The sequence below is a fragment of the Stegodyphus dumicola genome, chromosome 4 (genome assembly GCF_044657685.1).
Source record: "Stegodyphus dumicola isolate Sdum_Otavi_A_Nest chromosome 4, ASM4465768v1".
NCBI lineage: Eukaryota > Metazoa > Arthropoda > Arachnida > Araneae > Eresidae > Stegodyphus > Stegodyphus dumicola.
The window spans coordinates 56,451,853-56,740,210 of NC_140771.1; the positions used below are offsets into that span (position 1 = coordinate 56,451,853).

At 33.1% G+C, this 288,358-nt stretch overlaps 2 protein-coding genes and 2 long non-coding RNA genes across 10 annotated transcripts in view; 3 read left to right on the forward strand and 1 right to left on the reverse strand.

Annotated features, from left to right (window-relative positions):
* Nucleotides 1–50,764: 50,764 nt before the first annotated feature.
* Nmnat (nicotinamide mononucleotide adenylyltransferase) lies at nucleotides 50,765–154,891 on the reverse strand. Of its 6 annotated transcripts, none has more exons than XR_015040667.1 (9): nucleotides 154,239–154,891; nucleotides 152,281–152,437; nucleotides 139,229–139,371; nucleotides 121,223–121,344; nucleotides 120,890–120,991; nucleotides 118,223–118,281; nucleotides 88,619–88,711; nucleotides 80,877–81,579; nucleotides 50,765–50,960 (listed from the first exon to the last, which is right to left on the reverse strand). XR_015040667.1 is itself a non-coding variant. In XM_085814920.1 (9 exons), exons 1-8 carry the CDS (start codon nucleotides 154,339–154,341, stop codon nucleotides 84,095–84,097), a joined length of 885 nt encoding a protein of 294 aa, XP_085671046.1. In that variant the 5' UTR covers nucleotides 154,342–154,891; the 3' UTR covers nucleotides 50,765–50,960; nucleotides 84,063–84,094. The 6 variants fall into 6 exon arrangements, 5 of the variants coding, with proteins under 5 accessions (XP_085671046.1, XP_085671047.1, XP_085671048.1 ...); XM_085814920.1 differs by lacking the exon at nucleotides 80,877–81,579 and adding an exon at nucleotides 84,063–84,200; XM_085814921.1 differs by lacking the exon at nucleotides 80,877–81,579 and adding an exon at nucleotides 84,143–84,200 and having other exon boundaries at nucleotides 154,239–154,890.
* Nucleotides 97,786–108,814, forward strand: LOC146997552 (uncharacterized). Its single transcript, XR_015040666.1, has 5 exons — nucleotides 97,786–98,094; nucleotides 98,192–98,261; nucleotides 99,624–99,701; nucleotides 99,939–100,004; nucleotides 108,640–108,814. It is a non-coding gene; the product is annotated as an uncharacterized LOC146997552 (long non-coding RNA).
* Nucleotides 154,892–159,604: 4,713 nt separating the features above from the next.
* On the forward strand, nucleotides 159,605–178,570 carry LOC146997553 (uncharacterized). Its single transcript, XR_015040668.1, has 3 exons — nucleotides 159,605–159,942; nucleotides 172,274–172,417; nucleotides 172,502–178,570. It is a non-coding gene; the product is annotated as an uncharacterized LOC146997553 (long non-coding RNA).
* A 15,920-nt stretch (nucleotides 178,571–194,490) lies between these two features.
* Nucleotides 194,491–288,358, forward strand: part of LOC118186724 (cellular tumor antigen p53-like) — a 128,309-nt gene continuing 34,441 nt past the window's right edge. Inside the window, exons 1-8 of one of the 2 annotated variants that reach the window (XM_085814925.1) lie at nucleotides 194,491–194,707; nucleotides 257,285–257,338; nucleotides 261,587–261,681; nucleotides 267,556–267,598; nucleotides 269,883–269,948; nucleotides 270,746–270,891; nucleotides 270,965–271,043; nucleotides 271,819–272,002. In XM_085814925.1, the coding sequence (XP_085671051.1) occupies nucleotides 261,590–261,681; nucleotides 267,556–267,598; nucleotides 269,883–269,948; nucleotides 270,746–270,891; nucleotides 270,965–271,043; nucleotides 271,819–272,002 (610 nt within the window). In that variant the 5' untranslated portion in view covers nucleotides 194,491–194,707; nucleotides 257,285–257,338; nucleotides 261,587–261,589. The remainder of the gene's footprint in view (nucleotides 194,708–257,284; nucleotides 257,339–261,586; nucleotides 261,682–267,555; nucleotides 267,599–269,882; nucleotides 269,949–270,745; nucleotides 270,892–270,964; nucleotides 271,044–271,818; nucleotides 272,003–288,358) is intronic. The other variant, XM_085814926.1, reaches the window with a different exon arrangement.

A 288,358-nucleotide genomic window follows, 5' to 3' on the forward strand; every position in this document is an offset into this window, starting at 1 on the left:
TGAAATCATCAGTGCCAAAAAATGCCATTCTTTTGAAAAATCGATAACTCCGGTTCTAAAAGGCCTAAAATCACCTACGAAAGAGTTCCAAGGTAGGAATTTAATATTCTTTCTAACAGTGTACTCCAATAGTGTATAGTCAAATTTTTAAGGATTTTGGTCTTTGGACTTTGACTATTTTTTCACCGATTTCAGCGAGTTTTCAGTAAAGTTCTAAGTTGCTATTTTGTTTAAAAATCATTATCTCAATATCTATTTTGTATATTTTTACCATTTACAGTGCTCTATACTCAGTAATTTATGCTCTATGTAATAATTTATTGTATTAATTACTAAGTTCATTAGTTTGTGTTTTGACTTTGTATGCATTATTTACATAGTGTTAGCATTAGGATTTTGTGAAATATTTTCTAAGTCCTGTACTGTAATCGTATTGCTCGTACCCCATGTCAAAATTTTCTCAATAGCTCCACAGGGTCGGGCCCCTCGGTCTGGTTATTTTTAATAGTTTTAATTAAGCACTGCCTTTATTGTGTAAAATATCTAAGATTTTTTCTAAGTCCAGGACTTGATTATGTTATAACCTATGTATTATTGATACCAGAGGCCCCTAAGCCTAAATCTTTTTTTCCCTCCCTAAGCCCCCTATTTTTTTTTATTCTTATCCTATACACACCAAAACCTAATAAAATACTTTACTTTCCCATTAATAATATGTAACCCCCTTACTTCTATCTTTAATAGTTCTGTAGTTATTTCCATTTTAATTCACTTTAATTGCTCTTAATTACTCTTTATTTCTAAAATTTCTCGATATCTATCTAACCCACCTTAATATAACCTACGTTTTCTTCACCTCCTAGCTCCCACCTTTCCAAAAACCTATCGTTATATAGCCTTAAAAATACAAGCTCCCCCCTCACTCTTTAATATAAATTTAATATCAAAAATTTCTTTTCCTATTTTCTCCTCTCCTATTTAAGTTAACAACATAATTCTTTCGGTTTCCAGCTCATCTCTCCTCCCTCTTTAACTCTATACTACTTCTGGTTTCCCACCCCCCTTCTTGTGTTTTCGCCTTTTTAATCAAATTTCTGGATTTTTATTTCTCGCATAACACTTTCCCTATTTGACATACGTTCAAAATTCTTTCAGCCTCTTTATCCTCTTAATAACAGCTCTTTAACAACACCTTTCTCATTCACTTTGAGCAATTTTTAATTTTCCCCCTTTTTAATCGAACTTTTATTTCTCTGATTTCTCCCGTACCGCTAAAGATTTCTCAACAGGACCAACGTTAATCTAATTTTCTACCTAATAGATTTCAGCACCCCCTTTCTCAACCCTATAGCCTAATTAACAAAAAATTATTTATCCTAATTAACTTTTTTCCCCCTCTTCTCAACCCCTGTTTTACGCATTCACTCCGTTCCTTTTCTATAGTGTCAACAACACCCTAACGCACCCTTTAATACCCTTTTCAGTTAATTTACACCTGTTTTACACACATTCTTCACTAATTCCGCACATTCTCCCCCATTTTTGACCCTTCTATACTACTTCTGTACTTCCCTCACCATTAATCCTTTCCGGTCCTCTTCTTGATAGCTTTTCAAGTATACTCCGCTATTTTTTACCCTGATTTTGCACTGACTTTGCTTGACCAGTTCATTTTTCGTGTTTACTTAAATTAAATTTACATATATTGCTTTTATCTGAATTTAATTACTTTTAGCACTGTTTCTGCATAAATAACAACAGTACAAGCATATACTGCTATTACCTGTACTGATGTAAATTGCATTTATCTGAATTTCTTTTTTTTATGTATTAATGACTGTGCATTTTTGTGATAAATGTTATTTGTGTGCAAATTCCCTCTCCGTCTCATACAGAGTATGTTCAGTGATTGTTGCATATAGCGCATTATTTTAGTGTGATCTCAGTGTGTTACAGTGCATATCATCGTGCTCAAGGTCTCTACATAGTGCATATAAGACTGTGTCAAATATTACAGTGTTTAGATTATTTTCTCTGCAATACTTACAATGCATGACGCAGACAGATCTATCATTCCGATAGACCATCAAGCATTTATTCAAATCAAGCAGTAAAAAATTGAACATTTGACGGAGCAAATTAAGAAAATAGCTCTCGTGGTAAGAGGAGGCAGAAACCTGCTGCCCCAAGACCTCCGATCAAACCTGCTTGACACAGTAGATATTTTACGATCGCTGGCCTTGAGAGGACCGGATTACGTACCCCCTCCTGAGACAGTAGACAAGGCGATCAATACACCGAGTCTTCTAACGTGTGAAATCACATCTTCTCACAAGCACGTCGCTGACACCATCATCACATCAGCAACCAAAAGATAGCAACCACTCACGTACGCGAGTGTCACAGCCAAGGCAGCAAAGCACACGCTTCTCGTATATCCAAAAGATCCTACCAACACCAAGCGAAAGGATCTAAAAGCAAAACTAAGTACCGACTTCCCCTTACCGTCTTTAGGAGTCAGGGTAGCAGCTGTGCGCTACATACCAAAAGAAGGTCTCACAGTAGACTGTTACTCTAAAGAAGACGTTGCAAAACTCACTACAGCGTTGCAAGGACACAAAGGACAAGACTTCCTGCAAACTAAGCTTCCACAAACTAGATTGCCAAAGGTTGCCATACATAATATACCACCGGAAAATACAAAAGAAGAAGTCGAAAAGGCAATAAAATCGGAATTCCATCTTAACAGCACAGATGTCCAACTCCAATACCGCCTTACAGAAAGACAGTATGGAGTCAAGTGGATCGTGGAATGCTCCCCACATGCCTACAGAACGCTCACCGAAGCCCGCAAATTGTACCTGGGCTGGAGAAGCCACAGAATCACTGAATTCTACAACACCATACGCTGTTTCAGATGTCAGGCCTTCGGTCACACTCAACAAACATGCAAAAACAAGACCTACTGCGCTTATTGTTCCGGCAATCATAACATCAAAGACTGCCAAGCGCGGCGCCCCACATGTATCAACTGCGCCGACAACAACTACCGGTCTCATGAAACAACAGCTTGCAACCACGCCGCTTATGAAGTTACCTGCCCAATGTACGCAAAGTATGTTGAACGCATCCAAAGAAGCACTATCTACGAGTAGCAACATACCCATAGACAGGAATATTTACGCAGCAGCAGACAACGCCTCATCAGGATCCATAACGAACAGATCTGATACAACAACAGAAGCAACTAGTAGAACGTACATAAAAGTTCTCCAGATAAATTTACAGCGAGCGCAAGCGGCCACCTCCAACCTAGTACAGTATGCAACCTCAGAAGACGTTGACATAAAACTAATTCAAGAGCCGTACTGTCGAAACGAACATGTAGCCAGCATACCCATTGCCTGGAAGACATACCAAAAGGAAGATACAAATGCAGCACTGGCGCCCAGAGCAGCTATAGTTTGCTGCAACCCGGCCTGGGCACCGCAAATTGTACATCTACATCGAGACTATGTTGCTATCCTCATCACGTTCCTGAACAAGGAGCTTATCATTACATCTGCCTACTCCTCCCCAACAGACACGATTGACAACACAACAACCATCTATACTGAGGTAAAAAGACGTTACCCCACAGTGGAGCAAGTCTTTGGTGGAGACCTTAACGCTCACAGCGTCACCTGGGGATACACATCCACCAATCCTAAAGGGCAGGCCTTGGAGGACTTCTTGGCAGTCAACAACCTTCAATTACATAACAACAATGAAGCAATCCCAACCTTTGACAACACGTACCATCACGGTTGGCCAGACCTGACGTTCTCGACAGCTAACATGACAAACAACGTACACGATTGGCATGTCTCCGATTCAGAAAGTGGGTCTGATCATAAATTCATAATGTTTAATATAAAAACTGACACCAGCATTGCAATCCTGCAACGTTTCAAACTGCCGAAAAATAAAATCAGGCAAATCACGCTAAGGTTTTCTCATGTCCTACAAGAAAAGGAGTCACACCTGCATAGCTGTGACAACCCGCATGATCTAGACGCATTCACAACGAACCTCCTGGACGCACTGAAGGATGCCTGCCATCAGGTTTTACCCACAAGATCGACCAAAAAACTGCAGGGTATCTCGTGGTGGACGAGTTCCCTACGGCAACAAAGACAGAAGTGTCGAGCTCTACGCAGGAAACTTCGATCTACCACAGATGAGGACACTAAAGAACATGTCCTTGCACTATTTAGAAAAGAACGTGCCCATTACAAGAGAAATATACTCACAGCGAAAGTCGCCAGTTGGCGTGCCTTCTGTACAGGCAACGCAAACCCATATGGCATCCTACACAAAATAGCTTCCCAAAAGATATATAGGCCATCTCAAATGCACGTGCAACCTTTAGCGCCCAGCACCACTTGCTTTGCTACAGCCACTGCTACTACCATTCTTAATATGATCTTTCCAGATGACGATCCTAGTACAGACACAATAGACCAACAACGTATGCGTACCAAAGTCACAGCTCCAGACGCCTCGAATGATCGAGACTTCTCCCACAAAGAAATCGAAAACATCATAAGATTTCTTCCTTCAAAAAAAGCGCCGGGCCCCGACGGCCTTGACTACTCTATTGTCAAAATTTCATACAGAGCAAGACCTGTATTCTTCACCAAATACTTCAATAAGCTCTTCAGCATGCATCTCTTCCCGAGAGTGTTCAAGCAAGGACAGGTTGTGCTTTTCTTGAAGAAATTTAAGAACCCGGCCGACCCAAGATCTTTTCGGCCTATATGCCTCTTGTCCGCGCTAGGTAAAGCATATGAAAAATTGCCGGTCAATCGTCTGCGGCACCACCTGCACTTGACTAATTTTCTAAGTGAAAGGCAATACGGCTTTCGTATTGGATCTTCAACTACCCATGCTCTCATGGACATACTCGAGTGCATCAACAAAAATAGAGAAGCCAATTTACACACGGCGTTTATTTCGATCGACCTGGCCAGCGCCTTTGACACCTTGTGGTGGCCGGCGATTAAAGAAGCTCTGAGAAAAGCCAATTGCCCTCTGAACCTATTCCTCACCTTGTCCAACTATCTTCAAGATAGAGAACTACTAATCTCAACTGAAGCGGGCACCGTCACCAAAGCACAAATGCGTGGCTGCCCACAAGGCTCCTATGCAGGGCCCCTGCTATGGAATGTCACGTTTAATGCCCTACTGTAAGCAAACTGGCCCAGCCATACACATATCGTCGCTTACGCCGACGACGCTTGTTTATTGGTCCAAGGCCGCACCAGGGAGGAAATAGAACATCGCGGCACTGAAGTGTGTGAAATTTTCATATCCCAGTGTAAAAAACTCAAACTGAATATCTCAAAAGAAAAATCATGTGCTTTACTAATACCAAAGCCCAGGAAAAACCCTTCCAGAAAACCCTGTATAAAGATAGGAGAAGGTAACTTAAAATTTGTCAATCAATTGAAGTACCTTGGAGTTGTGTGGGATCCAGGTCTAACCTGGGTACCACATATACAAGCACAGCGAGTTAAAACGGCCCAAATTGCAAAAACAGCAAGACAGTTCCAAGGTAGGAACTGGGGTCAAAATCCACACATTACCAAACTACTGTACTCCACAGTCGTCGAAAAAATAGTGCTCTACGCAGCGCCAATTTGGGCAAATACCATAGGAAGCAGGTTAACGAGACAGCTAGCAGCACTGCAGCGCCCTTTCTTAATTAACATATGCAAATCTTATAGGACCACGGCAACGAGCTCCACTCAGGTGCTAAGTGGCATACTACCTCTCCACATCAAGGCACAAGTGGAGGCCACGTACGCTCAGGTTATACACCTGAAGCGCGAAGCCACATTTGAAGGCACTCTCTATAGTCCTGCTCAATATGAACATCGCGGAGATGTTCTGCACACACATCCAGCTATAAAAGGTGCTGGCATTAGAACCATCAAGAACAACGGAGCCCACTCGGACACTCGTACTAAAATCTTTACGGACGGCTCCAAACATGAACTCGGCGTCGGCTGTGCCTTCATTAATCTGGAGGAACAAGCCATGTAATACGTCTGGAGGGGACATCTCAGTCCTCACAACAGCGTATTTCAAGCTGAAGTCACAGCTATTACAGCGGCTGTACAACACGTTAATAACCTTAACTTGAAAAGAGCCACAATTTTCACAGATAGCCTGTCGGCGCTTTATGTCATAGATAACCACAGCCATACTTCTCCAAATGTAATCAAACTTCAGTCGCTGCTTCAGCAATACTCAGACATCTACATCCAACTTGTCTGGGTAAAAGCTCACGCCGGCAACAGCGGCAATGAAGCAGCAGACTCCTTAGCTAAAGAGGCAGCCAGTAACATTAATGCCCAACCTCTGACCATACCAGCACCTCCCTCCTATCTTAAGGGCCAACTTACCCGTATGGCAATCCGTAAATGGCAGACAGAATGGGATGCTGCAGATACTGGAAGAAGAACATACAAATATCTTCCTAAAGTAACCACAAATCGGTTTATAGCCATCCCACCACTAGTTAATTTTATCACAGGGCATGGACCTTTCCCGTCATATTTCCACCGTCACCGTATCACAAACGCGGATATATGTGTCTGTGGTGAAGACGGGAAACCGGATCACTACATTTTTACTTGCCCGCTTACAGTCAATCACCATCTGCCCATATCTGTAAGCAATTCCGAGCCATATCATCGGTTCATAATACAACACAAGCCTTCCATCAATAAGATCTGCAAAGTTATAGATCAAATAACGGCATTTGGGTCAAGACATATGTCAGGCCACTTAAAAGATAAGTACTTACTTATCTCCTTCCGTGCCAAATCTTACGTACTCAACTAAAAGTATTTCTTCACATTAGCAATCTATGGATCAGCTGTGTACCAAATTGCAATCTCTATGCATCTGCAACATATGTGACTCAAATGTATATCGAATTTGTAATACATGCAATAGTACAAATATACATATCCTATATGCCAATCACTATCTGCACTACAAAGTGAGCATATTACTTCTATAACAATCTGTATTAAGTATTATATATATAATCTCCAATCAGTAATATGTATTACGTACCAGAACTATGCGTAATTCAAGTGCCTGTAATGTATTATGTATAATCTGCGAACTGTATTATGTATAATCTGTATTATGTACAACAATCTGCATTACGTGTCGTGTATAATAAGCAATTTGCACTACGTATTACGTAGTGCAAATTGCTTATTATACACGACCATGTTATACACGACCTTATTATACACGACCATTATGTACCAGTACGCCTTATATACATGCATTATGTACTTGAAATCCGTATTATGTATTTTGTACCAATCGCGTCTCATATTGCAAATCTCTTTGCAACTGCAACATATGTGACTCAAATGTACAATCTGAAGTACATGCATTAGATGAAATACACATATCATATGTGTCAACTACTATCTACATGTCAAATTAAGCAAATTAATTCCACCACAATCTGTATTAAGTATTATGTATAATCTCCAATTTGTATTATGTACCTGTACTATATGTAATTCAATTGCCTATAATGTATTGTGTATAATCTGCAAACTATATTAAGTATTATGTCTAAACTGTAATATGTACGACAATCTGCATTATGTACAATGTATAATCTGCAATCTGCATTATGTATCTGTACTATGTACCAGTAAGTACCTGTATTATGTACTGCAATCTGTATTTTATATACTATATTTTATGTATAATCTGCAATCTATGTTATGTAATATCTACTGCATTGTGTGTAATTCAAATGAACGTAATGTATTGTGTATAATCTGCAATTTGTATTATGTTTTATGTATAATCTGTACTATGTACCTGTATGCATTATGTACCAGTATTATGTACTTGCAATCTGTATTTTATGTACTATATTTTATGTATAATCTGCAATCTATATTATGTTATATGTACCCATATGCATTATGTACCAGTACTATGTACCTGCAATCTGTATTTTATGTATAATCTGCAATCTATATTATGTAATATGTACCTGTACTGTGTGTGATTCAGGTGCCTGTAATATATTGTGTATAATCTGTACTCTGTTCTATATATAATCTGTACTACATACTTGTACGCATTATGTACCTGTATTATGTACTTGCAATCTGTATTATGTATAATGCACCAATTGCATATCAAGTTGCAACTGCAACATATGCGACCCAAACGTATATCCAATTTGTAGTACATGCAATTGATCCGGTATACATACCATTAAGCCAATCAATATCTGCATTTCAAATTAAGCATATTAATTCTATAACAATCTGTATTATGTAATGCTCATAACCCGCAATTTGTATTATGAAGTATGTACCTGTATCACACACAGTGTAGGTGACTATAATGTATCTGCGACTTGTATCATGTATTATGTAAGATCTGTATTATGTTTAACAATCTGCATTATGTACTTGTGCATAATCTATGTCAATCACTATCTGCAGATCAAATTAAGCGTAATATCTCCATAACAATCAGTATTGTGTATGGTATATTAATCAGTATTAAATAATCCTAAGTATTATGTACCAGTATTGTCCTACTCACAGTGCACTATGTATCTTGTATGTATGTAGTTTATTTGTATTGCGCATTATGCACCTCCAAAAGATATGTATCATGTATAGTATATTAATTAGTTTTAAGTAATCCCACGTATCATGTAACACTATTGTCCTACGCACAAAGTACTATGTATTCTGTATGTATGTTATTTATCTGTATTATTTGCATTATGTACTTGCAATCTGTATTATGTACACCATGTAATCTGCATGTATTTAATTTTCTCTTTTGTACTATGCATTTCGCATAAACTACGTACTTGCATACTGCACAACCTTTAACATAAGTAACCCGTACTATATGCATATCATTTTGTTACATATCACTTAAACGCATTCCCGTATTGCATTATGCACAGCGCATTATGTATATTGAATTTTTAATAGTCTGGAAAAGGTTTTTAATATATATACAAATGATTTTATGGTTCTGGGAGATTTTAACTCGAAAAATTTTAATTGGGGAGCCCGAGAGCTGGATTCTCGGGGAATTTTAACCTATGATTTTATCATGCAACATGGTTTTAAGCTTTTAAATATCAATGGTTTTAGTCCTACTTTTATCTCACCAATTGGAGTTGGTTGGACAGATTTGGTTATGTGTTCGGCCCTTATGAATACTGAAAAAGTGGAGTATAACGTCTTGGATACGGACACACTAAGTGATCATAGATACATCTTGGTTAACCTGGATAAGATTGTTTACGATGGTGAGCATGTGAAGTACAGTAGAGACAGGTTACAGGTTACGGAGGACGGGGACGCCTGGTGTTTAACATAGGTAAACAGGCGTATGTCCCGCGCCCTCCACTATCTAGAAACATCAACTCCCTGGAGCCCCAGGAGGCTGCACCGGGATTTCATTTGGATCTTAAATAAATTTTTTACATGGCCATACAGGGGCTATAACTGATGTAAGACATTGTGTGGGAACGTAGTACATATGTTATATATAAAAATTACAAACAGCCGTTACATAAAACACATTAATATACACATTAAAATTAATTAAAAATATGACATGGAACACATAATGCACAAATTACACACACAAATAAATAAATAAATAAATAAACACAAAGAGGGGGGAAACATAACACATATAAACAAAGACTATTAAAAATTCAATATACATAATGCGCTGTGCATAATGCAATACGGGAATGCGTTTAAGTGATATGTAACAAAATGATATGCATATAGTACGGGTTACTTATGTTAAAGGTTGTGCAGTATGCAAGTACGTAGTTTATGCGAAATGCATAGTACAAAAGAGAAAATTAAATACATGCAGATTACATGGTGTACATAATACAGATTGCAAGTACATAATGCAAATAATACAGATAAATAACATACATACAGAATACATAGTACTTTGTGCGTAGGACAATAGTGTTACATGATACGTGGGATTACTTAAAACTAATTAATATACTATACATGATACATATCTTTTGGAGGTGCATAATGCGCAATACAAATAAACTACATACATACAAGATACATAGTGCACTGTGAGTAGGACAATACTGGTACATAATACTTAGGATTATTTAATACTGATTAATATACCATACACAATACTGATTGTTATGGAGATATTACGCTTAATTTGATCTGCAGATAGTGATTGACATAGATTATGCACAAGTACATAATGCAGATTGTTAAACATAATACAGATCTTACATAATACATGATACAAGTCGCAGATACATTATAGTCACCTACACTGTGTGTGATACAGGTACATACTTCATAATACAAATTGCGGGTTATGAGCATTACATAATACAGATTGTTATAGAATTAATATGCTTAATTTGAAATGCAGATATCAGGTGAATTTCCAAATCCTCCGCCGGAGAGAAGTAAACTGAAATTATAGATAATTTCCTATTGTCCAAATAAAGGGTAATGGCCACAATGCAGTCCGATATTATATCTGCAACAAATTCGATACTCCTATTTAAAATAATGATCGCTGATCTTCCGTTCTTTTCATTGACAACTCTTGATCCACTGATAACATGAGTGATCTTGTCCTTTACATAATAAGGCTCCTGCAGTGTAATGATGTCTATAGGCTCCTTAATGATCTTATAAATCGCAGAGAGCTGGCATGAGGCAGATGCACAATGGTTAACGTTTATATTTAAAATCCTCATATTAACCATAAAATTATTACAATTAAAATCAATATAGAATAAAATCAGAAAATTAGAGTCAAATTAGATCTAAAGGATCTTAATAAAATAGATAAAATCTCAAAGTGTATACCAGTTAAAATCAATATTTACAATTAAAATCAGAACAGTTAAAATCAGTAAATTATAGTCAAACTAGATCTAAACTAGTTCTCAGTATAATAGATAAAATCCCAATTTGTATACAACAAAGCACTAGATTAACCCTCCAAGTGGCCGAGCCGTATATATACGTTCGACCAAAATTGTGCTCTAAGCGGCCAGCAAGCATATATACGTCCAACCAAAATCCTCTTCTAAGCGCCCAGCAGGCATATATACGTCCAACCAAAATCTTGCTCTAAGCGGCCAGCAAGCATTTATACGCTCGCGTTAGGATTTCTTTCCCCCGGCAATTTCGACGGGAGTGATTGCACTAATAGGCTCCCTGCTGGGAAGGGTTTCGCTTTTCTGAAATTTAGCTTGTTATTTTGGGGTTGCTGCACATAACTGTTGAGTCGCCAAAAATCTATGTTTTGTTCGAATTTTTAATACTGCTATCGAATTAGCCAAGACAGAAGAAATACTTTCAACACGTACTGAAAGTAAAAATGGAATTTATTTCTTCATCTAATATCTAAAATGGAGAATAAAAATAATTAAATAATAACCGCTCTTCAACTAAAATCTGGTTTGACAGTTTGAAGCTAATATATAAATCCAGAGTACTTATTCAAAGTTCCTATTTTTTAATTAGAATCGAATATTCGCAACACAATAAGTTGAACAGAATCATTAAAATAAATTTCAAAATGTTAATGATTTAACGTACCTTAACATTTAATGAAGATTTGTTTTAATAGAAGCATATCGGTATTATATTGAAAATTTATATATACAAGAGATGTTTTAATGACAGACTTTTGACAGCATAAGACTGATATTAACGTTATAAACATAGAAACATCTTTATTTTCGGAAATAATAATAAACATGTTACAAGAATTTTAAATAATCGTAAGCTTTAAACTGATACTCGTTGAAAGCAGGGCTGACGTCACAGCAGGAGCGGCAGCAATGAGCGGCAGAATTAAAAGGCGGGAAAATTTTTAGAATTTAGAAAAACACTGAACAGCAAAATTTAGGGATGATAAAAATTTTGGAATTTAGGTAATACACAAGGCAGAGGCATTTGGAAGCTGAAAATGTTTTTTAATTTAGTAATGCACCGGAAAGCAAAAGTTACGCCGATCGACAAAATGCCTAGTGCCGGCCATGGTTGCAACGCCTCGACGTATGCTATCATATGTTAGAGGTTCTGAAATTTATTATGTAAGCACAGTAATGAGCAAAGTGATTTTTTATTAAATATAAAAGTAAACGAGTAATAAAATAAACATTATCATTCTTTTCTATTTAACTTTTCCTTAACTTCATTTATTATTAAAATTATTGGTATTATTATACCAATACCAGCTACTTATGGATCTTTCACTACATATTTTAAAGGCGATAGCTGAATTCCTCTCCCGCAGTAATCTATAGTATAATAAACATATATTTAAATAGCTTATTGTTTCGTATATGTTTGGGAGAATGGACTAATTTTCATAACAGCAATCTTACAAATAATAAGCAATTTAAATCCGAATAAAAAAAATTTATTATTCCAAACGGCGTTAGCCCAAAAGGGCTATTAATTTAGTTTTGGCATTTTGCGTCGATTCACTTTCTGCATTGATTCACTTTTCAAACAGTTGCCATCAAATATTATAGCCCTGTATTATATTTAAAGAAATTAAATAATGAAGAATCTTCATAAATGTATGTATGTTTCTCGTATTGTGATAAAACAACGGTACTTAGAGCCATCAGATTTTGAATAACGTAATCTTCCACCAAATATGGGCATCTGGAAGCCCTAATTTGGAATTTGTTTTATTATCGATTTCATATTTTGGAACACTGTAAGGAATTCTTGATAAACAAACTCAACGATTTCAAAGTGAGCATTGATAATATTGTACGGGGGGGCGGAATTATCTAATGATACACTCATTTTAAAATTATTTTGCGATATTGCTGCTGAATTGAATTCTATGGTTTAAGTGCGAAGAACATGATATTTAATAAATGAAAGTAACGCACAAAACCTTAAAATTGGGCGTAATGTAAATGTAATGTTTTCAGATTTTATCTATTTTTTCTTCTCATTAAAACTGCAGTTGTGACATGAATACCACAATTTTTCCTACAAAGTCTCTCTATAAAGATGTCTACCTCAAGGTAAATAGCTTTTCCGTGCATTTCCATTTAACTTTATCAAATCTGTCTATAAACACAGACGTCTAGTGACTATCTAATCAGTATAAAAACGTTAGCCGTTTAATACTTATGCGTAAAAAAAATGTTATACATATTTTATTACAGTGTATTGTAAAAAGTGTTGCTTAGACACTGTCATAAAGCAGTGAATGGGAAGAAAAAAAAAAAAAAAAAAAAAAAAAAAGAGCTTCTCACTTTCTGTACAGCTGTTAACAGGATCATTATTTTGTTTTCAAACAGAGAACGAAATTTTCAGAGGATGAAATATGTCGAAAGAAATTAATGGTGTTACCGCAATTTCGGTTTGCGCATTTTAAAAAATCCATACAATATGCACAAATCTATAACAATCACTTGAATGATTTTTAATACCCAATTTAGAAGACACACCTGATATTTGATCAATATGTTTTCAGTTTTATCTTCTTCTCGGTATTAATAGATTGAATACGTAATTCAATTAAACTTTTCCTTGAAAGCATCAATTTCATTTGGAAATGTTTTGTAATACTAAATACTAATATTAATAAAATTCCCAGCCTTAGCAAAAGGCCAACCACTGGCAGAGTGAATAAGACTACTGTAATTGTGTTAAGCCGGCGTTAAAATCCCAGAGAATGAGGTGGTTACTTAGTCGTTTTTGTATTTTTTTCCCATGAGCAATGCGAACACGAGCTAGTTGCCCTTAAAAAATCCTCCTCGTATGCGTCCTTTGCCTTAGGGAATAGCCCTCGTATGCTATATCAGGTGCGCTGCAAACTCGGGAAAGCTTATGTTTTTTCATTATAGGTAATTAAAAAAGTAATCAAACCCAATAATACTGTTTATGGATGTTTCAGAAGTTATTCAAGACTTAAAGAAACATACTACAAGTGCCTTTTGTAAGCGTTACTAGAACAGAATTTTTGATAGGATTAAATTAGATCAAGAAAATTGCAATCGATGCAATGGCAATCAATGGCTATGCATTAAAGAAAAACAATTAATTCCAAGTTATCATTCACTTCAACATGTTATGGAACAAATCTTTAATTAAAAAATACGTATTTATAACAAAAACAAGATCAAAAGAGGAAAATATTTCAATTTTTCAATTTGATTGTGAAGAAGTACAAAAATGCAGTAAATTTTTCGTGTGCTTTAAGAATTCTTCAATTTCATAGTATCGACCTAGCGGTAATGTCGCTGAACTGGTAGTTTGACCTAGGTTAAAATCCTAGTGAGCGGGTGGACTGCATGGGAGTTTTAATGGTTTCCTTTTCTGTAGCGTGAATACGAGATATTTTCCCTTCAGAAGTCTAAACGAAAGCATCCTTGTTTCATAGGCAGATAGTTTTAGACTCTTAGTTAAGAAGAATTTGGGTTACCTCACTTGCGTAAACAAACGAAAGTGAGTTCTCGCTCTATATTGTCTCTTATAGACTTTTGCATTGATTTAAGTTTAATGTAAATTTGAACGTGACTGCAAAATTAATTTTTTATATCACAAATATTATTAAATTTATATAGCATAATCATTGGTACGCTAGTGAGCTAAACTGTTCTTCTACGGACTTTGAGTCATTACGGCTTTTGATGCTGCAGACGTGAAAAATGTACATTTCCCTTTGCCGGGATTCGAACCCTGGAGCTCTCGAATACGCGTCGAGTATGCTTCTAATTACACCGCGATGGATTACGTAAAGGAGGTTGAAAATACCTTATTAATTAAACTAACTATCATAGTGTTCAAACTCTACTATTCTACTCTAAGCAAGGCATTAAAGAAAGTTGATCTGCAGTAACTCTTATTCTCGAAGTAAAGGAAAACAAACTACTTAAATATTAGTACGTCCTTTGATTGTAATCAATTTTGAGTTTTTCTCGTTTGAAAATGTAGTTATTTTAAAGAATTTTTTCCTTTTATGAAAATAAACGATCTACAGTTTACTGAGATCAATGTACTAGGAAAAGAAACATAATTTATAATATCAAATATACATGAAAACAATGAACAAATTAGAACTCACTTCAGTTATCTGCAATCAATGCATATTTTCTCTAGGAATACATCAAAGATGAATGCGTTGATTATATAATGGAATTCACGTATTTATATAAGATTAAAAGCATTTCCTTCATTAGGGACTTCAAAACGATATCTAACGACGCAGGTGTGGAATTGCAATTAAAAAGCGCATAGGATAAGCGATTTTGTAGAGGAATAACAAATATCATAAGCTTGAATTATTTTGTCGGTTATGGAACTTAGAATTTCAAAATTGTGAACATTACTGATAAAACAGTAATAATAATAATAAAATAATATTTAAATAATAAATTATAAAATATTATATATATATATTATTAAATAATTATTAATAATATATATTATTAAAATAATAAATTATGCAATAAGGCGCGTTTTTTTTAATGTTTTGTGCGTTACCTTTATTTATTAAATATCATGCTCTTCGCACTTAAACCATAAAATTCAATTCAACAGCAATATCGCAAAATAATTTAAAAATAAAGAGATCTTTAGAATTTCCGATTCAGAGTCTCGCGCGCTGGAGGTGCTTTTTTTTTTTTTTTTTTTTTTTTTTTTTTTTTTTTTTAATCCCTTACAATGTTGTCATTTCTCGCTTTGAATTTGTTGAGTTTGTTAATCAAAAATTCTTTAATGTCTGACAAAATATGAAATAGATAGTAAACCAAATTCCAAATTAGGGTTTCCAGAAAAGTGAATGGACGCAAAATGCCAAAACGAAATTAATATCCTTTCTGGGCTAATGCCCTTTGGGATAAAATGAAACTACACAAAATGATTTTATTTTTATTTATTTATTTATTTATTTATTTTTTCCCTAAGTTATTTACATTTGCAGAATAAAAGAAAAATCTGAAAAGTTTCAGATTTTAAATTACGTCCAAAGGGACTTTTTTAACATTTTGTGTGTTACCTTTATTTATTAAATATCACGTTCTTTGCACTTAAACCATAAAATACAGTTCAAGAGCAATATCGCAAAGTAGTTTTAAATCGAGCATATCTTTAGAATTTCCGATACACAGTTCCGCGCGCTGGAGATAAAAAGGTTTTTTCTGTACAACATTGCCATTGCTCGCCTTTAGTTTGTTACTCAATTCGTTAAAGTTTTACAAAATATCAAATCGATCACAAAACAAATTCCAAATTTCAAATTTGGTCTTCCACATACCCATATTCGCAGTAGGATTACATCACTCAAAATTCGATGGCTGTATGTACCAATGCGAGAAATATACATACATTTATGCAGATTTTTCATCATTTAATTTCTTCAAATATAATGCAGGACACTTTGGGTGGCAACAGTTTGAAAATTGAAACGGACATTTATAGTGAACCAACGCAAAATCGCAAAACGAAAACAATAGCCTTCAAGGACAAAGCCCCTTTGGACTAAAAAGAATATTAGTGAAAGACTTAGACATTATTCTTTAAATTGTTAAGCATTATTCGTTAGATTAACCTTTGAGAGAATTTAGGGAATAACGTAAGAGTTTCACTTATCATACAGTGTTAAAAAATCTTTACTATACTTTTTTTGTTTGTTTTGTTTCTAAAAATTGTTGCAACAAACTGTAGTTTTATTCTTGAAACGTAATTCTAACTTGAAACAGGAATGAAAGCTTGAAAAAAATCTTCAAATGAAATGACAGATACTTTCTCAGGATTCTGAAAATCAAAGATAGATATCGTCTGCATCTTTCCTTTTGGATACAGGGTTAAGTCAAAATTGTTTGAATGCTGTGGGGGCGGGGGGGGGAAGAAGAAAAGGCAGGGACAACCCTGCAGTAGGTTGTCTCCAAGGTCCGTAGAGTTCTTTCTACGGAACTTGGGTTGTCCCTGCCTTTTCTTCTTTCCCATTCTGTCTTTTTCATTGTGACTGAGGGTAATAAAATTTCCCGCGCTGCTGGAGAAGTTGTCCCTTCATCTAAATTAGGTTGCAATAATTGTAACGTTTAGGTCCAGCTTTTTTTTTCTTTTGAAGGATTTTGAAGGAGGCTTTCACATTAAAGAAAAATTCTGATATTGGTACTATTCGGTTTTGAGGACCGTAAAAAATCGCCAAACTATTGTTGATGCCAGTGCTGCCAAAAATAATTGTGGCAACCCTAACGCAAGAAAGAAAGTGTAATAGTAAATAACTATTTAAGATTGATGTTTTAATTTAGATGAAAACTTACTTTCATATAGTACTTTTTTATTATTATAATTTATATCAAAAAGCTAAACATGACTGCGTGGAAGCATAAAAGTAAATAACTGTTTCAGATCATTATTTTAATTTAGATAAAAGGTTAATTTCACATCATACAATTTTTTATTATTATTATTTATATAAAAAAGGCTAAAATAACTGAATGGAAACATAATAGTAAATACCTATTTCAGATTTTTATTTTAATTTAGATGAGATGTTAATTTCATATAATACAATTTTGTATTACTTTATGAAAAAAAGGCTAAATATACTTGTAATTAAACGGGTGGCATAAAATTTTTTATGTCTTCTAACATAGAAAAAATTTCAGTTTTTTTGTGCAAACGTCTGTACATAAACTCGGACAAGTAAGAATCAAAATACTGTCGAGCAGCCTCGATGGCGTTTATTACGCCATTTAGCACTGCCCCACAGCCGTTCTTCTGTTTGTGTATGACACCCACTTTCCGGGTCCACAAAATTGTAGTTGTGGTTGACAGTAAAGTGTTCAAAACCGGCATCTTGCAGTTCACCTGACTTGTATGATTTCCAGAAGTCAGTATAAATAACGCTTCCTTCTACGATATTATCCTTTATGATGCTCAATAAGGTTTTCGCCGATCGATCTGGAACAGCGAGTAAGAAACATTCATTTGATTCTCTGCATAATCCGCCAAAAACCCATTGGGACGGAAGAACACGTCCAACATTGTTCTTTCTTTTACTGAAAAGGCTTTCGTCTACTTCAATAATTTTGCCACATCCGCCAATTTTAGACTTGGGCCGAGCAATTAAAGCTGAGGCGCACACCTCACGCATGTAACTGTTCCAGTCTACAACTGTACTGTGGTTCATCTTGAGCTGAAGTTCACAAAATTCAACAGATGTCATTTCCTGACACCAAAAATAGATGAACCTAACGGCTGTAAGGAAGGGAATTTTCGATCCTTCAAACCAATTTTGAATTCTCAATCCTTTCTTCTCATTACAGTTTTCTTTCCGCTTCTCTCTTCCATTTTGCTACCGAGTTATCGATAAAGCATAATTTCATCTCATGATTGTTCAAACACAATTTTCTATCATGAATGATGCCTTTTTTTTGAAAAAATTCTATTGCAGACTTTTCTTCACTCGGCAATTCCCAAATTGTAAAATCCATAGCTTTATCAAAAAGAGAATTAAAAAATTAAACTAGTATTTCAATGGCGACTTACAAATATAGAATTATCTAAAACTTACGCAATTTGAAATCAACGCGTTCGCAAGATTTGGCGTGCTGTTTAATGGGCGAGTTTGCTAGATTTGGCGCTTTTGCACATGCATTTTCGCTGCAATTTTTACCGTCCCCGAAACCGAATTGTACCCTGATCCTGATATTTTGTATTTCCTATCTGTTGTCTAAAAGTGTGTAATACAGAAGATGTAAATCCTTAGTTCAATTTCAATCAAATTTAATCATATTAAAATTATTATTTTCTTAAATCACTGAATAATAATTTACGATAAAATATCAATCATTCGTATAAAGGCATATTTTAAAATTTTTCGTCGTTTTAGAGTTTCGGATGACCTCTTGTTGTCCATCCATTAAAAGTATTATCCACTGAACGATGAGTGCGCATTCAAAACATAAAAATTTTAAAAACTAGATGAATAAAGATTTTAATTAATTTTGGAAATATTTTAGAGTAAAGGTTTGGAATTCTTATGATTTTATATTCTAAAAGGTATAGTCTACACTAAAAATGGATAAAAAATATTTGAGCTATCTTATTCCAAAAGCGTTAAATTTCTAAAAGCATTTCAAAACATTTTTGATTGGTGCTATGATAAAATAATACGAAATACCAAAAGCAGATTTTGGTTTTTAAAATAAATTACTATCATGAAACTACATTTATAATATTCTGTTGCATTCTGATGACCATACTTTAGATACTCCTTTCAGTTTTTAAATTAAATGTTGAATCGAATTGCAGATATAAATTTATGCAAAATGAGAATGAAATTTACGTATGGTGGAAATAATCCTACAATACTTGCCACCAAGAATAATTCTCAGTAACTGAACAGTACTTCAGGTTCTGAATATAAAACTGTACAATGTTAATTATATTATAAAATGTTAGGAAACATCAAGAATTTCACTTTATTTGTAATCATTCTCATTAAATAATCATTAATTAACACAAGCAGTATTTTGAATTTGGATTAACTAAGTCTCAAGTTGTAAATCGCAAGAATAAATTTAAAAAAAAGTAAATTAAGTAAATTATTGTAATTTCCAAAACTGGTATAACTGTGTATAGATTTCCAAATGATAAAGTTTTCTTATTTTTTAAAGATCTAAAATTTCACAAATTTCATTTGTAAAATTTAAAACGGAATTTTTTAAAATTTGCTTCAGATTTTTGAAAAGAGAAGGTGTAGAAGAGTTTTAAGTTTAATCTCGATTTAATAGACGCGAAACAGATTTACTGCAATTTGCCTGTCCAAGATTGCTCTAGAAATCGATAGTGTATTATATCCTTACGTATTTTTCCCGCTATCTTTTTAGCTGCAGGCTCCGTAAATTACAAAATATTCCTGTAACTTTCCCCTTCCTCAATGCGTTCAGAGGACGCACTCCTCTAAATTTTAAATTGGATTCGTCCACGTCGTGATTGTTTTAATCTTATTGACAAAAACAAATCCATGCAAACTACTTGTGAAGGTAACGCCGAACCTTTCCCTTCTAACTCTTGAAATTTATGCCTAATACAAGAACCGACGAATAACAGCGAAGTAAACTCGAACTGACATTCACTCTATGATTTATCTAAGTCAGCTACAGATTCCTCTTCTCTAATTATTTACGGATGTCTTGGAGCCTAGGAGTAGCAGAGACAACTTTAAGAACGGGAAAGAATCAGCTTTAACACTGTACAGAGAAAAAAATCATTTATTATTTAATGTCATATAATTTTATCTAACTCGATTCAAGACACACTTATTTCAAGGCATTTTAATTTAATTCTGAAACTATATTTCCGTTCAAGAATGTGTTCCTAGAATTTATAACAAAAAAAGACGCTTCTTTAGGGAAATTTTTAAAAACTGTTTTAACTTTGAAAATACAGCATCTTAAAACTGAATTTTAGATTTTTTCAGTGCACTAAATTCATCTCAGTTCTACGTTTATTCGCACGATAGTTTTAGTCTTAATTTTCATTTAAAGTTAGAAATATTTAAAGCATTAATAAAAGAAACTGAAAAAAAGAAAAAAACAAATTATATTTTGGAAGTTTTCTGTGCGCATGTACGAATTTAGAAAAATTTCAAGTAATTTATAATTTTTCAGTACATGATTTAAAATCATCATTATAAACTTTTAATATGGAAAAGGAATTTTTAATAAATAAAATCATTCAAAAATCTAGATAGTAATATAGTTTATCTGAAAAGAGTTCATTTATGTGCTGGCTTTTCTCTTTAGACGATCTTTTATCATTGCACTGTACTTCATGACACAGTTTTCTTTCCGCAAATCTCTTCAGGATTGGATTGGATTGGATTATTGTAATTTGGCACAAAACCTGTCAAGGTTATCTGCGCCAGACAAATGGTAACAATGCAATTAGTCATTTGTAAAAACTTACAGCTTAGGTAAGAGACAGATTACAGTCTATGATAAGAGCTGATATCTTTTAAAAAAACAGGTTAAAGTCTATTATAAAATCCAATATCTTTTAAAAACAGAAACAAATTACGATGATGTGCTTTTCCAATTAAATTTCCTAAGTCCAGTTCTGAACAATTAAAATGTTTTTGGCGAAAATAATTAAAATTTTGGCATTCCACCAAGATATGATGGACTGTCAGATCTGCATTGCAGTTTGGGCAGCTGGGATTCTCTTCTCCCTTCAGAAGATACTCATGGGTCAGGCGACAATGGCCAATTCTCAGTCGTGTCAAGAGGACATCTTCCTTTCTATTAGCCATACATGGCCAGTATCCAATGGTGGGTTTTACATTTCTCAGCTTGTTATATACTTTGTCATCCCATTGCTTCTGCCATTTGCTGAGGATTTTGCTTTTGACAAACCCTTTGATGTCTGCTAGTGGAATCTGAAGATTGTACATTGTGGTTGCAGTTTTAGCTGCAATATCTGCCAATTCATTCCCCTTAATGGCAACGTGTCCAGGGATTCACGAATAAAGAATCTGGTATCCCCGAATTTTTAAAGAATGATTCAACTTCAGGATTCTGGTTGCAACTGGATGAGTACATTGAACGTGATTTACCAATGACATTAAGGCACTCATGGAATCTGTGTAGATAATAAACTTTATGTACTTTTGTTTTGAAAGGTAAGTCAAAGCCAGATGGATTGCAGTAAGCTCAGAAGTAAGCACAGAGCAAACTGTATGTAATCGAACCCCTACTATTGTTTTTTCTGTGACGAAAGCAGCGCCAACATGATCCTGGGATTTTGATCCGTCTGTATATAGAGGGATATATTTCCTATATTTGTTTCTATGTTCAAATCTCTTCAGCGACGGGGGGAAGGCATTGAGGATCTTAATGTAGCAAAGAATATTTTATTTTTATCTAAAAAAAGTATTTATAATAACGATGAATAGGAAGCTGAGAATTAAAGTTAAGATTTTTGGTAGGAAAAAAAGAAAAATGCAGAACTTGTAAAAACTGAATTGTATAGGAAAAATTTTAATTTAATATTCTATCATATAAATTCGTTGTGATCAACGTTCAAAGTTACCATGTAAAGAAACATTTTTGAAATTCAAATTCATCTCAAATAGATTTAGTAATAATTCAAGTCAATGTCGTTGGAAAGTATTCACGTTAACGTCATTCAGAAAAGATTATTGATTAGAATATAAATTGAAGTAATTAAAAGATAAAATAAGTAAAATTAGTAGTTTATTAAACTATATGCTAACGTAATGAATTTTATTTAGTACATAAATTATGTACGTTTTTATTTGTATAATGCGATGAGTAGAAAATTTTGATGACCGTATCTTTTCTCTGAGCCTAATTATTAGTTCTATTTTTCTTGCTAAATGAGTAATGGTACAAAGTTATGGTGGAATCAAAACGTAATTTTCTATAAATTTTTGCGTGAGGAATGACTACAATTTTTATGCAGATTTTGTGAAATATTTTAGTAAAATACGGAGAAATAAAAGTAAATATTTTTCCAAATAAAAAACTAAAAACTCAAAGCAATATCAATTTCAAACACATATTCATAAAGTATGTACGCTGTTTAAAATCTGCTTAGTTACGCAGCCAACACGGCGATAACCACTAAAATCTGGTGTACATTCAATTACCTTTCTTGCCATAACGGGAGCCTGCTGGACAAAAGGACATGGACACGTCAATACGCCCCGCTGAACGACGGTCATTTGAGTGAGGGGAAAGCAACTAAAGACAGCGAAACGTCTGCCGCTTTTAGCGTTAATCTGGATGCAGAATGGGCAGAAGAAATAGTAGAATCTGGTTTCTTTTCAAGACTTGAGATGAAGAGTTTTTAGTTCAGGGTCTCGGCCACTAGGAAGGTTAAAGACAGAAGTATTAAAAATTTCAAACCAAAAAGACCCTTTTAATCTATGAACTTACCGGAGGTGAGGGTAGAATTCATATACATACTCATACACATATAGGCAAACAATCAGTTCTGAAATAAAGAAAATTTTTTTTCAAATATATATTTACAAGAAACACAAAAAACAAAAATCCCCGCCGGCTTATATTATCTACAAATCTAAGTGAGCCATAATAAACTCCATTTCGTTCTGGTAGGTCGAGCAATCTCGAGAAAAGGCATCATGGTGAGTATCGTAATTGGTATTAAATTTCTTATTATATTCCTTGCAGTTTATGCAACATTGCTCTTTCACCTTACATTCGCTTTTTTGATGTCCACCAGAACAGTTACTACAAAGTTTCGGGCCTTTCAGAATCTCTTTTCACATGTCCAAAAGCCAAGCAGTTGGTACAGCGCTTAGGACTCAAGAACAAACGAAGTGAGTAGGATTTCCAGTCTAAAAGAACACGCCTGTCTTCAACCAGGGAAGCCTGGCATTCGCCTGTAATTTGTAATACTGGTGTGTGATCTCCTTTTCTCTGTTTTTAATTCGAAATAGAGGCTTTACACAATCCGAGCCACAACAACAGTTCTTTTTAAGGGCTTTCACCATCTGTTCATCAGTAATCATATCAGACACATTATACACTATAACCTTAGGTCTGATAAATTTCTTTCTTCTAGGGACAATAATCTGATTTAGATTCCTATTCTCCTTCACTTTCCTCTCCAGTTTTCTACAGTCTTCCTTATTTTTTAATTTTACAATCATGTTCCCATTTCTATTGCAATAGGATTTAACTACGTTTATTCCTATGCCATTTGGGCTCAAATTACTTCTTATCTCCTCGTAAACATCCCCACCTTCCTTACATGGCTTCAAGACAATCTCATCCTCTTCATTCGAATCAGGTTTAATCAAACTTCTTCTTCCTCTCTTTCTATTCTTGACTTCAGTCCAACCTTCCTCAACCTCTTTATGTTTGATATCCTTTATTTCATCAATAATATGATCTAATTTCTCCTCTATGTCAGTATATCTCCTTTCTCCTATCTGTTCTAGATATCTATTTGAGATCCACTCAGTAATAAAAAGCAAACCAGAGCCCAACTGCTCAACCAGGGTTTTCGAGATTCTTTTTTCCCTTAGGTTATCAACTATTTTATTCATATTTTTCAGAGTGGAGACTATATCCGAGTTTCCCTCTGTAATATTTTCAGATGTCTCGTCAATTTCTATCTTATTTTGCGACATTGTCGGCTTTTGGGGACGATTTGGAAGTACAATTTACATAAATTCAATTGACATAAAATTTTTAAAGTTCAATAAAGAACGTGTACAAATCAATAAAATGTATATAAAACTTCCACAAAATTCTAAGTACAAGAGTAAAACATAATAAAATCAATAAAATCACACAATTCCTAAGGAGAACCTCTATGCATCAAAATCCGTTAAAAAAAATGAATGCCCAAAGGGCCTACAACCTTCATCTGTGGATCAACCACAGTTTAAAAAGGATTTACACAGGGTGTGCCGTGCACCCACCGAGATGGTTTAAACACAGACTTAAATACTTACAAACTAAAAACTTAATTACTTACACTAAATACACAATTTCAATAAAAGGAACCCACAAGAATTAAAAGACAAAACCCCTAGGGCCCAAAAAGACAAAAACAGAATACAAATACATAAATAAACAACCATAAAATACAATACAAGAAAAAGAGAAAGAAACAACCAAAATTATTGAAGAAATCAAATGGAAATGGCTATATACGCTATTACAATATCCACAAGGCAGACTACATAGGAATCATATTAACCCTTTAACTGCTTAAGACGTGTTTAAACGTTTTTGGAATTTCTTTAAAAATGCTTAAGACGTCTTTACATGAATTTCAAATCGCACGAAAAATGCTTAAGACGTATGCACGGAGCCCGAATTTCGCGAAGATTGCTTAAGACGTGTTTAGACGACGCGATCTGGTCTTCTTTCCCCTACCTTTCTGCAGGCGACTGTCAGTTGACACAAAGGTCTTAATAGGGTGTGAAGTCTCTTTGAAAAGAGCACTTTAGGAAAAAGTCCTTAGAGTGAAGTATCTTTGTCAGACAGCAGGTATGTATTATCTCTGTGCCGACTAAAAGTTTGCGAAAGAAGATAAATCGTTTTACAACTGTTTGCCTTGTGGTACTTTATACAAATGAAAGTCAAACAGGATCCGACGTTGTTATAGTACACTGCCGAATTTTAGTAGAAACAAGAAAAAATAAGAATTGTAACGGAGGACGCCTTTATGCCTATATGTTATAGAATCATATTTTATTTTTGTATTGAAAAATGATTACAATTTCTGATTCGTCAGGAAAAAATATAAAATGTTGCAACCAGCTTTCTTGTTTGCCTTCGTATTTCAAATGCGCGTTATTATAATGGTATATTCTTCTTTTTACATTCTTAAATGTTAAAACTGTGCTTTCAGCATGCCTATGTTTTGTACTCGTATGTGTGGCTCTATGCTCCGTAGAAATGGCGAACTGACATATAAAAATTATATGAATGTTGAAAGGAAGATATTCTACTCGAAACTTCAACTAAATGGAATAAATGAATACGCCGAAGGAATTTCTAGAAATATTTGTTTTAAAAATTTTATTATTAAGATTTTAAATACAAAATGTTTTGAAATCTAAAGAAAAAAATATGTAATCCTTGAAACATTTTTGGAAAGAAATCTATCGATATAAAATCTCTTAAAACTAATGGAGTTAATGGAATTAATTAAAACAGTTAGTGTACGGAAGGGTTAGATATACTGCGCACAAAAAATTACAGTCAGAAGATCAATTATTTAAAGATATAAATTAATTACATTAAAAGAATTTAAAATAAATTAATATCTGTCCAAATTTCAATGCTAACAGCAATAGCACGAATGAAAGTTATTCTTTAAATTCCGAACTTAGTTCATCCGTCGGTACGCAATGATTGTGTCTTTGCGATTACTTTTCTTATAGATACTACAAAAGGCCGCCAACGAAGTAGCGGTAAAATCGTTGAATACTAATAGTTTGAAGCGGGTTCAAATCCTAATGAATGGATTGCCTGCATACCAGTTTTAGCGAATGTTTGTTGCGCATGTTTAATGTGAATATGAGTCAATTTTAGTTAGCTTTTCATGATGACGTGCCTTGACTACGAGTCCTCGCTCGGGTTGTGTTTGGTTTGGCTTGTTAGATTATTAAGAACGTGAAGGCGATCTGTCTAAGGGGAGGTATGCTTTCGTGACAGATTTTCTAAGGGAAACAATCCCGCACTACAAAAAGTTAAAACCATAAAAACGCCCATGCAATCACCTTGTTCACGGGGATTTGAATGCAAGTCAAACTACCAGTATGTTAAGAGAAGCGATTCCAAGAATGTTTAATTATTTTATTTAGTTTGTCATAAGCTAAATAAAATAGTTAAACATTCTTGAAATTTCTTCACATTACTGAAATGGCAATAACTTCGAATTATACTATGCTACCACTTTTCCTCTAATATGAAATTTTGAACTTTTCCGTTATCGGACAGCCCACGAGCGACTGAGCGGAGTCTAACGGAACAACTGGTGGTTCTGTCCGGGGTTCGAATCCCGGCAAACGAGCTGGTTGCCAGGATGATATTCTTAGTTTTCCATATGTGTAACATGTATGCAAGCCAATTTCTGTTAGGCAGTTCTCGAACGAAGGCATCCTTCACCTTAGGCAAATAACCATCGAGTACTTTGCCATAATCAAATAAACCTTTATCCATAACATGCTTCAAATATTTTTATGTTGAAAAAGTGCATGCGCCAAAGTTGGCCCCCGTTGAATGAATTTGTTTTTTATAACAATTCTTGTTTTCAGAATCTGAATTATCAATAAAATTCTTTTAATAATATGCGATTCTATTTTGTTTTTTGTTTAATGAAAAATTAACTTAAGCGACAAATCTCTTACATTTAGAAAAATTTTCGATTTTCGAAACGAGTTGCTGTCAAAAGCGCATCTTCTCGTTGCTGCATATATTTATTTAAAGCAAACTGCTTGGCGCGTGTGCTTTTATATATGAAAAGATTCAGAGAATTTTCAACAGGGAAATAAAGTTATTAATTTTACTGAATTTTGTGAATTCTTTGTGTTTTGAGGTAAAGTCAAACCATCAGATATGTGATAACCTTAAAATAAGGGTATATATAATCAGGATTTTGCGGCCAGACATTCCCAGCGAAATACATTACAAAAAATTATCTATGTAGAATTAATGTATATTCTGTTTAGTATTTTAATTTATCAGTGTTATTACACATCAGTTTATCAGTGTAAGTTATATCGAGTTTTAGTTGTGTTCGATATAAGAATTTTATTTGGTTTATATAAATTCGATTCGTTTAATAATATTATATTTATTAAATACTATTTATTAGGTTTCCAAATCTGCCAAACCCAATCAATGGCCTCCTGGCTAAGATATCTGATTATCGCTATTTCGACTCATATTCGAACCCAAACAAACGAACTGGTTGAATTTTGTGATTTTCCCTATGTGTAACATGAACATGAGTACGTTTTACTTAGAAAGTCGTCCATGGAGACATTGGGCCCTAGTCTGGACACCGTCGAGATAGAAGAACGGGTCGCTTTTTGCGATCTACTCGACAGAGAGCGAGTCTGGTGTCATCGTCTCGATCATTACAGAGATCGACGCGTCGGAAATTTTTCCGTCAGCTGGACAGCTGCCGTTTAAGTTTCTAACTGTCGTTTTAGAGCTAAACTGAGGACGGCGGAGGTCACGGATTGTTTTTGAAAGTGTACGTAATAGATATTTTAATTTCTTAAGATTTGTGAAAAACTCGAATATTTCGCTATAGAAATAACGCATTTGATGCTGACGATTCTACATTATTTATTTATTCTACATTACCAATGCCTTAATTAAATTTTAGTGAAAATAATATATTTGGTATTTTTCTATTTCACATATAATGAAGGGGTGTATACTTTTAATTTAAAATTGTAATTTTTAAACTAATTTATATATCAATGTACTTAATTTCATGTTTTGATGAGTAATTTATAAATTTTGAAATTTTATGTTTTAAATTATAATGTATTTCCTTCTACTTTTATTTGAATTTGTAGTATATAAAAATGTAATACATTAGACATGCATTAAAGAATATTCAGTATATAATTCAAACTGTGCACATCCTAAATTCAACATTTACATTAAATTGCTTTGAGTTCAAAAATTTATTTAAGTAGTTTTAACTGTACCGATATCGTCAATTTCCAATAGTTTCTAGAATCTCCTGTATAAAACAAGTTAAATTCCTGTATAATTTTCGGTTAAATTTTTGTCAATATTATAATGCAAGATTTATAATTAGTTATCAGATTTTTTAATGCGGTCTACTTTTAGATATTACATCAGTTTTGTGTATATTTATTCAGATCTAAAAAGTGCTTAGTTTTGGTTTTATGTAATTACGGCAAAGCCTCGAGGGCTATCTGCCTAAAGTGAGGGTTGCCTTCGTGGAGGACATTCTAAGGAAACTAGCTCATATACACGTAACACATGGGGAAAACCACGAAAACGTTCATGCAACCAGCCCGTTCGCGGGATTCCAACCTTGGACCGAACTTCTAGTGTTCAGCGATTTTACCGGCCGCTGGTGAGATCGATTTAAAAAAAAGGGTATAAATATATATGTACTGCAATTCCTTTGACTGCATCTGTTAATATATTTATACAGTTATATATATATATATTTAAAACAGATTTTCTGTGCCTTAAACTTCTATGCTTCTGGAGGTTATCAATGATATATCTGTCTACGCGCATGCGTCCAGCCCGTTCGCGGGATTCGAATCTCGGACCGCATTACCAGTGTTCGGAGATTTTACCGCTCGGCCATTAGTGGGATCGACTTAAAAAGGGCATAAATAGGAATATGTACTGCAATTTCCTTTCACTGCATATATTAATATATTTATAATACATTTATATATTCATATAGTTATTTATTTAAAACAGGTTTTGTATGCCTTAATTTTTTATGCTTTTGGAAATTACGAGAAATATGTTGGTAATGACAGATATATTGGTTATCAGAGATATGTTGGCAATGCAACAAACCCGTTTGCTGTATTCGGACCTCGGCCGAACTACCAGTGTTCAGCGATTTTACCACAGGGTCACTGGTGGGATCGATTTAAAAAGTGTATTAATAGGAATATGTATTGCAATTTCCTTTCACTTCATATGTTATATATATATATATATATGTGTGTGTGTGTGTGTGTGTGTGTGTGTGCAAGATAATATGTTTTATGATTTAACCTATAGTTATTTAATTTTTTTCCTTCCTATTACTTTTGTTAAATGTTTGTTATATTTTTACTCACTGCTTATTGGTAACTACGATACATAGTATATTTGTACCTACGTGATAGGTATAATTCCTGAGTAAATAAAATTATTGATATAATCATGGGTTGCAAAAAATTAAAACTTTTTTTGATTCAAATTCATTAGGAATATTAAACACGCGTACGCGGTGCTATATTTCAATGATTTGACTTACGACGTTGTTGCATTAACCTTTTCAGACAAAATAATGTATTTTAATCATAAAATTCCTGTTAACAAATAGTTTACAAACATGTAACCTTTTAGAAAATTTCCATTTTGTAAAAGATCATAGTAAATCATTTTGTAAAAGATTGTAAAATTATGTTTAGGTTTCTTCACATACCTGAAGTTTTGAAAAGGCCATTTCTTTCTGCATTTAAAATATCCATTAACGTTCCCCATTTCTTTTTTCCATACTCTTTACTAAATCCAGCAGCATATTTTTTCAAAAAATTTCACTATTTACTCAAACACGATTTTTTTTCTACCGCCATCCTCAGTAATAAGCACGTGCGAAACAGTCCCTTTGACAACAAACTAACCCCTTCCCCTGAGCCTGGAGCAATGTAGAGGTGAGATAAACTGGTTGCTATGCAATAAACGTCACTTCCGCACGGAATTTCCACTTCACTTTCCGCCGACGGAATTTGAAGGGGCCAGACTCGCTCTCCCTTCTGCTGTCGAGTGGAAAGAGAATCCCGACTGGTTTTCCGATATCGATCTCGACTAAGGCTTCTATATACCAGGCTGAATCATCAGGCATTCGCTATCCCAAGTGGGAGATTAAATGGCGGCTGTGTAGTTACGGTGCAACAATTTTTTGTGTTTTTTTTTGTGTAAAATGGGCGGATGTGCAGCTATTAATTGTTCAAATCATTCACGGAAAGGTCATACATTGGTAAAATTTCCTAAAAATGAAGAAAGAAGAAAAATATGGGTAAATAATTGCCGAAGAGACAATTGGAAACCTGGTCCAAGCGCTGAAATTTGCTTAGTAAGTATAATGTTAATTACGCCTTGATTTAGAGTTTATATCTTCTCTGATGTTTATAATGTGTAAGTAAAGTGAAATTCTTGTGTACAATAACCTAAGTATCTGCTAATTTCTGTAATAATAGCTATAATTAAATTAGTCTAGGGTTAATGTACCCGTCGCCAAACATCGCCAATGTGGATGTTTTGAATGTGGAAAAGAAATTTCTCTTCTAATATAAAGCGCAAATTTTGTTTTCCTGTGCTAATTGTGGAAATTATACTAATGTAACATGAAAATCATTAGCATACTGAAATTTATTAAAAAACAAATCATAATTTGGAAAGTCAAGATAAAATCTGAATGTTTGCTAAAGACATATTCTGGCATTAAAAAGAGACAAGAAAAGGCGGCTAAAGAACACAGAAATTTTCTTTTAATGTATTCAAAATTTCCATTCAAGCACCTTTCATACTGAATATGCACAGAAGATTATGGCAAAATAGATACAGGAATTTAATTTACCGAAATCCTTACTTTATTTACTTTTTCTCTCATTTAAGAACATTAAAAATTACTTTGAGAGTGATTTTGCTAATGAATTACACTTTTTTTAACAACTTTTCTTTGTCTTTCCCACCCTTTTTTTTTTTTAGTTCTTTGCTTCCTTAAAAAGTTTTCTATTTCCACCTTAGTTTCCTTTGTACTGACATTTTCTTTGCATGTAAGATTTTTATATTCAATAAATCTCGATTAAGTAATTCTTGAGTATGTTTTCGTTAGTTATTTACAGTGCCCTTTTATATTAACAAAGAGATCAGTACAAAACACAAGAAAATAAAAACATAAAACAAAGTTTAAGAGCTAAAATTGTCCACTATAATTATTATTTGACAGCCATTAACGGCTTTACTTTTGAATTAAAGTTTCAAACACAAGTTCTGTTTCACCCTTGACAAGTTCTGTTTGAAGGGGTTAATATTATGTTTTTCTTTTGCCCACTTATTTTGTCAATTCTTTTTTTTTTTCTTTCAATGTTACAAGTGTATTTTTCACTGTGGTCTTGATGAATTTTCATTTTAATTTTAGTACACTAAATAGCTTATGTCTCTACAGTCGCGCCTGAACTAAAAGATGATGGATGACGATTCTCCATCACCACGATTTGGCGATGGGGTCCCCTAATCCCCAGTTGCCCTTTAAAAGAGGGAGTATAATAAGGTATTTCTCCTGCCTTCTTTGTGTAGGGGTGAGCAGACTCAGCTCATATTTGAGAGGTCCGTGGTTTTTGAGTCCCAGCGAGGGCATTGCTTATTTTACATCTCTGTTGCTTCCAAAAAAATGCCTAATGTCTCTACACAATTTCTAGTTGTTCCAGTTAATGTTTCCTGTACAATAGGATTACTAAAAACTATGTCATCACACTTTTCCTTAGATATGATAATCAGGATTCCCTTTTACCTTTGACCTTGAAACTGATTATTTTTTCCTTTCAACCCTTGACCTCGAAATTGAAGGAATGTCAGATTTCCAACTGATTAACATGTAGACATAATGATATTCCTCTCAACGCTACAACTACTCAAGAGCAGGCATTATGAAAAACATTTAACTACATTTACTCTATTACATGTAATACATGAAATCTAGTTTACACAAGGCAAACTAAGAATAATCTTAACATTAGAATAAATAATAATTGATTTTTAAATTTAATTAAAGTTTTATACTGAATGATTTTCTTTATTTCCATTTTTGTTTTAAAAGAATCAGAATTTACTTAAACTCCTTTTAATTAGTAAATTAATATTTTTTATTTTGCCAAAATTAAAATTTTATTAGAAGTATTAGTTTTTCTTTTGGTTTCAAAATTCCATCTATTGTTCCAATTTTTAGCCTTTTGAGAGATTACTTTCTTGCCAAGGTATTTTAGTTTCGCCAATGAAGCCAAAATGACAAACCTATACGTTACTACTTTAACAATCTTCATAATTTCGATTGTGTCCTAATGAAAGTACTCAAAGTGTTTAATTGCTTCTTGTGAGTTTAAATTAAGTCTTTTCACTAAAATTTTATAATTTCACTTACATTTTAAATTCTTTAGATTACATGCTAATTGTTAAAAGGAAAAATTTTGATTTGAATCTTTCACTGAAGTATTTTATTATTTTCCTTACGTTTTCATTCTTTAACTAGAATTCTCTAGATTAGATTCTAATTAGATTAATGTATTTTCCTTGATTTGAGGAGTGGCCAAAATTTTTGGATGAAGTATTATAATTAAAATACATGAAATGGTTCATTGGCTAATTGTGGATAAAGGAAAGCAAGTATTTTTGTAGAAAAGATATATTTCAATGTTCCTCCTCCTGAGGAAGTGGCATTGAAGTTGATTGAATTTCTCTTCTATTGTATTTGTATTTCTTAAAATTTCTTTAATTTGGGGTATTTCTTGTTTGAAAAGTTTTGGTTTTAATATCTTTAAAATTTTTAATTGCATTTATAGGATCATTTGAAATTTATTAATTATGAATTTCAATTTTTGGTCTTTGTGAAAAATTAGTTCTAAATTTCTTACTTTATGCCTTTACTTATACATACACTAGTTATCATAAATTATGGAAAAATCACAAAAATCACGATTACTGAAAAAGTTACATGTAGAATTTAATGAAACTTACCCACAATATACAACACATAGTAAGGTATCAAATAACATAAAAAGAAATTACCAGACAAATATGGTAGTATAGAAATTAGCACATGTATAAAATGAACAAATCGAAGGTGTCAATTTGCTATAAGAAAAGTAACTTCAATATGGAATATGATTGCCTCTAGAAGCAATACAGCACACACAGTGATGTGTGATGCTTTTAATTATGCGGTCTATCAGTTCCATAGGGAGCGAGAGCCATTGCTCTTGCAAAGCAGTTGCAAGCGCGACAAGGGTCTGAGGCGGCGGATTGAGAGCAGCTAGACATCTCCCTAAAGCATCCCAAACGTGCTAGATTGGATTCAAGTCCGGGGATTGGGCTGGCCACTCGATGCGCATAATTGTTTCCTGTTGAAAATAATCATCTATGATGCGAGTCCTGTGTGGTCTTGCGTTGTCGTCCTGTAACAGGAAAGCATCCCCAATAGCCCCGGCATGTGGGCGCACATCAACATCAAGGATATCATCTCTGCAAACCTGAGCATTCACGGTTCCCCTTGGAAAGACATGGAGGTCTGTGCGGCCATCATAGAGATGCCACCCTAAACAGAGACACTGCCTCTTCCATATGCATCTCTTTGATGGATGATAACGGGCTCCAGATTCTCTCCATATCAAAAAACGCTTGCTATCGCTTTCTTGACTAAACCTGGACTCATCTGTAAAGAGAACAGCCCTCCAATGATCAGGTGTCCAGTGGACATGTTGTTGTGCCTACTGGAAACGGTCCCTCCTATAGCGTGACGTGAAAGGCACGCAAATGGCTGGTCGCCTCGCATACAGACCACCTTTGTGAAGCCTTTTAAACACAGCTGGCGTTGACACCAACCTTCCGGTGGCTGCAGCAAGGAAGGATCTAAGAAGAATCGGAGTAGCGGTTCTATTCCTGCGTGCACATAATGTCAAATATCGGTCATTGACGCTCGTCGTAGCAGTTGGCCATCCTTGGCTGAACTTTGTAACAAGTTCCAAAAGTAAATTCTTACATTTTTGATAACTTTGTAACAAGAAAGCAGCAGTAGACAGACAGCAGTGCAACAAGGCCAAAGCATAGGAAAAAAGTGCGTAATGTTCGTTTTTTTCGAACAAACGTTTCTGAGAAATTTCTCTAGGTCAGCAGGTAGTAACAGGACCACTGACTGCTTTGTTTGAAAAACCCGATGAAGTGGATGATTTTACCCCCAAAAGGTTTTCTTTAACAAAGCAGATGCGGTGCAAATGGCTTTGCTGAGAAGCGTTCATATTTGAATAGCTTGAAGCTTGAAAGCTTGAGTTGGAAGTCTTATTGTTTCCGAAGCAATCAGTCAAACAGCAATATAGATATTTCTCTCTCTCTGTGAGTTCTTGAAATCTTGGAATGGGTGAAAGTTTATTTTGTTTTACATATATAATAAGGAAACTGCATGTAAAGCAAAATAATTCAAGGCACATATTGTATGTTAATCATTGTACGTCCCCTCAGCTCTTCGGTTGGGTATTAAGAAAAGAAATTCCTATACTGCTTTTGTATTACTTGTATAGTGAAAGATTTGAAAAAAATAGCTTCATATGAAAAGTTTTTCTCCGATGAACGAATGCAGCTGAAACATGTTTCTGTCTTCAAGTATATCCACAAGACATGAAATAGTATTGTACTCTTTTGTATTCTATTGCATTTTTATATTACTTCGTGGTAAATTTTTTGATTCTTAAATTTCTCTCTCTCTTTTCTTATAATACACAAGTACTCTTTCAAATATGGCTGACCTATGAACCTAAATTTTTATACTATAAAATTTTATATAAAAATTAGCCGTAATCATTATACACAGCTTTGTGTATATTATATTCTTGAATACATGCCTGCAATTAATACTAAGAATACTATTGATAAAATTCGTGATATAATTAATAATGAAAATACTGTTTAAGCTAAAAACCGATTTGAATCTTTTTTTCATTATAGGGAAGCATGAGCCAAAGAATTTTCGTTAGAAATATACAATTATGCTAACTTGACACATCAGATAGAAAATATTATTGTCAGCGTCGGCTATGATAAAAGATTTTTACGCTTAAGATTTTGGATTATGATAAAGCACACAGGACCTATTTGTCTAAGGGAAAGGAAGTCTTCGGGGTAGATTTTTTTGTGGGAAACAAACTGTTAATTCACAATCAATTGTACTTATGAAAAACCCCTAAACCCCCCATGCAGCCGCTAGAATTTACCGGTGCTCAGCTATCTTACCGCTTGGAGACTAGTTGGCTTTCTGAACTTACGCAATACTTATCTGAATTTGAATATTTGCATAAAAAATGAGCGAAATAAAATGACACATTGTAAATAGTACATTTTACTGAAATCAAACTTTCTTTGAAAAAGGAAAATTAATTGTAAGGAATAAGATGGATGCATTTAATTAAACGGCGGGCAATAACAGTGCTGATCATATGTTTCGTATAGGAAATCATTTTCTTCGTGTTATCGTGTAACGGAAAATATCCACAGATTATATTTTACAGTTTTTAAGAAGTCATGGGTTATCTGCTTTAAGAGAACACCTTCGTGGGCAATTTTCTAAATAAAATTGGCTTGAATTCACGTTACGCATCGGGAAAATCATAAAGACCACAAGCAGCTAAACTGTTCGGTTGCCAACAACAAAATACCAACATCCAGCAATCTTATTCACTCAACTATAGTGAACTTAAACTAATGTTTGTATATTATTAGTAGTATTAAAATAACGAAAATTATTCTAATAAAAATTTTTGTTTGAATATCCTCCCTAGTAAGGTATTTCCTTTGGTTGGAGATTTGTCAACAATAAATGCTATGTTTAAACAAGACATTTATTTAGAGCATAATGCTTCAAAAATATATGCTGGGATCCCTAGAAAAAAAATTTCGCCGGAAAATATATCTCCGAAAAAATATTTAATTATTCATATTCTTATGATTAATTATTAAATAATTAATAACTTTTATAATTATTAAATGAAATGCTTATTTATACTTTACCAAATGTACAGCAACACTCTTTCTTTACAAAAATACCATATTGAATAAATTATATTGTAAGCTAATAAGTAACAACATTGCTTTGTTTAATTAAGATACAATAACAAGCCGAACAAACATTAAATTGGAAGTCAAACAACAAAAATCAGCGTTATATTTTCAAATTTTCACAATCTAATTTTCATTATATCTTATCTCGTTCATTTGCGCTTTTGCAGCTGAAGATGATGGTTCGGTAAAACCATCGAAACTAGTCCTGTAAAAATTTGAAAATATAACGCTGTTTTTTGTTCTTTGACTTCCAAATTAATTGCTTTGTTTGTTATTAATATGTCTCATCTTTCCTATTTCAGATAAAATTTACTAGTGTTTGTTGGACAGGAAAGCAAGAATTTTTAATTTGAATCAATAAATTTATGATACACTGAAAACGGTTTCATGTTATAATTCCCTTTCTGAATATCTTGAATGTATATGAAAAAGTAAAATGCAAATTTAATATTAATATTATCACCCTTAAAAACACCCAAATATTTCGTTTATTACTCTCTTAAAACTACGTAATAATTAAGGGAAAAAGAAATTATTTAAAATAATTATTAGTTGCCTGCAGTTGAAGAATATAGGAAAATGCTGAAGGTTTTAAAGATTTTTAATTAATGACAAAAATACAGAAAATCGGAAATAATACGAAATGTTTCAGCAATATCAAGGAATGAAATTTGCACCAGATATTTGTCAGAATATAATTTTAGTGATAGCAGTTTAATCAGTCTGCATTGAAATTCCGGTGATAATCAGTGACATACAGATTTAGGTTACTTAGGTTAAAAATGCGTAATAATTTAAAATTTAACCGGGTAAATTTTAAAACCAATTTATTTGAAAACTAGCAGCTTCGCTGCGAGCCTTCGTCTGGCTTTTAAATGTACCGGAAAAACGGCTGAAGGGAACTCCAAACGTTAAATTTAAAAACTGCGTAGGATTTTACTCTGCAGAACAACTTCATAAAAAAAGTTATTACGTATAACAAAATTACAATGAAATAAGCAATGTCCCTTAATACAAATATTAATTATCCTAATAAATAAATTAATCAAATTCCCTTTGCAAAATCTTAAGAACTCAAATGGTATAAAGGAGGTTAAGAGCTTTGTTTCCTAAAAAGATCAGTCAAAACTTTTCAATATCTTAAAAACAGTGAAATGAGCAATAAATAAAATAAAGGAATGCAAAAAACAAAAAATTCTGAAAAGCAGAGTATAATTAATGATATTTTATCTTATGTTTTCAAGGGAAAAAATTACAATGAAATAAGCTATATCTCTTAATACAAATATTAATTATCCTAATTAAAAAATTAACCAACTTTCCGTAGAAGAACAAAAATCATGCAAAACTTTTCAATATCTTATAAACAGTGAAATAAGCAAAAAAATAACATGAAAGCAACTCAAAAAACATAAAATTCCGCGCAGAATTTTACTCCACAGAACAACTTTATCAAAAAAAAAAAAAAAAAAAAAAAAAAAAAAAAAAATCAAGAAAAATATATTATATTTATATAAAAATGACAATGAAATATGCCAATCTCTTAAAAACAGTGACATAAGAAATACGATGAAAAATTGTTGCCAAACCCATATTTCTAAAAGAATGAAACTATTCAAAATGATGCGATTTCATCAAAAATCTATCAACAACAATAAGACAGGAAAATTGTTGCCAAAATCACATTTTTAAAGTTGTGAGATGTGAGAAATGTACTCGGAAGCTTCATTTAAAAAATTTTTTAAAAATAAAAAATATCATTTTTCCAAAATTCTTTTGTATAAGCATTCGCAAGGATGAAAGTTTAACGTGTCCAAAAATCAAAGAAAAATAAACTGTACATTTTTAAAAATAAACTTTTTAGAAAAAATCCCATTGAAAAAGTGTTAAGCTCCCTTTGTTAAATAAATTCGTATTTAATCGATTTATTGAAACACGAAATTTATTTTAAGTTCGTAAAATAGCTAAGTGCCTACGTTTTATGACGATGTGAAAATGGAGTGTATAGAACCAAATATCGCTTTCCTATAGCCCATTATGTCTCAAAATGACACGATTTCGTCACAAAACATGAAATTAAAAAAATTCGAATTCGAATTTCGAAAAAAATCGCTTCGAAGTGCACTGGCTCTTGTGTAGATGTACCTATGTACCTAATTTCGTAGCCATGGGTCTATAGCATACTTAAAGCATACTTAAAGCATACTTAAATAGCATTTGCGCAGCGCGAACGAAAGGCGCACACACACAGACAGACTCTTTCTTTTATTATATGTAGAGAAGATATGTAGAGATAAGATTGTTTAAGGGAAGGAAACTTTCAAGTTTCGCAGCTGTAGCCTGCGGCATTAAGACGATCATCACGGAGAGTCTAGCCTTTTGCAATTCTCTTCAGAGCTCACAGCTACTGAACAATATCTAGTGTAATCAATCTCACTTATCATTGAAGTAAAATTCTGGGAGGGATGGGAAATAACAAAAGAACTGCTTGACAATTTTCAGAGGTTTAGGGTTATTTTCGCGACATTTTACGGGAAGTTCGGTCCAAAACTAGCGACAGTTTTAAAGGGATTCGCAGAAAATCACTCGACAGGCTAAGGGTTAAGTTGCACAAAGATCTTTTGCCACAAAATTACATAGGAATCATATTAAATTTCACTATAAAAATTGCCTTAATATATAATTGCACATTCAAAATTTGCCATAAAATACAGGAAAGCGATAAACGCTTTTAAACCGTTAAATAGTTGTTCAAATTGACAAGTACTTGAAGGCAACTGCCAATCAACGCTTTATACGAAGAGAAAAGAGGATATAACCCCTTATAAATCAGTATATTATATTTTACACAAAGAGAGCCAAGTTACATAGTGGCCAAGATAAAATGTAGTCACAAGATGCTGCACAAATAGAGATGACAATTACTAATTAAATAATACTATTGAGCCATGTAACATTGTAATAGTGGTTACAATTTATAAATACAAAATGGCCCAGACCAATCAACGCTCAATACAACTGCAGTGCCATCATTGAGCAATATCATACATGCACTAAACAACCAATAATAATGCCAAAAATACAAAAAACTATATACGCTATATCAAAATAATTTTTCAAAATTACAATAAAATGTAATGGATACAGCAGTCAATGCCTACAAATCCATGAAGGTACCCTTAAAAGGGCAGTATCAAGACATGCCTCAGTGGGGAAAAGGACGAAATCACAGACTGTCCTCCGCAAGGTTCTTCTTAATAGAATCCTCTATACTTCGCTTGAATCTCTATTCACGCAATAATTTCTCTATACTCGCTCAAAATCTCTCTCTCCAGCTCATTTCAGAAGCAACCAGCAAAAGAAAAGCCCGTTCCAGCTAAGTCCTTTTTACCGGAATACACTTGACTCCGGCCGGGTACGCCACCCACTACCCAACACTTTACATCGTAGTCACCCAACACTTTACATCGTAGTCAAAGAATCTTCTCGCACGGAAGATAGCGATTCCTTGCAGCACAAATACCTTAAGATTTCAAGCTCTTTCAACCGCAAGGTAACTGCAGTCAACGCAGTAACGCGAGGCGGTATACTTCCCGCAATTATACAAAATAGTCACTGCGTATGTCAGGTCCTGCAATCAATGTCATTTAATAAATGATATTAATTACAGCCCGGCCGGGTACTTAAATAGCATTCGCGCTACATTTCCGAATGAAATTTTAGGCATAGATCTCCTTGGTCTCTTCCCCCAGAGCGAGTTAAATAAAAGTCGTTTTATTTTAGTAATTGTAGATCATTTTTCAAAGTGGACAGAAATTGTTGCACTTAAACGTGCGTCAGCCAAAACAGTTGCAGATGCATTCTTACACAGGTACATTTTAAAATACGTATCACCGATAAAAGTCATTAGCGATAACGGTAAACAATTCGTTAGCCAAATTTTTGAAAACATTTGCTCTGGACTTGGCATACGCCATATCAAAATGGTTCCGTATAGACCACAGGCAAACATAGCAGATAGAGTTAATAAAAATATTGTAAAAATAATTGGAAGTTATGTTAGCACACATCACAAGCGCTGGGATGGCTACATAAATGAGTTAGCTTATGCTTTAAGAACGGAAAATCCCGATACTACGGGAAAAACCCCTGCAGAATTATTTTTAGGACGAAAGTTAATTACGCCATTAGATAAATTATTCTTTGTGCAACAAAGAGAACAAGAATTTAAACATAAAGACGTGCAAAACTTATTGACGAGGCGGTTAAAACCTCGGATATGGCAAGAAATAGACAAAAGTTATATTATGATAGAAAACTCCGTGAAGCAGATTTTAAAGTTGGGGATAACGTGTTGAAGCGGAAATTTTCTTTATCAAGTGCCCCAGACAATTTTACTGCAAAGTTAGCTCCAATATTTGGAGGCCCCTATGTAATTCAGGAAATCAAAGGAGTCGTATTGTACCTTAAGAACGAGAGAGGGGAAACCTGTAAAGCAAGTCCCGACCAGGTGAAAAAATATTATAATCAAAATGATTTCGAAATCCTCAAAAGTTTCTTGCAGGACTCAAGTGCAAAAAAAGTGGAAATTCCAGAATTAACGGCCCCCGCTCCACCACCCAAGAAGCAGAGAACAGAAGAGGAACCTAGCCCTTCTACAAGTCATTCTAGGGTCCCAAAAAGAAGGAAAGAGAATGGTCAGACTCCAGCAGTCAAAAAGTGCAGGAAATCAACGCCTCCTCGTAAACAATCTTTGGTAGACAGCAACAGGAAAAGACCAGGTACAAAGTCTCACAGCAGAAAATCTGCGTCAAGGAAACCACTTCCAGGGCCAGATAGTCAAAAACAAACAAGGCCGCCGTTTATGAGAAGAAAGAGACATCAAGAGGAACGAAAAGATTGGGACCAGCAGAAAAATTTCAAGCAAGAATCCAGACCGGAAGCCGCCAAGACCAAGCGGATAAGACAGGAACCCTTAGACTACCACCCCAAAAGGCCGGCGCATAGAGGGCGAAAGAGGAAAGTGACCATGGAGGAGATTGGAAGAAATCAAAGAAGGAGGTTGACTTCCATGAATTCTGTAACTTGGGATCAATTCTCCCAGAAGAGGATGTCGGAGTTCAAAGCATCGAAAAGTCAAAGATAAGTTAAAATCTTCTATAAATTTTTCTTTTCTTTTGAACTGTTATGTGTAAATACGAAGTTCTAGGTGTTGACGGAATTCAATTTGTCTCGGTTGAGACTTAGTTTTGTTTTACTGTATTTAGCCTAAAGCAAAAGCATAAAAGCATTATTTTCTTTAAGTGTAATATCTAAGAACAAGCAGTTCATGTTGGTCGGAAGACTGGTTCTGTTATGTTAAAGCCAAAATTTCGCCGAATGTAAAATAGCTTCGTAATGTTGTATTACTGGAAAATTTAGTTTCAGTGCCGCCAGCTTGGCGAAGAAAGCGTGAAGTAAAATTTTATTTTCTGTTATTCATCTTATTGTGAATTGTAAAAATAATATGTATTAGAATTTTGTAAATATAGGTAAATACTTCAAAGTTATGTAAAAGTGGAATTTAGTCTAGAAGCATAAAATTTTAGATGCTAAAAGTAAATGCTCAAAAGAAACGAGTTAAAACGTAAATGTTAAACAGTAGATAAAATCATGCTTTAGAGCAAAAGCCTGCATGTGAAAAGTTGAATGAGGGGGAAATTAGAATGAATGTGGTTTTTAGGGTTCTCCACCCACACTTGAATTTAAGAATGTTAAACATAGCTCATCGAGTTTCAGTATGTTGGAATAGGGTTTGTCATAATTGGTCGATTGAAGTCTAACAAATCATTGTGGTTAGGGGAAGTGTTGAAATACAAAAACATGAAGATTCCCGTTTGACACCACACGTGGTGGAGAACCAGAGTAAAGTTAAATTCATGTTGAATATTTGAATGAATGTGAATTTAAGCAGTTAAATAAGGAAAAGAAAATGATCGAAAACTATAATACTACCGAGTATTCAGAAAGTGTAAATCATAATGTATTTGGAATATACTGATACTTATTCCTTCCAGATGCTGCAAGGAAGAGAAAAAGATTGAATGACGAAGAACGACAGCAGAGTGGATCCTGTAAGAAGATATTGTATTGTAATCGTCTACAAAAATTATTGTAAAATTTTGTAAGGCAAAAGTCTGTTTTATGTAAACGGGGCTCTTGAATCTTAGGTTAAAATATGGAAACTTTTCAGCAGCTCGTTTCTAGGACCTGCTTCCAAGTTTGCCAAATTCTGACAGCGGCAAATGTAGGGTTTATATTCATTTTAACTAACATTTATTTAAAGTTATCTTTCCTTTCTAGCCTTTACTTTCCCTTAGAATTGCCAATGTTAGAGGATGTAAATTGTAGTAGCGCGCAGTATATTCAAATTTAGCGGAAGTAAGTTGAGTTTGAATAGAAGGGAAACGAGAAGATTGTAGGTGTGCTACTTGAATCGCGAACGTGAATATTATTACATTGAACTGCTGTGCTTAACCACCAGGGTGCCTGGGCGCCATAGCCTTACCCCTCATCGAATAACATGATAAAAGTTTCGAATTAGGAGAAATATAACTAAATGTGCTAAATAATTAAATGAGTAAGAGTTTAAATTCATAATTGCTAATAGTTAAATATATATTTTCCCCTTAAGTACCTAATTACTAATCCACACATAATTAACTATTTTTTTAACAACTAATTCACAGAAGAATACACACAAGAGAAACAAAATACGAAGTGCGACGCCTTAGTGCCACTAGGAAAAACAAAATTCAATCAGAAGGAAAAAAGAACAATATACAATAAAGAATCTGAGCAACAATTTGCATAACACATATACAAAATTACATATTACTAACTTTTAGGATCGCCCTTGGGCGTTTACTGAAATTGGGGTCCCTAGTATCATACCAATAGTTAACAACCACAGGATTGTCCAGAAGTACCTGTTTATCATAAAATGCCCTAGATAGGCGGCAATAAAAATCACAAAGATCCTCTATTCTTAACTCTTTACGAATTTGGCTATTCCGAATGTACCAGGGGGCATTACATATCATACGCAATACCCCGTTTTGGGCAGCTTGTAACTGCCTTCTCAAACTTTTGCACGAGTATGCCCAGACGTGGCATGCATAACTAAGAATTGGACGCAACATGGTTTTGTAAATGAGCAACTTATTATCAATAGATAGAACACTGTTTCGAGCAATTAAGGGGAAGAGTGAAGCTTTACTAGCTCGAAACTTCCTGAGAATATGTGTAACGTGTGGGTTCCATGTAAGAGATTTACTGAGGATCACCCCAAGATAAGGGACCTGCTTGACACAGGGAATGTCCACACCATACATTTGCAGGTGAGTCGGGAAATTTTTCTTAGTAGTAAACAGTATGGCATGTGTCTTGTCGACATTCACTTTGACTTTCCATTTGGTCAGCCAAGTCTCTAGCGAGTGGATGTGGTGTTGTAGCTGTTGTATTGCTGAACTAACAAATGCACTTTGCGTAAGGATCGCTGTGTCGTCTGCATACATGGCTAGTGTTGTGTTGTGTGTAGTGGGGATGTCGTTCACATACATATTGAATAGGGTAGGGCCCAGAAGGGATCCCTGTGGAACACCAGCCCGTATAGGCCAGTTTGTGGATAATGAACCAGAAACATGAACGACAAAGTGTCTACCAGTTAGGTAGGATTTAATTATGTTTGTGATGTAGCCTGGGAGTCCCAGGTTGTGTAATTTGTATATGAGGGCATCCAGCCATACTCTATCGAAGGCCTTGGCGACATCTAAGAAAAGTCCACCAGTGACACAATGTTGTTGCATCCCACTGCTTATTAACTCAACAACTCTGAAGAGTTGATGCGTTGTCGAGTGCTTACGCCTGAACCCAAACTGATAGGGTATGAGGATCTTCTGCTCATCCAGGAAGATTTTAGTCTATGGAGAATAACTGTTTCCACGAATTTGCTAGTTGAGCTTAGCAAACTGATTGGTCGGTAACTCTCAGGAGCAGTCGCAGGCTTGTTGGGCTTTAGCAGAGGGACAATCTTCGCAGTTTTCCAACAGGTTGGGAAGTATTGCCATCGTAGTATGATATTTACTAACTTGGTGAAGTAGAGTATTATCTTGACAGGGAAGTGCTTGATCATCTCATTTGTGACCCCGTCTACTCCAGGGCTCTTCCTTTTTGCAATTCGCATGATACAGAGACAGACCTCCGATGGCATGGCTGAGATAATGTTGTCTGTGCATGGCTGTGTTGTACGAACGTGAATATTGCTCGGTAGAAATTTTAGAACAGCGCGTGTCGGCCTGTGTGCCTAGCTCGGCAGATTTTGCTAGATCTTTCAACTGCTTAATCAGTAAGCTCGCTGAATCTCAGTGGTAATTTTAGAACGCGGTTAGGTTAGTTTAAGATCTCAGAGCCTCGTGGATTGTGATCTCGCTATTTATTCATTCAATCATTATTTTTCAGTTCTACGTTCTGTTTCAGTTAAACCGCCCGGTCAGCGTAGTTTGTGAGCGTCAAGCGTACTCATGTGTTTTTTTTTTTTTTTGAAAGTTGAATAAAAAGGGCTTTAAACACTTCTTACGTTTCTGTGTAAATTCACACTTAGTAGCAGTCGCTACTACAGTTTGCTGACAAGTTGGAGCCCCTTAGATCTTACATACATATACTGCTTTTTTGAAAGAAAAAAAAAGTGCTCCGAACATAATCGGATACCTTAAATCAGAACATATGAAAATATTTCAGCTGATAAAAGACTAATTTTTTTGCTTAAGTTTTATACCGATAGAGTAAATGAGAATGCTTTCTTATTTGCTTAACTGATTATTGTAAAGCATGGAAACAGTATCTTCTTAAGAGAATGAAGACTTTCATAAAGTATATTTAAAAGAAAATGATTCCTGTTCATGTGACACACAAGAAAAATCCCATGCAACTTAGCCTGTCAACCAGGATTCAAACTACCATTGCTTTGTAGTTTTATCCACTCAGCTGCTGATGAATATGATATGAAACACAATAATAATTTTCTCAGTCTGAAAGCTTTTTGTCCCTTTTATAGAGGTTTTTCTCGCTTTATTCTACTGCAGAATGTTTTTATGAAGTTTCTATTGCATAATGTATTATTGTTATTCCTTCAAACAAAAACTGATTTGGCAACTGCTTCCCCCCATTTGGAATAATTATTCGTATTGGGAGAATAACTGTATAAAAAAAGACTCTCTTTATAACTGCTATTCTCCAAGCTGATTTAATAAATTAACATCATTCAATTTATTATACCATTGTTGTATAAGAGTCAAAAATGCACACTTAAAATGGCTTCATGACTAATGGGTGGGTATCTGAGGATAAGTGTGCATATTTAAGTTACATAATTAAACATTAATTTATTGTTTTAGAATGGTTTACACTAATGTTAAAATTTTCACAATATCTAACATGTTGAATGGTAAGTCTATTTTTCTTGGTTTAAGTTTGGTTCCTAGGGACCAATGCAATATTTAATGTTTTAATAAATTATTGATGAAATGTTAAAAGAATACAAACAACTCATTGTACATATAAAACAAAAAACTGAAATAGTTTAAATTCAGATAATATTTTGTGGTTCTACATATGACACAATGGGAAAAATATTTTAAAATATAGTATTAAAAAGCTTAAGATTGATAGATTTTAAGAATTCATAAAAGGTACTTATATTATGCAATATAACCTGACGTTTTTTCCAATATATATTAAATTGCAATTTATCAATGTACAGTCAACAGTCGTTAATTCGGAAACCCATAATCCGGACCTCAAAGCAACAAACTTTCTGCGCATGCGTCGCGTCGCATTGACGCATGCGCAGAAGACCTTTACGGCTGCGAATTTGCGTGTGCGCGTGCGCAAAATACGTTTACGAATGCGCGTTTAATGTATAACGGACGGTATAAGCTAAGCTAAAATTATCTAATTATCTATTTCAGTTAATGTTGCAAATTGCGTTGATCCTTAATCTTCGAATTGGATCCGGCTTATTATTTTTTGCACACTGTTAGAGCAATTTTATAAAAGTAAGCATGAACTTTCGATTATGTCAAATAGAATTTCCGATTTATATTTAGTAATATGGAACGGATCTACAAAGTGAAAGTATGTTTCGGAGTCCATTAAACAAAAAGTGGAATTGCTGCAAAATGGATAAAGGCATATCCTTTGTTTATTTAAAGTTTAACATTTGTTTATCTAAATTTTGTTTATCTTTAACGCCGCGGCGCGCGCAATGAATTGGAAGTTGTTCTGTCAGCACTATCCTTATCTTCAGGGCAGATGTTTTTATTTTATTTGGCATGTAATTGCTTACTAAATGTAGTATTTCATTTCGATGTACTCCGTCTTTGATATGATTTAAATCAAATGCTTCCTCATTATAATTCGCTTCCGATAGCGAAGAAAGTGACAGAGGTTATTGAAAACGAAAAAATTTCGTTTGACAAATTAGTCGGTATTCTCGACACAGGACTTGAACAGCGGAACTTTGTAACTGAACAAGAAATTATGTCTGTTTATAGAATTAAAGAGAATGTATTATCACATAAAAAACGAAGCAACTTAAACAACTTACATTGAAAGAAATGTTTAATAAAGTAAACAAATAAATATTAAGCTTTTTTTTTTTGTAAATTTTGATACACTTTAGATCATAATTGTTCTTTATTTCGTAAATTATGGTTTCATATTTTTAATTTTATAATTTCTTCATGCCATTTTACCAGATTTAAACTGATGATCTATAATCCGGAAAAATCGATAATCCGGAATCGCCGAAGTTCCGACGAGTCCGGATTAACGACTTTTGACTGTATATACAATTTTGATTAAAATATCCAGTGGTGAGCTATGAAATTATTAATAAAGAGCTCACACTTTATTTTATAAAAACAAAATAAATTATAATTAAATGTTTTAATTTTTACAGAAACAGAAAATATAAATAATTGTGCATGAAAAAAATTGAAATAAAAAGAGAGAAATTACATAAAATATCAAAAAAATTTCATTATATGCAGAAGTTACTATACACTATTTTCTTGTTTCATCTAAATTGACCTTTTAGATGGTTTTAAGAATCAAGCAGATTTTTCGAGAAGTTTTCACATTCTTCTAAAGGTTTGCTCCATTTAAGATTGTCTTAAATTTAAGTGATACAAAATCTTAAATTTAAGTGAGTCAAAAGAAGATCATATTGTGGAAGTACGGTTTATCGAGCTAAAAGCCTGTTTAGCTTCACTTTATTAATAGCAATAGTCTCCATAATGACTGTAGTTTCCTTTACACTACAGTCAAAAGTCGTTAATCCGGACTCGTCAGGACTTCGGCGATTCCGGATTATCGATTTTTCCGGATTATAGATCGTCAGTTTAAATCTCGCAAGATGGCATGCAGAAATTCTAAAATTAAAAATATGAAACCGTAATTTATGAAATAAAGAACAATTATGATCTAAAGGGTATCAAAATTTACAAAAAAAGAAAAAAAAAAAGCTTAATATTTATTTACTTTATTAAAAATTTCTTTCGATGTAAGTTGTTTAAGTTGCTTCATTTTATGTGATAATACTTTCTTTTTAATTCTATAAGCAGACATAATTTCTTGTTCAGTTACAAAGTTCCGCTGTTCAAGTCCCGTTAATTGCTGTGCCGAGAATACCGACTAACTTGTCAATCGAAATTTTTTCGTTTTCACTAACCTCTCTGTCACATTCTTCATGTCTTTATCCCTTTTTTGCAGCAATTCCACTTTTTGTTTGTTGGACATCGAAACATACTTTCGTTTTGTAGATCCTTTGGAAGTTCCAGCATCGGAAATTTTATTTGACACAATCGAAATTTCAAGTTTACTTTTATAAAATCGCTCTTATAGTCTGCAAAAAATAATAAGCGGGATCCAATTCGAAGATTAAGGAACAACGCAATCATTAACATTAACTGAAATAGATAATTAGATAATTTTAGCTTACATCGTCCGTTATACATTAAACGCGCAGGCGAAAACGTATTCTGCACTTGCGCACACGCATATGCGCAGTAGTCAAAATCTTACGCGCACGCGTAAAACACCTGTGCGCATGTGCCAACGCGGCGCATGCGCAGAAAGATTTCAGCTTTTAAGTCCGGATTATGGGTGTCCGAATTAACGACTTTTGAGTGTATTAGGAATTTCATAATGCAGTTTTCATGTTAAAACCATCTCACTGAAAACCTACAAATAATTTATTTTTATTCATATTTTTAACATAAAATTTAATGTTTGTTAAAGTATGTTTACAAATGTAAGACATGTGTTTTTCTTGGAATAAATAATAAGCAAAGAAAAAGAACACGGGTTTGCAATTTCAAAACAAATTTAACAAACACTCATGTAAACCTCCTACAGTTCACCTCTGAAGATATCATAATGGACATTTTGTACCTAATTTAACACTGCAAAAACCTAATATTACTATTAACAAAACTGGGCTAAATAGATTTTACTTGTGTATATCAGAGCTGCTTTCAGCTCAAAGCAATTGCCCAGTAGGCTCCCTTCCATTTTAGAATTAATGGAAATGGAAAAGCTAATGAGAGCATTAGTTTCTATTTTCTAAAGCTTTCAAACATTTAATTTGTAGATTTTTCATACAGAATCATTGCAAACATGTAATCGAAAAACTTAGAATGCTCTTTGAATGAATCAACTTGTAATCCCAGATTTCTGAAAACATATAGTTGTCCCAAAATTCAAAATTTTGACAGGCCATGAATTTAAAGTTTAAAATAAATCAAAAAGACCGATGCAGAGTTTGAATAATTCTTATCAATTTCTAAGGTTATCTGATATAAATATGTGCTTTTAAATCTGAAAATAAAAATCTTTTTTCCATTTCTTTCCCTCCTTGAATGTTAGCAATATGTTTCACAGAAGATTCATAAGTATGTTTTACAGAAATATAAATTCTAATAGTATTAGAAGTCTATAACTTTAAAATATTTACCTACAAATATTTGATACTTGTGTATTTGGTTATATGATATCTATTCCCATACTGCTTGATACAGTACTCTGACTGATCTACTTTTGGAATACCTACAAGATAGTACATAACAACACAAATAATTTGTTCATCATTTGACATTTTATGGGAATCATCAGACCAGATAAGCTAAGCAAAATGTGCCGAAACTGAGGCCTGTTTCGAGAGCAAAGACAAATAGTCTACAAAAAAGGCATCAAAATGCTAGAAGAGCATTGGGATGAATGTATGACTCTTGAAGGAGAGTATGTTGATGAAAAAAGTTGAAATTCTTTAAAAAATATATATATATATATAAAGAAAATCTGAAAAGGTTTCAAATTTTAAATTACATCCAAAAGGTTTTTTTTTTTTTTTTTTTTTTTAAACATTTTGTGTGTTACCTTTATTTATTAAATATCAAGTTCTCACTTTTAAACCATAAAATTCAGTTCAACAACAATATTGCAAAATAATTTTAAACTGAGCATATCTTTAGAATTTCCGATACGCAGTCTCACACGCTGGAGAGAAAAATGTTTTTTTTTTTTTTTTTTTTTTTTTTTTTTTCCTGTACAATGTTGTCATCGCTCACTTTGAAATCCTTGAATTTGTTAATCAAAAATTGCTTAAATTTTACAAAATATGAAATCAATAATAAAACAAATTCCAAATTTGGGCTTTCAGATGGCCATATTCGCAGTAGGATTACGTTATTCGAACTGGATGGCTCTAGGTACCGTTGTTTTATCACAATGCGAGAAACACATACACATTTATACAGATTTTTCATTATTTAATTTCTTCAAATATAATACAGGGCGATAGTATTTGGTGGCAATGATCTGAAAAGTGATACAGACTTTTAAAATTTTCAACACAAAATCCCAAAACGGAAACAATAGTCCTTCAGGAACAAAGCCCCTTTGGACTAAAAAAAAATTTTTTTTTTCTTAGCTAGACTGGAAACTTATTGAGTGATAAATTTTGCTTGTGTAAACAATACTCAGGTCTTTCAAAAGTGAAATACTTAGAGTTTTCAAACCATTCATTTCATATTGTTAGATGATGATGATGTATTTTATTTCCATAGATTATAATTCACAATTAAAATAATTTCTGTTTTAAGCAAATTTATTTTTAAACAACATATATAAATTACATAATTTTGTAAAATTATCACAATACTTTCTCACTTGAAGAACTGAATACACGTGGCTTCAATTTGAGTTTAAATTCAGACTGATACTTCACAAAAGCAATAATAAATCAAGTATTTGGAAAATAAACATATTAATTACAAGTGGTTAGTACTACCAATTTAAAGATAGTACTCACATTGTAAAAACTAAATTTTCATTACAATAAAATTAAAAGACACAGTGATGGTGTCATGTTTGCATGCCACGAATTGCATATTTCAGACAACATGGATTACATAAATACTTGATTTTTTTTTTTTTTTTTTTTTTGTTTTTGTTTGTTTCTTCTTCTTCTTCTTCTTTTTTTTTTTTTTTTTTTTTTTTTTTTTTTTTTGTATGTACAGCAATACTACAATTACATAATTTTAACAGAAAATGTTTGACTAGATTGCAACACACTGAAGATATTCAAGTTTGTTCTTCGAACGAGGACACAAGGGCTGACAAACCATTTTCTTAAGAAGTTCTGTTATGTTTGCGACGCCATCAAATCCTGCAAGATAAAAATTATACAATTTTTACTCAACTTATGAATATAGTAAATTTTCAGTCAAATGAGTAGGGAAGTTGTACTAAGAGCTTATATCAAATCAATGTTAATTTCATAAAAGCCAATGCATTAAAATGCGATATAATACTTCTTACATCATACTATATACACATATTTCAATAACATAGCATGCATATAAACAACAGAAATATATTTAAAAGTATATATAGTGTTATTCCCATAAACACTGGGCACTTAACCATGAATGCTTGTACTTCACATTCACTTTTGAATTCAAGCAAAATATTGATTTTCATAAAATTCAACATCTTAAATTTATAGCAATTTTTTCTTATGCTTTGATTGTAAAAGCATATGAATTTTAAAATTGAGATTATTTTGCATTTTCTATAAATAATAACATAGATCTTGAATCTCAGGAAATTTTTTGCTTTACATTACATATTTTTGGGCATATTCTGCTATTTTTTAAAATAAATTTTGAATTTATGTGGTTAATTTATTTTAAAATTATGTGGCATGTGCTAAGAATTTATCCTCCTACTATTTTTCAGATGTTGTTTCAAAACTTCAAAATGTACTTCAGGGCTGGTTTTTTTACAGTTCATGCAACGAGAAAGCTACTGAGATGACTGAAGGATAAAGAGGGATAGATTTTCAGAAAAAAAGACATGTAAAGACATATTCTGGCATTAAAAAGAGACAAGAAAAGGGGGCTAAAGAACACAGAAATTTTCTTTTAATGTATTCAAAATTTCCATTCAAGCACCTTTCATACTGAATATGCACAGAAGATTATGGCAAAATAGATACAGGAATTTAATTTACGGAAATCCTTACTTTATTTACTTTTTCTCTCATTTAAGAACATTAAAAATTACTTTGAGAGTGATTTTGCTAATGAATTACACTTTTTTTAACAACTTTTCTTTGTCTTTCCCACCCTTTTTTTTTTTTTTTAGTTCTTTGCTTCCTTAAAAAGTTTTCTCTTTCCACCTTAGTTTCCTTTGTACTGACATTTTCTTTGCATGTAAGATTTTTATATTCAATAAATCTCGATTAAGTAATTCTTGAGTATGTTTTCGTTAGTTATTTACAGTGCCCTTTTATATTAACAAAGAGATCAGTACAAAACACAAGAAAATAAAAACATAAAACAAAGTTTAAGAGCTAAAATTGTCCACTATAATTATTATTTGACAGCCATTAACGGCTTTACTTTTGAATTAAAGTTTCAAACACAAGTTCTGTTTCACCCTTGACAAGTTCTGTTTGAAGGGGTTAATATTATGTTTTTCTTTTGCCCACTTATTTTGTCAATTCTTTTTTTTTTTTTTTCTTTCAATGTTACAAGTGTATTTTTCACTGTGGTCTTGATGAATTTTCATTTTAATTTTAGTACACTAAATAGCTTATGTCTCTACAGTCGCGCCTGAACTAAAAGATGATGGATGACGATTCTCCATCACCACGATTTGGCGATCGGGTCCCCTAATCCCCAGTTGCCCTTTAAAAGAGGGAGTATAATAAGGTATTTCTCCTGCCTTCTTTGTGTAGGGGTGAGCAGACTCAGCTCATATTTGAGAGGTCCGTGGTTTTTGAGTCCCAGCGAGGGCATTGCTTATTTTACATCTCTGTTGCTTCCAAAAAAATGCCTAATGTCTCTACACAATTTCTAGTTGTTCCAGTTAATGTTTCCTGTACAATAGGATTACTAAAAACTATGTCATCACACTTTCCCTTAGATATGATAATCAGGATTCCCTTTTACCTTTGACCTTGAAACTGATTATTTTTTCCTTTCAACCCTTGACCTCGAAATTGAAGGAATGTCAGATTTCCAACTGATTAACATGTAGACATAATGATATTCCTCTCAACGCTACAACTACTCAAGAGCAGGCACTATGAAAAACATTTAACTACATTTACTCTATTACATGTAATACATGAAATCTAGTTTACACAAGGCAAACTAAGAATAATCTTAACATTAGAATAAATAATAATTGATTTTTAAATTTAATTAAAGTTTTATACTGAATGATTTTCTTTATTTCCATTTTTGTTTTAAAAGAATCAGAATTTACTTAAACTCCTTTTAATTAGTAAATTAATATTTTTTATTTTGCCAAAATTAAAATTTTATTAGAAGTATTAGTTTTTCTTTTGGTTTCAAAATTCCATCTATTGTTCCAATTTTTAGCCTTTTGAGAGATTACTTTCTTGCCAAGGTATTTTAGTTTCGCCAATGAAGCCAAAATGACAAACCTATACGTTACTACTTTAACAATCTTCATAATTTCGATTGTGTCCTAATGAAAGTACTCAAAGTGTTTAATTGCTTCTTGTGAGTTTAAATTAAGTCTTTTCACTAAAATTTTATAATTTCACTTACATTTTAAATTCTTTAGATTACATGCTAATTGTTAAAAGGAAAAATTTTGATTTGAATCTTTCACTGAAGTATTTTATTATTTTCCTTACGTTTTCATTCTTTAACTAGAATTCTCTAGATTAGATTCTAATTAGATTAATGTATTTTCCTTGATTTGAGGAGTGGCCAAAATTTTTGGATGAAGTATTATAATTAAAATACATGAAATGGTTCATTGGCTAATTGTGGATAAAGGAAAGCAAGTATTTTTGTAGAAAAGATATATTTCAATGTTCCTCCTCCTGAGGAAGTGGCATTGAAGTTGATTGAATTCCTCTTCTATTGTATTTGTATTTCTTAAAATTTCTTTAATTTGGGGTATTTCTTGTTTGAAAAGTTTTGGTTTTAATATCTTTAAAATTTTTAATTGCATTTATAGGATTATTTGAAATTTATTAATTATGAATTTCAATTTTTGGTCTTTGTGAAAAATTAGTTCTAAATTTCTTACTTTATGCCTTTACTTATACATACACTAGTTATCATAAATTATGGAAAAATCACAAAAATCACGATTACTGAAAAAGTTACATGTAGAATTTAATGAAACTTACCCACAATATACAACACATAGTAAGGTATCAAATAACATAAAAGGAAATTACCAGACAAATATGGTAGTATAGAAATTAGCACATGTATAAAATGAACAAATCGAAGGTGTCAGTTTGCTATAAGAAAAGTAACTTCAATATGGAATATGATTGCCTCTAGAAGCAATACAGCACACACAGTGATGTGTGATGCTTTTAATTATGCGGTCTATCAGTTCCATAGGGAGCGAGAGCCATTGCTCTTGCAAAGCAGTTGCAAGCGCGACAAGGGTCTGAGGCGGGGGATTGAGAGCAGCTAGACATCTCCCTAAAGCATCCCAAACGTGCTAGATTGGATTCAAGTCCGGGGATTGGGCTGGCCACTCGATGCGCATAATTGTTTCCTGTTGAAAATAATCATCTATGATGCGAGTCCTGTGTGGTCTTGCGTTGTCGTCCTGTAACAGGAAACCATCCCCAATAGCCCCGGCATGTGGGCGCACATCAACATCAAGGATATCATCTCTGCAAACCTGAGCATTCACGGTTCCCCTTGGAAAGACATGGAGGTCTGTGCGGCCATCATAGAGATGCCACCCTAAACAGAGACACTGCCTCTTCCATATGCATCTCTTTGATGGATGATAACGGGCTCCAGATTCTCTCCATATCAAAAAAATGCTTGCTATAGCTTTCTTGACTAAACCTGGACTCATCTGTAAAGAGAACAGCCCTCCAATGATCAGGTGTCCAGAGGACATGTTGTTGTGCCTACTGGAAACGGTCCCTCCTATAGCGTGACGTGAAAGGCACGCAAATGGCTGGTCGCCTCGCATACAGACCACCTTTGTGAAGCCTTTTAAACACAGCTGGCGTTGACACCAACCTTCCGGTGGCTGCAGCAAGGAAGGATCTAAGAAGAATCGGAGTAGCAGTTCTATTCCTGCGTGCACATAATGTCAAATATCGGTCATTGACGCTCGTCGTAGCAGTTGGCCATCCTTGGCTGAACCTTCTAACCTTGGCTGAACTTTGTAACAAGTTCCAAAAGTAAATTCTTACATTTTTGATAACTTTGTAACAAGAAAGCAGCAGCAGACAGACAGCAGTGCAACAAGGCCAAAGCATAGGAAAAAAGTGCGTAATGTTCAGGATTAAATCTCAAGTCAGACTTAGTTTTGGTTTTCAAAGCATTTTGATTGGACAGTTAATATTGCTGTAAAATTACTATTTGCTGGTTAAGTTTTAGTTCCATTTACATCACTATAATTCCGTAAGAATCACATGACATAGAATAGTGTCGAAATGACGCAGTGCAGCTTACTATTTTTAGAAGAGAAGAGAAATTAATTTACACTGCTAACTTAATCTTATTATTTATTTTTCTTACATATATATATTTAAGGTTCTAGTGGAACTACAGGCAAAGAAAAGCCTCCTTAAAAAACTTCTACTTAAATAACAAAAAACAAACACAATAAAATAAACAAAAAATTGTTTCCCTATAATTTTACGGATCAGTAAAGGATTACATCCAGAGTTTGCATCTCTCATGATGCTTTATTTTAAATGTTATTTTACTCTTATCAAATCTGTAGTAGTATATAGAGGTGAATAATTTTCTTTCTTCCCCCCTCCACCCCCCCAAAAAAACAACTAATACAACTATCAAATACTTTCTTGCAGTTCAGTTCTCATAAAATACGAAATGCATACATAAACATAGACAAATACAGTACAAATCATAATTTTACATTTTCATTTATGGTTTCTTTTCTGTTATTTTTAATTATTTTTATAGTTTACCTTTTTTTGTAACATGCTGTACATTTTTTTAAAAGAAATAGAATTATAATACAGAATATTTTTACTTTTGTAAAAGAGAGGAAGGTCTACTGCTTTGCTGTTTTTGCTAGATTATTATATTCTCTTTTAGGAAGAATAAAAATTTCTTTATCTTCATGCCCTTCTCTTTGATGCAAAATATGACATATATACTAGCTGAGAAACTGTACATTCCCATTTCATTAATAAAAATATGTTTAAAAAAGACTGCTAAGATATACTACTACTACTACGTAGACATAGAAAAATAGTTACTTTATTAAAATTTTCATTACTTATTTCATTGTCAGTGATCAAGCATTACTACAGAAACTTGCATATGCAACAATTTGATCTGCCTCCCAAGATATGCAGGTCTTTGAATGAAGACTTTGATTAAATTGCTTTGCAATGGCTTTACCCTGTTTGCAAAAGTAGTGTAATAATATAGAAAAACTTTCAAAATGCTATCAGTTAAAACTTTCACAATTCAAGTTTCACAACTTTAAGGATGATAAATATTTTCTTTAAGATGACTTTCAGCCTTTCCTAATTGTTATTTGACTTCTGATTTCTTAGGTATCATCAAATCATATACACAACCCAAGTGCAAAATAATCAGACATATTAACCAATCTTAAGTGGGAAAAGACTAAATTTGTTTTATGCATATTGTTGCTAAAGAGAAAGAAATAACTAAACTCATTTTGTGCAGATTTTTATTAAAGCACAAGAGATAATAAAAATTCGTTTTCTATGAATAATCAGTGTATTATTATTATTGGTGGATTTTTTGGTGACAAAGTGGTGTTCCACCGTCCCCCCAGGTAAATTCCTAAAAACAGACTATGGTAGAACAGAATGTGGTGATGAAGAATTATGTGCAGAGAGTTTGTCAATGTATTCCCAGAAGAAAAGAGCTTACCGATGATGATTCTAGTGATGATGAAATTATATGACGCCCTAGGACTTTTTCAGACCATGAATTTCAAGCAGTTTTGATTCCAACCTGGATTGTGATGGTTCTGATTCCAAAAAAGAATGGCCATCAGTACACAATCAACCAGTCTTGGAAGAGTTTTTAGGCTACGCAAAAATAAATACTGAAAACGTACTGGATAGTGTAGGGTATACAGTACACTAAAATATCAAATTTGTCACCAAAAGCAAAAGGAAAAGGCAAACATCAGGCAGCAAAACTGCATCAATTTATTGTTGGCCCACCATAGTTCCAGCTGCATACTTATACAGAATGATGATACTTATACAGAAGTGTTAGTATCATGGTGATACAATGGTAATGCATCTTGAATATCAGTCCTTTTCCTAGATATTTTCTAGTTGATAAGCAGTACCACTCTCACGCCAGATCAGCTGGCATCTACAAGCCGATGACAAATTGAAGCTAGTTTTATCTGAGAATATTACACAAGTTCAGTCTTGTTCAGTCCAATTACAATGCTCAAAACAACAATGCAGGTGAGTGCTATAATGATACAATGGCACATACATAACATAACCGAGTGTATAATCCTCCTTCTTTCCAACATCTGGGTACAGTTTTGCAAGAGGTCTGCTGTCCTTTAGCCAGAGTTGTACCTATGATTTTCAGTGCCCGAGGCCAGCTGAAGATTTTGCGCCCCCTCTTGTTTGCTTATTATTTAATTGTATGGCTCCACTTGGATGCACCCCCCTATAACTACACCCCTGCTTTTAGAAGCAAAAAACTCATTCACCACCAGTTGAGCTATGATATACCAGTTTCTTTTTGGTGATAAGGGAATGTACCATCTCCTACAGGCTTCTATCAACATCTGACAACAGGGCGGACCACAGCAAAAAACAGTTTTCCACGAGGACATTCAACGGATATGAAGAAGCACAGAAACATACATTAGAACCCACCATAGGAACCAGAAAAAAGAAAAATATTTTGTGACGTTATTTGTGTTCCATCAAGAAAATGCAATAAATAACGTGGTACATAAGTAATTTTTGCAATGTACTCTTGCATAAAGGAAACTCTAAAAATATTATCATTTTTTAAAAAAACTTTTGAGCAATTTTTTTTTTTAATTCTTCAATGGTCAATGGTTTGACCATTCAGCAGATGTAATTTTTCTTAAGATGTGTTAACATACAATATTTAACATGGTCGTTTATAAAATTTTGCAGACAGCTCAAAACACTGAGGTTATTACAATCCCTTTATGATACTGTCACAGGTTTGGGCTAAATGACCATCTTAAATATTATACTGGATATAATAAATTATATCCAACACATATTATATATTACATATCATAAAAAATCACTATAATAGATACATCAGTCTAACATACAATAGGATGATTTTATAATAAACTTTCAATTATTACATAACTATTCCAGTACAACAAGAGGTGATGAATAATAAAAGAGAAATAAATCTCCAATTATTATATGAAACACAATAGCTAGAAATTACAGTTTGAGCTCAGAAAAGCTTAATACATTTGTATTTTTTAAAATGCAGTAAAAAATTTCACTTACAAAATAAATTATATTCAGATTAAAAACATGATAAAATTAAAAATATGAAATCATAATTTATGAAATAATGAAGCATTTATGATCTAAAAGATGAAAAAAGAAAGGGGGGCTTAATATTTATTTATTTACTTTAATAAACATTTCTTTCAATGTAAGTTGTTTAAGTTCCTTCGATTTTTGTGCCAATACTTTTTCTTCAATACTATAGACAGAAAAAATTTCTTGTTCATTTACTAAATTCCATTTTGTTCAAGTCCTCTAATTGCTGTGTCGAGAATTCTGACTAACTTATCAATCGAAATTTTTTCATTTTCAATAACCTATTTGTCACTTTCTTCACTATCGGTAACGGTATTTTCCGGATTTAGAACCACACTACAGATTTCGTCATCCGTTAACTGATTGATGATTGGGGCAATGTCACCGCAATGAAAAATTTCTGTTATATCATTTTCATTCATTACTGCTTCTTCACATTTGTTTACAAAATCCATTAACTGGAAAATTTTCCCTTTAGTTTGCGATGTCCGAAAACCTTCAAATTAGCTGCTATTATCTTCATCATCCTCGCCATGAAATATGGTAGCTGGCCATAGATTATGCCAAGCATTTTTTAAAGTATCTGGAGGTACATCCTCCCATGATCTTGAGATGCTTCACACAGCAGATTTTATGCTAAAATATTCCACGAATTCTTGAACAGTCTCGCCATTATTTAAGAAGTTTAACATGGATTTTAAAAATGATACTTTATATTTGCCTTTCAGCGAGGGCACTATTAAAATATCCATAGGCTGAATGATGGACGTAAAGGTTTGGAGGAAAGAATAATATGGATACATTATCTTTCACTAAAACTTTAAGTGAAGTCTGAGTCGAAGAGTTGTCTACAATCAGGATAATCTTTTTGTCATCAGGTAAACGAACCGAATTCAAATGCTGCTGAGCTTTGGGCACGAAATGATTTTTAAACCAATCTTTCATTAACTGTGTCATCCATGCTCTTTTATTTTCACGATATATAATGGGGAATTTTTTTACTCCTTTAAATTCTCGAGCTTGTATATTTTTTTTAATTAAGAAAAGTTTACACTTCTCCGTTCAGGCAGCATTTGCACATGCTAAAATTGTTAGCTTCACTTTGGTATCTTTGACACCAGTTGGAGCCTTTTCTGTAGAGGTTGCCAAGGTATTTCGTAGAAATTGCCAGAAAAGTTAGTTTTATCGAATTGTTTTACTATTAATGAGGTCAATGAATTCATCTTCAAATAGTTCAGCACCTTTCACCTGAAACTTTTAATTACCTTATACCATGGTGATAACCTGTCGAATATGTGAACTCACTTTTGAAGATTATTTCTTCATGAAATATTTTGGCTTGAGTCATTAGCACTGTATCCATCAAAGGCACGCCCTCGCTGTGATGCTATCTGACCTATTCAATCATTACTTTATGATGATCTATTTTTTCTATTATTCCTTGCGAGTGGGGAGTCCGAATAAAAAAAAAAAAAAATATCCTTTTCTGTTTTCTTATGTCATATACAGTTGACTTTCCAATACCATACTCATTGCATAATTTTTGAGACAAATATACTTTTATTAATTTTTTGTAGCAATTCCACTTTTTGTTTAATGGGAATCTAAACATGCTTTCACTTTGTAAATCCTTTTGGAACTTCAGAATTAGAAACTTTTTTACATAATCAAAAGTTCAAACTTTAATTTTCATAAAATTGCTGTAATAATAACAGCATGCAAAAAATAATAAGCTGGATCAAATCAGAAAATTAAGGAACAGGGCAATCTGCTATATTAACTGAAATTCCTTGGAATCAGTAAAGTATAATCTTAGTCTAGCTAAATAAAATCCACTATACATTAGTGGCTATGTATCATGAGATTAGCGAAGAAAGACAAGTTCTCCAGCTAAATTTTGTCTTGCTTCTATTGTGCAATGAAGCATTTAATCCTGAGTTGTATTAATTTAGTTATTTATTATACTCATGTCTATTTTCTGCACATGGTTAATAAATAAATTTGCCCATATCCTTAAGGCTTATCAAGAGCCGGCGCTAGATATCTTAACACCTGATGCAATCTCAAATGGTCCTAAATTCTGCTACCAAGTGCCTCCCTAATTTCTAAATTTTTTAGCGCTCCTAAATTTTGGGTCCCAGTGCTTTCCCTAAATTCTAAAAATTTTGTCACTCCTTTATTTTGCTGCTTCTTAAAATTTCAAAAATTTTATCTTTCATAAATTCGTCCATATGAGCTCTGGCGCCTGTTCTGGGTTAATGTGAATAACAAATCAGTTATTCTTAATTCAAATAGCACTAAATGTAATCTTTTAGTCCATAAGTATCATTAACATAATCTGTTTTTAGCCTATGGAAAGAAATTTTTGTTACATTTTTTCTCGTCAACATTTCCTAGCACATTTAACTTATATCTGTAGCTATCACTATGCCTACTGTCAACATAAAAGATTACAATACTTTTTGCAATTCAATTATTCATATAAAAAATTATTCACTATTCAAGTTAACATGTGTGGATAAACATGCAGTGATGAAAGCAAAATATAATAATGATTAGCCAGGCTGGCATCAGGGATATAAAATAAGTGTAAAACCAATGATGTTACTTAGGCAGAATGTTTTGGTTTGAGATGTATGCCAAGCAGATATGGAGCCAAATTATTGATCACACAAATTTATGCTAAAATGATTTTCTCGAATAACGAGATATTTTATTTAGTGCCGAAGTAAAATTAAGAATCGGTGTTCTTTGCCTGTTTTATTATGGAAAAAAAAATCAAATGCACATGAAAAAAAAAAAAAAAAAAAAAAGCATTAAAAAAAAATTCTTAAAAAAAAAAAACGTTTGTTGGTGGCTCTGAGATCAGGATTTTAAATTATTCTGGATATCAGTTGTCTGGATCTCCGACTTTGTACTGTAATTAGCAAAATCAAGCCTATTAATTTCAATCCTTCATAACTAATGATCTGTGAACAGGGAAGACTATATATCGGGTTATCACTCCCAATACACAGTGAGCTGAGAAATCAGAAACATCAAAATATTTCTGGTCTTGATGCATGACTTTGTTTATCAGTTCTGAAGTAGTTTCAGGTCGCTTTATCAACTTTTTCTTCCTTAAAATAGACTAAATGCTATAGACCAATGGTTCTCAACCGTTGATACGCAAGAGAAAAATAGGTGGTATGCAAAGAAACAAACTATTTTTAACTATTAAATTAAAAAATTAAATACCCCGACATCCTCTTTAAGGTTTTTCTCTAACACTCATAAATTTATGCAATATGAGCTTTGTTTAAGGTCAATAGTTGCTCACAGACTTCAGCGAAATAATCCATTTTTGTTTTCACACAGAATTCATTTAATCACGGACATAATAAAATTTGTCATAAATGATGTTTTTAAAAGGAGTAATAAAAATGGATGTTGTATTTGATAGGAAATAAAAAAAGCTCTTATAAAAAGGTAATATCTCATTAATTCTGTTAGAGGTATCAATTTATTAGCATGTCTACACTTTATGTAGCAACAATTTCCAGGCTCACATTGCTCTTTTTTCAATTAGAATCATTTTTTTTTTTTTTTTTTTACATGGATTTGCTATCTCTAACAGCAGATATTTTGTTCTCTTGTTGCTTTGCACTCCTTACTTTATGCAATTTGAGAATATCGTCATTTGTTTCTGAAGAACTCGTACTATATTGTGCATTTAAATATTTGAGGAAAAATAATAAAACAAACATAGGTTTTCAAAATGGAAAAATGGCTAAGATTGACTAAGCAGAAAAATGAAGATTAACAGGTGATGGATTGAGGACAATCTACTAGTACTAAGAATATTAAAAGGACAGAAAAACTGTTTACAAAAATATAATGAAAGTTAATTATCATATGGGTTTACCAGGTATGGAGATGAAATGGACACTCAACATCAATTTGTTGTTTGTGATGAACTATTATCCAATCAAAGGATGAAACCATCATTTCTTAAATGACATCTTGAATCTAAGCATGCCAATTTAAAGGATAAATCTGAAGAATATTTTAAGAGGAAATTATTCCAGTTCAAAAATAGTAAACAAGTGATGAAAAGTTTTGCTACTTCAAGTGAAAAAGCTTTGGAAGCTAGTTACCTAATAAGCCTCAGAATTGCCAAGACTGGGTAGGCTCACACTATTGGAGATAACCTTATAGAGTACAAAGTCTGAGATCTGGACTCGTCGGGACTTCTGCGATTCTGGATTTTTCTGTATATTAGATCATCAGTTTAAATTTAGTAAGATGGCATTTAGAAATTATAAAATTAACAAAATAAAAAATATTAAATCGTGATTTATGAAATAATGACGCATTTATGATCAAAATCATAAATGCTTCAAAAAAAAAAGGGGGTATCAAAATTTATATATATATATAAAAGCTTAAGATTTATTTGTTTACTTTAGTAAACATTTCTTTCAATGAAAATTATTTAAGTTGCTTCATTTTTCATGCTAATAGTTTCTCTTTAATTCTCTAGACAGACATAATTTCTTGTTTAGTTAAATTGTTGAAGTCATGTAATTGCTGTGTCAAGAATTCCGATTAACTTGTCAATCGAAGTGCTTTCGCTTTCAGTAAATTCCCTCACTTTCTTCACTAGCGGTAGCGGTACTTTCTTGATTTAGAACCATACTACAGATTTGGCCATCCATTAATTGATTGATGATTGAGGAGCATTGTCAATAAAATGAAAATCTTCTATCTCATCATTATTACCGCTTCTCCATATTTCTTCACAAAATCCTTTAAATGCAAAATTTCACCTTTGGTTTGCGATATTCGAAAACCTTTAAAATTTGCGCCTGTCATCATAAAATTTAGCTATCATTCACTATACACATTTGGCTACGTATCATGAGATTGGAAACTAAAGACAAGTGGTTCTGCTAAATTTTATCTTCTTTTATCGCACTCTGAGACCTGAATTGTATTAGTTTAGTTATTTATTATACTTATGTCTATTTCTTGCATATGCTTAAGGCTTATCCGAGTCCTGAATAAAAAAATTTCCACATATACTTAAGACTTAATTAAGGGCTGGCACTAGATATCTTATCGCCTGGTGCCATCTCTGTAGGTCCTAAATTCTGCTACTAAGCACCTCCCTTTGAATTCTGCTGCCCGGTGCCGCCATACGAGCCCTGGTGCTGGTTCTGGGTTTATGTGAATAATAAATTGGTTATTCTTAATTCAAATAGCAATAATGTAATCTTTTGGCCTATGAGTATCATTAAGAAAATTTATTTTTAGCACATGGAAAGAAACTTTTGTTGACTTTTTCCTCGTCAACATTTTTTAGCACATTTAACTTAAATATGTAATCATCACCAAGTGTAATGCCAAACAAAAGGTTACCAAACTCTTTATTATTCAATTACTAACATAAAAAAAATTTTTTTAGGCATCGTTACATGAGTCATTACTCCAGTTGTCAAGTGTTGATAAACATGCGGTGATAAAAGCAAAATATAATAAATAATGATTCGTCAGGTTGGTGTCAGGAATATTAAATATTAGTAGGTGTAAAATCAATGATGTATATATGTAGAAGGTTTCGGTTTGAGAAGTATACCAAGCAAATACGAATTAGAGCCAAATTCTCAATCATAAAAATTTATGCTAAAATGATTGTTTCTTCAATAACAAGGTATTTTATTTAGTGCTTAAGTGAAATAACGAATTGAGACTCGCCATGTGTTTTATTATGCATGGGGCAGGGAACCAAATGTGCATGCATAAAGGAAAAAAAGTTGCTGGTGTCACTGAGGTCCAGATTTCCAGATCATTCTGGATATTGGACATTCGGATCTCGGATTTTGCATTACTAACAGCTAAAAATATCGTTTTAACATTATTCAACGAAAGAAAGTCTAATGAACTTAATAATATTCCATTATCAAATGCTACACTAAGTCGAAGAATTCATAAAATAGCAAATTCCATAAAAGAGACACTTATTCAAAAAATAAAACACAGAATTTCACAATCCAGTTAGATGAAAGTACTGATACAACAAATTTTGTTCAATTATTAGTTTATATATGTTTTGAAGAAGATAAACGAATTTCTGAAGAGTATTTATTTTGTGAATCTCTTCATCATAAAGCAACTGCAAATGAAATTTTCAAAGTAAGTGAAAATTATATGTCTGAGAATGATATTCTTTGGAATAAGTGCATTGCTGTATGCAATGACGGAGCTCAGGCTTTTCTGGTGTTATTTCTCAAATAAAGAAAGTTACACCTGAAACTAAATTTATTCACTGCTCGATTCATCATGAAGAAGAATTCCCCAAAACTTGAAAATCGTTTTGAATCAAACTGTGAAAATTGTTAATTTTTTTAAAAGCTTAGCTTTAAATTCAAGAACATTTACGAATCTATGCCAAGAGATGCGCAGTGAATATGAAATCCTTTGGTTGCATTCCGAAGTATGGTGGTTATTTAGAGGCAAAGTTTTAAATCGTCCTTTTGAACTTCGATCAGGAATTCAAATTTTTCTCTGTGGTTCAAAATTTGAATCGCAAAAATATTTATTCAGTGAATTATGGTTGCAGTGTTTAGCCTATTTAGCTGATATTTTAGGAAAATTAAATTAATTAAAATTTGGATTACAAACACAAAAATAAATGCGATTATAAAAAACTCAAGCTAATAATTAAAGAATTGGATAATAATATTTTAACCTTTTTATATCACTTTTAGAAAGTTTTCTAACTGAAAATAATTTGAAAATAAAAGAACTACCATCCATTCAACGTGTATTTTCTTGAGGATTATGTAAAAGAAAATGAATTAAAAATCCATTTTGTTTAAAGGCACCTTAAATTTTATTACATGAAGAAATGGAACAATTGATAAAAATTTCCTGTGATTGAAATCTAACTGAAGATTTAAAAAATAACAATACGTTTGTTAAATTTTGGCTTAACACACACACACTCACTCTCAAAAAAAAAAAAAAAAAAAAAAAAAAAAAAAAAAAAAAAAAGGGCATTTCATATTATTGAAGTTTTACAGCCTTTATCCTTATTTGTGCGAACAAGGATTTTCTTCCATGTTATATTTAAAGAATAAAAATAAATACAGAACAATATTAAAAGTAGATCCTAATTTATGAATAAAACAAAGTGAAATAAGATCAGACATAAAGAAATTGATCTCTCTTAAACAGGCCCAAATTTTGCACTAAATTTTAGAATTAAAGTAGTATGACTTAAATTTTGATAATTAAAAAGGCAACCAATTTTTAATAGGTTATGCAAATGGCAAAATATATATATCTTTTAATATTTCTATTGAAAAATTGAAAAATGATGATTGTAAAATGTACTTGTGGTACTAAAGTACAAAGTCCGAAATCCAGACGTCCATTATTCGGAATGATCTAAAATCCGGACCTCAAAACCACCACCAGCACTTTTCTCCTAGGCTTTACGCATGTGCATTTGATTCCCCTACCCCTCCGTGCATAATAAAACATCTGGAGAGTCCCCGATTCTTAATTTCACTTTGACACTAAATAAAATACCTTGTTATTAAAGAAACAAACATTTTAGCATAAATTTGTACAATCAGTAATTTGGCTCGATTGCTGCGCATCTGCTTTTTGGCACACATCTCAAACCCAAATATTCCACATAGATGCATCGTTGATCTGACGCAAATCTGGTGTATCATTATTTATTATACTTTTCTTTTATCATCACATGTTTATCAAAACATGGCAACTTGAGTAATGACTCATGTAGCAATGCCTAAACAATTTTTTTTATGTTAGTAATTGAATAATAAAGGAGTATGGTAACCTTTTATGTTCACATTACATTTGGCGTTAATTACAGATTTAAGTTAAATATGATAAAAAATGTCGACAAGGAAAAATTTACCAAAAATTTCTTTCCATGGCTAAAAATAAATTTTCTTAATGATACTCATAGGCCAAAAGATTGCATTATTGCTATTTGAATTAAGAATAACTGATTTGTTATTCACATACACAGAGAACCAGCGCCAGGGCTCGTATGGCCGCAAGGAGTTGCAGAATTTAGGACCCACAGAGACTACATCAGGCGGTAAGATATCTAGCGCCGGCCCTCAGTAAGGCTTAAGTATATGTGTGAATTTATTCTGAACTCTGATAAGCTTTAAGCATGTGCAAGAAATAAACATAAGTATAATAAATAACTAATACAGTTCAGGCTTAATTGTCTCAGTGCGCAATAGAAGCAAGATAAAATTTAACGGAACAACTTGCCGTTAGTCACTGAGCTCATGATGCATTGACAAATATGTATAGCGAAGGATAGCTAAATTTGATGATGATAGCCGCTAATTTTAAAGGTTTTCGGATATCGCAAAACAAAGCTGAAATTTTCCAATTAACGGATTTTGTAAAGAAATTTGGAATAGCGATAATAAATGAAGATGATATACAAGATGTTTTTCATTGTGATGACAATGCTTCTCAATCATCAATCAATTAATGAATGACGAAATCCATAGTATGGTTCTAGATCCAGAAAATATCACTACCGATAGCAAAGAAAGTGACAGAAGTTGCTGAAAATGAGAAAAATTCGATTGACAAGTTAGTCGGAATTCTCGAAACAGCAGTTACAGGGCTTCAACAATGTAACTAAACAAGAGATTATGTCTGTCTACAGAATTAAAGAGAGAGTATTAGCACAAAAAACAAAGCAACTTAAACAATTTACATTGAAAGAAATGTTTAATAAGGTAAACTAATAAATATAATGCTTTTTTTTTTTTTTTGGTAAATCTTGATACCCTTTAGATCATAAATGCTTCATTATTTCATAAATCATAATTTCATATCTTTAATTTTATAATTTATACATGACATCTTACTAGATTTAAACTGATGATCTAATATCCGGAAAAATCCCACATCCGGAATCACCAAAGTCCCAATGAGTCCAGATTTCGGACTTTGTACTGTATTAAAGCTTTTCATTTTTTGTTTAGATGGTACGCATTTGTCAAAAGGTTGAGAACCGCTGCTATAGAACATAGCAGACATGGATTATCTTGCTAACAGTATAAATTTCTTCCCAGAAAACATGAACTTGTGACAAATCCTTTGTGATAAAACAATGATTCATGTAACTGGCATTTATTATAGACTTTCAGTTAAATGCATCAATGTAATTAATTCCTTGCTGATACCAACTATTATGAGAAAATAGAACATGACAATTAAATGCATTATAAACAGCAGTTCTCTGATAGCTAATGAACTGCCCATTCCTGTTGCATTTAATTTAATGTTATTTTTATTACATAACTGGAATGGAAGAATTAAACAATAATCCAGTGACTTAATGAAATTCACATTCAATGGTAAATAAAAAGACCAATCAACAATAAAAACTCAGCTCATAAAAATACCATAAAAATGCACAATTAATACAATAAAAAAGGGAGATTAAAAAATACAAAAAATGCAAGATAAAAAATTGTGAATTTTTATGATTTTTTATCTTACATTTTAATAAAGCTACTAACCAAAATTAACTAAATTAATGTGCCCCACATTGAGAATAATTTCAACAGTTTATAAAAAATTATACAGTCAAAAGTCGTTAATCCGGACTCGTCGGGACTTCGGCGATTCCGGATTATAGATCATCAGTTTAAATCTCGTAAGATGGCATGCAGAAATTCTAAAATTAAAAATATGAAACCGTAATTTATAAAATAAAGAACAATTATGATCTAAAGGGTAACAAAATTTACAAAAAAAAGCTTAATATTTATTTGTTTACGTTATTATCCATTTCTATCAATGTTATAATTATAATTAAGTTATATAAATTATTTATTATAATATATTATATTATAATTAAGTTGTTTCGTTTTATGTGATAATACTTTCTCTTTAATTCTATAAACAGACATAATTTCTTGTTCAGTTACAAAGTTCCTCTGTTCAAGTCCTATAATTGCGGTGTCGAGAATATCGACTAATTTGTCAATCGAAATTGTTTCGTTTTCGGTAACGTCTGTGTCACTTTCTTCACTATCGGAAGCGATATTTTCTGGATCTAGAACCATACTACATATTTCGCTGTCCATTAATTGATTGATGATTGGTGCATTGTCGTCGCAATGAAAAACTTCTCTTATATCATCTTCATTTATTACCGTTTCTCCACATTTCTTTACAAAATTCAATAACTGAAAAATTTCACCTTTAGTTTGCGATGTCCGAAAACCTTCAAATTCGCTGCTATCATCTTCATCCTCCTCACCATGAAATATGGTAGATGGCCATAAATTATGCCAAGCATTTTTTAACGTACTTGAAGACACATCCTCCCCCGATCTTGCGATGCTCCACACTGCAGATTTTATGCTAAAAAATTTCAAAAATTCTTGAATAGTCTTGCCACTGTTCAAGAAATTTAACATCGATTTTAAAAATGCTGTTTTATATTTGCATTTCAGCGCGTGCACTATTCCCATATCCATAGGCTGAATGATAGACGTACAATTTGGAGGGAAGAATAACACAGATACATTATCTTTCACTAAAACTTTAAGTGAAGTATGCGCCGAACAGTTATCAACAATCAGAACTATTTTTGAGTTATCAGGTAAACCAACTGAATTCAAATGTCGCCGAGCCTCGGGTATAAAATGATTTTCAAACCAATCATTCATCAACACTTGTGTCATCCATGCTCTTTTATTTGCGCGATATATAACAGGGAAAATCGTTACTCCTTTAAACGGTCGAGGTCGTGCATGTTTTCCGATTACGAAAAGTTTGCACTTGTGCGTTCCTGCAGCATTTGCGCACGCTAAAATTGTTAGTCTCGCTTTGGAATCTTTGACACCAGTTGGAGCCTTTTCTGTAGAGGTTGCCAAGGTATTTCGTGGTACATATTGCCAGAAAAGACCAGTTTCATCAGCATTGTAAATTTGTTCTGCACATAATTGTTCACTAGTAATGAATACGATGAATTCATCTGCAAATTGTTCAGCAGCTTCAGTATCAGCTGAAGATTTTTCACCAGAAATTTTTAATTGTCTTATACCATGGCGATTTTTAAATTTTGTTAACCAACCTGTCGAATATGTGCACTCTCCGTTTAAGTTCATTTCTTCATGAAATATTTTGGCTTGAGCCATTACCATTGGACCTGTCAATGGCACGCCCTCGCTGCGACGCTGTCTGACCCATTCAATCATCATTCTGTCATGATCGTCACTTTTAGCATAACGAACCCTTTTTCTGTTACTCATTGCAAGTGGGGTGTCGGAATCCACAAAAAAATCAAAAAGTTCCTTTTTCTTTTTGCTTATGTCATATACAGTTGACTTTCCAATGTTATATTCCTTGCATAACTTTGAGACAGGTATGCCTTTATCCAATTTTTCCTTTATCCAATTCCACTTTTTGTTTGATGGACATGGAAACATACTTTCGTTTTGTAGATCCTTTGGAAATTCCAGCATCGGAAATTCTATTTGACATAATCGAAAGTTCAAGTTTACTTTTATAAAATTGCACTAACAGTCTGCAAAAAGTAATAAGCGGGATCCAATTCGAAAATTAAGAAACAACACAATCATTAACATTAACTGAAATAGATAATTAGATCATTTTAGCTTACACCGTCTGTTATACATTAAAAGCGAAGGCGAAAACGTATTCAGCACCTGCGCGCCGCGTATGCGCAGTCGTCCAGGTCTTACGCGCACGCGTAAAACGCCTGTGCGCATGTGCCAACGCGGCGCATGCGCAGAAAGTTTTTAGCTTTGAGGTCCGGATTATGGGTGTCCGAATTAACGACTCTTGACTGTACTAGATAATTTAAAGTGGATGAAAATGGAACCTTCATTAAGCTGCTTAAACTTATGGACCTTCAAGATTTATGAAAAAGCAGTATTCCCCCAAGTAATTTACAAAAGATTTAATAATAATAATTCAAACAAATTTTTATTACGTTCAATAGATCTTCTTGTGTGCATGCACATGTATATGTGTATATTTTTGTATACTAATTTTAACATTTAACATGCTGCCGTCACTCAGTTAATTAAACTAGCTAAATATGCACTAATACGTTCTTTTAATAAGACATTATTTTATTTACAGTTTAAACTTTCTGTTGTTTATAAACTAAACAATAGAAAGAATAAAAAAAGTGTTGGTAAATAATCAAAACTTGAATAAACTTTGTATCTACTGAAACTAAATACTTAACAGCTAAATAAAAGGCCGACTGCAACCCCCTTAAACTACAAAATTTCCAACTGTCCCTCTCGGTTGAGAACTCCTGTTATAGAATCTATGTGGCCATAAGTGCATTTAAAATACTGGTGAGCCAAAAATCCTCTCTAGTGCTTTGGTGGTAGAGTAAAAGGGGTGGGACACCACTGGATCAATTTCCTGAGGTGTTCTCTATCAAAACTGTGATGAATGTGCAGAATTAGTGTGGTGAAATTATACCTGTATGACAAATGGTAAAATTATGATGTTCCACCCACTTCTATATATAACTACAGCTTCGGCATTTTGAGATGTATAAGATCAAGCCTCTGTAGGCTCTGGTGTACTTTGGGAGTGAGTGAGTGAGTGAGTGAGTGATTATGGCGCAAAAACCAGAGATGATTATGACGCGCCAAACAAAAGATGAGATGATTACAATTGATAACATTAAAATTCAATAAATAAAAAACAAGTAGATAAATGTACCAAATCCAGAGGATGAAGTCATATAAACACAAGTTAAAAGCACATATTAAAATTCAAGACACAATCTTCAAAACAAATTACATTTGGTAATAAAAGCCAATCTCTTTTAAATAATAAAATAAATTAGAATTGACCTCTCTTCCGATTAAACGGTCGAGAGGTAAGTCACAGCTATTAAAATATTTCTGGCGAAGACTATTATGGACACTCAATTAAAATATGACGAACAGATAAACAAACATTACAATTAAAACAAACAGGCTCATTTTCAGCATTAAGAAGATAGTTATGAGTGACTCTAGTGTGACCAATTCTGAGGCGAGTCAAAAGAACGTCCTCCTTACGATTTCCAACAAAATCCCAATGCTCAATTCTAGGCTTGACGTTTCTCAACTTGTTGTGATGCTGAACATCCCAAAATTGCTGCCATTTTTTTCGGACCTTTCCCTTGATGACACTGCAGATATCTCTAAAAGGGATAAGGCGACTGGACAGTTCAACAGCAGATTTGGCTGCGATATCTGCAAGCTCATTTCCCTTTATTCCAGCATGTCCAGGAACCCAGCAGTACAGGACTTCATAACCTCGAATCGTTAAATTTATATGAATTTTGAGAACATCCACTACCACAGGATTCTGAGTGTTGGGAAAAGCTTCCAAGGATTTAAGAGCACTATACGAGTCTGTGTAAACTATGAACTTTTTGTGGCAGAGCTTTGAGATGTACAAAAGACCATAATATATTGCAGTTAGTTCAGATGTTAGGACTGAGAAAGCATGGTGCAGGCATCTGCCCTGTATGTAATTTTCAAATACAAAAGCCATCCCGACATGATCATTTGACTTTGATCCATCTGTGTATATCGGATAATAACTGCTATATTTGTGCCTGTGCTCTGCAAAGAGTTGTCTGTAAACAATCTCATTAGTGCTTGCTTTCACGTGATGTTTGAAAACATCAAGAAGCTGAATCCGTGAATTTTCCCAAGGTGGGATTTCAAAGTTCTGTACTGCTTGGGGGCGCATATCAGAGAGGGAATGTTCCTCAATGATAGGGCGAAGTCTTAAAGGAAAGGTAGCAACACAGGATGGACGTGTTTCAAATAAAGTATTACACTCATTATCAAGTAAGCACAGCTTATTGGGATGTTCAGGTTGGGATAAGATATTAAAGTATTGTAAAAGGGACAATTGCTCACGCCTCAGATAAAGTGATGGTTCGTTAGAGTCAACGTATAGGCTCTGTACAGGAGAAGTCCTGAAAGCTCCTGAACAAATCCGCAAACCTTGATGGTGAACAGGGTCCAGTTTTAACATAACAGATGAGCGAGCGGATCCATAAACCACTGAGCCATAGTCCAGTCTAGAGCGGATAAGCGCTCTGTAACTGCGAAGCATGGAGCAACGCTCTGCACCCCAGGAGGTGTTCACCAACACTTTTAAAATATTTAGTGTTTTTAGACACTTCTTTCTCAGGTTTAAAACATGAGAAAGGAAAGTCAATTTCTGGTCGAACGTCACTCCTAAAAATTTCACTTCGGGCGCAACTGGAATAATTGTACCATTTAGATATAACTCAGGTTCAGGATGGAGACCTCGCTTCCTACAAAAGTGCACGCACACAGATTTCTGTTTCGAAAAGGTAAATCCCTGTTTGTCTGACCATTCTTGGATCTTATTCAGAGCCATCTGCAATTGCCTCTCTATGTATCTCATGTCTGCTCCTCGACAGCTAATCTGTAAATCATCTACATATAGTGATCCCAAGATGGTAGGAGGAAGTTCTTTTAATACAGAATTTATTTTTAAACTGAACAGCGTTACACTAAGCACACAGCCTTGAGGCACACCCTCTTCCTGTTCAAAAACATCCGACAAAACAGAGCCAATCCTTACTTGAAAAGTTCTAGTGTTCAAGAAATTCTGAATGAAAATTGGTAGGTTGCCGCGCAAGCCACTCTCGTGAAGATCCCGGAGTATACCGTATCTCCATGCCTTATCATAAGCTTTTTCAATGTCGAAGAATATCGAGACAAGGTGGCTTCTTTTTACAAATGCTTTTCGAATAGATGTCTCTAAGAGGAGCATGTTATCTACAGTTGTTCTTCCCTTTCGAAAACCGCTCTGATAAGGCGATATAATATCATTCTTTTCCAAGAAGTAGACTAGGCGGCTGTTTACCATGTTTCAAACAGTTTGCAGAGGCAACTCGTAAGGGCAATTGGTCGATAGTTGGAGGGATTCCTTGGATCTTTCCCTGGCTTAGCAATGGGAATGACAACAGCTCTCCTCCATGCACTGGGAAAAATACGCTCCTTCCACACTCTATTGTAAAGCGTGAGAAGGGCATTCAGTGACTTATAGGACAGATGCTTTAGCATTTCGTAGTTCACGCCATCGAGACCCGGAGACGACCTATGTGTCTGTAACAAAGCTCTCTTTAACTCTAGCACAGTAAAATCTCTATTATAAGGCTCAAATTTGGAAGAGTTGAAAGTGATGGGATTTTTCTCAGAGTGTTGCTTGATAGAAAGAAATGCAGGTGAATAGTTTCTGCTGGAAGAAACGGCAGCAAATGTCTCACCGATAGTATTCGCAATTTCTTCTATGGAGCTAATCACTCGGCCATCTTCTTCCAGAAAGGAAAGTGAGTGGTCTTTATATATTCCGCATGCCTTTCGAACTCTTTCCCAAACCCGCTTACTAGGCGTAGAGGATGTTATTGAAGACACATATGAAATCCAGGAATCCCTCTGGCTTTGTCTCTAAGAGGAGCATGTTATCTACAGTTGTTCTTCCCTTTCGAAAACCGCTCTGATAAGGCGATATAATATCATTCTTTTCCAAGAAGTAGACTAGGCGGCTGTTTACCATGTTTCAAACAGTTTGCAGAGGCAACTCGTAAGGGCAATTGGTCGATAGTTGGAGGGATTCCTTGGATCTTTCCCTGGCTTAGCAATGGGAATGACAACAGCTCTCCTCCATGCACTGGGAAAAATACGCTCCTTCCACACTCTATTGTAAAGCGTGAGAAGGGCATTCAGTGACTTATAGGACAGATGCTTTAGCATTTCGTAGTTCACGCCATCGAGACCCGGAGACGACCTATGTGTCTGTAACAAAGCTCTCTTTAACTCTAGCACAGTAAAATCTCTATTATAAGGCTCAAATTTGGAAGAGTTGAAAGTGATGGGATTTTTCTCAGAGTGTTGCTTGATAGAAAGAAATGCAGGTGAATAGTTTCTGCTGGAAGAAACGGCAGCAAATGTCTCACCGATAGTATTCGCAATTTCTTCTATGGAGCTAATCACTCGGCCATCTTCTTCCAGAAAGGAAAGTGAGTGGTCTTTATATATTCCGCATGCCTTTCGAACTCTTTCCCAAACCCGCTTACTAGGCGTAGAGGATGTTATTGAAGACACATATGAAATCCAGGAATCCCTCTGGCTTTGCCTTCTTACTTTTCGTGCATTTGCTTTGGCTCTTTTAAATGCTATGAGGTTTCGCAGAGAAGGATATCTACGAAAAATACCCCATGCTTTTTTCTGTTTTTTCAGTGCTTCATGACAGTCGCGATTCCACCAAGGTTTCGTATATTTTAGTATTTTTCCTGATGTTCTAGGAATGGAGAGCATAGCTGCCTGAATAATAGTATTTGTAACAGCATCAACAGCATCATCGATATGCGCATCTTCTACCATTTCATCTGTGAGCTCTGCAATGGAAGAGAAGAGTTCCCAGTCTGCCCTGTCCAGAATAAACCGAGGAACATTCGACATGGGGTTTGCTCCTCTTCGTGCAAGAGATACAAAAATGGGATAATGATCACTGTTGTACAGGTCATTTCCGACACTAAAAGTGCAAAATGGCAACAGAGATGGTGAACAGATGGCAAGGTCGAGAGCATGGAATGTCCTTGAAGGCTCATGGAAGTAAGTATCCTGCCCATTATTCAGGAGACAAAGGCTGTGATCTTCGATCATCCGCTCAATTTGTCTTCCTCGGCAATTTGTATCTTTACTACCCCAGAGCGAGTTATGGCCGTTAAAATCTCCTATTATGATGAAAGGCTCAGGCAGCTGCTATAAAAGATCATTTAAATCTTGCTGATCAATGTGCTCATTAGGAGGCAAATAAAGAGAAACGACTGAAACTACAATATCAAAATTTACTTGTACAGCGACAACTTGGAGAGAAGTCGTCAAAGGAAAGGAACTTGAGGGATAATCCAGTGAGGTGAGGAGACATACACCTCCACTGGCACGCTCACCTGCAAGGTTATCCTTCCTGACGAGAGAAAACCTCCGAAGTTTTGCATGTTGATCTGGTTTCAGATTTGTCTCTTGTATTGCCAAGCAAACAGGATGATAAGCATTGATTATAGCTTTAATGTCAAGCAAATTTCGGTGGAAACCGCGACAGTTCCATGAGATGAGGGTGGCCATTATGACTGGTGTTGTTTGTTCTTTCTGTGTTCCTTTTTAGTTTTGCGCGGAAGTAGATGCTCGGGAACTTCCATTCCCTCCTCCACTTCCATACCGTCTGAATCTAGAGATTCAGAATTCATGGCATCTACAGATGGGCTTCTATTTTTGGATACTATTTTTGGAAACACAGTTTTTGGTTTGCTCGAGATTGTTACTTCTTTATTTTGTATGACATGGGTTGGATTTTCCTTTTTGTTGTTTGCAGGCTGCTGGGTTTTATTTGGTGAAGTCTGTGAACTTATGGAAGTTTGAGTGGCTATTGTGCGTGTTGATTTAACGGCGCCGGCATATGATTTGTTTGACTGAGGCTGTGTGCTTTGAACTTGTCTTCTAGCTTCGGCATATGAAATGTTTCTAGAGACTTTTATGGTCTGAACTTCCTTTTCTAATTTCCATTTTGGACAGGAACGGGAAAATGCTGGATGGTTGCCCTTGCAATTAACACACAGTGCTGCAGCGGTGCAATTATCGCTATCGTGGCCAACCGATGAACATCGAGCGCACGTCAGGGTCCCACGACAGGACATCTTGGAATGGCCAAAACGCTGGCACTGGAAGCATCGCATGGGGTTTGGAATATAAGGTCTTACAGGGCAATTTAAATATCCAGCCTTAATATTCTTCGGCAGATCAGGCGAATTGAAGGTCAGGATCACGTGTTTCGTGTCAATCAACTGACCTTCCTTACGCATCTTGATCCGCTTGGCAGCACAAACCTTTTGATCAGCTAACTCGGAGACGAACTCTTCTTCTAAAACACACAGAAGGTCGATTTCCGAGATCACGCCTCTACAGAAATTAAGCGTTTTGTGCGCTGACGCAGTTATAGATACCTGTCCAAGTTTGGTTTGTTGTAAAAGTGAAGCAGACTGGGTGGCCGAAAAGGTATCAATAAGCAGATCTCCCGAACGGAGACGCTTTATGTTCCTTGGCTCACCTATGCAAGAATGAATGTATTTGTTTATCAGGAAAGGAGACATCTTTTTAAATTCTTCAGAGGCACTGGTAACAACAAAGCGAGGACATTCAGTAGTTTCTTTGGCATTTGCATCGGTACGAATTTTCTTGCTCACAGATTTGTCAATGATTTCAATATCTTTATTCGTGTCGTTTGTTTCAGGTTTTTTTTAAAATAAACAAGGAAGCCATAATTGAAAAATATAAGATTCGGGTCCGACGGCCCCGCCCACCACGGAGCCCAACAAGGGAACACAGATTCCTGTGTTAGGGCTAGCCGGACGTATACGCAAACTGAAGCCCCACAGTCGGCTTTCCCAAAAGCAGGTACTCCCGAGAGCTTGACCCCAAGCCACTGACACAAGGACTAGTGACCAGCCGATTGACACCCGTGAGGACGACTAAGGTGCCTCCCGTTTAGCTGAAGCAGAGGCCAAAGCAGTGTGTTGGGGACAGTACCTCGCCCCTCAACTACCAGGACCCTCCTTTCCAGCGACACGGGTCTCCACGCACGGCAAACACGTGGGCAGTTTTCTCGCCACTCGAGAACTAGAGACAAGGGCTGTTCCAGTTTCTTGTGACGAGCCCCAAACTCAGTAGAGAGAAATCACGAGGGAGAAGGGAAGGGAAAAAGTACCAGCCAAGAGGAGAGGAGACGGAAAAGAGGATAGATCACTGGGGCTCCAGGATCGTGACACCCGTCTCACCAAGAAGATGATCCCCTGAAGGGCTAGGGTACCTCGGGATTGCCACACCCGTACTCACAAAAGTGAGCCCCCTGAGGGACTGATGTACTTTGGAACCTAATCACAGTTAATATTATTATTAATACTATATTTATAAAGCTGAGAGAATTTTTGTTTGCAGAAATTTAAAATGAGATAATTTCCATGTGTTAAGTCATTAAGACTATTTAACTGTAAGATTACGTCATTTTTTCTCTTCTTGGCGCCTTGCATGGCGCAGATGTTCATTACAGCAACCCTGTAAACGCTTACTCAGTTTTATTTTTTATTGCTGTTGTTGTTAGTAGTAAGTCATCGCTTGAAAGATGGCACGCATTTGATTAAAGTTGTTGAATAAAATATTTAGTACAGTCCACTTCTAGTTAATATGAAATTGTTGTATAACAACGCACGCATCGCATGAACACTTTATGGTCCGTCGAGCCGGAGGTAAAAGACATCGTTGCTAAAATTAACCTTTTAGAACATTTGGAATACTTTCGTTTGGTTGTATTACGGATAACTTCATATAGAGTGTTTGGAATGCTTTCGATTTTCGTGTGGATTACGCAATTAAGATTGGATACTGTGTCATCGTTCATTTCCGGTGTTGCTGTCGAGAAATCTGCAATCACGGTAAGTGATAAATTATTTATTTGTTCATGATGAGTGAAACTGAAAGCGATTAAAGCTAACAAAAAAAGTTTAAAATGCAGTATCAGAAAGTTTGAAAATAAGGTAAATTCTACAGTGGATGAAGCAGATATTTCCTTATTGGAGTTATACGAATCAAAAATATTAGAATTTAAAAAGGAATTAAGTAACATTTTCGATTCTTTATTTGCACATTGTGAAGAAAAGGACACTGACGAATTCATTAAGGAAAAGGAAAATGTAGTAGATAATCTCGATGAAATTCATTTGAAAATTAAAAGAAAAATTTCTGAGATCCGTTCTCAAAGGAATAGCTCCTCAAATGAAAACGGTTCGAGTAAAGACATAATTGTTTTGGATATAAAATTACCTAAATTGTCTCTTCCAATATTTAGTGGGAAAATCGAAGAATGGATTGAATTTGAGGATTTATTTTCCGCAGCTGTGCATAAAAATAGCAAATTAACTAATGCGCAAAAATTGCAATATTTAAAGAGTTCGTGTAAGGCAGACGCTTTAAATATTATTCAGTCCATTCCAATTTCAGATTCGAATTATGACATAGCATGGAATCTGTTGGTTGAGCGCTATAGCAACAAAAAAGATTTGATCAATTCTATCATGAAGAAATTAATTCCTATACCTCAAACGAGTGATTCTACTTCGTCGCTTTTAAAATTTATCGATAAGGTGCATGAATGTTTACGATCCTTGGAAGCATTGGAGCAAAAGGTGGAAGAATTTTCAGACACGTTAATTGTTTATTTATTAGTTGAAAAGTTGGATAGAAATACTCGGTGTTGGTGGGAAAGGTCACTTAAAAAAGACGAGATAGGAACGGTTAAACAACTGACATGTTTTTTGAAGGAACACGCTCGCACCCTATCACATTACAAACCTCCGCATGGGGAATCGAAACGTTCATTTAATACCAAGGCTCTTACATCACTTTCTGAAAATTTAAAAAATTGTCCTTATTGTAAAGCTGATCATTTATTGTTGAAATGTGCGCAATTCTTAAATCTAACAGTCAAGAAACGATTGGAATTTGTAAAGACAAAAAAATTATGTTTCAATTGCTTATCTTCGGTCAGCACAATCAAGGGCTGTAAAAGTTCTAATACATGTAGAAAATGTCAGAAATTTCACAATTCGCTCTTACATTTTGATCGAAATGAAGAAAATTTCGATAGAGCAAACGGCACATCGAATCAAATCACAAACAAGAATAATAAATTTAGCAGTAATCTTTCTCCAAATGCTGATACATTTACTCCAATGGCAAGCAGCCAAAAGGTTAGTGACACTAATGAAACCAACCAAACAAAGTCCATTAACGGTACTGCGCTGAATATTTCCAGTTCTTTTAATAAACAAGTTCTACTTTCAACTGCAATTATTTTCGTTAAGGGTAATGATGGAAATTTATCTCGTTGAGAGCCTTGCTGGATTCCGGTTCTCAAAATAATTTCATTACTAAAGAAGGTGCTGAGTTATTGAATTTGAAGAAAAGAAAAATAAACGCTTCTATTTCAGGTATCAATGGTACAGTTATGGGTGTTAAGGAAAAAGCTATAGCAACCATCGCTAACGCTACTAGAGATTTTATTCGTACCTTACAATTTTTTGTTGTTCCAAAAATAACTTGGGTAACGCCTGCTAGATATATAAACATTTCTGATGTTAAGCAGTTGCAACTCATTGGTTTAGCTGATCCAGAGTTTTATAAACCTGGTCAAATACATGTTTTATTATCTAACGAAATATTTTTTGATTTACTGGGAACAAATAGAATAAATATGCAAGACCTGATTCTCCATCAGTCAGTTTTTGGATACATCGTTAGCGGGTCAGTGCGCATGCCGCAGCAAGGCAGTGTTGATAATTTTTGTGGGTTTGTGGAAAATGGGGATAATTTATCTGACAACATGAGAAGGTTTTGGGAGATTGAAGGTATTAATGAAGCAAAAAAAGTGAAAAGTCAGGAAGAGGAATTTTGTGAACAGCACTTTCTTCGTACACACGCGAGGCAAGATGATGGCAGATATGTAGTGGAAATGCCAATTAAGGAGGAAGGACTTAGCCTTTTAGGGGAATCGAGAGAAAACGCTAGCAAAAGACTGAATTATCTACTTAAACGCTTCACTCGCAATCCCGCAATGAAACACTTATACGAAGATTTCATTAAGAAATATAATAAATTAGGCCATTCCGAAGAAATTGATGAAGGGGATAGCTCTAGTTTCTCATATTATCTTCCTCACCATGGGGTTTTCAGACCCGAGAAACCTAGCACTAAACTTAGGGTAGTGTTCGATGCCACTGCTCCTACGACTACTGGAATTTCGTTAAACGATATTCTGCTGAATGGAGGGTTAGCTCAAGACGAACTATTTGATATTATTTGCAGATTTCGAACGCATAAAATTGCCTTCACAGCAGACATTGTAAAAATGTATCGTCAGATTTTGATTAAAGAACATCAAAGAGATTTATTACGCATCTTATGGAAGAGTAGTGAAGAAGAACCAGTTAAGGTCTATAGACTGAAGACTATAACTTACGGTACTTCCAACGCACCATATCTAGCAACACGCACACTTAATCAATTAGCAGAAGACGAGAAAAACAATTTTTCGTTAGCAGCGCCAATAGTACAAAGGGATTTTTATGTCGATGACTTACTCACAGGAGCCCATACTTTAATAGAGGCTAAAGAATTACAGTCGCAATTGATTAACCTATTATCACGTGGAGAAATGCGTCTGCACAGATGGTGTGCTAATCATCCTGATCTTTTGCAGTTTCCGGATGGACAAGAGGAATATTCTTTCAGTAATTTCGATGACGATCAGAGCATCAAAACTTTAGGATTATTATGGAATCCAAAGATAGATTGTTTTTCGTACAAATCAACGATCAAGAAACCAATTACTTACACAAAGAGAACAGTGTTGTCTGATATTGCTCGCATTTATGATCCATTAGGACTGCTTGGTCCAGGGATAACAAAAGCAAAAATCTTCATCCAAAGACTTTGGTTATTGAAGCTTGATTGGAACGATCCGCTACCCGAAAGGATAATTAAGGATTGGCAACTTTTTATTGATTCAATGCAATCTATCAACAATTTGAAAGTCAGTAGATATGTTTTACAGGATAGTTTTTCTGATATACAAATTCATGGATTTTCAGATGCATCAGAACACGCATACGGAGTAGCCATCTATTTACGCTGTAGAAGTGACAATAATTTATCTTCACATTTGCTTTGCAGCAAGTCCAGAGTAGCTCCACTAAAACCGCTGACAGTACCTCGACTGGAACTCTGCGCAGCTGTACTGCTAGCACAGCTTGTTGCAAAGGTGGTGCCTTTATTGAAATTGGACATCAGTAAAATATGTCTGTGGTGTGACTCAACCATAGTGTTAGCATGGCTTCAGAATCCCCCGCATGTACTAAAAACTTTTGTTGCTAATCGAGTGTTGCAGATCCAAGAGCTAACACATACACGCCAGTGGAATTATGTGCGTTCAGAGGAGAACCCAGCAGACCTTATTTCCCGAGGACTGAATTTTGACAAGCTGCATGATGCTGATCTGTGGTGGAAAGGTCCTCCATTCTTGAGTGAAGGTGTCATACCTAACAAGAACATTGACTTTGAACAATTAGAAAAAACAGAGACATTTTCTAATGAACTGAGAAAAAGAACTGACATTGCTTGTTTATGCACTTTGCCTTCAAAATTTATTGATAATGTCCTAGATATCACTAACAATTATTTAAAATTATTACGTGTTGTTAGTTATATTTTCAGGTTCATTTGGAACTCTAGGTGTTCAAAACAGAAGGGAGCACAGAGAAGAACAGGAGGAGTAAGTTCAAAGGAGTTAAATGAGGCAGAATCCTTTTTAGTAAGAGAGGTTCAAAAATGTAGTTTTTATTCAGAATACAACTCCCTCGCACAAGGTAAACCCATTAATAATAAAAGTAATTTACTTTCTTTGAACCCTTTTTTGGATGCAAATAATGTAATGAGAGTAGGAGGCCGATTACAAGGGGCCAATGTAATGTTTTCACAAAAACATCAAATAATTTTGCCTGTTAAATGCAAACTAACTAAGCTGATTGCTGAGAATTATCATCGGAAATATTTACACGTAGGTTCGCAAGCATTATTGTGTTTTATGAAACAGAAATTTTGGCCATTACAAGGTAGGAATTTAACTAGAAAGATTACCCATGAATGTATAATTTGTAGTAAAAATAAACCAGTCACTATCGAACAAATTATGGGGTCATTACCTGCAGAGCGCGTAAATCCAAGCTCACCCTTTAATCATGTCGGCACCGATTTTTGCGGTCCATCTTTTATTAGGTACAAGGGACAGAGGAAAGGAACTCTTCATAAGGTATATTTAGCTCTTTTCATTTGCCTTATAACAAAGGCAGTGCATCTCGAACTAGTGAGTGATCTCACCACTGACGCATTTATTGCCACCTTAAAGAGATTTATTGCTAGGCGCGGAAAATGCTCAATCATTTTCTCAGACAACGCAAAAAACTTCGTTGGCGCAAATGCCGAATTGCAAAGAATTAACAATTTAATTAGAAATCCTGACAAAAAATTAGCAGATTATTTAGGTGAAGAAGGAATAGTATGGAAGTTTATTCCTCCACGGACACCTAATTTTGGTGGACTATGGGAATCTGGAATAAAATCCGTGAAATATCACTTAAAGCGGATTGTAGGTAATGCAAGGCTGACTTTCGAGGAGTTATTAACTGTAGTAACTCAGATAGAGTCTGTTTTAAATTCTCGCCCTATTACTCCCTTATCTTCCGATGTAAATGATTTAGAGGCATTAACACCAGGCCATTTTCTCATTGGAAGACCCTTGAATGCTATAGTAGAACCCGAATTAATTGATATACCTGAAAACAGACTCTCAAGATGGAAACGAACTACCAGATTTGTCCAGTTGATATGGAATCGTTGGCATAGGGACTATTTAAACACACTACAACAGCGTTCAAAATGGAAGGTAGAACAAACGAATATTAAAATAGGTATGCTAGTACTAGTTAAGGAGGATGAGCTTCCTGTTTGTAGATGGGTGTTAGGGCGCATTACAAGAATTTTTCCTGGAGTTGACGGTAAGGTTAGAGTAGTAGAAATACAGACAGCAAAGGGCATCATTAAGCGTGGAATTACAAAAATTGCAATTTTACCCCAAGAAGAAGCTTCCTAAGTTAGTTAAGTGTTAGCTTATTATTATAAAACTTGTATTGTAAATTGTATTGTGCACAAAAATTTGTATTGAAAATTGAATATTATTATATTGAATTAAGAGATGTTATTCATATTGCATTATTGTATAAGGTAGTAATTGTACAATTTTGTAGGTTATTATGAGTATTATCGAACGAAATTATTGAAGTAACCCTTCAATGCCGGGGGGTATGTTAAGTCATTAAGACTATTTAACTGTAAGATTACGTCATTTTTTCTCTTCTTGGCGCCTTGCATGGCGCAGATGTTCATTACAGCAACCCTGTAAACGCTTACTCAGTTTTATTTTTTATTGCTGTTGTTGTTAGTAGTAAGTCATCGCTTGAAAGATGGCACGCATTTGATTAAAGTTGTCGAATAAAATATTTAGTACAGTCCACTTCTAGTTAATATGAAATTGTTGTATAACAACGCACGCATCGCATGAACACCATGAAAGTGATGACAGGATTTAATGTTTAAAGAAACTTTATAAAATCTCCTAAAGAATATTTGGCATTACTGTTCAGATGCTTTCAGAAATCATTTTGTGAAACAGCTGTAATATACAGTACTTGTAAACATTCATCTGAGTAATTTTATTCCAATGATCAGTGTATTTGAACAGCTGTCCTTTTACCATTCATCAGTACCCCCCCCCCAATATATTGTGAATTTACTAAGCAGGTTTAAATTCAACTCCACTGTTCATATTACAACAAGGATATTAAATTATTTTTTATAAAATTCATGAACACAAAATTAATGAGAAACACAGGAAAAATGCAAAAGAAGGAAATCTTATACATTGAATATATAATGTCACCAACACTAGATATTTTGGCAAACCTACAAAAGGCAGCAAAAATGCATCCAGTGTGCTATTCATACAGCAGTTTCCTGCCCATTTTCACAAGATATATCATCCCATACCTTTTTTAAGTAGACAAAATTTGAATCATACACATCAGAAAAAGAAACATGATACTTACTGAAAAATCCAGAGAATGCAGAGAATAAAACACAACGATTAGAAATACAATGTAATTATAAAAGTGTTCTGTATAAAAAATTATATTTATAAAAATTACTAAAATGCCAATTTATCATACCCAAATAAGTTGCCACAATGTATTTTAATAATACTGCAACATGCAGAAAAGAAATGGAATTATAAAATAATGCAAATAAAAGCAACTATAGGCAAGCAATAGAATATGATAAATTCACAAATAACTAAAGTCTTTTGATGAATTCCATTAATTAGAGCTACATCTTGTAAGAAAATTATTATTTTTTCCTGACAAATAAAATGTTTGTTTAGTTATGACTGTTATATTATTTGTATTTAGTACAAATAAAAACAGAAATGTATACACTGTTTATGGTCAACAGTGGTGCATATCTTAACAAAAGTTTTAAGAATGGAAATATTTCAAAAATGGAAAAATCACAGACCACTGAAAAAATGTAGACTTATCACAGCTCATTGTATCTCAAGATAAGCACATTTTATTCTATAAAGTATGAGCCAACAAGATGTGCACTTACAGAACAATAAAAGTATAATCTTAACAAATTATTATCCAGAACAGAAGTTACAGAGTTCATATTCTCACACTGATGAAAAATATTATATAAGATTCAGAAAAATTTGTAATTAGTTAGTAAAATTATACCTTAAATAAAGAACACTTTTTATTTATTATTCTTTGTCAGATAATAATTGTAAGACTATCATTTATTGAATCAGCACTTGAATATGACCTCTGGCAAATGATGGTTCTGTTATGCCCACATTCTTCTATAAAGCAATGGAAGCTGTGCACATACTGCCAAGGATCCTAATAAACATCAGCTCTGACGTGGTTCTTGAATTCCAATATTAACTTAATGTATCAGAAAACACCTAGCTTGAGGTAACTTCTATAACAATCCCCCCCCCACACACACACAAAAAAAAAAGTCCACCCACACATTCTGGTTGTATTTATCCAACTCGGATGGAACTATCAATTTTCCACATTCAAATTCAGCATCCGTTATTCCCATCATGAATATGCTTGGCAAGTTATGATGAGTAACAGACAGCCTCCAGTACTGCCTTGGAAGCATGTCCATGGACAATGGAGACATCATTTGATAAAGCTTCTACTCAAAAACTCACCGATAAATGGTATTCAAGCAATTATTATTTAACACAGAAAATAATAAATAAAAAGCACATATTCATGATACAATTCCGCCATATTCTATATGACTAAATGTAAGAATCTTTCATTGGGAAGATATGAAGAATGTTCTGTCTTAATTTAAGACACCCTAAAGCAGTCAAACTGTTTTCTTTATATATTCACATGGAGGGGGAAAAAAGTCACACGGTAATTTTAAAAGGTAATGATTTTAAAAGGGCATTACTGGATTTTGAGTGGCTATTGTATCAACTCAGAGGATTCTTATTTAACCACTTAGCTCTCACACTTGATTAACACATGTGTGATCACTCCAAACTGATTTTATTGCACTCATACATGTCACGGTTCTTCATAAATGAATCAGCAACTATTACACTATTGATTTTTACCATGGCCATGATTATTTTAAATACAGAAACAATCAATGGATAACATACCAAGTCCTGTAAATTTGATTTTATGTTAACAATTACCTGATCTAGAACCTTGCATAAGACAAAATATGTGCTTTGTGCAGCTTTTTCCCTTTCTCTTCATTGCTTATTTTCGTAAAACAAGCAGTACCTTTACTGAAAAAACATTAGCACTGATGAATTTGATTACACTTCTGTTGTATTTTTTCTGGTGCCTATTTCTTTTACAGGACTGCAACATTGGATTGTGCATACTAGCTTCAAGATTTATCATGCACAGAAAAAAACATTAAATCTTAAAAATGTAATTACTGCTGAGCCGTTATGCAATTTTATGTGAATAAATTTACCACTCATTAAGTAGTAGTATAAATTAAGTACATCATGCACAGAATTTTATCATGGAAATAAACAAGCTAAAGCTTTTCTCATAAGCTTATGCATGTGAAGGAAACCACAAACAAGGAAAAAATGTCAGAGTTTTACGTAATTTTTTTTTGGGGGGGCAAGCTAAGGAAGAATATCAAATTTCACATACATACACCAAAAAAAAAAAAAAAATGCTGATGATGATATTGATTGACTCAGAATTTCACAACTAGTAAAATTAAATGTATTAAACATATTGATTATCATGTTAATTTCACAGAAACAATTAATGTTTTGAAAAGATTGATTAGAGAAGAATATATTGCAAATAAAAGGTATTGAAAAATCAGCTTCATTTTTCATGCAAGTGAAGTGATAAAAATGGTAACTCAGCTTAAACAACTGTTAAATTTTCAACAAAAAATATTGACAGAATTAAAATGCATGCTGTTGTTTGTGATCATGAAACAATCAACAACACATAATTCAGCATACTGTTCAGAAAGCCTCATCATAGTTCAGTTCTAACAACTTCTAATGTGGTCTTCAAAGCGAAAGATGCTCTCAGTTCAAGAAAGATGAAAATGTATGACCTGAACTTAAAAGAAATTCAACATCTTAAATCACTATCAATTTAAAATTGAAGGAGAAGTTTAAGCAAAGTTTTGATGACAAATACTTTAACTAAAAACTGTGATTAAAAGATCACCAAAGATTAATTCTCACTAAATGTTTTTGCTAGAAATAACGGAGGGGGGGGAATATTCAGATTTTATATCACACCAAGACTGGCTTTTTTTTTTTTTTTTTTTTTTTTTTTTTTTTTCCATTTACGAACACATACATATTTTGAGAGCATTTGGGCTAATGCCACATTGGGCTAAAAAAATATTTAAAAACAGTATATCTTAAGAATTTCAGATAGGCAGCCTCATGCACAGGAGGTACAAATATTTTATTACCTACAGTGTTGCCACTGCTCGCTTTGCAACTGTTGAGTTTTTCAATCAAAAATTCCTTAAGTTTTACAAAATATGAAATAGACAATAAAACAAATTCCAAATTCGGGCTGCAAGGTGCCCATCTTTGGGTGGAGGACTAGGTTATTCAAAATTTCATGACTGTAGGTACTGTTATTTTTTCAAAATGCAAGAAACATACATACATTTATGTAGATTCTTTTTTTTAAGTTATTTTTTAAATATAATACAGGCCAATAATATTTGGTGGCAACAATTTGAAAAGTGATATAGCTATTAATAGTGATTCGACGCAAAATGCCATTTCGAAACTAATAGCTCTCCTCGGCTAATAACCATTTGGGCTAAAAATATTCAGATCACTTTCTTGCAAAAGTATTACAGATTAATTATCCCAGGTGTAGTGGAGTGAGAACCACATGTTTTTTTAGGATATGACAGCAACTCAGAAAAGTTTATCTTTTAGAAATCTAGGCATCAACATAAACTAAGGCTCATGATTAAAAAAAAAAAAAAAATGACTAGAGGATATTACATGACCTAACATTTGGCACTTTTGAAGTCATGCAAAATGTTTGTTACTTGTTAGTTACAGCTTGGGGGGGGACCCTATTTTATAACTCGTATTTTGCATTAAAATAAAGCTCATCAGTGACGAATTTGCTAAAAATATAGCATTTTTAAATGCAATTTGAAATTGCTAAGCATAATTTTTAGAAATGTAATTTCAAATTATCTGATTTGCAAACGCAAAAGTACAAAGGATATCAGGCTTTTCAAGCAGTATATTTTGGACATTCATATAGCCATTCAAAATGCTTCATTAACACAATACTTCCATCCTTTTGGATTTTGTCTGCATGTCAGATGCCTTTATTTTTAGAAGATTCTGAAGACATACAAATGTAAGAATTTATTCCAGAGTGAACAGAGCCATGTGAAAGTTTAGTTTACTGAGGAAAGCAGCACAGATATGTTTTTAGGAAGATTGTTACATATGATCTTTAACACATTCAGGCACTAATAGAGTTGCTTGACCCCAATTCCTGTTATTCACGACTTCATTTTTTTTCCCCCTCCAACGAAAAAAATGTCAAATAAAATCCAGACTAAACATAGAACTGCATTTTCCCTTTTTGGAGGAGGGGGGGATGGTGGAGGAAGGAGGAAGAAGAATTTGTGTTGAAACAGTTAAATTATTATTCCCACCAAACAATAGCATTATGCCCACATCATGAATTTCTGTGTATCAGTTTGCAAAATTTTGCTGAAAGTACATCATTTTTTATTTTTACACTCACAGTTAAAAAAAGAATTACAATCAAAAATAGGAAAAGAAATAAATAAAATTGTTTATCTAAACCTTAAAAAATAATTATAATTGTATAACATGCTACTCAGTCAATTCTTTTTCCCAAATAAATAAGTTTCACTTATTGAAACAAAACTTACTTATTTGATGAATATAACTCATTTTCTTTGATATAGTGTAAAACTGAATCTTGTACTAGATATTTTACACTATTTCCTCTGCGAAGGGCACGCCTGAAAAGGAGAAGCAAGTTATTTGATCTTTCTTCACAAAAAAAGCAGGTATCAATGCCATTTTAGATCAAAAATAGATATTTCAGATAGCTATTATTCAGTGAAATGTATATTATTATGTAATTTTTACTTAATCTTATATACTTGTTAATTTAAAAAACACTGATAAAACTGAAATTATCACTGAAAAAGAGAGCAAAAATAAATACACATGCATATAAAAATACCAATAACCTTCTTCATACATTACTTGACATTGAAAATGCAACTTCAAGAAGGAGTGGCTCGAGCATTATGCAAATTTCAGGGTAGATGCATACGACCAAGTTATGTGAATAATGTGAAATGTGCAGCTCTCCAGCACATGTTGAAGAAGATATAAGGGAAAGAACCTGCAGAATGTTCAATTTTCATGGCATTATTTCTGCTAGGGAAATCATTCTTGAAAATCTGTTCTTGTCTCGAATGCATGTAATAGCAGAGAATGCCAGGCTGTCATCAGTTCCAACACACGGATAATTTTACGAGGGGGATGGTAATCGGACTGAGAAGGGCAGGTTGGTCCATATGCCAAATCTCAGCTGACACACACCTTCATGCGTCCCCAGTGCACCGATTGTGGTGATGATAGTTGGAATAAGGAAATGTGGCAAGTTCGAGGGGTGCAGCCAAAGTGATGTCAGCATGTGTAGATCGGTGCATCTGCCAACAAGTGGTAGTGAACATGCAAGCCACTTCTACTTCAATTCTGCACCTTGGATGTTCCCATATCGATGAGAACTATTTGCCGTTGATTGTTGGCCAATGGCCTGCACTCATGGCTTCCACCAAAAAGACTGCCATTGACCCCACACCAGAAACATCTGTAATGGTACCAGGCTCGATCGAGATGGACAATGGAACGGCACATGGTCGTGTTCTCAGATGAGTCCCGCTTCTGTGTCTCCAATGATAGTTGTCATGTACGAGTGTGGCGTCGATGTGAAGACAGGTTTAATCTGGCAGCAACTGTGGAATGCCCCACCACATAACAATGTAGTACCATGGTTTGGGGCACAATTGCATATGATTCCAGGTCATCTCTAGTTCGTATTCAGGGCACGATACATGAATGATGCGCTGTGGCTGGTGACACTCCCCTACCTTCAGTGAGTGCCCAATGCCCTTTATCAGCAGAATAACACCTGAACACACACTGCTCGCATCAGCCAACATGCTCCGCAAGGCGTACAGATGATTCCCTGGCCACCGTTCCCTCCTGATCTCTCACCAATCAAACACATTTGGGATGTGATTGATGCTATTTACAGACCCTGCCAGTTCCGCATTCAGAAGAGAATGGTGGCAAATGGTTGGCATGGAATGGAGAGACATTCCTCAGGATGCCATCTGTAGTCTCACTGACTCTGTACCTAGACATGTTGCTTTGGGTATCAATGGCCAAGATGGTCCTAAAACCTACTGAGCTGGTACTGTCCTCACTCTGTACTATGCACACCATTTAGAAAAAAGATCACTTATTGCTCATTTCTATCTCTCTCTATTTGTCAAGTTTCACCACTTTCTGGCCACTCCTTCTTGGTGCTGAATTTTCAATGTCGGGTAGTGTATAACTGTATAACATAAGTCACATGTTAGGTACAAAAAACTGCATTTAAATAATCACACATATAACAAACTATTCATGTTCAAAAGTTAAAAAGAAAGAAAATTCAGATTTGTCAAGCATAATTAATTAGATTATTGGAGAAGTCTCCAAATTCTTAAATTAATTTTAGAGAAACAAAATATGAATTCCCCATTTACTTCACAACATTAATAATTATTATTATTACATACACACACATATATAAAGTTAAAACAGATTTTAAAAAATTCAGGCAAGCACTACAAAATTTAAAGGAGTAAATATCATAAATCTGAAAAGTATTTCAAAAAGCAATTGTGTGAAAAATAATGCAGACTTCATTAATATGGGGGGAGAAACAGATGAGTTTACATAGATCATGACTTTTCAAAAAGATAGCCTTTGTTCTGATCGTTTCTACTAGATGCTAGACATTTTGTAATGAAATGTGTGTGTAAGGAAATGATGCAATCAGATAGTTTAAGATGCAGCTGAATGAAAGGTAAAAGAGCTCTGCTAGCACAAGTCATTCCCCCGTATAAATTTTGAGTAGTATACATAACTACATGAACATGGAGTTTGTTCACATGTATTTTATCCATGGAGCTGAGTAGAGAAAAAAGCAGCTGCTCCAGCTTAGCTGCAGTCCCAAAATGATGTTGGCAAGCTGTATGTTTATGTAGCATGCCATATCACTAAAAATACACATAGGAATAATGTACACTACACAAAGAAAAAAAATGGGACAGTCTACATCTCTCATTCTATTGGGCCGATTGACAAAATTCAAATTGCGTTTTTCTTGTCTTGAAAGTGCGACTTAAGATATATATTAAATTCATATATAGCATTGTTCTATATAGGTATTTTGACACAAAAATCAGAATTTTTCTAAAATGACATGCCAATTTGTTTTCCCATATTTTGATTCTACTATTCAAACGATGCCTACATATTAAATTTTGTTAAATTTGATGCAAAATTTACAGAGAAATTCAAACATTTATCTTAGAGCATTTTTCTCAGTTTGCCTGGCGAAATTCTTAACTTATAGTAAGCTATTTTCCTTTCCCTTTTTTCATTTTACAGGGGAGGGAAAAAAGTCATCGTTCATACTTTCAAATGATTTTAACAAAATGCGTAAACCACATTTGGCATTATTATCGCTTATAACAAATATGCCAAAATTCAAACTACGCGAATATGTAAATTCATGTATATCTTAGCAAATTTTGAATTAAAAAACTCTCATTCTTTGTAGGTATGCTTAGAAATGCATCTACTTTAAGATGATGGCAAAAATTTTATAAGCCAAAATTTGTTTTGAAAAATTTATAAAAACTATTTAAAAATACAAATTTTAAAAATAAATCATAAAAAATGGGTGAATTTTATTTGGAATGAACCTAAATTTCGAAATGCGAAAAAAAGAATAAAAAAGTTTAATAAAAAAAAAAGGAGATACTAAATAAATATATACCAAATTCAATTAACATGGAGGAGCTAAAATTTTGAGAGCTAATTTCTTAAAAACAACCTGTGCGATTTTCACAAAACTTGGTAATCTGGCATAATTTTAGTCATAGAATAGAAATATGGGAAAAATTGGCATGTCATTTCAAAAGAAGTCCGATTTTGTGTCAAAATACCTACATTTGTGTCAAAATACATAAATTAAATACTTTTAAAGACCATTAACAAAACAAAAATTAAGGGCCTATTAGCAAATGGAAGCTGAATAATTTTAGTTAAAGATATTATCTATGCCTGAACTTCACTTTTGTAATACCATCCTAAGAATCAAATAGATCCAAAATAAGGATGCATTATTACTAAACATAATAATAAAACAAAATTGAGAATAAAATCAACTTAAAATCAAATTTATCAAATAGCATTGAATATTTCACACTAACTCACAATAGTTGGACATATTTGAAGAAGATTAGAGACATTTTATTTATGTTTTACTAACAGTTAGCTTCATACTGATTATAAATCAGCATGATTCATAACAGAAGATTGGCTGTTGCCACTGCTGCTGCTTCCCTAGAGAGAGACCTGCTGATCACAACAAACCTGAAAGCCTGATGTATGTACGGTTTGCAATTAGTTGTGCTCTTTCTGTCCGATGCAGATAGTGCTGTAGCTTCACGTAAAGCTTCTAGGGTTGCAATCCAGTTAATATAGTTCAAGGTACCAATAAGCCACTAAAACACATGAGGTGATAAGTTGTTTTGTATTATTTTAAGTATCACCAGATGCAAAGAGTAAGTTTTAGATAATTTTTTTAAAAAATTTTGTGTTGTATCTTTTAATCATGGTACGGATTAATGAAAGGCAATAAATACATTGCTTTAGCATGCAGAGATAATTTTAAGGCTGTGCACTTAGTTACAAATAATTAAATTAGGTAGTCAGATACTCTTAGTTATTATAAATTTACATAGCCACTATAAAATTTTATTTATTTTTTAAAATGTTTGTTAAAAAAGCACCATTAAAATCACAATCTAATCACATTTCACAGTTTAAAATACAAGTAATTTATGACATTGATTCTTAAACAATATTAGGATAATTACACATTAAAATCCACAAAATATTTGTGTTTTGTAACAACAACACACAACAAAATATTTATGCGTCTTTTTAATCTGAAGCCTTCCCAGACATTTTAGCTAATTTATATCAATTTCTATCTCTTTAAGCATATTTTCTAACAATTAGAAATTGGTTTCTAACAATTAGAAATTCAATATGCAAAATAATGTTCCCACTACTTTCTGCATGCTTTATCTCTTAACTTGTCAATCTCTCGACAACGTACCTATAAGGTTTTGCATGATCTGGTGAAGTTAAATAGTCCAAAACCACTGATGGACATGAAGCAAATTATTGCTATGTCTGAAAGTAACTACAAAGTCAGATAAAGGTTTTAAATACAGTGGTGGCCAAAATTGTGGACACTTTTGGAAATTTTTATGTTTTTGAACTTTGTATGCTTATAGAAAACGTTACGTTTCACAAAATGCAAACTTGTATATATCATTTTAAAGAGAATTTATTACTGAATTCAATACAAAACACAAAATTCAATTATTTGCAATACAAAAAAAAGTTAAACGATAATAGTTATCGATATATATTAGATAGTGATGATTGCAGGGAGTTATCAGTACTTAGTAGGGTACCCTTTATTTTTGATTACAGCTTCACATCGACGTTTCATTGAGCTGACAAGAGTTTAAAGCTCTTCTTTCATTATTACATGATGCCAGGAAACAATTATAGCCTCAACTAGTTCCCTTTTATTTGATGGGTGCCTCATTCGGACAAGAGTTTTCAAACGGTGCCACAAATTTTCGATAGGATTGAGGTCAGGACTGTTTCCTGGCCATGACAACAATTTAATGCTCTTTGTACGAAACCACTCTTTTGATATTTTGGCCATGTGGCAAGGAGCAGAATCCTGCTGAAAAATAAACGAAGCATTGTTGGGAAAGAGATCTCTGATGGAAGGTAGAAGTTTTGGTTGTAGAATAGTGTCAATGTATTTTCTGGCATTCAGTGTCCCACTGATGACATGAAGGCGACCAATATCATCTGCTGACATGCATGACCAAATCATAACACTATCTGGGTTCTTCACAGTTGTTTGAATGCAGTCAGGATGTAGCTCTTCGCCTATTCTACGTCTTACATATTTTCGCCTGTCACTACTGAATACTGATATCTTAGTTTCATCACTCCATATAACTTGTGACCACTGATCATCTGTCCAATTAATGTGTTCCTTTGCCCACTGTAGTCTTTTTTTTTTTCGTTGCTGAAAATTAAGATAAGGCTTTTTTCGTGGAATTCTACCTCTCAGTCCAACATCTGTTAATCTTCTCCTGATTGTTCTTGAACTGACAGAAACACCAGCATCATTTAGATCACTTCTGATGGCCGCTGATGACATTTTTCTATCTTGGAGACATAGTCTTTTTATTCTTCTGTCATCAATAGATGTGGTGCACCTTTTTCAGCCTTTTCCTTCTTTGCTTTTTATTGAATTTGTCTTCTGATATCATAAACAAAACTTTCGGACTCCAGATGTAGTCACTGAACCACCCACCTGTCTTGCAATTTCAGCATAGGAAAGACCACTTTCTCGTAACACAATAATATTACATCTCTTTCTAGGTGTCCAATCTACTCTTTTATTTGATGTCATTGCTTCTTGACTAAATATTAAAAATTTTTACAAAAATTCCTACTTGTAATTGCAGTGTATAAGAAACAGGTCCTCCTTCTACAGAACAAAGCAAAATAATGAATTGTTTCAAGTGTAAACATGATGTCAGCTTCTACTGGCAGTTACTAACATTTGATTGGTTCTCAGAACAAGAATAGTGATTGGCCAGGAAAGCTAGACATTACAAACCACTTCATAACTGTGTTTTTTATTTATACTAAAGTACATATAACTTTTTTTTGTATTGCAAATAATTGAATTTTGTGTTTTGTATTGAATTCAGTAATAAATTCTTTTTAAAATGATATATACAAGTTTGCAATTTGCGAAACGTAACATTTTCTATAAGCATACGAAGTTCAAAAATATAAAAATTTCCAAAAGTGTCCACAATTTTGGCCACCACTGTATACCACTTATTTAAAAAAAGCTTAGAACTAAATGGCATGTTCTTATGCTAACAAAATAAACTACAACTCGTGAAATTCAAATGCAATGCTAATGCAAAAATGAATAATTGCCAATTATCAGAGCTGGCAGGGACTAATGATGGGTGCACTCCAAAGACAGAAATACACTCTGTTTTACAATCCAAAAACCAAAGTTTAGAAACTACCCAACTGATTTTTACATTCTGTCGAGGAAATGGAAAGGGGAAGTTATAAAGAAGACTGAAATTATAAACAACTGGTTAATTTATATAATAATAACTGTACATATCTTCGGAGAATAATTTTCGTTCTATTTATGTATTCAATTTCTTTCTTCAATACATTTCCTCTTCATTTTAGAATTTTTGGATTTAATTAAAGATTTCTGTTATTCTAAAAACTAAGCTGACAGTTTTATTTCTTTAGTAATATGAATATTCAGAATAAATATAAAATGATACATTGTAAGGCCCAGTTACGGAGCTAATGTGGCCGAATTTTTGGAATTTAGTGAACCAATGAGGAAAAAATCTAGAAATAGCAAAACTTTTAGAATTTAGGACAGGCACTGGGAGCAAAATATAGGAAGGTACTAGGTAGCAGAACTTAGTATCCACAGAGATTTCATCAGGTGATAAAATATCTAGCGTCAGCCGTGTGTATGATGAGTTGATGATGAGCCGTGTGTATGATATATAAGATGAATCTTTTAAATTGTCAGTTTTCAAATTTTTTTTTTTATAAATACAAAAATTCCTTTCTATAAATGTCTGTCCATGTGATAAGATTACAAGCATTTTTGATATTTTTCACACATTTGTCAAGTGAAAAGTAGAAAAAAAATAGGGGAAAGAAAAACATTCAAATATTATGTTTCCATTGTTCCTCCAAAATTCTCCAAAAAGTAAGAAATTCACCACAAACTTTCTGCAAAATACACCCATTATGTGTTAATACCATGAAGACATTTTTCATTTTTTTTTCTGGAATTTTCTAGAATCTTGGGTCTATAAATATTGCCTTCAAATCCTTCTAAACTTTCCAAGATGAAATGAATAAAATCCTAAAGAAAAATTACCCCTACCAATCTTGTAACAGCGAAATGCCAGAAATATTTTGAAGGTGGGAGAAGAGGAAAAGTGTATAAAATCATTTTATACAGAAAAATTATGCATATTCTGAAACAACTGCATGTGAAAAACGCTAACCATAAAAAAATTAAAAAAGAAGACATTTTTAATTAATTACATAACTCTTTCACTTTTGCTAAGTATTATTTCGAAAACTGTGCTTTATTACCTTGTTCATTTTTCAGATTCAAAATACTGCATAATAAGTTGCAAAATGGAAAGTAATATCACTTTCTAATATTGCAGAGTAAAATAAAAATGTTTCATTTTAATGCTACTTCTTAAATATAATTTCAATATGTTATTATTTTGATGATTTTCAGTGTTAAAATGTTTAAAAAAATCATTGAAAAATTCCCAGATCTCCAACTTTTTTTTAAAAAATGAAACTGATCTTAAAATCATTCAAAATGTTGATATGCCACCAAATTTAGAACTGTTTAATAAAAGAATTCACATCACCAAAAGCAAAAAGTTGTTTAAGAGCTCTTCATTAGAAAAAATTAAATAAATTCGAAATGCTTATGTTTCACTTTTTCCCCAAAATCGTGAGTATCCAATGTATGTATTAAAAATAGGACAAAATTATAACCCATTCACCCATTTATAAAGATAACCATATTTATCAGTGAATTTCCAAAAATACTCCTCCAAAATGCTAATTCACACTGAAAATGGCAGTTGTAAAAACAGGCAGAAATTGCAGATGATTAAATTTAAGGACCTTCTGCAAATTTTGACCGAAATTAAGGACTTTTAAGGACCAAAATTCGATTCCAAAAAATTTGACGACTTTTAAGGACTCTTAAGGACCATACGAATCCTGTAATACATATCCTAAGATGCGTTTTCGAGACATGAAAAATACAAATTGAATTTCATCAATTGGCCAAGTGGAACGGCAGATATAGAACTGTCCTTTCCCCCCCCCCCACAGTGTCCCTATCAGATAGCAGAATGTTTGCACTACCATTCAACTATTTCCTGCACGACCTCATCCTACACACATATTCCATTAGAAAATTTGCTTACTTCATTCCCCTCTATCTTGTTTGTATATTTTTGAAAGATTCTTTGAACCACCTGTATGTATGTAATAAATGAAGTAACAATACATGGGTCATCCCAAAAATCCTGCATTTTTTAAATTAAAGCATTCCCCCCCCCTAATCATTTTGTTATTCCCGACACAGAGTAGATTGAGGCAGATGTTTAAAATACAGTCTTTTTTGCTGAAATTACATAATTCTAGCATGTGTTGTGATATAATTTTTTTTCAGTGCTATGCTAAAAATGAAGAACTCAAAATTCATTGTTGTGTTAAGGTGGTCTACTACAGCAGCATTACAATACTAAAAATTTTTTTACACGCAGAATCGCTAATTAAGAAACTATGTTGCGTGCAATTTGGCAGAAATATAAAGCAATAGGTCAGTTTTCGAATCACAATGTTAGAATCAGGTTTGAAATGAAATTTACTTAAATATTATATTTTAAAAAAATTAGTTTGAAATACGTAATTTTAATGTGTAGTTTGGAAAGCCATCAATAGATGACGCTACGAGTTAAAATTTAACATTGTAATCTTATTTCTGCAAAAATTCACGAAGTAATTGATTTTGATATCAGTTATAAATCATATTTTTTTCTAAATAATATTTAGAAGCGTTTCATATATTCCTTTATACACAGTTTTCACTAAACATTGTCAGCTGTCAGCAGAATGACGTTTACGGCAACCCTATTGCATTGCTATTCCGCACTCGTTTTGTTTACATTTATTTGTACTGTGGTCAGTTTGCAAAAAATATGCGAAAATATCAAGGACGACCGAAAAAACATCCTGGTTTTAATAAAAGATCCAGAATTCAGCGTAAACGTCGAGCTCAAGAAAAAAATATGAAATTAAATTCCCGAGATGTGGAAGATTCCGAACAAGCGGATGTTTTCGAAAGGTGAGAAATAATTTATTCTTTATATCGACTACCCCGTGTTTATGATTTCGTAGTAAGTTAATTCCGAAGTAAAATATGCGTATTTTTTTTATTGAAGGTCAGAAATTATTGATACAACTGCATCTGTGTCAAAGGAGAATCATTGCCCGGATGATTTTTTTTACAAAGTAAGTTTTTTTTTTTTTTTTTTTTTTTTTTTTTTGTATGTGTGTGTATGAGGGGATGCTAATAATTGTTCAATTCTGTTATAAGAATTTATTCCTCCATTCACACTAAATTGTTGGGAAATATTGAAAGGGTAAATTCCAATTCACAAGGAATTCCTGAAATAATTGAATCTTTTCAAAAGTATGAGCATGTTCTTGCGATCTAAATTGAATTCACCATCATTACATGTGTTATTGGAAATTTTATAGTCATATGTTTGCTACGAAATGCTTTGTCAGTTACCTATGGTATATTTTAACAGGTGTATGCACATTTATTCATGTGCTCGCTGTTCAACTTGCTTTTTTTTATTATGTCATTTACTTGGATGTTAAAACTTTCTTTTAGCGTTGGAACATTTTATGATCATTTAGTAAAATTTATATATAAATATATATTATTGCTTGTTTATTTATGGTTCTGTGTATTTGTCATGTATGCATGTTGTGAAGTGTAGTTTTTGAAAAATATGTCACAAATGTTAAATTCCACCAAAAGCTGAATTGAATTGATATTGGGATGCAGGTAATTAGAAAATATCTGCTGTGTATTTTGAGCGTAAACCAAACTAGTGCCAAGAATGGGACCAATACGCTCAGGCTTGCTTAGCCTTTTTGCCATTGTCCAAATTGAATTATCTCCAGTATAAAGGGAGTGAATGCTTTCTCTGTATAACATTAAAATATCCGTCTGATCAAAAATCTACCAATAAGAAACTTTTCATATATTATGTGACAGACTTTCTGCAAACAGAAGTCCTCAGCTCTGTTCTTGTACATGTTTTTTAATTGTGGTTCAGATGTGTACTTCTCAAAGGAATTCTTCTCATAGGAAGATTATCTGAACATTTAAAAACTATATTCTGCTTTTAGGGGCCTAATATTTTATGCCCCTAAAATTAATATTGAAATTTCTAAAATGTTGAAAAATATGTCATCTGGATTCTGTACAAAAAATATAATCCCCTTTTTCATTTCTGCATTTGCAATTCCTGCATTTTCTTTATTCCTACATTTTTTAATTGGAAGGAATTTCATTCGCAGAGCCCTCTAATTTATTCTTACAAATCATGTAGTAATGTACCATTTTAGATAGATATAAATAACACATTTTGTAATTTTTCTAAACTGTGGTTATACAGCATGATATAATAGCTACACAGGGTATGGCGAAACAGTATACAGCAATATCTGTCGCACTGTCTGAGATGGGTGGTAGTCATACATAGCTTAATGCTTAAATTTGTTATGTGTTATTTATTTATTCATGTTTTTTTTTTTTTTTTTAATTATGTTATAGCAGTTTATTTCTTTCATTCTTAGGTCCGGAAGTGAAAAATTTGACTTTTCTACGCCAGAAGTTACAGCTAATGTTCCTAAGACAAACCAGGCTTTCCTGAGGTAAGTTGGTTTATTTTTAAAATAGATATTAGCTGTGCATGATATTACAGTCACTTAATTATGGTTAACTAATTATGTATTAATTTAGAAGTCAAGCAACCAAAATCAGCGTTATATTTTCAAATAGTGAATATTTCAAAATATGATGCTGATTTTTGTTGCTTGACTCTCAAATTAATACTTGGTCGGTGTGTTATTGTATCTTAATTAAACTAATTATGGTTCTTTTCTTCTCAGTTCTGATCTGGACATTTCAGTTATTGACTCTGACGTAGAAGGTAGAAATACAAGCTCTCTTTTGGGGTAAATATGTATTTCTCTATGCCAAAATTAAAATGTCATCATTTATGTTTTTCTTTTATGGTGTTACATTATGTTGTTTACATACTGATAGCTATTAAAACTGTTAAATATAATATTGTAGCTATCAAAAAGAGGGGGATGAATTTGATTTGTACCAAATTTGGACGTTTTGCATGAAAGAACTTGAAAATAAAAGATTTTTTTAAAAATATATTCATTGAAATCAGTGAAATTTAAAGTCGGGACACTGAAGCAAATGAAAATATTTTGGGGTTTGATTCTTTTGATGGGAGCCTCATCAATAAGCCTACTATCTTTTTTAAATATTGCTTCTTTTTCATTGTTTTCATGATGTTTTATGTTCCCTTCATGAAAGAGATTTTTAATAATTTAAATTTTGTTAATAAAATATAACAAAATGAAATCTGTGATTATGTGGCTGTTATTTTTTCCATATATATTTATTTGAGGAAAACCACAAATTTTATTATTTTACAGAATTTTTAAGAAAAATATAAGGATAAAATTTTTTAAATAATTCTGATTACTACCTTTGCTTTCCTCTCATAATGTGCCTCAAATTAGAGCAATTAGACAACAAATTTAAGTCGTGATCTTTTTTTTCCAAGTTTTTTTTTTAGGCTTAGGAGTATAAATTGCTTATCCCCACAAGACAGTGCATCTTCTTAGTATGCCATCCTAAGGCTCCGTTCACATGATGGTATAAATGTCATAGACGCATAATCATAAGGCACAAAATGTGGGAGTTCCATTCACACCTGCGAGAGAGGGTCTAAGCCATAGCCAATTAGAGAAGCTAAATTTGTGCATGCATGTATGTGTCTACAGCTTTCTCTCTCAATAGGTTTTATGTATATGCTCTGATTGCCCGACTCTTATATCAAGTCGGCACAAAGTTGAAAACTTCAAGCTTAATGCCCAAACTAGTTTTTGTGACATAGCAAGGTCTGACTACAAAGCGTTGTTAGTTGGGAATTATGACGTTTATACAACGGCTTGAATAGAGCCTTAGAAAGCCATTTGGTAACTGAGTTATCCACCATGAAAGAGTTATTCTTGCCCCTCTGAATTCAGTGTTTACTGGAACACGAACATTTTATACTCAGGTGTAGAGGCCCTTCATGTGAAACCTCCGGTACACAAAGTAGTGACTAATATTGCATGAGCAAATGACACTGCGAGCATGGAAGCAGCAGTTGTGAAGATGACTCATCTTCTTGTAGTAATATACTGGTAATCCAGTGTATTATTATTGTTAATTTATTTGCTATCTGTTGCCTAAATTTCCTAAACCTAATTGCGAATGGGCTGCCTGCATGGGCGTTTTCATGTTTTTCCCCGTGTATATGAGCCATTTCCCTTAGAAAGTCCTCCATGAAAGCATTCCTCCTCTTAGGAAGATCAAGTGCTTTGCTGTCATCAAATAAGCCAAATTTAAACCTAATTTGTAATATTTATATATATTAATTATATATATGTATATATATTGTATATATATATATTTTAGCTTGGAGTCTGAGCCTCTTCAGGAGAACCTTAATGATGAATTTCTGTGTCCTGATTCACCTTTAATTATCGAAAGGGAAGATCGACGAAAGGCAAATCCATTACCATCTGGCAGAACAATTTGCAATATGTCTTTTGTAATAGTGCAGGCTAGGACATTAGAGCAACATTCCCTAAATTGTAAATTTGGAGGATCATTTATTTTTAACAAAGTGATTCGACGTGGTCTTGTCACTACATATAACTATGTATGTGATAAAATTTTTAGCATCATGGAAATTCCGTATATGAGCAACTCGACCTTTGCTTCTTGTGAGCGAACTACTGGCAAAATAATACAGGGATGTGCACAGGAAACTATGTGTGCTGCTATAGAAGAGGAGAAAAGGCAGGCAGAACTTCGCAATGATAAAGATAATGATGGTTATCACTGTATAACTGTCATTGTTGATGGAGGTTGGTGTAAAAGAAGCTATGGGCATGGTTACAATGCTTCAAGTGGCATATCTGTTATTATAGGCATGGTCACCCAGAAAATTTTGTTTGTTGGAATTCGCAACAAAGTGTGCCTTATATGCAGTGCTATTGAAGATGGCAAGATGCCAAATAAAGTGCACCTTTGTTGGCGAAATTGGAATGGGCCTTCTACAGGTATGGAAAGCAGTGCCATTGTGGAAGGTCTGAATTATCTCCAGTGTGTTCACAAAATACGTTGTACTCGACTTGTTGGAGATGGAGATGCTAACACAATGGCCAAAGTGAAAGAAAGCTTTTCATATGGAGGACGGGTGATCAAAGTAGAATGTGCTAACCATGCTGTTCGAAGATATCGCAGAGCTCTTGAGAAACTTCAGCAAAATACTGCGCGCTTCCCCGGGGCTAAAGGAATTGCTGCCCGTAAATTGCTGAAAATTAAAATGCCACTGTTAGTCAGAGGTGCTAGAGTAGCTATAAAAGCTCATGCTTTACCTAGCCATTATCAGCACACACAAGAAGCTATTGATGCATTAGTATCTGACTTGAGAAATGGGCCACATCATATATTTGGCAAGCATGATGCTTGTAGTGCTTTTTGTGCAAAGAAAGGTGCAGAGTTGGACAACACATACAATGAAATTTTTTCCTCGGGTATGTTGCAAGCTATTGAAGCAGAAGTGGGAAGAGTACTGATATCGTGTAGCAGTACTCTTATTTGGAATGCCACAAATAATCCTGCTGAAAGCTTCATGAGTCAACTGTGTAAAACATCTGGTGGAAAAAGAGTTGATTTTTCCAAAGCTGGTGGCATGAACAGGCGTGCGAGTATTGCTGTCATGGCCTATCAAAATCCAGCACAGCAGTGGCAAAAAAATGCACAAAAAGCTGTAACAGGAAGTAGCCCCAGGACTCCAACTTTGAAATTCTTAGCTTCCAGAAATAAGCGCCATGTAAAACGTCTTGAGAGACGTAGACTTTTTGACACTGAGAAGAAAAAGAGAAATATGAGGAAAGCAGGACATATTCAGCAAGGTGGGGATATTTCTTATGGTGATTTTCCTGAGAAACCAGACCTATCAGATGAAGCATATGAATTGGCAGCTAAAAATTTTTTTATATCAATTGAAGTTCCAAAAAAAGATTCTCTTGAGGCCGTAAACACGTGGACAGTCATCATCTGAAAGATGGCGTCATGAAAGATCAAGAAGAATATCATCATCCTTTTTCAAAGATGTTGCTGATAGGCGTCCAACAACACTCAGTGCTGCTTTAGTGAAACGTATCATATATAATGATAACGTTTCAACTAAAGCATTAAAGTATGGCTTGGCTAACGAAGCAGTAGCCTTAAATCAATACAAGGAAAAGCACATGGGAAAAAACATCAGACGTTGTGGCCTTTTTATTGATCCTAAATATCCCTTTCTTTGTACTTCGCCAGATGGATTGATAGACGAAGATGGATTACTTGAAATAAAATGTCCTTATACAGCCAGATTCTCAGCAGACTTGTCAGACTTTTTCAGCAAGCCTAATTCTGTTGGTCTTCGGATGGATGCTGATAATAATCTTTATTTACCGAAAAGCCACAAATATTATTTTCAAATTCAAGGGCAGTTAGCCATAACAGAGAGGAATTGGTGTGATTTATATATATGGTGCAGAGAAGATGCAATCACATTAAGAATACCCGAAGACAAAACTTTCTGGATCAGTTTAGTTCCAAAACTCGAAAAATTTTACGTGAATTGTATTCTTCCTGAGCTTGTTGATCCAAGAGCACCAAGAAAAATGTCTCTTAGAGAACCGAAGTATATTGTTGATGCTAGAGCACAGAATGAGAAACAAAAACAGGCCACTGCTTCTGTAAAACAAACACAAGAAAAAAGAGAAATTGAAATTTCAGAAGCAGATAAAATTATTTCATCTCCTAGAAAGAATGCAGGAGAGAAAAGAATCAGGAAACCAAAAATTATTTTTGATTTGTAATCAGTAACAAGCCAAGCCAGCACACCGTAACATTTTCTACGTCTGAATAAAAACTATGCCTGCAACAAAGCATTATGATTAAATCCATACCTAATTAGAATATTACCCCATTTCTCTAAAAAAAATATGTTCAAAAAGTCTCTGCTTTCAGTAATAGATACGTCTGATCAATTCTGCCATAATTCTGTAATCAATACTTGAAGCTAGAATCTCCTGTGCTGCACTGCCATTGCATCTCTTTTCTGAATGTTTCATCATCCACTTCTCATTCTAAATATTCCTGTGTGCTTTCATTTATAGCTGCTAACTTGTTGTGAACATTTTCTGCACCACATGTTATATTTTGCAGTGTAAATAATGCGTGCAATCATATATTTTGGTTTTAATCATCAGTAACTTTGGTAAAACTACATTTATGCAAAGAAGACTTCCATAAAGTCACAGTTTCTGTGAAAAAGAAAATAAGTTTGATGACCTCTGTCATAATTCAATAAATAATTTTTTAAAATAGCATCACCTGTGCTGCACTAACATTGGAAAAAATTAAAGTCATCTCTTTTCTGAATGTTTCCTCATGCACTTCTGTTTCTAGGTATTCTTGTGTGCTTTGATCCATAGCTGATAACTTGTTGAGAATATTTTCTGCACAACATGTTACACCTCTGAACTTAAATACTTGCGGTAAAGAAGTATTTTGGTTTGAATCATGTGTAACTCCAATATAAGTCCATTTCTCCAAGGAAAACCTCCACAAAGTCACTGCTCCTGATTCAGCTGGAAGGACATCCATACAATGATATTTGAGAAGAAGACATACAAAATTGAGTATTGTGGAAAGATGATTGCTTATATCTTGAACGTGGATGATCCACTTGTCTACAAAACTCATAACCATTCTAAAAAATAAGGACATCAAATTTCAGTGCATCCTGCTCTCACAAGAGAGAAAGGTGATCATTAGAAGCCTTCCCAGCTCCACATGTTAATGCTGCCTCATGTTGCATAATATAATAATACACACACTGGCCAATCAATAAGAAACCTTTCAGATTTTCATCTGAATGCATGCTAGGGATGAAATATCCAAATTTTTTCTATGATGTGGATTATACTTGGTTAAAATGCCAGTATAAGTAAGGTGTAAGAGTGCTTTTCATGATGAATGAAGTAAAATGGGGAAAAAAGGCGGCAGATCGTTCACCATTTGAAAAAGGGGCTTATTGTTGGTGCACATTTAGTGGGGGCATCGATTTCGAATCCTTCTCTAAAAAATGTAACTGCAGTTCGAGCATAGTTTTCAAAGACAGTGATCGGCGGTATCTCCGATGAATTGTACGGCAGAACACGGATTCAACTATCACAAATCGTCAACCAAGGCTCTTCCCAACAAATTTCAGCTAGAACTATGCGCAGCGAATTGCAGAGGGATAGGAATGCATAGTTTTGGTGCCTGTAAGAAAATCACTCAGTTCTGCCGACATGCAAGACTTCATTTTCAGTGGTGTCGAGAAAAGACACTGGACATCTGAGGATTGGAAATGGGTAATGTGGTGGGATATTACATTATGTATTACATATTAAACATAAGTTATGGGTTACCTCATAACTACAGAAGGTTCCTGTTTGCTGCCAGAAAAGGTTGAAGTAATCTGCAATGTAAATTACCGACAATACATGAGCTTTGTTCGTTTATGGGCATGATAAAATTTTATCGATGCTTTTTGAAAAATGCTGCAGAAACTCAAGGAGTCATACACGAAATGTTAAAGGGTGATAAAAAAAGATCATTGTAAAGTTCCATGCACAGATGAAGGTGTTTAGTGTATTTAATTATGGCAAAGCACACTAGGGCTATCTGCCTAAGAGAAGGGATGCCTTCGTGGAGGACTTTCTAAGGGAAACTGGCTCATATACACGTTACACATGGGGAAAACCACGAAAACGCCCATGCAGCCAGTACGTTCGCGGGATTCGAACCTCGGACCGAACTACCAGTGTTCAGCGATTTTACCGCTCTGCCGCTGGTAGGCCTGCACAGATGAAGGAATTCACCAGTTTGAGAAGTGCAAATCTGATTTAGTCAATGGTGCCCTTTTGTGTTTCCCAATGGATTACCCTTTGTGTGCAGATACATCAGACTTTCCTATAGGATCAGTATTGCAGCAATTGGAAGAACAAGAACAAGACTGAAAACCTATTGTGTTCTACTCTAAAACATTAAATAATGCACAGAAGGTTTATAGTACCTATGACAGAGAATTCTTAGGAATATATCTTTCTGTCAAGCATTTTAAACATGTATCGGAAGGACGCAAATTCATCATACTTACTGATCACAAGCCACTGTCATATGCATAGAAGCAAAAGAATGGGAAGGCATAACCCAGACAACAACACCAACTTCAGTATATATCGGAATTTTCAACTGATATTCAGCATATTGATGCCAAAGAAAATTTAGTTGCAGTTGAAGTAGTCTCAGTTACTGGCTATGAAGCAGTAGCAGATGCTCAAGAATATAATGAAGAATTGCAACATTTAATGACAGGTAGTGCTTCACTGAAATTTAAATCATCTACATTAGCATTTTGGAAAACATTAAGATGTGACAGCTCAACAACCAGTATCAGGCCTTTTATTTCAAAGCAATTTAGACAACAAATGTTTCATCAAATTCATAATTTTGCTCCTCTGGTATCAGGACAACTGTCAACGAGATGACTGAAAAATTTATCTTTCCAAATATAAAGAAAGAAATTCACGAATAGACTTAAAGTCCTGTTAATTGTCAAAGGAGCAAAGTCAACAGGCATACAAAATCTAAAATAGCCGAGTTCCAAGCACCTCATGCTAGATTAAGTATTGTGCAAGTTGACCTGATTGGGCCATTACCACCATCTGCTGGTAGGACGTATTATCTGACATTTATTGACCATTTTTCCTGTTAGGGAGAAGTAGTTTCTTTACCAGATATCACAAGAGAAATGGTTGTCAAAGCATTTTACAATCATTGGATTAGCAGATTTGTTGTGCCTAGTTCCATAATCTCAGATCAAGGAAGACAGTTTGAGTCGCAGCCTTTCAAGAGCCTTGCAAAAGTATGTGGTGCTAAAGTTTTACGTTCCACTCCATACCACCCACATTGCAGTGGGAAAATTGAGCAGTTTCTCAGAACTTAAAAAAATGCAATAAAGGCTCACAGCAACATCAGATGGACAGAAATCCTTCTAGGATTCAGAGTTGCAATATGTCCTGATACTAATCACTCTGTAGCTCAAATGGTATATTTTATGCAAATAAGGTTACCATGTGAGTTTTTCGACTACCTACCACTAAAACTAAACCTGAACCATTTGTAACAAATTTACTGTCTTTTATGGATCAGCACCAGTTTATCAACTGCTAACAAACATAAAATATTTATGCATAAAGACTTGAGATCATGTTCTCATGTGTTTGTGAGAACTGATCGTGTGAAAAAGGCACTTGAATTTGCTTATTGAGGGACCATTTTTTTGTGGTGAAAAAATATGATAAATATTTCCGAGTCTTAATTAAGGACAGACAAGTTAACATTTCATTGACAGACTGAAACCAGCTTATTTGTTACTTTCGAACAAATTACTAGAAACAGTGACTAAATATAAAAAACCATTTCACATTTCATGTACCCAAAATTCTGATATTGTACCTAACGTCAAATCTATTATTCTAGATGGTATGAAAATCAGAAAATGTGTTGGATTTAAGGACTAATGTTTTGTATATTTTGCTATACTTCATCATCTTCTAAATATTAGTAAATATATATCTGCATTAGTGATAATCAGCTGTGAGCACATAGTGCACCATCTGCAACTCATTTGGGTATAAACTATGCTAGTGATTATAATGTCCTTGCTTTTTCCCATATGCCATATGTTGCATGAAATTTTGTTATATGAATCTAGCTTCCTGTGAGGAATTTCTGTGATCTTTCTAGTATGTATGGTCAAGAATTAGGCTTGTGATATACTGTTATGATTTTGCCCACATGTTCCCTGAATATACTACCATTTCCTTAGGAAGACTTCCAAGAAGAATACTGTTGTGAGTTCTAAGCCTAACTATGGTTTGGAACTGTTTATAATGAATTATTGGGATTCTGCACATGTAATGTGGATGCAATTCTATTTCCATTTAGAAGATTTTCTGCAAAGGCAATGCTTTAGCTGTGAGATAATTCTGTTTTGGAAATAAAACTGATATTTATTTAGATTTGTGGTATTTATAAGGCAGTTTATCAATAGCAGGTAGCATCTTGCCTCTTTGCTTTGATCAGGGCCTGTGCAACCAGTGGTAGTCAAAATTTTATAATTTAGCAGAGGGCACTGAGCAGCAAAATTTAGAGGCAAAAAAATGTTCAGAACTTACGAAGACATCAGCCAGCAGAATTTAGGATATGCAGAGATTGCACTGAGTGGCAATAGTGCCATATGTTACATTTGCTATTTGCATTATTAATTTGTGAAACAATTTCAGCTGCTTGAAAATGCATTTTTCTGTTAGAAATTTGTATTTCTTGCAATTTCTTTTTTTTGGGGGGGGGTCGAAAATATGGTGTTAAAAATATTTTATCATTTTCTTTTTTTTTTCTTTTCAGGTGAAAATTTTGTGCATGATTTGGCTTTCATTGAGACGTCTCTGGGTCAGGAGTTACTAAGGAAGAGAAACTTACATGCAGGTTGAAGCATGCAGTGTCAAATGTATAAGGAATATAAAAGATGCTGTATATTAGTATAAGTTTGAATAACCATAATAAAAAAATTTCTTGAAAATTGTGTTTTTTCTGCGAGTTATTAAAATTGGAAATAATTAATTACAATATTTATGAAAATTTTCGAAAATAAAAATACAAGTAGTATTTAAAAAGTACTGCAAAACTCATTTTTAAGTAGAAAAATTATTCTCAGATGAAATTCTTTATGCAAAAGGATTCGATTATGCAAAAGGACTTTTTTAGTATTTGAAAGGTTCATTTGAACCCAACAACTGAAACTAACGTATCCCCAGTTTATTGATACCAACCATTTTGTTGGTATCAATGAACCCACTACTTTCTAAAAGCATTTCTGTCAATTACTAAGGGCTAATGAACAAGTGTTGAATTCTCAAGATGAATGTTGCCGAAACAGAAAAAAGTGTACTTCAGAACATTCTGCAGTAGCTCAAACAAAGTCACGGACCTCATCTATACTGTAGTCAGAGAGAAATTATTCCCCTTCCTTTTCTTTCAAAAGCTGAGTTTCCAAACGCACAACGGGAGGCCGTTGCTAAAAGCTGTGGAACCAGTTTTATAGCTATTTTTAGCAACTTGTGAGCTGTTTTTCAGATAACACAGTAAATCTCGGGGAGGGGGAATTTGAAATCATGATCACTGCCGGTACGGCAGAATTTACGTACAGCAAAATTGTAAAATTCAGCGAAGCATCAAGCAATAAAATTTTAGAATTTTGTGGGAAGGGCACTTGACAACAGAATTTATTGCGTACAAAGTCAGCAAAATGCATAGCGCCGTACCTGATTCATGATACAGCAGTATTCATTACCAATAGCAAACTTGTTTGAGGATAAGTTCGAAAAAATGTTTTCTTAAAAAATGTTTAGTTGTTACCTAAAATCGGTAAACAATAATCTTTGAAAGATTATTCGATTATATCGTTACTAATATGGTAAAAATTTGAAAAGCAATCAGAAGCTGTATCTCTAGGGTCTTCAAGTCACGATTTGTTTTTATTTGTTCGAATATGATATTTATATCTCTCTTCCTACAAGTATGTATCTTCGTACGTATAAAGTATCAAAAATAATAAAAGTAATTAATAAATTTTCTCTAGTTGCCCTGAAAACTACATCTGAATATAAAGATAAGAAAGACATCAGTAAATTGCTGTTGTTATTTGCTGATCATAATGGTAATCAACCGAACATGATCACATATACCGTCTTCAAAACTTTGATTTTTATCAAGCTTCATATAAATACTAGGTTTTTGTTAGTCACGTAATTTGACATCCTAAATTTAAGATGACAGATGAAATAATGACTAGTTCTGAATTAGCTCACTCAGGAAGTAAAATTTTCTCCTTCCCGTCAATATAGCATATTTATAGCTCCCAATGATGGCGATCACTAACTAAATATGTTATGGATTAGAACCCTATTGCACTCCATAAGTTTTTCTTTATTCGCTTTATGTGCATGCATGCATGCTTGGTTGTGGAAGAAATTAAAAAGCCCCCCCCTTTTTTTTTACTTAGGTTATTCGAATGTATACGCCAGACATTTATTTGTTGAACTGTAGTTATAATTTGGAACGTGGTGCTAGAGCCGTTGGAGCCGAACCGAACGTCAGTTTGTTTAGAATTATAGAGTTTGATTACGCCAAAGCAGGTGAATTTGGAAAACACCAAAATCGGTCATGCATCCAACTCGTTATCGAGGCTTGAACTCCGGATGAACTACCAGTGTTCGGCGGCTCGCTTGCTAGAACTGCGTTAGGCTCTTTGAATGTAGCAAAGCCACGAGGGTTACCTTCTTAAGATGGCAGGCCTTCGTGGAGTCATTTTCTGAAGGCTTAGATTAGGTTATTATGGCAAAGCACAGTAGGATGCCTTCATGTTGAACTTTCTTAGAGAAATTGACAACCCATACACGTTACACATACAGAAAATTATGAAAACGTCCATGCAGCCGGCCCATTAGCCTTTATTCGAATCCAGGTCGAAACTACCAGTGTTCAGCGATTTAATTCCTCTACCGCTGGAGGGCCTAATTGCTGAAGGGAACTGGCTTGTATTCATGTTACACATGGTGAAAACAAACAATGCAACCAGCTGATTCGTCTGGCATCGAACCCAAACCAGTTCGAACTTCCAGTATTCAGTAGTTTTAACCACTCGGCCACTGGTGGCGTGTGGTAGGAGCCACAGATAATGTACTGAGTAGCAAAAATCCCTAATAGTGGCCCTGGTTACTAGTAGGATTGTAAGTATATTGGTAATCATCCAATCTACAGCAAGGAAATTTCGGAGCTTAATTGTAAAGTCAAATGCGACACTCCGATAAACGTGGTATATGTAGAGATGGAAAAATTTATTATTTAAAATACTTGTATTTATTAGTAAACATTTTATAAAATTTATTCTTAATTTAGCGTTTAAGAATTCTAAGAGAGTTATCTGAGTATTTTTTCCTCCTTTGGTAATCCAATAAAATTGAGTAAATTTATGTTCTGTAATATCTTTGCGTGTTATATACATAGTTTTTTTTTTTTTTTTCTTTCAAAGTTAGACAAGTTTACACAAACAATATAGGTCGAAAAGGGAGCTGGTCTGCGCCCGGTGAGCCTGTCGGCAGCGTCGCAAAGCGTAATTTGACTAACGAAAAGATCATGCTTTGGATCTGGTGATCTGGATAGTCACTTGTGTTGAAAAATAAATTTATTTCAACAACATAGGCCAAAAATTTAGTTGATCTGCCCCCGTGAGTCCGTCGGAAGCATCGTAAAGCGTAATTTGACTAACAAAAAGATCATTCTTTTGTATTTGGTGGGATTGCCGTGGTATTAATCACAAATAGTATATGGAAAAAGGTAAAACCCTTGACAGTAAAGGATACAACGAGATGCTAGTGCATGTTGACGCTGCTATCAAGGAAAAGAGTCGAATTGAGTTCCGGCGCAGAAAGGTAACGTTCCATCAAGATAATACCATACGTGTCTGCATTCACCGGCTAGCCTCTGTACGGACTCGAAAGGGATCTTTCACCACATCCACCATATAACCCCGACATCGCACATTCGGACTTTCAGCTACATCTTGCTGGTCCTATCTTCACTTCTGCACAAGACGTCCGAAATGAGGTTGACCTGTGTTTGGACTCGGGCCACCAAGTTTCCGAGCCGAAGGTTTTGAAAAACTACCAAAAAATTGGCAGAAAAGCATAGATTTTTGGTAGTGATTACTATCCGCACTAAAGGTACTGACTGCTTTTTTTTCATAACTTTATGAAGAACGTTCGTGCTTAAAATTTTCGTTACAACCATTAAATTCTGTAATTTATGAATTCCTTCCCACTTCTCATGTATTTATCAACTGTTCTTTATGAACCTGATATTCCTACAATTATCAGCTGTACTTTATAAATCTGATATGTAGAAACGCAATTTGATTTTATGCATTTCAGTATCAAGTGAAATCTTTAAACTAATCGTTCATTATAACACTTTATGTTGTTTTCATTCAAAGCTGAACTCAGATAATGTGCCGAGGTTGAACTACCAGTAATAGGCGACTTTAGCGCTCGCCCGCTAGAATTTAGAGAGGAACTGAGTGCTAGAATTGGGTTAGGCTCTTTGAATATAGCAAAGCCACGAGGTGGCAGATAGCAGATGCTTTCGTGGAGGAAGTTTCTGAAGGCTTAGTTTAGTTTATAGCAAAGCTCCCCATACACGTTACACACGGGGAAGATTATGAAAACGCCCATGTAGCCAGCCCGTTCGCCTTGATTCGAACCCAGGTCGGAACTACCAGTGTTCAGCGATTTAACCGCTCGGCCGCGGGTGAGCCTAATTGCTGAAGGAAACTGGGTCATATTCATGTTGCACAACAGGAAAACAAACCATGCAGCCAGCTGGTTCGCCTGGGATCGAACCGAAACCAGGTCGAACTTCCAGTAATCAATATTCTTAACCACTCAGCCACTGGCGGCGCGTGGCAGAAGTAAGAGCCACAGATATTGTAGTGAGCAGCAAAAACCTCTAATACTGGCTCTGGTTACTAGTAGAATTATATATTGGTAATAATCCAATCTACAGCAATGAAATTTCGGAGCATAATTGTAAAGTTAAATACGACACTCCGATAAACGTGATAAAGATGAAAAATTTTTTAAAAAAGCAAACTTACTATGCAAATACATGTATTCATTAGTAAACATTTTATAAAATTTATTCTTAATTTAGCGTTTATGAATTCTCAGAGAATTATCTCATCGAATTATTTTTTTCTCCTCTGGTAATCCAATATAATTGATTAAATTTATGTGCTGTTAATATCTTTGCCTGTTATGTACATAGTTTTTTTTTTTTTTTTTTTTCCCGTTCAAAGTTAGATAAAACTGAACGTACGTTACACTGAAATTACTTTGTCTAGAAAGTAAGCGCTTGAGTAGAAACAGATATTGGGTTTTATTTTTAGAAGACATGAGATCGCTTTCTGTAAAGTAATGTTATAAAATTTTGAATTTGAAATAATCGTACTTCGTTTTTAGTAGCGCAGAATGATAAAGATTTAATGAGAATATAGCAAAGCACCTTTTTAGAGACGCTGTTATAATTTTGCTATTTTATTTTTTTATAGTAGGTCAAGGAAAAAGGCAGGCTGCTAAATACGGTAACAGCACATTACTCTGTTTCATATATAGCGAATCCGCTCTGAAATGAGGCACGAAGCGGTAAAGTAGCTGAACACCAGTATTTCGGTCCGAGTTTCGAATCCCGCGAAGGGACTGGTTGCGCTTTCGTGGTTTTACCCTGTGTAACGTGTCTAGGAGCCAATTTCCCTTAGAAAGTCTTCCACGAAGGCATCCTTTCCCTTAGGCAGATAGATCGTACCGGTGTTTATTTTATCAACAGTACTGGTTATTTTTAAAAATGATCATCCTAGAAAGATGATTGCCAAAAAGTATTCACTTCGCATATTTATACGTTATGCATGAATATACTCTTTTTAGTCAATCTAATATATATAAATTACTAATGCTTTAAAAAAATTCAATTTTCAATATTCTGTTTCCTATTTGTTCCTGTTCAATGAAACAGATTCATACACAGCAAATCCAAATGCATCGCTACAGGAAGATGATAAACCAGCACAGTACGTAATTACAGTTACATCCGGAAAAGAGTAGATATACATATAAATACATAATATATATATATATATTATCGTTTTTTAGGATGTATCTATAATATGTATCATTTTACTTTATTAAAATATAATATTCAATTTTGTAATTTAGGAATTTCTTCTCCCTTATCATGTATTATCAGCTTGTACTTTATAAACCTGATACCCCTTCAATTATCAGCTGTATTTTATAAACCTGAAACATAGAAACGCAATTTGATTTTATGCATTTCAGTATCAAGTGAAATATTAAAACTGATTGTTCATTATAACACTTTATGTATTCATTCAAAGCGGATCTCAGATAATGTGCCGCAAATTATTTCCACACTAAGTTTTTTGTGCAAATAATACGTCCTGCTAGTGTTTTTGTAATAAAATGCATGTTATTAATTGATTTCGAATTTTCGTTGCATCTTGATATTGCTGCCAAAAGATATTCAATCAACAATAGTATCTTTTACTACGTTTATGTGTGTGGATACATAGACCATTTCTCCGTGTACTAGAAAAATTTGATAATGATTTATCCACTTTTGAAGTAAAAAAATAATAGTTAGGAGTGTTATACGATTTTATAATACAAGTAAAAAATATATATAAAGCTCTGGAAAGTGCTAACACATATTTATGGAATATTATGGATGGTAATTTATGAAATATTATGGATGGATGAGTAAATGGAATATTATGTGCGTGCTATATATGTATACACATATCATCAAGTATAAAATCATTTATATATAATTTTTATGTCGCGATGAAATTTGTTTTCTTCCGCAAAATAACGGCAAATTATGAAACATTACGCAACATTGAAAAGCGTGATGAACAAATTTTGCGAAAAGAAATAGCGACTGCTGCACGTATCTCACAGATATCTTTCATTCAACACAAAGGTGAAAAAGTTCTATTCCTGTTCAAAACATACCCTGCAGTCTGAGTCACAGACGGAAGAAATGACAGCAGGTCTTTTGTTCAACTGAGGGGATGTGTTTTATGGCTTACTCACTTTCCCGCCAAACAAGTACAGAGGAAGGAAGCGTCGTTGCCATAGTAACCAGGCTGTAGGTAGTCTTACAGATTTGAGTCTTTATCGCTCAACGTTCGTAGCGCCATCTGTTATTAAAAATCGACATGAGAAAGGGGTATTAAACGCTCTTAAGCTCAATAAAAAAAGAAAATGCTAGTCAAACTACTCATAAAATTAGTGTTATAGATGGAAAAAACTGCTGTTTCTGATGGCACAGCGTGAAGAGGTTTGAGAAGTTTAATCATGGAACAGCTTTGAAGATGATGCCTGCTCTAGATGACCCTCCTCTGTAAACAAAAACCTATTAAAAGAAATTACTGCTGAAAATTTAAGTTGTACAGTTCAGGAACTATTAGGCAAAATAAATATTCCAAAAAGTACAATAAAAGGTCATTTGAAGAAGGCTAAGTATGTAAGCAGTTACTATGTATGGGTACTCCATACTTTAAATACAGCAAAATTTGCTTACTCAAGTTTTGACTTCGTCAGAGAGTCATTCTTCGCCAGAGAAAAAATAAAATAATTTCCTATTTTCAAATGGCTCATTAATAGAAATAAGAAGTGAATGCTACACACTAACATTACAACTGCTTATGCAATTCAATGGAAGTTTATGTTTTTGTACTGCTGCATTTATCATAAAAATAATAATAATAAAAAAAAATAAATAAATAAAGCAAAACTTTACAGATGGAGTTTTGAAATATATATATATATATATATATCTTTAAACATTCAGTAATATAATAGCTTAATTTTATTAAAATAATAACAATTTGAAAATTTGTACACTGCCGGGGGGAGGGGAAGATATTAAAAAAAAAAAAAAAAAAAAAAAAACACCCCAAAGGTTTCAGATTTTAAATTACGTCTAAAGGGGCGTTTTTTTAATGTTTTGTGTGTTACCTTTATTTATTAAATATCATTTTCTTTGCACTTAAACCAGAAAATTCAGTTCAACAGCAACATCGCAAAATAGTTTTAAAATGATCATATCTTTAGAATTTCCAATACAGAGACTCACACGCTGGAGATAATTTTTTTTTTTTTTCCTGTACAATGTTGCTATTTCTCACTTTAAAAACCTTTGAGTTTGTTAATCAAAAATTCGTTAATGTTTTACAAAATAGGAAACCGATAATAAAACAAATTCCAAATTTCAAATTTAGTCTTCCACATGCCCATATTCATAGGAGGATTATGTCTTGGTGGCTCTATGTACCGTCGTTTTATCATAATGCGAGAAGTATACATACATTTATGCAGATTTTTCATTACTTAATTTCTTCAAATATGATGCAGGACTCTAACATTTGGTGGCAACAGTTTGAAAAGTGAACCGGACATTTAAAGTGATTCAACGCAAAATCGCAAAACGAAAACAATAGTCCTTCAGGGACAAAGCCCATTTGGATTAAAAACTGATATAAAGAACAGTAGCTGATAGGTTGTCTTTTTAATAAAGTTTAAAAAAAGCAAATGTTTGGGAACAAAAATTTCTGGTAGAGTTTATTATCTGAAGTGAGAAATATCGTCTGCTACTTTTAAATTTATTCTTCTTTCAAAACACTGCATGTAAACAAGCTGAAAAAATACGAGTTGAAGGATATGTTTTTGTGCTTTCCATAGAAAAATATTTCTATTCCAGAATATTGTAAAATGCATGGTATTCAAATTTCTATGTGCAGAATAAGCAAAGTTATTAACTAGAAAGGACAAAATTGCTGATTATTACTTCTACTTGGAAATAAATCTCCATGCAAATACTTGAAAAATATATGTATTGTTTTTAATGTTAAATCATTGGTAACGAGATAAATCTGCCAATGCAAAAATCAACTACAAAGTTTTTAAATATATCTGTAGCAATAATAAATAAAATAATAAACCAAGATTTATAAACTTTAAAAAATTAAAAAAAAAAAAAAAAAAACATATAACCAGCTTTTGCCAAGGCATGTGCTTAATGCACCCCAATTTGTAGAACCCTGGATAAAAACTATTTAACAGGAGGTAAAAGGAAATACACTGTAATCCTTGATGAAACATTTGTTTGCCAAAATGAGTGCAAGCAAAAAAAAAAAAAAAAACTTATGTGTACACCACGACTTCCTTGTATGGAATATTAAATTAACCACACTTTTTCCTGCCTTTCATTTACACATATTTCCTCAAATTTCATTAAAGATATATTTCTCATTCAATTAATTCAGTTCTCACTTTGCAACAAGGCAAAAATACATAAAACTCAAAATATCTATATCAAAAATTGAAATATGTAGAAAAACATAAAACCCCAAATACAGTTAAAAGAATTTTAAAAACAATTTAAAATTAAAATTACAGTTTCTACGCAAAAACTTCCCATTAATATGGTAAATTATTTTTTGCTTTTTATTGCATTATCATATAGATTATAAATAAAAGCTTATGATATAAAAACTTTTTTAATTGTATTTTATTTTAATGTTATACATTGCATGTCTTACGAAACCATAAACACCATCCTGTGTTTGCAGAAAATTAATCCTTCTTATTTTAAACGGACAGACTCTCCGTAACAACCAGTTTCCTGCTTTTTATCTGCTTATAAAATGCTTAATAATGTTGCCATCTATAGGAATTCCTTTTGTGTACTATCGTCTTATGGATTACTACAGCCTTTTTCATTTTTTCTATAATAGCATCTCTTGTCTATGATTTTACACTAACTTTTAATCCAGAAGACATCAGCTGTTGCACAGCAACTTCATTTTTTTAATGGTTCCCACTGTGGCTTAATTCAAAGAAAAATCCCTAGCCACAGATGTTGAACCATGTCTGTTTTTAAAACAATATAAAATGTTTATCTTAATCTTCAATGAAATTGACTTCCTTTTATTTTTCAAAATTCTGGCATTGCTCAACATTTTAGAATTTATATTGTGGAATAACAAGAAAACATGTCACACACACACATAGATAATGCTAGCTGCTCACAATTTCTAACGGAATCAATACAAGTGACTAAACTGTACTGTGTAGTTTCTAAAAAATTTTCTTTCTTCCACATACCTATATGCAGATGCCAAGTACTACATATATGCAGCACATGTAGAAAATTCTAAAAAGGAAAATTTTACTGTTTTATGCATTGTTAAAATAATGTTCAGCACTTTTTAATGCATTTTTAAAATCATGGGGCAAAAAAGCTATATTAAAGAGAGAATCCAATTTATTTGGATCATGCAAACCAAACTTACCTAATATGAGTGGAACTTATTTCATTTGGAATCCATTCAGTTACAATATGGATGTTATTCTGAATGAAAAAAATAAGAATTAATTACAATTAAATAACATGTCAATGTGTAATAAAAATAATTTCAAATACTTGTTTTGCACTAATTTACAAATTTATCCTTAATTACAGAAACCGTTTTGTAACATTTTTAAAGAACACTTAAAAACAAAAATTTGGCTAGGCTTCGACATACAATCATTCAGCCGCATCAATCAGCTAACTTTTCTCTAAGGTCGACTTGACCTTAATTTAATTTATTTGTACTTTAATTTTATATATATTTTGCATTTATTTTAAGACATAGCAAATATTTTAATTCATATGCACATATGATGAAATTTTTAATTTTTGGTCTGAAAGAAAGCTGCAGTAATGGCCAGTTCATTCAGTTCTTTATTTATGACTTCATTAACAACATGTATATCTAAATTAGCTCAAGAGACACATCCATTATTCCATTCACGGAAAAAAAAAAAAAGCCAGCAGTTTTACCTGCAAGCTAAAATTCTAACTTTAATTTGTAATACAGTCAAAAGTCGTTAATCCAGACTCGTCGGGACTTCGGCGATTCCGGATTATCGATTTTTCCGAATTATAGATCATCAGTTTAAATCTGGTAAGATGGCATGCAGAAATTATAAAATTAAAAATATGAAACCGTATTTTATTAAATAAAGAACAATTATGATTTAAAGGGTATCAAAATTAAAAAAAAAAAAAAAAGCTTAATATTTATTTGTTTACTTTATTAAACATTTCTTTCAATATAAGTTGTTTAAGTTGCTTTGTTTTTTATGTGATAATACTTTCTCTTTAATTCTATAAACAGACATAATTTCTTGTTCAGTTACAAAGTTCCGCTGTTCAAGTCCTATAATTGCTGTGTCGAGAATACCGACTAGTTTGTCAATCGAAATTCTTTCGTTTTCGAAGAAAGTGACCTCTGTGTCCCTTTCTTCGGTATCGAAAGCGAATTATAATAAGGAGGCATTTGATTTAAATCATATCAAAGACGGAGTACATCAAAATGAAATACTACATTTAGTAAGCAATTATAAGCCAAATAAAATAAAAACATCTGCCCTGAAGATAAGGATAGTGCTGACAGATCAACTTCCAATTCATTGTGTGCGCCGCGGCGTTAAAGATAAACAAAATTTAGATAAACAAATGTTAAAGTTTAGATAAATAAAGGATATGCCTTTATCCATTTTTTGCAGCAATTCCACTTTTTGTTTAATGGACTCCAAAACATACTTTCACTTTGTAGATCTGTTACATATTACTAAATATAAATTGGAAATTCTATTTGACATAATCGAAAGTTCAAGCTTACTTTTATAAAATTGCTCTAACAGTCTGCAAAAAATAATAAGCCGGATCCAATTCGAAGATTAAGGAACAACGCAATCTGCAACATTAACTGAATTAGATAATTTTAGCTGAGCTTATACCGTCCGTTATACATTAAACGCGCATTCGTAAACGTGTTTTGCGCATACGCACACGCATATTTGCAGCCGTAAAGGTCTTACGCGACACATGCACAGAAAGTTTGTAGCTTTGAGGTCCGGATTATGGGTGTCCGATTTAATGACTTTTGACTGTTTCTTTAATCAGATTCCCCAGTTCTATCTTATAAAACAACACTTATGATAAAAATTTCTAAAGTGCATTATATCAAAATTAATACTTCATATGATTCTTACATAATACTATTAATGTTGCTTGTACTTACATAATAGCAAAAGTGAAAGTAAAATATTTTATTCAATTATAATTAAATCAGAACTTTAACTAAACCAATAATAACAAAGCAACACTAAACATCACTTTGATGACAAAGTGAAATAAATACTTTACTGCATTCTTTTTCTGAGAAACAGTAATTTACAATTATTAATCAAATGTGCATAGTACAATCTTCACTCTCCCATTTTGCCTGGCTAGCTTGTAGTTGCTGCTTCTTTACACCACCATAGTAATAGTGTAAGTGGATGAACATATGCCTGTAATTATGGAAAAAAATAGATGCCATTTTGCACCAATTTAGATGTATGTGTTTGTATTGAAAATGCCTTTGACAGAAATAGAAAACAGTTTCAATAGGCTTCTTCGTAAAATATTCAGCTAACAACTTCATTACATATGTTGAATCAAAATTTCATCACTACATATAATTTTAATTAATTTATATACCAATTTTACACATATTCTGAGCAAGATCACAATTAAATAATAGTAGTTAATGATGAAATGTCATTTGGTACCAAATAACAGCATAATGAAAGTGTTCCAAAATGTTTATTAGACACAGCAGTTTTTATTTTCCTGCTGAGTAAATTATTGGTAATAAAAAAATTACTCGTGTGAAATGAAAGTAATGTAAAAATAAAACTAAAGGTTTATGCAATCTAAAACAAATTATTTTTAAAAGCCATCCAAAACTGTTAACTATCTCTTTTTTTCCCTCTGGTAGAAAACTACCTGAAATCTCATAAATTAACACATGGAAGAACTATTAAAAACAGTTTTCTGCGTTAAAAATGCAATTAGATATTTGTTATGACACATATATTCAAATTTTTAGTCATTTGAAACCATAAAAAGACTTGAAAAAACTTACCTGAAATCTGGACAATAAATCTGACTCGTAAACAAACTGCTGTGGATTAGTACCATTTCTTGATATAACAACTAATCCATGCTTCCCAACAATGCTTTCAATCTATGTATTTAAAAAAAGGGAGGGGGTGTTTAATAATGAATGCTAGAATGCCAGATACATCATTCTAAATAAAATTAACTTTTTATCCAATGACTGTTTCATTAAGTATGTATTATGCAAAACAATTAAGTAACGACATGCAGCGCAGTTACGAATTTCTTTCCTTAATTAATAAAAAATATTTTCTTTAATAAGAAATAATAAGACATACAATATCAAAATTTGACTTACGTCTGATTCATCCCAAAGACCTGGTACACCAAAAGATTCGAGAAAGTCTGCACCACACAACAGCATAACGTAAACAGGCAAACTTGAATCCCAATGCTGTTCTTGGGAATTATTATTCACAACTATGTAAAAGTAAAAATAATCTTTTTAAGAAATAAAATTCCACAATTATTTTCTATTGTAGAAATTAAATAATTACCAGAAATGGCAGAACTATTATATATGTTACAACTTTTCACACTTTTAGTTGAGACTGTATGGCCAACTACCTAATCAAGAGCCCATATACACACCCTGTCAAAATAAGTAATTTACAATTTTGTTTACCAAATCAGCATTGTTTCTTCATCATTTTAAATTTCCTTACTTTGAATACATCTTCCTCGTTCTCATTCTGTTTTGTAGCCTTTCACTACTTTCTTGAGCTCGACTACCGCCATTTATTTCCCTTCTAGAAACTATACTAGTAATGTAATATTTTCTTGCTCTAAATTATTATTTTCCTTTTATGTTTCATGAACAGCCTCTCTATCAGACAAATCAGATTCACTTGTTTCAGAAGGAACAATCCAGTCTTGTTGAATATATTGGATTTAGTTTCGGTATGAAATTCTTCATCAGGTTCAGCTTCTGGTGCAGAATTATCATCAGACTTTCAGAAACTTTCAGCATCTCTTCCTTCGTTAGATATTTTCTACCAATTCTTCTAGGCGACATAATAAACAGGTCACGACAACAAAACTATCCAAATGAAGTAAAGCACATTTGTGTTTACTAAAAAATAACCTTTCTAACACAAAGAAAATAAATGCGCAGACACGTGGTGTGCAAAAATTCCAAATTCCCCCCCCCCTCCTTTGTCCCTACTCACTTTTGTGAAATATGCAGCCTTCCTTATCAAAAATACACTTGTTTATCTCTTAGCAAACTGGAAATATATAATAAAAAATCATAAAAATAATGAGAACTATATAATTTACTGGATACGGTTAAAATGACTGACAGCCATTATTCTAGGTATATGGCGAAAATAATTATTTTAAATGGGGGGGGGAATCATGTAATACTCGTAAGTTTTTAGAAAAAGTCAAAAAAAAATATCAAAGTTATAAATGAAGAATTAAAAAAGTTATGTCCAATTAAAATGGAGATGCATTCAAAATGACCATTGTCGTAATTGTTGACAAATGTTGCTCCAGACAAGGTCAGTTATAAGAGTTATATATAAGTTTTGTCAGTTATAAGACAGCGTGATAATTCTAACAAATATTTTTTATATGTCAAGCTACTATTATTATGCATGTTATATACTAAATAGAAATTGAAAATGTACAATTAGAGAGTAATGCACAATTAGAGAGAGACTGTAAGTAGAATTTGAACAATCGAACAGCTTCAAACCACAAAACATACTAAATACAAATGTAAAGTGGCACGTGGATTGCGCAATGTGGTTGCAAACTGTACTAATACGACTCCCGCATTTAAGCTACAGTTGAGATAAATCATATTACTATGACTCCCACCTTTAAGATACAGTTGAGATAAATTGTAGCACTACGACTCCCGCCTTTAAGCTACAGTCGAGATAAATCGTAGTACTATGACTCCCGCCTTTAAGCTACAGTCGAGATATATCATAGTACTACGACTCCCGCCTTAAAGCTACAGTCAAGATAAATCGTAGCACTACGACTCCTGCCTTTAATGTGTTAACATACACATTCTTTGGCCCAAGTAAGACACGAGCGCAGTGCAGTCTGCTGATGTGGGTGTGTGGTAGACATGAGCAGCGAAGTACTGCTCATCTGGTCCATGCCCTCATCAGATGTCGTCTCTCCTCCCCCCACTTTGAAAATCAATGACTTGCACAGTTTCTTTTAACACAGAATAGGCAAAACTCAAAAGGAAAGACCTAAATAACAAAAGACAGTCTTCAACAGTTGATGCTCCACACAATAATGAGCCATTGGAAGAAATAATGAGTGGCTGGAAGAAATAATTTCTAAATGTGATGATGTTTTAAGATACATCCAATTTCAATTTCTAAGTTATGTAATGTATTTAAACACTATAAAACCATAATATGCATTTGTGCACAACTATTCAATATGTCTACAAACATGTAAAATAAAATTTTAATTTGTAATTTCTGATTTTTATTTTTAAAAATATAAAATGCTTATAATAAATCTTTCAGAACAGCATCATTACAAAATCCATCCTTGTCAGACCACTTTATACACCATGGTAATGACACAAGTGCTTAAAAAAGGCAAAGTAGGCAATAGGTACAGCAAACTTAAATTGTAGTTTTTTCACTATAATCAGACTGAAATACATGCACTGGCCAATGAATTAGAAATCGAAGATCGATATCTTAATGGACCACCTTCTGCATGGATAACTGCTCTGATTAATTTGGGTATTGAGTCTACATGCTTCTAAAGTTCATTTACATCCACAGAATAACATGCACTGGCTATGCAGCGTTTTTAATCTTGCAAAGTAGATGGAAGAGGAGAGTGTTTTTGTATGCAGGTGGTGGTGTATTTAATTATGGCAAAGCACACTAGGGCTATCTGCCTAAAGGGAGGGATGCCTTCATGGAGGACTTTCTAAGGGAAACTGGATTCCAAGAAAAGATGGAAGCTGGACAGGAGAAGTTGAAAGCCGGATATGCTGAGATAAAAGTCGGATATGATGAGATAAAAGCTGGATATAAAGAGATGACAGCTGAGATCAAAGCGGGACTGAAAGAGATGAAAGCCGGACTGGAAGATAAGAAAGCCCAGCGGGAAGAAATAAATTTCGGCTAAGAAAAAGTGCGAGAGCAACTCCAACCCCTGAAAGTGGAGCTTGCAGAAGAAACTGGAGCCATAAAAGAAGATGTGAAAATGACAGAAGTGGCACCTGAAGAATCAGAGGATGAAGAAATGAAGGAAGTAGCTGTTGAAGTATCCGAGAAAGCTAATGAAATAAAGGATGAAACATCTTACGAGATTAAAGAAAGAGAACGAAAAGATGCAGAAAAAGACATGAAAGACGCTTCTCATCCTCAGGAGTCCGAAGCTGAACTGGAAGACAGTGGTAATACTGTTTCTAAAGATGAAGAAATAAACAAAGTGGCTTGTAAAGCTTCTGAATGGGAAGAAGAAATAATTCATATAAATAAAATTCCTGATTCTCAAGTGCCTGAAGTGGAAATGGAAGAAAGTGAAAATGCGACTATTAAGTTCAACGAAACCGATAGTGAAGTTACAAAGTCACAGTTAGCAAGTATTGAATCATCTGAAAGTGCATGTGATACAGAGATGGGAGAAGCTGATGTACAACTTACGCAGAGTGCTCCAGTATTGCAAAAAAATTTGCCACTTGCCACTTCGTCTCATAGTGCAGGTTTTAAACAGACAAGGACTTGATTCTAAACCTGGATACTTATGTTTGTGAAGAATCGGGCTCCGTTCACGACTCTGATGCAGAATTTGAAGCTGGATCCCAGGAAACGGGGGAAAATGAGTATGTACTAGCTGCTAAAAATACCCAGGTGAACTGTATGCATGCTGCGAATAAACTACAGAGTGGTGAACAAACTGTTTCACATCTCCCTGTGGATGAAAAGTCTGAAAGGACTGAATCTTCAGACTGTGATATGCAAAACATAAATATATCTGAGAACTGTAGTGGAAAAGCATTTGACCCGGGTATATTTTAGTGAATAGACAGATACTGAAATTAGACTCTAATTTAATATTAGATTTTAGATTTAATTTTAGATTTTAATTGAGCCTTTAATTTGTATAATTTGAAATTGTTATGTGTTTAATTTGTGTACATAACTTGTACATAGTGTAAATATTTGTTTCTTTAGTTATGTTATTTGTTTGTTAGTTTTATGTTTTGTTTGTATCGAATTATGCTTCTGACCAAGGGTTGTACTGCCCGGGACGCACAGTCCTTGGGAGGGGGCAGTGTTACGAAATGTAAAGGCGCGGTAAGATGGCTTCCCCGCACAGCAGTTTTAGGGTTGCCATAAAATGGCAAAGGAGGGCAGGGTTGCCATATTTGGTGAGAAATCGCCCATTTGGTGGCAAAACTGGCGATATACCGTAGACGGTTGGAGAACCTTCTGGAACAAATTCTTACCGGTTTAGTCCAGAATGTTCCTGAACACAAGCTGAAAGCTATATAAACCGTGCTGGTCTGCAGTCAGTAAGTGTGTCTCTCATCGAGAGTGTGTGAGCCTCGTCTAGCGAGTCAATCCCTGCGGAGTCGATCGAGTTGACAGCCGGGCAGCGAGTGCCAAGTGGGTAGGCGAGTCCACTGAAGGAGTCTATTAGTGTATCGCGCTTAGTGCATCGTCGAGAGAGCGTGTTGAGCTCCAAAAACGACTGAACTGAAGAGTCGGGAGCCGTGCTCGTGGGTCGTCAAGTGCATCGTGAGTTGTAGCGTGGAGAGTCTTGAGAGTACAAGGGGTTCCGAGAACGACCAAGCAGAGTCGGGTTCGCAAAGAACCCGACTCTGCTTGGTCCAAAATAGCATATTTAGTTACCATATAGCAAATAGCATATATTGGACTCTGCTTGGTCCTGCTTGGTGCTTGGAGACAGCTTGGTCGCAAAGCTGTCTCCACTGTGATAGCCTGATAGTATGAAGGCTGTGTTGCTGATCGTGTCAGCGTGTTTATAGTAGTTCATTGACGACTGTAAAACATGTTTTGGAGCTGTCCTGACAATATTGTCTAAATAAAGTGTGTTTCGATACTTCAGCAAGTGTCGTCGTTATTCACTCCAAATCTACGAACCCCGTATGAACATAAAGGAAGAAAATAATGCAACAACTGGTGTCAGAAGAATAGGAAAAAAACGTAACAATATAAAGTAGACGTTATTACAATAAACCATCATTAGCACAAATCCCTTAAGGGACTGAAAACTCAGGTTGATGTTAAAAAAATTCACAATAACTGGGCCCTCAAATTTTATTTTTGGGCATATTCATCATTTACAAGGACATGGGTACACATGTACTACAGTATATTAGATATAACAATAGAAAATATAGCAATAGAAAACGCAGCAATCCTACATTAATTACTGTACTGTAAATTCGCAGATAATTTTCTGAGAACACGGAAACAAAAATGCTGATTACTTCATGGCCAACTGTACTCATGGCTTCTGTAAAACTAACAATAAATTTGGATGTTGCAGCAAAACATTCTAAAGTGTCCAAGGCATGTAACACTTCCTAGTGGGAGGGCAGAATGATATTGTTCTCCTTATTTTCTTCTGATGACATTTTTGGACCTCAGATACAGCTGCTTATCAGATTTTAATGCAGCAGCACACAAGGCAACATTGCCATTTGCAGTAACAAACTATTCAAAATTAACACAGGGTTTTGCAGTGTCCTGTAGAATATTCCGTTCATCAGTGAATTGGTATTATTGTCACGATCTCACTTGCCAAAATTGCTAGTGTCTTTATGTCTCCAGGCTCTTCTTAAACAGTTCTGTATGTATAAGTTGTGATGAATAACACCTTGATCCAGTGATCCTGTCCAATTATCACAATTGTCCAAGACCTATTCTCGGCCACCATTCAACTACCAAATCAAGAATCCGCTTATGAAATGATTTTATTATGAAAGTTTTCTTATGGTGAGAGTAGATGAAAAATAAAGTACTGTTTATGTTCTTAGAATAATACAGTTTCTCGGCCTTACCAATCATCCAAGAATGGTGTTTATTACTGTCATCTGTATTACATACAAGGACAACACTTAAACGCTGCTTATCGTTGCACTTGTCATATTCTATTCCAAGGGTATTACTTGAGCAAAAATTGTAAAAATGGCCAGTTTCATCCATATTGTAGACATTCCTTTCTCTCATTTGGTCAAATTCATGCAACCAGTCGTCTGCTCCTTCTTCATCAACTTTATTCGCTTCACCACAAATCACTAATGATGAAATTGAGGAGTGTCTCTTTTGAAACCACTACAGTCAGCCAGCGAAACTACTGAAATATTGAATGCCTAAATTTTATGCAATCTCATTTGCTTTGGAATGAATTATAGTTCCACTGACATCTACTTGGAAGCATGCATATGGCTGAACTATTCTACAAAAAAAGTTTAGACATAACACTGTGAAGTTACTTAGATTTGTTCCCAGAATCCGATACAGCTGCATCAAGGGTTTTTTTTACAATATTTCAGTATTGTGGATATGCTAGATTTGCAATTCCATAATTTTTGGCAACTGTATTATTTTTCAATACACTGCGGTCCATTTCTTCCAGTACTTTTAGTTTTGTATGTATATCTATGCTCATCTGCTTCCTCTTGGCTATGACTCACTCTCTTAATGCTTGTGCAACTTAATGTTAGTTGTCACATCTTCATGCAAAACCATCATGTTCTTTATTATTTATGTCAGAGGTTCCCAACCTGACACATGAATGTGCTGAGCAAATGGGAAAATGGTTAGAGATATTGACTATCATATTGAAGGGCCTGGGTTTGAACTCTGGACAAGGCATGGATGTTTGTAAATGTATAGTGTCAGTGCGGCATGGGGGGTACTTAAGACACGCGGCAAGCTGGAAGTCTTATTAAGAGTTGGTGATAGGGAAAGAGGGGTGGGAGATCCTCAGATCCATTTCTGGGATGCTCTTCTTCAAAAAGGGCAGAATTGAGCATAAAGTCAGACTGCTACCTACCAGCACTCAAGGCTTCGACCAATGACAGACACGATCTTGCACTCCTTGCCATAATAATAATTACTTAATTCTGATTACATCGGACAAATGACAAGTGAGATTAGTAACAACAACACATGAACGTGGTCAGCTCCATGTAGAAATTATCAGTAATGGCTGAAAGTAATGAAGTATTTTTAAATGCTGATGAAAAGCTAAATATGCAGAAAGTTTAAATTTGCTACTGAATAAAATGTTAAGTAACTGTAAGATTAGTTATCTGAATATGGTGAAGCACACTAGTACTACCTGCCTAAGAGAAGGGATGCCTTTATGGAGAATTTTCTAAGGAAATGAATCTCCTATTTGGTTATGTATGGGGAAAATCCCAAAACCAACCATGTATCCAGCTCATTTGGTTTTGAAATACCAATATTCAGCAATCTTTAACTACATGACCACTGTTTGGACTACAACTGTGAAAACTGTCAAAGTGACCATTACTGAGTGAAATGCGTACAGAAGTGATGTACGTAATCAGTCGTAACTAGCCCCAATTACACTTGTCATATAACTTTACTCCTTATGCATCTCAAGTAATCTCTCACTCTCTACATATCATACAACAGCATTCACAGCCACTGCATTTTTGGTATTGTGTGAATCAAGTCAATTATGTGGTTCTCCTCTTTAGAATTGTGACAATCTAACTACAAGGAGAGACCAAAAAGTAAGGTGACAGATGTCATAATAATAATTGTATTATATATTTACATATAAATACATCACTGTCCTTTAAAGTAGTTCCTGCCATCTACAATACACTTCTGACAACGTTCATACAAGTTCTGTAAACTTTTGAAAAAGTCCTCCTTTGAGACTGTGTTAAGTTCCTTGGTAACAGCAGCTTGAATGCCTGATATGCTTAAAAATCAGTGTCGCTTTAGTGCCAATTTCAGTCGTGGAAAGAGGAAAAAGTCTGCTGGCACAAGATCAGGGAAATAAAGAGGGTGAAATGACTCCAAAACCTTTTGCTGTGCGAGGAACCATCTAACACACATTGCAGTATGAGGGCGTGCATTATCATGCAATAGAAACCACTTGCCTGATGCAGCGAGATGGGGGCCGAAAACAACAAATTCGAGCCAGGAGGTGCTTCATAACATGGCAATAAAATTCACTATTAACTGTTTGACCTTCCAGTATGTATTCTTTATGGATAATTCCCTGTACATCGAAAAAGGTAATCAACATTGTCTTAACCTTTGATTTTTCGAAACGAAACTTTCTCGATTTCGGTGATGAGGAACCACTCCACTCCATTTTGGCATTTTGTTTGTGGATCATACACAAAACACCACGTTTCATCTCCTGTGATGATTGACTGTAAAAATGTGTCATCTTTATCTGCTGCAATGACGATGTCGCCACAGGAGTCCAATCACTGCTGTTTTTGTTCATCACTTAAGTAATGAAGGACAAATGTCGCACAGAGTTACCGTTTACCCAAATCCTGCGTCAATATTGTTCGTACGATTTCATGAGGAAGATTCAATTCGTTCACCAATATTCGGATGGACAAAGGGCGATCTTGCAGCAATAACTTCCTAACTCTTTTGACATTTGTCATAATTCAGCTTGTCAACAGTCTTCCACTGCGATACTCATCCTCTTTGCTTTCACGACCTTCAAGGAAAAGTTTGAACCACTGAAATACTGTCTTGCGAGATAAAGTTTCTTCACCATACACACTTTGAAGCATTTCCAAGGTTTCCGTAACAGTTTTATCCATTTTAAAACAGAATTTCAGATTCATTTTCTGCTTCATTATGCAATGCACTAACACCTTACACATTTAAGCGACTGCACGAACAACATGAAACAAAAAACTCTACAAATGTCCCTGAACTTCAACGTTGCATACCGAAGATTATAACGTGCCAGGTCGTAGGGCTGTTCTCATTTTCGAAAGGAGGGGTGAGTCACCTTACAAGTACAAGGTGAGGGGTCTCACCTTGTACTTTGAATATGGAGCTTTAAACTAATCTGCATTCTTTTAAAGTTAGTTAATGTGTATTATTCCTTAAATAAAAAATAATTTGTTAAAATATAGATCTTCACAAAGATTGTGAAGAACATCTGTAGATAATTACTCCTATTCTGGGTTTGCATCATGCCTTCTTTTGAAGATACACTTTTCAGCTAAGTTTGAAATCTCACAATGATGAACGACTTCAATGACTTGCATAACTGCCTGATATTTTTCAAAAACATAAATTTAGTTTAGGATAAAAGAGTGATTTCATGTTTTTAAAAGTGTCTGATAAATTTGATACTATGATCAAAAAGCAAGATCTTGAAAAATCGAAAAAACTGAAATATTTGAGATGTTGTACAATTTCTTATCAGGAAAAAGGGCTTCAGCTTATAAATGACATCAAATAGAATAAAACAGCTTATTTAAAATGCCTCTAAAGTCTATTTACAGATTACTTTCCCAAGGACAACTGGATTTCGGGCATTTTATTGAAATATTTCTTTAAAACAGCCTAAAAAATATCATTCTCTGAAAAAGAACAACTTTTTGATTATATTTTTTTTTTACCTCATTACAACTCATTAATTTTATGGTATTAAACTAATATGACAATTAGATATACTGCAGGAATACTAGAGATGAGTGCAATGACTTTGTGGTTACGAAGGCATGATTTGACAAGACAAAACAGAATATTTATTAAAATACCATTTAAGGTATATAATTTAACTTGGAGCAGAACATCGCTCCTACAACATAGAAAAAGCAAACATCTCACTCCTCCGTGGCAAACATTCAACTACTCTAAATATAGCAACCTTTTCCGGAGAAGAGGCAAAATGTGCCAAGCAAGCTTTGTTGATCGTCAAACAGTCGCCAGATACCACACCCCCATCTTAATATTGTTGTTGATGCTGTTTACAAATCAATCATCAATCTGGAATCAGAAATCGAGCAACTGTTTGTGATCAGTGAGAAAAAAGGAAAAATATCTACATATACATTTCAACATTTTATACTAAAATTCAAATCTCAAATACTATAAATATTTGCAATTAAATACCTAAAATTACACATCCTTTTACTATATAAACATAGATAACACATTTTTTTAAAACTTCACTTAATGGTTCCAAATATTATTATTCTTATAACAATTTCTTAATCCTTAATAAAAGAAGACAATTTGATATCCTTCATACACATGTTAATATATACTTATGCTAGTATTAATCTAATAATGAAAGTAAAATTTAGCTTCTTTTACATATGAAGATCATTAATAAAAACATTATCAAAAGGTCTCTATTCAGATTACTTAAATAAGTATATAATGCTGTTCTTTTCAGCTACATGAAATAAAAAAAAAATTTTTTAATATACAGAAAATATTTTCTTCTGAAACAGATTCTGTCAAAGTTTCTTTAATTAATGATGTTGCAACACAATTTTTCTCTTTGAAAAATTATTCAAATCCAAATAGTGCAATGCTTACTCAATAAATTTTCCCCTTTTATTTCAAATTATATAAATATTATTACATAAAAATGATATAACTATTTATTTCAAATTATATAAATATTTGCCCAAAACTGTAAAACTATTAAGAAAAGAAACTGGTTAATCACTAATGTTCAAAGTTCAATGGTGGTGAGTCTGGATAATGCATCTGCATTAGACAGATTTCTTCCTGGGCAATGTTCTATTTTTAGATTATATTTCTGCAACGCTATGGCCTAGCGTTGCCATTTGGATGACTGCGGAGCATTTCTCACTATAAATGCAAGTGGATAGTGATCAGTCACAATTTTCACAGATGAACCAAATATCCATATTTGGTTCAAATTTTTTCAATGTCCACACTATAGCATAAGCTTCATGCTCTATAGTCAGCCAGCTTTGTTGGTGTTGCGATAGTTTCTTATTCACACAGCACACGGGAAACTGTTTCTCTTCCCTTTGCTGTGATAAACATGCACCTACTCCAATTTGAGATGTGTCTGAATGAATGACAAATGGATCCTGCGGTGTTGAGATGATCAGTTCTGTTGACATTGCCTTCTCCCCTTCAGTTTTCTCCTCCAAAAGTACTGGTGGGGAATTTTATGTTCTTGTTTGTCTGCACTCTGGCGAATAAACTCTAAGTTTTCTTCTTCAGAATTATTTCTTTCTGAAATGTCGATGTTTGATTCTTCTCCAGCAGGATTAATCAATAGTTCTCATATTTCTGAAGTTATTAAACTGTCACTGCAATTAATGTATTGGTAAAATTAAATAAATTACGTCCATGATTCTAATAATAAACAGGCACACAGGAAACTTCTGCTTCAACCGGTTATCCGAAAATAGTCGTTAGCATGATTTTACTTCCTTCTCTGGCTTCTAAATCTGGAATGAGTGATGAATGTATGATCGTTAGCTGCCTTCCTGAGTCCATGATAGCTTTGGTTTTCTCAGAGTTAAGAAAAACATGTACTTTTTGCAATGGTTGGATGATACACTCTTCAAATTTGGGTTGTAGATGAAATGAGTCTACTTCAGCTACAATGGCTTTTTCTTTAGATATTTCATTTGAATTTCTAGGAGCTTTGGGATCATCTTTTCACTTCTTTATTGCAGTTTTGTTCTTTCTTTTGTCTGGACAATCTCTTGTAATGTGTTGATAGCTTTTACAAATATAGCATTCTTCTTCTCGCAGAAGATCCTTCTCATTTCTAGTATTCTCTTCTCATGTGTGGGGGAATATATTCATCTTGTGTACATGCTGTATTTAGGAATCTTGGTGGTCGTTTAATTTCATTTCAGACTTCATCAAAAGATTTTTCTTTCACTGTGAAATAGATATCGTATTCTTTAGCTAATTCTTGCAGCTTCAACCATTTATTTCCTTGGCATATTGCAACGTGTGCTGCTGTTTCTCCATCTAAAGCTTTAAATAATTTATCCAAAATAATTAACTCCTTGAGTGTTTCAAAATCTTTTATTTCTATTTATTTACAGTAATAATCCCATGTAACTGTTAATCATGAAGCAAACGTGATATGCATTTTGCTGGAATAACGTTTAGTTCTAAAATTTTCTAAGTAGGCTTGAGGAGAAGCTCAATATTCATTCAGAATGAGAGTTTTAATTTTTTCGTAGTTTTGCAGATCTTCATCTTTTATTAAATGAGGACATTTGAAGCTTTTTCTCCAATTAATTTCAATAATATTTCTGATTTGAGTCCTTCTGGAACTTTCTTGTGTTTGCTCTTTTGGTAGAAACAAAAAATAGACTCCACGCTTCTGCTCTCTTCAGGACTGGTATAGTCAGTGTTTCTACTCCATTGATCAGCTTGTCGAGGGAAATTTTGGTTTCACATCCAGTGTTTTGGGCTGAAGGTGTTGGACTTCTACTTCCTTGATTTTGAGTTGCTTGAATGTTCGCTAATTCTGTTTCATGTTCTCTTTCTGTTTTCAATCTCTCTATCTCCATTTGCATTCTTTTGATTTCTTCTTTCCCTCTTCCATTCTTTTTCTATTATCCACTGTAGTAATAAGAATTTCTTTCATAAAATCAGCATCTTCGATGTATTCTTTGCTGTTCTGGAGTTTGTGTTTCAGTTCTGCCAGATTTAAATCTTTAGTTGCTTCTTTGCCAATTTTGAATAAAACAGTTACCAAATGTTCTTTCTTCACATTTTTGAACATTTTCTTTGTTTAACTTAAAAAAAAAAAAAAAAAAAAAAAAAAACTTTTTAAACTTCAGAATTAAATAAATTTCATTTCTTACGCTTTTATTCCCATTCAGAAATGCAAACTTCTTTCATATGTTAGGCGTAGTGTTAGGCCACTTCTGTTTTCACAGTTCTGAGCTCTTGTTCTCGTTATGCAGAGTGTGTTGTAATGGCTTTGTGGATAAGGAGGCACCATTTGACAAGACAAAACAGAATATTTATTAAAACAACATTTAAGGCATATAATTTAAACTCAAAACAGAACATCGCTCCAACAACACAGAAAAAGTGAACACCTCGCTCCTCCGCGGCAAACATTAAACTACTCTAAATATAGTCTAAATATATCCTTTTTGGGAGAAGAAGCAAAGCACGCTAGGTGCGATTTTTGATAAATAAACAGTCACCAAATACTACAATGAGGTGAAGAGGATCATGGGTTTTATTACAACTTCATATATATATTCTACTGTGAGTAGTTATGTGTACTCTATAATTATACAATTTTATTAACCCTCTGACTGCTCAATTTGTAGACCGTAATTGCTTAATTTTTTTTTCGAATTTTAAATCTATATATATATATTGGAGAATTGAAATATGCATTTTTCTTTCAGAAGAGATTTTTTATACAGGTTTTTATCATGAGAAACTAAGCTGTGAAAAAAAAACAATTTCAGATACTATCCCAAAATAAATAATTAAATAAATAAATTTCAATTTAATTACAGTTAATTTCTATTTATTACATAAAATACAAAAGTAAAATGAGTAAAACTTAAGAATTATATAATGCTCTGAGGAAGAAATACCTTAGAAATGTAGTTTAGTACAATAGAATTCAAAACAGGGTCCAAGGCAAAGTCCAACTTCACAGTCTTTGCACCAGATTCATGTTTCTTTGTGATTTTTTTTTTTTTTTTTTTTTCATTTTCCCTTTTCTTTTTCCCATTTCCATATTTCTTCATCAATCGCTGAACGTTTTATAGCAGCCATTTCTGATTAGAAAAAGGTGGCAAACATAGTGAAGTTAGAGCGGTAAATACTAAGTATCTTCAAATGCCGCAATTTAGTGGACGCCTGACGGCATTTGTTGGTCAAAAAAACACATGTCCGCGAAAATCGCGTTTGAGCATATTTTGCTACATTTGTGTTGCCTGTGGAAATCGTAGGATGAGCAGCCAGAGAGTTAAGCAGTACATAAAAAGGAAAAAAAGTTGGGAGCAACAGTTCTGTGTAATCAAGGTTAAATTTTTATTACAACTTCATATATATGTTATGGTGTTTTTTTTTTTGAATTTTTACCTTCTGCTTTTTCCTAAGTTACCAAAAGGTACCCTACTAATTTACCATAACACCAGAATACTCTTACCACAGAAAAATACTAGTAACAATAAAGTTGAAAATTTTGCGTTGTGTTTATTCCGGATTAACGCTTAAAATCCATTTGAGTAAAGACTGGTAAAAATCATAAGCACACAAAATAAATTAACCATAGATTGATCTAGAAAAAAAAAAAAAAAAAAATTATTTATTTAACTTTTATTGCAAATTTATATATATATTATCCATTACTTGGAAAATCAAAATATATTCAACAAATTTTGTACTATTGTTTTACAAATCAAACTATTACTGAGTGATTATTTCTTTAACATTAGCCTTTAGAATCTCTATTATAGTTACTTTTGCAATCATGTAAACATGGATGTTGTGTAGCGAATTTAATTTAATTAAGTGATTCATAAAAATCAAAATTTTAATTTGTAATTATTCAAAATTTGAGCTACACAAGTTTGGTTATATTCTTTTTGGCTTATTAATTCTAGTGCAATATATTTTGGTCTTCCGAGTTTACGCGAACTGCGTCTTCAATCTTGTACACGCAAACAATGGATAGGTGAATTTTTTCACGTAATAAACTCAGTTTTTCATGTCAAAAATTAATTTGATTTCTTAGTATTTAATATCATTAGTTGAGAAAAATTAGCTCTTTAATTTGACATAACTTTCGTTTTCTAACTTTAATTGCATTTCAGTTATGAGCTTTAATTAGTAGATTTTTCTTCGTTTGCTTGTGATTTAATTAAAGGGGGATGAAATGCTCTCTTTCCGGTCACTTTTTGCGAGTTTCAGCGTTCTTTCGTTGGGACGGTTTGCAGGGTTGTTGAAATTCCTAATTTCCCCCTTCCACAGGTGGTGGTTTTTTGTCGAGGGTTTGGCGACATAGAATTTCCGTTGAGGTTTCAAAGTAGTGGATTTGGCGAGTTTGATAACATGAGGGAATGTTGTTGTTGCAACTATTTTAACTTTTGGCGAAGAGTGGGTTGTGCCAACTTCGCAGTCCAGCGTCCTCCCTTTTAACGGGTTGTTTTGGGGGACGAGCAACTTTTTGACACTATTTTTGACTGTTTACACTTGCCGTGAAGTTGTGCTGGCAGACAGCTGAATTTGTTTGGAATCCTGTTCAAGAGAATGAAAAGTGTGGTAGGGCCCTGGTTAGGCCGTTGCTTCTCGAGTTTTACTTAAATGAATTGGCTTAAGTAGCCGTTTCTTGTGGCCTTCGGCCCGAGAAAATGTTCGGCATCTCTATCAAGTGAATTCCGTCAGCACTTAAAATGTTGGATCTGCAACTTGTGAATAACTTCAGCATCGATAATAGCCCTTAAAAATGTTTGATCTTCAACTTCAGCATCGATAATAGCTCTTAAAAATGTTTGATTCTGCAACTTGTGAATAACTTCAGCATCGATAATAGCTCTTAAAATAGGTATGATCTTCTACTTCAGCATCGATTCAGTGCGTTTTTTTTTTTTTTTTTTTTTTCAAGAAAATTTTAAAGCTTCTAATTAAGGACATTCCATGGCCATAGCATTCAAGAACTTTTCTATTAGACTTTTGGGACTCGAAAGAATTTAAAAATACTATTTCAAGAAATTCCGTGTCCGTAGCCACAGGAACTTTTTCCTAACGCCTCTTTTGGTGTGTCAACAGTTGGTTTCAAGAAATTGGTTTGGAGTTCCACCGCCTCTTACTCGCCAACCAGGCTCCTGTGAAGTTTCAGCTAAGTGATTTGTACTTTTTCTCTTTTCTAATAGTTAATGGTTAGGGAATTAATTCTGATTGTTGAGTTGAAGTAAAGTATTAAATTGACTAAGGATTTAAAGATTATTTTTTAAAATTATTGTAACTTAACTTAATTATAAAAGAAAAATAAGTTCTTCATGAAATTATTTAATTGAATTTTTTTGGAGTTTTCTTCATGGTGAAGATTGATTTGTAATAGTACCAGTATCTGAGCATTTTTGCTCCTCTCAGGGATTTACTTTGTTTGTTGAATTGTAATAACAAAACTACTTAACTTTTATCATCATAAACAATACTTTAATAATCAAATGAAAAAAAATGAAAATTATTATGTGCAATAACTATTTTATTTTGTTGGATGGTATTGAGTGCAATAATATTTCTTCTGTATTGATTATTCTGTGTGAAGTGGAAGGTGTAACTTGTTAAAATTTATATATATATATTTTTTTAATTTGATTATTAAAGTATTGTTTAACAGGATAAAAGTTAAGTATCGATGCTGAAGTTATTCAGAAGTGGCAGTTCAAACATTTATAAGAGCTATTATCGATGCTGAAGTTATTCACAAGTTGCAGATCCAACATTTTAAGTGCTAACGGATCTATCTATGCTGACAGAATTCATTTGATAGAGATGCCGAACATTTTCTCGGGCCGAAGGCCACGAGAAACGGCTACTTAAGCCAATTCATTTAAGTAAAACTCGAGAAGCAACGGCCTAACCAGGGCCCTACCACACTTTTCATTCTCTTGAACACGATTCCAAACAAATTCAGCTGTCCGCCAGCACAATTTCACGGCAAGTGAAAACAGTCAAAAATAGTGTCAAAAAGTTGCTCATCCCCCTAAACAACCCGTTAAAAGGGAGGACGCTGGACTGCGAAGTTGGCACAACTCACTCTTTGCCAAAAGTTAAAATAGTTGCAACAACAACATTCCCTCATGTTATCAAACTCGCCAAATCCACTACTTTGAAACCTCAACGGAAATTCCATGTCGCCAAACCCTCGCCAAAAAACCCCCACCTGTGGAAGGGGGAAATTAGGAATTTCAACAACCCTGCAAACCGTCCCAAAGAAAGAACACTGAAACTCGCAAAATGTGACTTTTCACCGGAAAGAGGGCATTTTATCCCCCTTTAACTAAATCACAAGCAAACGAAGAAAAATCTACTAATTAAAGCTCATAACTGAAATGCAATAAAAGTTAGAAAAACGAAAGTTATGTCAAATTAAAGAGCTAATTTTTCTGCAACTAATGATATTAAATACTAAGAAATCAAATTAATTTTTGACATGAAAAACTGAGTTTATTATGTGAAAAAATTCACCTATCCATTGTTTGCGTGTACAAGATTGAAGACGCAGTTCGCGTAAACTCGGAAGGCCAAAATATATTACACTAGAATTAATAAGCCAAAAAGAATATAATAAAACTTGTGTAGCTCGAATTTTGAATAATTACAAATTAAAATTTTGATTTTTATGAATCACTTAATTAAATTAAATTTGCTACACAACATATATATAAACATATATATAGAGAGAGAGTGCATCATAGAATTTTTTTTTTAAAACAAAAAGATCCCCAAATTATTTTTGAGCAAAATGCTGCTGAAAATTTAATTAAGTATAGACTAAAACAATACTAGGTTGCAAGTCTACATCAGGGACAAAATTCATATTTATGTGATAGAAGGTAAACAAATACAATCTATATTCATTCTACTGTGAGTATTTATAATTTTCTTCAATTTTGAAAGACTGAAGACATTAAATTACAGTTAACTGTTAACCTAACAATCAATAAATATCAACGAATATTCTAAAGGTCAGGACTTCAGTATTTTTTTAAGCATTTTGCAGTTAATTCCCAATATTAACCTATAACAGATTAAGAACTAGAAACAATAATTAAATAACCTTTAGTGTGACATTAATCACTGCATATGAAGCTATAATTTCTTATACAATTACTATTACATAATAGTTTCATATTAATTTCCAACATATTTTTTTCAGTATATTAGATATATTACTGTGACTTCCTGTTTTAGCAGCAAAATAAATAGCTACTGGTTTAGAATAAAATAAAGTACAAACAGAAATATTATAACACAGACAACTTAAAAATTACAGACATTTTAACACTATGTTCTCCATTGAGTTTTGGCAAACAGGAGAGGGCACAAATTTTTCCATTGAACTTGAGCACTGAGAACCCTAACTATGCTCAGAAAGTAATAAAACTTTCATAAGCAAATGCATTACTTATTTTAGTAGTGAAATCTTCCCATGAAGACATAATAAATATTACTTCTAGATATATAAATTACTTGTGAGCAATAATAATCATAAAAACAAATGATTTATACTACAGTTTTGATTACAAAATCAGAAACTGCAATACCATTTCAGTTTTATAAAATGTACAAGCCAAACCATGAATACAAAAACTTACAATTTTCAATATCCAGCTTTTGCTTTTTTGCAACAGAAATAGATTCATTAATATTTGTAACTGGATTCAGATTATTTTGATGGTGTTCTAAAACTTTCAAAGTTGGAATCCAACCATCTTGTTCACTTTCCCAATGATCTAACCTGCAATATAAATATTAATTGTAATCATAAAATATATAAATATTCATATATTATGATTAAACTAACAAAGTAGTTTTATCAGCATTAAAAACTTGTACTAGCAGAAATTTAAGTAGTATACAGTTTTATGTACTTAAAATATTTCTTCAGTAGTTTCTCCTTTAGTCTGGAGTATACTGTCATTTGCAATACAACTAAATAATACTGAATACCAAAAATAAATAAATAAAATAATGGAATATTTGAGGTTATGAAAAAAATTACAGTCAAAAGTCGTTAATTCAAACACCCATAATCCGGACCTCAAAGCTAAAAACTTTCTGTGCATGTGCCGCGTTGACGCATGCGCATAGGCATTTACGCGTGCGCGTAAGACCTTTACTACTGCACATATGCGTGAGCACAAGCACAGAATATGTTTTCGCGTGCGCGTTTAATGTATAACGGACGGTATAATCTAAAATTATCTAATTATCTATTTCAGTTAATGTTGATGATTGCGTTGTTCCTTAATCTTCGAATTGGATCCGGCTTATTATTTTTTGTAGACTGTAAGAGCAATTTTATAAAAGTAAGCTTGAACTTTCGATTATGTCAAATAGAATTTCCGATGCTGGAGCTCCCAAAGGATCTACAAAACGAAAGAATGTTTCGATGTCCAACAAACAAAAAGTGGAATTGCTCCAAAAAATGGATAAAGGCATATCCTTTGTTTATCTAACCGTTCCGAAATCTGTTTATCAATTTCATGCTGCTCTGCGCGGCGGGGGGGGGGGGACGTCAATCAAATTCCTCGTCATTATAAATATCACGAATACAAATCAAATAGTTTTCTGGTTGCAATTTTCTAATTTCGGCTATGCATAATGTATGCTTTACGCATGTGCGCGTTGAAAGAAATGTTTAATAAAGTAAACAAATAAATATTAAGCTTTTTTTTTTTTTGTAAATTTTGATACCCTTTAGATCATAATTGCTCATTATTTTATAAATTACGGTTTCATATTTTTAATTTTATAATTTCTGCATGCCATCTTACCAGATTTAAACTGATGATCTATAATCCGGAAAAATCGATAATCCGGAATCACCGAAGTCCCGACGAGTCCGGATTAAAGACTTTTGACTACTAGCACTATTTAACTGCAAAATTCATTTGATGTGTATTTAGCTAATTTTTATTGATAACAGGGGCAACAATTATTAAAACTCAGACTATTGTGTATATCTTGCACCTACTACAATAATACCATCTGAGATACGGAACTGTCAGGGCTTTCGCTATTCCAGATTTTAGGTCATTAGTTTAAATCTAGTAAGATGACATACATGGTAACATTTGGGCTTCACTTATTGTTGAGGTCAGATAATAAAATGCTACCCTCCCTCACAACCACTTAAGGGCCAAAAGAGTAATCCTAGCTAAAATTAGTACAATGTTCACTTAGAAGTCAAACAACAAAACTTAGCATTATATTATAGTACTAAACTAACAAAGTACTTATACTAACTTTGTTGTTTGACTTCTAAATTAATATTTGTTCAGCATGTTATTGTATTAGTACAATGTTAGTCAATGTATTGTCAGTGGCCATGGTGTAACTTCCTAGCCAGCAGGTGTTTGAAAGCAACATGCTGGCATCTAAGTTGGCCTGGAGGGAGAAAAGTGGCATTTACAAGATACCTGCCCCCTTTTATCAAGCATTATACTAATCATTCCTAGACTTATTAAGCAGGGAGATTTTTTTATATTATTTTATGTCATTTATTTATTGGTTGGTGGCCCAGATTTTGTAGTTTACTATTTAGTCCATCTAACGACCAACATTTGATTCTATTTGCATTCAAAAAATGCCCATGAGTTCCCCAAACTGTTTTCACAACCTTTTTTTCCTTTGCAGATAATCAAAATTATCTATTATTCGATTTCATTTTCTTTCCTTGTAGGCTTATCAACAAGGTCATTTCATTGAACTGAATGTTCGATTAACAATGCTGCTTGATAATGGTTGCATAGGAGCAAGTTGCGCAGCAGATGTTCAAATATTTTGGCAAGATGAAAAATTTTCTTTTCCCCCTTCAAATCCCCAAAAGTTTATTGTCTTTCCACTTATTTCCCATTGCACTTGATGAAAAATCATTGAAGTGATATATCAGCAACTAGGCCAGTTGATATGTAGATGTATTATAAAGGTATGGAAGATATTGGGTTCTACCCTCTGCTAGTCAAGTTTTATTGAATCTAAAGTGGAAATTCAATGCATTACAAAGAGATTTCTCAGTACACCCTTAACAGAACTCTCAGATTTTCTGATTTATATGACATACTTCTGGATGAATGACAAAAAGTTTTTACGAAATTTACCAGCAGTATTCACTGTGATGATAAGTTTATTGTTTTATTACATTAATTAATTAATTAGAAGATTAAACAGCAGTATTTTCAATGAAAGCAGAGCTACTTGTCTTATTGCTTACTAATTACAATTTGTCAATAAAGCATTACAAGCTCAAACTTTTGTCCCTATTCATTTATAAGATAGTTAAATTTGGATACTTAATGTTTTTATTGCAGTCCTCCTGAAAACCTCGTTCATAAAGCTAATGAAACAGCATTTTCAGACAAGACATAATACTATATCTTAATGCAGCATATCAAATAGAAACACACATTAGGTGTTCAAAAGGTGATCCCCATATACAAGGTGTCCAAATTAAAAGTACCTATTTCGAACAGTCGATTAAAAACAAAATTTTAGAGTTGGCGATATAGGCCACATGTGGGAGCTGAATTCGCAGAGTTTGGCAACAAAATTTTTTTCTCGTGTCTGATGCACCTGTGCTTTCCTGAGCCAACAAACAGAAAAATGGCATCACTACAAGAAAAGGGACAAACTGTTCTCTGCTATGCAGAAAACAAATCTGTAGTAAAAGTGCAAAGAATGTTTCAAACAGTTTATAAAAGAAATACACTCCAGGCTAAGAGCATAAAAAAGTGGCACAAAACGTTTCTTGAAATGGGATGTGTATTGAAATGATCCTGAGATGATCGGTGTTCACATTCTGATTCACGTGTGGAAGATGTTTGACAAGCTTTTGTTCGGAGCACTCGTCAGTCGATCAGGCAGGCAGCTTCTGAATTATCTGCCATCTATTCGTGATGTGCTGAATCGAAAACTGAGGATGCATGTATATAAAATGAAGATTGTGCAAAAACTACAACCAAATGATAGGCCACAGCATGCAGCATTTGCTGAGAAGATGTTATCTCGCATTGAAAATGAACACAATTTTCTAAACCACAACTTTTTTTCATATGAAGCTACATTTCATGTTAGCAACAACATTAATAAGCACAACTACAGAACTTGGGGCTCAGAAAATCCCCATTGACTACATGAATTGGAACGAAGCAGCCCAAAAATCAATGTCAGGTATGCTCTATCACATTATACAGTAGTCAGAGGACCATTTCTGCTTGATGAGACGTCTTTGATGGCAAACATTTACCTGGACATGTTACAAATTTACACAATACCCTAAATGCAACATTTACAACCCACTGTTATCTTCCAACAAGGTGGAGCTCCTCCTCACTGGGACAAGCATGTTCGTGCATTTTTAAATACAACTTTCCCTAACCAATGGATAGGACGCGGTGGCTCAATTGACAATTATCTAACAAATAAATGTGGAGGAACCTAATGAACAGCTAAGCAAATAATCACTTTAGTTGAGGAACAAAGATGTAAACTCAAGAAAACTTAATTACGCTTTATTGCTCAAAATAATAGTTAACAGATGGCCCCTTTCTTAGGGCATAAAGCAAACCTTCCATTTGGGCTTAAACTGAAAATAATAACAAAATAAGATTTAACTAAAGAAATATAGCCAAAGCTAGGAACTACTCTGATATGCGCCCTCAAGTCGCCAAATTTCTCGGCAAATATTTTTGGCGAGAAACTCCACGCTGCCATATTACTATCTAAATTTGTTGTCTATATTTCGAACTTTAAGCCTAAAATGTCTCCAAAAACGCCTTTTTCGCAAATGCAAAAACCACATTTTGAACACACAATTTAAGCTAAATATCCGAAACAAAAACAAAAAATTTAGACAGTAAAAACATAAAGTTTCCAACCAAAATATTTGACAAGAATCCATGTACACAACGATATGCTTTAACTTAAAAAAAACATCTACGAACTGCAAAATATAGGCAGCGAAGGAATCTATGAACTACGCACACCTTGCTTTAATAAATTAACATAACAATAAATTTCAAAGAATACCATGTACACAGCATCCTGTTTAAACTTAAAAAATTCATACCACCACGTAATCACTATCATATTTATATGACAGCCAGACACACTATCCAGAAAATTCATACTATGGTTCACAAATAATCACAAATCTCTACTTCTATCATGCACAGCCACTAAAAATAATCTCCCAGACCTTCTTTACACTCCTCCAAACACCCACTGCTACTCAACAGGATGGCCACAATGATATTTCCTTTTGCCGAACTTCAATTCAACAACTTTCACCATTTTATCTTTCCCCCCTATCTTCTCAGACACAGATGCGAACCAACGAGCTCCAGTGAAAGATTTTTCAGCGTCAACAGGGTTGCCATACAACACGCAATCGCACCAGAAACCAGCACAGAACACATATTGCCACATTTGGTGATATTAGGGTGTATATCACAGTTGTACCCAAAGCTATTAAAATTCTAAGTAGTTGGCCTCTAAATATCGAATAAGCTAGCGAAGCTATCAAGGGCTTGTTATACAGCCGAGTGTAGTAACAGCTTAGAGAGATGTAGCCAAAAAGCAAATGCATGATAGTCAGAAACTCTGAGGCTCTCTCTCAGGTGGTCAGTGGAACTTCGATTCAAATACTACTCTTACTCATTTGCATTAAACATGATTCTAAAAACACATTCTGGTAGGAAATTATGAGCTGAAATTCGGATGGAGAGGAAAGTAGCTTTAACTAAAAATAACTGTTAAAAACTTAGAATAAAACTTACAACCTTCATTTTAAAGAACTTGTGGCCACAAACAACTTGGCACACTATCTGTGCTATATCAAAACATTTACATTTTTGATAGCTTTGCACTACAAAAGAGAGCAGCAAGCCACAGTCCCGGTAGGTATAAGAGTAGAAAGAAAGTATTTGGATGAAATTTTATTTCAGAATGCGTTTTTCAGCTCTCAATGCATTTGATAGGATGATTAATATTGCTGTAAAATAATTATCAGTTTATGTTGTATTTACATAGTCACTTGAGATAATTGGTCTCAAAATGATGCAGCACAGAAAAATATTACTATTTTTAGAATAGGGTGGGGAAATACACAAAATTAAGCATTATGGAATTTAGAAATCAATTTTTACAATTTCACAATTTAATTTACAATTTGATTTTATAATTTTACAAGATTAATTTCACAAGTCAATCAGTACTAAAGTAAAAATTCTTCAAGGACAAGTGGCAGTTCCTCGCATTTAATTTTCGAAGTGATGAATGAAAATGTGTGTCAACTGTAAATAAAAAGGAAATAACTGAATTTGGCCATGTCTGCAAATTTCTGCTTCTTTATGCATTAAATAAACTTTTTATATTATTACTATACATGGCTATGAAAAAAAAAAAAAAACTCTATATGAACTTCCTGACACCCTATCTGCTCAACCGACAGAAATGAAATTTCAGACATTGTTATTTGATAGTACGCACTCAAGATTGTGATGATTTAAAACAACAGAACTCTTACAGTTTACGGTCACAGTGAAAAAAATTTCAAAATTTTTTAATGGCAACACCTTTTCTTGCGCAAATTGATCAATGCACTGAAGAACCATAAATGCACTGGAATAATACATGCATGACAAAAACTGCATTCTAAAACATTTGCAAAGTAAAGGACGAATATCAATAGAAGAGAAGATGGGGGGGGGACTTTTATTGGAATTACAAGTTTTCAACATGACCTCCTTCTCAGATGATAATGCATTGCATAAGGGAGATTGCTGACAACAATGAACATAATATTGTTGCGTGCGCACGGGTTCGTTACGAAATGAATGCACAAGTCCGATGAAAAATGGACAAACTTTATTATTATTACAACAAAAATGCTTAAATTTCCTCAGATATTCGTTCAGTATTACAATATCTCACAGTAGTTATATCTTACCCACTCAAACGTTCAAGAGAACTTAATTCAAAACAGCTAAAGAAAGCTAATTTGCGAATTCGCTACAATCAACAAGAGCAGTTTTCTAAACAAACTCTTAAAACAACAACTAACTAACTAACAACTACTGAATTGAGAGGTTTTCCTCTTTTTATAAGATTTTAAATCGCGTGCGAGAATTTTCTGGAAATCAAAAAGAGATATTTATTTATTAAATATTAAATGCACACGCTCTTGTATTTTTAATTTTCCAACTTAGCTTTCCTTTAATATTCATCAGGCGCAGCATTGTGCGGGGAATAAAACAATTTTATTTATAATTCTACTAACATTAACTAATTAAATACCAAATCCGTAACACTGCCCCCTTCCCAAGGACTGCACATCCCGGGCAGTACAATCCCTGAACAGGAAGCCAAACTTACACTATGGCATAAATGCAATAACTAAAACAAATCAAATACAAAATACAAATCAACTATAAAATACAAATCAAATACTAAATACAAGTCAAATCAAATACACATTTAGAAACAAAAAGGACCATGGTCTTACACTATTTACAATTATTTACACTACGTACTATGGCCATAGTAATGAGCTAACCTGTCATAATGAACGACTTCAGGTTTAGAGTTCGAAGACTTACGGAACCGAACCACAACTTCATTCAGCCTGTTTAGGACTGTGTACGGACCATCCCAAGGTGACTGTAATTTCGGACAGAGTCCCTTCCGTCGAGTCAGATTCCACAACCACACCCTATCTCCTTTCTTGAATCTATGTCCTGTAGCTCTCGTGCCATATCTGGTCTTCACTTTCTCCATCTCCGAGTTGACTCGCTTTCGTGCAGAACGGTGCATCACTTCAAACCGGGACTGGACATCTTGGATGTAATCCTCAGGTGATGAAGGCGCATCCGTAGGGCGACCAAACAGGCGGTCACAAGGCAGACAAAGGTCTTGACCGAAGAGCATCTGGGATGGAGAATAGCTGGTAGTCTTGCGTTTCTTTTCGACCCTAGTACGATTTCGGCAGCTTCCTGAGCTGGGTCTTTTGGACAAGGCATCCGCATTTCCAGGTGAGGATCCCTTCTGAGGATGGATAGTCATGTCCTCAGATGCTGAAAGCAGTTTGTTGTTTTTGAAGTCTAAGGAAAAATTGTATTTCCTTAAAAAGTCCAATCTGTAATATTCGCCACAATAATCTGTAATATCCGCCACATAAGCCATATGATGGTAGGCGGCACTTTCAAACATGATGCTCAGGTTTAACTTCCCAGCTATGTCAATCTTACCACCAGACGCAGTCTGAAGGGTAACACAGGATGGCATTCAAATAAGTATATCTTTGAAATGTTAAGCTAAATCTTTCCGAATGATAGTAATTTAGCTCTTGTGTCAATTATCAAATTGCAAGGAACTCCATCGATATTCCCATTGCTGGACAGTCCGTTACTGTTGCCACTTACTGTAGAAATCTTAAGTGCTTTAAAACAGGGTTTTTCATTATCTGGCAACCGCCGTTCCCCGATATGGCCATTAATTTGTTTCCTGCGTCGTTGTTGGGAAATTATCTTATTTTCTGTACCCTGGAGTATTCTGCAATTCTTTCGTATGTGGCCTTCAGCTCCACAGTTACCAGCACTTGCTCTTGTCATTCCTTTTCCATGCCATGGCATTTAATTGTTTGTTTAACCCGCCTCTCTTATTTTCCGTGCTCTGGAGTGTTCTGCAGTTCCTTCATATGTGGCCTTCGATACCACACTTCCAGCACTTTAGAGTTGGTTTCTTCTCACCAAATTCCGTCTCAAGGCATTCACTGGTCTTATCAAATCATCCATTTTATTTTTTCTGCCCTGGGGTATTCTGCAATGTCGTCGTATGTGACCTTCAGCACCACATCTCCAACACCTTAAAGCCAGTCCAGTCTCACTCCTACTTCGTATCAAAGCGTGGACTTGTCGGGATAAAGCATCTAAACGAGCCATCAATTGATCCACTGGCTCGTGGACTCGCACAGCTCTGACTAGGTAGCAATGTCTACGGGTTGCTTGCTGAGCTGCCTCATATTTCAAGGCGTACAACAGAGCACTTTTTAAATCTTTAACATCCACCATTCGCAGTGCTTTCTGTATTTCAGGGTCCCGGATGCCATCGATGAAATATTGCAGGGACAGGATTTCCCTTGTTTCTGTCGGGCACTCCGAAAAGGCGTGATGTGACAAACTTTCAACATCCGTGGTGAGCTCCAGAAGTGTTTCGGTTGGCTTCTGTTGGCGGGATTTTAATTGAAGCCTACTGTAGTCTTTCAGGCATTTCTCCCTGAAGCACAGCTCCAAAGCGCCGGATAGAGCTTCGAAATCTAGCCTTTGATTTTCAGGAAGCGTCTGCAGGATATCCGCTGCGTCTGCTCTCAGAGAAGCGGCGAGATGACAGGCCTTAGTCTGGGAATCCCATTCGTTCGCTTCCACCACTATTGAAAATTGGGTCTTATACACTTGCCAGGATGTCTTCCCATCATATGTGGATAGCTTCAGAGATCGATGAGCAGGCATCGGTAAGAATTTAAAACTATCAGAATTGCTCCCTGCCATCACTACCATCTTCTTCAAAGTATCAACTTCTTTCGCAATGGCTGAAACCCTATCATCAATTTGTTGTTCGATGGCAGAAACTCTCTTCTCTATATGTTTTTTTACAGAAGAAACTATTTCTTCTATTTCTTCTTTCACCGAAGAAACTCTTTCTTCAATTTGATCTTTTACGGAAGAAACTTTTTCTTCAATTTGTCCAACTTTATTTTCAACCATGTCCATTCTGTTTTCCATAGCCTCAAATTTGTTTTCTATTATGCAGGTAATTTCTCTTTTCATTTCCTCTTGACCTGCTTCAATCTTTTCTTGACCGGCTTGAACAGCTTTGATTTCTTTCTTAATGGGTTCTTGGCCAGCATCCATCTTCTCTTTGACTGCTTTCATCTCCTCCTTAATGGATTCCTGGCACAATTTCATCTGTTCCTGTCCCGCTTTCATTTCTTCCTGTCTCGCTCTCATTTCTTCCTGTCCCGCTTTCATTTCTTCCCTAAACAAGGAAAAGGCTGATATCAACTGCCTTAACTGTTCTTCCATCGCTCTTGTTATTGACATTTAAACTCCACTCCTGACACCAAAAATTGTAGCGTGCGTACGGGTTCGTTATTAAATGAATGCACAAGTCCGATGAAAAATGGAGAAACTTTATTATTATCACATCAACGTGCTGTCCAATTTGCACATGAAGAAAAGGATATTGTCATTGGAAAATTTCAATTTTCTTTCACTATAACCGTAACCATGAGAGCTCTATTGTTTTAAGTCCTCACAACCTCAAGCACATACCTTCCAATATCTAAAATTTCATTTTGATTAGTTCAGTGGATAACTCAGTAGGAACTCGTATATCAGTGAAGCCTTTTTTATGCTCACCTTGTAAATGTATGCATTTAATTATTCTAACTGTTCTTTTCTTTTATATAAGGAGGGTGTTTACACATTTTTAGAACAATTTCAATAAAAAATTTTAAATAAAGCAAATGCTTTGGAATAAAAATTTCTGGCAACAACATATGTTACTTGAAATGAGAAGTATCATTTGGTGGTTTTAAATTTATTCTTTCAAAATGTTGCATGTAAACAAGCTTTGAATTGAAGGATATGTTTTTGTGCTCTCTAAAGAGAAATATTCCTATTTCATAATTGAAAATGTTATGAAATGCATGGTTTTATAATTTCTAAGCACAAAATAAACAACATTATTGATAGATAAGAGAAAAATATTCAATCATTAATTTGACATGGAAAAAGATTCCGAATAAAAACGAAAAAATTGTACATGCTATTTCTAATGTTAAATAGTTAGTAACAAGAGAAAAACAGAGATGAATTGCAAAATCTTTAAACACAACCAAGCTACAACAAATAAAATAATAAATCAAGATTTACAACTTAAAAAAAGTTAAAACACAATGTTCTTCAGCTTTTGCTGAAGCATGTTGTTCAACACAGAACAATTTGTAGAATCCTGTATGAAAACTGTTTATCAGAAAATAAATGGAAATACTTTGTATACCTTGACGAGGCATAGCTTTACCTAAATGAAAGGAAACTAAAAAAGGTCTACTCCTTATTGAAAATAAAAAGAAAAAAATGCATAAATCTGATTCCGTCAATGTAAAGAAAGTTTCAGTAAGGATTATGATTGCTGGACTAAAAATAGAAAAGTGGAAAAAAATGTGAAAAGCAACTCAACACACTATCAAGAGAAAGTTTCACATCCAATATTTACAGAAGAAATTCCATTTCTTTATCCAAATGACTTTCAAAGTGCGAAATGCCATCAAGTCACATTTTAAAAAGTATCTCTGCATTCCTTAAAAAAAACAAGGACTGATACTGTTATTGCATATGTATACTGTGAAAAAAAATGGGGTAAAAATATACAGGTACCCCTTGGTGAAAATTAGCGGTACATGGATACCAAGTTTGTGCAATTCTTTGACTTGTTGGTTTGGCTTGTGTAGCCATCAGGCCATCAGCAGTATTGTTATGAAACAAATAAATGGTTTTTGATGACCATTCAAAACAAAACTGTAAAAACTTATTCACATAATTACAAATAATGTGACCAACAGCTCATCATTTGGACTTGTGCATCATTTGGATTGTTGGAAAGAATATTCTACATCAGGTCTTGGCAACACGCGGCTCATTGAGAAATCCATTTCATAATTTTAAATGACCCACTTAATATGTGAAAATAAAGTGCAACATATAAAAATAAATATGAAATGAACACTTGAAAAATACATGAAAAATAAACTGAAAATAAATAGTAACAATAATGTTTTTATTTGATCATAAAGTTGCAATAATGAACATGTATTTTTATTTTTAAAAAATATAAATTGTAACAATTTCAAGGAGTAATTTATCAGTTTGGCAACACCAATCCATAATTACATGAAAGACATCTGGTAAGACTAATGTTATTATGTCAGTTCTCTTAGCTCACTCTCAGTTGTAGCACTTGTTCATAAGTGCAAGAATGATTTCAGTAATGAAAAAAATTGTCTTTTTGTCTGCATTTGGTTGAATATATAAATGTGAGTAAATATTTTCACACATGAAATTTATTTAAAGTAAGAACAGGAGCAGCTTAAGTACCAAAAATTCTGTATTCATCTTAAGATGACCGACTATAACCCAGACTTGACTAAACTGATGTAGCACGTTCAAACTTAGGGTAAATATTGACATTGAAAAGAAAAATACAGTTAACTCAGTTATATTTATTTTTATAGTAATTAAAATTATAAATTTAATTTTTATGTTTAAACTATATTATAATTATTTTCTCAATAAAATTTATCTTACTATTCACAAAAAAAGGGACTGTTTTAAAATGAAAATACCCAAAACATCTTGATGCACATTTTGGTTGAGTTTGACTGGCAGCCAAATATGGTTGCTGATGCTTGTTTTATACAACAGCAGACAGATTACCAAAAGATTTTATTACCAAAAAAATTCCCAATATGGAACAAATTAATTGCCAAGAAAATGTGATTTGGGAGATACCAATAAGTATCATCTTTCACACTGTTCAACTGAAAATCTGGCTAATCTTTGGAATATGGTAACAGGTAGTTTGGCGACATTTTGGTAAGGCGATAAAAGTTACTAGCTAGGACTTAAAGTTACTAGCTAGGCAGTGTAAATGGATAAAGTCAAGAGTGTGCGCAATGCCATTTTTGTGCAATTCTGGTATTTTTTTTTAAGTGAAAATAGGTCGACGTGTACATGGATACCGTGTATGTGCAATTCTTAAAAACGCGTCAAGCAGTTTGCGATTTTTCACTTTCTCTCAATTTCGCACCTAATCTTCATCGTGATTAAGCACTTTTGTTCCATAAAAGTTCTAGCATAAGCGTAATTTAGCTAGCAGATTGTTGGAAAAAAATGTTGAGTTGGAGGGGGGGAAGGCCTTTACTTCGTGAAAACAAAAACTAGCAGTTTGCTGTAGCAGGGTTGGTCGCCAAATTTTTGTCAAAAAATCGCCAAGTTACCATAATCCAAAGATTAACCGAAAATCTCTCAATTGCTAAACAATAGACAACAAGCAGTAATCCTTACTTAGATAAAAATTTAGCCAAGAAAGCAAAAGCAAATACATTAATTGCCAGATGGGGGAAAATGAAATTTACCACATCATAAAGCAGAGCAGAAAAATTCAACAATGAAGAATTTTTACCATTTTTAAATTGAACTGTTATTAAGAAAGGTAAAATCCTAGTATACGGTGCAGCCTTGGCGCGATTTTGAAAATTATCGCCAACACTAAAATTACCTGTTTAACTACTCATTGTATATGTCCCGTTTACTGCTCATCATAAAGTAGCCAAAAATAGCCAAATCCCTTGTGAACTGGATACTAGGATTAAACCTTAAGAAATAATAAAAAATTATCCAAGAAAGCAGAAACTTAAATAGTAAGACATAGTACAGAAAATTATTTTTAGAAGGGAGGATTTTCTTTTTCTTCTTCTATTTTTTTAAATGTAAGTTATTTGTACAGGAATAATATTGAACAAATAATACTGTACGATAGTGGTGCAATTAATTAATTTAAAGTGTAAACTGTTCAACAGGAAACTTACTTCACCCAATCATTTGATTGAAGAGCAAGTTCTACCATTTTGCATCTATGTTTTGCAGAAATCAATTCTTTCTTGCCATATCCATCATTTACTGGAGAAATAATACCACCAACAACTTCAAATAATCCAGTTTTATGCAAATAATCTTTTGCTAACTCTAAAAGAAAAATATATCGATTTCACAAAAAATATTAATATAGCTAAAAAATCAACAATTTGACAGATACATTCATTAATTACATGATTATCACTTTAAATTATAAATAAAAAGATGATGAATAAAATTTGGGTACTGTTCTGTTTTTGGGCTTAGAGCCAGATATCGCCAAAAGCTGACAATTTGGTGAAAAATTCAAAGCATAAAAATAATTGCCAAAATATTTACAATTTAGTTCAGCATTTGGCCAAAATATTTACAAATGGGATTGAAAAAAAAATCCAAGAGAAAAAATAACATACCAAATATATGACAAATAGAAATATATAACAAATTAGAAATTATTAATGTAAAAAATGTAAATTAAATTATCTTTAAATAATTTGATGTAGCAATAACAAATATGTTTCATTTGAAATATGAGTAGTCATGCCATTTGAACCAAATACTTAATTCGCATATAAAAATGAACAAACCACTAGATCAACCCTATATAACTGTTAGATCATAACTACATAACTAGATAGAAAAAAGGTAGAGGGAGTTAAATTTTCATCATATAGTGACAGCACAATTAAATCCCAAATAATAATTTTCTGTTTACCTAAGTTATCCATGAAAATATGAGAATTTTTAATGCACTAAACTTAACTCTGTCTATTTAAATACTAATACAAGTGAAACCAGCAGTGTTGAAATGAAATAAAAATAAATATAATCAACACTATTATCAAAATTAAAATGATGTTACTGAAATAAATACGATTTCATTCGTATCAACAATGCATCCCATAAATGTTTTTTAATATCTTATTCCTTCAGTTTATGAATAACAATAATATAAATGTGCAAATTAACTTCTTCGTAGCTCTCAAAACACAGCCGGTGGCTGTCTATTAATTTTTTAAGAGAGAAATTTCTATGACAAATTAAACTTGAGACATAACATCTATAAATGTTTAAGGAAGGCTCTTGCTGAAATTCAACTTTTATGATGAAAATGAATCATTTTCCTCACCAAATACAATGGATTAATTTAAAAAAAGTTATGCACTTACTACAAAACATAATAAAATCATTAAAAATATTTGGTTCTTTCTGATTATCTGCACACCTACAAAAAGCTGCCATTTAATTGGTGACTTAATGAAAGAAAAACATTTACGACATTATAAACACAGAAACTCTTCAGGAAAAAACATTTGTTTGTCTACCTTTGTGACTCATAAATATCATTCTACTGCTAGTAAATATTAAAAGAAGCATTTTATAAGAACAAGAAATGTTTATGGTTACACTCAATCCAGTTTCCAATGCTAATCACAGTATATTTGAAAAGCAATTGTACATCTAAACAGAGAGTTAACACAACAATAACATTTCTAAGAAGGCAACTATATATTTATATAATTGTATCTAATATAAAACGGAAAAATACTTTCTGCATGAAAAAAGATTACAACTCTTCTTAGATTCTTTCTTAAAAGAAACAATTTCTATTCTTAGTTATTGTTTAAAGTAGGAATTCTCTCTTATCTGAGAGGACTAGTTTGTGCTTTCATTTTCCTGAATAAAATTTCAATTTTCCCCCGACTTTTCCAGGTGATCGGAAACACATCCAAGTAAATTATATTATACACTCTTAATTTTTATTCTCTCAAGGAAAAAATTCTTAAAAACTACTTTAAATGATTAACTGGAAACTAGAGACATAAATTAATAATGTTAAAAAACGGTGAAATATAGAATAAAACTCTAGAATATTAAATAACGTATTATCTGTTAGCAAAAACAAACTCACCAAACATTCGAAGATGCATATTAGTTATGGGGTTGAAAGAGCCACAACTTAGCAATAATACTCGTCTTTTAGTCCCCATACTAAAGCGGTTTAGATATAACATCTGAAAGTGAAATGTTAATGGTGAATACGCTCATGTGTGCAAGTGAAACTCACACAAAATCAATAACTCAAGATGTTGCTCGTAAGAGAAAATTAAACTTCAGGTTAAAACCCCAAAAATGTGCAAATTCTAAACTCTTTTATCTTTTTGAGATGTGTGTTAAATACTTAAGGGTAAGTGCATGATATACATTCACGGGATTTTTTTTTAATACATATTAATTCCCAGTGCCGCAATTTTGCGCAAAATAGATAAAGGAAATGTAAATGGCAACCATTCAGACAACTTTGGCATCTTTCATATCAGTTGCTTTTTTTTTATTCATTTTATTCAGAGTATACGGGATTTGGCGATATTATGAATAAGCAGTAAACGCGATATTTATTAAGGCTTCTCTTAGATACTTAATTTGTATGATACTGGGTTTCTACTGCACTCAGGCCAATGCCAATGATTTAAAAATTTCGGAGTTCCTATGGTTCAAAACCATCTACCTCCACATCAGAATTAATAAAAGCGAGCAGAAATAAGAAAAATTTGGCATAAGTGATTTACTTGATGCACACTAGAGGGAGCCACAGGCTCGAGAGAGTTTAGGGATAGAGATGAGAAATAAAAACTTAAGTTTCATAATTTTTTTATAAGTTTTTTGGTTTTTAAAATTTTTTTGTATTTTATATTTTATACTTTTTTTGGTTTTTTATAATTTTATATACACAGTACAAACACTAAAGCAAAAATCGGATAGGAAAGATTTTACGATTAATAGGCTCATTGGCATGTGGCTTGTGTTAGGGAGTGCAAATAATTATAGAGATCGCGATGAAAATATTCTTAGGCAGATTTGAAATCTGCGGGAGATGTGATTCTTAAGTAAACAGATTGATAACTTTGCTTGAAGATCTTGATAGTGGTTGCAGAAGATGTGATAAGCAATTATATGGCAGCTCGCTGAAGAGACGTCCTTCCTTCGTGGCGCGGGAGCTGGAACTGATGTTGAGAGGGCGTGTCTTGCCCTTTTGGATGGAGGGTAGATGCCGAACTCTCGGCCAATCACGGCTCTCGGTCTCTTCTGTGAGCTGCGAATAGCAGGATCGTATGCAGGAATCCGCTGAAGTGCTCGGTTATCAATCTGTTCAATTTTGAGGAATAAATTTTGACTAAGCATTTTAATATGGTAATCTACAGGTTTAATATTTAGGTCCGAATGAATCACATCTGTACGGACGTACCAGGCTGCATTCAGGGCCATACGTAGGGTCTTACTTTGAAAGGATTGAAGTTTTTTCACATGAGTTTTTGCAGCAGTACCCCAGATTGTACATGCATACATGAAGACAGGTCTTATAATTGATGTATAGAGAAGAATTTTGTTTTTAATTGACAGTTGGCTCTTCCGAGCTAAAAATGAGTAAAGTTGGGCTCTAGCACCTTTCGCTTTATTGAGAACACTTTCAATGTGAAGGCGCCAGGTTAATTTAGAATCAAGTACAACTCCTAGGTACTTGTAAGAGTTTGACCAGGGAACATAGTCGTCAAAGAATTTAATATTAATGGAAGGGTACGGGAGGGGGCTACGTTTGAATATCATAGCAGCACATTTAGCAACATTAATTTTTATTTTCCAAGTGATGAGCCAGTGCTCAAGGCTAGAGAGATAACTCTGAATGTTTTGGACTAAGTTTTCCAGGCGTTTGTGTTGAGCTAGGATGGCCGTATCATCAGCATAAAGTGCAAGAGTGATACTTGGTGATTTTGGTATGTCATTTATGAAAATGTTGAACAAAATTGGGCCTAAAAGTGACCCTTGGGGGACGCCGCTTAGTATAGGACGGGGTGTCGAAATGATAGAATTAACTCGTACAGAAAAAGATCTATTAGTGAGGTACGAATTAATTATATGAATTAAATGGGCCGAAACGTCAAGTCGTATGAGCTTGATAATAATTCCTATATGCCAAGTCCTATCAAATGCTTTGGCTATGTCAAGAAATAAAGCGCCAGTAAGCATTTTGTTACGAAACCCTTCGTGAATGAACTCCACTGTCCTCAGCAGCTGGTGCGTGGTGCAGTGTTTTGCTCGAAATCCAAATTGTTCGTCAATTAGAACGTTGTGATTTCGGAGAAAATCATTCAGGCGTTTAAGTAACACAAACTCGTATATCTTTGATAACGAGGATAGGAGGCTGATAGGTCGATAATTTTGAGGGTTAGAAAGGCTTTGGCCTGGTTTTGGAATAGGCACAATAAGTGCTTGTTTCCAGCTTTGAGGAAAATAGCAATGCTGTATCATAAAATTTATAAGCATTACTAAGAAAAATAGATAATGGGTGGGTAAATTTTTAATCATACGATTAGAAATAGAGTCCATACCAGGGGCTTTTTTGGGTTTGAGCTTGGTAATGTATTCACTTACCTCGCTCATGGATGTATATTGTATTTCTCTCGCAAAAGGCGAGGAGAGGAAACGTTCAACATCTTGTGGGAAAGAACTTGCGTTGTTCGCAAAAATTCCTTCATTATGTGGTGTAAATTGAGTTTGAAGAGAATCCGCAATTAATTCGGATTTCTCAGCGTCTGTGTGAGCCACCGCTGCGTCCGTAGCTAAGGACGGAATGTTAGATTTGTGTTTGCGTAGGCGGGCTGATGCGCGCCAAAGACTGTTATCATTGGTCGTTAAGGACTGAATGTAATTCGTGTATTGTGATTGGAAGAACTGGTCACATGATGCCTTGATCTCATTTTGGAGAGTACGGAGTTGAATTTTTAAGCCAGGATTTCTATTTCTTTGCCAAAGTCTCCGTACTTTATTCTTTTCTTTAATTTTGAGTTTAATTTCTTGAGGTATTTTACGAAAATTGGGTCTGAGGGTGGGTTTTGATACTTCCTTATAAGTATCAGTTAGGGTGTTCGTTAACTGATCTACTGCTTTGTCAATATCATGGCTGGATTTAATTTCGAGGGAGGGTATGCTTTTAGAATTTAATTTAAAGCGAAAATTGTCCCAATTTGTAGAGACGAGTGCCGGAAAATTTTGAGTAAAAATAGTACAGCTAAGGTCAATGGTTACGGGGTTGTGATCTGATGATAAACAATTTTCAACAGTCACTTGATATCCAAAAGGGATGTTTCTAAAGAGTGCCAAATCTATAAAAGAGGGGGCACCCCGTGAACCATATCTAGGGGGGGAATCCGGCGCAATGATTTTAATTTGGGCGCACTGAGCCCATTTTAGGAGGCCACGACCAGCAGGGTTTGATCTATGGCAACGCCAATGCTGGTGGTGACAATTTAAATCACCAGCTATGATAAGATTATTTGAAAAATTGAGCAGTTTATTAAAATCGACCACAGGAAAATTTCCACCTGGTGGAAGATAGGCAGAGATCAGGACTAGGGATGGTGAATTTTGAATAAAAATTTCGATAATTGTTGCTTCAAGTTTGCTCATATTTGGAGTGTCAATTCTGCGATGCGGGATTGAATTTTTTATGTAGATACAAGTGCCACCATGATAAACATCACGTGTATTCGAAGCTTGCCTGTCATTTTTATAAAGTGCATAATTTACAAGCTTGGGAGCTCTCCCTGGCTGGAGTTTGGTCTCTTGGACAAAAATGATATCAAAATCCTTCTCTTCTACATAGTCTCTAAACTCATGGAATTTGGAAAGAATGCCATTTGCATTCCAGGTGCATAGTTTTAGATTTTTCAACCCTTTCAAGGTATTGAATTTTAATGAATGTGGGAATCAGAGAATTGGAGAGTAATATAACTCTCAAAGATATAGTAGGCCGCGTCAGCACCAGATGGAGCCACTCTGAGCTGCGGTAAGGCGTTTTTGAATGCCAGAAGTAATTTGCTCTGGTCAATGCCAGGCTGATTAGAAATTTGGATTATAGCCAAAAGGATCTCGGTACAATTTAGAGTCGGATTTGCTCCTAAGGGGACCGATAAATTTGGAATAAGTGGGGATGCAGTCTGTTGCATACCCGTAAGGGCAGCAGAGTAGGATACTCCAGGACGAGTATTATTTGCACTGGGAGTGTGTGCAGCCGGCAGTGTTGGAAATGAGTTATGTTGTATACTAAATTTGTTCGTGTTGCCAACGGTCTGACTGGGTTTTGTACTTGGCTTTGGTGGTTGACGATTTTTGGATCCAGGGAATCTTTGCACTCAGGCAATACTTCCCAGAGATATCCCGAGGGAACCTGGCAGTAATGGTAAATCAAGTAGATCCTGAAGGGCAGGAAATCTTGAGAGGAAGGCTCCTCTATATAGAAGCCTTAATATTTATGATTAGAAATTAACGCTTCAGTTTGGTGTTGGCTACAAGGCCGTATACTACGATTTTGTCAATAAATAAATAAAACTCAGGAAAAAATCTGAAATTTTTCAGATGTCATTTAATTTTAGACGGCATTAATCTGAAAATTGTCAGATTTTAGATTATTCCCAAAGGGGCATTTTTTTCATGTTTAATGTGTTACCTTAATTTAATAAATAACATGTTCTTGGCACACAACCAATATTTAAAACAGCATACCTTTAGAATTTCCGATATAAAATGCAGTTTTTTCTTCGTTCAGTGTCGCCATTGCAAGCTTTAAAATTTTTGAGTTTGTTAATCGAAAGTTCGTTAAAGTTTTGCAAAGTATAAATGGTTATTAAAATTTGCAAAGTATAAGTGGTAAATAAAACGAATTCGAAATTCAAAATTCGGGCTTCCAGGTGCCCATGTTCGGTTGGAGGATTACGTTATTCAACAGGATAATATTTTTCGGCAACAACTGAAAAAGTGAGGCCCAGTTCTTGGCGTCAAAAAAGAATCGCCAAAAAACAAGGGGCAACCAATTGTAAACTTTTACCCTGCGTTATTTCTATGTTATGCTCTTTGATACACCACGCTCTTAAACAAATAGCTATGGCGATGAAGCGAAAATCGCCAAGTACAAGATTCTATAACCCTACGTTTCCTTTTTTAACCAATCGGAGCAAACCGTAGCAGAACTGGACTGTAGGCTTTGTTTTTCGTCGACTGATGGCAGCCACCTGACTTCTTTTACTTTCATCTTTTTGTTTTACTGATGTTTTTCACGTGATACAGATTAAAATGAAGGGCTGCTTCAGAAACTCAAATTCACTATATGTTCTTAGAAGTAGGCTTTAGTTCTTAGTAGACTGTCCTTTTACCATCGATAGAAAAACTTGTGTTATCGATGAGAAATGGCTGATCTATAAGGATTCCTTTTACTCTTTCCTGGAAACCGAAATTGCCCCCCTTTCTATGTACCTTTCTTTCGCACCTAAGCTTGATTTTTCGCTCTTCCATGCAGAAAGACTTATTAGGATGCAATAAAAGTGAGTGTAAAACCAAGGAGGTTAGAATGTGCAAAACAAGACATCTGTCAACTTTGTCTGTCTGTCTGTCATTTATCGATTACGAAGTTTTGAAGGTTTCGGTTTCGTTTATGAACTTTGTTAGAGGAAAGATGAATTTTGCGAAATCTTGGAGCGAATTTAAAGAAATACTTCGCAGACATGAAGTAGAAACTGTAACAAAATTTGTTTACTACTATGGAAAGTCATTCGATAAAGAGAGTAAGTCATTTATAAAGATGTAATGAGTAAATAAAAATCATCTAGAATGTAAACGTTTTCTTTCGTTGTTTAGTTGATATCTGGCCATTTTCTTCCAAAGAACTTATCAACATTAATTTTATTGCGTAAAATATAGTTGATGTTGCGAGATTTGGTCCAAGTTGACAAAAAGGCTTTATAGACGCTCATATTCATTAATTTTTACACGTTATGTGTGATTTTTATTTGATTTCATTGTCAGCTGTAACTTCTTGTGTAGTTCGTTGAATTTAATTACTTCTGTACTTCAAAAGAAGACTCAACTAATGAGTATATCTCAAGAATTCAAAACTTTTATTTTTACAATTTTAAACAGTTCACATGACATTCAGTTAGCACAGTAACACATTCGATGAGGGGTAGGGCTATGGCGCCCAAGGCACCCTGGTGGTTAAGCACCGCAGTTCAACATAATAAGCATAGCATGAGCGCCATTAAAGTTAAAGTTATTTTAAATATATATCACATCCCTTCCTCCAGTTTATAAACAATAATAAAAATACCAAATAATATCAATACAAGTATATTTACAATATGACATACAATAACAAAAAAGTTACATAAAAATGATATATGCAATACGTTACATTATTTTATTCCATGACAAAGTCTCTATGTCTTGAAGGTTGTCTAATCAACCGTCCACTTCTTGTTATTTTACTATTGGATAGATTATTCTGTTGATTTCCTATATTAACAGGCACAGAAACATTTTCAGGGCTTCCATTTGAATTTTCCTCTTTATCTAATACTATATCATCATAATCATAATTAACTTTGTAAGGTGATTTTGAAAATTTTATATGGCGTCTGTTTCTTCGCAATATTTCCCCATTTGAATTTCTTACAATATATGATCTAGGAGCTTTATGTTTTAAAATTATTTCACCTTTATCCCATTGCCCAGTTCTAAAGTTGAACAAGGTTATACTATCTCCAGGTTTTAACTCAGGCAGTTTCTGTGCGGTTCTATCATAATAATATTTTTGCCTAGCTTGAAGTGCACGAAATTTAGAATAAGGTTTGTTTATCTTAGTATTTAACAATTTATTACTGATAGGTAATTTTGTCCTTAATCTTCTATTAAGTAACAGTTGTGCTGGAGACAAATTTATTCCACTAATTGGGGTATTTCAATATTCCATTAAGCCTACACTTATATCTTGCACTTTTCTCATGATATTTTTCACTATTACTACAGCTTTTTCAGCCAGCCCATTACTTTGTGGATATCTGGGGCTACTAAATTTAAGTTTGAAATCCCAATCTTCAGCAAATTTCTTAAATAAGTAGCTATTACAGGGATTGTTGTCGCAAACGACTTCATTTGTAATACCATACCTGGCAAAGATGCATTTTAACTTTATCATAATTTCATTTGCTGTCTTATCTTTTATGCTAGAAACCTCAATCCATTTAGAGTAATAATCGATAACTACTAAGTAATTTTGATTACCAAATTGCAAGATATCAAGGGCAATTTTTTTCGAATGGTTTAGTTGGAATTTCATGTTGCATTAGAGGTTCTTTTTGTTTTCTATTTCTGAATTTTTCACATATTTCACATTTGGAAACAAGCTGCTCAATGTCATTTGTCATACCTGGCTAGTAAAAAATTTCACGGGCTCTACTTTTACATTTCTCAATTCCAAAGTGCGCTTCATGAATTAATTGCAACATATCTTTTCTCAAACCATAAGGTACAACTAATTTTTCATTAATAAATAACAAGTCGTCATTAATATAAAGGTCATTTTTAACTTTAAAGTATGTTTTTACACTACTATCTACTTTTTTGTAACATTTAGGCCAACCCTCTTTAATATATTTCATAACTATTTGCAAATCTGGATCTGATTCAGTTTCTTTTCTAAATTGCACCACTCTTCTTTCACTCATAGGCAAATATTTCGAAATAATGTGAACAACATTTAGCATTTCAGGATCATTACTGATAGTTTCATTCACAGGATATGCACGTGACAAAGTGTCAGCAAAAAGCATTTGATACCTGGAACATAATTTATCTCAAAATCATACTTTAGTAACTTTAAGGTCATCCTTTGCATTCTATACGAAATTTTATGCAATGGTTTCTTAACAGTTGCCATTAACGATTTATGATCACTTTGTACTGTGACTTTCCGTCCATAAACAAAATTGTGGTACTTTTCAAAAGAATATACTATGGCCAATAGCTCTTTTTCGATCTGTGCATAGTTTTTTTCACTGTTAATCAGGCTGCGAGACACAAATGATACAGGCTTACCCTTTTGAATTAAACACAATCCTAGGCCATCCTTCGAACTATCACACTGTATAATTATATCTTCATTACCACTGAAAACTTTTAAAATTGGAGCTTTGGTTAGCAGTTGTTTGATGTTGTTAAATGACTCTTCCCGAGTTTCTCTCCAATTAAATTCTACCTTTTCTTGAATGATTTCTCTTAAAGGAGCAGTAACTTTAGATACATTAGGTATAAATTTTGACAGAAAATTTAACATTCCTAACAACCTCCTTACTTCAGTTTTTGATTTTGGTGTTGGCATATCAATAATTGCTTTAATATGACTAGGATCGGCTTTTACACCTGATTCAGAAATAATTTGGCCTACATATTTGACTTCCAGTACCTTATATTGTAATTTATCAGGATTAAATTTTATATTTAGAGACCTAGCTCTTTCAAGAACCTTAGAGATAATTATATCATGAGTAACCTCATCAGATCCTGCAATTATGATATCATCAAAATAAACTTCCACACCCTCAATATCACCAAATAATTTTTTGTTTCTTTTCTGAAATATTCCTGGGGCAGAGGATATTCCAAATGGCATTTTATTAAATTTATATCTTCCATAAGGAGTATTAAATGTACATAGTTCAGAACTAGCTTCATCTAGTGGTACATGCCAAAATCCATCTTTTAAATCTACAACTGAAAATACTTTTTTACCTTCTAACCTACTAATTATATCATCTGGAGAAGGAATTTGATAGTGTTCCCTTTTAATTACTTTATTTAGATCTCTAGGATCCAAACATAATCTCAGACTCCCATTAGGTTTTTCAACTATAACCAAACTTTGAACCCAATCAGTTGGTTTATTTACTTTCAATACTATCCCTTCTCTTTCAAGTTTATTTAAAGTATCTTTTAATTTAGGCTGTAAAGCCTGAGGAACTCTGTCTTGGGGGGTGTATTACTGGTATTGCATCATCTTTAAGGGTTATATGATATGGTTCGTCAGGAAATTGCCCTGTACCTGTAAATACATCTTTATACTGAGCAATTAAATCATTTTTATTAATGATATTGCACTTTAAGGAATCAATCCTTTCAATTAGCTTTAATGCAGAACAAGCTGTTAACCCTAATATAGGCTTAGATCTTACATCAAAAACATAAAATTGTAAAGGTACATTCTTAAGTCTTTCAGTTGAACAATTAATTATAAGAGTACCTTCTGGTTTTAACTTAAAATTACCATATGCAGTTAAGAACAAATCAGTTTCATTAAGTTTAGGCTTAAGTTTAACATTATTTAAAACATACAAAGGCAAAATATTTACTTCTGCACCAGTATCTAACTTAAAATCAACCTTGAAATACGTATTATTTACATACATTGTAATACTTTTCACCCATGTTTCACTTACCTTGTGAATATCCTTATTTACTTCATCAATAGAATTTGTTAGATCTTTGATTGATTTTGCACTTATTTTAAATTCACTATGCCCGTTTACTGGTGGATTCATCATTACAGAGTCAACAAATACACTATGTTCATTATATATACTAAGTTCATTATTTGGTATTTCAACTTCACAAATGTTCTTGGGACACCTCGCGACAAAATGGCATTTCGCACACGTCTTTCCGAAAGCTGGACAGTCCCGATATTTGTGCCTTCTTCTGCACTTCTTGCAGTCATATTCTAGTGCTGATTGCTTCTGCTGCGACGATAATTTCGGTGGCACTGACTGTTTTGATTGATGCTGCTGTTTTCTATATTTCTTCACGCTGTTCACAGTCACTGGATCATCTTTCATGTTCCGGAGTTGCTCTTTGCTTGTTTCAGCGGCACGGACTATTTCTATAGCTTTTTCTAATCCTAGGTTAGATTCTCAAAGCAAACGTTCGGTGAGACTCCTATCCCGAATGTCTAATACAATACGGTCGCGAATCAATCCATTTTCTTGTTCAGCAAACTCACAAGTTTACGCTAAAGTCTTTAACTGAGTGACATAATATTCAATTGTTTGTCCTTCTTGCTGGCTACACGAAAAGAATTTTTAACGTTCATATACAACATTCTGCCATGGTGAACAATAATCTTCAAAAGACTTCAAGACCTCTTCGTACTTCTCCTTATTCTCAGGTGGCTCAAATTGAAACGTGTTATAAATTTCGAGTCCTTCAGTACCGAATAAATTCAGAAGGATTGCAATTTTAGTCTTATCTGGCTTGGCATCTTTTTCCGTTGCAAGTAAATAGTTTTCTAGCTCTTGCTTCCATTTTTTCCATTTTTCCTTAACATTTCCGATGGAGAATGTTAGCGGAGCAGGTGGTCTGAAATCCATTTTGCTCCTGACACCATGTAACTTCTTGTGTAGTTCGTTGAATTTAATTACTTCTGTACTTTAAAAGAAGACTCAACTAATGAGTATATCTCAAGAATTCAAAACTTTTATTTTTACAATTTTAAACAGTTCACATGACATTCAGTTAGCACAGTAACACGTGCATCACAACAACGGAATCGCATAGCATGAGCACCATTAAAGTTAAAGTTATTTTAAATATACATCACAGTTAGCTATTGCAAGTTTTTTTTTAAAGCTAATGCTTCACGAAACATTCCATACCATATTAAACATTAAACAATATATACTGTACTGATTTAGGAGTCAAACAGCGTTATATTTTCAAATTTTCAGAGGATGCTGATTTTTGTTGTTTGACTTCTAAATTAGTACTTGTTTGGCGTGTAATGGTATCATAAGATATACTGTGTTAGATTTGAAAATTTTTATTGCTGTTTCTTGAGAAACTACAATTGTCTTGATGACTACTGTATTTTTCGGCCTGTTTTAGTGTATAAATGTAGTCTGTTGATTTGAAATATAATAATTTAATAGTCTGTAAAGAAAATCCATTCTTTAGTTTTATCATTAACAACATGTTTCAAAATAATATTATAATTAAACACTAGCAATTCAAAAAATATTCTGTTTTATTTTCAGGTAATAGTTCACCATAAAATTATAATGCATTGAAATATCAGGAAGTTATAATAATAAAGATACTGAATTTTAGAAAACAGGAAAGTTTTCTGAAATGTATATATTTCTTTAGTGATGTATAAGTCAATGAATGCTACTTATCTTGTGTGTAAAATCACATTATTGTCTATTTCCACTTTTAGCATCAATGGACTAGCAGATAAGATAGCTGAACACTGGATGTTAGATCCAGGTACAAATACTGTTGAATGGGCTAGCTGCATGGGAACTTTCCTGTTCTCCTGATATATAAGTGAATACAAGTTAGTTTCTCGTAAGAAGACCTTCTCAAAGGCATCCTTTTTGCCTAAGGCTGATAGCTAGCTCTTTCTATACTTTACCTAGCATAGTCATTGAAACCTTAATAATTTTAATACAAGATAAAATGACATAATTTTTTTTAATCATGCTTTACATCATCTAAGGTTCATAACTCTCGTGCAAATTGAAGAAAAGAAGCAGAATGTCCAGTTGAATCACATTTGGCTGTATTCAAAGCAAACCTTGTTAATGGCAGTTTATCCTTCCATGACTGATGGTCGTTACCAACAAGTATTGCTAAACGTGGTTTCAGATCTCTATTCTTCCTTTCAACTGGGTTAGATTGTGGGTGATAGACAGGAGTAAGACTTTGATCAATGTTCAAGATATAGCATAGTTGTTGCATAACAGCACTAGTAAACTGGGTACCATTATCACTTATTATTTTCCTGGGTAACCCAAATCGAAGGGCGACTTCCTCCAAAATAATAGTGGCACATTCTCTGGCCGTGGCTTCCTTTAAAGCAAATAGTTCTGTCCACTTCGTAGCACAGTCCTGCACAATAAAAATCCATTTTTCACCAGACGGTGTTTCAGGAAGGGGACCGAAAAGATCAATTGACAAGGTTTCAAAACGTTGAGCATAGACTGGAATTTGAAGTAAGCCAGATGGCTTTTGATTAGTGGTTTCTCCCCCTACTTTGAAGACAGTGTGATATTTGTTAAGCAATGCATCAGTTGCAAGCCGTTGGGCTGTAGTTAATTGCTGTCCTTCATTTTCTCCTAGTCGGCAGTTGTTTACAACTGGGGTTTCTTCCAGTACTCCCATATTACAACAACAAACTTGGCAGAATGCACCAAACTGTAGCAACTATGTGTAGATGCATATAACAATTCTCAAGTTTTTAACAAGCAACGTCATTATTTTTGTATGTTTTTCTTGGGTAGAGTAGACTTTAAGGTACCCCTTGTATTATGGCAAAGTTGTTGTTTGATTTATCGCCAAGTTGTTTCATTTATGGTAGCCTGAGTAGTTGAATGTTATGGAAAACCTATTGTGACGTAATTGGGTGCATGATTCTGGGAAATTTAGAATCATGGGATGTTTTGTAAGCGTTTTTGTGGTGTGTGTTGGTTTGATTCTTTAGACGGTAGAATGGCCGAATGTAGTAAGATCAATTTGAAGTTTCTGTATGATTTGGAGCGAAAGTGGAAAAGAGCTTTAATTGACTGGTGTGTAAATGAAGGTTTACTTAGTAGCCATTATAAGTGTCCTGTATGTAGGAAGGATATGCGTTTAGTCGACGATGGATTTGTCGATGTGTTTTAGATGGATTTGAATGGGTTTTTAGGAAGAAAGGTTCAGATGGTCACTATGTGAAGCGTTCGATCAGATAGAGTACCTGGTCTGAAAAAAGACATTTGAGTATTATTGATATTTTGATTTTGCATGGCTCTGGGTGTACGAAGCGAACTCGAAAATCATGGTAAGTGAATACTTGCTTTTGGTAGTGCTTAAATGTATAGCATGTTTTTCCTTGTTTATGTTATTTTATTGTTTGGTTAGAATGTATTTTATTGAGATTATGTATTTTTTGTTTGCCTATATTGTAGAATTTGGTGCTGCTTTGACTTTTTAAGTGAAAATATATTGATGTGTACATGGACAAAGTAAAGGGAGTGCGCAATGCAAGTTTGAGCAATTCTGGGATTTTTTTTAAGTGAAAATAGGTAGACGTGTACATGGATGCGGAGTTTGTATAATCGTTTGTCTTGTTATTTTGGCTTTGTGTAGCGGCGATTTGGCGCAAAAATCACTGCTTCACAAGCCAAAATAATGAGTCAAAGAATTGTACAAAATCGGTATGTATGTACCGCCAAAAACTGCCAAGGGTACCCTAAAATATACTTTTTACCTTTTTTTTTTTTTTTTTGGTACAACTCTGATGTATGCCCTAATTTTACCAAATGTGGCGATATATGTTCTGCGCTGGTTATTGGTGCGGTTGCATGTTCTATGGCATTCTATGGCAACCCTGTTGACGTTGAACAATCTTTCGCTGGAGCTCATTGATTCGCGTCTGTGTCTGAGAAGATGGGAGGGAAAGATAAAATGGTAGAAGTTGTTGAATTGAAGTTCGGCAAAAGGAAATATCATTGTGGCCATCCTGTTGAGGGGTAGTGGGTATTTGGAGGTGTGGAAAGAGGGTCTGGGAAATTATTTTTAATGGCTGTGCGTGATAGAAGTAGGGATTTGTGATTTTATGTATTTGTGAACCATAGTATGAATTTTCTGGAGTGTGTCTGGCTGTCATGTAAATAGGATAGTGATTACGTGGTGGCATGTTAAAGGCAGTATGAAATTGGTATTTCTGCTGCTCGAAGAAGCATTAATTCATGGTAAGTGCATTTTATTTTATTCTTGTTCTTATTTTGTAGAATGTTATGTTCATTGGTTATTTAGTATGAATTTCTGTCGTTATTGTTGTTTTTGAAACAGAACGCTGTGTACATTGTTTGAAATTTATTGTTATTATGTTATTTTATTAAAGCGAGGTGTGCGTGGATCGTAAATTCCTTCCTTGCCTAAATTGCGCAATTCGTAGATGTTTTTTTAAGTTTAAACAGGATTCTGTGTACATGGTATTCTTTGAAATTTATTGTTGTTATGTTAATTTATTAAAGTGAGGTGTGCGAGTTCGTAGATTCGTTCCTTGCCTAAATTGTGCAATTTGTAGATGTTTTTTTAAGTTTAAACAGGATGCTGTGTACATGGTAGTCTTTGAAATTCATTGTTGTTAATTTATTAAAGTGAGGTGTGCGAGTTCGTAGATTCGTTCGTTGCCTACATTGCGCCATTCGTAGATGTTTTTTAAAGTTAAAACATGTCGCTGTGTATATAGATTCTTGTCAAATATTTTTGGTTAGAAACTTTACGTTTTTGCTCTCTAAATTTTTTGTTTTTGTTTCGGATTTTTAGCTTAAATTGTGTGTTCAAAACGTAGTTTTTGTATATGCGAAAACCGCGTTTTTGGAGACGTTTTAGGCTTAAAGTTCGAAATAGAGACAAATTTTAGATAGTAATATGGCAGCGTGAAGTTTCTCGTAAAAAATGTTTGGCGACTTGAGGGCGCATGTCAGAGTAGTTCCTTTTTTTTTTTTTTTTTTTTTTTTTTTGTGAGAGAGAGAGTGTGTGTGTGTCCAAGTTACAGTGATTTATATAAACAGGTCATACTTTTTTAAATGTGAAATTCAATTAAAATATGCACTTGTGGAATTTTATCTGCAATGAAAAAAATTTCGGTTTGAACAAAATTCTGAAAAAATTGAACTGAATCAAAAGTTACAGAAGAATGCAATTTGCTATGTTAGTTAAATTGCCAGGCATCTTTCTCCCTTCGCTGTTACTATACCAACAAAAGAAAACCAATTTGGAAAAACATCCTGCAAACAAAAACCTGCTTGTAACAAGGTTTATCGATTGATTTTCGGGATACTTATTTCAAATGTAAAATATATACAGAGTCTGGAATCATTGGCTATTCTGGATTTTAGGTCTTCAGTTTAAATCTAGTAAGATGACATGTAGAATGGTATGAATAAGTAGTTTAATCTAATATGGTATGTAAAATCTTGATTTGATTATTGAATTTTAATTGTTTTTTCTTCAAAATTCATCAGTATATGAGGTAGTAAGGATAAAAGTTTAATGCTTTTAATATCTATCTATGTTTGCAGTAAGTGTTGCTTAATGTGATAACATTTGTCCATTTTTTTATAAGATGATGAGAAAAATATCCTTTAAAATAGGAATTGAATTAAATCTAAATATAAATAGCCACTTTCTTAACATTTTAATTAGGAAAATGGAAAAGTTTGTTTATGGATAGTTTATAATCTTCAGTGCAAAAGTTCATTTATGAATAGTCCATAATGTTTCTGAAATTTATTGGACCCATTCTATACCTATAATCTTAATACTTGGAGGGCATCCTTGTTGGAAGAGATTTTGTCAATGTAAAATCTGAAATTGGGCAAAAACGCAAGTGTATTTCGGCATAGATGTTTTCAGGAATTTTTACCTCCCTTTTGAAGAAGAGGGAACTGTGCTGGAGCCCTTTAAAATAACTATTAAAAATCCGTATGAAATTTATTATTTTGAGCTTATTTCTAAATGCTTGATTAAAATAAAAAATAAGCTGTTCATCAATTTAATTTAGTATTTAGCAAAAGTTCTGTGTAACTTGACAATTATTGTAACACAATTTTAAATTATTTCGTTCTTTGGTTTAAGAAATTTATTGTATAATATTTTGATTATATTAACTAAATAGAGCAGACCAAATTACAAAAAATGATGCATTTTTTAGGTTTTCATATATGAAAGAATGGAACTTCAGAAATTCAATAGCAATATACACAACATTAAGCAATGTCGGTTAGAGTAGACTTTAAGGTAACCCCCCTTGTATTATAGTGAAGTTGTTTCATTTATGGTAGCCTGAGTAGTTGAATGTTATGGAAACCTTATTGTGATTTAATCGGGTGCATGATTCTGAGAAATTTTGAATCATGGGATGTTTCGTAAGCACTTTTGGGGTGTCTTGGTTTTGTTGTTTAGATGGTAGAATGGCTGAATGTAGTAAGATTAATTTGAAGTTTCTGTACGATTTGGAATGAAAGGGGAAAAGAGCATTAATTGACTGGGCTCTACTCTTATATCTGCCCTAAGATCCCCAAATGTGGCGATTTTGGAGACAATGTTGTTTGTATGACAACCCTTTTGAAGTTGAAACTTAACTCTTTTGCTGCAGTGGTTTAATTGCTGGTTCATGTAATGCATGTTTTGAAATGGCATATGTTGTAATGCTAAACGTGGTGGCAAAATTTCAGTCGCATATTTTAGATTTTGTGAAAAGTAAATTTAGTATTAAAAGGTATGATGTTAGAGTTGTTAACAAGTCTTTCGTTCATGGGTGTCTTTATGAGGATCGAAGTATATTTTTGGAATTTCTGTGGAACTTTTAGTGGAGTCCTAAATGCAGAGCTGCAATGAGAACTCTGACGAAGAAGGGCGTTTCTGATAGTTCTTGTGAGGATTTGCAGTTATTGTGTGGTTGCTGGTAAAGTATGTGGCTGTCAGCGGAGTTTAAGATTTGGATTGTGGTTTTCGTGTAGTAAGTCAACTTTGGAGGAAATTTTTATCGTTACTTTTGAATCGCAGAAAGACATGTGATATAGCAAAATGGTATCACTTTTGTTCACAAACTTTGTGTGACTGGCAAAATTTTATTAACGAATGTATTATGGTAAGTGCATTTTATTTTACTCTTTTTATTTTGTTGAATGTTATGTTCATTGTTTTTTTACTATGAATTTCTGTTCCTATTGTTGTTTTTGAATTGTTTGTAATTTTAGTTTATTTTGTTGATTTGCGCGCAATGCCTGGATTGTGCAATTCGTAGATTTTTTTCAACATTAAACAGAATGCTGTGTACATGGTATTCTTTGCATTTATTGTAGTTATGTTAATTTATTAAAGCAAGGTATGCGTAGTTCATAGATTCGTCCATTGCCCTAGATTGTGCAATTCGTAGATTTTTTTTAAGATAAAGGATATTGCTGTGTACGTGGATTCTTGTCAAATATTTTTGGTTAGAAACGTTACGTTTTTGCTATCTAAATTTTTTGTTTTTGTTTTGGATTTCTATCTTAAATTGTGTGTAAACGCGTTTTTGAAGACATTCTAGGCTTAAAGTTCAAAATGTAGACAAAAAAATTAAATAGTAATATGACACTGTGGAGTTTCTCGCCACATTTGGCGACTTGAGGGCGAATTTAAGAGTAGTTCCATTGACTGGTGTGTAAATGAAGGTTTACTTAGTAGCCATTATAAGTGTCATGTATGTAAGAAGGATATGCGTCTAGTCGAATGTAAAAACCGTTTGGATGGATCTGAATGGGTTTGTAGGAAGAAAGGTTCAGATGTGGTTATGCCAATATACTGATTCGAATTCGGATAATTTTAGGAAGTTTTTGGATGCTGTTAAAGAATTTTGTGTGCCACAGGCTAAAGACAAAGGAATCTCTAAATAGGGTAAGTGGATATTTGCTTTTTGTAGTGCTTAAATGTATAACATGTTTTTCCTTTTTTATGTTATTTTATTGTTTGGTTTAAAATGTAGTTTATAGAGATTATGTATTTTTTGTTTGCTTGTATTGTAGAAGTAGGTGCTTCTTTGACTTCTTAAGTGAAAATATATCGATGTGTACGTGGACAAAGTGATTGAAGTGTGCAATGCAAGTTTGTGCAATTCTTGGATTTTTTTTAAAGTGAAAATAGGTCAACGTGTACATGGATAAAGGGAGTGCACAATGCAAATTTTGTGCAATTCGGGGATTTTTTTAATGTGAAAATAGGTCAATGTGTACATGGATACCGAGTTTGTGCAATTTTGTCTTGTTATTTTGATTTAGTGTAGTGGCTATTTTTGCGTCAAAAATCGCCGTTATGCAAGCCAAAATAATAAGTCAAAGAATTGCACAAACTGGGTATCCATGTACCGCCAGAAATTGCCAAGGGGTACCCTAAAATATACTTTTACCGCAGTGCCTACTGTATGTAGTATATGTAGAGATAGTTAAATGTATAATATCTTTATAGAGAACTGTAATTTCTTTCTTTAAAAAATCAAAGCTTACCAGATAGTGATCTAAATCAAAATTTTGTTTCCAGTTGAACTAACTCCAGATTTACGATTATACTGGTTAGATGATATTCCCTATTTTCCACTTTGGGCGAAAAACATATGTTTGCCATCAAGGAAAAGATCTGAATAAACATCAAAAGGAAAGATATGCTAAAGAAAAAAATGAAAAGGTAAAATACTAATAATGATATATTTAAAAATTTATACAAAAATTTCACCTTTTGGATTATATGTATATATGTTTTTTGTTTTAGTGTCAAACTGATCATGCTTTTGGTAAAGCATATTCCAAGAACCAGACAACTAAAAAAGTGAATTGTCCAGCTGTAATTCATGTTACCTGAATATACAGGATGCCTGAGTTCAAGGTAAAAGTTTATTTAACTTTTTGTTTTAAGATGGTCTTAGTAATTTTATAGATTTTTTTTAAAGGAAAAAATATAATTCTGTGACATATGAGGAAGATGTATTGAAAGTATTCTATGATAAAGTATATAATGGTCTATCATACTCTGAGGTAAAAACAAAGCAGCTATGTTTTTTTAATACAAAATTCAAGACACCTTTAATATATTTCTTGAATATTCAGCTGCTAGCACTCAGAAATGAGTAGCATCCAGTCACCGATGATGGAAATATTTGCTTATGCCTAAGTGTAATTGTAAAATTGTTACAGTCAAAAGTCGTTAATCCAGACTCGTCAGGACTTCGGCAGTTCCGGATTATAGATCATCAGTTTAAATCTGGTAAGATGGCATGCAGAAATTATAAAATTAAAAATATGAAACCGTAATTTATGAAATAAAGAACAATTATGATCTAAAGGGTCTCAAAATTTACAAAAAAAAAAAAAAAAAAAAAAAAAAAAAGAGCTTAATATTTATTTGTTTACTTTATTAAACATTTCTTTCAATGTAAGTTGTTTCGTTTTCAATAACCTCTGGGTCACTTTCTTCTTTGTTGGAAGCCAATTATAATGACAAGAAATTTGATTTAAATCATATCAAAGGAGTACATCGAGATGAAATACTACATTTAGTAAGGAATTATAAGCCAAATAAAATAAAAACATCTGCCCTGAAGATAAGGATAGTGCTGACAGATTAACTTTCAATTCATTGCGCGCCGCGGCGTTTCCCCCTTCCCTCCCGCCGCAAAACAGCGTGAAATTGATAAACAGATTTTGGAATGGTTAGAGAAACTAAGGAGGATATGCCTTTATCCATTTTTTGCAGCAATTCCACTTTTTGTTTAATGGACTTCGAAACATACTTTCGCTTTGTAGATCCTTTACATATTACTAAATATATATCGGAAATTCTATTTGACATAATTGAAAGTTCAAGCTTACTTTTATAAAATTGCTCTAACAGTCTGCAAAAAATAATAAGCCGGATCCAATTCGAAGATTAAGGAACAACGCAATCTGCAACATTAACTGAATTAGATAATTTTAGCTCAGCTTATACCGTCCTTTATACATTAATTTGTGCAACCGTAAACGTATTTTGTGCATGCGCACACGCATTTTCGCAGCTGTGAAGGTCTTACGCGAATGCGTCAAAACAGAAAGTTGTAGCTTTGAGGTCCGTATTATAGATCATTCCGGGTTATGGGTGTCCGAATTAATGACTTTTGACTGTACTAAAATATATGATATGTACAAAAATTAATGAGACCAATTTCTTGCACTCTCTTCTTCCACAGTCTTGAAAGGATTGGGGCAGATTTTCCAACGGTGTATTTGTAGGGAATGTTATGTAAATTTATTGGCTGTGAGCTTTTACGAATTGCAAATCATTTGCAAAGTGGATAATTGTTTGAAAACTGTATAATGATCAAAAGGCAGAGAAATGTCGAAACTGTTGATATGCAGTAAAGTTTTGTCTAAAATTTGAAAAATCCAAGATATTGAGATGCTTAGTGTAATGCAAGAAATTAGTGTCAATTTTTTGTGAGCTTTTGCATCATGAAAAGCATGAGTTTGATTTTTTTAAATTTTTTTTGAGAAAGCAGTAACTAATATTCATACATTAATCTTTGAGCACAATTAAGAGACAAAAAGACAGAGCTCTGTATGGCACACTATTAATTTTCCTAGATCAGAGAAAATTCAGTTAAGCAAATTGATGATGATGATGGTTATTGCCACTTTTGCTGTATAGGTCTGTAAGGAATTAGTATTCGGCTAGTTGCATATGTGTATTTTGTAATTTTCTTCATGTCTAATATAAATATAAACTAAGTTAAGACACAACAACACGCCAAATTTTTGTTGTTTGACTTCTGAATAAACTAAGTTATCTTAGGAAGATCTTACATTAAGCCTTTCCTTCCCTTATCAGGTTCTGTGTTCCTCCTTACTTGCTTTGGGGACATTAACTGTCCTGACTCAGAACAGGGAGCTTACTAAAGCTATGTTCAATAAATTTGGGAAGTAGACAATACTCACAGGAAGGGTATACGAAACCCTTTATTTTTCTCTCTTTACAATGATTTCCGGACTTCGGAATACAAAGACCAACCACTTGTGGTCTGAACGTAAGAATATAAAAATATTAACTAAACTCTAACTAAACTAACTTTGGATTAATCAAAGAAGTGCCTAACTCCAAGATTGGCCGTATATTAACAAAAAGCCGTATGTACTACAGAGAACTTCTAACACTACGATACGTTTAAAATCATCAAGAGGATTAAACCTCTGGCCTTGAAGGCAACCAGCAACCGAGTAAAACTACTATGGCAAGCGGCCTGCTTCTAATAGCTCCTTCCTCTCTCTTGCTTGGCAAAAAGCCACAACTTAAGTACTTGGCGTTCGCAAGACAAATTTGCATAAATAAGTTAAAGCTTTTAATTCTGGCCGGAAGTAGAAAATAAGAAGTGATAGTAAAATAAGCTACACATCTTTAAGTAATTACTCCAATGATACTTCCCAAGCATTTTACAAGAAAAAAATAAAGATGATACAATACTCAAGTGGAATGAACTATACAGGAATTCTACTACTGACTCTTAGACTAAAATATATCTTCTTTCCATTCCTCACAGATTGAATAACAAACACTTTTATCTGATTTTATTTCTTATCTGAAACGATTTAGATTATCTAGTACAGACTGGTGTTCACACAGTTTCGGGGGGAGTGCAAAATGTTGAACATTTGTTCTATTGTTCAAAGCTCAAGGAAGGATGAATAGAACTCATTTCTAGGTTAAACTCTGTGAATATTACATTTCCTCACCCTCTTCACATATTTGTTCAACATAAAATGACTTTCTCTATCTTCTGTAAATTTATCTCTTACGTGTCATCTGTGAGTTTGTAAGTTTATTTTATTTTGTGTTGTGTTGTTGTATTTGTTTGTTTGTTTTTTTAACTTACCTCTGTAAGCCTTGTGTTTCATTTTCATTCAAAATTTTCAATTAAAAAAAAAAAAAAAGGAAGTTTTATCGATTACGTTTCTCTGAAAAAGTAATTTGATCTATTGTTATAAAAATGGAAGATCCTTTTTACAGCTTTTTTGAAAGAAAAGAAATGCCCCCCCTTTGTTTGAATAATTTGCTATGAACAGAAAGTTTTTAAAATTTAACCTTCATCAATAATTAGTCCTAGATGACTGTGCTGGAATTTCTAAATTTTACTGTGATAAATATGTTTAAATTACAGGTAGTGCCAACACCAAAAAGAAAGATCACCATATCTCAGAAAATTAAGGAAAAACTAGCCAATAAAGATAGTATTGCTGGTGAAGAAGTTTTCATGTTTAATTTACGTAATTGCCAAGATTATCAAAATCATCTAATGGGTAACATGGCTGCGGTAATAGAACCTGTAGATGCTAGAGTGTAGCATTTCATAGCTTCTAAAGTTAAGAATGGAAAATCTAATGCCACTGTAATTGCAGAGCTATTAGAAGTATATGTTTCAACTGAATTGGGAGAAACTGATAAAATGCGCAGACGATTTTATCCAGAAATGGAGGCAATAAGGAAAATAATAAGCCAAGCAAAATCCAATATTAGAACCAGAAAAATACAGAAATGTTAATAAACAGCTGGGATACTTCAAAGTGTTTTATTTTAGACCATGTACTAAAAATGCCTATGATGGTACTGAGCCAAATGACTTTACAGATTCAAAACTAAATCTGCTTTTTGTGTATCAAAGTGAAGAAATGAAACATTTATATGTCTTATATGGTTCTAATCTTGTTCTTCTCAACACGACCTATTGAACCTGTAAATATGCTCTCCCACTTTATCATTTAGTTGTCAAAACAAATGTGAACTACCAAATAGTAAGCATAATAATTACACAAAATGAAACTGCCAAAGCATTAGAAGAAGCTCTTATAATTATTAAAAATTGGTCACCTCTGGTTACACCAAAATATGGAATGGTTAATTTTGCAATGGAAGAAATTACAAGTTTGGAAAATGTCTTTACAGGAATTAAGGTTTTCATTTGTAGTTTCCATCGAGAGCAGGCATGGTGAAGGTGGGCTTCTAAGAAAATGAATGCAGTGGTTCCCAAAGAGAAGCTTTTGTGTAAATTACGTGCCATAGCAAATGCTCCAACTCAAGATGAAATGGTTGCAGCAATACAGGTATTAAAATCATGGAACCCGTATGAAGCTGTGTAAGATTATTTTGAATTAACATAGTTCAAAGAAATTGAGAGGTGGGCTTTGGCTTACAAACCAAATGATTTATTCATAAACTCGAACAATGGTGTTGAAAGCTTGAATGAGGAGCTTAAATATAGGTATCTTCAGGGATATAAAAACTGTATGCTTTCCAAAATAATTAAGGTCTTGGTCGAGAAATTTCTTCCAGAAAGATATAGAATATATGTCAGAAAAAATCTGAGTATGCTGTTGCAGTCCAGAGTATACAATGAACAGTTACTAAATTATTTAATCAGTAAACCATGATGGTTAGTTGATCACATAAAAACTAAATTAAGGGCTGCTGAGGTTTATGCGGGTAGCATAATGTAAGACTTTCACTGTGTAAATCTCAGTTACTGTAGAAAGTGACGAGTCTTAAGAACTAGATAGCGAATAATCAGTTATGTTTGTCTGACAAGAAACAACAAGATAGAAGGGTAACTAACCCTTTATTATTCCAATGAGATTTAACAAAACTCCCCCTGGGAGTGTACGAACAAAGCCAACACTTGGGCTTGAACTTAAGAGACTAAGAATTAAACTAAAACTAAGATTAACTAAAGAAATATAGCCGAAGCTATCAAGATTCAAATCGAGTTGGCTACTTAACTTATTTGACTATGAAGCTTATCAAGGGCCTGAGTACGGCCGAACGTAATAACAGCTTTGAGAGAGAGCGTGGCTGAAAAGGTAGACGCGCATAAATCATAAACTCTGATTCTCTCTGACTCTGTAAGTAACTTCGTGGTTTAAATACCGCTCCTCCTCATTAAATATTCAGCAAGATTTCAAAACTAAGTTCTGGCCAGAAGTAGTAAGTTGAAGTTAACAATTTGACAGGAAAGGAACTTAAAATTTAACTGTTAATAAAATTAACGTAATCCTTACAATAAAAAAAAAAAAAAAAAAATTCACATGGCTTCTTTTAAAGTTTCTTCTGAAATTAAGCATGGTGCAGTTTATTCTGTCACGTTTGATAAACAGAAACTACTGTGTCAATGCACATGCTTTTCAGAAGAAACCAACTGCTGTGCAAGCGTTATTGTATTTGCTGGCCTGAAGTTTCCAACCTGGAGTTTGGAATAAACTGCAAAATAGCTGTTTTCAAGACTCATTTTCAAATTTGATGAAGATTTAGTCTCTAGAAGTATCTCAGGCACCAGAAAATGAAAATATTTATCAACTGAAATCCTTCAGGTGGAACATCTGATTGTATACCCACCATATCTGGAGAAGCAACATTGAGCAAAAAGCGAAATTCAATCAATTAGTGTGATGCAAACTACCGATCAATTCGGTCACTCCTTTGAAATTTAAAAGAAAAAAGTTTACTCAATATAACCAACTCTTTGACGTAGATTTTCGAGTCTGCTTCAAAAACAGTTATCCGAGATGAAAACACAGGGCTACCTCTTCATATTAAAAAAGAAGTTAAACTACAGAAAAGTAAAAAAAAAAAATTGTTGAGACATGGTAAACTAAACCTCCATCACCGTAGAAATACCAGAGTTGAAATGACGGTTGATATCCTTAAAGAAATCATTTCAGTAGATGGCCAGTGATTTAAATTAGTGCAAAACCTAAAGCAGGCTACAAAGAGCCTTTGGCAAAGGTGACACCCCCACCTATGAGTGGATAATAGAGTAATCTCGGGGACCTGCATGCCATGGATACACTAATACTCATTTTCAAATAAAATAATAAATTTCGTACTTTTAGGATAGTCTTAAATACTGAATCTTATCACATTTCAAATACTTTAGTATGTGCATTTATTTTTGGATTCTTCAGAATTTACTGTGAAAAAACTGTGCTACAACTATATACAGTACAAGTCCAGAAATCGGCAAAGCTTGGGACCAGAGGTTGTGCGAATTTTAGGATTTCAGGACAGAACAGATAAATCATAATATTCAGACTCAAAGTGCAAAATAAATAAGGCTTATTAGATACATTTAATTAAATTATTATATACATTATTGCAATAATTTATTATATGCATTAAATTATTTTTACATATATAAATTGATTATATTATTCAGTGTTTTATACATGCACAGCATCCAGGTTTGCCGATTTTGCTTTATGCAAAGATTTCCGGTTTCGGATTCCAGTGTTAGAATCACTGTTGCTGTAAAATTTCAACAGCTTTTCTTTATTTTTCCGTATATCATACACAATCCTGTCGCAATTCCATACAATTCTGCTACAAACCGAGGACTGGAACCTGCCTCCATCTTTTGCAGAATTTGCCCTTTTTAGCATTACCATCAATGCAACATGTTTACGTTTTTCAACGTTGCAAGCAGTAAAATCATAAGTGGGTTTCTTATCTGTCATTGTATTAAAAAGGGCTGAAATTTAAAATATTCTTAATTTATCCACAAAATATCCAGCACACTAAATAATCTCATAAGGCAGCACTAAATAATCTCATGAAGTAACAAAGCTCAGAAAATACAACGTGAATCGTGAACTTCAAAAAAGAGTTGAGTGAATCGTATGCATTTTTACCTCGATGCAGATTAGAGGGAAAAAAACTTTTATCATGATGTCAATAATTTTGTATTTCCATTATGACTCATTATTATTTGGTAATTATGACGTCATTATTTGGTAAGTATTTTTTCTTCAATATTTCGTTGTGGTTTCCAGAACCTATAAACTGAATGTTTATATTTTGAGAGGCAACGCGGATTTCAAGTCGGCGGATTTTCAGTATTTGACTGTACTATCAAATATCAGATTTCAGACAATTAAAATTGATGATAAGTACAGCATATAGTTTCGTAAAATTCAATAAACATAGTACATGTTATTATTTAGTAATATTTATTTCCTGAACACCTTTACAAATACTTATTTGAGAGCCCGATAACTTAAATTTCTGTTCAATAATGCTGCAGCTGCATTGATTGCTACGATCAAGATATATGAACAATATAGTATTTAATTCACTCAACTGAATGTGGTACAGACTTTAACGGCATATTTGTTACCAAATGCATCTAAAGCAATCCAGTAGGCAGGGTAATTTTACAGGTTAACTTGTTTTCAAATTATCAACTGTGTAAAAGTTGTACTTCGGTTGTACTGATACTGCCTGTTCTTTCTCATATCTAATTGTATTTATTTGATTGTAATAGGCAGTAAAGATAAGAACACTTGTAAAACTGCTGTAATTTTTATATATAGATAGCCCAGTTACATGACTGCAACATTTTTCCACTACTTTTTTTTCGGTAGACTTGGTTTAGAAAGTTATTTACCATGATTTTGGAGTGTTGTATAATATATCATATGGAATAACTCCAGTCAAATGTATCCATTCAAAAGATGACATATTGTCTTACTGAATCTTTTCCTGTACTTATTGTTTGATTTAATATTTCCAATGTGGTGGATTGACCATCATGGAATCATAGCATCCTGTAGATCTTTCAATATAACTCCGTTCAGATATTTGCATTTTTATTTTTGTAAATAAATGTAGAAGACATCTATTTCTGATATTTTCATTTTTTAAGAAATAATCATGGGAATCTATACTGTTACATGGAAAATGCTAAAAAAATACTTAACAGGAAGTTTCACATTTTTTGTTCAGCAAAGGAGTTGATGTTTATCACATTTTCCACAATATGTTAAAACTCATACAAACATTTATTTCTTTTATTATAGATGTAAATCAATGGCCAATTCCTAAAGTATTAAAAGATAAAAGTAAAGAAAAAAATTCTCAGTTCATAGTGCCAAAATGTTTTTTAATAATGCTAAAGTACAATTTAAAAAAAAGATTACTCATGTTGTTATGTAGAATTAATGTTAAAATTCCATATAAGAAACAAGCATCGATTAATTGTGTTACATAGAATTAAAGAATAAACAGTTAGGTAGAAATTTATAAATGCATAAAACACAACAAAAGCCAGGGCTGCATTTATTCATCCATTTCATTGAAAAAGTTGTGGCTTTCCTATTCAACTGTCTTCAAATCTCACTCACATGGAAGCAGTGTAGCACCAGGGTGCCTGGGTCAAGGACCCTACCCCTTGTCAAACATGTAGGTTGTTTCAAATGTTGTCATGAGTAAGTAACATAAAATATAATTTTTTTCCCAAATTATGATGTTATAATTTTTGAGTAAAAGGAGAGCGAGATAACTTGTAATTCTAGCAGAAATAAAGTGTGCACCGAGTTCCAATAAAAACCTAAAGTTTAAATTCATTCCATTGGATTATTTGTTTATTTTGAAGAAGACACAATCAGATAATAAGATCACAAATAGAGGATAAAAATTTTTTTTCTTCTGGAAAAATTAAAAAAAAAATCATATTGCATACATATAAGCCTATACCATACATTGTAACATATATAAAATTCTTGCATTGTCTACTGAAAAAAAATACATAATATATGTAGATTTTAATATATAAGAAGTAATGCAAATATTTCAATAAATAAATGGATAAAAAATGGCCTTCTTAAACAACCTCATGCTTAAATTACTTAGAGAAATTAATACCAACAGAAATATTATTATTGAAACAAATGTAGATGAACACAAATTGCATAATGTATTTAAATTGAATATCTGTTTTGGAATGAAAAATGTAAACAGCCTTAATGTACTTAAAAACTCAGATTCCCAGTAACAGCGACAGAGATCCTGTACAAAGAGAGCCATGCATTTTGCAGATGGTGGAGGTTCATATCTTGGGCTTTTATTACAAAGGACGATCACAGAATTTTTTAATCTAAAAGTTTTGCTGAATAATGATGAGTTAAAAGACAAGTTATTATGATGGAATTAGCCTTTGGGTATCAGAAATGAATATGTAGTTGAAGAATGAAGGCTTGCTTTAAATTACAGATTTCTAATACATTAATTATATTTTTTTAAAATATCGTTTTAAGAATATAATATTTTTCTAATACTACATTTATTTTATTATCCAAAATTATTTTCTAATTAACAGAAAGATACAGCATAACTTTCAGTGATCCATTGTCAAAAAAGGCTTCTTCTGGATGGCTTACAAGGAAATACGCTTATTTTATTCATGCCTAATGGCAAGAGAAGGAATTTCTGAAGTATTTTAAAAACTGTAAAAATATGTACATATACCAGAGAATTGATTTTTAACATTAAATAAAATTCAATACTTGCCCATAGTAAGATTAACTTATGAAAGCTTTTTTTTACCAAACTGGAAATCATTGTGTAAGGAGGAAAATTTCTAAAAGCCATTTTGAAATTTTTAATAATATGACTAATAATAAGATATTGCTTTTTGATCAATAACATGGGTTGTTTGAACTAACAAAGAAAAACAGCTGAAACACATATTAGTAACTTTAAATTGTATCAGTATTACAACGAGTTAATTAATTTTAAATCGCAAAATACAGTGAATCTTTTGTAAGACAGCCAGAGACAGTTGCTACAAAAAAGATTTTCTATGGAAGTGGTTGTCTTAGAGAAGTGATATTTGATGTCAATGTTATTTATGTTATTAAATTACCACTTTTGTTATCATGATAGTGTGATATGCATTTCTCTCTGTGTATACATATTGAATCTGAAATAATGCATTCAGCATGGCATACATACTTTAGGGATAATTGGGTGTAAAGAAAACTAAATTTAATAAATCCAAATTTATTCACTTCCAAAAATAATTGTATGATTAAAATGTACAGAAAATGATGAAAATATATAGTTTTTTTTATTATTAATTACCTGATATAAACAACGCATAAATCTTAACACTAAGCAGGATTATAATTTCTAAAGAAATCAATAGCAAACAAGACTCAACAAAATATTAGTAAACTTGCAGCATTACAAATCTTAATATTAAACATAACTGCTGCAAGAATTAAAAAGAAACATGTGCCTACACGAGAAGCAATAGAAAGAAATTGGAGAGCATGGTTAAATAATAAAAACCAAATCCTTAATATCATCTACTGACAGAAAGAGAACAAAATGCAAATTTTTTAAAAGCTAACAACAAACAAGAGATTAAAATTAGGATGAATTGTCAGAACTGTCATATTTTTATTGATATAAAACATCAGATGCCACTTGAAATCAAATGTTAAGAGAAGTGGTGCCCCCACCCCAGTATAACTTTTCAATGTAGAGAAATAGAAAACATGCTTTTTGTTACCTGGAAATTGTAGACAAAACAGAATTGATGAATTTCTTTTCTCCGGACATAAGTTCGTGCTGTTTAGTACAAAATTTAGGACACACATCTCAGCTGTTCGGAGCAAAATTTTAAAGCTCTCTTTGCTTGATCATTGCATATGAAACGACATTGTCACAGATTGTTATAGATATTCAGAGAAGGATTCAGTTGGTATCTCTCTAAGGTTATATTACATATAAGAAAGTGTTTGTGTGGTGTAGTATTATAATGTTTATAATAACACGTTACACAATTTTTTTACTAAATCATCATTAGTTTTAATGCCCGTTTATTTGTATATATATGCACACACAATTTAGTACACAATATATTAAGAGATATATCACTTTAAAAAGATATATCCCTATGAACATAATACAAAACAAAAATTACGGGTCATTCAAAGAAATAAAATTTCAGTGATTCTTTTGCTGTATTCTATCTTATGTAATTATTACTTTAAATTGTACATATACAATCAGTAGAGTCTAATATATATTTTACAATCATGCATTATTACTACTTAGTCAACAATACAGACATATAAATTTTCATTATTTTTTACACTCATTACATACACAATTGCAGTTTTTTATTTTAACAACAGAAATTAACTAAGCATATCAATACTCTTGATCATTGTATCAGCAATATGAGCAAGTTTCTGTGTATCATACAGATTTATTCACATTGCGTCCAATCTCGTATAGAGCAAAAAATAAAAATATGAAAGCAAAGGCAGACCCTTTCCGTTCCGCAAGATTTTCCATATGTATCCTTACCACAATTCCGCCTATAACGTAAACAAAGTATCAAGACTTGATAATCGATTACAAAGTGCAAAGTATATCAGCTATTCGCCATCAATGGTGAAGGGACAGTCCGGGCCATCCGAAAAAGCTGCGACCTTTTGAGACTAACGGCGAAAGAATATTTATGTTCTACATACATGTTCTTTGCTAATAGCCCTTCTGGGCTATCTCTCCTTTTGGTAAAAAATGTAATCATATTAGCTGTTCTGCGCTAACGCTCCTTTGAGCTAAAAATGTAATCAATCAATTAATAATTTAATTAAATTGTTTAGCCAGACATTGTATAACAATCATATTGACATGATTTTAGAATTATATTAATAGAATTAATAATCTTATTGACATGATTATCTCTTCTAATGTCTTTTGCTTAAGATTTTTATTTGTTTCAAATTTTTTAATTTGTTTTATGAAATACCCAATCATAATTTTTAATCTTTTATCCCCTATAATTGATTGTTTAATATAATAAATTTACTAACTTGTGAAAATGTATATTGAATATTTTACTGAAGTGCTCTTTTTATTTCACAAAGCTTCAAAATTTTTAAATTTAATGTATTAATTGAATATTTTATGAACCTTCTCTAATTTTCATTTGTTCTCCTGCTTGAAATTTTGTGTAGTCATGCTCTGTATTTGCTGTTTACAAGGATGAAGTGGATGCCATTTATAATTTAAAAGAGCAGGCTGTAATATGTTGAAGTGCAGTAACTCGTGCCCGCTTATTACTGTTTCCTATAATTTCAAACATGTGCACCTGTACGCATTTTCGAGCATATATAATTCAATAGGGATGATAAATGCTCCATGCAGAATCGTTTGTCATATTTATCCTTTTTTATAGTTTTTCTGTTTGTTGTTTCCCAAGATCTGGCTTTTTCAATCCTGTTCGGTTCTTCTAGCATACTATAGGCATTCCAGCAACACCTAAATCATGCACTCCTTTTTTTATGTAGCTTATGAGAAGTTAAAATGAGTTGTTTCTTATGACTGTTTGAATGATTTGTCATCTCTTCATCGAGTGCTGTTTTCATGACATTAAATTTGGATTTTTATTCAAGGCAAAACAAACTTTCTTTTATTATTATAAATAGCCAGCTGGGATGTTCTGTAGAGCAGGATTTAAAATTTTAAAATTCTGTTTCTAGAGCAGACTTGCTAGTTTTTGTGATTTTATATGTATTTTTCATTATTTAGCAAATGGTAAAGAAATATACATTTGTATGTCATACAATCGTATTCTTCATCTGTTTATATAACACATGAAGGCTTTTATTTCATGATTGTAAGTTTAGTTCAAATGCCATGTTAATAAAAAGGACCAGATAGTATAGCGTATATTCCGGCATATAACATGAACTTTTAATACAAAAAAAAAAAAAAAAAAAGGTTCGAATTTACAGGTGTGCTTTATACACCAGATATAAAAATGATGCATTAAAAAATAAGGAAAAGAAAAGCATTCAGAAATTAGATTTCTACATGTACCTAAATACTGTTTATTTAAAAAAACTAACACATCTTATGAACTTAAAAAATTTCATGATTCTATATTCTAATTCTTAAAAAATTTCATAATTCTTCATTACCAGATAATTTCCTTTACATAAGGCATATTAATTATTGTGCTTTCATTCATTTAGAGAAAACATCCGGCTCCTAATTCCGGGATTTCATTCGGGTCAGAAGTGCATACTTACCCCAAATTAAATTCCCCTTTTCTCGAAATGCCAGAATAACATTCCTGTGCCCATCTGCATTTAATACAGACAATTCTCTTAACAGGATTTACTTTCTCAAGCTTTTTTCCCTCACACATATTATTCCCCTTATTGCTTGCCAGTTCAGTATATCATCGTTCTAAAGTCTGGAAAAAATCTTCAAGTGAATAACTGCAAAAGATAAGAACATCGCACATGTATTATTCTTAAATTCTTCTTCTTAAAGAAAAAGGTGCATATTATATGGCAAATATACCTAAAAATTAAAAAAGTAGTATAAAATTGTAGGTGCATGTTGTACGATATATAATAATCCTGTAAAGACCCTATTTTATACTATTAATTTATTTTAAGAAACTTTCCTTTCCCTTCTGATTTCAGTTTCCTCCCAGATGACGTATATGATGTATATGAAAAGTCTCCATGAGTTTGGAAATAGTATTTAAGTAGCAGAATTAAAGAGTTAGTTACAAGCAGAGTGGGTTTACACTGGGAATGAGTTTATGCCACGAGTTGCAAGTAGCTCTGTAGTTGAGTATTTACCCACTTACTTTTTAGATTATTTGATATTTTAGACTCGGCTTTCCAGTGTGCAGCCGATAAATCTGATTTAGATAAAAGTATATATTTTGTATAATTTTTTGACAGGGGTTCTCAACCTTTTTTCCCTATGTACCCTTTTCACCATTGGTAGATCATCCCTCCCCCCCCAAAAAAATAGATTGACATTTATTTTAATTTAGATTATTTTTTAAATGTGTTTTATAAATTAAACAAGGAAAAGTATGGGAAATGTAGATAATAACAAAACCCCAATAAAAGTAGTTTTTTTTTTTATATTCATACACAAAGTCCTTAACAGGTAAATAAAAAGTTCACCACATTCCTACCTTGCTCAGAATCCTTGTTCTGTAAGATCTCTTTCTCATTTGTTAATTTAAACAGGTTTTGGGAGAAGGAAAAAAGCAATCTACTGAAACTAATAAATACATTTATAATCATTTGTGCATGATATCAAGAAAGATAAGAAGAAAGTAAATAATGTTAAGATGACAATCTGTAAAATTTCTGGAATTTATTTTAGTGTACTTCTATGCATGATTTTCCAATCAGCCTTATATTGTTATTCACTGCATTTCTGATTTATTATAGTATGTATAATAATGTAAGAATGTATGCATTGAAATTTATGTGTTTAAACCCCGGATTTAATTTTAAATACAGTATAATTAAAAATTGCCATGGAAGTTATTAGTAGTTACTTCAGTAGATTTTTTGCCCCAGTTTGTTAACTGTTTTAAAGCAAAATTTTAATTCTCATTCACAATCTGTAGAATGCAATTTTATTACTTTCAGGACATTAACAGAAATTGATTTTATAGTAATTAGATGATGTTTTTAATGCTGAAGATAAATTTTAGAGCTGTGTTTTTTAAATATTTTAAAATTTTTATGAAATAAAACTGAAAATGTAATCCAAACGAGTAATAAAATGCATCCTTTTAAATACGTCTTCTCATTTGTTTTCAAAGGTTTACTAGTCATACGAAATTTAAAATTGGAAACTTGTACCTTTTTAGATGTTCAAGTTTGCAATTTTAATCTTTATAACCATTTCAGACTTGCTGTATAAGTCAGGAGATCTGGCTGACCAATCCATGTGGCGAATATGCTCACTTTCCAGGTAATCGTCAACTAGTTGAGCCCTATATGGACAAATGTTGTTGTTCATTAACAGGAACCCAGGAACAACTGTGCACCTAGGACAGTCAGACACAGGGCTGTAGGATCTCTCTATACCTCATAGCAGTCAGGAAGTCTTTGTTAAAGACACGCAGGAGTGTGCAGCCGTCCAACATTAACGGAGTACTAAGTACCGATTATTGCTTGCATGAATCATTACACTTCCACCACCATAATGATCCTTTTCTCTGGCGATGGAGGGATGATATTGTGTTCCAGGCTCTGTTCAGATACAGGTATGCCGAGAATCAGTGTCCAGGCTGAATTTCAACTAATCTACAAAAAGCAGAGAGCCCCACTGAAGTCTGACCTAAGGTGCATGTTGTCTGCACTATGCTAAACATGCTTTCTTGTGTGCTGCAGTGAATGGAATGCAAGCAACGGGTCATCTGGCATATAGTCCTATCTCATGAAGCCTTCAGGCAGTTGTAGACCATGAAACTCAGGTTCCACTGGCAGCATACAGCTCATGTGAGAGCTGTGAAGCTGTTGTTTGCCACACTGAATGTGTCAAACAATGACTCTCATTTGTCATTGTTGATCTCGGTTGACCTTGTCAAAGTCTTCCCAATATGGATCCACTGCCATGAAACTGCTTCTACAATTTGTAGACGACATTGGGCATTATATTGAACTCTGTAGCAACCTACGCTTGTGATTGGCCTGCCTCCAATATATCGACAATTCTGCATCTTTTTCCATCATCCGTATGTTCGTAGCTTTTCATTTTACCTGATACCTTATAAAATTTACATAACTATTGGGAGAAATACAGTGAATATGAAAGCTGTATGAGCACACAAATTGCCGAAAACCTCTAGTGCACTTGTATCCCCTACACAGTCTCAGCTTTGCAGATACACACATGTATGCTTATTAGACTTTGAATATTTGCATAATTAGTACTTTGGTTCAATACTTTTTATAAAAATAGGCATAGTTTGTAAATTCTTTCATTTTGCACAGAAGTGCATATGCAGTACCCATAAATATTTCTGTGTATATAATACACAGGAATCTTAAAATTTGCTTGATTATGCTGACCCATATTAAATCTAACTTAAAATTCAGAAAGCATTTGCATCTTATAAGAGAAAGGGCCAAAGTTAAAATGGATTCTGGTAATCACACAAAAGTTAAATGAAAGTTAGGCATATAAAACTTAAGTCAGCATTCTTTATTTGTTCTTAAAACAATTATAGACCTGTATTCTATTTTTTTAATAAGAAAACAGTACATCTTAATGAAAAATGGATCTATGCATCAGGGTTTGTTAACCCCTTAAAGCACAAGTTTTTTTCATAAAAAATTCAGATTTTTTTTTTAACAGAAAATGAATATGTAGGTATAATATAAGTTATTTTTTTTTATTTGTACTAGTTATTATTTGATTCGTACTAATTTAATACCAGTTTCTTGCTACAGCCAAAATGTTATCATTATTATCTTCAGATTCACTTCCATCACTCAAAAGATCATAACTTTCATCGCTTAAACTTTCTGATAAATTGGCATATTCAAAATCATCAGATTCGCTCATTATCAGATAACGTTTTTAGTAAAAATTAATTTACAGTTAACTGTTTACTTTTAGGATAATTTAATGCAATTAAAAATGGATATACAGTCAAAAGTCTTTAATCCGGACTCGTAGGGACTTCGGCGATTCCAGATAATTGATTTTTCCAGATTATAGATCATCAGTTTAAATCTGGTAAGATGGCATGCAGAAATTATAAAATTAAAAATATGAAAGCATAATTTATGAAATAAAGAGCAATTATGATCTAAAGGGTATCAAAATTTACAAAAATAAAGCTTAATATTTATTTGTTTACTTTATTAAACATTTCTTTCAACGCGTGCATGTGTAAAGCATACATTACTCATAGTCGAAATTAGAAAATTGCAAACAGAAAACTATTTGATGTGTACTCGTGATATTTATAATGATGAGGAATTTGATTTAAATCATATCAAAGACGGAATACATCGAGATGATATGATTTTTAGTAAGGAATTATACGCTGAATAAAATAAAAACATCTGCCCTGAAGATAAGGATAGTGCTAACAGATCAACTTCCAGTTCATTGCGCGCTGCGACATCCCCGCAGAGCAGCATGAAATTGATAAACAGATTTTGGAATGGTTAGAGAAAAAGGATATGCCCTTATCCATTTTTTGCAGCAATTCCACTTTTTGTTTGATGGACATCGAAACATACTTTCGCTTTGGCAGCTCCTTAATCAATTTTTTCTATTTTACATAATCGAAAGTTCAAGCTTACTTTTATAAAATTGCTCTAACAGTCTGCAAAAATAATAAGCCGGATCCAATTCAAAGATTAAGGAACAACGCAATCTGCAACATTAATTGAATTAGATAATTTTAGCTCAGCTTATACCGTCCATTATACATTAAACGCGCATGCGTAAACGTATTATGTGCATGTGTAAACACCTATGCGCATGCGCAGAAAGTTTGTAGCTTTGAGGTCCGGATTAACGACTTTTAACTGTATTACCTTTATCACAGCAAACAACTGCTTTCCTAACAAACTTATAGTTAATCATCAAAATGCACCACGCTTTTAACACACACAAATAAAATGCTGTATAGTGGTGGCTTCTATTTTAAATATGCTTAATTATAATATGAGGCCCGGTGGCGCAGTGGCTAGCGCATCGCGCAGCAGGAACACAGTTCTGGGGTTCGATGCCGGGGCTGCGCAAGGTCGACTCAGCCTTTCATCCCTTTATTTCCATCCTTTGGGTCGATAAAATGTGTACCAAGTTCGCTTGGGGAGTAAACAATGGGGGTCCTGCGACAAGCTGACCACTTGTTCAGGCCTGTTACGCCACTGAGTTTAGTTTAGTTTTAATTATAATATAGCCTATCTATTTTTACTAGAATAGATCTCAGATGGGAATTAAAACTAAAATAATGCAAGATACAAAATCGCGTGTGAAAATTGCCTGTAACTTTAGCCTGTGTCAGACACTGGCGGTAAGGGGTTAAAAGCAAGTACTAGATTTATGTATAAAATATTATGAAATCTACATTCTGTCATAGTCTATTATTTTATCTGTAAGATATATTAAAGAAACTATTACTCAAAATTTTGCTTATAAATTTAAAAATGAAATTGAACTGGCACAGTAGTGTGATGATTAAGGAAGCTTTATGCTGCAGAAGTCGTATATTTTTTAATTAAGTTTATTTGCATACTACAGAAAACACATGCCCTCATTAAATCTCATTGATTACTTTAGGTTAATGATAAACTTCAATAATAACAGTGAAATGAATTTCTTTTGTTAAATCCATTTTAAAAACACAACATTTTGCAAACCAAAACATAAGATTTTCTCATTTGGATAATTTAAACTGTACTTTGATTATAGGATTTAGAAATAAAATATACATTTAACTTTTATCATTTGTTTAGAAAATAAGCTGGCTCTAGTGTAGAATTGGGTGCCCGTTCGATTAGCGACAATTTTTTGTAAAATTTTGGCGATGAAATCTTATTTCTGGTTACCATGATAGCGTAACTTTGCTTGGCACAGCTTTAGTATTAGTCCTTTTTGGCGAGAAATTTGTTTGGCGACATTTTGGAGCGATAAATGAAAAATTATGGTAACCTTGGTAACCCTAAATACTGAGCTTCAAACATGCCGCCATTTCTGTCCACGTAACTTTAACGAATTTTATAGGTATCAGAGCTTTGATGGCAGGAAAGATAAATTGTGTGTTTTTCTTAAAGTTACTTTTGTGTTAGGAAAGCACAACATTTAATTTTTTTTTAAAAAAGCCAAATTTTTGATAGTTAAAACTGGTGCTTTTAATATTACATCACATGAGTCTTGACATTTTTTCATATGTCAACTCTGCATATTCTAATAAACTCCACCCCCCGCAAGGAAAAAAAAACACATTTTCAGTAGCATGAGGTAAACTCTTGGTGTTTCCTTTGCTAAGGAGATCAAAATTACCATGGTCTAAAAATACTTATTTACCTCATATTAGAACTAAAGGGATGTGTAATCGCATGAATTCATAGGTTCAAATCAAGACCAAAATCAGGTTTCATTATTGCTTTTATAACATTTTCATAATTTGTCTGACTATAAAAAATATAATGTTGCTTAGATTATGGAATATATTGCTTATAATTTAGAGTTCTCAAATTTTGTAAATCTTACAACCTAACAGCTGTATGTGAATAACCTTCACTGAGTATTATTACTTTTATTAATAGTATGTTGACATAACAGTTTACTTTTTATTTTAAATTTTATGCAAATTTTCTACATTACTTAAACATTTTATCTAACAGAAATCTGAATTTTTTGTAATAAAAACTCTATAATAAAAGTAAGAGTACAATTTATATATAAAAATTTAACTACATGGGAAGCACTTAGATACTGATTTCAATGTCTTTAAATGTTATTATCATAAAGTTTAGATATATTCTTATTAAGTTAAGATATACTTTTATTCTATTATAAAGTTTAGATGTACAGAACAGAAGGCACACTTTGTGCTTACTCAGTCAACCACTTGTGGCATGATAACAATTAAGTTCAAATGTAAAATTTAAATTCAAATAAATTTGTAGCCCAAAGGCTGCACAAATCAATTTAATGCAAAGTTGGTTAAAAACTTAACTGGCATGGAATTCAACTATCAGCAATTATAATGCAAGGCTGAAGACTACAAATCTTTTCTTATCTAGCAACCTATTAATGTGGCCTCAAAAGGCAAAACACGGTTTGTTTTACAAAATAAAAACTTCATTTGGATTCTGGTGAGAAAACGGATGGAAGAAATTGACTGTAAAGATCCCAAGCATAAAATAACTCTGGTTAAAAAATAAAGGAACGTTACAATATACTTTGTTCCCTGATTAATTATTCAGTACATGAAATAGTGTAATGCATTTTTGTATTTAGTTTATTTAAATGCTTTCCAAAACTGACAGGATTTTGCAAACATATTGACCATATTTTTCGACCTATAGATGCAACACTTCTCTTCAGAAGTAAGATTTAGTATTAAGAAATAAGAAAATAAGAGAGAATTATGAATAGAAAATAAATACATATGCTGGCTAGCAGAAGAAGGATGCCTTCATAAAGTACTTTTTAAGAGAAACTGTCTCAGATTCACATTACATCTAAGGAAAACTACTAAAACTCCCATATAGCCAGCCTGAACTACCACTGTTCAGTGGCTATCACTCCACCACTAGTGGATTCCAATGACTGTTCGAATTTTTCACAGAAATTATCATTTACGATGATTGTTGTATTATTACTATTGGTACAAAATTTACTCATTATGATAATTTAATTTTAGCTTTTAAATTATAATCATAAATTACTTGTAATAAATTGAGGGATTAAAAAATACACACTTCTTAATATTTTTACCATTTACAAAATTTAATCATAAAAAATATTTCTAACACTAGTACAAAACTTGCCCATTATAATTGAATTTGATTTCCTTCAGTTTGAAATATTTTTTTTTTTTTTTTTCCTTTTAATAACAGCATCTAAGAAACTAAAGTAACATATACTAGTTTGAAATGCATTTTTTAACCTTTTGTAAATTTAAAATATTAGCTAAGTACTAATATAATAAAATATAAATATGAACTAACTACTTAAAATATTAATAAATACATTATATTTTGTAATTAAAAATATTAACATTTTGTAAATTTCATTACTCATAATAATTGTCATAAATTCATTTACAGTAGTGTTTCAAGAATTTATCATAGCAGTACTTGAAATACTGAAAATTAGAGAAAGACTGTTTATTCTGATTAAGAGCTTATTTTTTAGGATTGTTATTTATTCTAGATCGGGTTTTGTTGACAATCCGCCATTTTTTTCCGATCTTCAAAACCGGGTCTACCTTGGCGAAAAACGTTTGTCGCCAAATAAAAAATCGCCAAAAGGACCAATACTAAAGCTGTTCCCTTTGCTTTAGCCTCCTGATTTTTTTTAAATAAAAATAGATTGATGTGTACATGGACAAATTTAAACAGTACGCAATGCCTAGTTTGTGCAATTCTGGGATTTTTTTTTAAGTGAAAACAGATCGATGTGTACATGGACAAAGAGTTTAAGCAATTCTTTGATTTTTTATTTTGGTTTTGTGTAGCGGCCATCTTGAAATTATGTCTTTCTGGCGCCGATCTTGGCGTCAAAAAAGAATCGCCAAAAAACAAGGGGCACCCAATTGTAAACTTTTACAAGCTTAATACTAACTGCTTAATAAGTAATAATATGCTAATGATGTGGACCATTTAAAAACGAATAAATTAATATTTTTGTTGACAGAAGCCCAAAATTTGCGATAGTATTATTTAAATAATTAAAAGAGATTCATTAAATTTCATATTTGTAAAACTGAAAACCTGAATATTTTGTTAGAGAAAAAATTTCTACAAAAATTTTACATGCACACAGTACAAAACTATAATGTACTGTACTTTTACTAACAGATTTAGACAAACAAAGTAGATCGCTCTCGATCATTATTCGTTAAATGGTGTTTGACACGAAGGCCTTTACCACTACATGTTTACGCATGTTCCCTTAAGGACCTGTAAAAGTTCGTTAAATTGCATAAAATGGAAAATTCCCCAGCTGAACCGGATCAGCTGATCAATAAAAGGAAGAGTTGAAGTTAATTATCTTCGTAACGGTGACAGCTATTACTAAAATAAAATTTCTTCTCTTGATTCAGAATTCAAAATAATACGGGTAAAAAAAATGTATCAATGAAAAAATACGCAAATTTAATTCCAAATGAGAGAATATTAAAATAATTCTTTTTTGTTGTTTTCTGTGAACAGTTAATGTGCAGGAGCTTCAGATATTATTTTCTAATGCATTAATAGTTTAATTTTACATAGTGTATATCATCATATGATTTGTAATATCTAAATATTTCGGTTCGAAATTTTTTCAAAATAAAAAAAAAAGAAAGAAAAAAAAAAAATACACATACAGTTAGTATGCGAACCGAAAGTTGTGAACTTCAAAGAAGAACCGAAAGTTTTTTGGGCATGCGTAATACTACTTCAACCTGTCGTCCCGATTCGTGTCTGGACTTGTTTCGTTGGGGATTGTACTTTCTTACGTGTGGTGGTTGGATGTGTATGCAATTAGGTGCGAGTTAACTAATTTAATCCTTAACGAAGGGTTGAATGATTGTGATAAAGGTTACCAAGAAGTTGTATTTAATCATTTTTTTCTTTACACCAGTTTTTTATTTACTTTTCAAAAGTAAGTATCCATTTTATTGAAGGTAGCATAAGTATATTAAATTCTAGTTTGCACTCTTTTTCGAAGTAATTAATTAATTTCGAAGTAAACTGCAATTTTCTGGTTAATTTTATGAAATAGCTATTCAAAAGTGCAGAGCTCACAGTATTTTCTGATGCGCAACGTGACGAAAGAAATAAGTTACTAATATGTTTGACAATTACTTGACGTAAGGTTGCATCATCCTCTTCTAGAAAAGTGATATCACCAGGACATTTTTCCAGATTTTCTGTAATTTAGCAGTAGGTTTTATAGTAATTGGATTAGTTTTTTACAGAACATATGTTTTATTATTTTGCAATGCAATTTTTTTTTTCGTTCTTAGAATTCTTAGTATATAAATTTGGCACTTAAAAATTTTTTAAGTCTTTATTTTATAAATATGTTGTAAAATTATTTTCAGGTATGTTATAAAGTCCCCTTTCTTATTTTAGTAGTATTTGTCGCTATTCATTTGTAGTGTTATTACTAATATCAGGGATTTAGTATGAGCTGAATCGAATTTTTTGGTACAGCCAATGGGTCGTTTTAATTACATTATATATTTTTAGAAAATTTATGCCTGCTAATATTATCATTTATTAAGCAGCAAACCAAATTTGTGCATTCCATCACCGAAATAGCTATTAATTAACTTTCAATTTTTAATAGTTTATCTAGAAATAAGAATCTTTTAAGTAAATTCTCCACGCTATTGAACATTTAGTAAATAAATATTAAGTGGCTGACCACTTTTAGGGTTTTTTTATCAAATTTCATTTTTAGTATTTGAGATGACATAGTAAATAAGGAAAAATTAGTGATAGCCTAGTTTTTGCTAAATATATGTGTCTATAGGTACATACATATATATGTTACATTTTTAAATAACTGACAATTATTATGTGAATAAATGCATAGTTAATTGGATCAATAAATTATTGTGAAATAGTTGATTCTTGTTAGAGAGGGGAAGATGATTTGTTCCCATAGGTTGTTAGAATATTTGATACTTTTTCATGAGCGCTTTGTCAAAGAATTTTAATTGATATTTATGTTCTTTTGTTTTGATGCTAGTGCTAAGCAGTGGTTACTTAGCCTGCCAAACACACTAACTGGAAAAATATTTTGTCACCTTCCTGAAGTGGTGTTGCTATTTTTATAGTTAGTATATATATATAACAATAATTGATTTTGTCTATCTCGCAGAATAAAAATGATATATTTTTATTATGAATATAGTTTTTGAATTATTTCTTTTATAAATTTCATATATGACTAATAAAGAAAGGTAAGTGTAATAATAAAATTATTGGTACTTTTCTGTTTTGCTGGCGCAGGCGATAAAGTCGCCAATAATAGTACAACTGATGCCAAACGGAATATCCTCCCTGGTAACCTTTTACACCTCATTTTCAAAACAAGTCGCAGACATTTCTTATCAGATTGATTGGTTCTTTCAATACTGGCATACAATTACATAGAATTTTTACCAGATGGTACAATTTTATACCCTAAGGCCATTCACGGTAATTAAGTCAATTAGAATGCAATCGCACTGCTCACTCGAAGGCGAAAATATAGAAAAGGCAAAGTCAAGGGTTCTTCAAAGAGAAGGCAACTTCATCAGTTCTAATGAGAATACACTGACGAAGTAAAGCACTGCGGTTTTACGTAATTTCTAAGTAAGCTATTCGTACAAATTGAAATAATTCTTACATTTAAACTTGCATTCCAAATTAAGCTTTAACTTGAAATTAATGTAGATAATTACTGAGACAATTAGATTTTTGTAGCATAGTTTATGTGAGATGATATTACTTGGGGTCACGTAATATGAACTGGCGAATCAGGTTGTTAAACCATGAAAGCATAATAAATTCTTAAATTAATGTCTTTTTACAAATTTATTGTCTTTATTTATTGGCTTTTTACAAAATTTTAAACGATATTAAAATGTTTATGCCTTTAAAATAAAAAGTTCTTAGAACTAACATTTGTTAACATTTCTTATGTATATAATCTATGTTGTTGCCAATAAAGACTGCTTGGCGAGATTTGCGCCAGCGAAACGGAAAAGTACCAAATTATTTAATGAAAATGTGTGTATAATAAAATAATAATTTTAGAAGTACAGTTATATTTTTCTTATATTTAAAGAATAATTAGAAATTAAAAAAACCTGAATAGGTTTTTCATCCTAGAACAATATTCACAGCTAAAGGGAATATTTATTTCAAATTTTGTGCTCAAGTTATTCGATGGAGTAAATGCAATACTTCATCTTAAATAACTGTTTTCTTGACACTTTTCTAGTATACATCTACCAGTCCATTTTTCTAGAATTTTAATTGTAAAGTCCAATCCAGGCATTTTGGCTCTTATTTTAATTGTTAATTTCTAGTCAGAAGAATAGTTAATAGATTGAGAAAAGAGGCACATAGGGGCACACATGCAGTCTTGGCAGGTGACAGGTATTAGATCATCATCTGCCATGCTTGAACCAAAAAATGACAAAAGCGTAATGGAAAGTATAATTGTCTTTATGGAGTAAATATACAAGGTGATTCTAAATTACTTTTACAAATTAAGAGGGGTGATATCACTCAATCAGATGAGCAATGATTACCATAGAACATAAGGTCACATTCTACTTTGAGAGGCAGGAAAAAAGAATATTAGAATTCCAATCTGAACTTGAAACAGTGTTGGGAGAACAAATGAATGAGACCAAATGTTGCACAATCCATTAAGTGACAAACTCTCAGAGAGTGCACAAAATGAGTAAAACCGAAAACTTGGTGTTCGAGTGCTAATTAGAGCTGAGACTTTGATGGCTGACACTCAAATGGGTATCTTTGGTTGGCAAGGTCATAAATAATTGCAACAAGTTAATTATCCAAAATATTTGGGGGAAAAACTACTTTGATATCAAGTAGCAATGTAGCAGTTGTTTTTCTCTTAGGCATCGTCTATCCTGTCTTCTTGGACTTACACTGCTTCTACTTGAAGCGCCCTTTTATGGGACACAAAGTCCTGACAACTAGAACACAGCATGAACTTTTCATGCCAATCTCGGCATGCAGCAGGCGTTGGAGTTAGTTGATAATATTCAACCCTTGATTACATAATTAACTTGTTGCAGTGGTTTGCCAGGTTAAGACCTCGCAAACCAAAGATGGGCATTTGAGTGTTTGTCATCAAAGTCTGAGCTCGAATTAACATGCGAATGGTAAGTTTTCTTTTTTATTTGTTTTGTGCACTCTCTGCGAGTTTGTCACTAAACTCATTGTGCAACATTTGGTCTCGTTCATTCTCTCTCCCAACACTATTGTAAGTTCAGATTGGAATTCTAATATTCATTTTTCCTGCCTGTCAGAGGGGAATGTGACCCTATGTTCTATTGTAATTATTGCTCATCTGGATGACTACTATCACCCCTCTTAATTTGTAAAAGTAATTTAGAATCACCCTGTATAATTGTTTATAATGCGGGCATTAGACTGGCGCAGTTTTCTGTGGCTCCTAAGTTCTGCCCAGTGCATTCTCTAAATTCTATAATTTTGTTACCCTTAAATTCTTCCCTTCGGTATAATCACACTAGTTGCACAGAGCTTGATTTTGCAGATTGTGATGAAATAATGCAACAAGTTTTTTTTTTCTTTCCTCATACTACTTGGCATAGCCGTTTAATTGAATTTTTTTTAAATATATGACTTTATTTTTTGCTTTATATTACAGGAAAATTAATTTTTGAACTAGCTTGTTGATTATAACTTTTAGTTTCAAGTTGTTTTAGGCATTAAACTGGAATCAGCAAAGATTAACATGCGTTTTTTAAATTTTAGAATTTTTATAGGTACTTGCGGAAAATTCCATTGACCACAAAAGTTGTGTTTGGCAGTGTGACCAAACAATTCAGTTCATTACCGATAACGGATAAGCAGGATATGACAACTTAAGAACTTACCTTTGGTTTTATGTACACCTGATCTTCAGTAAACAAAGTTTTGTAAGAAAGTTATAAAATAATTTGGTTTTTCTCTTTCATTAAAAAAAAAAAAAAAAAAAAAAAAAATTGGACCTGTACTTTATTGAATAGAAAGCAGTAAAGTAGTTTTAAAGCTGCAGGACTGGATACACTGATATGTGTACTAAAAAAAAGCAGTATATTTACTAAAAACACTTTTGAATTTGTACTAACAGTGTAGAATACGGGGTTCGTACGGTCCATAACTATAAAATTCAGTTCAATAGCAATGTCGCAAAATAATTTTAAAATGAGCATATCGTTAGAATTTCCGATACAGAGTCTCTCGCGCTAGAGATAAAAATGTTTTTTTCTGTACAACGTTGGCATAGCTCACTTTGAAATCCTTGAGTTTGTTAATCAAAAATTTGTCAAAGCTTCACAAAATATGAAATCGATAATAAAGCAAATTTCAAATTTGGTCTTCCACATGCCTATATTCGTAGCAGGATTACGTCATTCAAAATTCGATAGCTACATTTATGCAAATTTTTCATTATTTAATTTCATCAAATATAATGCAGGACTCTTAACATTTGGTCGCAACAGTTTGAAAAGTGAAACAGGCATTTATAGTGATTCAACGCAAAATTGCAAAACGAAAACAATAGTCCTTCAGGGACAAAGCCCCTTTGGACTAATATAATATTTTCAAAGTTTCATTTTGACAACTTATTATACAATAGTTTGAATCTGAAAAATAAACAAGGTATAATGTTATAAAGCACAATTTACGAAACAGCTCTTAGCAAAAGCAAAATTAGCTAATTAGTAATTAATTAAAAATGTCTTTTTAATTTTTTCATAGTAAGAGTTTTTCCCATGTAACTGTCTCGGAATATTCAAAATTCTCAAAATATGCATCAGTTTTTTCTATAAAATTAATTTTACACTTTTCTCTCCCTTTTTTTTTTTTTTTTTTTTCCAAAATATTTTTGCCTTTTTGCTGTTACAGAATTGGCAAGATAATTTTCTTCAGGGTTTTAGACATTGCAGTTTGGAAAGTTTAGAAGGATTTGAAGGCAAGATTTATAGACATACGATTCTAAAAATATGTGACAGAATGAAAAATGTCTCCATGATATAAACACGTAATCGATGTATTTTGTAGAAAGTTTGCTATGAATTTCTTACTTTTTGGAGAACGTCTGGAAGATCAGTAAAAACATAATATTTGAATGTTTTACTTCTGAAACTAGAATCATTTTCTTAACGTGTTTATCTTCCTTTTATTTTCTCTACTTTTCACTAGACATGAAAAATATCAAAAATGCTTCTAATGTTACCACATGTGCAGGCGTTATAGAAAGGGTTTTTTTCATTAATAAAGAAATTGAAAGCTTACAATTTCAAAGATTCATTTAATATGCCTTAAAGCATCATATACAGAGCTGGCTGGCATTAGGCATTTTCCCACCTGATGCAATCTCTGTGGATCCTAAATTCTGCTGCCTAGTGCCTTTCTTAATTCTGCTTACAGTGCCTGCTTTAAATTCTAAAAGTTTTGCCATTTCTAGATTTTGTTGTTCGGTGTGTCACTAAATTCTAAAAATTCTGCCATACCGGCTCTGTAACCAGTCGTTACCATGCATTCTTCTGAATGTTCATATTACTAATGAAATAAAAGTAGTGGCTTTTTCTGTACATTCTAAATGCATTTAGTGTCTTTAAAATAACAGAAATCTTTAATTGAATCCAAAAATTCTAAAATGAAAAGGAAACTTGCTTAAGAAAGAAACTGAATACATAAAGGAAATTATTCTTCAAAGATACATACTGCTATTATTATGTAAATTACCAGTTTACAATTTCAGCCTTTACTATAATTTTCCATTTCTATTTTCTCACCAGAATGTAAATCACTTAAGATAGTTTTTAAACTGAGTTGTTTGAAGTATAAGACAGAGTGTGTTTCTGATCTTCACTTACTCGCTGCATTAGTTCCTGTTTAATTTGTAATTATTCGTCTCTGCATTATTGTTTTTGACATTTGAATTTGTTATGATGATAGAGTTTCTGAGCTTACATTTTTAGTTTGAATTTTACTCTTCTTGTTTAATTGTAATTGATTTTGTTAGTATAAGAACATGTCTTTATGTTCGAAGTACTTTTTAAATAAGAAGCTTATTTAAACCTTTGGCTGACTTTTTAGTTACTTTAACACGTAGCGATAATTTGCTTCACGTCTGTCTGGGGTTTTGGACTATTTAACTTTTATCAGATGAAGTAAACCCTCATATGTACATTATGGAGAGGTTGATAGGTTAGGAGATAAAGCACGCAGAAACTAATGAGAACACTGGTTTGCAGATTGGAAGCAAATTTCTTGTTAGAAAATATGATTAAAGAGAAGGAAATTGATATAACTTAGCCCAAATGTCTGCAAAGGCTTCAAATTAAAAAGGCGCATAAATATTTTGTTAGGTACTGTTGCTACACATGTTTTGTAGCTTTTAATGTGTAATTATCCTAATATTGTTTAAGATTCAATGTCATAAATTACATGTTTTTTAAATGTGACATGTTAATAGATTGTGATTTTAATAGTGCTTTTTTAACAAATATTTTTAAAAGATAAATTTAATAGTGGCCATGTAAATCTATAATGAGTAACTACCTAATTTAAATTTTTATAACTAACTGCTTATCCTTAAAAATTATCTCTGCATATTAAAGCGAATTATTGCCTTTCATTAATCCTTAGTGTGGTCACAACATAAAACACAAAAATGTAAAGCGTATTCTTCACATCTAGCGAGACTTAAAATAATGCAAAATAACTTATAACTTCTGGTGCCTGTTTGACATAAAATCTACCTAAACCTCTAAACTGACCAAGTATGTGACAAAGTGAGACAAAATAAAAAAAATATTAAAAAAAATTAACATAAAGCTGTTAGTAAAACATAAATGTCACTTATCTTTTTTCTAATATGTCCAACTATTATAAGTGTAAAATATTAAATGCTTCTTGATAAATTGCATGAAATTTATTTTATTCTCAAACTTATTAATTAATATGCTAATTTATTAATGTTTAGTAATAATGCTTGGGGATACTTTAGCATACTACTTGAGGATCTATTTTATTTTTAGGATGGTATTACAAAAGTGAAATTCAGGCATAGATAATATTTTTAATTGAATTTATTTAGTTCTCATTTGCCCATAATTTTTTCATTAATACTCCTTAAACGTACTTAATTTCCATGTTCAGAAATGTGTACGAACCCTGAGAATAGTGTGATACCATTTAGATTCATATTTAAGTGGATTTATATGGCATAGAGTTCATAAAGAAAATGACATTTTTGTTGTTATTTTATAATCTGTTAGGGATTTCTAAGAATATTAGGATTAGGATGCCAGAATGATTTGTGCTAATTTTGATAAATTTTTTTGAAAATAATCTCGAAGGTTGTGCTTGTAATTATTTAAGTTTTTATATGCCATAATCTTAATTTATATCCATTGATTACCTAATTATATAAGGAGCAGTGCTGTTATGTAACTAAAAAGCACTTTGTTCCTTCAAACTTCCACCAGAATCACTGGCGCAGTTTTGGCGGCATCTGTGGTAGAAAATGGTCAATGGGATTTTCCAAATGTTCCTTTTAAATTAATTTAATTTAAATTCCTTAAACATTTTATTACTTTTCAAAAGTAAAGTCTTTGATGTATTAGAGTGAAGTGTATTATTTTTAATTTGCACCTTTTTAACATATTTCAGTTTTTTAATCCAGTTTCGTTAAAGAATCTTAAGGTTTTAAATTGCTTTTTCCCCATTTAAGTTTGTAGGGATAATATTTTTTAATAAAGTTTTAATTCATTTTCAGAATAAAAATTCTTGGTGATATCCATTTCAGATTTCTTTTAACATATTATACTCTCTAATTTTTGTTATGTTAATATCTATATTTCATACTGTCATTGTATGTTCATCCATTATTTTTGTGTAATCTCTTTTGCAAGTCTTTTTATTTAGGATTGGGGCTCTGAACAAAAAGTATTGCTTCCAATAGTATGGTTGCCAAGTTCTTAATTCTGAAGAAAGTATTTAAAATAATTAAATATTATTAGCTGCTGTTTTCTGCAGTATTGGATGAAGATAATTTTGCACTGTCGGCAGAAGATGTCTTTGGCACTCTCTAATTTAATCTGACTCAGAAAAATAACTTGTTTAAATTAGTTGTGTATATAAATATTTGATACCTTGTTAAGCATATAAGTGGCCATCCATATTTCTTTAATACAACCTTCCTTCTGTCGTTAAAAAACAATATTTTGCTTTATTTCCGCAAACTTTCATTTCTTTGCAGGTAAAATGTAAAATATTGATAAGTTAATTATCTAGCTATGTTATTTTCCAACAGATGTTCAGTTTGCTTTTTCTAAAATATTTTGCATACGAGTAGATATTGATTTAATTGCTTGTTGATTATTTCAATTCTGAGTTAATTTTCATATTAATTGAAAGTATTTGTATAGAAGAATTTCATTAAAAGGTGCAACTATGAGTATTTGGGCTCATAATGATTTCGAAATTAAAATAAGGATTATTACTTTATGTATAGATTATTTTTGAAAAAATTTTTAGTTTATAGCCAGTAGAAACTGCTTATTGAAAGAAGAAATGCAGTCATGTACATAATGTTTTATTAATTTTTTAGCGAAATCATGTAATACTTTCTTAGCTTTGAAAATTTGTTATTGAAATAAAAACTGTTTTATTTGTTAAATATGTGTAATTAAACATGTATGTATTTGAATATATACTTAATTAGTAGTGTTTACCATACATATATACAGTTTTAGTTAATTTTTTCTGTAATAATTTGATGATGTTTAACAATTATATTTTGGCACATTTCTGCTAACGGGATGCTAGTTGCCTAATGTGCGCCAAAGTGCCAAATCTGATAGCCTCTTTATATCACATCATGAACAGTTGTGCAGTGATTGTATGTATAATGTAAAATGTCCATGATGCCAAATTTATGCAATTTTTATATTTTATTTATTTTTTAGTGAAAACAATATGCTGTATACATGGGGAGAATGAAACTGTCTTGCATGTATACATTGATCTGTTTTCATTTAAAAAACATCAGAGAGTGGCACAAATTAGACATCTTGAACAATCTTTGCATTACAGACGTTAAACGTTATATATTTTATATTCCTTATATATCAAATAGTTATTCTTCTTATGAAGCTATATTTATGATTAGGGTTGCTACTATATACAGTCAAAAGTCATTAATTCGGACACCCATAATCCGGAACTCAAAGCTACAAACTTTCTGCGCATGCGTCGTGTTCATGCATGCGCACAGGCGTTTACGAGTGCGCATAAGACCTTTACGGCTGCGAATATGTTTGTGCGCATGCGCGTTTAATGTGTGACGGACGGTATAAGCTAAGCTAAAATTATTTAATTCAGTTAATGTTGCAGATTGCGTTATTCCTTAATCTTCGAATTGGATCCGACTTATTATTTTTTGCAGACTGTTAGAGCAATTTCATAAAAGTAAGCTTGAACTTTCGATTATGTCAAATAGAATTTCTGATATATATTTACTAATATGTAATTTGTATCTACAAAGCGAAAGTATGTTTTGAAATCTGAAATCTGTTTATCAATTTCACGCAGCCGATTGGAAGTTGATCTGTCAGAACTATCCTTATCTTCAGGGCAGATGTTTTTATTTTATTTGGCTTAGAATTCCTTACTAAATGTAGTATTTCATCTCGATGTACGTCTTTGATATGATTTAAATCAAGTTCCTCGTCATTATAATTCGCTTCGGATAGTGAAGAAAGTGACCCAGAGGTTATTGAAAACGAAAACATTTCGATTAACAAATTAGTCGGTATTCTCAACACAGCAATTATAAGACTTGAACAGTGGAACTTTGTAACTAAACAAGAAATTATGTCTGTTTAATAGAATTAAAGAGAAAGTATTATCACATGAAACGAAGCAACTTGCATTGAAAGAAATGTTTAATAAAGTAAATAAATAAATATTAAGCTTTTTCTTTTTGTGAATTTTGATACTTTTTAGATCATAATTGTTCTTTATTTCATAAATTACGGTTTCATATTTTTAATTTCGTAATTTCTGCATGCCATCTTACCAGATTTAAACTGATGATCTATAATCCGGAAAAATCGATAATCCGGAATCACCGAAGTCCCGACGAGTCCGGATTAACGACTTTTGACTGTAGTTAGATTTCATGCCTAAATTTATGTTTGGTGCTAAATGGCAGCCAGTTAACAGAAATATGCCGATCTTCTCTAATGTGAGCATTATAACTCAAGTCTTTCTGAATGATCTTTTTAAATATTTAATTGTTATTTCTTAGAAAATGTAACAATTCGTAATACGCAAGAAGTTTCAAATGCAGCAAGATCAAAGTTATTCAAAATCATAAAAACAACCTTGTATTTAGCGTAAGTATATTGAAACAATCGATTTCGAGGGCAGCTAAAGGTCCCTCCTCATCAGGAGAAAGAAATACATAGAAAGAAGAAAAATAAAGAGGAAGAAGTCTCAGAAACAGGTGGTCCTTATCAGCACTGCACGTGGTTATAACCGGATTTTTAATCAGAGTTACACTGGCCACCTTTTACTGAGCCAGGCTATCTGATCAAACATGTAATACAAAGGAGAAGAAAATTTAGCGAAGTTAAAAATAGGGAGCGAGGAGCAACTGCTCCTTCACGCTCAAAATCTGAACTTCGAATAATGGAAAGCAACCACTGAACGGATTTTTATACCCTCTGGTAGTACCAAACGCGAGGAGGTAACGCCATCTATCGGCAAAAATAACTGAATTAAGATAGTAGAATTTTAAAGCCATTAGGAAGGACTGGATTGGACTTCAAATCATTAACTAAACCTGCTAAATCTTTGTGAATATGAAAAGCCTCAAGAAAATCCAATTCACCTATGGAAGAAGCCTTTTGGATAATTTTTGCAGACCCAAAGTCAAAATTATGGTTAAATGTCCAACTATGATACGCTATTGAAGACTTGTTAATTTCGCCTTTTCTGACATAAGATTCATGTTCCTTGATACCAAACTTCAACGTTCTTTTTGTTTAGCCAATATATCTTCAACCACACTGACACCATATACCATAAATTCCCCAAGAATTCAAGACAGAAACGCAATCTTTTAGAATCGAAGGGTGAATTTTATTAATAGGAGAGAAACTGACTTGAAAATTGAATTTCTGGAGAATCTGTGCAATTTTATAGCTAACAGAAGGATAAAATGGAAGCATGACAAGGTCATTAATATTATTTCTAACAGTGGAATGTCTCTTTGATGGGAATATGAAAATTTTTTAACGGCTTTATCAATAATCACAGGAGAAAATCCACGGTCAATCGCAGCTGCTCTCAAATAATTAAGTTCATTGGTAAGCAAAGATTCAGAGGAACAAACTTTAAGCGCACGGAATACATAATAGTAAAAAGAAGCCATTTTTTGCTTAACAGGGTGGCATGACTTTGCATGAAGTGGTAAACAAACTGCAAAGGGTTTACGGTACACAGTAGTGCTAAAACCAGTTTCATTGCGGATTATAAGAATATCAAGGAAGGGGAGGGAATTGTTGGATTCAATTTCAAGAGTGAATTGGATGGCTGGATCAATTGAATTCATAATAGATAGAATCTCGGATAGATCCTCTTTATAACCGTCAAAAAGTGCGAAAACGTCATCAACATACCGAATCCAAACACGAAAAGATAGTTTATCAAATAATTTCATCTCAAAATAGTGCATATAAATGTCAGCAAGTACCGGACTGAGAGGATTACCCATAGCCTATCCTTCAACTTGACGAAAATATGCATTTTGGAAAACAAAGTGGGTTTGACTCGGAGAGACCTTAGTAAACGAAACCAACTCATTAATTTTAGAATGTGTGAAGTGAAATTCCCGAAGCCTAGTTTCAAGGCAATTTAGTGCTCCTTCGACCGGAACATTAGTAAACAGTGATTTGACATCAAATGAAACCATAATGGAACGAAGTGGAGAAATATTTTAAAGTTTATCAATGACTTCAACAGAATTTTTTACAGTGTGAATATTGTTAGCAAGTAGAAGAGAAAATCTGGAAACTAAATATTTGGCCAAAGGATATGAAGCAGTACCTATGTTGGAATTGATTGGTCGAAAAGGAATACTGGTTTTGTGGATTTTTGGAAGAGCATAAAGCCTAGCGCAATTAGTAACAGGTGGAATGTGTGATTTCTTCAAATGAGTTGGCAGAATATGAGAAAATTTGATAGCACTTTTAACTTTCGTGAGGTCCAAAGTTGAAGGATCTTTAGGGATCGAGCAGTATGGGCCTTCATTTATCAGTTTAGAGACTCCAGTAATATGTTTGTCCACCCTTATCAGCTTTAGAGATAACATAGTTTCCAACATAGGTACTGCTTCATATCCTTTGGCCAAATATTTAGTTTCCAGATTTTCTTCTCTACTTGCTAACAATATTCACACTGTAAAAAATTCTGTTGAAGTCATTGATAAACTTAAAAATATTTCTCCATTTCGTTCCATTATGGTTTCATTTGATGTCAAATCACATTTACTAATGTTCCGGTCGAAAGAGCACTAAATTGTCTTGAAACTAGGCTTTGGGAATTTCACTTCACGCATACTGAAATTAATGAGTTGGTTTCGCTTACTAAAGTCTCTCTAAGTCAAACTCACATTGTTTTCCAAAATGCATATTTTCGTCCAGTTGAAGGATTGGCTATGGGTAATCCTCTCAGTCCAGTACTTGCTGACATTTATATGCACTATTTTGAGATGAAATTATTTGATAAACTATCTTTTCGTGTTTGGATTGGGTATGTTGACGACGCTTTCGCACTTTTTGACGGTTATAAAGAGGATTTATCCGAGATTCTATCTATTATGAATTCAATTGATCCAGCCATCCAATTCACTCTTGAAATTGAATCCAACAATTCCCTCCCCTTCCTTGATATTCTTATAATCCACAATGAAACTGATTTTAGCACTACTGTGTACAGTAAACCCTTTGCAGTTTGTTTACCACCTCATGCAAAGTCATGCCACCCTGTTAAGCAAAAAATGGCTTCTTTTTACTATTATGTATTCCGTGCGCTTAAAGTTTGTTCCTCTGAATCTTTGCTTACCAATGAACTTAATTATTTGAGAGCAGCTGCGATTGACCGTGGATTTTCTCCTGTGATTATTGATAAAGCCGTTAAAAAATTTTCATATTCCCATCAAAGAGACATTCCACTGTTAGAAATAATATTAATGACCTTGTCATGCTTCCATTTTATCCTTCTGTTAGCTATAAAATTGCACGGATTCTCCAGAAATTCAATTTTCAAGTCAGTTTCTCTCCTATTAATAAAATTCACCCTTCGATTCTAAAAGATTGCATTTCTGTCTTGAATTCTTGGGGAATTTATAGTATATCGTGTCAATGTGGTTTAAGATATATTGGCCAAACAAAAAGAGTGTTGAAGTTTGGTATCAAGGAACATGAATCTTATGTCAGAAAAGGCGAAATTAACAAGTCTTCAATAGCATATCATAGTTGGACATTTAACCATAATTTTGACTTTGGGTCTGCAAAAATTATCCAAAAGGCTTCTTCCATAGGTGAATTGGATTTTCTTGAGGCTTTTCATATGCACAAAGATTTAGCAGGTTTAGTTAATGATTTGAAGTCCAATCCAGTCCTTCCTAATGCCTTTAAAATTCTACTATCTTAATTCAGTTATTTTTGCCGATAGATGGCGTTACCTCCTCGCGTTTGGTACTACCAGTGGGTATAAAAATCCGTTCAGTGGTTGCTTTCCATTATTCGAAGTTCAGATTTTGAGCGTGAAGGAGCAGTTGCCCCTCGCTCCCTATTTTTAACTTCGCTAAATTTTCTTCTCCTTTGTATTACATGTTTGATCAGATAGCCTGGCTCAGTAAAAGTAGGCGGCTAGTGTAACTCTAATTAAAAATCTGGTTATAACCATTTGGTGGTCGTGTGTGCTTAATGCATGATATAACTAAAGGAAATAAGAGTAGACAATCTCCTATAACAAAAGAATATATTAAATACTAAATTACAATTTAAATTACATTGCAGAGATCAACACAGAGCTCGGAACACAGTTCGTGCTAGCGTCGCGTACCTTGTCCGACGAGAAGTCTGAGTGAGTAAAGATGTCGCTTTGCTGCTCCGATTAAGAACTGGATTTTACACGTGGCGCCATCTCATGAATAGAAGTTGAAGTATCTGTCGGAACGCCACAGTACTCCCCCCCAAGTACCATCAGTACGTTATAAGTACTTTGGGTTAAATTTAACCTTTCTTCCAGATCTGGTAGTTTTAGGTTGCTCTTTTACGGGCTGTAAGCTTTCTTCCGGGAGTGATGTTGATGAGTTAGTTGTTGGATCTTGCATTAGAAATGCTGGTTTGAGACGATCGATTCCAATCACTGATTGTTTGCCATTGCAGATGATGGTGAAATGTTTCGGTGTTCGTTTGACAACTTTGAATGGACCATCATATGAAGGTGTTAAAGTTGGCTTAATTGCATCGTTGCGCACGAATACGTGCGAAGATGTCTCAAGCGCAGGATGTACAAAATAGCTTGGCTGGTTATGTGAAGATGCTGGGGTTGGCGAGATCTTGCTCATGGTCTCACGTAAACGTTGAAGGAATGTTGGAGGGTCGATTACTGGAGTAGATTCCGGGTGAAAGAATTCACCTGGCAGACGGAGGGTTGCACCATATAACATTTCAGCACAAGTGCTACCAATGTCTTCTTTGAATGCTGCGCGAAGACCAAGCAAGACTAGGGGTAAGGCTTCTGTCCAGTGTGTGCTACTGTGGCACTTCAGACCTTGTTTGAGAGATCGGTGAAAGCGTTCACCATCCCATTTCCAGATGGATGGTATGGTGTTGTGCGAATATGGCGAATGCCAAGAAGAGAGGTGAGGGATGCGAACAAGTGACATTGAAATTGTCGGCCTTGGTCAGTAGTGATGGTGGTAGGCATGCCAAATCTTGAAAGCCACTGGGAGATGAATGCTCGAGCTACAGTTTCAGCGGATATATTTTCAATAGGAATGGCTTCAGGCCATCTTGTGTACCGATCAATGCAAGTGAGGAGGTAAGTGTAACCATTTGAAGGAGGCAATGGGCCAACCAAGTCTAAGTGCACATGATCAAAGCGTCTTGCTGGAAGGTTAAATTGTTGAATGGGGCTGTGAGTGTGACGGGATACTTTACACCGTTGACATCTAATATATGAACGAGTCCATTCTGTGATGTCTTGATTCATTGCTGGCCAGACAAATCTGTCTGCGATCAGCTTTTTGGTGGCACGGATTCCAGGATGTGCCAAATTGTGCAAGGCATTAAACACTTCACGTCTAAAATTGACAGGAATATAGGGACGTATTCTATTGTTCTCTATGTCACAGTAAATTTTAAGCGTTGGATCAATGTGCAGCGGTTGTAACTGAAGGGAGGTTTGTGGATTTGAGATTAGGTTCTTGAGTTCCTCATCATGCAATTGAGCTTTTGCAATTTCAGAGAAATCTGGGGTAGTGAGGTTGATATTGTTTACCCGAGACAAGGCATCAGTGACACAATTATCAGTACCAGAGACATATCTGATATCTGTACTAAACTGGGCGATGAAATCCAGATGTCGAAGCTGACGAGGAGAACATGAGTCAGAGTTTTTTCTAAAAGCGAAGGTTAATGGTCGATGATCGGTGAAAATTATGAAGTCGTGTCCTTCCAAGTTGTGCCGGAAGTATTTAACAGCACAGTACACTGCAAGTAGCTCTCTGTCATATGTGCTGTATTTCCTTTCTGCAGTAATAAGTTTTCTGGAAAAGAATGCCATTGGGGAAAGTCCTTTAGTGGTATGGGCTTGAAGCACTGCTCCTATGGCCGTGTCAGATGCATCTACCATTATAGAGAGCTGATCACTAGGTGAGTGATAAGAAAGTGTGGCTGCATTTGCCAGATCGTGTTTGCATTGCACGAATGCTGCAGATGCAGATTCATTCCAAGGGACAGCTCGTTGATCATTTTTTTTTTTTTTGCTATTCTTCAGAAACTCATGTAGGCAGGCTTGTGTTTTTGCGGCATTTGGCAGAAAGCGTCGGTAGAAATTTAACATTGCTAGAAAACGCTTCAGTTCAGAGATGGTTTTGGGCTGGGGTAGGTCGTTAATTGCTTTGACTCTTTCCGGTAAAGGTTTAACTCCGTTCTGGGTGATAAGACATCCAAGAAAGGAAACTGAGGGTTGACCAAGTACACATTTGGATGGATTTAGTTTCAATCCATGATCTTTAAGGCGAGTGAAAATCTGACGCAGATGTTTAAAATGTTCTTCCGCATCTGTAGATGCAACCAGGATATCGTCAAAATATGGGATGCAGAAATCGAGACCAGACAGTACTTGGTGTATGAAATGCTGAAATGTTTGGCCAGCATTGCGAAGGCCAAATGGCATATATAAGTACTCAAAGAGACCAAATGGTGTAGTCACTGCGGTCTTAGGCACATCTTCAGCATGCACTGGGATCTGATGATATGCTCTCGCAAGATCGAGGGTAGAAAATATGTTTGTTCCATGAAAAAGATGGGTACAGTCTTGGATATGTGGGACTGGATATCTGTCAGGGACTGTGACGGCATTAAGTCGACAATAATCTCCACACGGCCGCCAGTCACCATTAGACTTTAACCATGTGAAGTGGACTGGCACATGGACTTTTAGATGGGCGAATGATTCCCTGTGCTAGCATGAATTCAAATTCTTTGCGAGCAGATTTTAGCATCTCTGGAGAAAGACGACGAGGCTTGGAAAATACAGGTGGTCCATGTGTTTCAATGTGATGATACACTTCTGGCTGATGAGTATGCTGCCCTGATTTGGATGGGTTTAAAATGTCAGGGAATTCTGCTAATAACCGATGAAACCGTGTGCTGCCCGATAAAACACTTATGTTGGTAGGTACGTTTGATATGTGAGAAGCTTGGCCCTGTGATGTCAGCTGAGTTGTAGCATCAATTAAGCAATTATTCTTGACATCCACTAGAAGGTGGAAATGTGTCAAGAAGTCGACACCAATAATTGCTTGAGTTACATCCGCAATAATAAAAGGCCAGTTGAAAGTCCGGCGCAAGTTTAAATCAAGTGTCAATAGTTTGGTGCCGTAGGTTGCAATTTGGGTACCATTGGCTGCATACAGTACAAGTTTATTAAGTTGGTGAGCATTTGTTTTAATTCTCGGGAGCACTGATATGTCAGCTCCAGTATCTACTAGAAAACATAACTGAGTTGAACGATCAGCCAGTACTATTCTGTCGATGTGGCGGACATTCTGTTGGCCAGCAGAAGACCGCCCATTTAGTTTCCCGCTTGTACAAAAGTGCATGGAGGGGCACACTTGCGAGCTTGAGAGCCAAAATGCATATGATAAAAACATATGCCACTTGTGGGTTCTTTGTACTGCGTTCGAGTATTATGACGAGATTGACTCCTGCTTCGGGCACGAAATTTATTACGTGGGCCCTGATTTGATCGATTGTATCTCCGTGAAGCATGAAGACTTGTAGAGAGTTCAGATACTTTTTTGGTCAATTCAGCCACTTGTTGTTCGAGGGATGAACTGGAAGGTGCAGCATTAGCAGCACTGACATAAGCTGGAGTAACAAGTTCATTAATTTTGTCAGTCATTGCTGCTAAACGGGTTAGATCTTCATTGGAAGCAGCAAGAATTATTTGTATGTTATTAGGGAGACGCGAAAGCCATAGTGACTTCAACAAGTCGTCACTAAAATGGCTTCCTGCCAGATCACGCATTCGTGACAGCAAGTATGAAGGTCGCTGATCTCCAAGTTCAAGTCCTTGTAGTAAAGTACGTATTTTTGAAGATTCACTTTCTGAATAGATTTCAATGAGCCGCTGTTTCAGTTTGGAGTATTTATCACAATCAGGTGGTTTGAGAATTAAGTCATGCGCTGAATTCAGAATATCAGACTCAATTGCTGCAACTACATGGTTGAATTTTGTAGAATCCTCACTAATGTGAGCGATAGAAAATTGTGCTTCGATCTGAGCGAACCACAATGAAGGATTATTTTTCCAGAAAGGCGGTGGCTTCACCGCAACGCGTGTGATTTGTGGCTCTGGTGGAATATCGTCGGGCATACTGATAGATAATTTTCACTTTAAATAATAAACACTTAACAGCACAAATATTGTAGCATGAAGATACACTATTGATATTTTACCATGATAACAATAAATATTTTAACCATGCAGAAAAAATTTACGTAACGATACACACACAAATAAGACAGGGTCAGCAATTACACACACAAATAATATTTTACCGAAATGCATTTGAAAAGAAACCCTTATTTGAGAAAAAAAAATGATGCGTTCATTTTGTATTGCGCGCGCACAATATCACCACTTCACAATGAAAGGCACTTTCGAAGGAAAAATGAAATCACTCCTGTAGCACATGGGAAAAAAATTCGCTACTTTCGAACACTGAGGGAAGAATTTTGCCGTAGCACGTTGCAGAAAAATTACTGATGTAGCACATTTAGCGAAAATCACTATTGTATCACATTTGTCACAAAAGTTGAATGATCAAAGAATTATTGCACGACTGGCGAAGTCAGCGGAACGGAACAGATCACATTGATGATTTGCTGAAGCTCCTTGCGATGATATGCACGACTTTGAAAAAACACAAGCAATATATATCAATACTTCTAGAAATAATTGAAGGGATACGTTGTAGCATACGTCTAATGTCCATATTCGTTGTTATTTTTAGTCAGTTCTTCAGAATGCCTTGGATGCACGTGGCTTAGGGTCGCTGAAAATCCATTGTCAGTAGCGTGCTCAGTCAAAAGGTCACCACTTTTGGTGGTCGTGTGTGCTTAATGCATGATATAACTAAAGGAAATAAGAGTAGACAATCTCCTATAACAAAAGAATATATTAAATACTAAATTACAATTTAAATTACATTGCAGAGATCAACACAGAGCTCGGAACACAGTTCGTGCTAGCGTCGCATACCTTGTCCGACGAGAAGTCTGAGTGAGTAAAGATGTCGCTTTGCTGCTCCGATTAAGAACTGGATTTTACACGTGGCGCCATCTCATGAATAGAAGTTGAAGTATCTGTCGGAACGCCACAACCACGTGCAGTGCTGATAAGGACCACGTGTTTCTGAGACTTCTTCCCCTTTATTTTTCTTCTTTCTATGTATTTCTTTCTCCTGATGAGGAGGGACCTTTAGCTGCCCTCGAAATCGATTGAGTGTTTCAATATACTTACGCTAAATACAAGGTTGTTTTTACGCTTTTGATTGTCACATTAGCGTGTTTCTCTTCTAGTCTATCAAAGTTATTGTTTGTTGCAGGTTTAATATATTTGATAAATGTAATTGAGGCAGTACGTATGTTGAGTCATTTTATTGTAACGAATTCTGAATCTTGTTTCTCCTTCCTATGAACAAATTTGGCAGTGTAGTGCATCATATCTGTGAGTATCTAGAATTCAGTGTGTCTATGTTATTAGTTGTACTGAAACTCGTTTTTAATTTGTATTGGATGTAGCTTGCAAGATGTGCTAACTTTGTAGACCTTAGCCCCCTGGAGTTAGAAGATTGAGTTGTTGAATATGTAGTGTATGTCTTTCATATTCCCAGTTAATAAAAAGAAATTGGTTAAAGTAGATTGAAGGATCCCCCTTGTATTATCACAAAGTTCTTTGATTTATCACCAAGTTTTTGTTTTATATATGGTAACCTGAGTAGTTGAATGTTAAGGAAACTCTATAGGGCTTGTGATGGTGTTGGTTAGGAAGTACATTGCTTTTTTTGTAGTTTAGACAATAGGATGGCTGAATGTGGTAAGATTAATTTGAAGTTTTTGTACGATTTGGAACGAAAGGGCAAAAGAGCATTAACCCTTTGAGTACTGAATTATTTTAAGATTTTTATGCCCATGGGACGGATTTAATTTGTAGCTATATGGATTAATATGTAAAAGTAATGCATTTTATTTGGAATATACTTATATTGGTGATATAAATGTATTTTTGAAACAGCATTTTAGTTCCAAAATATAAATGTACAAATCAAACAAAATAGAAATATATTTATAGAATAAGAACCAGCTTAGTCTAAAAATTTTGTACCATGTGCTATTTTTCAAAATATATCTGTAAATGCAAAGGTACCTGGCATTGTTTGCATTGCCAAGTGGTTTCTTTTCTTATTTTATGTTTATAAGATATGCAACACCGTTTTGTAGGGTGTTTCTTTAGTTTTGTTGCCAGAATATTCTCCGAAAAATTTTCTTAATTTTTCACTTGCAAACGATGTCCGAACATATTTGAAACTGTAATATGTCAAACGTCAGGCAATTGTTTGCGATCAATGCCCACAGGCGGAGGTGCCGCAAACATCAACTCCTGCTTCTTAAATTCAGATGACAAGCCGGACTCGTCCACCGTAACTTCGCCCAAGTAAGCAGATGACAAGTTTCTCTCATCAGATGTACTCAAAGGGTTCATTGACTGGTGTGTGAATGAAGGTTTACTTAGTAGCCATTTTAAGTGTCCTGTGTGTAGAAAGAGGAAATGCATATGGTTGAAAGTCGGAGGATACCAGCACTAGAGAGGATATTTTTTACTCTTATTTTTGTGAATTTATGTGGCAATGCTGATATATGGATTCTAGTTCAGATAATTTTAGGGAGTTTTTGGATGCTGTTAAGGAATTTTGTTTGACTGAAGACAAGAGAAATTTGTAAATAAAGTGAGTGGATATGTCCTTTATATAGTGCTAAGATGATGAGGTTGATGTATTTAATTACGGCAAAGCACACAAGGGCTATCTGCCTAAGAGGAGGGATGCCTTCATAGAGGACTTTCTAAGGGAAACTGGCTCGTATACACGTCATACATGGGGAAAACCACAAAAATGCGCATGCAGTCAGCCCGTTAGCGGGATTCGAACCTTAGTGCTAAGATGAATTTCCTTTTTTATGTTATTTCATCTTTTGATTTAAAATGTAGTTTATTGAGATTATATATATTTTGCTGGTTGCTCCTTTTTCTTTTTAAGTGAATATAGATTGATGTGTACATGGATAAAGTCAAGGGAGTTGTGCAATGCCAAGTTTGTGCAATTCTTTGATTTTTTTTAAGTGAAAATAAATGGATTTGTACATGGATACTGAGTTTGTGCAATTCTTTAACCTTTTCGCGATGGTGCACCTTTGTTTAAGACGTTCGTGCGGGACGGAAGGGAATCGGAGGCAGTCATCGTACAGGACGGAGGTTTTGCATCGCTAAGCCTAATTTTATTTAAAAAATTCAGAAAAAAAAAATGTTTCGCTTTTAGCATCGCAATTTTTGGTATCATTTTAGATTATTACTCGAGCTCTTATATATATTAAAATTAGCACTTAATAACGTCTTTTTCTTTATTTTACGTTAAAATATACTTATAAAACTGTTTATCTTGTAAAATAATTTTCGGAAGCATTATTCAAATTATTTTAAAGTTTTAATTGATAAAATCCATCAATAAAGTTTAAAATTAATAAAACAACACAATAAAGACTATTTACAGCAAGAAGTAACAAAATTTAAAGTGAAGACTGAGTGTGGTAAATCTCGAAGCACGAAGAAGTAGCACTTTCTAACTCTCAGAAAAAGTATCACTTTATAACTCTTTAGAAAATAAATCATCACTCTCATCTGCATTAATAAATGGTTCATTGACTAAATGAGGGTATTCTTCCTCTGATAAATAGCGCCTTCCTCCCATAATAGACTGGAGGTGAGGCTTCCCGAAATAAAAAGAGAAGAAACGGAAATATATCTGAAGGCAATGCAAAACATAACAATACTCCACATACTAACACTAAAAGACTGTACAGAGTAAAGGAAAAATAAAATAAAAAAAGGAATTGGATATAAATCAGACCTGTGAATGTTTTCATTAGCACGCAGCAATTTAAAGAGCTCGCCTCTGTTTACGCTTTCCCCTCCCTCCCCTCACAAGAGCTGATGAGTAAAATACCAAAGTCAAGCAGAATATATCAAACTCAAGGTCAGGAACCTAAAACTGTGTTCATTTCAAAAGTAATGGACATAGGATGCCATCTAGTGGCCTTCAGAAAAACGTTCCAGCTTAAAATGCGAATACTCATCACCCACCCTCTGAATGCAATCTCTGGCGATGCGTGGATGGGATGCGCCGGCTGTAAGAGAAGTTCTTGGGGAATGCATATATGGGATGCCCGTCCTGAAAAGGTTAACTTATTATTTTGTCTTTGTGTATACACAAAGACAAAATAACAAGTTGAAGAATTGCACAAACTCTGTATCCATATACTGCCAAAAATCGCCAAAGGATACCCGTAAATATATTTTTACCAAAAAATTTTCTCCCTGTTTTGTTTTTGAAAAAAGAAATGGATCATGAAATCTGGAATTGGGGAAAATTTATGGTGTGGGATATGTAATCTGTATATGTTATGTTCAGTTCTTCCAGAAACTGAACCCACATCAATTTGTTAAAATTTTACATTAATAATTGTGTTTGTACTGTGGCCTTTTCAATTTAAATTATAATTTCTTTTTCTGAAAGTTTCTCTTCCTTGCAGTGCTCTTTAAGTTTTTCTTCTCACGTCATATTTTTTTTAAAAATTTATTATCTCTTGTATAACTTAACTGTTTCATATTTAAAATTTTATCTTGTATTTAGTTTGTTTATTTGCATTACATTTCAACTGTATTATTTATCCTGATAGTCTTAAGACCAGGATTTAAGTAGATAAAAAATTTGTAAAATAAATACAATTGAATATGGAGACAGATCAAAGTTGTTATCACATACAGCTGTTTGGGACAGTTAAATGCTTATAATTTTCTCCTTCTCATTAAAATTGACTTTTTCTTCCCCTCATTAAAAGACTTTTTCTGCCAGCACTGACAAACAGTTGCAGATTGTGTGCTTTTTATTAATCATTTATCAGTAACCAGACTTGTCATCATTGTTAAGTGAAAAACAGCTAAAATCATTCCCTTGTGCCTTGCAGCTCAGTATAAAAGAACTACCAAAATGCGGGTTGTTCCAAATCTTGAAGAGAGATACCAAAGTTTGATGAGGCATACCATTAGTATTTTGTGATGTAAACTATTTATTTAGCTACTGCATGAGTGAACTTTTAATTGCATACACAAAAGATCAAAATACATTAATTTTTATTGCATTTTAAGATTAAATATGCTAAAACTGAAGAAGAATCTTACTAAACATTTTTTCTAATCCATGCTTTTAATGCAAGTTATATGACAAAGTCAACAACAAATCTCTCAACTGAGCTTCTCAAAGTAGAAGTTGAAGTTCATTCTGAGATGTTGCCAACCAAATATATAAAATAAAAAAAAGTACAGTACCTTGTTTTTTCTTTTGCAACATAAATAACTTCAGCACTTCCCCTTGTTAAAAAAATACACTTTTAAATTAGAGTTCTAAATTAATCAAAGTTTATAGTTTATACTAGTACAATGTTTTCACGTAGCATCAAGAGTCTTGGTTTGTGATAGGGCTTGCTCAACAAATCTGCAACTTGCACTTCTGTTGAAATGTGCTGCACGTTGATTTTACCTTCCAGAACTTTCTCACATATGAAAAAATGTTTTAGACTTATGTGCTTGGTCCTGCGATGAACTCAGGGTTCTAAGCTAGTCTTATTGCAGCACTGTTGTCTACATAGATGGTTGGCACTTGTTTCAAGGAAGAAACACCAGTAATCAGTCTGTTCAGCCAAATGACCTCTTTTCCAGCTTCATTTGCTGCAACTATCTCAGCTTCTGTAGTTGATGTTGTAACCATGGCTTGGCGTTGGCTCAACCAAGATATTGTTTCACTTGCATACAAACATATTACTCCACTGGTTGATCTGCCTGTTTGAATACATTCACTAAAGTCAGCATCACTAAAACGTTCTAAAATTCCTGGTTTATAGCCTGATTTATAAACGATGCATTTTTGCTTGGAGTTTGCAATGTATCTAAATACATGCTTAACCTTGATCCAGTCTTCTTTAGAGGGATTTTCTAATTTATGTGACAAAACACTAATAGAGTATGCCAAGTCAGGTCTTGTCCTCGTCATCAAATACATCAATGCACCCACAGCTTAACGTAAGGGATATCTGTTTCATTAACTTCTTCTATGCAAACTACTTTATCTTTCAAAATGGGTGTATTAACTGGTCTGCAGTCATTCATGCCAAACCGCTGAAGGATCTTTATGGCATATGTTTTTTGCCCTGTCTTAATACTTCCATCTTCAAGACGCTGTATTTCTAGTCCTAAGAAATATGAAGCTGGCTTGCTGGTGATTTTACACTTTAACTTCAACTGGTCTATAAAGTTTTTGGAATCTTCATCAGTAGCAGTGATCAGTCCATTATCCACGTAGAGTGGTATGAGTAGCTTCTTACCATTTTCTTCTCAAATGAATAGACATGGGTCTGCTTCACTGACCTTAAACCCAAGGTCCATCAGGAATTTTCCGAAACATTTATTCCAGCATCAAGGAGCTTGTTTTAGCTCATACAAGCTTTTCTTGAGTCTGCATACTTTATTGGTACCATCATTATATCCTTCAGTTTGATTCATATAGATGGTTTCCTCTAGATCACCGTACAAGAAGGCAGTCAAAACATCAAATTGCATAAGATGCATATTCTTACTAGCTGCTTGAGTGAACACACAGTTCCTAGCTTTGTGACTGGACTGAAGGTCTGACCATAATCAATACCTTGTCTCTGATTGAAGCCATAAATCACAAGTTTTGCTTTGTACTTATCCACAGTGTGATCTGGATTTTTCTTGATTTGACCCATTTGCAAGGAAGAGAGTTTGTTTCATCTGGAAGAGTTTCTAGTGTCCAGGTGTCATTTTCAAGGAGCTAATTTCAGAATCCATGGCCTTTTTCCAGAAATCCTGTTTTCTACAATTAATGGCTTCTTTGTATGATTGTAGTTCATACACATCACATAATCTTCAAAACGGTTAGGCCTTTTTATTGCACTGCGCTTTCTTAAGTTCATAGCAGGTGATTCTTTTTCATCTTCATTTTCAGAACTTGTTTGATCTTCTGAATCTTCTTGATCTTGCTTCCCCTCATTTTCAGCTTCAGATAACTGTATTTTAGGTTCAGGCAAAGGTTTTTCTTAAAATACTACATCTTATGAGCAGATAATAGTACTGGTTTCTTTTATCCAGATGCGATATCGTTCATTTCTATCATATCCTAGTAGGTAGCCCTTTATGGCTTTCTTATCCATTTTTCTGTGTCTCTGATCTGGTATGTGAGCAAAACACGTGGATCCAACTATATGCCTATGTCTTATTCTAGGTTTTTGTGTAAAAAAGGTTAGCTTTAAATATGTTCTTGGCCCATAGATGGCGCCACTGTTTTTATATTCTATAACTGTTCACTCCAATAAAACTTTACTTGTGTTCCAAACTCCCAACAGGTATGTTGTGTATTATTTATTCTCATGCATGCAAGTAACCACTCTCTGCTATATTGAGTTTCTAATAGGTTATGGGCCCAGGCCAGATTAAGAAATGAGGATAAATAATCTAGTGTATAGTTAAGTTAGTTTGTTTATTTAATTCTATTTGTAAATTTTTTAGAATTACTTTAACCAGAATTGACCACATGGTTATGTTAGGGTTAGCCATAACACATGGTTGCAAAAGCTTAACTAGTACAAATATTTTTGACTGTTAATTATTTGGGCAAATGTTTCTTTGAGAATAAAATTAATTCAATAGAAAATTTATTTGAATTTATCTCAAATTATAATTTTTTTTGTCTCTTGTTGATTAAAGTTAAAAGAGGAAAAAATGCCAGGGGAAGAAGGTTCATTTAGTCACAAGCAATTGAGTGGAAGAGAAAATTACATGGATTGGAAATTTTCCATGAAAATGCATCTTATTAAATTAGATTTATGGGTTTATGTAGAGGGTACAAAAGAAGATCCAGTAAAGGATACCAAAGCTCTGTCATATATAGTTGAAGGGGTAAGTGAAATTATTTTCAATGATATAAGGGATTTAACAAGTGGAAAGGAAGCTTGGAAAGTATTAGCTGAAACATATGAGGATAAGGGAATCACAAGAAAGGTTTCAATAATTAAAACATTATTGAATACCCGTTATACTGATTGTAAGGATATGTCTGACTATTTACATAGGGTCATTTCATCTTATCAGCAGTTAAAATCTACTGGTGTTAAACCTGATGAAGAATTAATTGCAGGAATAATTTTAGCTAATTTACCTGATAGGTTTGAACCTCTTATAATGGCTTTGAAAAATTGTGGTGAGGCAATAACAGTTGACAATGTTAAAAATCGCTTGTTAGCTGAAGATTCAAAACCCCTAGTCAATGAAAGTAAGGAATACGCATTTGTTAATAAAAATATCGGAAGCAAAAGGTACTTTAAAGGAAAATGTTTTAAATGCGATTTGTTTGGCCACAAAAGCTCTGATTGTCAGAAGTCACCTCTCAAAAAGGATAGATATAATGAAAACAAGTTTAACAAAAAGTCTAATGTTGGATTAAAACATAAAAAGGGGGAAGAAGCTTATGTAGTGGAAATTAGTGTAGCTAATTCTAATCCACATCCCAATATTTGGTACATGGATTCTTGTGCTTCTTACCACATGACTCCGCATAAAGAATTATTAGATGATTATCAGGATGCTAGTATTCATCAAATAAAAACAGGAAGTTCAGTAATAGAAGTAGAGGGTAAGGGTAAAATAACTTTCCTCTTATCTAGAAATAAAAAAAGGGAGTCTGTAACTTTTAGTAATGTTTTACACGTTCCAAAGTTAACAGCCAATTTGCTGTCCATTAAGTATTTAAATAAAGTATTTGGAATGGTTAGTACTTTTACAAGTGAAAGATGTTTTGTGTATGATGGTAAACATTTAGTTGCTACTGGAACAGGTATGGGAGATAATTTGTATTCTCTTGATTTATGTAATGAGTGGGCTTTAATTACTGATAAAAATATTTCAAATGAATTATTACACAAAAGAGTGGGCCATTTAAGTGAAGGAGGAATGACCAGATTAAAAGATATGGTCGAAGGTTTTACATTTAACGGAAAATTGTTAAATTGTGTGTCATGCATTAAAGGCAAAATGCATAGACAACCATTTCCCAAGGGAAAAGCTAAGCGTGCAAAAGAGTTATTAGGCATAGTACATAGTGACCTGTGTGGGCCTATGAATGTTACATCAATTGGTGGTTCTCGCTACTTTATTAGTTTTATTGATGATTTGTCGCGAATGACTTTTGTTTATTTTTTGAAAAATAAATCTGAAGTTTTTGAAAAATTCAAAATATTTCAAGCATTTGTGGAAAGGCAAACTGGCAAATCAATCAAAATCTTACACTCAGATAATGGTACTGAGTATGTAAACAATGAGATGGATAACTATTTAGCATCAAATGAAATTCAGCATCAAAAATCTATTCAATTTACACCAGAGCAAATGGGCGTAGCTGAACGTAGTAACAGAACTCTTGTAGAGCGAGCACGATCAATGTTGGTGGATGCTCACCTTGATCAAAATTATTGGGCTGAAGCAGTGCAAACTGCAAATCACTGTAAAAATATATCTCCAACTATTGCAGTTGCAGGTATGACCCCTTATGAAAAATGGTATGGGGATAAGCCAAATTTAGAATACTTGAGAGTATTTGGATGTCCTGCATTTGCTCACATTCCAAAAAAAAAAAAAAAAAAAAAAACGTAAAAAGTGGGATATAAAAGCAAAGGAATTAATGCTTGTTGGGTACTGTCAGGATAGAAAAGGCTATCGATTAATAGATCCCAAAACTTATGAAATAATAAATGCACGAGATGTACAATTTTTGGAAAATGAAATGTACTACAAAAAGGCAGGTAATATGCCAAAATTCTATGATGAATCCTCATTCAGTGGGAGCGTGATTATGACATTTTCAGATACTGAGAATGCAATAGCTGATGATCAGAACGGTGAATTGGAAGGGATGGTTAATGATAATACTCAGTCTGATCATGAATTAGTTAATGCTAGTATTAAATCTAATCACGATGAACATAATACTGCTCAAAATGATAGCCATGATAACAGTAGTGTAGTTGATGAGCTACCTACATTGACTAGAAACAGAAAACTTAGATTCCCAAATAGTTATACGGACTATGACACACACGGGATGCCAGAAATGCCAATGCCAAATTTAGATCGAATGTGCTTTGTTAAAGCTATGGTAGCAGCAACAAATGGTGTGTATTCTGAACCGAAAACCTTTGATGAAGCATTAAGGGGCAATGATGCAAACCATTGGAAGGATTCTATATGGGAGACTATATTAGGCCATATTAAAAACAAAACATGGGAAATAACAGATAAATCTTATGATAAGAACATCGTAGATTGTAAATGGGTTTTCAAAATTAAATGTAATTCAGTAGGCAAGATTAAAAGATATAAAACACGTTTAGTTGCTAAGGGCTATTCTCAGATTGAGGGAATAGATTATACTGAAACATTTGCACCAGTTGTCCGATACGTAACATTAAGAGTTTTATTAGCTTATGCAGCTATATATGATTGGGAAATTGACCAAATGGATGCTGTAATGGCTTTTGTACAGGGAACTCTAAATGAAGACATTTATATGAAAATTCCAGACGGTTTCAGTGAATTTTACAAGCAAAACTTAAAGGAAAAGGTCCTAAAATTAAACAAAGCATTAGATGGTTTAAAGCAGAGTGGTAGACTATGGTACCAACTGTTAGAAAAGGGTTTAATAGAAATGGGACTGAGGCAAAGTTCTTTTGATAGTTGTGTCTATATTAAAATAAATGAAAATAAAGATCTTGTTATTGTTACTATTTATGTTGATGACTTACTCATTTTTAGTAATAACATAGAACTTAAAAACTGGGTAAAACAACACTTAAAAGAAAAATTTGAAATGAAAGACTTGGGACCAGCAAATTATTGCTTAGGAATTAAAATTGAACAAGATAGAACTAAAGGGTCCATTAGCCTTAGTCAAACTCAGTATGTAGAGAGTATGCTTTGCAAATATAATATGCATGAATCTCATGGTGTAAAAACACCATTAGACCAAAATCAAGTGTTATCTAAACTGCAGATACCAACTAGTAAGGAACAAAAGCTACCTGTTCCTTATCAGGCTGCCATTGGGAGTCTTCTTTATGCAGCTCAAGCAACACGGCCAGATATAACTTATGCTGTGAATTTCCTTAGCCAGTTCTCCAATAATCCGGCAAGGATTCACTGGAATGCTGTCAAGCGCATCATGCGGTATCTTCGAGCCACTACAGATGCTACATTGTCTTTTTCAAAGGACCATAGTGCTGATGTCCTTGGTTACAGCGACTCAAACTATGGAGGTGATGCTGGGGATCGACGATCAACCACTGGATATGTTTTCCTCATCGGAGGTGGTGCAGTGTCATGGTGTAGTAAGCGTCAACCAACCATTGCAACTAGTACAACAGAAGCCGAATATATGGCTCTTTCTGCAGCTACTAAAGAAGCCATATGGCTCAACAAAATTGTTAAAGAACTTGGGATTAATACTGCAAAGCCAGTATTATTATACTGCGATAACAACAGTGCTATTAATCTCAGCAAAAATAGTGTGTATCATGGTAGATCAAAGCATATTGATATACAACATCATTTCGTGCGAGAAGCTGTGAAACTTCAGCACATTGACATACAATATAAGACTACTAATGATATGATTGCAGACTTTTTGACAAAAAATGTAAACAGTGCAAAACATGAAATGTCTGCAAAAATGATGGGTTTAAAATGAAGACCAATGTAATTTAATGTTTTATTCTATATATGTGTGCTGATGTAATTTCTCATTGTATTTAATTAGGATGATATTTAAACCTAAAGTGGGAGTGTAAAAAAGGTTAGCTTTAAATATGTTCTTGGCCCATAGATGGCGCCACTGTTTTTATATTCTATAACTGTTCACTCCAATAAAACTTTACTTGTGTTCCAAACTCCCAACAGGTATGTTGTGTATTATTTATTCTCATGCATGCAAGTAACCACTCTCTGCTATATTGAGTTTCTAATATTTTGTCCCATCCAAGATTTGTAAGGACTTACATTTGATAATGAACTTTTCCCTGTTCTGTTTAAAATATAGACAGATGTACTAATAAATTCAGCTTATAATGATGAGGGAAAATTAACTTCAGAATTAGAATTCTTCAAAGTTCTTGCCATTTCTACCAAGGTTCTGTTTTCTTGCTCTCTCCCACCATTTTGCTTCAAGGTATAGGGGGCAGTTTAATCTTTGAAGAATTCCATTTTGTCTTAGAATAAGTCTAACATTTTCATTACCTAACTCGCCACCATTGTCACTTAACAACTCTTTGATGGTATGTCCTAAGTTTTTCGCATGTGCTAGCATATTTTCAACTGCTTCTGCAACTTCTGATTTATGGCAAAGAAAAAACCCATACCTAAATTTGGTGAAATGATCCTTGAAGACTACAAAATAACGATACCTTTTGAAGGATTCGTCAAACAGTCCGCAAACATCCGTTGAGATAAGTTCTCCGTGCTTAGTTTTCTTCTCTCTGTTGCCAAATTTTAGACGATGTATTTTCCCATATATACAAGGTTCACAGAGTTGACTGTCTAGTTTAACCCTGATATTTATTTGTTCTTCAAGGACATTCTTAATATGGCATTTGTCCTGGTGACCCCAGCGCTCATGGTATAACTTGCAGAGTTGAATCACTTGTGACAGCTATGTTGACTTCTACTGGGTTATTCGGAACAAGTACTTCCATATGAATTTTATACGGACCACCACCTATGCTTCTTGTACCATAGAGTACAACTTCATTGTTGATTTTCAACCAACATTCTTCTGCAGATGATTTAAATCTACTATTTTTGTTTTTATCTTGAGCAGCCAGTACAGAGAATAAGTTCTTACTAATACTTGGAACAAACCAAACTTCTAAAAGTTAATTGTTTTTCTCCTTTTATTGTTGTCATAATCTTCAAATCAATTATTGTCATAACCTTTACCTACAGCTGTTAGTATTTTGCTATTTGCAGCAGTAATTCCATGTGGTGTTCCAAATTTTTTGAAGTAATCACTATTATTGGTAATGTGCTTTGAAGCATCATTATCCACAAACCAGTCATAGCAATTCTTTTCAGATGAGAAAACTTCTTCGTGTAGAGCTAATAAGGACATATTTGCTGTAACACCATCTTTTCTTGAGACTTTATCATTTTGACTGGTCTTCCATTTCGACAAAATTTAATCCAATGTCCACTCTGGTGGCAATAGTTGCATTTTCCTATCTGCTTTTTACCTTTGAAATTTCTTTTTATTTTCCTTGCCTTAGCTTCTAATGCATCTTGATTTTGGACATCACCTTTAGATTTTTCTTTTATTCTCTTTCTTGAGAGCATAATTAAGTAGTTAACTCGTCAATTGTTCTTTTCTCTTCATTGAGAAGCAACCAACTTGACTTAAAAGAACGGTACTCTTGAGGTAGTGTGTCTAAAATTTTGCAAATTCATAACATCTGAGGCAGTTGAGTTTCTTGCTTTCTTTGAAGATGTAAATTTAATTCATTCCAAAGATTTTCAGCTTTGATAGATAGGCAGCCATACTATCATTCATTGTTCACATACACTGGAAAAATTGTAGACAAATATTATGTAACTGATTGTCAGATGTTGCCTCAAAAAGTTTATGAAGTTCTAGCCATACCTTTCTAGCAGTATCAAACCTTATAATTTTCTGCATGGTTTCTCCCGTCATAGAATTTGTCAGTACCATCATGATGGCACAAGTGTTGGCATTTTACATTGTGAAAGATCATCTGAATATTTCTTCAAAGCTGCTTTAACAGCTCCTTCAGGTGGATGATCTGGTTTAACTATTTTTCCTTCAACAACTTCCAAGGAGTCGTTATAGTAGTTTAAAGCGAGCTTGATTCTATACTTCCACCTCAGCCAATCCGATTATCCACTTAATGGCTTCAACTGCAACTTTTCTACCTCCATTATCTATTCTTAGCGTTTCTATAACGTTTTTCACTTTTGACGAAAAAAAAAAGATAAACACTTGAATATTTAGTCCACTTCAATCAAATACTTCCCTCTAGGGCTTTCTTTAAACAAAATATGATTTCAGGACTTGAATAATGAGGGAAAAAAACTTTGTGGTTCTTGCCGACCGTGTGGTTAGGGTTAACGCTAGTCTCTTGACATTATAAAAACTTCTGCATTAAAAATAAAACTCTACTATCATTTTTGCGCATGTAGCATTTGTAAAACCCATAACCTATTGCATTTTAAGATTAAATATGCTAAAACTGACTAAGAATCTTACTAAACGTTTTTTCTAATCCATGCTTTTAATGAAAGTTAAGTTACATGACAAAGTCAACAACAAATCACTCAACTGAGCTTCTCAAAGTAGAAGTTGAAGTACATTCTGAGATATTGCCAAACAAATACATAAAATAAAAAAAAATTACAGTACCTTGTTTTTCTTTTGCAGCATAAATAACTTCAACAATTTTTAGTTGTGTGTTGCAGTTCTGGGAGATGATTTCTCGTTTATGATATGCAGGGTGTCCCATAAATGTTACAACAAACTTCTGGGGAAGGTAGGGCACATTATAAGGATTAAGAATTAGATAGGAACCCATGTAGGAAATGTCTGGTAAGTGGCAGCGGAGGTAAAAGATGGGAAAGGAAACAAGAGAGTGATAAATTTGAAACATGAATGACATGAATACAAATGGTATATGACAGCTTGAATATTACAACAGATACTTGAAGTTTGCACCATCAGACACAACGGACCACTGATTGCCAGATATGTTCAAACACGCCGGGAGTTTGGTTGTAGCAGCTGTGCAGGTGAGTCTTGCCACAAGATCCATTTCAGGCACAACATGATCGTGATACACGACACATTTGATGGGTCCCCACAAAAAGAAGTCAACGCTCGATAATTCCATTGAGTGTGGGTAGGGCAGGAAATTGGTCCACCATGCTCAATCCATCTATGCGGGAATGATCTGTTAAAATGGCTACGAACATCCAGTCTAAAATAAGCAGGTGCCCTCACAATAACTTTGAAGTGTCGTGCAGCATAGTTCCGCACACCCTAGGGGTTTTTCTTGAGCCCACAAATGCTGACTGTGGTTGATTAAATACACCATCCCTGTTGAATATAGTCTCATCCGTGAACAACACATAAGCTGGGAAGTTAACATCACGTGCACTTTCTTGCAGAAACCACTATGCGAAACGCACACGTTCAGGATGGTCATCCAGGAGCAGTAACTGAACCCTTTGGAGATGAAAAGTGGGAAAGGACTCTGCATTCAAGATACGTTGGACACTGGTACAAGATGTTCTTAATTGAGAAGTTGCACAAATGACCCGTAGTCACACAAATTTTGATGCAGATGTGCAAACAAACTGGTGGGGTTGATGTTTGTTGGAGAAACATTCTCGATAAATGTGTGCAGTGGCTGGTCCATTACCCTAAGCTGTGAGCGTAATGGCAAACTGCACATTGAGTTGATCAATGTTAACGAATTTCACATCCTGTGCATGCTCAGTGGTTTACCGTTGGCGTGAGAAGAAATACTGCCGACTAAGGGGGCATAAGCAACCCTTCACAAGCCTGCGCATCATGTAGGTCTTATCAACTGTTTACAATTGTAATATTGCCCAAATTTGTTTGTGCTTAATGCATTTGCTTCTGTTTTGTTCATTTTGGTTTATTTTGTTCATAAATGTTATGTTTAATCTGTTATTTATAATAATTTCCTCGACTTTAATTCAGTAATTTAAACTGGATTTATTCCTTAATTTGTTAAAGTATATACGAATGGAATGTATAGTAAATTTGCAATTGCTTTTATTCCTCAGAAGTATAATCAAAAAAGATTCAGCTAATATATCTTGTAATGTTCACAGTTTCGTAATCATTCTTAAATGAAAATTTGCGTAATTTACAATCGATATTTACACTTTAAGTAATTAAGCAACTCGCAACATAATAAGTTTCAAAATCTCGAAGTGTTTATGCTCAGATAACAGAATATCAACAACACACCGTATTTCTCTTCTTTTAAAACTATACCAAAGTGGTAATTGCGCCCAATTCTCTTCTGGGCATGCGCAGTACATGAAATTCATTTAACATCGAGGAACTGGATGTGTAGTTTGCCATTACGCCAGCTGTGACGTACACTAAGTGCATGTCTGCAAGCTCTGTATTTTCATATAGCATTCCATGCTCTTCATATGATGCGTACCGCTAACCCCAATCCTCACTTTCCACTGGCACATCCCTGGCGGCGTACAGTGATGTTTTTGGGCATGGGTTCCTATGCAATTCTTAATCCTTATAATGTGCCCTACCTCTCCCAGAAGTTCGTTGCAATATTTACAGGATACCCTGTATATATACTGTGTCTACTCACATATTTTTCCTCCTAGTTTTTTCAACATATTATGTAAAAGCTTTTGATTTATCCTAACAATGTAAAACATATATGTACAGATAGGAAAGTATTTTGTGCAAGTAAAAAGAGTATTACTGAAATTGACAGTTCTCTGAAATGTATAATACAGACAAAAGTCTTTGATCCGGACTCGTCGGGACTTCGGAGATTCCGAATTATCAATTTTTCCGGATTATAGATCTTCATTTTAAATCTGGTAAGATGGCATGCAGAAATTATAAAATTAAAAATATGAAACTGTTATTTATAAAATAATGAGCAATTATGATCTAAAGGGTATCAAAATTTACAAAAAAAAGCTTAATATTTATTTGTTTACTTTATTAAACATGTCTTTCAACGTGCGCATGCGTAAAACATACATTATGCATAGCCATAATTAGAAAATTGCAACCAGAAAACTATTTGATTTGTATTCATGATATTTATAATGACGAGGAATTTGATTTAAATCATATCAAAGACGGAGTACATCAAGATGAAATACTACATTTAATAAGGAATTATAAGCCGCATAAAATAAAAACATCTGCCCTGAAGATAAGGATAGTGCTGACAGATCAACTTCCAGTTCACTGTGCGCAGTGACGTTCCCCCCCCCCCCACACACACGCAGAGCAGCGTGAAATTGATAAACAGATTTCGGAATGGTTAGATAAACAAAGGATATGCCTTTATCCATTTTTTGGAGCAATTCCACTTTTTGTTTGATGGACATCGAAACATACTTTCGTTTTGTAGATCCTTTGGGAGCTCCGGCATCGGAAATTCTATTTGACATAATCGAAAGTTCAAGCTTACTTTTATAAAATTGCTCTTACAGTCTCCAAAAAATAATAAGCCGGATCCAATTCGAAGATTAAGGAACAATGCAATCATCAACATTAACTGAAATAGATAGATAATTTTAGCTTATACCGTCCGTTATACATTAAACGCGCATGCGAAAACGTATTCTGCGCTTGTGCACACGCATATACGCAGTCGTAAAGGTCTTACGCGCATGCGTCAATGTGGCGCATGCGCGGAAAGTTTTAAGCTTTGAGGTCCAGATTATAGATTATTCTGGGTTATGGGTGTCTGAATTAACGACTTTTGACTGTATAATATTGATGTATCTTTATATATGTACTTTTTAATGTGCTATGTTTATTATTTCATAATAAACATAGCACATTAAAGTCATATTGTAAGAAATAGTATTCACAGTATATTTTCTCCCCTCCTGGCTTTCAAGTTGTAAAACTAGTAAGAAAAAGGAGAGAATATCTGAGTAAATATGGTACTATATATATATATGCATGCTGTGATGCAATTTCAACGAATCTTAGTTTAGTCAGGGCCCACCAGCGGCCGAGCGATAAAGTCGCTGAACACTGGTAGTTCGGTCCGAGGTTCGAATCCCGCGAACGGGCTGGCTGCATGGGCGTTTTCATGGTTTTCCCCATGTGAAATGTGTATACGAGCCAGTTTCTCTTAGAAAGTCCTCCGCAAAGGCATCCCTCCTCTTAGGCAGATAGACCTAGTGTGCTTTGCTATAATTAAATACACACACACACTTAGTTTAGTCATCATTATTTATGATTCTTGCATTTAAAGGGTGAATTGGTTACAATATAATTAGAAACTGGATAAAACGATGCTTTTATGAATTGCTTTAATATTATGTAGCTAAAGCAGAAAGAACTACAGCCGTGAAATACGACTGAGTTATAAATTAAGATATTTTGATGCTGAAGATAGATAAGATGATAATGAAAGTGGATGATCTTGATTTGTATTTTAGTGCAAATTGGAAGAAAATTATGCGAATCTGAAATTTAAAATTGGGCAAAACAATAACCTTATTTTGGCATGGCTTTTGAATAAAATTCTGTCAGTTTCAAGGGCAATCAGGGGCATGCCACTCTTGTTCAGGAGTGAAAAATATTCTGAAAAATTGAATGAATAAAGACCTTATTTATATTGAAGGAATGGATAAAACAAAGCAAAAATGAACATGTCACTGTGTTTAAAAGAAAATAGTAATAAAAGGTGAAAACCTAAGACATTAGAATTCTAAAAACATTCAGAAGGAATAAACTGGAATTGATATCATTAAGAAGATAAATTTTTGTAAATGTGAAAAGCTTCAAGGAAATCCTGTTCACCAACTAAAGAAGCTTTGTGGATAGTTTTGGCTGAACCCAAATCAAAATTATCATTAAGTTTCTATGATTGGCTATTGATGATTCATTTATTTTTCCTTTTTAGGCATAAAATATGTGTTTCTTGAAGTAAAATTTTTATCGCTGATGTAGTTTGGTTGATATACAGTCAAAAGTCGTTAACCCGGACTCGTCGGGACTTCGGCGATTCCAGATTATCGATTTTTCCGGATTATAGATCATCAGTTTAAATCTGGTAAGATGGCATGCAGAAATTATAAAATTAAAAATATGAAATGTTTCATTTTTTATGTGATAATACTTTCTCTTTAATTCTATAAACAGACATAATTTCTTGTTCAGTTACAAAGTTCCGCTGTTCAAGTCCTATAATTGCTGTGTCGAGAATACCGAGTAATTTGTCAATCCAAATTTTTTTGTTTTCAATAACCTCTGTGTCACTTTCTTCGCTATCGGAAGCGAATTATAATGACAAGAAATTTGATTTAAATCATATCAAAGACGGAGTACATCGAGATGAAATACTACATTTAGTGAGGAATTATAAGCCAAATAAAATAAAAACATCTGCCCTGAAGATAAGGATTGTGCTGACAGATCAACTTCCAGTTCACTGTGCGCCATGACGTTCACCCCCCCCACACACACACGCAGAGCAGCGTGAAATTGATAAACAGATTTCGGAATGGTTAGATAAACAAAGGATATGCCTTTATCCATTTTTTGCAGCAATTCCACTTTTGGTTTAATGGACTTCGAAACATACTTTTGCTTTGTAGATCCTTTACATATTAGTAAATATATATCCGAAATTCTATTTGACATAATCGAAAGTTCAAGCTTACTTTTATAAAATTGCTCTAACAGTCTGCAAAAAATAATAAGCCGGATCCAATTCAAAGATTAAGGAACAACACAATCTACAACATTAACTGAATTAGATAATTTTGGCTTAGCTTATACCGTCCATTATACATTAAACATGCATTCGTAAACAGATTTTGCGCATGCACACACGCATTTTCTCTGCCTTAAAGGTCTTACGTGCACGAGTCAACGCGACGCATGAGCAGAAAGTTTGTAGCTTTGAGGTCCGGATTATAGATCATTCCGGATTATGGGTGTCCGAATTAACGACTTTTGACTGTATTGCAAACCACACCGACAGACTATGTAATCAACTCCCTGAGAATTAAAATCAATTTTTTTTTTTTTTTTTTTTTAAGAAGGGATGATGAGATGGAATCTTTAAGAATCAAACAATGAATCTTATTGATAGGTGATAAAATGACCTGAATGTTGAACTTCTGGAAGTTATGTACAGTTTTATAACTGACCGAAGGACGAAATCGGATAACAGTAAAGTTGCTAATGTTACTTTTGACAGCTGGATATCTTTGAAGGCAAGACGAAAATTTTATAAAAGCTTTACCAACGAGTATGGGAGAAAATCTTCTGTAAGTGACAGCTGATTTCAAATAATTGAGTTCATTAGAAAGCAAAGATTCTGGAGAACAAACTTTGAGCATGCACTATATATAAAAGTGGAAAGTCTTTTTTTACTTAGGAGGATGACGGGATTTAGTATCATGAGGCAAACAGAAAGATTTTCAGTAAGCAGTGGTGCAGAAATCAAATTCATTATGACTAAATTCGAATGTCAAGTAAAGGAAGAGTGTAATCACATTCAGTTTCAAAAATGGCTGGATGGCTGCATCACGGTCAAAAGGTATGAATATGTCATCTGCAAAGCAAATCCAGGAAGGGAATAGAAAAGCTGCTTTTTCATTTATTTTGATCTCAGAATAACACTTATAAATGTCAACAAGTACTGTTCTAAGAGAATTAGCCATAGCAAATTCTTCAGTTTAGTAATAATTATTTTGACACATAAAGTGAAGAGAGAGTGAAAGAAACTTTAGTGGCAGAAAAGGACTATTCATTTGTAGTAAATGCGATATGCAATTCTGAGAGTCTGGTTTCAAGACATTTTAATGCTTATTGAATTAGAACATTAGTAAACAGTAATTAGACATCAAACAGAGCCTTAACTCAGCCACTGAAGAAAAATAACTTTAGGTTTAATAGTGACTTCAAAGGATTGTGTGCAGTGAACTTTATTTCAACACTAGTGCTTACCATAAACCTTTTTTTCTTAACGGCCCTTCTATGTTGATTCTTGTCTTCATGCTAAGCCAGAAATGGGCTTCTTGTGTATATCACACTTTCAAAATTTGTTCTTTAGAATCTTCATTTTTCAATGAATTCAGTTACTTGAAATCATTTGCCATTGACTGAGGATTTTCTCGTATGACCATTGATAAAGCTTTTAAAAAACTTGTCATTAAAAAGACATTCCACTGTTAAAAATATTAATAATCTTGTCATCATTCCATTTCCATGGCTGTGCTGAAAAATAAGATTACGAGGACAAAGCTATTTATCATTTAGGTGTTTTCAAACTTGGTAAGATTTTGTCCCTATACCATTCCTGTATAACTGTAACCAGTCTAAGCTATATATGTAACAGGAACTGTTTAACCATATCCTGCTGTATGTACTTTTGCATGTCTTTCAGCAATTTCAAGAAATTGAAGGTACTGGAAATTTTTCAACAGTGTTCAAGAAGGGGGGACTACTTAAGATCAGAGAGAGCTTCGGTTCTCAGTTTTTACTTAGGAGTATTGAGAGATATCTATTTGAGCTTCACTCTTTAGATATGGTTTGCATTACATTGTTGTTTGTTTTTAGTAGTTTGAAGTGATAAATACTGATTGTCACACTGAAAGAGCTGTATCAGTACTTTTGTGAAAAGTTCCAGAGCTGTAAAGTATTTCTTTTGAGAAGATAAATCTTATGAAGCTATCATTGGTTCTGTCTGCCATTCAGTCCATTACGAACCTGTTTACATGTAATATTATTCATGGTGTAGTACCATTCATTGTTCGATTATTAAAGATTTACTCTCTGACTTTAATTCTTAGGGAATTTATAGTAATTTTGTCAATGTAGTTTGCAGTGATTTGGCCAAACTAAAAGAGAGTTAAAATTTGCATCAAGGAACACAAATCTTGTGTCTAAAAAGGATAAATAAATAAATCTTTGATAGTTAATCTTAGTTGGAAACTTAATCAAAATTTGTACTTTTGTTCCGTGAATTTTTTTTCCGTTTTTCCTTCGAACTTTTTACACTCACAAAAGTATATCTTCCTAGTTAATGACATTAATTCTAACCCAATTCATTGTAATGTTTTAAAATTCTAGTATGGTTTTTTGCGCTTCATTACTTCTTTCTTGACAGAGTGCAATATGTTTGCTTTGCACTGTCCTTTGTTTTGATACAAATATGGTCATTCATTTCCATTTTGAAGATTTTTTTTTTTTTTTTTTACCTGAGAGAGGTATCTGTGTTTGATTGCCTTTGAAATCGATAGTTTAATACAAAATCTACATCAAAATAAGTCTACTGTTTTGTCTAATTTTAAATTAAATTTTGATGAGGATCAAAGCAGTGATCTTGATCTAAATTTCAGTGGTTATGATACCATTGAAGTTAATGTCAGTTTTCAAATAGAATTTGAAGTTGGTTGTAACCGTGATACAGATGAGTTGTACGAGGGTTGGAACTTTAATAGTGGCAACACAGCTGAAAAAACGCTACGCAACAAAACCAAAGAATATCGCATATACCACACGTAAACTACATACCTACCTTACCTCTCAGCAAAAAGACTCGTCCTGCCTACGTCACGCGCTTGCGGAGTGACACGAAGAACGGATCCTTGTATTAGCTCGCGGTCTAAAGTAAGTGTTGTCAGGATGTTTTCAAAACTAGAACAACGATGTTGGATAAAAATTCAATGTACCAGAGATTGTACAGCATGACAGTGTCATCAAGGGCTTCAAGAGGCTTGCGGGAAATCTGCATTGCCTTACAGAACCGTAGCAAGATGGGTGAAAGCATTAAATGAAGGACGTCAAAACGTGGCAGACATGCTGCGGCCAGGTTGTCCAAGTGTCAGCGATGCAGGCGTGCAAGATGTTGCCGCACTAATGGACAGTGATCGCCGCCAAACGATTCGTCAGCTGGATGGACAAACAGGTTTAGCACATACGACTGTGCTGAACATTCTGAAGGAACGCCTGTCCATGAGAAAATTGCTTCATGATGGGTTCCACATCAATTTACGGAAATGCAGAAATGGCTACGATACGATGCTGCCCAAACCCACCTGGAGCGCTGTGAGCGCGAAGGAGATGCTTTTTTGCGCCGTATCATTACGCTGGATGAGACTTGTGCCTGATCGTACCAGCCAGAACTGAAACGCCAATCAAACGAATGTCGCCATCACGGGTCACCACGACATTCGAAATTTCGTCGGAACCCCAGCAATGTGAAAGTTATGGTGATTCTTGTGTACGACTGTGATGGTGTCATCCTAACGCATACCGTTCCCCCACAGCAGACCGTCACTGTGCAGTATTACTGCTCATTCTTGGAGCACAATCTCCGACCAGCTTTGAGAAAAGGACGGCGACACTTTCTGCAGAACGCTCCGCTCATTTTGCATGACAATGCTCGGCCGCATGCAGCGCAAGCTGTGACTGATTTGTTCAAGCGTTGGGGCTGGGAAGTGCTTTACCATCCACCATACTCCCCAGATCTAAGCCCTTGTGACTATGACTTAATTCCTAAGATGAAGGAACCACTTCGTGGCACTCACTTCCAAACTATTCCTAAGATTCTTGCGGCAGTAGACCGGTCCATTCAAACTATCAACAAAACAGGCATTGCTACAGGTATTCTGCGACTTCCACATCGTTGGAAAGGGGTTGTACACAATGCTGGCGACTATATTGAAGGACTGTAAAACATGGTGACATGAATCACTTTTGTATTCCTTGTAAATAAATAATTGCCACTATTAAAGTTCCAACCCTCGTATATAAATTGATTTTGTGTGTTTTGGTGGCATCTACAGCAAAGATTTTGTTTTATGACAATTATCTTTAAACTTTAATGAATCTGAAACTTGTTCTGGGGACTTAGATATAGATTTCAGTAGGTGTTGATTATTTTTAAATATTTCTTAGTGATAGCTTATGTTAATGGACTGTATATGAATTCATAAGAATCAAGTAGAAACGGAACAATATTTATTTTTTAATGCATAATAATGCTGTTTAAATGGACAACAAAGTTAGTAAGGATTATAATTTAATTATAACAGTTGGCTGCTGCTTTGAGCAGCCGGAGGAAAGGTGACTCGGTTTAGACCAAGAGCGTGCTTCTGGTTAGTACTGGGTTTTCGCCACCAATTTGCATCGTGCCACAATCGTTATACCCATACAAGGAGAAAAATTATTCTGTATTGGAACATCCTTCATATATCAGTAGATATACAGAATGAGTAGATAATCTGAAACAGAATAAACTGACATCTAGATTTCCAAAAGGAACAAAATTATTACCTCAGCACGTTAAAGATTTGTAACTTATACTCTAAATATGGCCATCCAGAGTTAGGATGCCTGAATGTAAATTATTTAAATTTAGTAAAATAAAGCATGTGTGTATTTTTTTAAGCTAGTGTATGAGTAAACATTTTTCCACATACATAAACTATTGAATCATTTTTGAATTAATTTTTAGACTTGTATTTGCACTTCTGTGAAATGATTACTGCTTTGTGTGATGCACTTACAATAAATTTTCTTTTATTCGTTGTTAAATATAATTTTTATGTTTTAAGCTGGACAGATGTTTACAATAAAATTTTCTTATCTGTGTGTTATAATGGTGATGTGCAGTTTATAAACATAATTAAAATCTTCAGGAAAGAAAATTTTTGGTACTTGCGTATTTTTCTTCGACTATGAAAAGTGATAGAGATCCTGTTTGGTGAAATCTCTGAATCCTTTTCTGGCAGGGGCTTAAGATTTCTTACCAAAGTTGTTGTGATTTCCTACACCTGAAAATTTTCTGGCAAGAATCACTGTTTAAGATAATTGTGAATTATCATTATACAGTCAAAAGTCGTTAATTCGGACACCCATAATCCGGACCTCAAAGCTACAAACTTTCTGCGCATGCGTCGCGTTCACGCATGCGCACAGGCGTTTACGAGAGCGCATAAGATCCTTACAGCTGCGAATATGTTTGTGCGCATGCGCGTTTAATGTGTAACGGAGTTATACGCTAAGCTAAAGTTATCTAATTCAGTTAATGTTGCAGATTGCGTTGTTCCTTAATCTTCGAATTGGATCCGGCTTATTATTTTTTGCAGACTGTTAGAGCAATTTTATAAAAGTAAGCTTGAACTTTCGATTATGTCAAATAGAATTTCCGATATATATTTACTACAAAGCGAAAGTATGTTTTGAAATCCGAAATCTGTTTATCAATTTCTGCGGCAGAGGGGGGGGGCAGAAACGTCATTATTAGATTATGATAGATTAGAAAGATTATGTCAAATAGAATTTCCAATATATATTTACTAATATGTAATTTGTATCTACAAAGCGAAAGTATGTTTTGAAATCCGAAATCTGTTTATCAATTTCACGCTGCGGATTGGAAGTTGATCTGTCAGCACTATCCTTATCTTCAGAACAGATGTTTTTATTTTATTTGGTTTATAATTCCGTACTAAGTGTAGTATTTCATCTCGATATACTTCGTCTTTGATATGATTTAAATCAAGTTCCTCGTCATTATAATTCGCTTCCGATAGTGAAGAAAGTGACCCAGAGGTTATTGAAAACAAAAAAATTTCGATTGACAAATTAGTCGGTATTCTCAACACAGCAATTATAGGACTTGAACAGCGGAACTTTGTAACTAAACAAGAAATTATGTCTGTTTAATAGAATTAAAGAGAAAGTATTATCACATGAAACGAAGCAACTTACATTGAAGGAAATGTTTAATAAAATAAACAAATAAATATTAAGCTTTTTCTTTTTGTAAATTTTGATACCCTTTAGATCATAATTGTTCTTTATTTCATAAATTACGGTTTCATATTTTTAATTTTGTAATTTCTGCATGCCATCTTACCAGATTTAAACTGATGATCTATAATCCGGAATCGCCGAAGTCCGGATTAACGACTTTTGACTGTATCTCTTTATGTTCTCTGAATCATAAGAACTGATTGAATTGGAAATAATGCCTCAACGTTTTCTGGTGAAAGGTCTAGAAATTATGTGTTTTTATGATTATAAATATCAATACATATTTTTGAGGTTACACTGAGGAATTTTTAAAACATATATTGCAATGCTGACTCTAACTAAGTAGAGCATTACGTAGATATTTTTTTGCCTTAAGCAGAAGCATACCCCTATGTTTATTGAAATTAATGATATTTATACGCTTTCATATTCATTGAAGATAAATATTTCAAATCACAACATTCTAACACTTATAATATGTTCAATCATAGCTTTATATATTCAGAAAAATTATGTTACAATTAATGATCTATATTTATAAACTGAGAAATGTTTAAAAAATAGCAAATATCAAAGAAACAGAATAGATAGCAATGTAAAAAATGCTGTACTAATTATGTAATTTTATATACAGTCAAAAGTCTTTAATTCGGACACCCATAATCTGGAATGATCTATAATCCGGACCTCAAATCTACAAACTTTCTGCGCATGCGTCGCTTTGACGCATGCGCGTAAGACCTTTACGGCTGCGAATATGCTTGTGCGCATGCGCATAATACGTTTACGCGAGCGCGTTTAATGTATAGCGGACGGTATAAGCTAACCTGAAATTATCTAATTTAGGTAATGTTGCAGATTGCGTTGTTCCTTAATCTTCGAATTGAATCCGGCTTATTATTTTTTGCAGACTGTTACAGCAATTTTATAAAAGTAAGCTTGAACTTTCGATTATGTCAAATAGAATTTCGGATATATATTTACTAATATGTAAAGGATCTACAAAGCGAAAGTATGTTTCGAAGTCCATTAAACCAAAAGTGGAATTGCTGCAAAAAGTGGATAAAGGCATATCCTTTGATTATCTAATCATTCCGAAATATGTTTATCAATTTCACGCTGCTCTGCGGGGGAAGGGTAACGACACGGCGCGCAATGAATTGGAAGTTGATCTGTCAGCACTATCCTTATCTTCAGGGCAGATGTTTTTATTTTATTTGTCTTATAATTCCTTACTAAATGTAGTATTTTATCTCGATGTACTCCGTCTTTGATATGATTTAAATCAAATTCCTCCTCATTATAATTCGCTTCCGATAGTGAAGAAAGTGACACAGAGGTTATTGAAAACGAAAAAATTTCGATTGACAAATTAGTCGGTATTCTCGACACAGCAATTATAGGACTTGAACAGCGGAACTTTGTAACTGAACAAGAAATTATGTCTGTTTATAGAATTAAAGAGAAAGTATTATCACATGAAACGAAGCAAAACTTAAACAACTTACATTGAAAGAAATGTTTAATAAAAAAGACAAATAAATATTAAGCTTTTTTTTTTTTTTTTTTTTTTTTTTTTTTAAATTTTGATATCCTTTAGATCATAATTGTTCTTTATTTCATAAATTACGGTTTCATATTTTTAATTTTATAACTTCTGCATGCCATCTTACCAGATTTAAACTGATGATCTATAATCTGGAAAAATCGATAATCCGGATTCGCCGAAGTCCCGACGAGTCCGGATTAAAAACTTTTGACTGTATTAGGAAGTTAAAAAATGCAGAATTACTAACTCTGATTTTTAAGTTATGTGACAAATCCATTAAAACTAATCTCATTCTGATGGCTAAAAATCCCTTATGGCATTTAAAATAACGAAAGAATTTTCAGCTTCTATGTGAACTCAGTAATACATAAAATTAAATGTGAATCTAAGTGATGTTGCATGATTTCATGGTGTCTTTTAGGCCTTGTTTGCTGATCCCCACAATATTTCTACATTTTGAGTATGCATACCACCAAAACCAGTGCTCTAACTATTAAAATACTTTCAGTGCTGACTGCTCTGTAGAAGGCAGGTCCCAAATTTTAACCATTTCCTTCAATAGGGAAGATTAGAAAATAGAAATAACAGTTAACTTTTATCTCTTAGAAAAACTAAATTGGTTTTTTTAAGGATCGAAGTTATCTAAAGTTGAAGCAATGTTCTTATGATTCTGTTGTTATTCTGCTTTTATCTGTTATTAGAGCAAAATTGTGGTATTTGCCAACATTTAGTTGTCAAAAAGGGTTGATAGAAAAATACGTAAGTACAAAAATTTATTTTATGATAATAGCATGTAGTGGAAGATGTCTATACATTAATATTTTTTGTGTCTTAAAAAAATCACCCAAGTAATTTTCTTATACAGTACAAAGTCCGAAATCCGGACTGGTCGGTGCTTCGGCAATTCCGGATTTGGGATTTTTCCGGATAATAGATCATTAATTTAAATCTGGTAAGATGGCATGCAGATTATATACAATTAAAAATATGAAATCATAATTTATGAAATAAAGAACAATTGTGATCTAAGGGGTATCAAAATTTACAAAAAAAAAAGCTTAATATTTATTTGTTTACTTTATTAAACATTTCTTTCAATGTAAGTTGTTTAAGATGATTCTACAAAAAATTCAGAAAGTTCCTTTTTCTTCTTTCTTGTGTCATATACAGTGGACTTTCCAATGCCATACTTCTCACATAATTTTGAGACTGATATGGCTTTATCCTTTTTTTTTTTTTTTTTTTTTTTTTTTGGCAGCAATTCAATTTTTTGTTCCATGGACATCAAAACATGGTTTCGCTTTGTAGATCCTTTGACAACTCCAGAATTAGAAACTCTTTTTGACATAATCGAAAGTTCAAGCTTAGTTTTTATAAAATTGCCATAATAATAACAGTTTGCCAAAAATAAGCTTAATCAAATTAGAAGATCAAGGAACAGCGCAGTCTGCTACATTAATTGAAATGCCTTAGAATCAGTAATGATAATTTTAGCCTATCTAAATAACGTCTATTATACATTATCGGCTGGGTATCACAAAATTGGCGGGGCCTACCAGCAGCTGAGCGGTAAAGTCACTGAACACTGGTAGTTCAGTCAAAGGTTCGAATCCCGTGAACGGGCTGGCTGCATGGGTGTTTTCTCCATGTGTAACGTGTATACAAGCTAGTTTCCCTTAGAAAGCCCTCCACGAAGGCATTCCTCCCCTTAGGCAGATAGCCCTCGAGGCTTTGCCATAATCACACACACAAGATTGGCGATGAAAGACAAGTCTTCCAGCTAAATTTTGTCTTGCTTCTATTGTGCAATGAAGCAGTTAATCCTGAATTGTATTAATTTAGTTATTTATTATACTTATGTCTATTTTTTGCACATGCTTGAGGCTTATCCGAGTTTTGAATAAATAAATTTGCCCATATCCTTAAGGCTTATCAAGAGCCGGCGCTAGATATCTTACCGCCTGATGTAATCTCGAAGGGTCCTAAATTCTGCTACAAAGCGCTTTCCAAAGTTCTAAATTTTCACCGTCCCTAAACTTTGGATCCCAATGCTTTCCCTAAATCATAAAAACTTATCATCCATTAATTTTGCTACTCAATGCTTCCCCAAATTTGAAAAATTGTGTCTTCCCTAAATTCTGCCGTCCGGTGTGGCCATAATTTGCTGCCACTTCTGGGTTTATGGTGAATAACATATCAGTTATACTTAATTAAAATAGAACTACATGTAATCTTTTGGCCTACGAGTTTCATTAACAAAATCTATTTTTAGCATATGAAAAGAAATTTTTGTTGAATTTTTCCGCATCAACATTTTTTAGAGCATTTAAAAATCTATAATCATCGCCAATCATAATGTTAGCATTGAAGGTTGCCATACTCTTGGTATTCAATTACTAATATAAAAAAAAGTTTAGATATTACAGCATGAGTTATTACTGAAGCTGTCACATATTGATAAACATGCAGTGATGAAAGCAAAATATAATAATGACTTACCAGGTCTGCATCAGGGATATAAAATAGGTGAATGTTTCGATTTCAGATGTATGCCAAGTAGATACTCAGCTATGGAGCCAAATTATTAATCTCACGAATTTATGCTTACATGATTGTTTTTCCATAACAAGGTATTTTATTTAGTGCCTAAGTGAAATTAAGAATCGGAATTTTTAAGTTAAAATCTTCACATGTTTTATTACGGAAGGAAAAATCAAATGTGCATGTGTTAAAGCATTAATAAAGGAAAAAAAAAAGTTTGTGGCTTTGAAGTCTGGATTTTAGATCATTCCGAATAATGGACGTCCAGATTTCGGACTTTGTTATGTATTAATGGAAAGATAATTATTATATAAATGTATTCATAATGGAAATCAGTAGCGATGGCATAACTAAAAAATAATAGAAAATTGAAACATACTGAAATAATCTGAAGCACTGTGTAATTCTTGCATAATTTGTGATAGCTACAGAAGTAATTACGTATGATTTTTTTAACTTGACAATTTTATTTTTATGTAATAATATTTAATTCTATTAATTTATATAATATATATAATTTATAAATAATTATTTTTATTTATTTTACTTAATATAAACTCTAGCTTTAAAGTGTCATTTTCCATAAATTTTGTGTACTGTCTAAAAGATTATTTTTTGATTTTCACCTAATGTTACCAAAAGTTTTGAGTGAAACAAAACAAAGTTGCTTGACGATGTGCACTTTGTTCTTTTATAAGAAATTCGATAAATTTTCTTCAGAAAAAAGAAATATTGAAAATATTAAAGGCATAAATACATTTTAATAATTAATACTTTCAAAGTAGTATGAGCTGTTTTTTTAACCAGATGTGTATGGCTTATGTCATTCCACCCTTTTTTTAAATTTCATTTATTGTAACATCAGAATCAAAAAATGCACTTATGAATTTATTCATGCAGTATGAATTTCTTAATTTTAACTATGTTACAATATTTATGTATCAAAATAATATTCGGTATTAAAGTATGCAGTAATTTCTGTATTTCTTCAAATGCATGTATATGCATATAATATCTTGAGTCTAATTTGCTGAAATTCGCCCCCTACTTGTTCCTTTAAGTTTTAGTTTATTGTAATTCATCTCTATATTAATTAAAACTTTGTTTTGATTTTACTAATGAAATGTCTATAATATTTTAATTTTTTCAATTCATATTAAATTTTTAATTAATTAACCTATGTATATTGTTTGGTTTGATTTTGTTAGTAGAATACAAAGTGTTTAAATTTTATTAGTTATTGTCAAAATGTTATTATAATTTGGTGTAATTTTTAGTAAAAATGAGGTTTTATGTACTTCAAGGGATGCCATAAATCTCTTCTCAGGAACAAAAAGTATTCTATGTAAACATATGAATTAATTGACAGGTGTGAGTAATATTTAATCTCCATCTTTTGAGCAGATTAAATATTCTTAGGAATGGAAAGACTGAGCTTAAAAGATGTGTAATAATGTGGATGGAAGTAGTCATGAAATAAACAAAGTTTTGAAAGTTTCTGAGAAATCTGATTCACTATATTTTAATAAATTTTGCAGAAAAGAAATGCATTTACTAAGAGGTGGATAAGTAATGTCATTAAATTTTTATTGAAATTAATATCAACATAATTTTTTTTCCATTTATTATCATAATTTACTTACTTTCTTATTTATATTTTGTCTGCAGACAAGCATATAGCATGAATTAAGTTTAGGAATTAATGAACCAGACTTATAGTTATCTTTTTCACTAGCTAGTAAAGCATATTTCCTTCGACTTGATGATTTTACTCAAACTCTGCGTGATTTAAAGGGCCTTAAAAATTAATAACTTTGCAGATGCATAGCACCTCATAACTTGGAAATGAACTACAAAATAACACCTTAATTTTTAAGTAACATTCATGTTGAATTTCCTTCATATGCTACAAACACCAGTTACTGTTCAGCTACATTCTGTATTTACAAAAGAATTTTGTAGTTTAATACATATGATAGTCATGCTTTTTGTTAGTATCAATTCTCTTAGTATTTTATTTTGAAAGAAAATTTGGATCTTTCTTGTTATAGGACAATGCCAATAATTTTTTTTCTAGAGAGATTAATTTGTTAACTTCAAACTTCCTGCAAAAAAAAAAAAAAAAACAAGCCTTTATCTTTAGTTTATTTTAGCTATAATAAAAGTTTTTTTCAATATTAGAAATATATCTGTGAGGTTATTTCAGTAAACAAAGAACAAAATAAAATGACATATGTTAAGGAACTTTTGATAGACATCAAGAAAACTGTTACAGGAAACAACTCATTTAACTGTGTTAACTGAGGCCAAAATATATATCTTTCCTGGGAAATTATTTCACAAGTTTTGTCGTATTACAGAAAATATCTGAAGATTTTACATGAAAGATTTTTTTGTAAGGAAAAAAAAAAAAAAAATAGGATGCAATAAGAAAATTTCATGAAAAGGTAGTTTTTGTCTATTTTGTTCTAAGTTTATTTACAGTTGACATTCGCATTAAGACATTCAAAAAAAGATAATTTTCATAAAGGTAAACAAAATTAGATATATTTAGATATTAAAGAAGTTGTTTTATTTTTTCTCCATTCAAATATTTGCATTTTTGTTTTTGTAAATCTAAGATTTGAGAAATTTTTTGTTTAACTTTCTCCCCTTCAGCTTTTTTTCCTAGTATAATTCATAATTTCTTTGTTCTTGCATGTTTAGATTATTTAAAATTATATGCATAAATCCTAAATTATGTATCCCTTATAGGTAACCTACCTTTTCTTTTTTCAGTTGGATTGGCTGAAATCTATTTTCGGTTTCTATCGAATTAAAATGTAGTTCTTATCAAAATAGGTAGCTTTTATCAGTTAAGTGTTGACAGTTTTGTTTAATAGTCAATAGCCATCTTCTAAACAGCTTTATGATTTCACAGAATTTATCAGTTTCTTCAAAAAAAAATTTTTTTCAAGACAGAGTTGTAGCTTATCTGAAATCTGACGTGGAGATTTGCAGAGCATGAAATAAATGCTACAGATCTAGCTTCTGGAGTTTCTGAAGACTTATATGATTTGGCATTATAGTGCAATACAGTATATTATTTATGATTCATCAATTCTAGATATTTCTGTTGTAAAGCATATTTCACTTTTGTTATTTATTGAAAGCATGTACTAAAATGGCATTTTTCATCCTTTTCCCACATATTCAAAACAGGCAGTTTTCTTATAATACTACATAATAGATAACATGACCTTCTGATAAATTGCTTTTGATGTTATACACTGGTGAAATAAATTAAGAGAATTTGCATATTTTATCGAATTGCATGAAAGCAACTGAACTGAAGGGAAAAAAAACCACTGCTTCTAGATAAAAATGCAAATCTTGTACGGCAAATACATAAGCCTACACGTGTGTGTAGGCGGAGCCACCATAAAGACAGGCTTTATAAGCGTCTGGAGGGTAGATGAATTGCGTTCGCTAGCACACCTCGGCGGCGTTATCTTACAGCAGTTGGTTAAATTCACATCAGAGCAGTAAAAGTGAGTAACCACCAACGTTTGGAAGATGGAAGGAGGTGGCAAATTGTGGGAAGGCTAGAGGCAGCTAATCACAAGTCCAGATATGCAGAGAGTTTAATTTAATGCTCAGCGTCATGTGTAACCTATGGAAACAGTTCCAGGACACTGGATCCATTGAGAGAAAGCGTGGGCAAGGTCGTCCAAGAGCCACGACGGCTAGAGAAGATTGCTATTTTGTCGTTTTAGCGAGGCGTAACAGAAGGGCTACAGCTTCTCAGCTCTCTCGGGACCTGTATGCAGTCACAGGAACCCGTGTAACAAGGGTGACTGTTTCCAAAAGACTGAATGAGAGAGGGTTGTTTGCCAGAAGATCAGCTGTTTGCATCCTGCTCACGTCTACGGACAGGAGAGTCCGATTAGCATGGTGCAGGCAGCGTAGTGATTGGAGTACAGAGCAATGGGCTACCGTTCTATTCACTGATGAGTCCCGTTTTAGCCTCAACACCAATTCTTGCCGTACTCTCATATGAAGAGAGCCAGGGACCCGCTACCTACCCTCCAATATCCGCAAAATCAACAATTATAACAGTGGTGGTGTAATGATCTAGGCAGGCATCATGTTGGATGGCCGTACACCTCTCCATGTCTTTGACAGAAGCTCTGTGAGTGGTGTGAGGTATAGCCCTATGTTTGCCTTTTCCAGGGTGCAGGGGTCCCCAAGTTCATCTTAAGAGATGATAACTTGAGGGCACATAGAGCTCTTCTGGTCGACGAATTTCTCGAGAGTGAGGATATTTGCCGAATGGATAGGCCAGTCAGGTCTCCAGAACTCAACCCTACAGAGCATATCTAGGACGCTCCGGGGAGGGCAATTGCAACTTGCAACCCCCTCAAAGAATCATCCAGGAACTGAAAACAGCATTGCTGAATGAGTGGGACCAATTGCCACAGGCACTGATAAACTGCTTTGTTTCCAGTATGACATCACATTGCGAGGCCTTATGGCTGTAAGAGGGGACCATATCCCCTATTAATACATTTCTTTTGTGTCTTCTGCCACCGCTGTTTCACACCTTCAGACTCCCATGAGTGTTACACACGAACATGTGTGTCGATTATAACTGTTGAATGTTTATTTTGTTTGTATTATATCAACCTGTGTTCACCCCAACTTTTTTTAAAATATGTTCAGTTGTTCTGGAGATCGTAGATCAAATATGAAAAATTATCTTAATTTCATACACCAGTGTATGAGCTGCCTCATCATACTTTGATATGATCTCTTGCTTTTAGTGTTATTGTAAAAAATCTATTTTTATGACTAATTGTCTGCCATTCAAAATAGATCATTTTGTTTCTTCAAAAACAAATCGCATATGAGGACATGTTAAATAAATTTTTTATTTCATGTGGAATCCAAACAAAAAGCTTTTTCAAATGGTCATTATTGATAGTTTTTTTATGAATTTAAGCTCTGAGTGAGTTTACATACAGTTACAGGATGGTCAGCTTTATTCGGTGCTTTTGTCATCATTACTTTGTTGGTTTCCATTGCTACTTGAATTGAATCATCCCCAGATAAAGTTTTATGAAGTATATTATTATTATTATTATTATTGTTCTTAATCATCAGGCATGGCATTTTGTGTGCATCTGCAACCCTTTTATCATTACAGAATTAAAAATTTTAAAATAATCTTTGTTTTTTCACCATAAAATTCCTATGTAAACATTTGATTATTTTGGTAAGTTTTATTTAAAGTATGCATTGTTTAGGTACCACAATGTGTTCTAAAAAAATTTATATAATAAAACTGTGTGCACTACTATAGCTACCTTATGGGGAAAATGTTTCCAGACAACACACTGTATATGAGCATAAAATTAGCTATTGGGGTTGTCAAAATATGTATAAAATTTCATAATTTGCAGAAAAATCGTAAAATATTCCTGTGTGATGAAATAATTTGTAGATGTACTTTTTAGTTGCCAACAAAGATTGTAATTCAATGGAATTATTCATAGAATAATTATTAGTTAATGTTGTTTTTGCTAAGAAATAAATGCATTTGTTTCATGTAAATTTTTTTTAAAAATATTTTTAGTTTATAGAAATTGCAATTTATAATTATATTATTTCAATTTATTTAACCTTGCATAAAATATTGATAAGTTGCTCTGTTTCGGTAAGTTTTTAGTAATATATTATTTTGTTTAGCTTTGTACGCACCCATATCTTGGTTTCTGAATATAAATTTCCCCCTGTAAGTAAAACAAATTGAGAAACGGAAGATCATTAATTTATATGGGAGAAGTTAGTTTTCTTTAACCTATTAAAAATTAAATTTGTCGAATTTGTTTCATTCAAGTAGTTGAAATGTGAAATAGTAAAAGCATATTGAATTTATTTGTCATTCTCCTCAACCTTGATTTTGACTGGATTTAATAACATTCAGTAGTAAATGCTTATAGAAATTCGCTGTTAAGAATTAGCTCAAATAGATGAAAATATATTGCTGATGCCATTTTGTTGAAACTCCTTTTTCAGTATTATCGAAGCTTTTGATAAATCAGACTGAGTTCAATGGAATTCTGGTCTGCAACCTATTTTATTTTTAGTAATTTTTTATGTTAAACATGATCTTTTTGTTGTTTATATTGCACAGCATTAGTTTCACAATAGGAAAATTAAAGAACATTTCTTCAGAATGTATAGTATGTGATAGTGCAATATTTTCGATTAAAATTCACTGTGCGAAATTGGTTTAATAATCCTCATATGGGATTTTTCACTATAATGTGGTACATGTAAGGCACATAAGCATTGTTTGTATTGGAATTCTTTGAACTAATTAATGAGTGTATATGTTACGGTGAAACACCGAAATCTGGAGAATGTCGACTTTCACTGGTGAATGTCAACATTCACATAGTCTCTTGGTGTATGTCCGAAATATTTTCCAAATACTCTTATTTCTGACTTACACCAGTCAATGTCGACATTCACCATGTACTAATGGTGAATGTTGAACATATAACAATATTATATTTTCTTCTCCGTAATTCAGTCACGAATAAACGCACTTGAGACTTGAAATAAGAACTTAAGAACATGAGAACCTAAAACACAAAATACATTCAAAATGAGAAAGGAAAATAATAGAAGTTAAAAACTTACTTAATTATACAGTACGTTCTAAATGAGAAAATAAAATAACAGTAATAAAAAACTTACTAAATTATGTGATTCAAATCTTATTTATTGCAACAACTTAAACTATTATGGCACTTTATGACCTCTCTTTTCGACTTTCACCAGAGCCTATCTGTGATTGTCGACATACACCGTCGAGGGTCCGAATATACAAGAATGTAGTGAAATATTCAATCTTTCACCGACGTATTTGGTGAATGTTGATATTGTCCGGTGAAAGTCGACATTCTTCAATTTCGGTCTTTCACGGTTAAATATATAAGTTAAAAGATATGTAAATCAAACTTCTAATTATAATTTATGTTGTCGTTAGCTCTCCATTTTATTATTTCTCCATTCTGTCTTAAAAATTGTAAATTGTTATAATAAATGCTTTCTGTAAACTGCATCATATCAGAATTTATCCTCCTTGCATCATTCTTGCATAAAATGCTAATGATGCAAATCCAAAGATTATGCTTCAGGCATTACAATTTGGCCTCTACTTCTGTCACGTCCAACCTTACTCTTCACTGCTGCAATTTCTTCAGGTATTTAATTCATTAAAGAATTTGCATGCTTCTTGCCAGTTTATATCTCCATCAAAAAATATATTATATATATAACACACAAAAAAATTTTTTTTAAAAAGCAAAATATAAACATGCCTAGTATTAAGCTGCTGAAAAACTATCAGTAAAGACATAAAGTAAGAAATTTAGAACTAATTTTTTGCTAAGGACCAAAAATTGAAATTCGTAATTAAGAATTTTCAAATAATCCTATAAATGCAATAAAGAAATAAAAAAAAATTGTTAAAACCAAAACTTTTGAAACAAGCAATATTCCAATTAAAAAAATTGAAATGAAATTTAAAGAAAAACGAACACCATAGAAGAGAAATTTAATAAAATTCAATGCCACTTCATCATTAGAAGGAACACTGAAATCAACTGAAATCTCTCCTCCACAAAAATCCATGCTTTTCTGTAGCCAGAATTAGCCAATGAACCAGCCAATGTAGCCAGAATTAGTGTATTCTAATTATAAACCTGAAAATTGTCCCTGCGCCAAAGTAAGGAAAAAACAAATTAAGTTCTAATTAAAATCCTGTACCTTAAATAAAGAGAATTCTCTGATTTTATCTTTAAACAGATAACATATAATCCTAAGAATTTAAAACATAAGTGAAATTATAAAACTTTAGCGAAAAAATTAAAATCCACAAAAAGTAATTAAAAACTTAGAGCACTTTCATTAGAACACAATCTAAATTATGAATAAAATCGTTGCGATAGTGACGTATAGGTTTGCCAGTTTGGCTTCATTGGTGAAAAGTGTCCCAAATTTTTAATAATTTTTTTGTAGATATGAGTTTGATTTCAGTGTTCCTCCTTCTGATGAAATGGGGTTGAAGTTGATTGAATTCCTTTTCTGTTATGTTCATTTTTCTGTAAATTTCATTAATTTTTTGACTCCTTTGTCTGAAACCTCTGAAACCCTAATTCAGAACTCATCAGGGGAAAATGAATTAAAATTTCAGAAAAGTCGTTTAATGCATCTCAAATTTGTTTCGCTCTTCTGAATCATTTGAGGTCAGAAACTGATAAAAAATTCAATACAATGTTCAATAAAAACTTTAAAACCGAAAGATTGAATCTCAAATGCATCCCGAATTTTTCTGTTAAGTATTCGATCACTCGGAAAAAAGAGGAAATGAATAAAATACTACTGCAAAGTTGACTACTCTAAAAACCAAAATATGTCTAAGATACATTAAATGCAGATCCGACTTTCAAAAGTAATAACAAATTAATGAATAAAAGAATTCTCACTTCTAAATCAAATTGTCATTTAAACAAAACTCAAAATATGTGTGGTCCCCAGTTATGCGAACCTTAAACTTTTAATACTAAGAAAATGAAAAACTTTCCAAAAAAGATTTCCTTATAGTACTACCTCAACCAAGCTGTGACTGAATTTAAACTCTTAAAGCTACAGTATTTAATATTAATTTAAAGTCTGAATATGCAATACTTTAAAGGATGGTAGAAACAAAAACTATTCTTTTTGTAGCACACAAGTAGAAAAAATAAATGTGTAAAGCATGAGCACTTTCTGTGTTCTCATCTATTGATAGAATAGAGAACATGCTATAAACAGTAACAGTCTGGAAAAAATTTTAATGGAGAATATGTAGGTGTGAAAGCAGAGACAAGAGTCCAACATTCTGAACATGATTCCCTGCAAATATAATTCTAGTTATCAAGTGGAATGTAATGAAAAATATCCCTCGAATCCAAGGCTTAGCTTGGGGAAAAAATGTAACAAATGATCCTTTTTATTCCCTTCATTTGGTTACTTCATTTGGTCATTGAGAAGAACTAGCATTAGAATGAAAAATTTACCCACTTTCAGAAATTGATTAATATACCTGGAGAATAAGCCCTTAACATGTAGGTAGGAGGGTATTTATTTCGTAATAGTCTCAACTTCCATTTAAGGATTTGTTTCCCAGGGAAAAAATGGCATGCACTCGGAAGCTAGAATTGGCTTTTTGTTTTATTAAACTAAACTGAGTGATGCAACAGCCCTAGTGGGCCAAGACCAGCAGTGCCCCGAAATCTGCTTTCTTGACCGTAGGCCCCGGGGTGTGTAAGCATATGCCCTGAACAAGTGGTCAACTTGTCACAGGACTCCCAGTGTTTAGTCCCCAAGCTAACTTGGTACTCATTTTATCTACCCAAGGGATGGAAATCAAGGGATAAAAGGCTGAATTGACCTTGCCCAGCCTGGGGATTGAACCCCGGACCTGTGGTGCTGCTGTACGATGCGACAGGCCCTGCGCCTTTTTATTTTATTACGTAGAACAACAATTTACCTCCAAAATTATGTAGCAATAAATAAATAAATAAATTTATGCAGGAAGCAAGTGATAGAAAATTAACAGTAGAAAAGCAACAGAGACACTAAATGAAAGCCTAAGTTAGAAATATTTTTTTCTGCTTTAGTTTTATTTTGATTAATTAATTGTAAGTCTCAGTTTGCAAATTTGGAATCGTTATTGGCTGAAATGTTATAAAGATGCCTGTGTTATTAGTGTTGTGGAAGAATCATGTCTTGGTTTTAATTTTGAAATAGCAACTTAAAGAGGTTATTTGTAAGCAGTTACTGCTTTTAGAATTGAAAAGTGATATTACTAAATTAAAAAGGAAATTTAAGAGCTATTACAAATTAAAGTTAGTATTTTGTGGTAATTTGGTACTTCACTGGCAAACTTTCTTTACGTGCGGCTTGGATTCTAAATATTTGTATGAAGCATTTTGTTCTAACAGAATACACAGAAGGAAATTTTGAAAAAAAAATGGAAGGGGAAAATAAAGAATGCAAAAATTGTCTATATATCTTACAATGAACTTCATTATGCTGTTAGATGCCATGTGGTTTAAAATTATATAAGTTTTCATTCATTGCCAGCTTATCCAATTTTTAACATTATCTTATTTTTTAAAGATTGTTATGTGGTTATTAGTGGTAGTAAGGGAACAAAAATCAGCATAGTATTTGTAAATTTCTGGGACTAGTTTTGAAAGTTTAAACAGAGAAAGCTGCAGAAGGGCAAATGATAAAAGAGAAGCTTCTTGTGCTTGAGTAATAACTATCAGAGGAAGTTAGTCAAGCTGCTGGTGCCATCTATAGATGAAAACTGAAAATAATTATTATTTTCTTAAAAGCTGAGGGTAAAGATGGATTGGAATTGTGATCCTTAATTAGACTTGGAAAACTTATGTGAATGTCAAACACCTCTAAAAAAATCTAATTCACAAACAGGAAAAAAAAAATTTTTTTGAATAGTTTTAGCTGCTAAAAAATGAGAAATTCAATTTTTCTGACTAACAATATGGGGCAGCTGAGGATTTAGGTATCTTTTTTCCTAACATATGCTTCATGTTCCTTAGCATTAAATTTTAGGGCTCTCTTAGTTTGACCAATGTAAATTAAACTACACTGGCAAGGAATCTTGTATGTACGCCAGAAATTCATATCTATAATAGGGTCTTTTAGTACAGAACTGTGAATTTAATTAATAGAAGAGAAAATGATGCAAAAGTTGAATTTCTGTAAAATATGTGCAATTTTATGACTAAATTGATGGAAAGAAAGGGTTGACAAAAAAATTAAGAGCTTTTTGATATGCTGAGATAAGAATTTTTTAACTGTTTGGTTAACAATATTAGGTGAAAAGCCTCTATCAATAGCAACTACATTTAAGTAGTTTTCTTCGCGGTCAAGAGCTGACATGGAGGGGCAGAATGGAAGTGCTGAAAAAACAAAGTAATAAAATGAAGCTAACTCTTTTTAGTCGAAATACATGATTTAAAGTGTGGTGGAAGGCAAACTTATGAAGGTTTACGATATGCAGTAGTGCTGAAGTTGAATATATTGCATGTGACCAAGATGTCAAGGAGCAGAAAGGAATTTGATGTGTCAAGTTTCATAGCAAACTGAATAGCAGTATCATAATTCATAACTGAAAAGCAGTATAGTTAATAATGAATTCCAGGGTCAGTCAAATTCGTTAATAATTAATTCCATTAATCCTGCTATTCAGTTCACTTTGGAACTTGAGACATCCAATTCCCTTTCATTCTTCAACATCTTGGTCACATGCAACATACCCAAATTTTAGAGATTTACAAGTACTGTTGTATACTGTAAATCTTCATCTGTTTGCCTTCCAGTATACCTCAGATTTTGCCATCTGTCTAAACAGAAGTTAATTCTTCATTTTATTCCTTCGTTTTCTGAGAACTTCTAAAAATCAATTATTTGGTCAAGTAGTAAACTACTTAAAAACTTAACGTTATTAACTAAGCACTTAAATTCTCAGTGCTTCAAAAAGCACTTTCTCATTTTAAAAGATTATGAGAATTCTGTTATATCTTTCTTTCCATCAATGAGCTATAAAATTGCACGTATTTTATAGAAATTTAACTTTAGAGTCTTTTTTTTTTCCTTCCCTTCTGTTGGTAGATGCTTTCATACTTAAAGATCCCATTTTGTATACAAACGCCTGTATTACATACAGGATTCCTTGCTAGTTTGGATTAATTTGTATTAGTCAGAGAATAAGACAGCCTTAAATTTGACACTTAGGAACATGCGACACATGTTGGGTAGAAAGAAATTTATAAATCCACTATTGATCGGAATTTCATAGTTTTCATTTTTCAGCTTTTAAAAGCATTCCGAAAGCATATTCTATTAAAAAATTGTATTTCCTGGAGACTTTTCACTTTCATAAAAATCTTTCAGCTCTAGTTAATATCAATTTTAATCTTCCTTTACTCTCAGCTTTTAAGGAAATTATTTCATACCTGGTTTAATTTTTCATCAGTAGATAGTGTTAGTAGCTTGACTGCTTTCCTTTCATTGTTTTTGTCTGCACACAGGCTTCTCTTTCTCATTTGTGCTTCTGCTACTGAAAAAGGTTCTGTATTTAAACCTTTGAAACTAGTCTAGCAATTTTACGAATATTACGTTGATTTTTGTTACCTTACTGCCTGCAATAATTGTTATTCGATGTGTTATTTTAACTCTTAAGTGTTATGGGATAAAAATGAGAACTGCGGCAGAGCGGTAAAGTCGCTGAACACTAGTAATTTTTCCTCCTGGGTTCGAATCCCACAAACAGGCTGGCTGCATGGGTGTTTTCGGGGTTTTCCCTATGTGTAACATGTATACGAGCCAGTTTCTCTTAGAAAGTCCTCTACAAAGGCATCCCTCCCCTTAGGCAGATAGCCGTAGTGTGCTTTGCCATGATTAAATAAACCAAACCATTTGAAAACTTATAATTTGCTCTCATGTGAATTTAATTTATCTGTCATTAGTGACAACAATATGGCGAAGAAAGTTTGAGGTCCCCAGTTTATTGCATACAGGATCATTTGTGATATATTCTTTAACCAAGAGATGGTTCTGTTTTAGATTCCTGATTTATGAGATAAGAAGAGAAGTAATGATTATTATTTTGTGTACATTTCTTAGCGTATTTTTTTCCCTTTTAATAATTTTAATATTTCAAGACAAAATTAATTATGAATTTCCTGAAGTCATGTCATGCTGAATAGCAAAGAAACAGACTTATTTCAAACATATACAGATCCAGTTGAAAGAGAGAAAGTTCATGTAGGATTTAAAATTTGGAAGAAGAAAGCAATTTCAGTTTGGGGTAGATTTAAGATTAGATAAATTTATTCAAAATTTACATCAGTCTTAAGATTTTTTTTTTTTTTCTTTTTTTGTTCTAATTTAAAATGTCTAAAAATCTGTTGAAGAACAAAGTTAAACTTCTTGTCAGCAAGATGAAATACATATCTTAAAAATATGAACTGGGAGTAATAATTGTTTTTTTGTCTTCCTCCTCCCACACATTCTAAATATGTCTTATGTGCTTATTTGTAAGTCAACTTGTGCAAAGCATTTTCCAGCTTTATCTAGAAATATCAGTAATTAATTTGTAATATTTTTCCCTTAAAAGTAGTTGAATGCAAATAATAAAAAGTTACTGTCTTTTACTGGGATTTAAACTTATAAAGAGACCATGGAAATTTGAAATATATATATATATATATTTCAAATTAGGCTAAAAAGCAGCCTCAGCTCCTTGTAGATTTTGAATGAAATTTTGTCGTTTTCAGAGAATTAATATCTTCTTTTTGGGAACAAAACTGTTAGTTTGGTGGGACAATCATTTTGTATGGAAAATAATGGGTGGAGCAAAGCAAAAATAAATATAATGCTGTCTTTCTTTTATTTACTGTCTTTCAAAGTAAATAGTATTAATTCCAATAAAGTTTCCCCCAACATTTTCAAAATTCTAGTATCTTTGTTTTTTCATGTTTCATTATTTTCTTCAGAGAGTACCATACTCATTTTTGCTTTGCTTCATGCATTCCATTCCCTATAAAAATGGCTGTTGCTTCTCCCAACTTTGCAAAACCTTTTTGCTCCTGAAGTTGACTATGTCTCAAAGTGTATAATTTTATTTAAAATCTTCACTAGCTTAACGCCTTTCTTTCTGCCTAATTTTAATTTTAAATTTGTATTTCTCTTCCAGTTTGATATGTATGTGTTTTTTCAACTAATAAGACATAATTCGAAATTTTGTCAAACTTACTGAAGGAAAGAGAAAAAAAAAAAAAAACTGTATAACCTGTATTCTAAATTTTTTCAAATCATTACTTAAAATGAGATAATTTAAAAAAATGCTCAAATTTACTGTCTAATAATTTTAAATTTTCATTTTGGATTAATGTAATTTTATTTTCTAAAGTCTCGTATTTATATTCTTCTGTCAAAAGTCGTATGGTCTGTGAATTTGATCTTCCCAATTTTTTTAATGAAAAAACGAATTTTTTTAAAAATATCTTCTTTATATATGACTTTAATGTCTCCCTTTTTTATATTTTATTTATTAAAAGGAAATGCATGTTCATATGAGCAGTCTTTGTGTGTTCAGATTGTAATAAATCATAATTTAAAATATTCAATAAAGTTTTCAGTAATCATGTATGTGATCTGCCACTTTTAGTTTTTTATTTCTTAGATGGTGCCATTAAAACATTAGTTGTAAATTCAAACAATAAAATAGCATTAAAAGAAAAACTTAGACCAAGAGCCAATTTTAGTGCTGCCATCAAAAAAAAAAAAAAAAAAAAAAAAACTAAAAGTAATAGGTCACATATTTTAATTAACTAATTTTCATAATAAAAGTAGCGAGAGTTTCCATAACTGAAAGCAGTTTCCCAAATATTTGTTTTCACTATTTGCCTATATTGAATGATGATCTAATGAGATTTTTCACTGTCTAGAAAAAAGGTGGCAGGCACAAGTAGCACTGTTAAGAAGGAGAGAAGACGTGATAGGTAAATATGAAGAAGTTGAATAGTAGTTGCTTTAAAAGTAAACAAGCTGCTGATTTAAAAGATTGGTGGTAAAAGTAGCATTAAAAGTTTAAAAATTGATATTAAATTTACTAAAAATTTGAAATGGTATGATGTTAGATGTAATAGCTGAGTCATTTTCTTTGCCATCAGGACACTATTCAGTATTTTTACATATGATCTTTCAGCATTCAGAATACTAGCTCATATGTACACTAGCCTAGAAAATTCAGTAATTTTCTTCTCACTTTTTCTTTAAAAGTTTAAGAGAATTATTTTTCATAAATATTTAAATTGAATAAATATGAGAACAATAAAATACTCTTTAAGGAATGAACAGTAGATACTGTTTAATTTGATGATTCAGATATTGCTATTGAAATACCCAAGTCTTGCCCATCTAAGGTCGGCCCACCTGTGTATGATCATTCCTGAAATCAACAGACTTTTTAAAAATCCATCCCAAACTGCACAAAAGGTAGCTTTTATTGGAGAGGGAGACTCAATTTTAAATAGTTGACTAAAATAAAAACCAAGCAGTTTGTCGACTTAATCCTTTCTTGGAGACATTATTCAGTCATTTGGCAATTTTTTAAATTTATTTTGAATATTGGTATATGCAAACAAGGAAAATACACTGCTTAATGTAAAGAACAATTTGGTTAATATCATCAAAATGTTCTGAAATGAATTTTTGAAACTAAAGTAAATTCTCCAGGTACGGTGAAAATAAATTAAAAAAATTACCAATATACTGAATAAAGCTATAAAGTAAAAGATCAAGTCAGTAAACTGCTTAGTTTTTGTTTTACTCAACTATTTAACATGGGTAAAAAAAACGGCCTTTTGTTTAGTTTGGCACGAATTTTTAATAAGTCTGTCAGTTTTGAGAAAGATAAAACACAGGTCTCCAGTCTTCAGACAAAAGATATCTGTCATGGACTTTCTGAAACAAATCCAAGCACATCATATAATAAACTTTCTGAAGAATGTAAAGATGAAATATGTGAATTCCATATAAATAAGGAATGCCCTCTGAGTATTAAGATTAGGGATACAGTATCTGTCTAAATAATTTCTAAAACATTAGATGCAGTTCATAAATAAACTCTTGCATAATGCTGGCAGACAATCTACTAGTAGCGAATTTTTTCTAGTTAATGTGAAAATAAGTGTTTATGTTTCTAATTGTATAATGATATTAGTTAAATTCTATTGTTGATTTGAAGTTTTTTTTTTTTTTTTTTTTTTTTTTTTTTTCATCATTTAATGTTATCAAAACATTGGACAAACATAATCACATTAAATGATGGCTACTGTGTTAAGCTTTTGAAAAAAAAGCAGGTTGTATCTTTTGTGGTTTGAAGTAACAATGTTTAACCTGATGGTTACCCATGCAGAATTATGTTAACTTTTTGGCAAAAGTTATTCTCCACTTTCCCTAGTCACTAAGATTCAGTATAAACAAACATGGTTATGAACTCGCCACTAAACATCTGGTCCCTTATTCATTTTCAATGAAAGTTTAATCAGGAATTTCTATGCTTGTGGCTATAAATATCTTGGTGTGTGTATAGTGGATAATGGCATAGCTATTATTCTAATTACAAAAAGTGAAATAAAAAAATGTGTAAATTAAAAAAAAAACACATGAATAAGTGAAATTGCTTGTATTTTTTAAGACAAGTAAGTGCTTTAATTTACACAGTAAAGCTACTTGGAGGAATATATGTGCATCAGGTGGGCATGAAAATGGTTTGTTGTATACAACATGATGAAAGAATTGTTTCGTTATTTCTTGATGGAATCTATAGTCCTTTGGACAATTGTCAGTGGGGAACTTTCATTAATGAGAATGAAATCCTGAGCCTGTCTGATAGATAACAGGTTATAGATGATGATTATTTATATTTTCTTTAATGTTGAGTAAGGAAGAAATATTCCTGTGTAATATTTAGGAACTGCATTTGAATATCTCGTTGAAAAAGAGGAACATTATAAATTTGTCATATTAAAAATTGAGATATTGTTTTAGATGATCCGTTATTGTGTTCCAGTACTTGTTTTTTCCCAATATATTTAAAGTGGTTAGTGAGATTGGTATCTTTTTTAATTATGATACCATTTATGTTAAGATTTCTTGGTTGTGATTGACATGTTTAGATGATATAATGCTACTGGTTTTGAAAGCATTGTGGTGAGCTTTTATGTAATCTTATTTAAAGGTGTTATTTTTTAACAGTCTACTGTTGTTTTTGCTAAAGTACAATTAGATGATTTTAAGACTTCCAATTGTACTTTACTTTTGTAAAACAAAAGTTATACCATCAGTATTTAGTATAACTGTTGAAAATTCTGTTGGAAAGTATCTTTTTTTTTAAGTAGTTTGTTTTGTTAATTTCTTATTTTGAATGAAGATATTTATGCAAATTTGAAAATTGGGGAGATTTTGCAATATGTTTATAATTTAGTACCATCTAAATAAGAAAGAACTTTCCATATTATGTATTTGTATTCAGATCTGATTGTAGATTGTGATGCTGTTTGAATATTCATGCTATTTGATGCAAACATTTGATCCTTTTATAAATAGTAAACGTCAGTTTCTCTTTTCTCCAGTTGACGAATACTTAGTTTAGCTTCTTAAAATTAGTTTTAATGTTACTATTATCAGCAGTGTTTTCCAGTTTCTTGAGAGGCATTATATTACATTAAGCTATCAAAGCATTTTTCATCTGGGCTGTCTGGCAGGTATTATTCTGGAGATAAGGTCTTTAAATTCCAAATATCCTGATAGATAACCAGGGCTCAGAATGTTACTATGTTTTTCAAATTATAATTTCAATTACCTAAAAAAATTATTAAAAAATAAGACCTACTTCATAGTTTAATGCATGTTTTTATTGCCTAACAGTATGTTTGATATACTTCATTGTACTTTTTATACCATATGTTGAAACTGATAATTTTTTGAACATCTGCATTGCTTATTGCAGTTTTAAAAAATATTTCTAATACCATGTATATAATATGCATCAGTACAGAATAATCATTTGGTTTAACTTTTTGTATCAGTTAACATGAAAATCAAAGTCCAAATTCAGAATTATCATCCTTATTCAAATGAGTGGAATATGTGGCATAATTTTTTTTCAATTCATATATTCCCACTTCAGATCAGATTAATTTTCTTCTTTTATGTTTTCTTTGCTCTATTTTCGAGGCATGCAGTTTATGATTTAAGTAAAAATTTAATGATGAAATAGTGATTCATCAAGTTGAATTACTGGAATCGTTTAGATTGAGCAAGGTCTATTGAAGCATTGAAAAAACTAGTATCAAAATCCCTTGAGTGAATCAAGAAAAACATTCTAAAATGTAAAAAGTGAGTGGTAGAAAATAAAACTGGCATTTTAGAAATGATTTAATTTTGTTGGCATTCAATTCTGATTTTATTTCGATTATTAAATAATGAAGAATCTGCATTAAAAATGGAGGCATGCTAAGGCATCACTTTTTGAATGCACTTAGTTGGCCACCTGAAGTCGTGCATCTCAAAGCTTTAATTTTTATTTATTTCATATTTTTCATGAATTTAATGAGTTATTTATCAACGAACTCAGCGATTTAAAAGCAGTGAGTTGCCACTTTGCAAAGTATAAAATATTCATATTTCAAAATTAATTAGAAAACTCTGTGATCGAAAAGAAATATGTTGCTATTCAGCAAAGAGTAAGATGTTTGTCTTCCAAATTTAATTTTAAAATCTCAGCAGTTTTAAAGAAATGTCTTGTCACTGTGTAACATAAAATATTTTTAATCTTCCATATGCACTGTTCAGTGAAGAATAAGATATTTAATCTTTCTTTCAAATTTAGTTTGCTTCTTACTGATTAACAAACTAAGAGAGATTTATAATTGAAATTCTTTATTATTATTAATTAGCAGCTGGACTCATGAAAAGCATTACATTTTGTTCCCCATTTTTATAAGTATTTCAGTCTTTTATTAAAGAAATTACCAAATAAAGCTGTTTAAATTTGATAGCATTGAATTCTGGTTTTGGTTATTTAATTTCGCCTGAATAGAAATGATATATTTGTTGTGAAGATTTTTATATAAATATCCATGAATTGCTGTGAAAGAGTAAGTAGTCTGCAAAGTTTTACAAATATTTTTCTTCAGAGTCATCATTATTTGCAATTTTCATTTTGATTCTCCCTTTCCCAGATAATGGATGAAGAAAACAGTTTAAATTTTGGTTTAAACAGTTTTAATTATGTAAACATGGAAGAAATCTTACTTCAAGATGCTTTGTGGCATAAGTATGTATTATTTTATTATATACCTTAAGTGTTTTTTTTAAAGTAACAATTTTAAATTTTGATAGTTGTTACATTAAATTGAAATGCTACACTTATGTCTTCGAATGAGATAAAGTATATGTTTGTGTAACTGATCTTCAAAATCTATTTTAAATTTCTATGCTGTTATATTTTAAGTGTTAAATTTGAGATTATATTTCTAGAAATATGAGGGGTCATGTGCAAGGTGAAAAACAAAGTATTTAAGTTTGTATGTAAATAAAAGTAAAACACCATTTTAGGAAGAAACTTCTTTTGATTGATTAAATTATAAGCAGTGATATGCAAAATTGAAAGTTCTAATCAATACGCATTTTTTTAAAAAAGATATTATTCATAGCATTTTATAGAATTGATGTTTCAGAAAAGAATGGCAAGCTTCAGATATTGTCATATAGCTAAACTGCCCCATTATTTCCATAAATTAAAAATGAAAAATACTTTAAGCCCACTTTTATTTATTAAATTTGGTATAACAATTATAATCATGAAGTAATAAAAATGCACTTAAATATTAACATTTATTTAGTGTTTGAAAAGTTAATTCTTTGTATAAAAATGCTTTTGACGTACAAGATGTAACAGAATTATAAAGAATATTACACACTAGTAAATCAAAAGGGATATTACTTAATGATATTTCTATGTGTGTACAGATTCGTAATGGATTGAATGCATACAAGAACTTATAAAATAATAGCTTGATAAAATGTATTTTCCCAAAAGTAATACTTTACATTTCTTGAACTTTTCATAAAAGTACTCGTGCAGTTCTTCTCACTATGGCATAGCATAATCAATAGTTACCACTTCAAACTACTAAGAATGTTAGATATGGAGATCTTTCAGTACTCTGAACTGTAAACTAATACTCTGTCTCTGTCTTTATATAGTTTAACCCTAGCCACTGTGAAAATTTCCAGTACCTTCGATCTCACGAAATTGCTGGAGTGCGTGTACATAGGGCCAGATACAGTTATTTAGAGATTGAACTAACGTGTCTGAAGCGGTAGGCATTTCTTACCAAATTTGTTGACAAAAAATTAGTCACCAAAACCATCACCAGCTTGACATGGACCTTAGTTTGCTTGACATGGCTTGGCATACACCCTGTAACCTTATTTTTCTACCAGTTTTAATCTTTCATACCTTTACCAGTTACCTTTTGTATTTCATTAATAAGACATGATAAAAATTTTACATTATAAAATTAATAATACAAATAATTCCACTAAAATTATTTATATAGATACAAAGTTTATAACAATATTAAAATGAAGCGTTCAACCATAACTTACCCCCCCCCTTTTTTTAAATGACAGTCAATTCTTGTCATATGGGACAAACCAAATCAAGTTCATTCGTACAAGTCAACCTTCTCGACTCCCATTTATCTTAAATTTAGCTGTAGAGGCCAAGGAACCATTAAAAAATATAAAAATTTCATAATTTCACGGAACTTTTTTAAAAATTTAACTATACCATATGAATTTTTTCCTTATTTTATAGCATTTTTTGTGCTTTTTATGGAAATGAAGATGAGTTTGTGTAATTAAGCAGTAATGTGCATATTAGTAAATGTTGAGACTCAGTGTTGTATTATCTCTCTTATAGTTTTATATTGAATATCAGCTGCCTTCAGAAAATGAATCCATTAATCCTCATGTCTTTTTACTATTTCTTTTTGGATAAGAGATGTTGATATTTGGATAAATGATATATAAATATGTGCTTGAGAAACAAAAAGATGGGTACTTGTCAGTCATAGCTGTTTTGGTGAGAAACAGATGGCTACTGATCTGTGCATTTAGTTAGTATTTGAATGCATGTAATTTACATTTCTTAATTGGCTTATTTCAACTTTGGTAAGAAAGCAATGCTTGCCAGTTTGATGCGCTTAATGTAATATATTTCTTCAGCTAATTTGAATTGAAAGAAGTAAAAGAATTTTCTTAGTTTTTCGTTGCTGAATATTGAATATGATTACAGTCTTCAAGCTTCTAATTGAAAGGAAAAGTTACTATGGTTCTTTTTCCTAAAAAATGTATTAGGGTTGTTCAAATGAAAAGGTACGAATCACAATTAATCTCCAAAGGCCTGAGCACAACTATCCCACTGTTTTATGAGCTAAAGGATTCCCTCTTCCCAGAATTCCTGTAGCTGTGAGAGGAGCCAGTTCTTCATTTCATCGTCTGAGTTAAAGCACTTAACTTTGAGATGGCACTTTTCACTAGGTCATTCACTTTGCTGATGAGTTTGGCCGTGATTACCATATTTGCCTGCCCCTGGTCTCTGGTCATCACTCAAAAACTTCGGCCCTTCACAAAAACTGGCACTCCACTTTCTCACTGACTTGTTGAACACAGTCTCACCCCATATACTGCCACTACCTGACGATGAAATATTGGCTGGTTTAACCCCTTCCACCCTCAGAAATCTGATAATACCTCGCTGTTCCTCATTAGTTGAATTCTGCAGTGTGTAGGCCATGATGTCATCACATGCACTGCTGCATCAGTTGGACGAAACACACAACTGCCTACTTTTCTCCTGCGTCATGTGCGGGCACCTGCACATGCACACAGACATGCCAGACACTATATTTGCGTCCTTAGATGTCTCACTATGATATGCCGAAGCAGCACATTCAAATTTCAACCTGTATGGTTGTTACAACATTACGTACCTTTTCATTTGAAAACCTCTTAAAACTATAAAAAGAACTCTGAAAATAACAAATGCAAAAAACTATAAAAATAACGACATGCAATATATTGGGAAAGAAACCATTTGAGTATGCAGCTACAAAAAGATCTTCTTACTGGTACTTGCTAACAATATTCACACTGTAAAAAGTTCTGTTGAAGTCATTTATAAACTTAAAAATATTTCTCCACTTCGTTCCATTATGGTTTCATTTGATGTCAAATCACTGTTTACTAATGTTCCGGTCGAAGGAGCACTAAATTGTCTTGAAACTAGGCTTCAGGAATTTCACTTCACACATACTGAAATTAATGAGTTGGTTTCGCTTACTAAAGTCTCTCTAAGTCAAACTCACTTTGTTTTCCAAAATGCATATTTTTGTCAAGTTGAAGGATTGGCTATGGGTAATCCTCTCAGTCTGGTACTTGCTGACATTTATATGCACTATTTTGAGATGAAATTATTTGATAAACTATCTTTTCGTCTTTAGATTCGGTATGTAGAAGACACTTTCGCGCTTTTTGACGGTTATAAAGAGGATTTATCCGAGATTCTATCTATTAGGAATTCAATTGATCCAGCCATCCAATTCACTCTTGAAATTGAATCCAACAATTCCCTCCCTTGATATTCTTATAATCCGCAATGAAACTGATTTTAGCACCACTGTGTACCGTTAACCCTTTGCAGCTTATTTACCACCCCATGCTAAGTCATACCACCCTGTTAAGCAAAAAATGGCTTCTTTTTACTATTATGTATTCCGCGTGCTTAAAGTTTGTTCCTCTGAATCTTTGCTTACTAATGAACTTAATTATTTGAGAGCAGTTGCGATTGACCGTGGATTTTCTCCCGTGGATTATTGATAAAGCCGTTAAAAAATTTTCAGATTCCCATCAAAGAAGACATTCCACTGTTAGAAATAATATTAATGACTTTGTTGTGCTTCCATTGTATTCTTCTGTTAGCTATAAAATTGCACGTATTCTCCAGAAATTCAATTTTCAAGTCGGTTTCTCCCCTATTAATAAAATTCACCCTTCGATTCTAAAAGATTGCGTTTCTGTCTTGAATTCTTGGGGAATTTATAGTATATGGTGTCAGTGTGGTTTAAGATATATTGGCCAAACAAAAAGAGCGTTGAAGTTTCTTATCAAGGAACATGAATCTTATGTCAGGAAAGGCGAAATTAACAAGTCTTCAATAGTGTATCATAGTTGGACATTTAACCATAATTTTGACTTTGGGTCTGCAAAAATTATCCAAAAGGCTTCTTCCATAGGTGAATTGGATTTTCTTGAGGGTTTTCATATTCACAAAGATTTAGCATGTTTAGTTAATGATTTTAAGTCCTGAAGGTGCAGTTGCCCCTCGCTCCCTATTTTTAACTTCGCTAATTTTCTTGTCCTTTGTGTTACATGTTTGATCAGATAGCCTTGCTCAGTAAAAGTAGGCGGCCAGTGTAACTCTGTTAAAAAATCCGGTTATAACCACGTGCAGTGCTGATAAGGACCACGGCTTTCTGAGACTTCTTCCCCCTTTATTTTTCTTCTTTCTAGGTATTTCTTTGTCCTGATGAGGAGGGACCTTTAGCTGCCCTCAAAATCGATTGAGTGTTTCAATATACTTACGCTAAATACAAGGTTGTTTTTACGATTTTGAAGTAGTCCTTGGTTCAAGTTAACCATAAAAACACATTACTGTTTGTATAATAAAGCAAAAATCTCATGGAGAACATTCAAGAGCACATGAAAGATCAATGATTCACATAGACTGCTGAAATTGTTTTTACGATAAGCGTTAGATACACCTTTGCCAAATTGGGGGCTGTCTCCACTTATACATAGGAAGTAAAACATTTATGGGGATCAGCAAAATGATGAAACAAAGGGCATGGATAAGTCTTACCATCACCTGGAGTATATGTTTGAGCATCACATTGGCATGTTTGTTGAAATATGTGTAGGAATTGCTGAAATGTGACTTTAATAAAGTATCTGTTAAAAATGGATTTCAGGTACGTTTCTACATGTTATTTTATTTTAAATAAATTGCTTAGTGAAGGAAGTTGCTTTTGTGTATGGGTAACCTTTTATTTCTTATCAAGACTAAAATGCACCTCTTTCTATTTCTCGCTAAGACCACTAACTATAAAGGATGGGTACCAAAAGATGTTGGTGTTTTCTACCAATTATTTTAATTGTTTTTAGCCATCCTATTCCTTCCAGCAGCCAGTCATTGTTTGTCAGGGGTATGGTATGTTCTGGCAGTCATGGCACCGAGGCATGAAAACACAAACCTGCTATTTCCATGTGTTCTGTAAATGTTGCAAAATGAAAATTAAACCCTCTACTTGGTTAGTTTGATTGTTGCCGATGGGATGCTTTGGTGTAAGATGCTATGCAAGACCATTGTGGCCTAGATCCTGAGTGTAGTATTGGCAGGAGCAAGATGGCCATTCAAGTCTCTAAGCTTATAATTCCACCCTACCATGTTGTCTGCACACTGGGAATGTTGATTCTATCTAATTGATTCAATAGTGGCTGTAAGATCTTAGTCAGCTAGTGAAGTGTGAGCATGATTCATTAAGCAAATGTGAATTCTACATCTTCAAGCTGGCTTTTGCTTGGATCCCACCTTTTGCATGATGTGGAGTTTGAGTATTGGCTGTGTAGTGATGTATAGAATTGGAATATGTAAACAAAAGTACTATGACCTTCTCTATATAAATCCAAATTTCAAATTTTCTAAAATTTATTATTAGCAGCTATCAAACTAAAGAATGCCAAATTAAGAAGAGAATAAGAGGTAATAAATGAAGAGAAACATAAATTATATTTCAGAATTTTCATGAAATGAAACTAAGCTTTTTTTCTTTGTTAGTTATTTATATATGTCTATAATTTTACAGTTAGAAAAGTAGGGTATGAAGACAATTTTAAACCTCTCATTGCAACTCTTAATATGTGTAATTATTTAACAGTTTTCAGTTTCTTCCCTTTCTTTGTCACATATATATGTAGTTTTGTGTAGCATCTCTTAATTTATTGTTTCAGTAGGAAATTTATATAGCTCTGTATATTTTATAAGTATTTACTGTTCTAATAGCTATATTTTATGCTCTTTCAGCTTTCAAGATGTAAATTTACCTTTTACCTCAAATGAAGTGAATGTAAGTTTAAGGCTTCTTTGTCACTTGCATTGTATAATAGAGTTACTTATTTTGTAATTCATAAATTTAATATTTTGTGTATATATGCCAAGCAAAATCATAGTTGATTTAAAAAGGATTATAAATTCTTATATGAATAATGCAAAACTGATCATTGAAATTGCAGCACCAAGAAAGAAGTATACATATTTTATGTTTCCTTTTTAAGATTTGCTTATATTTGCCTTATTTATGTGTTCTGTGAATAAACAAAACTGCATACAAATAGATTTTTGTGTTTATTGTCATATAAATACAATAAATAATTATTCGGTTACCAAGAAAATGATTTCAGTTTACATAAATAGATACTGTTGTGTTGGTTTTGTTATTCTTGTGTCAGTCTTGCAATTTTTTTCCCTTTTGAGATTTATCAGCTTACACCTTTAGGTTGCTTTAAAAACAAATTCTGTGTATTTGTTTATACAACTGTTGTTTTATGGCCAGTTTTAGCGGGGGATGCAAAAATGAACATTTTTTATATACTTTACATTTTTATTTTCATAACTTTACTTTTTTGTTTTTATAAGGCAAGAAAATGGCTGAAGCTTACAAAGAGATGTGTAAAGTTTATGTGTTGATTGCTAAACAGAATGCATGTGTCAGAATTGGTTTGAAAAATTTTGTTCTGGGGATTTTTCCACTACAAAATAACTAATGTTCTGGCTTACCTTCTGAAGTTGATAATCTTCAAAAGCTATAATTGGATAATACTTCAAAAGCTGTAATTGGATCGAATTATCTTATAATTATGCAAGATATTGAAAAAAGGTTAAATGTATGACAGAGAATAATTGAAAATCGTGTAAGATGTCTTATACTTACTGAGAAACTCGATATTTGAGTTTCACAGAAATTGAAAGAAATTCACTTCATTCAATATTTGCAATAATCATTTCAAAGGTAACACATTCTTTCCTTTTTTAAATCAGTTGTCACTGGTAAGGAAAAAGATTGTCTACAATAACACTAATAAAATAAAATTCTAATGAAGCAGCACAAATCGTACCAAAAGCTAAATTTCATCAGATAAAGATCCTGCTGTCAATTTGGATACGATTACAAAGGTGTTGTATATTTTGAGCTGCTTCTAAACAACTAAGTAATCAATTCAGATATTTACTGCCAAGAACTTATGTAATTGGGAGATCAAAGAGAAAATGTCAGAATTGCTAAATCGTAAAGGAATCGTGTTCCACCATGACAATGCAAGTCCTTACACATCTTTAGCAATATATCCACAATTACTGGAACTGATGTCACAACCCTCATATAGCCACGATCTTGCACTATTGGATTATCATTTTTTCAAAGTTTACTAAAACTTCTTAAAGTAACTTAAGTACTTGTTAAACAATAAAAATTTCATAATGATGACCTTGAATCACAATTGATTGAATTTTTTACCGATAAAGACGAACTTTTATAAAAACTGAATCATGAAGTTACCAGAAAAATGACAAAAGGTCATTGAACAGAATGTCCAAATACATTTGACCAAATAAAATTCATTTTTTTATGCAGAAAAAATTAAATTTTATATCACACTTAAAAAAAAAAAAAAAAAGAAAAATTACTTTCTTGCCAACCAAGTATTTCCAGTGGAATTGTAATCAGTCTTTGTAATCAGTCTTTGATTAACATCAGTTTTATAGTTATCCTTTAATTTTAAAAGTCAATAGATAAATAGATATGCTGATTAATGAATAATGTTTTAAATCAATATTTTAACATGTTAATTTTTAAACACCTATATCGCTCACTTTACATAACATTTTAGTCACAGCTTTTATTTGGAAAACAACCACTTTTAAAGTACATCAGGTAAGATTTTAAAAAAAAACCACATGCATATTACCACAGGTATACTACTATAGCTCAGTTAGTGCAGGCTGATATATATCATTCAGACTTTTGTATGAAGTGCTACCCTTGTGTAAGTAATGTAAGATTGTTGGATGTCTAACTCTTGATTACTTTTAAGTGCATTCAAAACAATATAGAGAAAATAAATATTTTCCAACAATTAAACTTATTTCTGTGTAGATTTTAAAGTAATAATGTAAAATTTTATAGGAGTAGTATATCGATAAAAGTAAATTATGCTTTAATATTAAAATATATGCATATTTTATTCTATTGTGTTACATGCATTTATATATTTAATAAAAATTAAATATGAACTAATTAAAATTTACTAATTATTATGTTAATTAATGAGAATTGATTATATGTATAATTTTAGATGGCGAATTCTAATATCGATGAGACCATCAAAAATGAAAACATTTTAAATAATGGTTATTTTGGGGTGAGTACAGTCCTTTTATATATTTTCACAATTATTAATATACAAATAAGTTTAGCTTATTTTCTATCTTTGTTCAAGCTTTCATTTTGCGTCTAAAGGATGCAAGGATCCTGAGACAGATAACCCTCGAGTGCTTTACCATAATGAAATAAACCAAACTTGTAAACAAATCTTTGTGTTTTATTTCAGTCTGTGATTTTTTGTGTTGCCAAAATGGGAAGTATTGCAACTTCAGCGGAATATTAGTTGCAAGAAATAATTGGATGATTAAATCCTTTCAAGTGTCCTCATTGTGTTAATTTAAGAGGAAATAATCATATTTTTATATTGTTTTGGCTTTGCTGTTTCTAACAGCTCATTTTAAATATGTTCTCTCTCGACTTCCTAAAGGATCACTTATTAAACTAATAGGCAATTACTAGCTGTTTTAGTCATTAAACTGTATGAATTTTAAATGCAAATTTGAAAAATATAAACTTTAAAAAAGTTGTGTAATATGTATAATTTCATAAAATGAGATTTTTAATTTTTAAATAATATCTAATATGAATTTGTATAATCACAGTTAATTTTGTTTAAGATTATGTGCATGCTAAATTACTGTGTAAAAGAACTAAAAGAATTTCTCCAGTTTTTAAGAGAATGTATTTGTTTGTTTGTATTATTTAATTTCACAAAATTATATTGAAGTTTTTTTTGTTTGGTTTGTTTTTGTTTAAATTAATATTGTGTTTGGATAAATGTTGCTTGTAGTGCTAAATACTGTGAAGTATTTACATTGAATTTACTTCCTGTAGGGATATGATACCTCTCATATTTTCACTGCATCCACTTCAACTGCTCAAACACAGCAAGATGTTTTTAATACTCCTTCCTTCACGACTGAAATACTAAAAAATCCTTCACAAGATGTTAACTATAATTTTCCCTCAATACCTGCCAGGTATGTATTCATAATTGTTTTGTAATATATCTTATGAAATAAAAATGATAATAATTTAATTTTTTTTAAACAGCTTGAATTGGCCTGGACAGTTTAATTTTAATATAACATTTGGATCTCAGAAAAAGAACACTAAAGGAGTTTCATGGACAGTAAGTTTTAAAATAATAAAATTTTATTTGAAAATTATTTTTATTTTTAGATATGCGGTTTTGAGTTGCAGTAGAAAGAATTGTTAAATATATTTATAAAATGAGGGAAATTTCAAATATTAGTTAAAATTTATAAAGAATTATGCCACTCTTCCCATGTATGCATGCTGTTGTGATATAACAATAGTTACCAAACCTGTGAGTATCTGGCAATTTGAATAATCTGCAATTTGATTTTTGGTTATGCTAACCAGAACTAATTTAGGAGAATGGTTGGTGATGACAAAAACAAAGCAGAATGGCTTGGATTAAAATAAGCTAGGGAAATGTCTTTACACTGTGAAGGAGTGGAAAGCAAAACTTTCAAAACCCAATATGTAAACTTAGCATGAAAAGAATTATCATTTGAAATATTTTATATTTGTGATAAGCATTTTTACAGAGAAGTTAATTTAAGGATATATACCAGTAAATGGGCACGAAAGTGCATTGAAAAAATAGTGCTATACTTCTTTCTGACTTCTGCTTTTTAAAATATATTTGGATTGCATGTTTTCTGAATTCCTGCTTTCCCATTTCATAAAAATGCAGTAATTATAATTTTTTATCTGCTAAAACAGTGCTTTTTCTTGCAGTATCTGATACAAATATTCATTTCTATTTCATATTTAGGCATTGTTATAAATCAGAATTTATGGTTTCTTTATTATTTATCATATATTAATTGTATTTTAAATGTTTAGACTTCTTTATTGAAAATCTTTCTCTTTTCCAGTATTCAGATGTGAAGAACAAGTTGTATGTTGGTAAAGATGCTTCATGTCCGATAAATTTTTCTGTTAATACCTCCTTACCTGCAGGCATTTTTATACGAGCATTGGCCCTGTACAGTACCGCTGAGCACATGTCTGAAGTAGTTCATCGTTGTGCTAATCATTCTACAGAAGAACAGAAAAAAGGTATTTTGTAATATTAATCAACAGAGTGAAAAACTTAAGAAAATTTTTTAATTTGTTTTCAGATTTATAAAGATAGAAGGATACGCACTTGCTTTATTTCATTATTTTTATGCCAAAGTTTAAATAATAATAACAATAAAAGGCTTATTAGTATAATAATGCATTGTATTCTAGGACCATTGTTCAACATGGCTTTTATGCAAGGTACATATTTCTTTTTAAAGCTGTAGTTTTAATCAGTTCTAGGAAAAAAACCCACAGGAAGAATGCACACAGGTATATATGCTCACAGGAAAAAATCCCACACAGAAATATGCCCACATAGAAAAAAACTCGCATGGAAATAAGCCCACTAATAAATAAAATATTTAGAAATATCCTTACATTAATCAATCTATAATTAATCGATTTGAACATCGTACACATACTTAATTTTTAAAAGAAAAATTATTGGACAAATGCTCACATAAACCTTTTCAGGGGCAGTATATAAAGAATGAAAACTATATAAAAGTTTTGCATGTACTATATTATTTTATACCATGGCCCTGTATGACATTTTTATTTTATTGCCAATAGTTAATTTTTGTTTTTTTACTCTATTTTTGCATGCTTTTGATGTGTATCTATAGAAATTGATATTTGAATGTAGTTATTTAAGTTTGGAGTCAAAAAAGGTCTAGAAGACTGCAGTTTCTAGTTGAAATGTGGAATCATTATGAAGCAGCCTTCGAAAAATCTCCCAAAACCACAAATTGTTACGAAATCTTTCACAAGATACTAAATTCATTATTTAATTGTAGCCATCCCAGTATGTGGTTTTTATTTGAGGGACTCAAAAGATTTAACCTGTCAATGTTTATTATTAGCTATTGTAAATACATGGCATTCTGAAGTTAAAAAAAGAAAAGAAAGCTTACATTTGGTAATCGTGAATCATGCAAGAAACTATGATGAAATTGATAACAAAATTAGACATTTACATGTATTAGCTAATATTCAGCATGTTTATGTATTTATAACTTTCTGAAATATATATTTATGATTTATGTATAATAAAGTATTTTATGTAATTTAAATAAAACAATTATTTCTGTTTGCTTATTCTTCTAAATGTTTATATTATAAAATGGGTAACATATATTTACTGTTATTTTATTTTTTAACAATAAAAATTGTTATATTTTTCAACTGTATATTCTATTACCTAGTTCTTCCTTCCTTCTCTTTTTTTCCTAATTCAAAGCGGTCGATTTGTTAATCTTATATAGCAACTGAATCTACCTATAAGTTATACAGTTTTTGATATATACACCATAGATGTTTTGGTAATTTAAATAATTTTCCTTTGAACAATTGAAGTAGGTGTACAATGTTCAAATCAATTATTGATTGATTAATCTAAGGATGTTTCTATGTATTTTATTTATCAGTGGGCTTATTTCCATGTGAACATATATCTATAAGAGCTTTTTTCCATGTGAGCATTTTTCCATGTGAGTTTTTTTCTGTGTGGACATATTTCTGTGTGAGCATTTTTCCTGTGGTCATTTTTCCGGTCACCATTTTAATCGAATGCAGTAAAAAGGAAATCATTTTTCTATTGTGATATTCTGACAGAAAATTAAACTGTTAATGTTGCTAGTAATAGTGAACATTAAATCAAAACAGAAAAGTTTAAATATATTGAATATTATGTATGTTGTTTTTGCTACATTACTTCAGACAGCTATAAAGAAATTTTTTAGTATGTTTTGTTAAAATTATGTAATTTAAAAATTGTTTTTACATTTTGTCTTGTATTTTAAAATATATTAAATCAAAAACGATAACTCTTCTGTTTTCAGGACCGGATTCAGAAGTATATATATGCACGTGTGTATATATGCATGTGTGTGAACACGCACAGATACATATATACATACATATACAATGCATACAGAAACACGTCCATCCATACATGCTTACACACATACATTCATGAACCCAGTCATGATAACAATAAACAAGGAAATCACTTCCTCTTAACACTAATTATTCTTCCTGATTTGGTTGAGAGTAATCTCATTTAAGTTTCTGCTTAATTTAATAATTTGTTAATGTTGGACGTTTAAATTTTCTGATTTAAAAACTTAGCATTGTTAGCTGATGCATATCAGTTAAAAATATGGACAGTTAATGAAAAAACGCAAAAACTTGATAACTCAGTGTAAAAGAAATAAAATAAAGTGATTTGGAAGACTATTCCTCAGTCTTTCCAGTAGTGTGAAAATTAAATTCTATAACAAATTTGACACGGTTCATACAGTCCTTAAGAGTCTAAAAATCCTTAAGTTTTTTAATCTATTTTTGGTCCTTAACCCTTTCGACCCGACTTTTGCATGATTATAACTATGAAAAGTAGTTTAATTTAATGTTGAGATACTAAAAAGAAGTGTAATATGAGTTTAAAGCTTTTAACTTTTCCTGTTTCCTGAAAGTCTCCTGGGACAATATGTCCCAATCGTATTGTCAACTGATACTACTTGTCCAAATCGTCTAGGATATTACTCTTTCTCAGAAAACAAAACTAAAATTTATGGTAATATACAATGTGAATATTACAAAAAATCTGCCACATGCATCAGTCCATATACAACAAAAATTTTCATACATGTTCCATAAACATAATATATCAGCATGTAGTAATTTGATAACTGACTTATATATCCCACAAAAAGAATCGATTCAAAATTTCTTCAATCTGTCATTAAAAGATTTAAATGACTACTTAATAAGACTAATAAGAACTATTTCCTACTAAGCATGCCTTAGATATAATTGTATTTACTGTAAAATTTTAAAAAATAGATAAATGAATCTAAATTTAAGTAATCTGCATGCTCAAGAACAAAACTCAACAAAGTGCACCATTTGCAATTTTAAAATGTTGCCGGATTTCTCTAGTCATATATTTGTTCCCTAATTCATTAAAAACACTGCAAACATAAAAACCCATTTAAAAGTGGGCTTTATTTACTCAATAGGCCACGAAATCTAATCTCTGGAACGTATGTGCACATTAGGACCGAAAGGGTTAAAAGTCCTTTATTTTGGCCAAAATTGGCAAAAGATCCTTAATTTTAATCTTCTGAAATTTCTTTCGGTTTTTACGACTGTCATATTGAGTGCGAGTTAGTATTCCGGAGGAATGTTTTTGCCAATTAACTGAAATATGGTTCTTTTTTGAAAGGTTGAATATGCTCATGGGTTATAATTTGTTCCTATTTCTAATGTAAATGGTGGGATACTCGAGTTTCTGAGCAAGAATTGAAACATAAGCATTTCAAAATTATTTCATTTTTTCTAATGAAGAGCTCTTAAACAAATTTGCACTTTTGGGGATGTGAATTCTTTTATTAAACGTCTCTAAATTTGGCGACTTGTCAACATTTTGTGGATTTTAAGATCAGTCTCTATAAAAAAAATGTTAATTCTGAGATCTGGGAATTTTTTGACGATTTTTTAAAAATATTGTAACATTGATGAATTTCAAAGTTCCATGATGACCACTTATTATACAATCTTTTGAATCTGAAAAATAAACAAGGTACAATGCTATAAATCACAATTTATGAAACAGTTCTTAGCAAAAGCAATTTATTAAAAATGTCTTTTTAATTTTTTGATGGTAAGAGTTTTTCCCATGTAATTTTTGTCTCAGATAATTCAGAATTCTAAGAATATGCATCAGTTTTCTCTATAAAATTAATTTTACACTCCCCCCCCCCACTGATTTTTTTTAAATCAAAATATTTCTGCCTTTTTGCTGTTACAGAATTGGTAGGATATTTTTTTTATTTAGCATTTTAGACATTACAACTTTAAAAGTTTAGAGAGATTTGAATGCAAGATTTACAGACCCACGATTCTAGAAGATTCCAGAAAATATGACTAAATGAAAAATGTTTTCATGGTATTAACATGTAATTTCTTACTTTTTGCAGAATGTCTGGGAGGACAATGAAAACATAATATTTGAATGTTTTACTTCTCTAGAATCTTTTTAATATGTTTATCTTTCCTTTGTGTTCTCTGCTTTTCACTAGACACAAACATGGAAAATATCAAAAATGCTTGTAATCTTATCATAGGGCAGGCATGAAATATGGAAACAAATTTTTTGTTAATAAAAAATTGAAAACTGTTTATTTAAAAGATTCATTTAATTGAAACATTTTATTGACATGCCTGATATTATTCGAGATAATATTTCCTAAAAATGACGAATTTTTCAAAAATTTCACTTTTTCTTATGTAATTTTAAAAATAAAATTTTGACTACCTATAACATCTCAATTCCATTAAAAAGGGTAGATTTTTATCTGTAACAGGTTTTCAACAGGTGTCGAATCTTTTGTCAAAGGTGAGCTTGAGAGTGCCGCTATTATAGAGGGGAGGGGGAATAAATTAACAGAATTCTATTTCTCCTAATGCAGCAATTAGTTTTAAAAGGGAATGGTGATTGTAAACATCCTGTTTGATTTGGTGATAAGCAGATTTTCTGCAGTTGATTTTAAGCTAGGTTACTCACACTCATTCCACATTCTAAAATTCAGAAGCGTTTATGGTCTTTGAATGAGTACACAATGGCAAGCTGTGATAACAAAAAAAGAAAAGTTGAAGGAAAAGTGTGATTGTTTCAAGAAAAGTGGTCAGGTCTTTATTTATTTTTTTGTTGTTGTACATAAGGTTAAGGCACTTTGCAACAACAGTTGAGCTGTGATGAAGGAATACAATATTAAGAGACATTATGATACTAAGCAAAGTGAGAAATATTCTTCATTGTAAGTTTATTTTCGGAGTGATAAGGTGAGTGAGTTAAAATCAAAACTAAATTTTGAACAGTCTTTCTTCACCACGATGAATAAAGAATCTAAAAATAGTATTCATGTTAATTACATGATAGCAGAAAAAATTGCTAAGAGTGGAAAAACCCTTTGCTGATGGAGAATTTGTAAAAGAATATGAGTGCTTTGATGTGCTTTGTCCATCACATACTCAAGTCAAATCGAATATTAGCTTGTCTGGTGTGACAGTAGCAAGATGCCTAGAGGATCTTGTAACAGATATATTCAGTAAATTAAAATCCAAATGAAACAAATTTGAGTTTTATTCTGTAGCAATAGATGAATCAGCAGATACTGCACAAGTAGCCTTTTTTATTCATGGCATTGATAGAGACTTCACAATTCTAGACGAATTAGCAGTCTTTGTATTTAAAGGTACAACACGAGGAACAGATTTGTATTAGTTTGCCACAAACTTTGAATAAATGCAAGTTCAGTAATATTTCTGCTATAACCAGGGATGGTGCTAAATCTATGACGAGAGAGAAAATAAGAGTAACAGCATTACTCAGATCTGATGTAAAGGCAGGTGGAAATAATAATGCATCATTCACCAAGAAAATTTGTGCAAGAAGTCCTTCTCAAACTTGTAACAGGTGATGAATGTTGTTGTAAAAGTGGTTAATTTAATTTGGTCTAAAGGACTTAATCACAGGCAATTTCAACAGACCTCGTGCAATTTGGAGGTTGACTATGGTGATGATGTGTATTACGCAGAACTACGTTGATTGAGCCGAGGAAAAATGCTTCAGCGCCTTCCCCCCTTTATTTTTGAAAAGTATACAGTCAAAAGTCGTTAAGTTTAAAAATTCATGGAATCTAAAGTGAAATCTATTCACAAGTTCAGTGTTGAGAAATGTTTGAGAGACTTTGAATTTCTTGTTGATATTACAGGTCATTTCAATGATTTGAACCACCGAGTACTGGGAAAAGATCTACTTGTCTATGTTCTTTATTATTTTGTTTAAGCTTTTGAGACAAAATTATTCCTGTGGGAAAGTCGGTAGCTAAATAAGAATTCCACTCACTTTCCAAAACTGATGTAGTGTATGAAAAACTCTACAACATGGAATTCAAATAATTATGTACAAGACATTTCAAATTTGAAAGAGTAATAAGCAGATTTTTTGCTTTTCATGAAAATGAAATTTTTATGAGAGTGTTCTCCTTCCCATTTTCAGTAGACTTCGAAAGTGTTCCACCTGAACTTCATTTAGAGATTTGCAGTGTGACTCTGTAGTAAAATGCAAGTTTCTTGAAAGTCCTACATTAATTTATTTTTATTTGAAGTATGTGAATGAAGACAAGTATCCAGGAATTCGTAAACATGCACTCTTCATGTCTTCTATCTTTGGCTGTGCCTACATATGTAAAAAGCTTTTTAGTAAAATGAAAATCTTAAAATCAAAAACAGAAACATGGCTGGCAGACAGGGACGTTCGGAAGAAACTTTACGAATTGCAACAACACGGATTAAACCAGATATTGAAGCTTTACTTAAGCAAAAGCAATGTTGAATTTCACATTAAAACTGAAGTAACTACCATCTCCAGGCATTAATATAAGTTTTTTTTTTTTTTTTTTTTTTTTTTTTTCCTTTTTTCATTGTAAATGCATTTTGTAACAGTTCTGTACCATTATTTTTATACTTTTTTTCATTGTTAAAGAAGTTGCAAAACATTTTAATTCGATTTCCATTCGACTTTTTGGAACCAATGTATGTATATATGTATATATATCTGTAACACTATCTATTCACTTAGAATAAATCATAGTCTTGCAAAACAACTCTCCCTTTTTTATATAAATTTTCGGACTACACTATTTTTTAGACTTGTGGCCCGTGGATCTTTGTGAATTTACTGATGTGGCTTTCAGGCGTGATAGGTTGAAGACTCCCTGCCTTAATGTATCATACACAGGACTAATTTTCCAAAAGACACAGGCATTTTTCCAAAAGACACAATCTCTATGAATGCTGCTTGGTTCCTTTCTAAATTCTGCTTCCAATGCCTGTACTAAATTCTAAAAGTTTTGCCATATTTAGATTTTGCTGTTTGGTGTGTGTCACTAAATTCAGACTATGCCACACCAACTCTGTAACCGGACCTTACCATGTATATTTCATATTTCTTATGAATGTTCAAATTACTAAAGAAATAAAATTAGCAGCTTTTTCTATACATTCCAAATGCATTTAGTTTTTTAGAATAACAGAAATCTTTAATTATATCAAAAAATTCTAAAATGAAAAGAAAACAGGGAAGAAAGAAAGAAAATTATTCTTCAAAAGTATACAGTCAAAAGTCGTTAATTCGGACACCCATAATCCGGACCTCAAAGCTACAAACTTTCTGCGCATGCATCGAGTTGACGCATGTGCAGAAAGACCTTTATGGCTGCGAATTTGCGTGTGCGCGTGCGCAAAATACGTTTACGAATGCACGTTTAATGTATAACGGACGGTATAAGCTAAGCTTTATTTATCTATTTCAGTTAATGTTGCAGATTGCGTTGTTCCTTAATCTTCAAATTGGATCCGGCTTATTATTTTTTGCAGACTGGTAGAGCAATTTTTTTAAAGTAAGCTTGAACTTTCGATTATGTCAAATAGAATTTCCGATTTATATTTACTAATATGTAACGGATCTACAAAGCAAAAGAGTGTTTCGGAGTCCATTAAACAAAAAGTGGAATTGCTGCAAAAAATGAATAAAGGCATATCCTTTGTTTATCTAAACTTTAACGTTTGTTTATCTAAACTCTGTTTATCTTTAACGCTGTGTGGGGCGCGCAATTAATTGGAAGTTGATCTGTCAGCACTATCCTTATCTTCAGGGCAGATGTTTTTATTTTATTTGGCTTATAATTGTTTACTAAATGTAGTATTTCATTTCGATGTACTCAGTCTTTGATATGATTTAAATCAAATGCCTCTTCATTATAATTCGCTTCCGATAGAAAGTAACAGAGATTATTGAAAACGAAAAAATTTCAGTTGACAAATTAGTCGGTATTCTCGACACAGCAATTATAGGACTTGAACAGCGGAACTTTGTAACTGAACAAGAAATTGTGTCTGTTTATAGAATTAAAGAGAATGTATTATCACATAAAAAACAAAACAACTTGCATTGAAAGAAATGTTTAGTAAAGTAACAAATAAATATTAAGCTCTTTCTTTTTTTCTTTTCTTTTCTTTTCTTTTTTTTTTTTTTTTTTTTTAATTTTGATACACTTTAGATCATAATTGTTCTTTATTTCATAAATTACGGTTTCATATTTTTTAATTTTATAATTTCTGCATGCCATTTTACCAGTTTTAAACTGATGATCTATAATCCGTAATCGCCGAAGTCCCGACGAGTCTGGATTAACGACTTTTGACTGTATACATTTATTATTATGTAAGTTACCCAGTTTTTTATAATTTGAGTCTTTATTATAATTTCCCATTTGTATTTCCTCACCGGAATGCAAATCACTTAAACGGTTTTTAAACAAGACAAGTATCCAGGAATTCGTAAACATGCACTCTTCATGTCTTCTATCTTTGGCTGTGCCTACATATGTAAAAAGCTTTTTAGTAAAATGAAAATCTTAAAATCAAAAACAGAAACATGGCTGGCAGACAGGGACGTTCGGAAGAAACTTTACGAATTGCAACAACACGGATTAAACCAGATATTGAAGCTTTACTTAAGCAAAAGCAATGTTGAATTTCACATTAAAACTGAAGTAACTACCATCTCCAGGCATTAATATAAGTTTTTTTTTTTTTTCCTTTTTTCATTGTAAATGCATTTTGTAACAGTTCTGTACCATTATTTTTATACTTTTTTTCATTGTTAAAAAAGTTGCAAAACATTTTAATTCGATTTCCATTCGACTTTTTGGAACCAATGTATGTATATATGTATATATATCTGTAACACTATCTATTCACTTAGAATAAATCATAGTCTTGCAAAACAACTCTCCCTTTTTTATATAAATTTTCGGACTACACTATTTTTTAGACTTGTGGCCCGTGGATCTTTGTGAATTTACTGATGTGGCTTTCAGGCGTGATAGGTTGAAGACTCCCTGCCTTAATGTATCATACACAGGACTAATTTTCCAAAAGACACAGGCATTTTTCCAAAAGACGCAATCTCTATGAATGCTGCTTGGTTCCTTTCTAAATTCTGCTTCCAATGCCTGTACTAAATTCTAAAAGTTTTTCCATATTTAGATTTTGCTGTTTGGTGTGTGTCACTAAATTCAGACTATGCCACACCAACTCTGTAACCGGACCTTACCATGTATATTTCATATTTCTTATGAATGTTCAAATTACTAAAGAAATAAAATTAGCAGCTTTTTCTATACATTCCAAATGCATTTAGTTTTTTAGAATAACAGAAATCTTTAATTAAATCAAAAAATTCTAAAATGAAAAGAAAACAGGGAAGAAAGAAAGAAAATTATTCTTTCTTTCTTCCCTGTTTTTGAAGTATAAGACAAGAGTGTGTTTCTGACCTCCACTTGCTTACCACATTAGTTCCTGCCTGCCCTGATAATTTGTAATTATTCCTCTTTGCATTACTGCTACCGACATTTGAATTTGTTACCATGATAGACTTACTGAACCAGCTTAAATTGAAATTAAATTCTATAGTCTTCGATCGCTAGTCCATATTTTAGTTTGAATTTGACTCTTGTTTAATTACATCACCATGAGCTGTAATTGATTTTATTAGCATAAAAAACATGCCTTTATGTTCCAAGTTCTTTTTAAATAAGTCACTTATTTTAAACCTTTGTCTGACTTTGTAGTTACTTTTAGACATAGCAATAATTTGCTTCACATCTGTCGGGGAATTTTGGACTATTTAACTTATCAGATCACATGAACTTATTACCAGATCAAATAAACCCTCATAGGTACATTACAGAGAGGTTGACAAGTTAGGAATAAAGCATGCAGAAACTAGTGAGAACATTGTTTTGCACATTGAGAGAAATTTCTAATTGTTAGAAAAGATACTTAAAGAGAAGAAAATTGATATAAATTATCCAAAATGTCTGGGAGGGCTTCAAATTAAAAAGACGCATGAATATTTTGTTGAGTGTTCTTTCTACATATCAAAAGCTACAAAACATAATTGTTTTGTAGCATTTAATGTATAATTATCCTAATATTGTTTAAGAATCAATGTCATAAGTTATGTATCTTTTAAACTGAAATTTTATTAGATTGTGATTTTAATAGGGCTTTTTTAATAAATATTTTTAAAAAATGTAATTTAATAGTGTCCATGTAAATCCGTAATGACTAAGGTTATCTGATACCCAATTTAATTGCTTATAACTAACTGCTTACCCTTAAAAAAGTACTTAATTTCCTTGTGCAGAAATGTGTACGAACCCTGTTTGATCATTAAATAAGGATTTATAAGAATAATTTTTTTTTTTTTTTTTCAAATTTAAAAGGAACTGAGTGGGGTGTTATATTGTGCATGCAAGTATGTATGTGAAAATTTTTAAGGAAACTAAATTAGTAGAAGAAAGTAAATTAGTTTTAAGATTTTCAGCCATACAGCTTCCCCCCCCCAAAAAAAAAAACCTCTAGCCCCCATTCTGCTTCATTTTTATCATTTCCAACTATTCTTCTAAATTAGTTTTGGTCTGCATCACCCCAAAAGTAAAACCTCAGAAACCTCAGATTCCAATTGCTGGATATCCGCAGGTTTACTAATTATTATTGCATCTCAACAGCATGCATGGAAAGTGTGCCATAATTCTTTATAAATGTTAGCTAATATTTGAAATTTCCCTCATTTTATAAATATATTTCCAGTGGCTGAGTGATGAAGTGGCTGAACTCTAGTAGTTCGACTTAGTAGCAAAAGAGATGGGTATTTTTGTGGTTTTCATCATGTTCAGTATAGATACGAACCAGTTTCCCTTAGATAGTCCTCCATAAAGGCATTCCTTCCCTTAGGCAGATAGCCATTGGCATTACAGAATCTCATTATGGTTGGAGTGAAAAGTGCTATGACCAAGCATACTTGATTAGTATGCAAGATAGAAGTATATTTATCAAATGTATTGTTTTATTGTAAACAAATTTGACATGATAAAAGTACACATTTGATACCTTATACCCTTGAATATCCATTGATTCCAATTTTGAGAAACTCCTTATTGTATTTCTCTTCTTAATTCAAAATGGCTGAACACTGGTAGTTCTGGTCTGAGTTCAAATCGAGGCGAACGGCTGGTTGCATTCGCGTTTTCATGTTTTTCCCCATGGGTAATGTGTATGTGAGCCAATTTTCCTTAACTCTGTAAGCCGCATGGGTTTTGGGATTTGTCATGAAGACCTGTATTCAAAGACACTTTATTAGCTAAATTTGTATATTTACTTACTTTAGAATCTATTTTCATAAACTTTATTTATTAGGATGATATTCATATTATTAAGGAAAGTAAGAAAGCAAAATATCATAAATTATAAGTTAATATATCGCAAATGACAAAAAATCTCATGACCGGATTAAGCTGGCCAATAAGGCTCAGAGGGTTAAAACGTCCTTGACAAAAGCTTCGCTTAGGCTGATAGCCCTAGTGTGCTTTGTTATAATAAATGAAATGAAACCAAGCCCTTCTTAATTCTTTCTATATTTATAAGCATTCATGTGCCACAACAGTGGAATTTTTCCCTTCAAGGCACATTCTGGAAGTAATGAAGAAAAGAATAAAATTTACTTTAAAAAATGTAAGCAATTCAAAGAGAAAAGAATCAAGTGGCTATGTTAAACTACAAAAATTAATATGAAAGTTTTAATGTAAAGTTTAGTATATAAGTTAAACTCTATTGTTTAACAAAACTGCATCTTAGTTCAGTTGAATTATATAAAAAAGAACTTTTAACAATCGTCACTTTTTAATCAAAGTGATTCTGTTTCCCTTTTTCTGTGAGTGTTCGTGTATCCGAAAATATTTTTAAGAATGTTTACAACCTAGATTCTTAAATTTACTCCTGTTTAAAAAGAGAAAAGAAAGGAAATATATATATATATATATATATATATATATATATATGCATTGAAAATGAAGTTGCATGGTTTTACATAATAAAGATGCAGTGATTATTTATTTATATAACTCTTTATTTTGACATAATGTTTATGAAGTAAACATATATAGCTGTATTATCAGGAAAGGCATACCTGTTGATCAGTAACTACAAATGTAATTTCGATATACTGACAGCAGTAATATTAGAGAGAAACAGATGTAGTGGACTATATAGCCCCGTTCACACACAACACTCCTTCGCAATGCTACTGTTAAAAAGAGGAGAAAAAGGAGACATGTAGGAGTTTCATGTTTAGGACCGGTTCAGAAGACTGCTGTCTTCTTTCCCGTTGAAGTGTTTCTGTTGATAAAATAAATTTAAGTAAGCTATCATCAGACCTATGTGCAATGACAATCATTTACAAACTATTATCAATCTATTGCAAATCTGTATGCATGCAACAGTATTATAATTAATTCATGTGTTAAAATTGTTTTGAACACGTTTTACAAAACCAAAGCAGCTAAAGAAAAATTTTGCCTTTGTTTTATGATTTTTTTTTTTCAATCTTTCTAGCCAGATAAGGTTTTAAATAAAGTCTTGTAACTTATGTTTATATTAATCAATTGAATAAATAGCACTAGATTTTATTTATATATATATATGTATATTGAAATGCAATAATAAAATTTTTAAGAAATTTGAAATGATTTAACCCCTTGAGGACCAGCGCGCGGGAAATAAAACTCAGTCACGGGAACAAACGCTCTGAAACGGAGCGTCACTACCGGCCCTCGCATTTTAAGCAGTTAAGCCTAAGTTTACAAAAAAATTCATATAAAATCAACATTTTAATAAAAAGAGTCCAAATTTATAAATTATATATATACTATACTTCTATTTAATATGTATTAAAATAAAAAATATAACGTTAATACAAATGAATGAAATATGCAAAAAACTAAAATTATTACTATGCACATGAAAACAAATACTATACACAATAAAACAAAGCTGCAAATATTACAAACACAAAATAAAAAAAGAGGAAATTAAGAATAATAATATATTCTGAATAAAATCGAAATTAAAAAATTCTGCTGTGTGTGATATAGTTCAAAACAAGGATCCACACAGAGTCCAACATTGCATATTTTGCACTCATAATATGATGTTTGTTTTCGATTTTTTTTTAGCACATACGACACATTTTCTTCTACTTTTATTTCCTTTCCCATCAATATAAATTTTTGGAAAATGTCTACCAGTTAGACGAAATGGTTGAATGCCCGGTAATTTTGAACAAGTTTTTGAGCTCCTTGGTTTAGCGAATTTTCCTATTATTTGATGAATAACTCTGGATCTGAATTCCAAAGCAGATATTTTCTCGCCTTTTACCTTCGAATATATTACATTTGCATTTAGAAGTGCCATATCTAACAAACCAAAAAACAGCTTTTTATACCATTTTACGGTTTTTCTAAATGCTGGATAGTGATGAATAATAGAATCGCCAATGTCAACACCCCCCATATTGTGATTATACTCCACAACGCAGAGTGGCTTCAAAATGTCCTTTCCAGTCTTTCGGTCTTTTTTACCAATTGGCACAATAACACCGTCATGTATAGTTGATAACATCAGCACTTTTTTCTTTTTGTCATTAAATGCAAATAAATTCACTGAATTTTCCGATCACATATCCCTAAACTTCTACGAAACACACACATAAAAAAAAAAAAAAAAAAAAAAAAAAAACGGCGCCAAAACCGAACATAAATATTTTACTCTTACCCGTTGCTAATCCGCTGAATGTACTCCCCCATATTCTCCTAATGAAAAAAACAAAGCAATAAACAAGTCACTTGAACTCACACGTGCCCTTTCAAACACCCGTGTTTCCCAGTTTGTTTATATTAACTAGAAGAAATTCTTTCTTCCATTTCACTATTTGATTAATTCATCTATTTCGAAATCTCGCTCTGTCAAACCTCAAAAAACAAACGCAATTCTACTCCAACATTTCAACTAATAAACGTTCCATAAATTTCCACAATCTGTCAAAATATAAACACAGCGAGCAATAAATCCCAGCCCTTTAAAGAGCCGTGATTCTCACTTTGTTTACATCAATAAATATATCGAATACAGAAGCATAGAACAGAAACCAATGCCCGTTCATGAAGGTCAAATACCATATGAGTCGACCGTTGTGAAAACCGTTGCCATTTAACGCCATCTAGTAGCATTTAAAAATTCAAATAAAACGTTCCGATTACGCATACGCGACGCTGGTCTCTCCATATCAATCGGAGCTCTTCGCGTGGAAGCGACGCTGGGCTGATAAGAGTGGAATCACTGCGTCGCGTCCACGCGACCTTGGTCACGAACGGGTTAAAGACCATTTAGACAGTTTATATTCTTTAAACTGCGTTTTTCAGTTTGCATATTTTTGATAAATCCTTTTACTTAAAATTCTAAAACATATACAGGTATGACCGAGATCATATTTGTTTCAAAGATTAAATGTGTTTTTATTTTTGTTTCTCAAACTAATTCATTAATTGCAAAATCGATCCTTGAAGTTATTAAGAACACTTTAATAAATACAATAAAAAAATCTGGGGGGCAGTCACTAAAAATTGTAGGAGAAGAAAAACATTTTAATTGTTACATTTTTCTTTAAAAAATTTAGATTAAAAAAAAATTGCTGGCAAAAATATTTTTTCACTTTAAAATCATTTTGTCTTACCAAATCATTTAATAATATTCATAAAAAGTAGATGAAAGTTCTTAAATAAAAAAAATCATTCAAAAGGTACCGAGCCCCTTGTCGCATTGAAGCCGATATGCACATCTGAGTGCCCTTAGTTTTAATTTGAATGATACCCAGCATCAGATAACCTTGTCTGTACTTGTTTATAAATTTCCATATCTTATCCATCTAATTTTTTAGGAAATGCCATCACATCCCCATACATCTATCAATGTGATTGTTTCGCTAACAGTCTAGTGAGCAGTCAGTTACATGTCAGCCATGTTGTCTACTAAATTTAATGAACTGTGCAATCATGCAATGCAGTATGGGAAATCTCCCCATTTGCTCCCCAGAGAGGTAAGAGCATTCTAGCAAATTCTACCTCCAATTGCAAGAAGCAGTTAATATTTGTTCGCCAATGGGACACGCTGGAAGAACTGGTTTTTGCTGCCGGTCGAATCTGCTCTTGTGAACGGGACTTACATTGGCACAACAGAGAGGCATGCTAGAAGAATAAAGCAAAAGTTTTCTTTAATTTATTCTTTAATATAGTAACATCTTAATATTACTCACAGAGCTGACAGTCCATCTGGTAAAACCAGGAGCTTCCTACTTTATCATATAATACCCATAAAATCTCTGTTAAATTTCAGTTTGAACTTAGATCATGTCTTTCAATATAATTCAAGAAGAAATATTGATAATGAAGTGTCAAAGAAAAGAAAATTTGGAAGACAGTTAAAAAGTAAATAAAAAATTGAAGGCAAAAAATGTTATCTCTTAATGAAGTTTAAATTGTACAAACTCCATCCCCCTCCTCTTTTTTTTTTTTTTTTTTTTTTTTTGTTGTTGTTGTTGTTGTTGTTCAGTCTGATGCTTTAAATAAATTAATAACATTTGTAGAGCCCTTTAAGAAGATATACTGTTTAATAGTTAAATATTTATATTTGGTTTTAATTTGTAAATGTACCTTATTAATTATTATCCACGTGATTATATTCATGTCAGTTGTTAATTTTAATTTATGAAAGTATTTTGATAAATAAAATTTTACTGCTTATGCAAGTTTTGATCAGAATAAAATTTTAAAAAAGTTATTACAAAATCAAATAAAATTAACTTGTAATCATAGCTAAGTTATTCTATTTGTTATTAAACATTTTCAGTTCAAATTAAAATCATCATAAAATTGGTGTAATAATCTGAAGTATATATTTGACTTTAAATCAGGTTTGAAAGCTTTTCGAAATTCTAGGCGACTTAGAAACCTTCCAGTTTGTCACATTTCAGAGTTGACAGCTATATATTTGTTTGATAAAAATTTTGATCTTTTTATAATTTAATAAAAGGTTTTGCTCTCAATTTTTCTAAAAATGTAAGTGCATGTGTCATTTGCATTGTATAAGAATTGTGTGACAGAAAGTTTGCAAGTTATTCTTAAGTAAGAGCTATATTCATTTTCTGTTTTTAAGATGAAGAAGGGGAAAAGATCAGCCTGAACATATTGTTACGAATTTCGTACTTACATTGATAATTTTAGAATTATAAGTAAAATTGTGTATTTCTGTGTAATGCAGCTTGAGACAAATTTTAAAAGAAAGCTATGCGAAAAAAGTAAGAATACAGGGGCAGCTTCATTTAGC

Excerpts from the sequence above, each read along its gene's own strand:
- Nmnat (XM_085814920.1), bottom strand. The coding sequence starts at position 154,341 with ATGTTATATCTAAACCGCTTTAGTATGGGGACTAAAAGACGAGTATTA. Across the intron at positions 121,345-139,228 it reads AAAGCTGGATATTGAAAATT|TTGTGAATAATAATTCCCAA; the intron begins GTAAGTTTTTGT and ends ACTTTTACATAG. Across the intron at positions 118,282-120,889 it reads ATTTATTGTCCAGATTTCAG|AATAACATCCATATTGTAAC; the intron begins GTAAGTTTTTTC and ends TTTTTCATTCAG.